This window comes from Urocampus carinirostris, chromosome 7 (genome assembly GCF_059441175.1).
Source record: "Urocampus carinirostris isolate Australia breed hairy pipefish chromosome 7, RoL_Ucar_1.0, whole genome shotgun sequence".
In the NCBI taxonomy this organism is placed as follows: Eukaryota; Metazoa; Chordata; class Actinopteri; order Syngnathiformes; family Syngnathidae; genus Urocampus; species Urocampus carinirostris.
This window is the reverse complement of record NC_142355.1, coordinates 28,310,679-28,531,737: the sequence shown is the minus strand read 5'-3', so window position 1 is coordinate 28,531,737 and position 221,059 is coordinate 28,310,679. Positions and strand designations below refer to the sequence as shown.

Below are 221,059 nucleotides of genomic sequence, written 5' to 3'. Positions count from 1 at the left end.
CAATTGGAAGTTTTAAATCATTTATAAATTTCATTTTTCATCTCTCCTCTTTTGCATCCACCCACTAACTTCACTGCACCAGCTCGAGTCACATCACACCAAATTTATTTTTTCTCTTCTATGTTTACATATTTTGTAATGTATGTATTAGCTATTCATTGTACGATGTGAATGTGAAGAAAAACAGGCCAACTCATAATTGAGTGGTGCAGTGTCTGAGAACAGATGACGAAGATGCTGCATCTGAGTCAGATTGTTTTTCCAGGTAATGTTAGACACGGAAACCAATACTATCTGTTTCATGTAGTCAAGGGAGCCCTGAACCACGATTTATCAGATATGGGTCCCGAGACTAGTATAGATGCTAAACAGAGAAGCAAAAAAATAATAACCATGGAACTAAAGCTGGCAATTATCAAGACATCTGGAATAAGGCATGCAATCTATAATTTTATGCAATCAATTACGCATAGAGTGCTTACTGAATACTATTTTATTTATTTATCAGGGGAACCGGGGATTCGGAGCTTTTTACCATAGGCTTTGAAAATCCGCTTATTTCATTTTGTAGACACAGAGGGCTGAGACAAAGGCAATTTCAATTGTCTGTTTTTGTTGCAGAAGTGAGAATAAATCTGACTTTGACTGACTTTCTTCTTCGCCAAACGGTTCATTTTGGCCCTGAATTCTCAGTGCACACTTGATTTTAGGGACTTGGCCCCAAGTAAACCTCAAGCTGCCTAGTTCAGCCGCTGAAGTACGCACGGCCGGTGTACTGCTTCGTGTTTAGATCGGCGACAAATTAAAGTGTCTGGTTTATTTCGGGCTCGGTTATCAAATCAGGTTCGAACGGGTTCGGGTTTATATACCCGCGACTCGGGTCGGGTCGGGCTGAACTTTTTAGGGCCGATCTTACCTCTAATCCTTTGGAATCTACAGTACTTTCTAATGAACGTCCGGAGTACCTGAAGATGGCGCCGGCGAGGGATCTCATTAAGGGCCAAACGGGGACAAGGTCTGCCGGGAATTCCGCAGGGCCACATTTTTGTGGCCTTGTTATCTTTCTTGAAAGGCTGCGAAAGACACAATTACTCGCAGTAATTGGACGGCGCGCTCAAGGACGGCCCCTTTTATCACACGCGACCTCTTTATTGCGAGATGTATGGCAGCATGCTTAGCTTATGAGTAATACCTCCGAATACAATTCAGCGTCTTGAAAAAAATCTAATTTACTACGTTTTGCTCGTCTCAACATTTTTAGTGTTTCTTCCTTATAACTCCTTCCCCACCATCCAGAAATCCCAATGCTCTTATAATTAGGGTTCGTACACCCTTTCCCAGGCAAAACACTTTTTAAGGATTATTCAATTTCTCCGGTACCACTGAAAAAAGACATCTGGTGTAAATCATGCGTTTTGAATGTCCACAAATGTATTTGTGTTTTTTCTTGCGCGCATTTATCAAGACAAATTATTTTTAGATCTCTTTGTCAAGGTTGCCACGGTGCCCAATTGGCCCCCACTGTGTGGCGCCAGCTTCTGTCATGGTTGCCATGGCGCCCGATTGGCCCTGCCCGTGGGCGTCAGCTAAAGCTCGTTGACGGATTGGCTCCCTGTCGGTATTTAAACGCTATCCTGTTGGTCGCCTTTTTTCGGTCCGTCTGCGAATCTCCGTTTTTACACAGCAAGCCCTTTTTTTGCCTGTCCTGTGTTTTTGCTCCTGTTTTTCTCCCGCTACGATCTGTATGATTTCGACTTTTTCCGTTTCCGACACCGCCATCGCTTGCCACGGAGGTCCCACTTCAGCGGCCGAGCAACCTACTCCCTGTCACCAACGATCCCCGGATCGAGTGTGCGCGCCTTTCGCTTTCCCCAATAAAACTGTGAGTAACGTTACGCGAGTGGGTCCTGTTTCCTGTTCTGGTCCTGACACTCGTATTTGTGAATTTAAAGAATACGTATGTAAATATTTTTGAGGTAAATCTCTTCCAGTATAGGTGTTTGGTAAGATGACAGTAATATGTAGCATATGTAGACTACATGCCACGGCGCAAACAAGAGCACCCACACCAGGGCCCCTTTATTCACAGGAAGTGACTAGACTCTCCAGCTGTGTAAAGCTGTGTATTTGAGTATTAATTTGGAATCTAAAGATGAACTAGGTGTCTAAGTATGTTGTCATGATTTGTACCAGAGTTTTGTTTTGTTGAGTGTCTGCATTAATTTTGCCTACTACTCAACCAGTCGATTGATTTTGAAAAGCGGCTACAGGCACTTCAGCTGGTCACAGGACCTGCACCAATGACTGGTGACATCATCAGCATTTAGAAGCCCAGGTGGAACGCCTGCTCGCTCTTTTTCTTCGTGCCTGCCACCAGGACAGCGACCCACAGGGGGAGAGGGGTAGGAGGCCTGGCCTTTGTCCCTTGAACAATGGGGACAAAGAGGGTTGAAGCCCCTCGGTGAGGAAGCCTGGCGCACGCCAACCATTAGGCCTGGATGGTCCGTGTTTCCTTCCCTCCCGCCCCATTGACTGAAAGCTTAAAATCCTGTTTTTTTCCAGAGACGTATTTCGCTAACTAAATCAGGTTGGGTAACGTGAGCACCATCTCCCGGTCGACTCGGTAACCACCACATTAGATTCTAAACCAAATAACTATAATTTAAAGAAATTCTCCCTACATTTGCAGTTGCAGGAAGTTCTTCCCATTACAATTAACCACTGGGAAATACTGCCCTAATTGATGCTTCATAACGATATTTTTTTTCACAAAACTAATGCGAGCTGCCGTTAGTCTCGAGGGAAAAAGAAATGAAACGACAAAGCATCGCCACCAAAAATGAATGTCCGGGTCATTTCTAAGCAGGCTTGTTGTGAAACATGGCAACAATTTCGAGCAATTCACCCAAAGACTTTCCAATCCTTGAAAACACAACATAAAAATTCAAGTATTTTCAAGGATTTCAAGCACGCGTAAAAACCCTATACAAAAATCCAGGTCCCAAAACACTTACACATTTTCAACCTGGATTATAATGGGTGAATGCCTAACCACTGATTTAGGTGATGAAATGAGGTGGACATGAGATAAGAGGACACATGAAATATACTAGTAATTAAAACTAAGCACAGCAGTTTAAATTTAGGTTGGGAGCAGCCATTTTGGAGTAAATTTTGGTTAAACAGACAGTGTGATTTATTTCAACAATAGATATCGTTGTGTTGTGTAGGGCAACTGAAAACGAGTGCTTAAAAGCACAATAAAGAATCCAAGCTACGGAAACTCAAGTTGAATGAAAATTTGACCTTTTTGATGTTTTTGGGTACCCGTAGCAGCGAGGCTCAGGTTATGTAAAATAAATGATGATTTATTGACATACAATTTTCTTAGAAATAATGAATGTTGCTATTATAAGTCATCTACTTTTATTCATTATTTAAATCGTTATTGTTTTTTGGAATGAATGAAGTTTTTATATCACTGGGAGTCACTAAATGATAATGTTCCTTTAAAAAAGGGACCTAGAAATTTAAAGACCTAAAACAGATTTTCTGTTTGTAAATGATTCAAATTGAATCTTTTCTTCCGGCGCCGTCACGAATGGCAGCCACTCCAGCAGCTCCCGTGTTATTTTCGATTGTTCTCAGCTCCCTTCGGGGATGAACAAAGTATCTATCTATCTATCTATCTATCTATCTATCTAATGACAAAAATATCTAAATATTCCACAATATGTTTTACAGCTATCATTTATTTGTTAACCGAGGCTGCACGATAATGGAATTAAATTCTAACAATCAGCTTTTGTTTTATTTGAATTTCAAGCATCCATGGTTTTTATCTTTATATATTTTTTGCTCATTTTATCACCCATAGTGACTCGGTCAACTGTACTCTCGTGGTTTAGGTCCTACCTGTCAATCAGGATGCAATGTGTTAACTATGGCAATCTGACCTCTAAACAATCTAATGTCCCCTGTGGTGTTCCTCAAGGCTCTGTACTTGGCCCCCTTCTTTTCAGTATTTATATGATCCCGCTTGGTGACATTAACCGCAAGTATAATATTAGTTTCCATTGCTATGCAGATGACACTCAACTGTATGTGCCACTGGAAAAAACTGGACATTTAAGTTGTAGAAATCTGGAGGCTTGCTTTACTAAGATTCAAAGATGGATGTCAAATAATTTTTAACGCCTTAACCCAGAAAAAACTGAAATGTTGATTATTGGTCCAGCTCACTGTCGTCAGTTGTTTTCAGACACTACCCTGAACCTAGACAAATGTAATATCACCCATAGTGACTCGGCCCAAAATCTAGGTGTTATATTTGATCCTACTCTGTCGTTTCAGTTACACGTGAAAAATATTACTAGAATAGCTTTCTACCACCTCCGTAATATTGCGAAGATTCGTTCGATGCTGTCCCAATCAGATGCAGAGATTTTAATTCATGCGTTTATTACTTCTCGGCTTGATTACTGTAATGTATTGCTTTCTGGTCTCCCGATGTCTAGCATTAAAAGTTTGCAGCTGGTTCAGAATGCGGCAGCTAGACTTTTGACTAAGACCAAAAAGTTTGAGCATATTACTCCTGTATTGGCCAACTTGCACTGGCTCCCAGTCCACTTAAGATGTGACTTTAAGGTTCTCTTATTAACATATAAATGTTTGCATGGGCTTGCATCCTCTTATCTCTCTGATTTGATTTCCCCCTATGTTCCTGCACGGAGTCTGCGCTCGGAAAATGCCGGTCTACTTGTGACTCCGAGAGCCAAGAAGTCTGCTGGAGGAGAGCGTTCTCCATCCGGGCCCCGGTGTTATGGAACACCCTGCCTCTGGAGATAAGATCTGCAACCTCAAGTTTTTAAATCGAGGCTTAAGACACAAGCTTATTCCAAAGCATATGATTGATGCCCACCTCATATTCTGTTTTGTCCTGTCTTTTTCCGACGCCTGCCTGGCTGATACGAAGGAGAAGGATGATTTGGGATGGGTCAGCGGACCAGCGTCTGACCTGTAACATGTCAACCCCTGCATTTACCAGCTGGCAGAGACGGGAGGCAGCGTCGTGGCCGTCATAGACTTTCTGGACTAGTTTGCAGGCTGGGGGCGTCGTTGAAGTCATGCACTTTCCGGACATTTTCAACATCTTACCTAATGTTTACTATTATGTGTACAGTAATGCTAATTGTAATTCACCCTGGTCAATCCTGGAAGGGGGATTACCACATATGAGGTCCTTTCTCAAAGTTTCTCTTTTCTCCTCACACTGAGGTTTTTGAGTTGTTCCTTGCCCGCATGCTTGTTTGAGATCAGGTAATTGTGCAATTTTGTAATTGTAATCCTGTGCAGTCCTTTGAGACATTTTTGTGATTAAGGGCTATATAAATAAATTTGACTTGACTTTTTGACTTGACTTGATAATGTATGTTATTTTCCGACATTTTGAACTTGTTTTAACCGCAAAAAAAGTTAAGTGAAACTTGAACGAAGCAACAACACAAATGTAAAACAATAAAAAAAAACATATATAATATTTTGGTTAATTTAACATATTTTAAGTATTAATCAAATCAAAATCATTCATTCTAATTTATATTGCATATTTTATATTATTCCTAAATGTAATGAAGTAATGAGGTACCAGTTATCTAAATTTAGCTCAAATTCTTGAGCTAAATCTAAGGGGACAGTATGTAAAATTTAGCCCAACCTAGTGGTAAGAAAACATAAGAAGATAAAAACACATTAATTATCATATAAAGGCTCTATTTAAAATAATGTTCATAAGTCAAGAAATGTGATTTTATTTTACATGACAAACGCCTCACCTAAAGGGAGCTGAATTTGTCCAACATCTTGCTGCTACGGGTAGCCCGGACAAACAAAAACCTTGCGAAAGGCTTGGCAAAAAACAAACCAAAAGAGAAATCGTACGATTTGGCCAATTTGAGTTGCCGAAGTTTGTATACTTCCTTGTGCTTTGTACAACACGTTTTTGGTTGCAATACACAATGCGGCGACATCGAGTGCTCAAATAAAACACATTATCCCTTTAAAATAAAAAAGGAACAAATACAATTGGCAAAGCAATCTGGCAGTTGAATACGACCACAGCTTACGAACAGCATTATTTCAAACATTTGCAGTGACGATGTATACCGCTCATGATAGCTTGCGTCGAGTGCGTTTCAGAAGTCAAACAAAGCACTTCACCGATTCGTACCAGGAACTGATTGAAGGCTGGAACCCCAGCAGCACAATTCAAGGCGAGGATCCTAAAACCGCGCTACGATCGCCACGTGCTTCACGCTACATCACGCTGACAAACACGAGAACCAGAGAGGTGATGACTTGCAGGTATAAAAAAACAGCTGAAATCAATCAATATGTACAAAAACGCTTACGTCGGAGTGGAAATATGTACATTTTTCATAGAAATCGTTTTCTAGGATGTCTTAAGAGTCCTCGCACCATCCTCATTGACTAGGCGGAGGCGTCGTCCATAAACTTATACTTCGGATTATGATCCATTCCTTCTGACTGGCTGTGACGACAATTCGCACGCACTCCACATCAAAACCGATCTTATGGTCCACGTCCCTGACTTCGATGTTGCCGTTTTTAAACTCTCCCAAGGTGATGTAAGAGGAACACTGCTTTCCCTTCTTAGTGCCCACCAGTTTCTCGCCGACTTCCAGAGCCCCACGCTGGAGGATGTCGTTACGCCGGTCGTCGGACCCGGTGGAGATCCTGATCTTGTTGATCTTAGCCGACTTGTTGAAGACCACCACGAAGAAGTCCCCGGTGGACGGCGGCTTGCCCCAGAAGTACTCGTCAACGGCGCTGTAAGCCTTGACAGCGTCGTAACTCTCGAAGACGTCAATGTTGGTGTAGATGCGCGCCGGCGGGTTGTCGGGAATGTCCACAGCGTCCTCTTCGAAGTCGTCGTCTTTGAGTTTGTTCTCAGCGCCCTTGTATGAGGAGTAGTAGCCCATGTGCTGGAAAAGCGAAGGCTTGAAGCGGATAGGGTCCTTCTGTGCCAGGAGGCCACGAAAGTGGATGAGCAACCAATCGCACGGCATCTCCTGGTAGAACATGAGCAGGAAACGCGCCAGGCGTGGCAAATCCCTTGCGTGGTAAAGCTTCCCGATGTAGCCAAGCTTTGAGAACTCCAGCGTAACCCAGTAAGAACCGTCCCGGGAGGCCACCACCTTCTTCAAGGCTGTCAGGAAGTTACGAGAGCAGCGCACATCGTCCTCCAACATGACGTAGAAGTCGGAGAGGTTGGCGCAGAAGTTGAGCAGGAAAGCATAGTCCACGTTCTGCTTGGAACGAAAGCGTACCCGGTCCTCAGGGTCGTTGTAGTTGCGCTTCAGGCCGTCCAGAGACGGATAGTACTCTTCGGGGGCTTGGATCACCAGCAGGCGGCCGGCGATGATGTGATGTGAAAACTTGCGGCCGATTTCCCGTAATAGATTTTCGCACCACAGCGAGTCAAAGTCGGCAAGGTGGACCACCACCGTGATCTCCTTCAGCTCTTCGTAACTGGATTGGTCGAAGATGGACTTGATGGTCTCCAGGAGGTAGTTCCCCCGCTTCCTCTTCACTGACGACAGCCCAATGGTCAGGTACTCTGAGGGGACAGATGGAGCTTGGTGTGAATATATGAACATTCGGATAAATTTCGTGCTACATGGTGTTGGGGCAGACAGTATTATCTAACCCAGGGGTCAGAAACATTTGACCAAATCTATTAAATAATAGTAAAGAGTCTGTGTATGGTATATACACACATACCACTTACAATTTGTCTCCCGCCCTCAGTCACTTTAGACTGTTGAGCCTCATTTTGACTATCGTTTGTGTACTAAATAACGGTTTCAAAACAAGGTGCAAGCAAAGGAATTTTGTAAAAATGGCACAAAATACTGCAAACTATAAGGATATCATAGTTACCTTTGGCGAAGACTGCACTGAGCGAGAAAGAGAGAAGGGCTGAACGCATAGATCGCTTGCCCAATAAAATTGCTGCCATTTTTATTTACTGACGGTTTAATCAGGAATCTCAACAGAGAACATTCTGCCAAAATGGTTTATGATGGTGTGACACCCTGACTATAAACTGGTGTTGAGAATATTTACTTAACCGGGGAACTTGACAATGTTGCTTCAGCTCCACATGTACCTAAATCTGGATAACTTTACTCGACTTTGTAATGCCAAAGATAAATGTGCATGAGTAAAATTCTTTCTCCGAGCCATATGTACTCATAAAAGGAACCGTATATGGCTGGCAAATCATGTATATCTCGACCCCTGATCTAATCATGCAGTGCAGTAAGGGGAGGCAGGCGAGGCACAGTCTCACCTGTCATCATAGGAATTACAAATTAATTACATAGTTATATTTATTCAATGTTATAGTCCTTTCCCATTTAACTTCACAATTCTTGGATTTTTTTCTGCAAAAATTGCTGAATTTTCACGTTTCAACATTGTGCTTTTCTCACCCTGCCCAGCACCTCTTTGACCTGTTGCCTTCTTGTAGGCGCTACAGATCCTAAAGACAGACAGGCTCAGCTACAGTTTCTACCCCGAGGCCATCACCAACCTAAATAAGGGTGCAAAAAATACATATATCGCAAGTTGTATTGACGCTTGGAGCTAAATTATTTTTGCAATACGTTTCATTGTAATATAGTAATGATGCAACGTTTTTCATTGTACTGTCATTACAACACTACCTTGTGAATATCTATCCATCCAGCCTAATTATCTTGACGTTCTTTTATCTTTTTTAAAACTGTACTTGCCCTGGAGTGGCATGTCTAATCTCATAGCATACAATTTTCACTTTGTTGTTATCAATGACAATAAACACAATTCAATTCGTTTTATTCTTTAAGTACTATGAGCGAGCAACACGGATGAGTCACTCGACTCAGTATCGCCCCCAGAAAGGAGGATAGAAGAACTGCGTGCCCCATTTCATTGGCGCACTCTCTCGGGGAAAATCAACAGTGGGAGTAGTGTTAACAAGCTAGCAGCAATTTAAGTGATGCCATCTGGAAATTTGTGTCACATTGCTTGGCCTTTATCCCAAAAAATGGAGAATTCATCTTAAAGCAAAAGATTTACAAACTGCATTGTACAGTAGGTTCGATTATTTGGAGGTCTGACTGGGCTTTACCAGATATCAACCTCATGGTGGATCACTGGATCGAACACTTGGCACATAGCAAGTTAATTCATCAGAATGGCCAGTTTAAGGAAAGACATCTAAAAATACTAAGGACATACTCTTGCGGTTAAGCGGTGTTCCGGCCAAGTAGCGGTAGGTGACGTTGATGGATCCAGAGAAGTTTCTCAGGTCCCGAAAAGTGTGCACGTAGCGCTCCGTACTCGAGGGATGGGCCGACGTCTCCCTGAGCTGCCGCTTATCTTCTTCCTGGAAGACCATGCGGCGCATTCGATGCTATCAATCACGGCCATGAAAACGCGTATGTACACGCATTTGGGAATTGCTCACCAAAACGTATCCGTCTTCGATGTAAAGGTTGAGGAAGAGGAGGAACGTTATGAGGAACCCGAGGAAGGGGATGGCCGAACGTTTCCTCAAACACCGCATCTTGTCCAGGGATTTCCACAACAGCCTCATGGTCAGCTTACCTGTTGAACACACATAGGAACAAACATTAGGAAATTAGACACCCGGGGATGTTTTTCGGCCCCTCTTTACAGCATTTTCCCCTACTTTACGGCACATTGTTTGCCGTGTAGAGTAGTAGCTGCATGAACACGATGGACAGAACTTCAAGTTGCACACTGGTCGGCCCAAAAGCCTCTCAGGGGATCCTTTTGGTTTTTCCAATCCTCCCAACCCATACACACACATTCCCAATCAATTACACACACCTTCCAATTTTTCAGTTTAACTTTGGAATAGAAACATGCTAAATTTCACATTGAAGTGTCTTGTTTTTTTTTACCTTAATTTCAATAAACTCAGACTAGCGTGTAGTATAAATCAATATGTGCGTTCTTGACCGAATTACTACTATTGTTACGATTCATTATTCTTTTCATTGCATTATTATGATAACTTAGGCAAGTTTTTCTCAGCACTATGTTGTTCTATTATATTTTTAGCCTATTCATCCTGGTAGAACTTCAGTCTCTTTTCTCTTCAAAGTCTATGTTTTACCCTGGAGTGCCATGTCTAATCTCGCTGCATACCATGTGTCACAACGTTGATATCAATGACAATAACGACAGTTCTAATTGTAATTATTAATTCCATTGTCGAATCATCGAACCAGGAATTAACATATAAAAGTGGCGGGCTTCAGAATAATGAGATATTATAGTTAAATGTCTTATCGTCTGTCACTCAAAGAAAACCAAAGACAAACCGACTTCTTGTGGACGTCTGAGGTAACTTCATTTAGCCCCATCAGATATCCTCATACTGTTTTGTGAAACTGGATAAATTTGCTACACACGTGTCCAAAAACGTCTACATTTTAAACTTTACAACATCTGTGGTTCTATTTGCAAAATGCCTCTCTGCCATAGGACAATGTCGTATAAAAGGCTGGTTTGCTATCGGTTTTAGTCATACCCTCAATAAAATGGCGAAACAACCTCCCACACTTCCTTCCTTACCATTCTTTACAGAATGTGAGTGCTTGTGAGTCAGTGATACAATTGTCCTCCATAAGACAAGGCCATACAAACTAATGAGGGCTGCCATTAATCAAATCGGAAAACGAAACGATATAGCAAAGCAAAGCTACCAGAGAGCAGTGCTGGCGTCATTTTTAAGCAGACACAGAAACCATGTCACGCATTTACAAGCACTTCACCCAAACTGTAAGCACTTTTATATCTTCAAAAACACAACATTAAAATTCAAGCATTTTCAATGATTTCGAGCACCTGTAGAAATCATGTTTTTTGCAAACTTGTTTTTTGAAATGTTTTTATCTGCGGTTTTGAAACATGTTTTAGTTATATAATATAATATACAGTAGTACCTCTACATACGAATTAAATGTATTTATTTATTTATTAAAATGGGATGATTTAGTAAAAATTTTCACTTCACAACTGCTATCTAAGGTCAACAAAAACATAGAGCCAGAAAACATCCAAATATTATTCATTCGGAAAGAGGGAAATTATAACTTAAGGGGCTGTGGTAAATTCAAAGTCCCAGAAGTGAGACCAGAAAAAGTATGTGTGTGTCTGTGTGTGGAGTCAAACTTTGGAACAATTTCCAAGACAAGATCAAACAATGTCCAACTATTCACGTGTTCAAATTTCAATACTAAAAAACATTACTGGCAGAATACAGAGATGAAGAAAATGGGGTATGAGTGATACTAGAGATTGGAAATACTGCGTTTAGAACTATAGTTAACCTTGTTGTTATTGTTACCATTGTTGTATCATAACTGTCATTATTGCTATTTTTGTTATTATCATTGGTGTCGCAATAATATTTAGTGACTAGTAGCATTACAACGGTAATAGATTAGTGTATAAAATATGTGACTATTGCTATTATTGTAATTCTTGATATCTGACCTATGTAATGGGTGTATCCTTGAGATTGTGTTGTGTTTAGACACAAAAGAAGAGCTATCAATAGAATGTAATTAATAGGGAAGATGAAAGGGTAGGGATAATAAGCGTCTGCTTCTGACTACCCCTATTTGAACATGTTATGATAACATTATTTTGTTGTTGAGTCATCGTTTTTGTCCTGTTTTTATTTTAATGTTCAAAATAAAGTTTTCATTCATTTATTCGTTCAATTTGTTCTGGGAGTAGCTTCATAACCTTAAAACTTTATAAGTACCATCACATTTTATATGTAAATGCACTAATCTTTTCCAAGGCCAGAAAAAGTACAGAATGAAAAGTACAACATTACTTATTCTGGTTGAGATTGATCTGCTCCAGAAAAACGTGTTTTTGTTTTAATCCAAGCCTCCGCTCCCGCCCCTCTGTAAACCAGTTTGAAGGGGTTTTTACTCTCAGAGATTTTTAGACACGTGTTTACTCACTTATTTTTAATTCTTGTAAATTGATCGGAGTAAAAAAAAACGCAAACACCCTGTTTTTATTTTGCTCTGGCTCCGTATGTGTCATTTCTTGCCTTTGATTAGACAGTTGCCACACATGGATGCCTGTGAGACCAGAGGTAATCCATTGTGGGAAGTTGCTGCCACCTTGTGGGTGTTTGGGAGAACTACTTTTATATCATTTCATTGAATTTAAGGGTTTTATCAAAAACCAGTTTTCTCTTCTTCCAGGAACTGTTTCAATATCCCTCGTTGTCAAGCAGTTACGATAATTCAAATAGCACCTGTCCAACGGGGGCAACAGTGCCCCCATGGTAATTAAACGGTTAATATTGATCCCAGAGGTCTACTGCAACTTTATTATTAGTGGTCAGGTTTCAATGAGAGGCATTTCCAATTTTCCATTAGTTACTATTGAACAGCCACCATAAAGATCCCAATTATAACTCCCCTTCGGTGCTAATCAGCAGGCACGTCCTTGGTTTAAGTCAAGACGATGAGGGAAACACCGCAAGACAAGAGAGGGGCTCATGCGGATCACGCGCTTTACATGGGTAACGGCTGTGACCTGTCTGAGATGATGTTCAGGTGTTACCATAGAGACCGCCTCCCCTGATTGACAAGATTGCTCGTCCCTCATATATTTCTAGAATGAGTAGCAATAAATTTCCAGGATGCATTAGTGTGTGTTTGTTTGTGAGTGTGTTTATTTTTCATGGTGGCCTGGCAGCCTGTCAAATAGACTAAAGTGTCTTTTAATGGTTGCACGCCACTGGCACACTGGCTGAGATGTCAGCGTCGCCATTTTTCTCAGGACGCCGCACACTTCCAACAGTTAAGTGTGCGTTGCGTGTGCACATGTGTGTGTTTGTGTAACCTTGTGTCAAGTGGAGCACAAAAGCCACAAAGATCGCTCTCCGTGGCTCATTCACTGCCTTTCGCACTCGTTGCTCTGTAGCCTCTCTCACTCGGCCTTTTTTCGCGAGTATATATATATAGTAATTTGCCATAATTTTATGTGGTTAACGATGGAAATTTCTTAGTATTTGATAGCATTATATCATTTTTTTCACAGTTTTGTGCACTTGTTTAGGGTGGTGATGGCCCAGGTGAATAAACTGTCCTTCTTTAAGGGACCCGTGTAGTCTGCCAGATAGTCAAAAAGTGGTGGCCAGTGTGAGACGAGTCATGAATAATGTTAAGGCTTTTTCTCTCTTCGTCCCTGCTCTCAGCAAAAGTCGACAGGGGAAAATGGACCGCGGCCACAATCGTGCATTTCATTTTAGGTGGGTCAGAATTGCACACCTCCGGACAAAAGGGCCATCTGCCTGTACCCATTAGTAGCAATATGGGATTGGGGATAATGGACTGCGGCCGCTTAGTGCAGTTCATTTAAGGCAGAAAGCCAGTAACAGCAAAATAAGAGCAGCAAGGTCCAAGAAAAGTGCACTCTGTTGGTCCCTGATCACAACAAAACATCATAATAGATTGTGTCTGCACGAGTGCAATTCAGTTGCAAATGAGTAATGCCAAAAAAGAGACGCCAGGCTTGACAAAAGTGCACGCTGCCAGTTCTTTTTCACAGCAATATCCAATCGGAATAATGGATTGTGGCTGCCTGAGTGCAGTTCATCTTAGGTGGAAATGAATAACGCCACAAAAAACAGCTGCCGCACCCGACAAAAGTGCATGTTGCTGGTTTATGCTTGCAGCAATATGCGATCGGGGATAATACTGTAGATTGCGACTGCACAAGTGCAGTACGTTTTAAGCCAAAATGTGTCATGCAAAAAAAGAGACGACAGGCTCGATAAAAGTGCGAACTGCCTTTGTCACAGCAATATGCAATCGGAATAATGGATTGTAGCTGCGTCAGTGCAGCTCATTTTAGGCAGTAATGAGTAATGCCAAAAGAAGAGCCGCTAACCCTGACAAAAATGCTCTTACCTGGTCCCTACTCACCACATTATACGATCGGGGGTAATGGATTGTAGCCGTAAAAGTGCAGTTTACTTTTTGGTGGACTAAACGACAAAAAATACCTGCCAGGCCTAACAAAAATGTGCTATTCTAGATAATAATAATAATAGTTATAATAGTACACTCTACTTTAAAGCGCCTTTCAGGACACTCAAGGTCGCTGTACATATAGTAACTAACAACAAGAATAAAACAAGTAAGTAACGGCAAATAAACACATAATAGAGTTAAACGCGGGGCAGTATGTGAGACAGATAATCATCAAAAGGCAAGTCTGACGAGGTGGGTTTACAGTCCAGGTTGATCACAGAATATTTTTTAACCTGGGGCCGTAAAGTACGGAGCGTGGGATTACCATATCTCCAAAAGTCATTTTTGGGAAAAAAAAGTGATCTTTGATTCTGCTGAGTTTTTGGAATAAGTGCTTTTCACATGATAATACTAGACAGTCAAGTCAAGTCCGGTTTATTTGTGAGGCCCTTAATCACAAGAAGTCTAAAATGGGCTGCACAGACCACAGATGATTGCAAACTACAGACTTTTATCACACCATCCCCTGATCTAAAACTTTCATGAGGGCAAGGAAATACTCAAAAACCTAAACCTTGAGAAGGGACCAAACATGAGGTTATTCCCTTTTCAGGATGACCAGGCTGCTATGGATATTGCAATAACAAATAATACACAGATACTGTCAACATGAATTATAGGTCATTCATAAGCTAGAGCATGTTAGTGTGTTTTAAGCCTAGATTCAAACAGTTCCATTAAGGTTACAGCTCAAATTTCAGGGTGCAGAGAATTCTACAACACGGGGGCCCAAATGGAGAATGCTCTCCAACCTGCGGTTCTCTTCTTGGCTCTTGGGTGCAGGACAAGTCAAGCCCTGTTTATTTGTGACACCCTTAATCACAAGGAGTCTCAAATGGCTGCACAGACCACAGATTATACCAAACAATAGACTATTATTACACCATCCCCTGATCTAAAACCTACATGAGGGCAAGGGAATACTCAAAACCTCAACATAAGGGAAAATAAAGAAATCTGAGAATGGACCGCACATGAGGTCATCAACATTCAACATATGGCATTCATAGGCTATGGAATAGAAGTGTGTTTTAAACCTAGATCGAATCTCAGAGGGCAGAGCAATCCACAGCACCGGGGCCTGAAACACTCTCGACCCTGCGGTTAGAAATATGTATCATGAAATGCTTACTCGGAAGGCAGAAGACACTTGTATGTAAATAAAACATATTCATGTACATAATGTTTACTTATTCTTAATTAAAAAACAAACAACAAAAACAAAACCCGAAGGTTTGCTAGTGTATAACCACGAACCAATCCCCACGACTGCATTTTTTGATAGAATAAAATGGTATCAAGCCATCCCTTGTGCTTTCTTGCATCACTAGAGCTTCAATTTGTATTCGAGAGCAAGAATTCAGTCGATTTTGAACGGGTACTTGTTCAACTGTCTGCCTGATATGACCTCAAGCTTGTTCAGCGTTTGAAAGCTGTATAACAGCATCGGTGCATTTTGTCAGTTTTTGAGCAACCCCTTGCCGTTCAATGGCAAAGGCCTTGTCACCAGACTTGTTTTCTACTTTCTATTACCTCACTATAACAAATAGATGCTATCCTCGCAAGCTTGCCTCGGGATGCGCTGCCAATAATACCGAACGAGAGTCCCACGTGCACACGCGGACACACAAAGAGAAGGAAAAGGTGATCCGTGATGAAGGCGAAGGACACTCGCAGCCCGCAGCTCGTCAACAAAACAACAACATAATGGCGTCTCTGTCATCGGCTGCTTTCTGGCACTTTAATGAGTTAGCGCGAGTGCAACTGCAAAGCTCAGTTTTGAGCACGTTTGATGTGTTCAGGGACGCTCTGGGAACACGTTGTTGACACAGTTTTAGAACTGGAAAAATAAGCCACGGACGTTCGGAAAACGGTTGGGCAGACGATAGCAATTCGTCTTCAGACACTTGATTCCTTGGATTGTTATTAAGTTATCTTTTGCATAGGTCAGTAATGGCCCGTGATCAATTTTTTTGCTGGCACGCGGCCTCTCTCAGAAAATAATATGTGGCCCGCCATTCGGGTTGACCACAGTGTAAAATAAATTTGTACAAAAAAAAAAAATGAACCACCTTTTCATCAGATGAAGGCAGTAGGAGGTAGCCCTTTGGCCACCTTGCCCTTGGCTTTCTGTGAGAATTTTAGCCCACCCCGTTTCTGACATGGCGACTTTAAATTAAAAAATGAAAGTTGATTGTGAGGTCCCTGTTCCTCGGACAAACCAAAATCAGAGTGTTATCACACCGAAATCCGAAAATACCTGCGTTTGCTTAAATTGTCAATGGACTGTGACTGTTTTTGAAGACTATAACATCAAGAGGCGCTTCCAGACGAAACATGAGACTACAAAAAACGAACTGTGAACGAGCGCTGTGAAAAGGTGAAACGACTGGAAACTGTCTTAACGGCAGCGCTTTTTTCCCCGAGACCCTGCGGGTCCAATGAAAATGCTACAAAGGCGAGCTAGGAGGTTGCGATACTGATCGCCAAAATACCGCAAACCTTCCACAGAGGGTGAGATTATTAAAGACTGTTCAACGAATGCCAGGTTGAATGCCTTGCTCATTTTCAGCTTACCAGATCTGGACACCCATGGCTTGGGTAGTTTGTGACTGGTTTGTTGCACACGCTAGAAATTGATATTTTTATTTCAAACCAAATGCCTCAATTTTCATCTAAAAAAATAATTAAACATTTTTTAAACAAATACACTCATTAAAGAAATAAAATATATCATTTAATTAAAAAAAACAAAATATGTCTTTTAAATAAACACATTGAAATGTCTTTTTAAACGTGTTATCAGTAATATATTATACTGGCTGATTTCATCTCTGGCTTCTATCGTTGTTGGAGTTCCCGTGGTTGTGCGTGCAAGTACGTGAAATTCTTAGATCTGCTGAAATGAACTCTTCCTTTTTCGTCTTTATTGGTGTTTGGATTGGCATTTGAACTGTATTTGAAACAGTCCTTTTCTTACTTTCACCATTTTTATCATAGAATAAAAAAAAACCGCCCACACGGTTAAAATCACTCTCCTTCCCGCCTCCTTTCCTCAGCATAATGTGCACCGTGGTTGGAACCCCGCGGGGTAAAAGATGACAGCAGATAGGTGCGGCAGGAAAAAATATATGTATAAAGGCTGAAAGGCTGGTTGAAATCAGTCATTGCGTACTCAATAGAGAAAATATTTAATTTCGAACTTTTTAAGGACGCCTCAAACTTTTCTGCACTATGTTGTCTATGTTTGCACCAATGCATATGCTGACTATTTTTTGCACTATGATGACTTTGCACCAAATGCAATATTGCACAACCCTTACGATACCAACGGTATCACGACAACACTGTATGTAACATCCCACATGCCGACATTTCTTGTGTAAATACCATGTAAATTATAACTATAGCCTTATCCCCCTTGTTTTATAACCTTATATTCTCTGTTCCTTTATCTTCTTGTCTCATACCTCACTGTGAATGTGTAAAACTGGAGTGTCATGCCCAATTTCGTTGTCACAATATGTTAACCCATTTTGTAACAATGACAATAAAGGTATATTCTATTCTATTCTATCTATTCTAAACTAAGGATCTCACCTCTAAAAATATGAATAAATCAATAAATATTCCAACAAATACATTAAAAAATAAACAATAAATTAATTAATTAAAAAACAAAATACAATATAAAAATAAACATATATTTAAAACAAATTAATACATTCCACAAGTAAACTAATTTAAATATAAATTAATAAATGTAATTAAAATAATTAAAAGAAGAGAAAAGAACAAAATTTATTCTTAAAAATAAATACACTTTGAAAAAGATACCTTTAAAAGTAAATGGATGAATAACACATTTAAATAATTACATTTAAAAAATAAAATATTGGGAAAAGATAAATCAATAAAAAAATACATTAATAAACAAAGGGCAGCACGGCGCGGTGGTTAGCGCGTGTGTGACACAGTTCTGAGGTCGTGAGATCAAACCTCTTGTGTGGAGTTTGCATGTTCTCCCCGTGCTTACGTGGGTTTCCTCCGGGCACTCCGGATTCCTCCCACATTCCAAAAACATGCATGTCAGGTTAATTGGCTTGTCCAAATTGTCCCTAAGTGTGAATGATCGAGCGAATTGTCTGTCCCTGTGTGCCCTACGATTGGCTGGCAACCAGTTCAGTTCAAGAAAGCTGGGATGGGCTCCAGCACCCCCACGACCCTACTGATAAGCGGTGCGAATAATGGATGGATGGATGGAATACATCAAAAACAAAATCCAATTTAAAGTAAATAATTTTCAAAAACAAGTGAATTGTACGAATTGAAATAAACATGTTCAAAAAATTAAAAGAATAATGATGAATAAATATACTCATCATGGAAAAGGTATCATTCGAAAGGGGGAGGGTTGACTACCATATTGTCAATCATTTTACGAATTTGTTTATTTTCAAACGGAAATAAAGTGGCAAAACGAACAGATTACGAGAGCTGACGTCCAATGAAGCACACATGCTTTTATGTGAATTTCTATTAATCTGTCGGCATTGTCGTGCGTTCTGGAGTAAACATTTTACACGGTTAGATTCTATGAATTGTCATTGATGTAACAAAGCCATTTTCACGGACATTCAAAGAAGTTGAAGACGGCCATGCGACGTAATAGTTACCTTGGCTTTATAATTCCCAGGTTTCTTGTTTTAGACTAATCATGATGTTTTAAAATGGGTATCATATGCTGAATCCCAAGAGTTTAAGCTCTCCAAGGATATGTAGCATGGTGGCATACTAAGGTGTTATAATTAAAACTCTTTATGTGAATGTCCTTCTTTGTAAATAGCTCATGATTTGTTGTGGGCGCATGTGGCTTATAGTCAGGTGCGGCTTATGTATGCACAAAATGGTTTTTCCTTTTAAAAATCTATAACCAGACGCGCCTCATAGTCCGAATATTACGGTAAATACACGCGTACAACCTTGAAAGTCAAACCCAAAACCACTTCTTCCGAGTGACAAATTTTCCTGCGGGAACACTTTGAACTGGCGCTACCCGACAGTCACTTTGCGAAATTCAAAAAGTCTGACTGACACTTTTTGCCGATTACATCATGTTTACGCTCGGATCGGGCCAATTTTGACAAGCTTTTGTCGAAAACGGGCCGGGCAGCGTTCGATGAGGACGGGCGGGAGCGAGGACGGCAATCCTCCCGCATTTCATCTTATCACGTTTCCATTATTTCCCCCGAGGCCTCCTGCACCTCACAGATACGCGCTTCCGGCGCCAATAATCAATTAAGCGGGCAGATTTGCCGGGCTTCAGCAGTCGCTTTGTGTCAAAGCGTCGGCTTTCCATGGATTTTTCCTCCTTGATGAGAGACGCCGACACTTTTTATTGATAAGAGGAATGCGGCGCTAGCAGGGGAGGAATAATCAGCTCCTTTTCATTACGGAACGGCTGTTTGGTTAATCATTGAAATTGGTCAAAGGGAAGAGCTTCTTACAGGCCGACGCACAAAAGAATGAAGTCCGTGCACACTTGGGGAACATCAAGTGACGCTAATTAGCAGCCAGTGTACGCCTAATCAAATCAGGGACTGATAGAATTCACCGCTAGGTGTAGTACTCTATCTTTTAGTAAGGTCTAGTTTGGGACAATTAACAATGGTGTAGGTATTGTTGCAGCATAATGGCCCTGTGCTGGGCATTCTACTTGGGCGAGGTTGTTGGGGCCTTTGTTTGTTGAAAAAGCGCCACAGAGCCACAAGGAAGTGCCAATGAGCCGCATGGCCACATGCAGCTCCAGAGTTTCTTGTACAAAAAAGCAGATGCTGATTGATTTTATTTGGTGTTTATTGGGGATGCCTTGACACGAAACGCCTAGCTGGGTCTGATATAATTCATTGTTCGGTGTAACAGATATTTTAAGTACTGTTGCAGCTCTGGGCTAGTTTTGTCCATATTTTGTCTCTAACCCTGGCTAGATCAGCCAGTTTGGTCAACTCTAATGGGCCTGGGTCTTTTCTTGTCCCTAACTGCCTCAATTATTGTTCTATGTCGGGTTTGTATGGGCTCAATAATGTTGTGGTTCAAGTTTGCATAGTATTGCAGTCTTTTCTAGTACCAGTCTGGGCATATTTAGGGTCAAATATTAGTCTAGTCTGTGTCTAATATGAATAAATGCTAGATGTATATCCAGTCTCGCCAACTCTGATTGGCCTAGGGCTTCTTTAGTCTCTAAAAACCTCATCTACTGTTCAAATTGGGTCTTTTATGTTTTTTTTATGTTCATGTCCCAGTCTATTCTGGTTCAAATGGTCATAGTGTTGTTGTAGTCAAGATCAGTTCCAATCTAGGTATATTAAGGGGCAAGTATTGGTTTAGTATAAGTCTGGTCGTATTTAAGTATTGGTCTACTTTTGATGAAGTGTAAATTGCCAGTCCAAGTCAAGTCCCCTGGGTTTCACATTTACCAACTAACACATCGAAACCCAGTTTGATAGACCCTCTAATATTATAAAACCAAATTGAAAAAAAAAACAAGAATTACTATGATAACTAAAAGAACAGCAAATTTTCACTGGCAATTTCTTTTATGAGGGAAACTCTAAACAAAAATAATGTTAAAAAAGATTTCTTGATTGAATTCATACAGACTACCTAATTTAACAATTGGTACAAATCCAACCCGGGAGTCTTTAGCAAACAAGCAACATCCCATGCCATGTGCGAGAGAGCGTATTTGAGGATCTGAACAGATGTACGACCCGCACCGAATCCCTCTAGGGCCCCCACCCCGTCTCACATCCCCTGCCCGCCTTTGCTTTCCTGTCACGGCTGTCAAAAGTATGAGGAAGCAGAGCCTTAACTGTAGGAAGTGGAGCTTGTCCCCGAGGACGCTACCGAGGAAGCCACCAGCCGAATCCTTTCAAGCCTTTGGGGAATGAAACAAGTTAAGTCCACTGGACCAGGAACTAGTTTGCCAACTTGAACTTGTAAAAATCCAGTTTTTTATTTTGAAGTGGTAAATTATTAACTGGATGTTACTCACCCTAGCTTGGAAAAATTGGGGAATCCATGCTTATTTAGCCAGTATAAACTAATCAACCCCACTTAACCAAGAAGTAGCTTGCGCCTATAATCGATTGAGGATGGTTCCTGGTCAGCTTTTACCCGGTACTGGATCAGCTCTAATTTAGGATTAGTCATGTCCATGTGGGACTGGTTCTGTATTGCCATATTGACCGTTCATTGGTGATTCTGGCTTGACAAAGATCTTGTCTGGTCTTGTCTAGGCCTAGTCTGGTTGAAGGAGTCCAGCCGGCGGGATATGGGATGGGCCTAACATTGGACAGAGCTGGGCCAACACCGAAGCAGATTCTAGCACAGGATTTTCCCAGGGCTAGTCTTAGTTTAGGCTTGGCAAGAATCAGTCTTGTTCTTGTCTAGGTCTTGTCTTGTTGTAGAAGTCCACCTATACTGATCCATTATGCACTTAACATTGGACAAAGCTAGGCATACACGAAATACAGAAATACAGTCCAGGACTTCATTGGTTGGTATCGCCACATCGACCTACCAAGCGTGTTTCAGACTTGATAATGATCAGTCTTGGACTTGTCTTCTAGTCTAAGTCCAACTGTCCTGATATAGGCTGGATCAAACATTGAACAGGGCTAGGCCAATACAAAAAGCAGATTGTAGTTCAGGGTTTTCCCAGGTCCAGCGTTGGTTTCGCCATGTCAACCTGTCAGTAGTAGTTCAGGCTTGACGAGGATCAGTCTACTGTAGATCTTGCTTGATTCTAGTCTGGTTGCAGAAGTCTACCTATACCTATATAGGATAGACAGGGCTAGGCCAACTTAAAATAAAACAGATCCTAGAACAGTATTTTTCAGGTCCAGTCATAGCTCAGACTTGACAAGGATCGACTTATAATTGGACAGATCTAGGCATACACTATTTGCAGTTTATAGTCCAGGACTCCTATGCTTGGCCAGTCAGTAGTAGTTTAGGGTTCACATGAATCATTCTTGCTCTTTTCTAGGTCTAGTCTGGTTGTTCAATTCCACCTGTCCTGATATAAGACCGACCTACCATTGGATAGAGCTTGGCCTACAATTAAAAGTGGTCGGCGGCGCCCTCTGTTGGCTGCGGCTGCATCGGCTCGCTACAACGGGTCAGGTGCAATCGACATTTCGTTCTGTGTACATTGTTACACAGAATGACAATACAAGGAAATTATTATTATTATTATTATTATTAAAGCAGTTACATCATAGAGAGTACTCTGCTGGAACCAACTGGGTCTAGAGTTCATCAAACTTAAGTAGGAGAAAAACAACAAATATCCAGAATAACCATAATCAAACATCCCCCTTGCTTTCCTCAAGCAATAAAAGCTCATGTAAAACTGCATTACCGCTCAGACTGTGGTCAGAGGGGTGTGGCCTGACAAAAAGCTCTATTAGAATCTGCTCTGTTGCCCTCAAAAAGGACAGAATGAGACAATGCATTAAAAGTCCACAAGGGATCTTTGAATCAGTCTCTTGAGGGGAAAAACCCCGCAAAGCACTTAAAAGCACTTAGAGAGGCAAGGTCATGTCCTGGTCAAATGGAGGGAAAAAAAAGTCTGGAGGCGGCGGACAACATGACAAAGCTTTATCTCCTGCCTCCACGCACAGGGAGCGATGGCGGCCGGCTGGCTTTTCACCAGGAAATGAAAGCTGAAAGGCGCATTGACACCCCTGGGGGAGGGGACGCCATGATGTTCCTCTGGGCGATGATAGCCATAGAGTCGGAAATTGGAACGACATGAGAACGTGCCACGCACTTGTCTGTCCTAGCTCTTTCGCTAAGAAACGGTAAGGGAACAATTAAAAGAGTAGAAAATGCATTACCTGTGCCAAGTACTCTTGCTTTTTGTTTGACTTCCAACCCCGGACCCCTTAACTGATACCCCTGCTTGGTACAGTAGACCCCTGGGAGGACCCTTTGTGGTGTGGATTAAGATAATTTATTTGCCCCTATTTACTGCAATGTCCCCTCTATACAAAATAAACACTAACTTATTTCACATGCCCCAAAACTTAGGAAAAGTTCCGTCTGCAAGTGGTTATATGCTATTGGCCGAACTACAATCCACATTGCATTTTCTCATTAAGTTCAGCATCTCAAGTGTTTTGTAAAGACTTAGCAAGTCAGCGATACAATATTGTATTTTTTTGTACTCGCTAGGGGATGCAAAGCTTGCAGTGATGCTAAAGGCAGAGCAGGAGCATAACCATGGAAACAAAGCTCGCGATTATCAAGAAATACGAAGACCCTATACTCGCTAAGTCGGACTCATTTTCACCGAGGGCCACGTTAACATGATAGCTTTGCTTGAAGGGCCAGATGGAACAATGAAATAAATGTGATGGTATATAAAATAAATGTCACTACTGTTTATGTAAAATAACTCATTAAACCTATTACATTTGCTATATATAATCTGTATAAAACGATTATAAACTATATTAGAATGATAAAATCATGGATATTTTTGGATAGTTTTGAGGGCATGACAATATGCTCAAGTGGAAGTTTTAAAATCACCTTTTGCATCCACCTGCTACTCCACTTGACCAGCTCAAATCATGCCAAAGGTGAATACAATATAATTTTTCCTCATCTCATCCCATCTTATCAGCTGTACCGCTTATCCTTATTAGGGTCGCGGGGGGGCTGGAGCCCATCCCAGCCATCTCCGGGCCTTTGCATGTATAATTATTTATAATGTTATTTAATCAAACGCCTGTATATTCAACTAAGTAATACTTACTACATGCTATATTGTTATTTTAACGTTTTCATCAGTGGTTTTGGAGGTTCCAGGCTAAATACCACATGTTTCCATACCCTGCTGTGCAGCAGATTAATTTTGCTATTCCCACCTTGGAATACTCCAGTTGTTCTCAAATAGTTAGCGAAGGGCCCCCCGGGGGTGTGCGAGGCTTTGTAGAGAGGGGTATGGGTGCGTTTGATTCGGGGGAATTTTCTTTTAAACTTTCCCAGAATAAAGTGCATTTGGACCTCCACTACACTATGACGCAGTGGAATTCTCATTGACAGAGTGTTTTGTTTACATTTAGCCTTCACCCAGTGCATTAAGCATACAGTATTAGCATTGAGTACATAGTGTAGACAAGACATGAAAACAATATTGAACACGGATGTCGAGACAGAAGAGGAGAGACGGGTGAAGAGACAAACAAAAGTCTCCCCCCGAAAGCTAAGATAAAGAAGTTTGTTGAAACGTATGAAGCACTTCACTGCAACCACGGAGGGAAACAAACAAAGGCCAGTGTGCTTCCTATAACGAAAATATTGGCAGCACACAGCACAAAGCCAAATACATTTTTTCAGCAAAAATGTGACGAATGGCATTGGTTCGGCATGGATGTATGTAACATGTTACCACTAATAATAAAAAGATTGTTGTTTATATTCTATGTGATCACTTAAAAACAAAAAAATCATGTTGGAGGGGGCGTGAGAGGTTGTCTTCTTCCGAGGGGTGCGTGACATAAAATAATTGACAAGCTCTGGATTCATGTTATATCCTACAGTCTACTGCATAACATGGTTAACATACTCATAAAATCCATTAAACACATCAACCCCTTTTAAACCAGTTTCGTTTAGTAACCCTTTAAACCACTACATCAAGAACCATGCCGGCTTTGAACCCAAAACCCTGACGCTAGGGGAACCAAGATGACATGTACGCTACCTTCACAATGAAGAAGAAAATGAAGAAGACGAGTGATACATTCCCAAGCAGTCTTTTCCCGGACATCGCCAAAGGGTCGGCACAATATCCCGTACATCCTCGCATGAATCTTTGATGAAGCGCATCGGACGGCCACTGGCAACAACACTCATTCGACATCCGAAGGGTCTGGTAGGGCGGAACTCCGAGCATTCTATCAAACCAACTCCAACCTTTACTCCCCCCTTTGGGAATCCAACAAACAGGTTGTTATTGGATTTAGATGACCGTAGCTAAAAGTCGAAAGCTAATTTATCTATTTACAGTAGACCCCCCCAGGATACGTCAATAATCCTTTCTGAGCTGGGGATCGCAGAGTAAAATGGTTTTATAGCGGGGGATAGAAACCTATGCTACATAATTCCGAACACCAGGTATCGCAGATAGAAATATTACAATGACAACATAGTACAGGCGCTCCCCTACGTACGACCATTCGACTTACAAGAAACGGTAGATACAAACATTTTTTTCGGGACGTCGAAAAATATCCGGACGTTGCTGTGAATTAAATTTTGTATTGTGTGCACCTTTTTCAGAGAACAGGACAGGACTGTAGTGCTTCTTTCCGCCGCTACCGGCGTGTGGCGCTGAGAGAGGTCACCCAGAATCCACCCCTTCATTGCTCATGAAGTTAAAGTATTAAGTTTTACACTGGACAAAAAGTCATTTTTTATGCATCATAATAGAAATGCTTCATGAATTCAGCAGAAGAGTTCTATGGAACTACAGACGCTGCCCTATTCACGAACGAGATAGGTTCCGTTGTTCTTAAATTGCTTCAGTGCAATATTTTGTATGTTTAAGGCTTGTATGAGTAACCTGTATTGTTTTGTACTAAAAAATAAACATTTCAGAAATCAATATGCCCTATAAAGATAAATAAAGTGAAGTTTAACTTACTTTTGGAAGATAAGCTTCAAGATTTAGGTGACTATCTCCTCTGTGTTAGAAAGTGGCAGAAAAGAAGCGTTCCGACTATTTTCTCAACCGCATCAAGCTTTCTTATTCCACTTTCATTTCAAAAGAAACGGCTCGCCTCTTCTTCACACTTTACACCAACCATATTGAATGGATGCACAAGATATTAGACAGTAAAAATGTCAAAGCTCTTAGCACGCTGGAAATACAGTATAGAATTACCTCTCACACGGAGAAGCACTACAGTAATGTCCTGTACTCCGAAAAAGGTGCACACAATGCAAAATCTAACTTACAGCAATGTCTGGATATTTTTCGACATCCTGAAAAAATATTCGTATCTACCGTTTTTCGTAAGTCGAATGGTCGTAAGTAGGGGAGCTTATGTACGAAAAAAATGTTGTATTTGAATGGTCGCCTGCCAAAGTCTTTACGAAGCTCCACAATGCTGCGTGCGTCAAAGTACATTTACAAAACTCCCTAATTAAAGCTTTTAAAGCCTTTAAAAATGGAGCCGCAACTCGTTTGGGTTTATTGGAAAATGAATCGTCGCAATGATTGACAATGGTTATGGCTTTTGGAATTGGATTTCACACAACATTGTGGAGTGACCACATGTCAGAGTTTAGAATAGTCCCATTTTATGTGTTGTTAATCATCGTAAGAAGTATTGAGAGAAGGGTTCTATTGCGTTTATGTGAAAAACACCATCTTCACAGTTCTTAAGTCATTTTTACTCTATTCAAACAAACTTCTTGGTTGCAGCAGGTCGTATCCTGCAAGGCTTGTTATTATCACCTTGTGTTTAGAGGCCCGGCACAAATTTATAGGAGTCTCCTTGCGGACAGCGACACCATCGCACTTTAATTAACAGGAGGTTGTTAATGCTCGCTGACATTCACACTTACAACCCCTGCGCTAAGAACAACACCCTGCCAGACGGGCCTTTTCTCAGAGTTGCCACGCATAAATTCAAAAATAACTTTTTCAACACCCAATGCCAGTAACCAGAGAGGTGGGAAAAACAACTGAAGACAAAGTTAGATGTTGTGTTTCATCCATAGGAGGAGTTCATTCCTCATCTACGAGCGAAGACTGGCTAACTCAACATGTAGTGGTATCTATATGGTTAGAACCACTTGTGGGCATTGTCCTGCCCTCGGAAGATTTCCTTGCTTTAATCACCCTTTTATTCATAATAATCGTCCCGATCGTCGATTGGTTACAGCCAAGGAACTTAGCGAGGATAATGATGCATATGCTTTCTTCCTATTTCTTGATAATCACAAGCTTCCTTTCTATCATGTTATTGCTTCTACCTATAGGAACACTGCAACCCTTGGAAAACATAGCCAATAGTTAGAGAAGAAAATCTACAGTATTTTATCAGCGACTCAATAAGTCAACAAAGCATACATGATCTGAACTGAAAATAGAGAAAGGCATTGTGAGACGTAGTCCAGCCAATAGGATATCATTATTTTCATGATTTTATGACGCAAACCACGAGCAGAGTAGCATTTTGTATGACGTCGACCAATAGCAAACAGGCATCTTACAGACACAACTTATCACATGCACAAAAATCGTAAAGTTTGATATTATTGAGGTTTTGAGTGTCACCCTTAAGGGATCTTATATAATTGTCCGACATCTTGCTTCTATGGGTACCCAAAAACCTTGAAAAGGCTGGGCAAAAAAGTGAAGTAAAAGGCTGCGCTTTATCACTTTGAATTGCTGTAGTTTGTATTTTTGCTACTTAGCCCATGTGTCTCCCAAAACAGTGCACAACACCATAGGGGGGCACGTTTGACCCAAGAAGGAACTGTTGTCAACTGTGCACAGAAAGAAACTTCATTGGTATGGTCCCTTCCCAAGATCATCAGGACTGGCCAAGATAATTCTCCAGGGCACAGTCCAAGGGGGCAAGAGGACAGGAAGACCCAAAAAGAACTGGGCCGACAACATTAAGGTATGGACTGGTGCCAATTTTGCCATGACCCAAACCCAGGCCAGGGACCGTCAACAGTGGAGAAAACTGTCCAGAGTTGTGTCCTCATTGGTGCTCCGACAACTCATTCGGTTAAGGGATCTGTGAACCGTGAAGCTACATTACTGTATTTACTTTATGGTGCACATTAATTTACTCAAACCGAGTTAAGATCATAGAGCTTTTAGGCAATTACCCACAAAAGCTTTTCATTTCTAAAGTGGGTTTTTATTAAGTTAAGTATAGAACAGACCATGCTATTTGGAGTAATGTATGTAGGAATTTAGCTAAATCGACCTGCAGTTCGACTCTGCGATTGAATTCTTCTTTACTGAAATTAGTACCTTCACAAACCACATGTGCAAAGAATTGCAAAATAATGACCTGTGCTAACAGAGCTAAGCGAGGAAGATCAGAAGAGTTATTGGCTACTCAGGAGAGACTTTCTGCAGCCTCTGAGAAATAAATTAGACTAAAGGGCAGGCTTGAAGAAAGTATGGAAATACTAAATGTCCTTTCAACAATTTAATACCCAATAGATGCTCGCTAAAGGCTAACGCCATACATTGCGGTGACAAACGCTGGTTTATCATCAACCACGTTTTGGGCTTTAAATGCCACGCTTGAACAGGGAAGGTGTCTGGATGAGCTTTTTGTGAGCAAAGGATTTTGATTTGCCAACTTGAACTTGTCATTTTCTGTTTTATGAGTTCTTACTAATTTTGGTTAAAATTAGCTTCTCGTTCACACAATCTTCGTTAGCTAATTGCTAGATCCAACGATGAAGTTCTCTGAGCTAGAATTGGGAAGGGTTTTGTGACCAAAAGACTTTGATTTAAATTCTGTTTCCATTTTTATAAATTCTTGCAAGTTTTAGTTAAGCCCTTAGCGTTTCTGTAAAATTAGGCCTTGAATCCCAATCCAAGACGCACCCAGAGTAAATTGAATGCTGTTCTTGAACCTTTTGGAGATTATGGACGGTTTTGGACTCTTTTGAAAGGTAGGACTCTTTTAAGTTAAGTATAGAACAGACCATGCTATTTGGAGTAATGTATGTAGGAATTTAGCTTCTGTAAAGAAAATTCAAACATTTGCAACTCTTTCACAATGTCTAAAAATTGGCCAAAGTAAAATACACGAATGCAAAGTTTTAATGGCTGTGAACTGATCGTCTCCAGATGGCCATTTTTGGACACAAAATGCGCGTTATATGCGAATAAATATGGTGAACATTTTTTAGAACTAAAAAAAAAAGATGAATTTTGTAGCTTTCCAAATGAAGTCCAGGCATGTTTTTTTCCATGTCAGTCATCCGTACACAACCCGAGCCCAAAGTGCGGCCGAGGCGCTGCTGAGCGTCCATGCCGAAACTGAAGCTAGGTGAGAAAATGTTCCAGGAGATTCCGTGTGAAAGGACGCCGGATGTCATCAGCGCGTTCTGCCGGAACATTCCGCTCGGAAAGTCACGCAGGCGGCAAGCGAGCCTCTTACAGCTTCTGCGGCGTAGATCCGCTTCGTCTTTTTTTGGCAAGGGGACGCCGAGGAAAGCGGCTTAGCGTCTTGACTCCCTGCGCGATGCTACAATGATGGCCCCGTGCCCGACAATGAGTCACCGCGCGGAAAATTGGCGGAACAGAGGCCGTCATTAGCCGGCAAATCCCGTCGGATCTCGGGGAACGTCAACAATGGAGGACCGTGTCGGGACATCGGTTGAAGGATGCGCCTGTCACGTCCCGTCTGTGACTCTTAAGTCACTTGCTGTCGTTTTGTCGAGCGCTGGTGTAACGTACAGTACCTAGCGAAAGTATTGCCCCTTCCCCCACCCCAAGAACTTTGTGTCATATCGTCACATTTCAGGCTTCAAACGATCTATCTATCTACCTTGGTCATATCCCTTGAGAGGGGTGACCGACAGCAAGACAAACACATACAATAACAAAGAAAAAAAAAGGAAAAAAAAAAGACAGCAAGACAAACTTCAAACTAGAAAATTGAAAATATTTTCTTAGACCCAACAACATGTGAGACAAAATGATTATAAAAATACTCTATCTGGGGATTATGAAAGTTAATGATCTGATTTAAACTGGTAATATAGACAGTTGCCAACGACCAACATGAAATAATGATGCCGCAAAGTTTTCTATTGAAAGATTTTATCATTTTACAAACATGTCGTGCTATGCTAATTGTTTTTTAATAATCCAAAGCTGTATTGCAAATAGGTAGAATGGTCCTATTTTAAAGTTGTTTTTGATCGCTAGAGAGACATGAACCGAAAAGGAGTGGGGGCCTGAGCCGAGCAAAAAATCCCTGCTCCTGGGAACCCAGATGGTGAGGTGTTTCCACCCAGACAGTGACATACGCAAGAAAGGGCGTCATATGAGAATGCGAGAGAAGAGAACCAATAAGCATGTTAAGAAACAGATTGCAGATGTCATGTAACCAATAAAAAGGGAGTGGGTAGTGTTTTTGCTGTCTTGATTTGAATCTTCTATAGATATCTCTTCGGGGCGCCTCGGGAAAAAGTGTCTCTCCCTGATGGCCACATGGAAGCACAGATTGTATTGAGAAGGACTCGAGCCCCTGATACGGTATTAGTTTTTTGCTGTTAGGAATAAAATCTCGGGTTATTCGGCTGATTGGTTCCTGATCTTCTCTTTTACAGAACAAGTATGCATATTTATTAGGAGAGGCGAAGCTAAGGTGAATATCGGTTAGAATAGTAAATTTATGTACAAATTATCAGTTTCAGTATCGTGATAAAGACCTTCAACCTAACACTATTGATATACAAGCTTAAATGTGTAAAAAAAACATGAAGTTGCTTTTTCCCCGGCATCGAACCCCGACGAGCCGTTGTTAATTTTAGTTTCCGCCCACCGACGCGTGGCGTGCTGCGATCGGAGCGTGTAACAAAGCGTGATCCTGTCCGACATACCTGCTTATTAAAACCTGCCTCATTAGAAGCACTGAGCATCTCTTTTGCATTCATTGTGTTCTTCCCCACCTCCTAAAGCCGCCCTTTGTCTTTATTACCGTTCCTATTTGCAATCGGTTGAACACAAAAAAATAAAAAACGGGCGCCATGAATATTCATCTTACAGTGCGCCCGGAAATGCTCACGGAAATGAGCCAAAGGTGGAGGAGTCGCGTCGCCGTCGCTGATGAATACTAAACAAAGGCTAGCTCGTTTGCCCTAAACAACACACTGCGTTGTTATTAAACGATGACGTTCCATTCGTGTTTACGCAATCATTCATTTCTTCTTCATGAACTTAATAAAGGTGTATTAACTCCGCAGGTAATGTTTTCTGACCTGAATGCAGCGCATCAGTCGCAGTAGATTAAACTCTTTTTTGGGGAAAAACAGGAAATCTACTTCTTCCGAGGGAAGAGTACGAAAAAAAAACATCAGGCGGCACAGCGGCTCTAAATGCAAAAATGCACCTCTAAAGGAACAAGATGAAAGACACTCACGATGCGAAATAAAGTCTTCATGATAAAATGGATTATTCTATAAAGCCGACAGAAATTGCAGTCAAACAAGGTATAATCCGAACAAACACAACTAATTACAAACTCCACATTACATCTCCGGACGTAAAATGTGTAGAAATACACAAATCAAGTTTTTTTTCATTCATAAAAGGACAGTTTTTACGGCAATACCAGTGTCTGAAACTCATGACAAAAAGTTACCTGACAACAGGGCAGGTCACTCTGAAAACCCATCGTTGCAAAGCATTAGGGATTGATAATCAAAATATATAACAGAACAACACTTTAAAACTAAGTTTATTATAAATCTACTTATAACATTCATTGCATGTATATGACATCGCCGTTTTCCATCTGCCATCAGTATGTGCTTGTATTGACTCCTCTTCATTCATGCAATGTTTGCGTTGCATCGTCTACTACAAGCCATGTGAACTCCCCTTTCCATGATGCTTTTAATGTACGTTTACGTTTTGTAGCGTCATACATTTTGTTAGCTTCTTTTGAACATTTCTTCTGGGGTTGAGGTTTAAGCTTGATTCCTAACCACTATTTTTCCTGTGTTCTCTGTGCGTCTACTTTGGAAAATGATATGCAAATGAACAACGCTCGGGAAAGTCCGGAAGCACAGCAAGCAAGTTATTTGATGCAGGCTTCTAATTGGCTGCAGAGTATGCAAATTGCCAAACGAACCGAATTTCCGCAATTTCCGATCCGAACGAAGATTTCGAAACGTTTGATTTGAAGATAAAAAAAAAAAAAAAAAACTTTCTTTTTTTTCTTGAACAGTTGTCAGCCACCTGGGCAGAGATGTTTTGTAAGTTGTACGCCCTATGTAAAATATGCTCGCCCCGGGCGCCCGGGCAGACGTTATTTCAAACACTGGTTTAAGGCGGATTTCTATTTATCTGTCGGCATTAATTATGTTTTGGAGTAAATATTTGACACAGTTGGATGAGTTTTAGATATAACGAAGCCATTTTCGCGGACATTCAAATACTTTAAATAGAGGACGTAATGGTGAGTTACGCCGGCTTTATAGTTTTTGAGTCTCTTGTTTCAGACACACCGTGATGTTTCTCTGACGAGTATACAGATACTACTCTACTTACGACCATTCAAGTCACGTGAAATGGTAGATACGATCATTTTTTTCGGGATGTCGAAAAATATCCGGACATTACTGTAAGTTAGATTTTGTTCTGTGTGAACCTTTTTCCGGGTACAGGACAGAACTGGAGTTCTTCTTTTTGCTGTCATCGGCGTGGGAGCTCACCCAAAGAAGAAAATCTGCTTCCTCTTCCTAGTTTGTGTGTAAACATTTATACTGTATCTCCAATGCGCTAAGAACTTAGACATTTGTATTGTTTAATATCTCATGCATTTATTCAATATGGTTGGTGCAAAGTTTGAAGGAGAGGCGAGTCGTTTCTTTTGAAATGAAAGTGGAATAAGAAAGATTGACGAAAATAAGAAAATGGTTGGAACGCTTTTTTTCGGCCACTTTTTACCACGGAGAAGGACCTCTTGAAGGGCATCTTCCAAAAGTAAGTTGAACTCAACTTTATTTATCTTGATAGTGTCATGATTTACCCATTGCCCTCACCTGTGCCCGCTCGTTGGGCTCCAGCTGCTGCTCGTTTCCTGATTGGTTCCGCTCCTATTTAAACTCAGTACTCTCTTTCACTCTTGGTCAGTCTGTCAGTGAACCTCCGCACATGCATGGCAGGCAGGTGTCTTTTTGACACTGGCTCCCATCTGTCCCATCCTATCCTGTATCCTACTCGTCTGCCGATGGCTTCCCGATCGTTTCCAGCTACCTGACTTAATTCCTTCCTCCGACCACGCTCCGATCTCCCGTTCTGGCTACTTGACTTGATTTCTTCCTCAGAACACGCTTCGATCTCCCGTCCCGGCTACCCGACTTGTTTCTATCCACTGACTACGCTCCAATCTCCCGTTCCGGCTGCTCTACTCCTGTCCGCCCTCTGACCACGCTCTGATCTCGTGGACTTCCTGCTTCTCCTGCCCAGCGAGCACTGGCTCGCTGGCATTTGTTTTCCCACGTCTGTCTTCTACGCTTTCTAGAAAAACCTCTGTGTTAAACGTTACGTGTTTGGGTCTACTGTCTGTTCTGGTTCCAACATATAGTGCATACTATTTTATGAAATGTTTATTTTTTAGTACAAAACAATATACGTTACTTATACAAGCCTTAAACATACTTATATAAACCTTAAACATACAAAATATAGCACTGAAGCAATTTACAAACAAATTCAACTTCCAAACGATCATCCGTAAGTAGAGCAGCGTCTGTATTTTAAAATCATATCGTGAATCCCAAGAGTTTTCCGCAGATATGTGGCATGACGTATTTCAGTGACCGGTGACATTGAACAAACATGTATTTGTTTATGATAAGTCCAGAGGAGCGTTAAAGGGTTAAACGTCACATTTCCACATTTTAATGTGAAAAAAACTCGATGACCCGGGGGTCTATCGCACTTTTAACGCTCAGTCTGAATAAAAGTGGCATTAGCATCCTCTACTCAGAGGTGTCAAACTCATTTCACATAGCGGGCCACATATGGTTTTGGTAGATGTCAAGTGGGCCAAACAATTAAAATCTATATTTAATCCCTGCCTAAACTTCACAAACTAAGGAGTGTTGTTAAATGTGTAAAGAATAAATTATTCACATCTCCTGTATATGTGTAAACTTCATACTGCATACAATATACTCAAGATGTATGGAGTTGCATTAACAGTAGAATTCTACCATGCTTTTATGTAGTGAGGCTGCTGACTAACATTAAATTGCCCATTTTTTAAATCACCACAGTAAGGATTCGTATTCACAGAGCTGTATTCTTCATTCTAAGGCAGCGTTTAAAGGCGTTAGTCTAGTCTGAAGTTGGTTTGTTCCTGATATTTAGCATTTTTTACGCCTGTACAAATGCATGAATGCCAGGTGTACTTTTGAATGTCATGTGAATAAAGTATCTATCTATCTATGTATCTATCTATCTATCTATCCATCCATCCATCCATCCGTTAATTTGGGGCACCCTGGTAGTAGATACGGATGAAATTTGTCCAGACCAACGGAGGCAAATTTACCATTCAAATCTGCATCACACTGCATTGATTGAAACGACACCACTCTGCTCCCTAGCGGACAATCCGTAAATTAAATCTTTGGGGCGGCAGTAGCTCAGGAGGTAGAGCGCTCATCTTGGGATCAAGAGATCGCAGTTAGACTCCCGTGTTACATGTCGAAGTGTCCTTGGGTAAGACACTGAACCCCTAATGCCCCCAATAAGCAGGTTTGCGCCTTACATGGCTGCACGGCCGCTATTGGTGAATGTGAAGCACATTGTAAAGCCCTTTAGGAAGTCTTCATTGACTTGAAAAGCGCAATATAAATGCAGATCACTTATTAAAAGTATGAATTCCATGTCGTTTGTGCATTTTTTCCACTTTTAAATTATCCTGCGGGCCGTACAGTTGACACCCCTGCCCTACTAAAACAAAACGATGAATCGTTCGCTCACAAAAACCTGGGCTCATCCCATCAACAGGAATATTCAGCGACGGAGTAGCTAGACCCAGGTAAAGACATTTTTAGATACCCATCAGCGGTAGATGAAGACAGATAGAATTTTGAAAAGGGGGAAAAAAAAACGAAATAAAGAACGAAAGGTAGCGTTCGTCTATCTTGTAAGGATCCAGTAAAAGCCGTTGTGCATTATTAATGGCGGCTGAGTGGAGGAGAGGTGCACGCTTTTCAAATCCTCAGGCAATCACAATGGACAGCACAGCAAAAACACACTTAACAACACACCAGAGTACGCACAATCAACAAAACAGCCGGGGACTCACAGGAGTTCTTTGCCTGTACCATATTTTGCTTGCGTATTGTTTCAAATTTAGAGTGAGAAAGGAGGAATGTTGTGCTCATTCCCTAGCTTTGAAAAACGACATGCTGTACATCAGTATTTTTGTCCATCAATCCATTCATCCATTTTTCGGGGAAATTACGTCTCGTAATCACACAAAAGTATCAACTTGCCATGAATATTTTGGGGCCAGAAAAGAACAGAAAGACAGACAGACGGACGGACAGACCGACGTACCGACCGACAGACAGATATAGCTAGAAGTACGGTGGTTAGCACATTCGCCTAATATGCAAAAGGTCTCTGGTTCGAGACCAGGCGAAAGCATGTTGCCCTGGAGAGAGATGAGCGCCACCAGGCTGTACTTGCCCAAGACATACCAAAGGAAATGGTGCCCTACGACCCGTGTGGTTAAGGGATCACCAATGTCAAAAAGGCGGCCCGCGGGCCATGTTTTAATCTCTCTCTTTTTCTCTTTCTCTCTCTCTCTTTCTTTATTTTCTCTGTTTTACCTTTCTCTCTTTCATTTTCTGTCTTTTTCTCCCTTTTTCAACAGCTCCCTTTCTTTCCCTTTTTCTATTTCTCACTCCCTTTCTTTTTGATTCTCACTCATTTTTTCTCTCCCTTTCTATCTGTCTTTATCTCTTCTCTCATTTTTCTTTCTCTCTTTCTCTCGTTATTTCTTTTTTGTTTTTCCTGTCCTTGCCTCTCTCCCTTACTTTTATTTATTTTATTTTCTCCCCTTCTCTGTCTCTTTCCCATTCTTTCTTTCCCTCATTCTTTCCCTCTCTCTGACTCTCTCTTACTCTTATTTATCTATTTTTGCTCCTTTTCTGTCTCTTACCTATTCTATTTCTTTCTTTCTCTCATTCATCTTCTCTCTCTTTCTGCCTCTCGCTCTCTCTTACTCTGTCCTCGTTGTTCTCTCTCTTTTTCTCCCCCTATCTTTCTTTTTCTCTTTCTCTTAAACATACTAGCCCGGCCCCTGTGAGATTTTTTTTCTTGCATGTGGCCCCCACCTCAAATGAGTTTCACAGCCCTGCCATAGATGGATGGATGTGCGGACATACAAACAAAATGACAGAAGAAGGGAGGATAGAGAGAGCTATAGATTAGATAGAGATAGAACAATAGATGGGTAGTTAGATCAATGCATAGATCGATGAAGAAATAAATAATTTAAAAAGCAGTTTTTTTAAACTGAAAAATGACCATACCTATCCTTATTTTACGACACTAAAATAATTAAATGTTATACTACCTCCGGGATTAGCTCAGGAGGTAGAGCGCTCGTCTTGGGATTAAGAGGTCGCAGGTTAGATTCCCGGCTCCTCTATATGACGAAGTGTCCTTGGACAAGACACTGAATCCCTAATGCCCCCAATAAGTAGGTTGGCGCTATTGGTGTGTGTGTGTGTGAGTGTGTGAATGAGTAAGTGTGAAACACACTGTAAAGCGCTTTGGGAAGTCTTCGTTGACTTGAAAAGCTCTATATGAACGCAGACCATTTCCATTCTTTAGCTCTAGTCCTGTAAACGATTTATCCGGACTACACCCAAAATCCGACTTCTTATCCCAGATGGGCTATTGCCTGCATGTAAACGTAACCAGTGATATTAAACACGTGTTTTGATGGAAAAACCTGGGAAGGCACAGATTAACCATGTGAGGAAAATTTAAGTTTGAGATAAAAGCAGCGCACTGTGATGTAAAACACAAATTTTCTTTCCAACATTGTATGATGGTTCAAACCTTCGCAAAATATCCGTCTTCTGACCATACATCTCAAGAGACAATAGTTAGCTTCTCGCGCTAGTATGCGCTTGTCATGTTCTATCTGTGGAGTTCCGGCAGGCTTTTTAATGCCACTTTTTGAGTCAGGGCGGTTGACATTTACAGACATTCAACAACGTGGCCTCGGGGGTAACGTTGCAAACGAAAAGGTCTCACGTCGGACTCCCGCTAGCAAGCTGGGAAAACTAATTTGTACGATGTTTGTGGTGCAGTTTGGTGGCACAAAGAAGAGAGTCGTTCTTAAAGGTGAACGCAGGAAAAAGGTCGCACGGTACAAAATAGTCGTCGTGTTTTGTCAGCCGCCTGCTGTTGCTTGAATGCAATCAGGCTGCCCGGCACCCCCTACTGTCGCCTTGTTTTTATTCTGAGTTATGTAGACTAGTCTATTCTGAATAAAACAGGTTTGAAGCTATAGAGCAGTGGTTCTCGACTGGTCTCACTTAAGGACCCAAATGATTGTGCGGTTTGAAGTAGAGATAGTAGAATATATTCACTTTTTATCAAAAACAAAATAACCAGCTCGGTGGCCTTGGGGTAGGGAAGTTGCTGGTTCGAGACTTAACATACCTAAAACTTACACCATTGGGACCCAATGCCTCCCTGCTTGGCGTTGAGCGAGGGGGCTGGGAATCCCCTCTTATCTATCAATCTCCCAGAATGAGTAAATAATGTGTGTGTTCTAGACTCTAGCCACCTCCCACTAAGGGGTATGTAGAGAGATAGATAGAGAATAACCGAAAGGACCAAAAATACCGAACATACTCGCATATAAGCCAAGACCATTACTTGTGTAGATAGTAAAGATTAATATACATATATGCTAAAAAACTAGAAACATCACATATATTAATTATTCGCTCCACCACTAGCCCTAACCTTATTTTGGAACCCTAAAATTGCTTGGGTCGGCATTAGCTCAGGAAGTGGAGCGCTTGTCTTGGGATCTAGAGGTCGCAAGTTAGATTCCCGGCTCCTCCGTGTTATATGTCGAAGTGTCCTTGGGTAAGACACTATGCCTAACTCTAGCTGTAACCCTAGCCTCAACCACATTTCATAGCCCTAAATTCAGTTTAACACTCTAATAAGGAGCCTAAACCTGAGTTTCGGGCCCTAATCCTAGCCCTAACCTTATTTCGGAACCCTCATATTGGTTTAAAACATTAACTTGCAAGACCTCCCTCCTAACCCTAGCCCTACACCTAACTTTAGTTGGAACCTAGCCCTGACCCTGTTTTAAACCGTAACCCTAGCTCTAAACCTGTTTGGGAACCCTATTTTCAGTTTAAACCCTAATATGGGGCTCAAACCATAGTTCCTAACCCTACGCCTACACCTAATTTTAGCTGTAACACTAGCCCCAACCCTATTTCATAGCCTTAAGTTCAATTTAACACTCTAATAAGGAGTCTAAACCAGCCTGGGGGTGGTAGAAAGATCTAGGGGGTCGGCAGTCCAAAGTCGAAGTTTGAACGTAATGCGGTTGTGAAACCGCAGAGCCCTGTGTTTTTTTCAAGGTTTTGTAGTGAGTGATGGAGTTTTGGCTAACCACAATTGTTAATGTTCGAAATCTAAAAGCGCCAAACAATCAGAGGCAAGTTTTTATAATAGCACAAGCCAATAAACGCGATTCAAAGTTTGCAAGCACTACACTATGCCACACCCGCCATGTGAGCTCGTTGAGTGTCATGGCGTAAACATAGTCCCAAAGTCAACAACGGAGAAGGAAACAAAGCTTGCACCGAAGAAGGGCAGTACATCACTTGTTTGGACCTATTTTGGTTTTGACAAACACTGGGTAGCCAAGGGGGCGCCAGCCTGCAAAAGTTTGGAAACCATTGGTCTAAACCTTAGTTTCGAGCCCTACCCCCACTCTTTTTTGGAAGCAAACAATATGTTAAAACTCCTTGTTTGAAGCTCAAACCCGAGCTCCTAGTCCGATACCTAACTTAAGAAACTTGGCAACAATTTCAAGCATTTAAGGACTTTTGAAACCTTGTAAACACCAATAAAATTCAAGCATTTTCAAGTATTTAAAACACCCGTGCCAACCCTGAATAAAAGTACTTTCCTAAGATCGATGTGGACGTCCCCATATATTGCCGTCCAAATTGAAAGTCAAGTATCCAGACACGAGAAAGAAAAAAAAAGAGAATCGACGTCAGTCAAACTTTTAATCGAAAAAAGCATCTCGGGGAACTTGAAGCGTTTGAACCTCCCGGGAATCCTCGAGTCTACGGCATTGTCTCCGGCGTTGTCGCGGATGAGACATCGAGCTCAGAGGCCGAGCCGCGTCCTGACGGATCAACGGGATTTCATGTCTGGCCGGCGGAAGATTGTCACCTCCGATTTCTCCGGGGAATTACCGGCGAGACAAGACACAGAACATCCCACTAAGCCCAGAACTGACTTCTCCGACGTGGAGGGAAAAAAACCCAAAAACGGACGGGCTTGAAATGTCACGATCTCGATGTGAAAGTCTGAGAAAGGACCGGAGGATGCAGTGTCAATCACGCCGATTCTGATGCAATATGGTGTGAATCGTCGCAATTACGATAATTCACGATAATTATGACGCACATACAAATACGATTTATCTTTGTTGCAGAGATTATGCGTTAAAGTATATGATTAAAGTCAGACGACCATAAAAAGTTCACCTCGATTATAATAAATTCCCTACAATGTAAATCTAGTTGACACTAATCATCTATAATCTATCTCTATGACTGACTCAAATTAGGAACGTGTCATTTAGTTATGAGCTAATTGAGATCAATTACTAGCCAGTTACAGTCAATTACGAGGCATATGATTCAACTAAGCTGCAATATAGTTTCTTTTAAAAAAACATGGTACTTCAAAATGTAATACAAACTAATTTCTTTATTTATGATACATACATTTAATATAAAGGCATTTTTAATATTTAATACAGTGTATTTTGTTGATTAAGCTGTCAATCAAATAAGATTGAAAAAAACTATTTATTATTATTGCTATTGAAATAACCATTATTTTAACATGATTACAATGAACAGGAAAAATACATATAATTCCTGTATGCGACTCGTTTATTTCGTAACTCATAGGAAAATTAGCAAAAATGATTGTTCCAAATGAATCCAAACAAGTGACTAAATCCAAAAAGCTTGTTTATTCAAACATGAAGTTTACATCGAATTGAAAAAAAATACCTGTAGATTTGTTTTGCTCACTAAAAAAGTAAATATTATGACATGAATACATTTAATAATCTATCATGGTGTGAAGACGAGAACGGAGACAGGACCCACTTGTGTTTCTCATAAGTTTTATTGGAAGAAAGAGAAAGGGTTGCGCCCACCATCCGGTGCTCGCTGAACGCGGGAAGCAGTTCGCTCTGAATGAGGAAGTGGATCTTCCGTGGCGAGCGATGGCGGTGTCGGGAACGGAAAAACGGGTCAGTAGCGGGTACAGGAGAGCAAAAACTTGGTCGGGGTCAGAAGCGAGTCGTAGCCAGGGAAAAAGAGTATACGTGGTCGGGGACAAAAAAAAGGAGACAGACAGGAACAGGGGCAAAAAAACGATGGGAGCCAGGGTCGAAAAAAGGCTTGTCTAGTGTTAACCGAGGTTCGCAGACGGACTGATAAAAGGGGACGGATAGGAGTGGGTTTAGATAGGGAGGGAGAGCCAATCAGAGTCCGAGGCAGTGGGCGCCAAAGGAGCCGGCACAGGTGATGCATATCGGAAATCATGACACTTGGGGTATATTAATGTGTAAATATTCGCAAATATAGCTGAGAATTTGTGAATCAGTCAATCAAAATAATCAATTCATTATAATTGTATCATGTATCAGCTGCTGTTTGATGAATTACTTTTTGCACCTATGATTCCAATTGCATTGTGTATTAGTTTGACTGAATCAGAATCATAACTAGGATTTATTTCATATTTTAATATAAATGGCGTTGTAATTCAATTCAATCTCACAACATAGCGTGTTATTCTTCTATATCAAGAGCGTGTGTGTCAGTTAATTCACAGTAGAGGTAAGATCTTGGGCCCAAATTTCGGCCTTGAAACGTCCATCATTAAGCCGGGCGGTTTGACTTCTCCCTCGCCGTTTTTTTTTTTTTAATTTCTTCCCTTTGTACTTTTACTCAATTATTTTGATGAAAAAAATGCTTACCCAACTATCAGTTTAATTAAGAATCAGTAAATCCAAAGAAATTTTCCTCCTCAGTGTTGGGGTAAAGGACGGTCAGCTTCCTCCTTTCACCTCCCTTACGTCAAACGTCATTTCTGCTTCTTGCCAATAGCTTACAAGCTTAACAAACTTTCTTTCTGCTTTTCGGCCAAGTCTTTCACTATTTGCAGTTTGTAATCTGCAGAATTAGATTTTCTTTTTGGTGCCATTTTGTTAAATTTACTTTGGTTCGCTGCACGTCACCGAGATGTGCGCTTCGGTGCCAAACCGTTCACTTAGGACCTGCACTCACAGTACACATTTGATTTGCTCAGTTCGGTGCTGAAGTACGAACGGCTGAAGTAAAGCTTCGTGTTTACTTTGGCGGCAAAGCTTCAGGTTTATTTCGGGCTCCTTTATCAGTTCAAGTCAATCCATTGAGTTTGGGTGGGTTCGGGTTAATGTACCCGCGACTCCGGTAGGGCTGAAGTTTTTAGCCCAATCTTACCTCTAACAACAGTATTTTTGACACACTTCCGAAATACATTAAACCTATAAGATACGGCGAGGCCCACGTTTTCACTTAACAGTGTGGAATAAGATGTTTTTCGATCCCTTTTTAAGGCATTTTCCCCAATTCATGACATCAACAACAAATTATTTCCCATGCCCCAAAACCTAAAAAGATTTAAACATTGCAGCGTTCATGCATATGTCTTTAAGATGCCTGTTTGCTATTGGTTGATGTCATGGAATCATAAAAATGCTGATATGCTATTGGTTGAATTATCTCCCATAATGCCTTCCTGTTCAGGTCAGAATCTCATGTGCTTCTTAAAGACTTTGCGAGCTAGTAATACAATACTGTATATTTTGTACTGTATTAGGTGCAGGTCCCAGAGCTTATAAAGATGTTTAAGTAAGAAGCAAAAACATGATAACAACAGAAACAGAGCTCGCAACTGTCAAAAACTATGATTAAGCCACAACAATCGCTACCCTCAATGCGTGGTCGTAATAGTTTGACAATTGGGACTATTCCTAAAAATAGGAATGCTATTAATGCATCCTTTGAGGTCATGACAATTCTCGCATGTGGAAGTTTTAAAATCAGTTTTGAGAATAATGCGTTCCACCTGCTACTCCACTTGACCAGCCACGTCAATAAAAATTACATGTATATTGATTCATTATGTCATTTAATCTTTTACATGTATATTACACAGACTGTAACTATTAGTGATGTTTTTTACCTGAAAAAAACCCAAGCTTTTAAGGCATTACCGTATTTATGCAATGATTGAGAAGTGGAACATTTACTGACCACAATTGCAAAACATTGGAGGCAATAAAATTAAACCAAGGTCATGGCAGAGAGAATGCCAAATTCTAACCACTAAACCACCAATGATAAAGATGACAAATGAATTATATTTGATCGCAGTATCACACGATTTTCATTTCCGGTACCGGAGACGAATGACTCTTAGGTGTATCTGATAATGTATCGGAATTTTAGGTAGATAAAATGAATAAATTGTAAATTTTATGTTGGTATTGTTTTCATAGTTGACATTTTTTTTTTTTTAGGTTTTTTTAGGTTTGTAGCTAGGGTACTGGGGGATCAATGTTATAGGACAATCCTACCTTGTCGGGGTGGAGTGTATTAATATTCACGTTTCCAGCTTGAAAGACGCGAGGTTGATCCCACTGAAAATGGACACGGACGTCGGTGTCATTGCGACCGAGGAGGACAGATTCCATCCAAAAGTGTGAGAGAGCGCCGAGAGCGTGGACGAGATGGTGTGAGGTCTGGCCGGACAGATGGCGAACGCTAATGAGAGTGTGTCGGCGAGGCGGGAGGATTGGGGATGCTGCTGCTTACTACTGTTACATCCAAAGAATCTTGTCAAGTACAGAAACAAAAAGTACAATAAACTGCATTTGTTTACCTATTCCATGGTCAAATTCAAGCACTTTTAAGGCCAAATTTCCATTTTTTCCAGTACAATTAAAATAATAAATCCGGCGCTAATCAAAAGAATGGGAGCCTAAACCTTACAGGAGTTTCAAACCCTAACTCTAGCCCCAACTTTATTTCAGAACCCTAAAATAGGTTTAAAACCCAACTTGCAGCCCACCTGTAGCGCCTAAACTTAGCCCTAACCTTGTTTTAAACGGTAAACCAAGCTCTAAAACTATTTTGGAGCCGTACCTTCTCGTTAGAACCCTAAGATGGAGCTCAAACCATAGCTTCTAACCCTACTCCTTACCCAAGCCCTAACCCTGTTTTAAAACCTAACCCTATCTCTAAACCTAATTTGGAATCCTCCATTCAATTTAGAACCCCTATTTTATTTAACTTTTGGTGTGATTTCACTTGGGCTGGTCGAGTGGAGTAGCAGGTGGATGCAGAACAGGGGAGGATTACAAATGAAACGGATTGTCATGCCCCTTGGAACAGGGTTCTCCAAAGTGATGCCCATGTGCAACAGAGTGACCCTTAAGGAGAAATGAGGTGCCCCTTAACCTGTTCCGAAAATATCTCACCTGGGTCCTTGATTTTTTTCGAGTAAAACCCCTAATAACATAGTTGATGGTAGTTGGATCCCTTTACCACCAGGGTCGTAGGGGCACCATTTCCTGTGTCCTGTCTTGGGGAAGTACGGCCTGGTGGCGCCCATCCTTCTCCAAGCCAACATGCATATCAAACTGGTAGCCCGTTGCGCTAATCAGTACCAAAAAGTAGTTCTCGGCTTGCAGATGTTGCAGATCCCTGCCTTAGAGGATTTAACCAGTTTAACTGCCTCCTTTTTTTTTACACAATAAACTTCAATCTGTTGCGGCCATGCAATTCAGCATGGGGTAGCGATGCGCGTACCATTTTTTGTAATACTTCAAAATCGCAATGTCCAATTCCATGGTTATCATCTTTTTGATTCTCTTTAGCATCACTGCAAGCCTTGGGACCTATAGCAGAGAAATACAGTACGAAAATACGGAATTGCATTGCCAGCTGGTAAATAATTAAGGAAGCACAAGTGAATTTGAACTGAATGAGGTAGGTGGGAGGTACTTCAGCCTATAGAATACTGTTATTTCCATGATGTCACGGTGCAAACAAATAACAGACTACCATCTTATGTGATGCCGAACAATAGCAGACAAGCATTTTAGAGACGTACAAGGCACGTATCTCGTACAGTCACACACACGAACAACTCAAAGTTGGAATTGTCTAAAATTTTAAGTGAAAAAATTTGCCGTCGATGTCGTAAAGTGGGGGGAAAATGCTGTAATGAGGGCCAGAAAATATCGTAAATGGAAAACATAGTAGGACGGATATCCCGGGGGTCCTTTCCATGACCGTGATCGGTTTAACCGTGCATTTATACGGCTCTACAAAACCCGAATATAAGAAAACACTCCGATCTTAAATGTAATATTGTCCGCCTGTAAACCTAGTCACCGTCTCCGAGTGAAATCATTGACACAAAACTTAAACTGGGCATCCGCGTGAAAGGCAAAAGCTAATCCAGGCGGCGCATTCAACCACTCGGGGAGGCCATTAAATCGGCAATCAATTAACAGATTCTTAACAAGCGATTTCAGGCCAAAAAGTCACCGATTAGACAAGGTGATAACGGCATCTCTGGCTGAAAGCTAGAGAAAACGCCTCCTCCATCTGCTCCGGCAGAAAGATTTTGGCATTCTGGTGCTCCTTGACCTTGTCATCATTAGTTGCTTGACACTAATGCATAATTAATGAGAAACAAATGAGAATATGCTAATGCGGCGGGTGGAAGTAGAGACCTTGACGGCCCGGGTTCATACGGCAGGGACTTGCAGGGACGGACGGGGCCACGGCACTTCACGGCCCTGTCACATTCGAATATTGAGAAAAGAGCCTTTGGAGGCAAACCCTTCTTCTAAATCAATACGAGTTTTACTCGGGCATCAACGAGGGCATTTTTTTTTACGGCACATCCATCTATGCTTGAAAAAAACACCAGAATCAATATAATTCTTGCTCAAGCGTCATGACAACAACATTTGTTTGCGCATTTAGCGCATGTTGGAGAACATTTACGATCAATATGATAGTCATTGAGTTGTATTTTGTTGCTCTTCTTTCCACAAATCTAAGAGAAATAACTGTGATTTCGTTCGCTGTGATCTGTGTTCTGAATTTGACCTACAGCTGTAACTCTACGTACGAAATGAATTGGTTCTTGGAGTAGCTTTGTCACTTGAAACATTCGTAAGTAGTACCTTTTGACTAAGACAAGAAAGTTTGACCATATCACTCCTAGCTTGCACTGGTCCCAGTCCGCTTAAGATGTGTCTTTAAGGCCCAATCCCATTCCTCTCACTTGGCCCTCCGAACCCTCCAGTGAGGTCCCTCCATAGGGAAGTCCCCTCAGTGAGTGGAGTGCAAAGTGAAGATTGTCCCCTAAGAAATTGGACGGGACTTGCAAGGCTGAACCGTGATTTTCTGCAGTTATCCTACTCTACGGTTTGGAGTGTGAAGATTTTTTTTTTTTTTGCGGCTCCCTCGGTAGATTCGTGCACTTCGTAAAGTAGCGATTTTGCAATGTTCAGGTTTTAACGCGAAAATGCGATCTTCTATTGCATTTATGTCTAACCAAGATATCTCAATATATTTCGTTGCAAATACATGCGTAGTTGTGGAAAACTACTTACATTTGTGCGGTTCCTTTCCAGCCATGTTTGTTGATATTGAGAATTCGCAAAGCCTTCTGGGTAGTCACTTCGCTCCAAGTGAGGTACCGACCTCCCTCGATCTGAAGTGGTTATGTCATGGGTTGAGGGCACTTCTCCCTCGGTCTTGAGTATTGGGACACATCCCATTTTCACATGAACGCGCAAAACCGAGTGACTAGGGCAAATAGCGAGTGAACGTGAGAAGAATGGGACGCAGCTTAAGGTTCTCTTACCAACATACAAATGTTTGCATAGACTCGCTTTTTTATCTCTCCCATTTGATTTTCCCGTATGTCGCTGTACGGATCATCCGCTCGGAAAAAGCCCTTCTACTTGTGACTCCAAGAGCCAAGAAGAAATCTGCAAGCTCAGGAGCGTACTTCATCCGGGCCTCGCTGCTGTGGAATGCTCTGCTTCCAAAGATAAGATCTACAACCTCAGTGGAAGCTTTTAAATCTAGACTTAAGATCCACGTCTATTCATTGGCTTAGTACTGATGCCCACCTCATACTTTTTTTCACCCTGTCCTTTCCCGACTGCCTGGTTGGTGGTGATACGAGGGTGAAGGACAATTCAGCGGACCAGCTTCTGGGCCTGAAGCATGTCAACATCTGCATCGACCTGCTGGCAGTCTGCGTTGTTGCAGTCATGGCTTTTATGGACCAATTTCTACATATTACATTTTTTAAATTGATATTCACTCTGTTTGTGTACTGTTACCCAATGCTAAATCTGTTGTACCCTGGTCTTCTCTAAAGGGGTATTACCACTTGTGAAGCCTCTTCCCAAGGTTTCTTATTTTCCTCACGGTTTTTGAGTTATTCCTTGCCCGCTTGTTGGTTTAAGATCAGGGGATGGTGTAGGTGTAACTTGTGCAGTCCTTTAAGACATTTTGTGATTAAGGGCTATATAAATAAATGTGACTTGACAGGAGTCGTTCTGGATAATTTTCAAAACCCTCAACATTGGTTTCACCAATTGGTTCAGAATGAGACAGACATATGAAAAAGTGTCAAAATCGTACGCCCCTAAATTGAACTGGAAGTCATCCAATGTACATCGAAGCATCCTTTTCCTGTCGTACTTTGAAAAATCCCCGTAAGATAACTCATCCAAATAAGCCCCAACGGAAACAGGCATCCAAGACAGCCAAACCGTAGAGCTATTTTCCATTTTCCATCTAATTTAGGCGGATTACAGTGTCAAAATGTGATGATGATTGATTCTCCAATCTTGCCAGCCCAAAAATTTGAAATCTTTGTAGGAATTGATGCTCGTTCTCGCCCCTTTCCGACGTTTCTGCCGACAGCTGACAGGCGGCGATGAGATTTTTTAGTCATTAACGTCGCGCGCTGGCAGGAAATGAGCGTCGGTGTGTCAATATCCCGCTGAGACAGCGACTCGGCGGCGCGCTTCTCTATTGATCCTTCGCTATTATCATTATGGATCCCGAGGCGCATCAAAACGGCCAGTGTGTCTTTATGTCAACGCTCAAAGTTAAGAAGGGGAGGTAAAGGACAAAGACCGCAGTGGGGATACGTGTGCGGAGTGAGATCAGCGCTATCTCAGGTGCACCAGATTCATGTTCCAAGCACATTTTTCGTAACAGTGCTTCTTAGAAATGTGCTTTCCACATTTTTAAGCAGGGGTGTCCAACTCATTTCTACCCAGGGCCATATTAGCGTAAAAGCTGTCCCCAAAGGACCTGATGCAACTTATATCATCCATTATCTGCCCCGCTTATCCTCAGTAGGGTCGCGGGGGTGCTGGAGCCCATACCAGCTATCTTCAGGCAGTGGTCAGGGGACACCCTGAACCGGTTGCCAGCCAGTCTCAGGGCACACAGAGACATACAACATACTCGATCATTCACTCCTAGAGACAATTTTCTTGTTTTTGAAAGTGAGAAGAAACCAGAATGCCCGGAAGAAACCCACACAAGCATGGGGAGAACATGCAAACTCCACACGAGACAGCTGGTAGCTGAATTTGAACCCATGACCTAGGAACTGTGCCGCAACCACTCAGCTGCCGTGCCGCCCTATGTAACTAAATGTAATTGAATGGATGTAAAAACACATGTAACTACTGTTCAAAGTATAATAACTTACTTAACACAGTTATTTGCTTTAAAAAAACACCCTGCACCAGGCGTGTCCAAAGTCTGGCCCAGGGGACAGTTACAGCCAGTGATCACATAATGTTGGCCGCACTATAGAATTAAAAAAAACAAAAAAAAAACAAAAAAACATCATTTTACCAGAGGATGGCAGTAACCCTATGGCTACCTTTCTCTTAGCTTTCAAGTGAGAATTTTATCCCACCACATTACCGACATGGCAACTGAAAATAAAAAAGGAAAGTTGACTATGAGGACCGCCGCTTCCAGGACAAGTGGAAATTAGCTTGGTTTTTTTACAGAAATCCGGAACAACTGCGTCTGCCTAAGTTGCCAAGACACTGTGGCTTTTCAAAGTATTAAATAAGGAAAGGCACTGCCAGACGAAACATGCTGACTACAAAAAGCTAACTGGAAAATAACGCTGAGAGAAGATGATGCTGTTTTTACGGCACGGCAGCACTTTTTCGCGAGACCCAGCCAGTCAATTGAAAATGCTGCAAAGGCGAGCTACGAGGTCACCAAACACTGCAACCCTAACAGAGGGTGGATTTAAATTAAAGACTGTTCAATGAATGCCAGACTGAATAGTTGGCCTTCACACATTTTCAGCTTACTAAATCTGGCCCGCTTCCTGAAAAGTTTGGACACCCCTCACCTACAAATATATACTAGTACTAACTAGATGTATCAAAAAAGCAAAATCTTGGATAGTTATTTATTTTTCAATTGCACTTATTGGAATTGTCTTGGTTCCTACAGATTAAGGAAAGTTAAATTCAAGACTTACTAAGACTTTTTAAATTTTAAATTTAAGACCAAGGTTACAGAAAAACCCACAAACCAAACAAAGCAAAAAATACAAACATTACTTGCACACAATACACAGTCCTACGTACACAGTACCTGACAAAGCTTTTCCCCATGGCGAAAAACGTTCGTTGGACAGACAATTTTCATTCAAATTACATTTTCCCATGGTCCAAAGTAACATTTTTGTCCGAAGTTACTTCATGTATTGTGGGTAAAATCTAAGACGTGCGTCCGGTCTGAAAGACCCGAGTGAAACTACATCACCGTTTTGATAGTTCCGTTATTGTGATCACGCGATGTTGCCACCAAAGTAAATTGGTGAATTATTAAAAAAGACAATTATTAAATATTACTAAGTCTTTTTAGTTCCAACAAGTATAAATCTTAAAAATGTGTTCACATTTTTAAGACTTTAAAAGTTGTATTTAAGTCATTTTAATGCCAATCAAGGCCTTATTTTTTGAGTAATGAATTAAATGCCTTTTAAGACTTTTCAAGGAATCAAAAGAACCCTGATCATTATTTTAACACAGCCCTGAAATTATGCTGGCCGTCACTTGGAGTAGTCCATGGGCATTGTGGGAAATGAAGTTTTTGGTTAGAGCACCAGACTTGTTTATATTCAGATGCATTTTAAGCTCTCGTGGGCCACATAAAATGACATGGGGGGCCACATTTGACCCTCGGGCAATTGGTTTGATACATCACTCAATCCATAGGCTTGTGGTCTGGAAAATATTATGAAAAATATTATGTTATCTAAATATTCAATTGATCAGTTGAATATTTTCTCAAAATAGATAAGAATTTTGGCATAAATGTGTATGAAGATTTTTCACTGTAAAAGCATATTTCTTAAAAGAAACCAAATACATACCTGACAACTTTTTGCTAAGATACTTACATTTGATCTTATTTTGAAATGCTCTTTAACATGTTTGCAATTTTTTTGCAATCTAATGCTGTCATTTCCATTTTTTCAGACATTGGTGTTTTCTCTTGATGTGTTCAAGAGTCCCACATCATGTCTCTGAGTCTTTGGAAGATTTGTGTAATAGTTGACCACTAGATGTCGCTGTATTGTTTGGCATAACCAAAAATGAGTGCCACAAAGCTCAAGGAAAGATAAAAATTACTCAAAGTGATCAAACCGCACCAATAATTCTCATACGTTTGCCACTATTCACAAGGTTTATCTGTTTTTTTTTGGGGTTAACCATAGCAGCAAGATGGCAGACAATAAGCTCAGCGTCATGGCATGTAAAATAAATAACAATTTGTTATTTGTTAAATTCATTTTGAAAAGTGCATATTTAAATGATAGTTCATTTATTTTTACTTATTATTAAAATCAACATTGTTTTTGTTTTTACTGCTCTGGAGAACTAAATAACACACACTGTACCTTTAAAGTGGATAATCCAGTACTTTCTATATTGGTATATAACCCACACTTGGAATAAATCTTTAACCGTTTTCTTCACCATTCTTGATCAAAATGCTTTTATTTCTTGTCCTTTACCGCAGCCTCTTGTTGTCAAATTCTTAAAGGTTTTTCTCTTTTATCCGTAAAATTCATGGTCTCTGAGGGCTACTTGGTAATGATTAGCACGAAGGACTACCAATTTTCTGGCTATTTCTGAGATAACAACATATCATGTTTTTACCATGGTATGATTATTTTATTATGTTTTTACCTGGTAGTGATGACTAAAATTAGGGTTAACATCTGCCTCGAATAAAGTCATTTTTTTATATAAATTACAGGATAATTTTTAAAACAATTCCAGAAGAAATGAACTTGCATTTAAAGACACTGATCATGAAATGCTAGTTAGAAATCACATTTTCTAGAAAATTGCAATGACATAACACAGGTGAGCTATTTTCAGAACCTTACCGTTGGCATTGAATGTGTTAACCATTTGTTAACAGCTGAGTTAAAGCAGTTGTACATCTGAACCAACTCGCCACAAGTATCACCAACTCAAGTAGGAGCTATGAATGATAAAAAAATATGCTTGCCTCAATTATCACACTGCTCTGGAATAAAGAAAATAGAAATACAACAATTATATATACTGCACAATACCGTGGTAGCTCTTCTTACAAATGTCTGTACATACAAAAGTTTAAGGTTCAAAATACCTGAACGGGAAAATATTGCCTCTAGTTACTAAGGCAGCATACAAACGTGAAATTACAGTACAGCGCCTCTCCCAAAGATCTACCTGGTAATTTGGTGCATATGCGTGAACCTCGGCATACTTTTCGAGTCCTTTTCCCGCTCTGAAAACATTCTACTGTATGGTACCGCTATGAAAAGCTATCATTCACATGAATGAATCCCATGAAAGACATGCAGAAAAGTGGACAAGGAGAAGAGAAGAGGAAGATAGCAAGAGATAATAGATAGGTATAAAAACACACACCGCTATGAAGGAGGAATTCAGACACGACAAGGAGGATGCAGGCATCATTCTGTCAGTCCAAATAAAAAACATTTAGGTAAAATTCCTTTATGTTTCAGATTTGTGAAAATAAATCAACCAGAAAAAGTGTTGAGAGGTCAGGCTTTTGTTCATTATGATGACATCTGCTTGGCACATTACCAATTGTTTGTCAAGAGCCGGCAAACATAGACGTCATTGGATCAGTTTTTCAGAGAAACGTCAGGCAAAAAACATTGCTAAGGACCAGTAAACAAAGAGGTCAGTTAAAAAAAACATGAATATGTTTATTATTTCATTTATACTTTGTTTATTTTGTATTATGTGCCTCGCGCTTTACGTTTATTTCTCAGTAATCCAATTTTAACATGTGTTTGTTTCATGTTCTGATGCTCTTTTATGATTTAATAAAAAGATAACTTTTGCGGGGCTTGGAAAGGATTAGCGTATTTACATTCGAAAGGCGACTCTACTTACAAATGTTTCAGGTTACTCCCATAGCAAATTGCATTTTTAAGTAGGGCTACCACTGTCTAGAAGCCAGAAACCACACTGCTCTTTCACATCTTTACTGCCCTCTAGCAGCGGGAAGGAGTTTTTAATTTTTTTGTATATAAAAAAAAAAATCATAACTTTTGATAGGAATGAGCTAGAGACTTGCTTTTTTTTTAGATCTTCAGAAATGTACAGAGGTTTGGATTAAACCATCTAAATCAACAGGTCAGAACAAGCCAGCGGGCTTTATGTTTGACTTGCCTGGTTTACACTTCTGGTCGAGGAGCTTCGAATTTTTTCCCACCTATTTGTTTTCCAAATGAGCCCAACGTGCACACAATTCAACAATGGAATAGCGACCCAGTCCAACTTTTGTCCTCAATTGGCAAAAAAATTAAAAGGAAAAATCTGCAATCTCCGAGTGCCCCTAGCTAACCCCACAGGGGTGAAAGGTTTCATGATTCGAGATTGTGAATCTAGTACATAGAGAAGATACACAAAAACCTATTTCATATGATTGCCAGCACAATAGGATTTTGATTTTGAATGCTTTTCAAACAGAGATGGACGAAGCTCGCTGTTAATGAACGGCGCTGATTTTCTGCTGAGGTACTCGTTGCCATGGAAACCTCAGGAGCACAAATGTACCCTGGATATATTTCGACTCAATCTTATCAATAGTGCCATAGTTAGTCACTGCAATTACATGCAAAATGGAGTCGGGCGATGATTGAAAGGCGCCGGCTCGTTTGCAATTGGCAGGCCTGAAAGTAACGGAACACATCTAACAGTGTAACGTAATTAGCATTAAAAAATGTAACTGTATTTTGTTACAGTTACAGAAAAGAAGACCTAATTAAATTACAGGTACATATAGTTAAAATCAGGCTGACTTTTTTATTTAAAACGACATTTACGTATACATAAGGCGCCAAAAGACAAATTGTTTCAATCACGGACACAAGAGACAGAGATTAGGTGCGCACGTCGTACTCATGTCTTTATCTGTTGGGAAAATGTTCCAGACGGCCAACTTATTCACTACTAAATGTTTGTTTTGTATTTGTCCAACAATGTAGCACTCATGTTGTTAAATTGGTGCGAGCCTGCAGTTTTGTGAGGACAGTACAGTTGCGGACTGGTGATGCGTTCAGGGACATTTAGTAAATATGATTGTCTTCTTTTGTATTTTGCAGTTGATTGGTGTTCAAAATCATGATACGATGACTGTTTTGTTCGATTGTGAGAATGTTTTACTAAACCTGGTAAATGCGATTATTGTCAAGACGTTTGGCATCCCCACTTCATTCAGGTAAACCTGGAACTTCATATACCTTTTAAGCACTTTCAAAGCCAATTTTCCATTTTTTCCAGATCCATGAAATCAAATCTGTTGAGTAAAATTGACAGTAATATGTAGCTTATATTTTCAGTTGCAGGAAATTTTTCCTATTACAATTGAACACCGGGAAATATTATGTTTTTTTACATGGCCCTTAATGAAAATTCCTAATTCAAACATCATCCTTCCACTAATATTTCATGGAGTTCTGTTTAGGTGTAGCATCTAGCAAACGTCTCAGTGAATTCCATTTCATGACTGGAAAGCGCTCCCATTCTGAAGAGTTGGATCTCTTTTGTGCGCAATTTGCAGCATGCTGTGCGTGGATTTGTTCCATGTTTGAACCATGGTGTCATAATTACTGATGTGAATCAGATGTGCCCGCTCTTTTACCGCCAACTGCCTCGGACTCTGATTGGCTCCCTGTCCCTATTTAAACCCACTCCTTTCTGTCACCTGTTGTCAGTCCTTCCGGGAACCTCAGTTAACACTAGCCAAGCATTTTTCGACCCTGACTCCCGCCTGTTTTTGCTCACGTCTGTTCCCCAGCTTCGACCAGTTTTTGATCCTGATCACGTCTAATCTCCTGTCCTGGCTTACGACTCGCTTACGACCCCGACCACGTCTTTTGCTCTCTGACGGCTACTGACCCGTTTTTCCGTTCCGGACACCGCCATCGCTTGCCACGGAAGATCCACTTCCGGGTTCAGAGCAACCTGCTTCCCGCGCCTAGCGAACTCCGGATCGTGGGCGCAGCCATTGCTCTTTCCTTTAATAAAACTTGTGAGAAACGTTACGCAAGTGGGTCCTGTCTCCATTCTGGTCCTGACACATGGTTTGTATGTATTTTTCTTTTAAGAACCATCCTTCATTGAAACAGCAACCTCCCGCTATGTTGGTGTGATTACCTGTTCTCATATAGCTGTCAGGGGTTATGGCGCTTCACATGACAACGCCATACAAAGCACTGCAATCTTGTTGTGTTGGTGTCATTTTTAAGACTTCTTCATTTTTTAAATTTTATTTCTCTTCATTTAATGCATGGTCTGTCAAGTCACACTACCAAGCAACATGGAAAGAATTTCGAGCATGTTTGAGAACTTTCCACAAAATTCAAGCATTTTCTTGACCTTGAAAACACAAGATTAAAATTCAAGCATTTTCTCAGATTTCAAGCACCTGTACAAACTCTGGACACCAGACATCCCTGAGTTTGTTGGACATTTAGAAAGTGAACACTATGTTCAAGACATCGGTTCTTAATATGTTCTTAATGTGAACTAAAACAGAGCATATCTTGTCTGCCAGTATAAGAAAACATTTTATTTTTGCTTAACGAACTATACAATGTGGTTAAAATTTGAGTACCTAACTAGCCTTGGTTTCATTTTTTCTTTTTCAAGGTTTCCTTGTTCATTTATCTCAGATGTGTCCAAACACTTCAGAAAGCGGGCCAGATTTGGTGAGCTGAAAATGCGTGAGTGCCGACGATTTAGCCTGCCATTCTTTAAAGTTTCTTTAATAAATTCCCCTTCCGTTAAAGGTTTTCAGTTCTTGGCGATCATAGATCACATTTGTAGCATTTTCATTAGACTTGCAGGGTCTTGTAAAAAAAGGGCTGTGCCATTAAAACAACTTCCAGTTTCTTCACCTTTTCACAGTGTTTGTTTCCTGTTAGTTTTTTGTAGTTGGAATGTTTCATCTGGCAGTGCCTTTTCATATTACATTCTTTAAAAAAACAAAGTTTCTTGGCTAATTAGGCAGAACCAATTGTTCTGGATTTCGATAAAAAATACGACAATTTACACTTGTCCTGGAAGTCATCTTTCCTTTTTTTATTTACAGTGGCTGTTGGAAATAGGTTGGGCTAAAATTCTCACAGAAAGCCAAAGGCAAGGTGGACAAAGAGCTACTGCCATCAACTGGTGAAATGGCGATTTATTTATTTTTGTGTACAAATTTATTCTATACGGTGGTCAACATATCTGGCGGGCCACATATTATTACTTTGAAAATGTTTTCATGGACTTTAGCTAACCCCCGAGCTAGACTTTGGAAATGCCTGATTTATCTAAAAGAAGATAGATAATACTGTAGATATTTAATTCACAGTATATATATATATATATATATATATATATATATATATATATATATATATATATATATATATATATCACCCGCGACCCTACTGAGGATAAGCGGTGCAGCTGATGAGATGATATATAGATTTGTATTTGTCCTATGTTACAATAATTGGCATTGGAGTAATCCAAAAGTAATCAAAAGTATTTGAGTTATATTACTCCAATATCATGATATTCAGAATAAGTTACTGATCACATTTTTCACAGGTAACTAATAACTCTATAGGATTACAATTTTTAAGTAACCCTTCTAACCCTGGCATATCTTGCTGAACATGCAAGGAATCCGGCCGGGTGCATTTACCAGCGGTGGCCTATTACCTTTCACGGGACGGAGAGAATAGATTTAATTTCAGAATAGTCAAGTCAAGTCAAGTCATTTTTATTTGTATAGCCCTAAATCACGAAGAGTCTCAAAGGGCTTCACAGATTATTACACTATATTACACAGACTATTTTTCAGCCGACAAGAAGAGTAGGTCATTCATATGCAATGGAGTAGAAGTGAGTTTTAAGTTTAGATTTAAACATTTCCACTGAGGTTGCAGATCGGATCTCAGGGGGAAGAGCATTCCACAGCACCGGTGCCCGGATGGAGAACGCTCTCGAACCAGCAGAACACAATGCGTCAGTCCAGTCTTCAGAGATGAGCCGGACCTCCACATTCCCCAAAAATTTAGATACGAAGTCATTTCAGTAATTCTTGCGCGAGTGGAAAAAGTTGTACGCATCTAGACTTTTATAAGCTTATGGATCAGCGCCGGTGTATTGGGTTATTTCATTTACAATATAGTGGTACAGACGACGGTGACTCAAGTCAGGCAGACTGGAGGATTTGGTTAAATTTGGTTAGATGTGTGAATATGTCAGGAGGAAGACTGTATAGGTCGGTAGTTAGCATTGCTAATGCTATCCTCAGCTTCTGTAAAATAATAATAATAATAATAATAATAATTTCCTTGTATTGTCATTCTGTGTAACAATGTACACAGAACGAAATGTCGATTGCACCTGACCCGTTGTAGCGAGCCGATGCAGCCGCAGCCAACAGAGGGCGCCGCCGACCACTTTTTAAGTCTTAGGAATGACTCGGCCGGGGCGCGAACCACCGACCTCCCAGTCTCAAAGCGGGCGCCTTACCATCTAGGCTACTGAGCTGGTAATGAGCTTTGCGACAAAGTGAGCCACCTTATCTGACAGCTGCACAATATTGGTTTGACTAGTTATGGCCAACAGTGTTAATAATAGTAATAATAATAATAATAATTTCCTTTGTATAGTCATTCTTTGTAACAATGTACACAGAACGAAATGTCGATTACACCTGACCCGTTGTAGCGAGCCGATGCAGCCGCAGCCAACAGAGGGCGCCGCCATTACCAATGTTATAAGTCTTAGGTATGGTACAGCTGATTTTGTGGTTGGCCACTGTTTACCGGCCGTGTCCGCTATTCACTATGGGTTACTACTACGTCATGGTGTCGTCATGTGTTAAGGCCACCTGTGTGCAAAAGGGCAATAGTCTGGAAAATACGATACTTAAAGCTTGGATGAAGGACCTACCAGTACGCAGATAAGTATGCATGGGGGGAAAAAAAGAAATGAAAAAAAGAAAAGAAGGAAAAAAGGACAACAGAGGAAATAAAAAGAAATAAGTGAGGAAAAAAGTAAAATAAAAAAAAATAAAAGATAAAAAAAAGACAAATAAGAATACACAAAAATGGAGAGAGGGATTAAGGAAAAAGAAAAAGAATAATTCAATAATGAAGAATAAAAACAAAACAAGAAAAGGGAAACAAAGACCAAAACGCTAAAAGAACTGGAAAAGGTGAAAAAAAGAGAAGGAAAGACTGGGAAAACAAAAGCAAGGAAGAGTAAAAAAGCAAATAGAAATATGTAAAAAGAGAAGAAAAAGAAATGATGATAGATGAAAAGTAGACAATGATTAAAAAGGTAAAACTGTCTGCCCTCCAGCCTACCAGATAAAAGTCGCCTGTCAAGGCGTTGGATGGATATTACTAAGTGTTGTGATTACATTAGTCATGCAACCACCTTTTAACGCTGTCCGTCATCATTTCCCCTATTTTTGCCCTTTAATGTCAAAGCGACACATAATCCAGAAGCAGTGGGATGATATCCTAAGGGCAAGGATAGTTGCATTGCATTTAGGAGTGCAACAACCAATCGATTACAGAAAATTCTGGACGACAAGCCCCTTCTTTTTTTGCTAGATTTTAAACACTGCGTCTTAAACTACAGTGTGGTTTATTCTTTTATTTTTATGGCGGGAAAAACATTTAATTCAGCAACAATAGACCAATAAAATGAATGAAAAGTCCAATGTAATTGTATTATTGCCGTATTTTCTGGACTACAAGGTGTACCCAAAAACAACAAATTGGCCAGCAATTTGAAAGTGCGCCCGATAACCTGGTGCGCCTCTTATACTGTAAAATATGGTGGATAAAATTGGTATTTATCAGTATTCATTTGTGTGCAATACTACACAAGGCAGCATGGCGGCGCAGTGGTTAGCGCTTGTGCGGCACAGTTCATGTCATGGGAACCTGTCGTGGGTTCAAATCCAGCTCCAGACTTCCTGTGCGGAGTTTGTATGTTCTCCCCGTGCTTGCGTGGGTTTCCTCCGGGCACTCCGGTTTCCTCCCACATTCCAAAAACATGCATTTCAGGTGAATTGGCCGGTCCAAATTGTCCCTAGGTGTGACTGAGCAAGTGAGTTGTCTGTCCCTGTGTGCCCTGCGATTGGCCGGCAACCAGTTCAGGGTGTCCCCTGCCCACTGCCCGGAGATTGCTGGGATGGGCTCCAGCCCCCCCGCGACCCTAATGAGGATAAGCGGTACGGCTGATGAGATGAGATGAGATGAGACTACACAAGGTTTTACGGTATACAACCACATCAGTGCAAAGATTAATCAGATACACCAAAGAGTTTCTTTTGTTGTGCTTATTTGTATCTTTCTGATTTTTCCATTCTGTGACATTTGTTTGTGGCACCTTGAGTGAATATAGCGCAATAATGATATTTTCATATTCATGGTAAGATTTTAGCGCTCTCACCCACAGGACCCGGGTTCGATTCCCATTGCATTTGCGGCTTTCACAACTATTTAAGTGTATAGGTTATACAAAAATAAACACGTCGCTCTTATTGTAGTTTTAATCCCAATGCTCCTTGAAGCCCAGTACACCTTGTATATTAAAAAAAAAACATGTCAAAAAGCTATTTTTGGAGGGGTGCGCAATGTAGTGTGGAAATGACAGTAATCATAACTTCCCTGGGGCACATTTTGGAGCAAAGAAATGTTGAGTATCAAACATGTTTGATAAGATCATTCTAAATTCCTCAACTCTTTGGGGGACAGAGGCAAACAATGAGGTGCCCTTTACTACAACGCATGCGCTCTAAATACAAAACACATAATGACGTCCGAACACATTTATGACGCCCTTCTAGAGCAGAAATAAGTGGATGTTTTTGAAAAATGTTTTTCGTAACACAGGTCTTAAAAAATGTGACATCCTTTGAGAAGTCAATATCACAGAAAGTACGTAAGGCAAATACAATACAATTAATAAGTATTGATGTTAAAGGTCATAAGAGTTGATCTTCCAAATCTGAATGAGAAATCCAAAAGCATCTGGAATTTTTAAACAATTTCACATATGTTCTGAGACACGGCATATGTCAGGTTCCTGCCAAAAATGCTGAAGCTTATTTTGGGTAACAGACTCCCAGTCTCCAGCAGATTACTTTTTTTTTTTTTTTTAGATAAAAATTATCTGCTTGTAAGTTAGTACAGTGAGATACAAGTATTCTATATAACAATTAATAAATAATAATCAAAGGTTATAACATTTTCTGAAACACGCCATACATAACGGGAGCTAAACAGAGCGTTTGACGGTACTCAATTCAATATTGACTCCGTACTTTGAACTTTTTCCCCCACAAATCAAGTCCTCAGTTTACACCTATGAATTGAACAGAATTTGAAGTTATCAATAAAAAAGTTATTCTGTTCTCTTTCTTTAATATCAGAGTCATTGTAAGGTCACTGAAGTTTCCTTTAATCCTTGAGGAACGCTGACAAGCAAATGCAATTTGATATGTCGCTGCGGAAACCACCAACGACAACAGGACAAAACCATGTGTTGCAATCTGGCACTATTTTTCATAGTATTGTGACCCTGGCGCTGTTGTCTTGAAAGATAGGGCTACACTTTTACACGACGCAGCCCTCATTTAGGTTTTTTACGTCATGGAAATAAATTTGCCCGTTTTCAAAATTTACAAAATTGAGTTTCCTTTTGAAATTTGAGCATGTGGATTTTAATCACGTGCACTCAGTAGTCCAGAATTTATGATACTCGTCAACAAAACCGGTTAATGAAAATGACTTTTGCGTTAGGCATGTTCCAATAAGAAAATGTGCCCTGTCTGCAGAACGATGTAATCAGAAGATAAAACTTAACACAATTTAAAGAAGGACGGACATGAAAATGATAGGTGTCTTTTTAAAATGTCCCGTCCTTGATATATAAGAATGTATTTAATTAATAGCGTCTTACATTACTACATCTCTTTGGAACAAAGTCATCTGGCATCATTTCAGCCCAGCTAAGCTCATAAGGCGCTAAGACGGCAGCAGAGGTTTCCCAACTTTTTATAGGGCAGAAGACATCCATTACGGCGGCCCTAAGGGGCTCCTCTAGGACCGAACGTTTGTCCTGGTGTAGCCACTAAATAATTATTGGTTTAGCAAAAGGTTAATTGGCGGACAGAAAGCATGCTATTGTGATTTAATTGCGCTGTTAAACGTCTGGGTTGTGAAGTAGGCGTCGGTAATTTCCTCATTTGCTACGGCGTAAATGAAAATGAAAAACGCTTCGGGTTCCCGGACGGGCGCTTAAAGTTAGCAAAGCGTTGGAAACACTCGCCGATGATAACGTCTCAGCGGATTTTGGGTCGATCCTTTATCGTAAGGAGGACCCAACATGCCGTTTTCGTTTGAAGACATCAATTTAAGAGATGACAATTATCCCCTCTTAGAATTCTTTTGAAAATCCAGCCCGTGAAGTCATTTTTATAAAGATGAAAATTGTCTATCATTATTAGGCCCAAAAGTTATTTTGCTTAAAAGATACCATTTTGGGTTTACTGTGACACTTGGAATACTTCACAACAGGAGATTGTACTTTAGAATGGAACTGTAGTGCCACCGATATGACCCCGAGATAAACAACCAAGGAAGGACCATGATAACAGGCGACGTGCAATTGATTCCCTTACGTGGATGGTGAAAACTGCAAAAGTACATTACGATAAATTGAGACCATGTGCCAATAAGGTTACAAAAATTAAGTGCATACATTTTTAGATCCATCTGAAATACTACAAGATATAGTTGTTTGAACATCATATAAACACTTGTATCAGAAATTTACGACATTGTCTTTTTAATCCTTCAACATGGATGGAGATGGATTGGAAATGCAACTGTCCTGTCAGCCATTGTTTGAGACTACCATTGTTAACCTTATCAAAGAACCAGACGTGACGCGTAAAACCCAGAAGTGTCAGGACCCGAAAGGACACAGAATCCACTTGCGTTGCGTTTCTCACAAGTTTTAGTTTTAAGAAAGAAAAAGATTGCGCCCACGATCCAGTGATTGCTGGACGTGGGAAGCAGGTCGCTCTGAACGCGGAAGTGAATGAACGGAAAAACGGGTCAGTAGCCAGGACAGGAGAGCAAAAACGTGGGCGGGGTCGGAAGCGAGTCGTAAGCCAGGAAAGGAGAGTAGACGTGGTCGGGGACAAAAAGAGGTTGAAAGCCGGGACGGAAGAGTATACGTGGTCAGGATCAAAAATGGGTCGAAGCTGTGGGACAGACGGGAGCAAAAAACAGGTGGGACTCAGGGTCGAAAAAGGCTTGCCTAGTGTTAACTGAAGTTTTCAGACGGACTGACAAAAAGGGACAGATAGAAGTGGGTTTAAATAGGGACAGGGAGCCAATCAGAGTTTGACGCATTTGGCGCCAAAAGAGCGGGCACAGGTAATTCACATCGGTAATCATGACAAGAAGTAGTATTATTACGCTATATTCTTCAACTTAAAGCTCAAATAAACACGGAAATTTTTTTGTAGAACACTTTTTAATAAGCTTACATCTGTATTACATTTTAAACACAGTTACTTATTTATTAAGGAAAAACAGTTGCCATAAGGGCAGGGGTGTCAAACTCAAACCACACTTCTGGTTGCGGGCCGAACGGGATAAATATCTATTGAATACGCTAGAACTTGACGTTTTTTTTTTGTACATAAACATTAATTCAAAACAGACAGGAATATTATTCCAGAACAAACAAACTTAAATACCAAATAACTTAACTTACTTTGTTCTCCGTAAAAATATATCCTGTCAAACCTTTACAAATTCAAAATATGAAAACACGAAAAATAAATACATATCATCAGAGTGGGGTAGGGTTACTTTGACTTAATTACTTTCAATTACTTTTGGATTGCTCCAATACCAAATATGCTAATAAAAGACAAAAGAAACTAAATATGAATAAAATGACTAAATTTTGTGCAGGCTTGGGGAGTAACGGAACACATGGAATGGCAAAAATGATGTTAGCAAGCTGTTTGGATTTATTTTCATTTGGTATCTGTCGCATTTTATGTTAGTTTTGCCGGAGATCAAAGAGATCAAAGCCAGGAGAGAAAGCTTACCACGTGTTGTGAGTCATAATTTTATTCATATTTAGTTTCTTTTGTCTTTTATTAGCATATTTGGTATTGGAGTAATCCAAAAGTAATTGAAAGTAATCAAGTTAAAGTAACCCTACCCAACCCTGCATATAATAAATAACAATAACATATAATAATAAATAACTTCATTAACTTTGTTCTCCATAAAAAATATATCCTATGAAAGGCTCAATTTTCAGCATCAATTTTTATTTCAGCCATTTTGGTAGTTTAGCATCCCCGTTATCCACGCCACCGTTTAGATTTCCCTTGCAGCGTGATAAATTGATGCATCTCCACTTCCTGACACTTAAAATGTACTTTTAATAGCCGACCTGTTCTTTGTCAATAGATTTGTTCGTTAGTAGTTTTAACAGTGGCTGCGATCATCGGGCTCAAGCTATGCGATTGATGCGGGAACGTTCTCCTGACGTGTTGCGGCGGCAGCTGAAGCGCTGCATTATGGGATTTGTAGTTTGAAAGTTATAAGCGCTTTGTATAGCTGGGTCATTATAGTTGATGTATGTAAAATTACAGTATTTCGCCGGCCGGATATAATTGTACATATGGCCCGCGAGCCGTGAGTTTGACTCCTATGCCACAAGGCATACACTTTAGAAAAGTGGCTACGGAAGGAAACAGTGGGGAAAAAAGTAAAAAATTCCTGACTCTCGGGACTTGATGATCATTATAAGCAGAGTTCGGCTGTGGAAAGTAAGTGGTCCTTCAGTGCTTCACAAAATGGTGTGTTGTGAGGGTCAAACAGAGTTCCCGAATGTTTGATCTTACATTATACAGTCCAGCGTTTTCCGAATTGCTCAGTCCACAATTAGTAGATTTGGGAGTCCACAATTGAAAGGATTTGGGAGAACAGTCAATAAACATGCCCGATTAAAGTCGCCGTCGACGATAAAGCTCCGTTGGGGTAGTGCAAGCTGATGTTTAGCAGCGGGCAGGAGATATAGCGCTATGCTAACGTTAGCATCTAGTGAAACTGTTAGCGGTGGAAAGTATACAGCATTTAAACGAATAGAGTAATTTTACACCATTAAAGATCGTTATATAACACACAAATAAATAAAATCCACCTCTTTCGTTTATTTTTTTAATGATTAGTCCATTATGAATAGGCAGATTCATTTTTTGTAGCCCAAAAAGTTACTTGAGTTCAACAAAACTATTTTGGGTTTACTGTGCCAAGAGGGATACTTTAAAAAGAAAAATCCAGCTCATTAAGTCAGTTTCATTAAAATGAAATTTGTGTATCATGACAACGCCTACAAAGTCTATGAGATATTTTGCTTGAAAGAAACCATTATAAGTTTAATTTGCCACTTGCTATGCTTAAACTGAATCCAGCCCATAACGTTTACTTTCTGCGATGAAATTTGAATTTTCATATTATCATTATGGGACTAACAAAAAGATCTTAAACCTGACATAAATATAAGGTGTACAGTATTCTTTTAAAAAAAATCAACATTATTGCCTTTAATTTTTATTAAAAACAAGACTTAGAATTATTTTCATTGTAAATCATTATTATTATTATTGATTATTTAAAAGAATATACTGTACAGATGCTGCCCTACTTATGAATGATCGTTTGTAAGTTAAATTTGTTCCTAAGTTGCTTCAGTGCTATATTTTCTATGTTTAAGGTTTATGTAAGTATGTTTAAGGCTTGCTCCCTCATATCTTTCAGATTTAATTTCCCCTTATTTTCCGGTCTGGAGCCGTCGCTATGAAAATGCTGGTCTACTAGTGATCCCAAGAGCCAAGAAGAGATCCGCAGGTTCGAGAGCGTTCTCCATTTGGGCTCCGGTGCTGTGGAATGCTCTGCCCTCTGAGATTTGATCTGCAACCTTAGTTGAACTGTTGAAATCTAGGTTTAAAACACACTTATATTCCATAGCATATGAATGCCATATGTTGAATGTTGACGATGTCTGTGTATTGTTACATTCATTGCAGCCTGGTCATGCTGGAAGGGGGATGACCTCAAGCGCCGTCTCTTCTCAAGGTTTCTTTATTTTCCTCATGTTGAGGTTTTTGAGTTTTTCCTTGCTCTCATGTAGGTTTTAGATCAGGGGATGGTGTCATAATAGTCTGTGGTTTGCAATAGTCTGTACAACCCTTTGAGACTCATTGTGATTAAGGGCTATACAAATAAACATGACTTGACATGGATAATTATTCTGTGGATCTTTGCATTTTCTGTAATGTGAATGAAGTAATGGATGCTCCAAATCAAGTTTCATTGCTCAATGACAATAAATATTCTGAATCAAAAGTTTACTGCCGAAAGGTTTACAAAAGATAAGCCCGACAAGCATATTTTCCTCATTTTCCGATGATAATCGAAACCAAATTTCATATAAATTGTTTCTAATCCCATGATCTACATCCATGTTGGATGGGTATGTGTATGTTTATATTGCTTTTTTTTTGTTAAACTTTCCAGAATACATTACGTTGATCAATGTTCACAAATTGTCATGTTCTGTAGTTTTTGTACTTTCATGTTTTGTTTTTGTCTCTGTGGAATTATGCTCTTCGATGTCTGAAAGCAGATGGTTTGCCTTTAAAAAAAAGTTTGGTAACACATAAAAAAAAATAGGAAAGTTTAAGGATGTATAATTACAATATGTAAATAAGCATTTCTGTTTTTGACATATGTTGAGAGAAAAGTACGGATATTTGGTAGCTAGACTCAGGAAGTGCTGTTAATTTAGCTGGCACATGGCAGGAAAAACATATCTGGCCTGACAAGTAATGTTAAGTTACCTGTTTACCCAAAAGACAGTCTTTAAAAATACAAGTTTTCCCCGTAATTTCTTTTAACATGACTTGAAATGTTCAAAACACTCTCACATACGGGTACAAGTTTGGTGTGAGATCTGCTTGTCTAAGCCCCTATAACCATGATTTTGACAACTCCTTACTTACTCTTGCCCTAAGTGGTAACTATATCAGGGACATGAAAAAAAACGACACCTTACACCTTTCACTTTCTTTCAGGGTCCGTACACATTTTTCCGTGGCCAAATTCAAACACTTCTCCAGGACCATTAAAAGCAGAAACGCAATGTGAATCAATCCATTACCCTGCTATTTGACGTTAATGAGTACTGCCTGTAGGAAAAAGAACCAGAAATTTTGATAAATCCTAAACCAAATATTAAACCAGCAGCTAGCATTTCACTGAATTGGGCATACATAAATAAAAGTGACTTTTTGTGCCCTATTCCATTAGTATTTGCAGACATCTCATCTGGTCTATGTTGCATCCATTTTTTAATTTATTTATTTTTTCCTGACAGCACTCGATGCAGCGAACTGTAGCGATAGTAAAGTCAATCATTCGAAAGTTTATCTTATGTGTGAAGACGTGCCGACGTAATTTTTATGCAGACTTCTTTTATTATTTTTCCTCATTAACTGTGTGATCTATCGAGTCAGACTGCCGAGAAACATGGCAACAATTTCAGGCATTTACAAGCACTTCTCCTAAAATTCAAGCACATTTTAAAGCTTGAAAATAGACATTTCAAGCACCTGTATGAACCCAGGTACCTGGCCCTGTGGCCCATGGTTGTCTGTTAGACCCATCCAGTATGTTCGACTGTCTACATACAGTATGGCTATGTGCGTGGCATCACACTAAAACTACCTATTGTCAAGTCAAGTAATGGATATTTGTATAGACCTTAATCACAAGAAGTCTCGAAGAGTTGTACGGACAACACACACATATCAACATGGAATATAGGTATAACAGAATGTCCGGTTAACAGCTTTCCGAGGTCAACAGCATTTAAAAGCTATAGAATATACTGTAAGTCTGTTTTAAGCCTAGATCTAAACACTTCCACTGAAATTGCAGATCGAATCTCAAAGGGCAAAGCATTCCACAGCACTGGGGCCCGAATGGAGAACGGTCTCGAACGTGCAGATTTCTTCTTGGCTCTTGGGATAACCAGTAGACCAGCATTTTTCAAGAAAAGGCTATGAGTAGGTACATAGGGGGAATTTCAAACCAACAAAACCTTAAAATCACATCTTAAACTGACATGAATCCAGTACAGGTCAGCCAACATCAGAGTAATGTGATCAAACTTTCTTGTCTTAGTTAAAACGCCTCCTTGCAGCATTTTGTACCAGCTGCAGGCTCTTGATGATAGACTTCGGAAGACCGGAGAGTAGTACATTATGGTTGAGACAGGAATTATAGGCACGAATCCCCCTAAAATATATCCATCATGGCACAAGATAACCTTTCCAAAACCAGGCAGTCATTTTCAAGGCGATTAACACCCCGAAACAACTCAAAAATTGGGTTATGAATACTTATCACAGGCACATCTACCAAGTTACACACTCCCCCCAGAAAAAAACGTTAAAAATCTGGTCACCATAGCAATAAAAAAACAGGCACTCTCCACACGATCAAAGCTCCATCGGCAATAAACGAGTGATCGGATATCATCTTGACCTTGGAGGCGTGGCAGAAGGTGTCCGTAAACAAGAGCGTAATTGCCTGGCGCTTGATGGACGGAGCTGCCAGCTGGATGTTTGATAAACCGTAATGAGACGTCCCTGCATTCATTTCACGCAGGTTCCCTCGGAAATGAGCCGATAGCGGCGACGCTAATAATTTATCCCGCTTCCATTAGGCCGCGCTTCTGACAAGACGCTCCTTGGAACGCTTCCTAGTCAGTCTGTTTCTCACCTAGTTATCTTTTGCGACTCAATATTGAGACTTTTATCCCTGCTGCTGAGAACTAATAAGGGGATCACAGCAAGACGTAGTAAATTACGATGACTCGGAACGGTAAATCTTTATTTGTAAGTGGCTGCTTACGGAGATCTTTGTGTGTGTTTTTTTATCTCTCGATTAAATGTAGTTACAGTATTTTCTTTCGTTTGATGCTTAAAACCATAAAATGAGTAATGAGGCTTTTGAGTCGATTCCAAAACAAACTTGTGTTTTACAGCAGGGGTCGGGAACCTTTTTGTGTAAAGCAAAAACAATTCTATCCTCAGTAGGGTCGCGGGGGTGCTGGAGCCCATCCCAGCAATCAGTAGGCAGGGGACACTAAGGGGCAATTTGGACCGGCCAATTAACCTGACATGCATGTTTTTGGAATGTGGGAGTAATACCAGACTGCCCGGAGGAAACCCACGCAAGCGCAGGTAGAACGTGCAAACTCCACACAGGAAGGCTGGTAGCTGGATTTCATCCCATGACCTCAGTACTGTGCCGCGGAAGTGCTAACCACTCAGCCACCCAGATAGATAAGATAGATAGAGTCATACTTACAGAGAAAGAGAGAGAGAGAGTGAGTGAGTGAGTGAGTGAGTGAGTGAGTGAGTGAGAGAGACAGAGAGAGAGAGAGAGAGAGACAGATACAGAGAGACAGAGAAAGAGAGACAGAGACATAGGGAGAGAGAGAGAGGGAGAGTGAGAGAGAGAGACAGAGAAAGAGAGAGAGAGGGAGAGAAAGAGAGAGAGAGACGCCCTTTATTTCATGACAAAATTCAACAAAACAGTCAAACCCGCTCCAAACAAAAGCGAATTCTTTAGCCCATTTTGTTTCACTGTGTGACGTTTGATGATTTGATAAATTATATGAAATGATAGAAATGCCGGAGCTTGTGTTAAGAGTGTTGAAGCTCATTTTGACTGCAATTTTTGTCCTAAGTAATGGTTTAAAAAACAAGGTGCAAGCAGAGTTATTGCGTAAAAATGTCACAAAATACTGTAAACGAGGATACCTTCAGAGCACATGGCGCTGGGCAAAAGACAAAGAGTTCGCGCGTCATGTCATGTTTATAGCTCTGCCAACTCCTTCAGCTCACCCAATCAAATTGCTCTAGGGGTTTTGCTAGAGCTTCTGGTTAAAACGCTTGTTTGGGTTAAAGTTGGTGTCCCCACAATGAATATAGATTGTTTAATGAGCTTCCATATAAAAGGATTATTTAGCAATTTACAGCAACAACAAGGTTGTTTGGTGTGACACCTTAAGTGTAAACAGTAGTTAAAATTGTGTATCAATAGTGCCTGTGTGAAAATTAACTCCGCATGGTGTGCTAAATCAAATAATATTATTAAATTAATATCATATTAAATGATGACACAAGTTTTGTTTTATCTATCACAACCCAAAAGAGCCATAGGTTCCCGACCCCTGTTTAACAGTTTCAATCTTCCCCAAAGCCATCACCAACCTAAACAAGTGTGCAAATTAGTAAAATATATATATTGTGGCTTATTTTGCGATTTTTTGTTGCTGCTAGATATTATTGCACTACTTGTCCTTGCATAATAAATATTTGATACATAATCCTTGCACTAAGGCAAATTTCATAGTGACCTGTTTAGGTGTATAGTCGCCGTAGCATGCACCCGTCCCAAGAAGAAATGCAATGGCAAAACGAAGCCACTAGAGAGGAATATCAGCGTCATTTTTAAGTGGACTTGTTGAGAAAAATAGTCATAATTTAGGGTAATTACAAGCACTTCCCCCAAAATTCAACATTATAATTCAAGCCTTTCCAAAGATTTCAAGGCCCCTATTCATCTTAATTTTCTCTTTAAAGTCTTTATTACATGTTTGCCCTGGCGTGCCGTGTCTAATCTCGTTGCGTACAATATTTCACCACTTTGTTATCAATAACAATCAAGACATCCATCCAGTATCTGCACCACTTATCCTCAGTAGGGTCGCGGGGGTGCTGGAGCCCATCTCAGCTATCTTCTGGCAGTGGGCAGGGGACACCCTGAACCGGTTGCCAGCCAGTCGCAGGGCAAACAGGGACGGACAATTTGCTCGCTCATTCACACCTAGAGACAATATGGACCGGCCAATTAACCTGACATGCATGTTTTTGGAATGTGGGAGGAAACCGGAGTGCCCGGAGTAAACCCACGCAAGCACAGGGAGAACATGCAAACTCCACACAGGATGTTCGATCTCATGACCTCAGAACTGTGCCGCACACGCGCTAACCACTGCGCCGCCGTGCTGCCCACAATCAAGACAATTTTTAGTCATAATAAAAAACACAGGACATGGGAAATAATATGAATTGCATCAAAACTATCAGCCAATAGTAATGTTTGTCTTTCTCACTATATTCATAGTTTATCTGAGCAAAAATGAAGCTCATTAACATTAGTGTGTCAGGATGTGGCCCACCATTTCCCCCCTGGAGTGTGCCAGCATAGGGGGAGTGGCTGTAGGGCGCCCACCTGCGTCTCATCAGTCCCCACACATGTAACTCGTGATTCTAGTTCTTTATATAGATTGGATCCAACAGCAGGGGTTGTTGAGGCCTTGTCCTTCTCTTTGCCATTGTAATGTTTCTTGTTTGGGCACTTTGTTACTTGTTTTGAGACCACTTGTTTGTTTTGTTTTAATACCTTCTACCCATGTTTTGTTTTTGTTTTTCACCAAACATCATTCATTTTCAAGCATTGTTTAAGTTTAGACTAAGTCAATTTAAACTAAAATGTACCAGCGAAAGTATTGGCCCCGCACGAACTTTTTGTCATATTGCCTTATGAAGGCTTTAAACTTAAAGCTAAAAAACTGAAAATATTTTCTAAGAATCCAAAAAAATGTGAGACACAATCGTGAAGTAGAACCCAATGATTTGAACATTTTATATCATATTTATAAAGAAAAAAACTGAAAAGTGTTGCAAACATGGTCTCTCAGCTCAGCCACCTAACACCAGAAGTTCCTTGATCACTTCGGAATGATCCAATGTGAACCTAAATGACTATCTATGTCGAACAGAGTGCAGAGTCCGAAATGAAATTGTGGAAAATTTCAAGGCAGGAACGGAATACGAGAGGTTCTCTCAACATTGAGGCATCTCTCGGGGACTGTGGGAGCAATAATATGAAAATGGAGAGCGTATCAAACCACTGAAAACCTACCAAGACCTGGCCGTCCTTCTAAACTTTCTCTAAACAAGAAGAAAACTAATCAGAGAGGCAACCAAGATAGATTTGATCTTTTTGGATGATTGACCTGCAGGTAATCACAGCTGAGGTTGGACAATATGTGCATGAGACAACTATTAGTTTTACTCTGCATAAATGTGTCCTTCAAGGAAGTGAGGCAAGAAGAAATACATTTGCAAGACACTGTAGTTATCCAACAGCACATTTGTTACTTTAGTTATGTAAAATGTAATTGTAATTTTCTCAATTTTTCAGGTAAAACTGATCCAAAAGACCAATACTTTAGCAACAGCAAGTTTCCCATCACTATGGTTACCAGTGTGCTATCCACAGTGGGAATCAACTTCAGATCCTGCCGGGCCCGCTGCCGGCTGCCTTCAGATTTTAGCTTTCATCCGAGAAGCTTCTTAACCCAGCGGGCGAGTCGCAGAGGTGCTCCCCCTGTTGTCTTTCTACAAAAATTATTCAGATTCTTGTTATTCATGACGTTTGTTGCTGTACTGTGACAGTTAAATCCGATTTCTGAGAGAATTTTTTTCTCACAATGGATGGGAAAGGGGCGATTGGATACAGGTGAACTGAGATAGGTATTGTATTTTGTATTTTAAGAGAATGGGCTGGCTTACTTTTGGAACACAGGTTGTCTGTTGTTGACAAAATAAAATACCACATTATAAACTGTACTACTATAAGGCGCACCTAAAAACCCTCAACTTGACCAAACATTTGAAAGTGTACATTTTAACCCAGTACGCCTTATACCATGCTGTTCAAAATAATAGCAGTGCAAGTGACTAACCAGAATATCCCAGTACCTTAGTATATTTTTTATTGTTACATGCCAAACTGTATGGCTGTTCAGCTTAAATGATCTCTGATGTCTTAAATGGGTAGAAAAAAACAGAGACAAGTGGAATGTCAGGAACCAGAACCGCGTGACCCAAACGCATGACGTTCTCACACAAGCCTTTAATTTTACAGGAAATGGGGAGTCATGCGCAATAGGTCTGGTGTGGAAAGACAAGCAGCCACAGCGCGATAAGATCGATTCCAATTGCCAGAGTTGATATCGGACAGATGGGGTTGATACCGGACAGGACGGGACAGACAGGATAGATAATAAAACAGGAAATAAAAAAAATAAACAGGACAAACTAGACGGGAACAAAAACTGGAGAGAATAATAAACAGGACAAAAATAAACAGGAACGAAACTGGAAACCGATATTAAACAGGACAAAATAAACGGTAACAATACCAGACAGGAAGTACCAACAGGAAAACAGGACCGAGTCAGCACCCGCGTCTTGCGGGGCAGAGTTTCGTTGACGGACTGACAAAGGAAAAATGAGAGCACTGAGCTTAAAAAGACGGAAAGCCAATCTGTCAATGAGCCGCAGCTGTAATTCCTGTACGTTCTGTGACGTTTAGAAGATGTGTTCGGCGTGAAAGAGATTTATTTTCAAGAATCCAACGCAAAGTCCCTCTGTTAAGCAGAAGAGGTTACAATTCGCCAAAGAACACACCAACTAGCCTAAAGAAAAAGGAGGAACATTTTGTGGACTGATGAGAGTAAAATTGTCCTTTGTGGGTCCACAGACTGTGAGTGAGACGGCCCCAAACTCAGAAATCAAACCTCAGTACACATTGAAGACAGTGAATGTAAAACCTGAGATATTATGGTAGGTCACACTGCACCACTGTTATTTTGAACAGCATTGTACAGCCCGCAAAATATGGATATGATTGAAAAGGCATACAGTAATTATAGGTATGCACTATCATATATTTCACAGAAAAATTGTTTTTGATCATTTATTGTGCATGGATTGATCAAATCGATAAACATCGCTGATGTCATGATTACTGATGCAGGGCACCTGAGTCTGCTCCGTTGGCGCCAACAGCCGCGGACGCTGTTTGGCTCCTCTTTTTTAAACCCCCGCTTTCCTGACAACACTCGTCGGATCGTTTGTGAACCTACGCTACACGCTAGGCAAACTTTTGTGACTCCTGACTCTATCCTGCCCTGTTCTCCGTCTGATTCCCGTTGCCGACCTCTTTTCTGGACCCTTTTATGTTTTTGCTCCTCCGCCCCTGCCATCGACCTGTTTTTTCTCGCTGTCAACGACTACCTTCGTAAGACACAGAAGTGCCACTTCTGCGTTCCAGCTATCTGTTACCCGTGACCGACGATCATGGGATCGTGGATGCAAGTCCTTTTCCCCTTCCAAATAAAACTGAGTAAAACGAAAGCAATTGGGTCCCGTCTCCGTTCCTGGTCCGTGACAGCTGACCTAAATTGCTAAACATCGTATGCAGCGGGAATCGAACCTAAGTAGTGGCGGTGAGAGGACTGTCACTTTACTTCAAGACAACAAATGCTATAGATGACATATATGGTCTTAGACCTTATCTCATTTTCACAGTATTTTTATGGTGCCAGAAACAATGATTTGCATAGTGCATTCTAATAGGTTCAATAGTCTCTTACTTCCAACGGTGCTCACATGAAATGCCATATAGGCTACAATAGATACTCTATGAGTGGAAGATTGGGTATACATTCATTTGTTAAGTCCACCTTAGCTTTGTCTAGGTAGGTGAGAAATGGCTCCCAGATTGTCTGAAATTTCCTGGTTAAGCCAGTCCTCAGTAATCTCAGTCTTTCCATCTGAATGCCTGAAGAGCATGTCAGCCACCCATCTCTGAAATGAAAGGGAAATGGGTGACTTCCACTCTGCCAGGTTCAATCTCTTGGCAACAGTCATTCTCAGCATCAGTGAGTGCTGTGTACCAACAGGAAGCCCTTCTGTTGACTGTGAACAGCCGAAAACGCTCCTGGTTGTAGAGGTTTGTCATTGACTGGTATGCCGAGGCCTAATATTTTGGAACAGACCCCAGTGGGAGAGTGGCAGGACCAAAAAGCATGGGATAACGTACTTTCAGAAACTGAGAGGTTATTGACGCACAGGGGAAGAAATGGAGAGACTGCTCAACCTACCAAAATGCACCATGCATATCAGTGTTCTGACACCATAAACATAGTGGTAATGGGATAAGTTTCAATACCATTTTGAATGTCAACCATACCACTAGTGGTCCAGTGGGAAGGTGTCGGCACTATTACTCCCACTACTCGGGTTTGATTCCTATCGCATACAATGTTACGCGATTTTCATCAACGGCATTGCATTATGTGTACAAGTACACATGGAAGTTCATACCAAAGTCTCAATTACATGCATATTGTGATCCTGTCACGGTTGCCCATAGTGACCAATTGGCCCCGCCTGTGTGGCGCCAGCTGCGGCTCGTTGACAGATTGGCTTCCCTTCTTTTCAAGCTCAGTGCTCTCACTCACCATTTGTCAGACCGTCAACAGACCTCTGCCCCGCAAGATAGTCCTGTTTTCCTGTTGGTATTTCCTGTCCGGTATTGTTCCCGTCTATTTTGCCCTGTTTAATATTGTTCACCAGTTTCTTTCCCGACTTTATTTTGTTGTTTTGTTTGATATCGATATTCAGTCTCTGGTAGCATTCCCGTCTAGTTTGTCCTGTTTAATTTCGATCTCCCGTGGCTGGTATCGTTTACGTCTATCTCGTCCTGCTTGTTATCCAGTCCCCAGTGCCTGATATCTATCCTGTCTGTCCCGTCCTGTCCAGTATCAACCCCATCTGTCCGATATCTGCTCGTCCAATTGGTATCGATCTCGTCGGCCTCAAGCCTGGCTTCCTGTCATTCCACGCCAGCTGCTGCCTTATGTCTTCTGCCCAACGATCACCGAATCACTGGCGTTTGGGTTAACGTGCATGACTGCCCCATTTCCCGTAAAATAAAGCTTGTCACGCAGCTGGGTTCTCCTCCTGTTCCGGTTCTTGACAGATACGGATGAGCAATATTTGAAATTGATCCTGTCCAAGTAAAAAACAATTAGCATAGATTGATACCGATCCGAAAGTTTTAGCTTGGAAATGTCACGTTCATCTTGTGTTTGTTTATCAAACAGCAGAAAGACTTTTGGGACTAAAATGTTATAATTTTAGCAGTATAAAAGATGAATATAAATAATATTCCCATCCGAACAGTTTGAAAAACAAAAGTCGAGAGAATCAAACCAAAAAAGCAGCGTTGCAACGAAAATACAAATGTAACCATGTCAATGTGACAACTATACTACTTTCCCGTGCAAAATTCTAACACTGTAAAAATTATTTTGTAAAAAAATAGTATTAAAAATAAGACACTTCTATTAAACACCTGATTCAGAACGGAAGTAAAGAGATTAAAACAAAAACAAAAAACAGTAATTTAACTGAAATACAAATACTGTCTAAGCATGTCTGCAGAATTATCTTCAATTGCACAACATTTATAAAAATAAAGTAAGTGTAAACACAATCGGATCGATTTTACTGCCCCTAACATTGTTATAGACAGGGTTGGTACTCCTTTTTCTTGGAAAATCTAGTGTGAATCATGCATTTTGCAGAGCCACAGATATATCTGTGACTCATAGATGCTATTTTTAATCTTATGCACTTGTCAAGACGTGTGATTTTTAGATCTTTAGTAAATTGTGACTATATTTATTTTTGAAACCCATTTCTACCCATATAGGTTGCATCAAGGACAATCCATAGAATCCAACCGGATAATGCAGACAGATAAATAGAAATCCGCAATAAAAGCCTGTCTGCTTCATTGGACGTTGCTTTCTGCAATCCGCTTGTTTCGCAACTTTACACTTTAAACTTGCGTCCTCGACACGGATATTCCACCTGTCTCACTCTTACTGCTCGGGCAGCCATTAGAAAAAATGCATAAAATGGCTGCATCGCTGTATAGGTCGCAAGGTTCATCGCTTGGGAAAAAAGTTTCGGCTTATAGTACAAATTTTACGGTACTGGCTCTTTACCGATAATACCGATATATGTGGCGATCTGCCTACCCTTAAATTATGGTCCGCTGTGCCTTATTTAAAAAAAAAAAAACAACAGAAGATTATTATGTGGAGGTGAGCATTATAATCCACTGCACTATTTAGTGTGGAGAATACGGTATATACATTATTGCATTATTATGTGGTATGTGCATTATTAATAGCCAAATGTTTCCTTTTATTTTATTTTCAGGAAAGCGAAACATAATAAGAGTGGGCTGCTTTGAGCCTGCTCAATTGATTTTTTTGGGAGGGAAATACAGATTTCCTGGAAGTTCAAATCCCAGAATGGCTAGTGGTACAATAACAAAACCCACTATTTCCCTGAATATGGGTTTAGGAGGTTGACGGCTGACAGCGGGCCGCCTTTAGCGCAAATGCTAATGTCGTTACGTGCATCTCGGCGTGTGATCACAGCTTGTTGCGCTGGGGGTGTCGGCGCGGATGAAAGAGGTTTGTCGCCTGGCTCCCGACAACGGGCTCGAGGTTGTGAGCCCGGATCAAAGGCGAGATAATCGACTGCGACATTCTGCGCGAGTACCGGGACCCCCCTCTGGCATGGTGAATTTCCACTAAATGCAAACTCCCGCTTTTTGCCACAGGGTTTGAGTAGGGGGTGTCGAGCGATCTAAATACGGCTTCCAGCTACTTGACCTCCCGGTGAGTTGCGGGCGGCTCGGCATCGCTTCTTGACTACTTTAGCTGTTAATTGAGTTTGCGGACAACACGAATAGGAAACAGAAAGAGTGAGGCTATCGAGTGAGTGGCGAACGCAAGTACTGTGGTAGCTCTACTTATGAATTGAAATCGCCCGGGGAAAGCTTTGTAACATGAAACATGTGTAAGTAGAAACGCCTTTTGAATGTAAATGCGCTAATCCGTTCTGAACCCCGCAAAATACGATATATATATTTTCTAAATAAATCTTAAAAGACCATTAAAACATGAAACAAATACATATTAAAATAAAACGGGCAACACATAATGTAAAAAAAAAACTAATAAAAGAAATAATTAAATATTCATTCAACCTTTAACTGGACTTCTTGTTTACTGGTCCTCATCATTTTTTTTTTTTGCCTGGTGTTTTTTTGAGAAACTCATCCAATGTCGTCTGCTTTTGCCGGATTTTGACAATCCGTTGCAAATGCACAAGGCACACGTCATCATAATGAGCAGTAGCTCGACCTGTCAACACTTTTTCCCTTATAAATTATTTTCGCAAATTTTGAGACTTCATGGAATTTTGCCAGAAGGTCTTTGATTTGGGCTGATGGAAGAATGGCTGCATCCTCCTCTATGTCGTCACTGAACTCCTCCTGCACAGCAGTGTGTGTCTTCTCTATCTCTTGCTTTGTTTTGATGGCCAGAAAAAGTCTCTTCTGCTTCTTTTCTACTTATCCACTTTTCTGCATGTCTTTTGTGGGGTTAATTTTGAATTATAGCTTTTCGTCGCTGTGCCATATGATAGACAAAGCGGGAAGGGGACATGAAGAGCATGTCGGGATTCAGGGATTGCTGGAAGTGCCAGGGTGAGAAGTAACAACTGAAAGTCACTAGGGAAGGTTACATGCAGGCAAAAATCTGAATATGTAAAAGCATGAAAATGTACACAATAGTCCAATCATGATCTTAATCTGAGAGCAAGTATTCCGATTGTAATGGTTAGGTTAGTCCTTTCATTTTGCAATTACTTGTGCATGTATGCAAATTTGAGTCATCCGGGATATTTCTATGCCCCAAAACTATGGTACTTGTAATACAGAGACATATTATAGACACAAACTCCAGTTTACTTACCTAAAAACAATTCATGTGTATTGGTTGTTTTGTGCCCTGTGCAGCAAAAATGCCAAAGGTGTGACCATGTATATAGAGTCTAATCGTTGTATCCGTCTATATACACTGTAAGTCTATGCTTTTAACTAGCCAAAAACAAGCACAATTTGCAAACAGATAGAACACGGCAATAAAACTTCCTTTTGGAAAGCAGAAGAAAAATACAAGGTACATGAATGAATCCTTAATCTAATGTCAAAAGTTAAATGGGGGAGTAACTTCTACTTGTGTGACATATTCATTTGTCATTAAGGGACAAATGGCAAATTAATAAAACCAGTCAGGTAAAAAACAAGAGTCGGAAGCGAAACATGGCAGCGACATGGAAGCTGACAAAACTAGACTTTATATGACAATGAACTGACAGGAACTGAAAGAAAACCAGGAACTAAATACACATTGACGAACTAGATAAACTAGAGATACCTGGACAATTCCACACAAGGTTAAGGAGAACTAGAATGAAACACAGGTGGACAAGATACAACTATACAAGACAGACACAAGCACAAAACACCATTAAATCCCAAAAGCCAAAACCACACAGAGACATGTGCCCGTTACGGGGCAACCATAATAAGACAACCATGTAGTTCAAAAAGTACGATATAGGAAAATCTGCCAAGATTTTGAAATATGCTTTTTTTTGCTGAAAATGGTGAGAGACCCAACACAAAACTAAATCAACAGTTTTTCCCAATTTATTTGCACCGGGCCTCTGGTTTCTTGACAACTTGTAAACATTACTAAATCATTTTAGTTCAAACAAATATAATCTTAATAATTAATAATAAAGCCAATTAAGGCTTTATTTTTAGAATAATGAATTCAATGCCTTTTAAGACTTTTCAAGGATCTGCTTTCTCACGTCATTTCCAGTTCCTCCAGTTTCACAAAAACAGAGACACAGACAACAGCTGACTGGACAGTTGCATGTACAATCCGTCTTTATTCATGGTGAAAGATTACAAAGCTATGCCGTATAGTGTTTGTATGAGATAAGCTATAAACAACTATTTTGTAATAGTTCAGATACATTTAATGTTAATGTACTTGATTAATTTCATAATGGCCCAAGGTCTCAACGCATTGTTTACTTTTGCGTTTTTTACCACCCAGTGAAGGAATTAAACCTTGAATTACATGCCTCCTATGGTCATAGTCCTTTGTTGGTTTTGCTTAGTGTCATATCGATGACACAACAAACATTTTGGGAAAAACTGAGAAATATATCACGGATATACAGTTATGCCTAAAGTTGATCAGCCACCCGCGAAAGAGTTAATATGCGAATGTCCTCCGGTTGAGCTGCCTGTTTACACGTATTCCATTAGGCCCGGCGAAGCTCAGCATCTTAACTTCGCCTCGGAGCTCTCCTCGCATTGAATCTGCAATGGATCGCCTGTCTGTGAGAGTAATGAGAATCCGCTTCTGCCACGGAGATTTCCTCAAAGACAGGCGGATTAGGGATTCACAGAAGCTTGTGCCACATCGCAACCTCAGCCTACCACCCTTCACTTCTCCACCAATCAATTCTAAATCTGCCTTCTGCGTCGATATCCCGCACACGACTCCCCCTCCTTCGTCTTCCTTGTTTCCCACCAACCGTTTTAAACTCTCGGATTGGCTGATCTTATGCTCTTGCTCTGATCCGCGACGAAGCGACCCAAGTGGCGGCTTGATTGCTCCCCGAGTAAGGATTGGTATAGATCTCGGCTACTTACAATGTTTTCTCAGGAGAACCAGTAAAACAGTTGTTTGCAGAAAACTTAAGTACCGACAAATTATTGTGAAGTGTTCCCTTACCACATTGCGGTTCAATTTCAGCGTCCTCGGTGCATCAACTATTTTAGTTAGTTCTGTTTGATTTTTGGCATTATTATATGATTGTTATTACACTCCAACCAATCGGAGAACAACCTTCTGTTTCCAGGGCGCTGATAGGAGCAATCCGAATGAATTGTTTGAATTCAAGAGACAAACGAAACCCCCTTATACATGCATTTTGCAAGCAAACCGAGATGGGCAAGTACGACCGACATCATTCTGCAATAGACTCACACTACATATGGATGGATACAGCTGTTGCATCCACCATATATGGACTGTGGGGCAGAAAAGAAAACAGAAATGAAAAAATGTGAATGTCATGTAAAAAAATCAACCAATAGACATGAGGCTTTTTCAGCGAGTGAGCTGAAATTTGCATTTATAATTTGTCCCACAGTGCTCAGCAGCATCACAATATCAGTGACGAGGGGAAACTGTAAACTGAAACCGTAATTCCTACAATTCAACTCATGTTTATTTGTATAGTCTTTAGTCTCAATAGGGCTGTACAGACTATCATTACTGTCACGAACCAGGACAGGAAACAGGAATAGAGAGCCCAAACGCGTAACATACTCACAGTTTATTAGGGAGAGGAGGAATGCGCGCACACTCGATCCGGGGATCGATGGTCGCAGAAGTGGATTGAAATCCGAAAAAAAGAGTTGTCAAAATCAAACAGATCAGGCCAAAAATAAAACAGGATCAAACACAGGCAAATTCAGAGAACTAGGCATTTCACACCGAGTTTAACAGGAGTCTTGTAGACGTTCTGACAACTAACGGCTCAAAGGACCGCGTTTAAGTACTCCCAGTGAGCAATCTGTCAACGTGTTTCAGCCGGTGTCCATGGGCGGGGCCAATTGGGCGCAGTGGCAACCATGACAGAACCTGGCGCCACACGGCTGGGACCAATTGGGCGCCATGGCAACCGTGACAATTACACCATCCCTTGATCTAAAACCTACATGAGGACAAGGAAAACCTCAAAAACCTCAACATGAGGAAAATGAAGAAACCTTGAGAAGGCGCTGCACATTAAGTAATCCCTGGTGCTGTGCATCAATAGCTGGTTCTAATTTGGAACTCCATTTCGGTTCCACTATCGTTTCGGGCCGGGCTGCGGTGCTTACATAGCAAACGAACGTACCCCTATGCGGGGTTAGGTGACGTCGTTCCACGTGCTATTTGTTGTCTCTGCTTGACCAATCATATCGGTTGCAGAGATGTCGCCGGCTCGCAGTAAACAGTCCAAAGTGTGGCTGTATTTTTCTCCAAAAAACGAAAGACAGGTTCTAGATGATGGTGCATATCAGTGCCAAGTAAATAGATCGCTTGTGCTACGCTATTACACTTCAGTATATATGTGTATGTATGCATATATTGTATACTTTGCTCTTCAGTTATTGCTTATTCACTTATTTTCATGTGTTATGCATTGTCATTGACTAAACAGAGAAAGATGTTTTTCTTTTGGACCCTCTCCACCCGCTAAACCTGCTAAGGCCCCATATGTGGATCTTTGGCGATCCCTAAAGGCTCCCTGGCACTTTATCAAAAATGATAGATTTCTATAGGTGAGAAGCGGAAAGTAAATGCAGTTCTTCACATTGGTCACATGAAGTGGATCGTGTCCTTAATTCATAAACTTGTTTATAGAACGGTATTTTCTTTAAATCATAATTTGACAGGGCATAAGGTATTTGTTAAAAAATGTCTGGTAAAATACTTGTATTTGTTAAACACATACTTGAGCCTGTAAATTGAGCTTTTTTTCTCAAGTGATAAATGAAAAAATAAAGGGTGTTCTTCCCCCCATTAACTAAAAGAACATACTGTATATGGTTCCAACTTTAAAATTCACTTGTTATGGAACAGAATGACGGCAAAAATCGAGGGTGAGGGGATACTGTATTGCAATAAGATGGCCCCCGGTTTCCCTTCTTTTTGTGAAGCGCCACAAAAGCACTGGAACAGTTAACGTGAGCGACTGGCTGGCGGCCAGATGGTTTGAAGTTCCCGGATTAAGCACTTTGTACTGTAAGTGCCCAAATAAAGATAAAGACTCACTTGCCATCTGTGTGTTCAACAATTGGGAGAGTGCAAAAGAGAAATACAGAAATGTCCTTGACTTTGTTTTCAAGCAATATTCTGGTTAAGGTCAGAATTCAAGTTTCAATTGGATGTGCATGAACATCACTGTTTTTTTCCATCTTCGCAACATTGCTAAAATTTGCCCGATACTGTCTCAGTCGGATGCGGACATTATAATTCATGCGTTTTTTTAACCCCCGTCTCGATTACTGTAATGCACTACTCTCCGGTCTCCCAAAGTCCAAAATCAAGAGCCTTCAGCTGGTACAAAATGCTGCAGCGAGCCTTGTAACTAAGACAAGAAATTTTGATCACATTACCCTGATTTGAGCTAACCTGCATTGACTCCCTGTTAGCTTAAGGTGTGATTTTAAGGTTCTGTTGGTAGTATACAAAATCATGCATGGACTTGATCCCTCATATCTTTCAGATTTAATTTCGCTCTATGTTCTGGTCGGGAGCCTTCGTTCTGAAAATGCTGGTGGACCAATGATCACAAGAGCCAAGACGGGAGCCGAAAGTTCGAGAGCATTCTCCATTCGGGCCCCGTTGCTGTGGAATGCTATTCCCCTGAGATTCAATCTGCAACCTCAGTGGAACTGTTTAAATCTAGGCTTAAAACACACTTCTATTCTACAGCATATGAATAACCTAAATTTTATGTTGACAATATCTGTTTATCGATTATTATTGCAACATCCATTGCAGCCTGGTCATCCTGGAAGGGGGATTACCTCATGTGCGGTCCCTTCTCAAGGTTTCTTCATTTTCCTCATGTTAAGGTTTTTGATGTTTTTCCTTGCCCTCATGTAGGTTTTAGATCATTGGATGTTGTAATAATAGTCAGTGGTATGCAATAATATGTGGTCTGTGCAGCCCATTGAGACGCTTAGTGATTAGGGGCTATACAAATAAACATGACTTGACTTGTTTGGAGTGACACACGGACAATGTCCATTATCAATTTCCGCAACTTATATTTCTTATGTTACTCATCGGATTTAATAAAGTAACGTAGCAGTGATTTACACGACATACATATGGATAGAAGAATCTGTTAAACTGCTACAGGAAAACCATCATGTTCAAGTGATGCTTGTTCGTGTCCTGACTACAAAGACCAAGATTCCTTGCGGGTTAAAAGTTCACAACATAGCACATTAAGTAGGTGCGTAAGGCCTCACAATGCAAACATGCAAACTTATTTATAGACTTTAAAAAATAGTATCTCAACAGTCTTGAAAAAAACGAAATAAAAGCATATTCATGTTTTACACGGTTTACCACAGCTCACAAAACCAAAATTCAGGTTTTACATATTCAATGCAAACCAATTACAACTTAGTTATTTATTTTTGATTGAGAGAAGCAACAACGTCCGTAAACACAGGTACATTTTGTATCTTTGTGTGACATTTATTTCTGATGGTTTCAAGACAGTCCAGAACTTTTATTCATTAGTTGTAGGAAAACCTAATTTGGTACTTACATATTAACATTGTTGATCAACTGGTAATTCACTCTTTCCTTTCATCTTTGTTTCACTCAAGGCTAACACATCAACCTTCCTTTTAGTCATCATCCTTCCAATCTCCTGTTTCTTCGACTCAATCGCTTTACTTCCACATCCTCTCACATTTATTGACCCTATAACTAGGGTTTGCATGGCCTTTCAGTCTCCCGCCCCCCATTCTTTGCCTTGCTGTCTCTTAGGGAGTAGAGTTACAGAGGAGAGCAGAAATATTGTTGGTGATAGGAATGAGTGGAGAAGTGTTGTAAAAGGACAGTGGGATGTTTGGACGCGTTCTAAGGGATGGGCAGGGCACCCGTATGATGCGGCAGGGGTAAACCTGTGAATGCTGTCGGGCACTGCAGTTGAACAAAAGAGTGTGTGGTGTCACCCTGACCCGAGTGACACGGCTGCTTTCTTGTGTCCCGTTTCATCAGAGGGACGAAAGCATGACGAACTTAGGAGCCGAGATGTCTAACTTGTTTGCGTGTTTGGGCATTTGGGTTGGCCATGGTCCAAAAATGTTTGTGTGCAATTTTTTTGCTATTTATTTTCCCTTTTTTATTTTCTTTGTTATTGTATGTGTTTGTCTTGCTGTCGGTCACCCCTCTTGAAGGATATGACCAAGGTAGATGTCTAGATGTCTAGATAGATGTCTAGATAGATGTCTAGATAGATGTCTAGATAGATGTCTAGATAGATGTCTAGATAGATGTCTAGATAGATAGATAGATAGATAGATGTCTAGATGTCTAGATGTCTAGATAGATAGATAGATAGATAGATAGATAGATAGATAGATAGATAGATAGATAGATAGATAGATAGATAGATAGATAGATAGATAGATAGATAGATAGATAGATAGATAGATAGATAAGTAACCCGCATGCTGAAAAAGTGCAAGAACCCCTGCCGTAAGTACAATTTCCTGTTTAAACCTGTTTTCGTGCATAATAGTAGACACCTGGCGGCACGTGACCCGCACGGCCGGCGCAAAGAGAAGCGGCGGTGATTAGCGGCTTTGTGCAAAAATCCACCACGCGGAGCATCTGATCGGAAGCGGCTCTGAGGTGATCCGAGAACGTTCGGCATGTAATTACGAACCCGTGCCAGGCAATTTTCTACTTGGCGAATCTGAATCTGCAGCGGGTAAAAGAAACAAAAGCGTCGGAGGACAATTGGGTAATGACGGTGTGGCGTGTTGTCGCTCCATGCGTGTCCTGTAATGCGCCTTAATGCGCGATTTTACCCCTCAAAACATGTTGCTAATGCATTTTGAGCAAATGCACTGACTTTGGGGAAAAGATGGAAAACTGGCCCGTTGGATGATGATGATGGTGATGATGACTGCGTTTATGCTATTTTGGAATCGCAAGCATCGATGGGGCAATTTATACAACGCATTTTTTTCAACACACAATATGCTTTTCCGAGCTTGAGCTGTCAGAGCTCAGAAATGATCTTCCTCTCCATTTAGGAAACTCTAATAGTTGGATATCAAACTTATGCAAGGATATTTTTCAGCATGGCTTGTAACTTTGAGCAGTGAACTATGACAAAAAAGTTGGTTAGTTGGTTGGTTGGAGCCCTTAACCATTGATGTTGTAGGGGCACCATTTCTTGTGGTGTGTCTTTGGCAGGTACAGCCTGGTGGCACACATCCCTCTCCAGGCCAACATAATTTTTCACCTGGTCTCAAACCGGGGACCTTTCGCGCATCAAGCAAATGTGCTAATCACTGCACTTCGGAAATCCCAGGCAAACAATGAGCAACAGCAAAAAATCTCTTTTTTTATCATCCGTATTGTTAGCATCCATCCATCCATTATCTGCACCGCTTATCCTCAGTAGGGTCACGGGGGTGCTGGAGCCCATCCCAGCTATCTTCGGGCAGTGGGCAGGGGACACCCTGATCTGGTTTCCAGCCAGTCGCAGGGCAAACAGAGACAGACAACCATTCACATGCTCATTCACACCTAGGGACAATTTGGACCGGCCAATTAACCTGACACGCATGTTTTTGGAACGTGGGAGGAAACCAGAGTGCCCAGAGGAAACCCAAGCAAGCACGGGGAGACCATGCAAACTCTACACGGGAGGTTCGATCTCTTGAACTCAGAATTGTGCCGCACACTCGCTAACCACTGCGAAATCTTTAAACAGCAAAATAATAATAATAATAATAATAATTTCCTTGTATTGTCATTCTGTGTAACAATGTATACAGAACGAAATGTCGATTGCACCTGACCCGTTGTAGCGAGCCGATGCAGCCGCAGCCAACAGAGGGCGCCGCCGACCACTTTTTAAGTCTTAGGAATGACTCGGCCGGGGCGCGAACCCGAACCTCCCAGTCTCAAAGCGGGCGCCTTACCATCTAGGCTACTGAGCTGAAATGCGTATTGGTCAAATATAATGGGTCAATTATAAAAAGTAAGAGCAATATGTATATCCATGAGATTTTGTTATATGAAACACAAGAGGAGAAGATGATTTGTAAAATGTATTTGATAGGGAAGATAAAGCGGCAGGGAAAATAAGCATCTGCTTCTCACTACCCCTTTTCGAACATGTTATGTAACATTATTTTGTTGTTGGCTTATTGTTTTTGTCCTGTTTTTATTCTAATGTTCGAAATAAAGTTTTTATTCATTCAATGGTAATAATTTGATTCTTCTTCATTTGAAATGAAATGAAATGATCTGCATTTTTATAGCGCTTTTCAAATCAATGACTTCCCAAAGCGCTTTACATTGTGCTTCACATTTCCCAATAGCGGCTGTGATCTGTGCAGCCATGTAAGGTACTAACCTGCTTATTGGGGGTATTGGGGGTTCAGTGTCTTACCCAAGGACACTTCGGCATGTAACACGGAGAAGCCGGGATTCGAACTGGGATCCCTTAATCCTAAAACGATCGCTCTACCTCCTGAACTACTGCCGCCCCATTTCCAGCAAAGGACTACAGTATGTCTCAAAGGTGAATACACCCCTCACATTTCTGCAGAGATTTCATCATTATGTTTAATTAAACAATACTTAAGAAACATCACTTAATCACAATGAAAAGTCGTCCATGTAAAGCTTAAATATCAGTGTTAATGTATAAAAAAAAACTCCAAATATCGCCATTAGTAGCTAAACCCCTGGTAACAATAGTGAGTACACCCTAAACTAAATGTTCCTGAAATTCAATATTTTGTGTGGCCACCATAATTTTGCAAAACCGCCTTAATCCTCCTGGCCATGGATTTCACCACAGCCTCACAAATTGCCACTGGAATGCTCTTCCATTTCTCCATGACAACATGACTGAGCTGGGGGATATTCAAGATATTGTGCTGCTCCACATTCCCCTTGAGGATGCCCCAAAGATGTTCTATTGGATTTATACCAGGTGCATTGCTTGGCCCCTTTACCCTTAGCCCTTTTAGAAAGCCTTGGTTATCTTAGAGGTGTATTTGGGGTCATTGTCAGGCTAGCACATTGCCCTGTGACCCAGTTTCTGGAGGGAGGGGATCTTTCTCTGCTTCAGTTTTTCACAGTACAAACTTGAGTTTGTGTTTCCCTTAGTGAAATGCAACTAACCCATTCCAGTTGCAGTCATGCAGCCCCAAACCATAACAATCCCAACACAATGCTTGACTTTAGGCAGAACACAAACATGTTTGTACTCCTCAACTAGTTGTTGCCACACATGCCTTACACCATCTGAGCCAAATGAATTAATTACATCTTTCCGGTAGCATGGCCTTGTTGTTGTTTACCTACTTCTTTTCATTATCTGCAGAAATGCGAGGGGTGCCCTCACTTTTGTGACGTACTGCATATGTATAATTCAAATGTATGTTAATATTTCAAATTTTTCCGATTCCTCTATTGGACTTGAGGGAAGTTCTTGAGCCTGACCCAGTGTGAAGGGTCAAAATGTAAATTATTGCATTTGGCTTGAGCTTTTGTTTTGCAGATTATTTTTCTTGAATAATTATTCAAAGTATATTACGTAGCGGGCCCCTGAATGAAGGATAAGCTCTTACTGGTGGTTTTGTCTTTTATTCTGATTTACAATAACTGCCGTGTTGTGTTTGTAAGGTTTATTATCAGGGAGAATTGCATTCATTAATGTATTCCATGTATATACGGGATGATTTGTTTATTTTTGATAATTAACTCCATGCAAATGTAGTCACTGTTGACAAAAGGGGAATTCTCCCATAATTTATTTCAAAGCATATGTTAACAGAGTATCAATGCATTTTATGACAAATACTTTAATCTGTGTGGATTGTCCATCTAAAGTTTAAAATTAAGCTCGTGGCAACCCATTTTGTCCTGGCATTGCAGAATTGCAACACACATGGGCGCCATCAGACCTCAATGGAATGCGGCAGTTCCTCAAAGCTTCACGCTCGACCCTCTTGCAATCCCCCCCTTCCTCTCAAGCGTCACGCAAGCTTGCACTCGGAGTCCAGCTCGCTTTGATGTCACCTGTGTCACTTGAGCAATTTTTCCTGCCTTGGAAAATCAGTTATCTCCTTTTTGTTACAATGACACGGTCATCCATTCACACATATATGTTTCTGTATGCAAATAAGACATTCCCTATTTCTATATGCAAGCCCTGTCATGTGACCTCGTTCACAAGGAAATGGGTCAGCGGTTTGATGTATTTGTACTTATTGCTATACTCATACATACAGCAGCATATCATCACCGAATGATGACAAGTATCCATGTCCAATTATCCATCGTTCCCACGGGAAGTAAGGGATCAAAGCCGCTCAAGGGTAAAACTAACTATGAATAATAAAGCAGCAGGAATGGTGGCGCTGTTCTGGGTAGCAAGGGATGTGGAAAAGAAATGTAAACATTTTTGACGTAAAAAAAAACAATGTTCTCTAGTCTATCATTGCTTTAGTGAATATTTCAAAATGAAAATATTTTGAGTGAAAACTATTTACACTTAACCCCTTAAAGTTCCTGGAAAATTCGGCTAAAGTCCCAATCCAAGACGTACCCAAAGAAAACAGAATGCTGTTCTTGAACCGTTTGAAGACTGTGGACAGTTTTGGTCTCTCTTGAAAGGTAACCCAAACTCATCTCATTAGCTACACCGCTTATCCTCAGTAGGGTCGCGGGGGTGCTGGAGCCCATCCCAGCAATCATCGGCAATGGGCAGGGGACACCCTGAACTGGTTGCCAGCCAGTCACAGGGCACACAGGGACAGACAATTCACTCGCTCATTCACACCTAGGGACAATTTGGACTGGCCAATTGACCTGAAATGCATGTTTTTTGGAATGTGGGAGGAAACCGGAGTGCCCGGAGGAAACCCACGCAAGCACGGGGAGAACATACAAACTCCGCACAGGAAGTCTGGAGCTGGATTTGAACCCACGCAGGAGGTTCCCAAGACATGAACTGTGCCGCACATGCGCTAACCACTGTGCCGCCGTGCTGCCCGTAACCCAAACTGATATAATCAATTTATGAGCTACTAGATATCAAAGGTTTTCTATTCTCGGCTGGATGTTTCGCAATCACATGCCTACAAAGAGAGTAGCATGGGAATCTTAGCTGAAAAACAGCTGGGACAATAGTATGAAGCATTACCTGGTCCTGGGTCAAATTTGATCTAATCTAAAAAAAACAGACATTATATTTTACATATTTTCTAGTCTGTCAAAGCGTTCCCAAAAGCAGCCATATGGAGACAACCAGTTTACAGCTCTAAAACCTTAGCAACCTTGTTTTTTATTTTGGCCAAATTTTAGACATCGTGAAAGAGTTCTAAACGTTTGACTTCTCTTTCCAGAAGTCGATTGTGCACACTTGCGCGTGATAACTTCGGGCAAAAAAATGGATCCCAGGTGGCATTTACGCATGTTTATTTTCGGCTCTGATTTGAATATGTGCCATATTGTTCCTATGTTATTATTATGTTAGCACCAGGTTCCATTAAGTTCATTCAACAATGCATTCATTTTCCTAAGGGCAGTGAGTCATCTAAATGATATAGAACAATTTTTTAAAAAATAATTTTGGAAGAATCGATCATATAGCTAAAGACACCGGTCATGTGATTGATTTCTCATGCGTGAAGAAATCAAATTTCCTAAAAAAACAAAAAAAAAACACACAGCTCCATAAACTGTGAGCAATTTTCACAACTAATCAGCGAGCTACTCAGGTGTTCTTGGGAATGTCCCATGATAGTGACCCCCCCAAGATTCAAGCATGGGGCAGCGACCCCTTCGAGATAACTTTCCAGTGCCGGCTAGCGGAGGTTACGGTTACAGATCGAAGCGAAGCTCACAAAGTGTGGTTGTATTAAAGCTTACTAAAGGGCGCCGGGATTCTTAATGTCATCGTGTGTTTCCTGAGCACCGATTCCGCTGCTTGTGGAGATGTACAGTGCTAACCTTTACAGATTACACTGGCATTAAACGCTGCATATGGCAAGTAGGAGGCGGGGGAGACGGGGCGGATTTTCTGAGGAGCGAGAACGTCCTCTCTTCACCTCTATCAGTACAAGTAATTACAACACCTCAGAAGGGACCCTCGTACCTGCCGGCAGAGGGGGCGCGCAGATACACGCCTCCTTCCCGTCCTCCCAGCGAGGAGACAATTATCTTTTCACGTTCGGGAGGAATAGCTGAGGGACCTCCTGTCCTCCATTTACAGTGTTCTTTGTGGAGACCCCACTCGGGGCCGAAGAGACGGCAGCATCATTAATGTAGTCAAACCTGGTCGCGAGCGAATGTGGAAACTGAATCTCGGGAAAAAAAAAGGAGGTAAAGCTTTATAGTAAGCCCTCAGCCCATCAGACCCAGAGCTATGGCCGACAACGACTCCTTTTTAGGATGACCATGTTTGATCATTCTACTGGTTTTGGATGACCGACTGATAAATGGTAAACGGTAATTGGTCAGCATTTATATCGCGCTTTTTAAGTCACTGAAGACCTCCCAAAGGACCTAACGATGTGCTTACCCATTCACACACACACTCACACACTGATAACCATGCAAGGCGCCTACCTGCCTATCAAGGTTCAGTGTGGCGCCAAAGGACTCTTAGACATTTAACTCAGAGGAGCCAGGAATCGAACCTGGAACTTCTCAGTCCCAAGCCAAGCACTCTACCACCTGAGCATCTGCCGTCTCGCAGTGTCGACCACAGCTTTGCATAATTGCATGCCAGATCATGACAAATTTGTGATTTGAAGGTAAGGCAATATAAAGGTAGCTCTCCAGGTATCATTTTTATTAAGTCAGTGTTTCTCAACTGGTGGATAGGGACCCAAAAGTGGGTCACAGGCCTTTCCCTTCCCAAAAAAAATGCCAAGACGACGGAAAAAGAGAGGGTGAATCACACAGTAGATGGTGATAATGCCCTGGTTAATCTCTTCATCCTGTTCAGTAAATCGGCGCCATCCCAATTGTGTTTGAAAGGGACTACATCTCATTTTATTGTGATTTTTTGATTTCCTTTATCTGAGAATAGTAATGGGTCTTAAGAAGGTAAGTGATAAGGGGAAGGAAATATGGAAAAACAGTGACAACAACGATCAACGAAGGGAATTATTGTGAAATATGAGAATATTGTACGAGTGTCTCCCAATAAAACACTGCTTGAAGGCGCAGTCAATGGTTTCAAAATGTAATTTTTTTGGAGCATTTTTTTACCGGAATACTGATATTTATTATTTACACAATTGGATGTTTATTGTTGCTTAAATACGCGATTTTTAAGAATATTTTGTGTACACATTTCTTTTAGTATGTGGTCTTCTTAAAGAGCTTCTAGTGAGTTGCTTATAAGCGTTGGAGGCTTATCTGCGAGTATATAGGGTATTTGGATTTCGCTGGTCATTTTGTTTTAAATATATATATATATATATATATATATATATATATATATATATATACATATATATATATATATATATATATATATAAAGGTGAATATATTCTACTTTATCTGCTTAAAGTGCAAAAATTTTACATTCGTTTAATTTGGGAAGTTGAATTTTTTTTTATTGAACCTTGGGTCACAGCGTGTCATTAGGGTGGAATGGTGGGTCCTCAAGTCACACCAGTTCAAACTATTGAGCCAAGAAGTCTGCAGGCTTGAGAGCGTTCTCCATCCGGGCCCCGGTGTTATGGAATGCCCTGCCTCCGGAGATAAGATCTGCAACCTCAATGGAAGTTTTTAAATCGAGGCTTAAGACACACTTCTCTTCCAAAGCTTATGATTGATGCCCACCTCATATTCTGTATTGTGCTGTCTTTTTCCGACTGCCTGCCTGGTGGTGATACGAAGGAGAAGGACGATTTGAGATGAGTCAGCGGACCAGCGTCTGACCTGACGCATGTCAACCCCTGCATTTACCAGCTGGCAGAGATGGGAAGCTGCGTCGTGACCGTCATAGACTTTCTCAAGACTAGTTTACAGGTTGGGGGCGTCGTTGCTGTCATGCACTTTCCGGACATTTTCAATATCTTACCTAGTGTTTACTATTCTGTGTACAGTATTGCTAATTGTGATTCACCCTGGTCAATCCTGGAAGGGGGATTACCACATGTGAGGTATTTTCTTTTTTCTTCACGCTGAGGTTTTTGAGTTGTTCCTTGCCCGCATGATGGTTTAAGATCAGGTAATTGTGCAATTGTGTAATTGTAATCCTGTGCAGTCCTTTGAGACATTTTTGTGATTGAGGGCTATATAAATAAATGTGACTTGACTTGATGGATTTAAGTCCCAGTGTCTATAATATAGTGACCCCTAGTTATGTAGAGAAACTTCATTTAAATCAGTAGTGTCAAACTAATTTTCACCTAGGGCCACATCAGCGTAATGGTTTTCCTCATCGGGCTTGATGTAAATGTAACTAAATGATGCTGGCATGTTAAATAAATGTAACTTCCACTTCATGTAAAGTAACTATGAATTGATTAATTTTTCAAGCAACAAATTTTACAGTTACATCCAAAAAATGTAAACGTACAACATGTTAAAAATAAATACATCTACATACGAGCTACTCAAGGTATAAGAAATTCCAGATACGAGCAAAATATATGCCTGATAAATGAGAGAAAATCCAAGTTATGCGAATTTCCAGACATGATTACTAGAGACGGGCTTCAGAATCATTTTATTATCATCTCCATTTTATGACTGGATTTTTATGTTGAGATACGATTTGAAAGTGTTTAAATGATCAGGAAGATGTGTTTTAAAGCTCCTGTATTTAGAGATCACCTGGATGCTTTTGGGATAGCAGGAACAAATGAATTTGTTTTAAATCATTTCGTATTAGGAAAATTCGCTCGCAACAATTATAAATATGAGCACGATCTGGGAACACATGTAGTGATATAAAAAAATAACAAAATGTTTTTGGACATTTTTAGGATTATTTATTTCTCAATCGTAATCATTGTCATCGATATGGATATACTGGCATCTAGTAGCTTTGAGCCGTCATTTTGCGGGGAGCGTAGTTGACAGACATCGTGGGAAATGTGGTTTGGGGTCAAAACACTCTTTTGACCTGTCAATTTTTAGAGGCTTAGATATTTTAAGCTCTTGGGGGCCACATAAAATAATGTGGCTGGCCACACTTGGCCAGCCACATTATGGGTTGCACACAGGTATTTTTATATTGATTGAAAAAAAACATCTCATAATTGTGACACCTAGGTTTAGAAATATCTAAATTATATTACACAACTTGAGCCACCCCTTAGAAAACGTATTTGACCACCATCTTATTATTACAGAAGCCTCAATGACCATTATACAAAGATATCTATTTCCGGTAGTGCGTTTAGAACTTAATGGCCACTTATATTCCACAGTTGAACCCGGTTTGTGATAATACGGACTCCTGTGCTACCAGCATCTTCCACTGTTTCTATCTCGAGCCACTAATGCTAGCCATAAATCACATAAATCACTCACTAATTGTTCGCCACTTATTGGTCCTTCAGTGATATTCTCCCTCTGTCCACCCAAGCGAATGTCACAAATTCCATCCCAAAGCTTGAAAAATTGCAAAATTGAAAAATAGCTTCTCCCGCTAGCCGTAAAAGTTACACCAGCTCTGAGCAGCTCTTGCTATTTGCTGTTTCTCGCGGAGATTACGTCCAGTCCTCACTGGCTAAAATTCATTCTTGTTATACCAAATTAGTCTTCTGAATTCCGCCAAGTGGTACCCTTCTGGTTTCCATCGTGTGTCTTCTTCGAAGGCACACACTTCAGCTCCCTTCTAAGCTACAGTGACCTCTGGTGGAGACTCATTACACACTTCAAATTGCTCATTTGTTGAGTAACTAATTAGGTATCTCACTTCTACAAATACTACAGTAAACGTTGAGAGGTATACAAAAGACAGGGTACGGTGTTTCCATTATCTGTTGACTTTTGTCTTTCAGAGATTAGTTATGTGTTGACTGGATTCTTTTGTTTTCATACAGTGGATGAAAAGCAGATCAAATATGTATGGTAATCAGTCGCATGCACGGACAAACACACAAAGGATACGACGAGGACGAGCTCACGGGCGAATGCCTTCAATTTCCACATTGTTCCGATTCACATCAGGTGGTGTGCTCAAGATAAAAGGGACGTAGAGGGCATCCTACAACAAAAAAAGAAACACACACACAAACAAACCTTGTGTTTGCTTACTTACCTGTCCAGATAACAAGGTTTGCTGGCATGGGTCTGCATCAGTGTCCCTGTTTTCAGTGCAGCAAGTGAGGCAACTTAAAGTTGAAGCAATGAACCATCCCTGGTGTGCAATAAATGAGTGAACACTGCGGTGCACCAAACAAAAGAATCCTGGTGTTCGCCATGATAACTTTTTTGTTGGGCTTGCAGGTGATTGGAAAATGTGAAATTCAAACGCTGATTCAAACACACACACACACACAAAACAATGAAATCAAGGCCCAATAGCTCTTTATGGGGGGCCAGTATGAATGTTACAGATGCCTGATGCTAATGATCCCTATTGCAAGCATCAATGGAGCCCACTGATGTCACAATTTGTGCTTTGGAACTGTCATGTTCTCTGTTTTGGTGACTATTCTATTATGTTCTATTTCCGTGTGTTTAGTGTCCCAACATATTGTAGGTTGTCTTTCTTTCATATTTTTGTTCCGCTGGATGTAATATCAGCCATAATGACTCAGTCAAAGATTAGGCGTCACATTTGACCCTAATCCGTCCTTCTAAGCACACATTAAGAATATTACTAGAACAGCTTTTTTCCATCTTCGCAACATTGCTAAAATTCGCCCTTTGCTGTCTCAGTCGGATGCGAAGATTATAATTCATGCACTTGTTACCTCCCGTCTCGATTACTGTAATTACTGTACACTACTCTCCGGTCTTCCGAAGTCCAAAATCAAGAGCCTTAAGCTGGTACAAAATGCTGCAGCGAGAATTTTATCTAAGACAAGAAAGTTTGATCACATTACCCCGATTTTAGCTAACCTGCATTGGCTCTCTGTTAGCTTAAGATGTGATTTTAAGGTTCTGTTGGTAGTATACAAAATCGTGCATGGACTTGCTCCTTCATATCTTTTAGGTTTAATTTCCCCCTATGTTCCGGTCCGGTGCCTTCGCTCTGAAAATGCTGGTCTCCTATTGATCCCAAGAGCCAAGAAGAGATCCACAGGTTCGAGAGCGTTCTCCATCCGGGCCCCGGTGCTGGGGAATCCCCTACCCCTGAGATTCGATCTGCAACCTCAGTGGAACTGTTTAAATCTAGGCCCTTCTCAAGGTTTCTTCATTTCTGTACAGCCCTTTGAGACGCCTTGTGATTAAGGGCTTAAAACCTGTCTTAAACTTGGCTGGTTTCAGAACATTATCCACTAGTGACTATGTTTCCTCTTCTCTCGTGCTTTTGTGTTCAGTTAGAACTTGTTTCTTATGTTTTCCTCTGTGTGTTTGTCCAGGTTGAGGGATGGAAGTTTTTCCTTAACAGATTATCCTGGCAATGTGAAGAACAGAACAAGGCCCTGTGTGGACAATATTGCTGACAATCACTTTATTGGTAGAAGGCGGGTTATGTTCATTTAGATCGAGTTAGTTTCAATATTATGTTACAGGGCTGCATGGACAAACGTGGGTTGGAGTAGCTTTGATTTATAGCGTTCCAGTAATTCTAGTTTTTCTGTTTCTGTACACTATACGACACGAATTCCTATGACGTGAATAAAAATATACTTTATGTCTACTTCTATGAGATCAGTTTGTTCGGTCACGCCCGACCCTGAGAGCTAATAAGGATATCATTGGAAACAGGCGTGTGGAAACATGAAGCCATATTTGATAGGTTCCTTCGTGTATCAGGTTGTTACTTTCCTCGAGCACATCTGATGCAAATGGTCAGGATGGTTTTCTGATTTCTGCAAGGCTGATAATTGAAAACAAATGGGTTGAAGGAGAGAAAAAAAAAAAAAAACACACATGATAGAGACCTTGAGACAAGGAGTTGGTTTGAATGCGGTTTGTGAAATCTGAACATTTCTGAGATTTGTGAATAGATGAGCAAGTTGCAGGAATTGGCTACGGCTCTATGAAAGAAAAATGAGAGGTTTGAGTCAGGGTCTGGCTTTCTGCAGAAGGATGACAGTCGAGGGAAAACGGAATCTTGTCAAAAACAACATGAACTGTTCATTTTCGGAAACAAGACACGATGATTGAACAAACGCGGAGACTTTTGTGAAGAGACTCTAAGCAGACACAACAGTAAATTGTATCGTTTCACTGTTGACAGCGAGAGTTTGATACATTTGCTGATATGAGGGATTAAGACGGCTTGTCAGCTAGGCTTTTAGATGGTCATGTATGTATAATATTCAGACTCACATTTTTTCTGGAAATAAGGTGGCCATTTTCAGGGTCGAAAAACAGATATTAAATATTGGTGCATTTGAATGACAACGTAGCATGGCATACGCTTATCCTGCCAAGTACAAGGGGACATGTGTACGACGCCGCGCTATAGTTGAAAGTCACGAACATGTCCAACCAGAAGATAAATTAAAAAAAAAATGATTTTATATATATATATATATATATATATATATATATATATATATATATATATATGTTCAGGTGAATTGGCCGGTCCAAATTGTCCCTAGGTGTGAATGAGCGAATGAGTTGTCTGTCCCTGTGTGCCCTGCGATTGGCTGGCAACCAGTTCAGGGTGTCCCCTGTCCACTGCCCGGAGATGGCTGGGATGGGCTCCAGTCTCCCCCGCGACCCTAATGAGGATAAGCGGTACGGCTGATGAGATGAGATGAGATATATATATATATATATATATATATATATATACACACACACAATAGAGCCAGGTTGCCTGCCCCATTCTTCACAAATTGAAACACAATAAGACGACTAATCGCAAAAAAAAACCCTTGTTGTAAAGTATGAAGGATTTTTAATCAGAATATATAACAGAACAACACTTTAAAATTAAGTTTATTATAAATCGACTTATAACAATTATTGCATGTATATGACATAACTGTTTTCCATCTGCCATCAGTATGTACCTGTATTTACTCAACTTCATTCCTGCAATGTTTGCGTTGCGTCATCTGCTACAAGCCACATGAACTCCACTTTCCACGATGCTTTTGGTGTATGTTTACGTTTTGTAGCGTCATCAATTTTGTTAGCTTCGTTTGAATCTTTCTTCTGGTGCTGAGGTTTTGGCTTGATTCCTGGTAAGGATATGTCAGAGTGTGCAGTTTCTTCATGCGTGAGAAGATAAGCAGGACATTGTGGTTCAGCATTCAAGCATATTTCTTCCTCAACAGCGAGCAAACAAGAACACGGCTCCATTCAAAACAACATGGCAATTAACAATTAACAAAACCAAAAATGGTGCGAGCGTAATGACGTCACACAATAGAAAACGTCTTACCAAATTGTCACGAGTAAGAGCGCTATTAAATTTACAAATCTTAACAATTCCTAACCACTTATCAATTTTTCTTGTGTTCTCTGTGCGTCTACTTTGGAAAATGATATGCAAATGGACGACCTTATAAAGCTCGGGAAAGTCCGAAAGTTATTCGAAGCCGGCTTCTGATTGGCAAATTGCAAATTGCCAAACGAACCGAAAGTCCGAAATTTCCAAACAAACCGTAATTCCGAAATTTCCAAAACAAAGAAAGATTTCGAAATCGGAGTAAATTGTATTATTAGTTTAAAAAAAACATATTTTTCTTTCCTTGGAAAAGTTGTCGGCCACCCGGGCAGAGACGTTTTGTAAGTTGTACGACGGACGTAAAAGATGCACGCCCCGGGTGTCCGGGCAGACGTTATTTCAGACACTGCTTAAGGTGTTTTCACTTTATGATGCGGAATAAAAACACGTTCTTTTTTGACATCAACAGCAAATTATTTTCCGTGCCCAAAACTTGACAAAATACAAACTTTGTGGTTCATAACTTAAAGGTTTAGCTGACACTCAACATCAGGAGAGAAGAAATCGATGGATTTTGAGCTTGCAAGGAGAACAGAAGGACACCTGAGGCCCTTCCCTCAACCCTTTAAATTTAATAAATCATCTAGGTTAAATAGCAGGGAAATCAAAGGGCAGCAACATGATTGGCAGATAAGGACAATGTTTTAAACAGTCCCTGATAGTCAAAGCAATGAACAACGGTGCGCAATAATAGCCAAAATAACAAACTGCCCTTTGCTCCTTTGCTGGTGTCCAATGCTAAAAACAGAAGCCTTTTAGCAATGTTTGAGCAAAACTAAAAAAAGCTATTGCCTTGTCTGTTTTTTAACTAAGATGCCCATGCTACACTCATCTGCAGCCATTTGATTGCAAAAAAAAAAAAACAAGCGATAATAAAAACCATTTCTGTGTGCAGTGATTATCTTAATTTGGGACCAAAACCATCCATAATCTCTAAACGGTCCAAGGACCACATTCAATTTACTCTGGGTACATCTTGGATTGGGATTTGAGGCAAGTTTTACGGGAATGTCGAGGCTTTAAAGAAAAAGAACTAGACTCAATTAGCACCCTGTTTGCGCTGCAGCCCGGGCCCCAACGAGCGCTATCGGGTGCGAGGATGCGTGGCTAACAGCTGCTGATGAACGAGGAATGGCGTGCGTTGACGGCCTTGTAAAAACAAGACCAGCTGCTCATCCCGGGAGGAGCCACGCTCGCTTATTAGCAAGAGGAAAGCGTTGGCTAGCTGACAAGAGCCTAGGTGGCGTTTGTGTTTGTTTGTCGTCTTAGCGCCACTACACGGGGGCGGCGTTTCCAGAGAGTCGCAAATTGGCAAGCTCCGCGAGGTTCTTTTCTTTGCCGGGTTTAGGAGATAAGGTCAGGGCCCCCGTCTTACAGCTGGAGAAAACGTTATTATGCTGCTCCTTTGGAGCTAGATCACTGTTTTTACTCACAACAGGGGAGGAAGTATGATGTAGGGCGGGCAAACTTATCTTCACAACGGATACAAATGTTTTTGTTTCCCGATTATAGCGGACAGATGGGCCGCATCTTTTGAAAAATAAAGAAAATTATGTTTTTTTTAAGGATATACCTCTGATCACAGCAATGGTTGGCAGTGTTCGTACACCTTTTTCACGGCCAAAAGTTAAGCACCAGGATTCCTGCAGCTTTAGGCAGGTTAAATGCAACACTTTTTAAAGACTTTTTCATGGCTTTCAAAATCCATCCATTATCTGCACTGCATATCCTCAGTAGGGTCGCGGGGGTGCTGGAGCCCATCCCAACCGTCTTCGGGCAGTGGGCAGGGGACACCCTGATCTGGTTGCCAGCCAGTCGCGGGGCACAAAGAGACAGAAAACCATTCACACGCTCATTCACACCTAGGGACAATTTGGACCGGCCATTTAACCTGACATGCATGTTTGAGAATGTGGGAGGAAACTGGGGTGCCCAGAGTAACCCAAGCAAGCATGAGGAGAACATGCAAACTCCGCACAGGAAGGCTCGTAGCTGGATTTAAAATAGAACAAAATAAGACAAATGTTTATTGTACACAATATATCGTTCCTCATACACATTACCTGGCACGTACCGTGAATTTTTAGACATCGCAAAAAACGTTCGTTGAACAGACTCTCATTAAATTTACACTTTCCCATGTTCCAAAGCAAACATCTCTGACCGAGGTTGCAATGTGTTTTGGTGAATTTATAAATGTAAATGTAAATGCATTTATATAGCCCTTTTAAGTCAATGAAGACCTCCCAAAGCCCTTCACAATGTGCTTCACACTTGCCCATTCACACACACACTAACACACCAATAGGGAGTCAGCCATGCAAGGCGCCTACCTGCTCAATGGGGGCATTAGGGATTCAGTGTCTTGCCCAAGGACACATTGACATATGACACAGAGGACAACCTGCGGCCTCTTGAACCCAAGATGGGTACCCCCTGAGCTATTGCCGCCCCATGTTTGGCGTTATGTTTATGGAATTTTTGCGTGGTCTATAGAGCCAAACCGCCAAGAAACATGGCAATGGCAACATTTTCAGACATTTTCAAGCACTTAACCCAAAATTCAAAAAAGACAATTGTTACTTTTGACTAATTTTTTTTTGGTTTCAACAAATGTAGATCTTATTAGAGTGTTCACATTTTTAAGACTTTTGGAAATTGGATTTAAGACATTTTATTGCCAATTAAGGCTTTATTTTTAGAATAATGAATTTGATGCTGGTCCATGATTAAAATCCTCCCTGTGAGGAGTTTGCACGTTTTCCCTGAGCAGGTTTTCTCCGGGCACTCTGGTTTCCTCCCGTATTGCAAAAACATGCCTGTCAGGTTAATTGGCTGGTATAAATGTGAATAATCGTGTGAAAGGTTGTCTGTCTCTGAGCGGCCTGCGACAGGCTGGCAACCAGTTCATGGTGTCCCCTGCCCACTGCCTGAATGATTATATTTCCCCCCTTTTTGCCTATTCATCCTGACAGCCAGATATTTTTTTGGTTTTAAACTCCGTTTATTACATGTTTTACCAGGGAGTGCCATGTCTAATCTCGTTGCATATGATGTTTCACATCGTTGATATAAATGACAATAAAAACAATCCTTATTCTAATGGGTGGATGTATGTAATCAACCTTAATTATCAAAGGCATCTAACAAATACTAGAATAAAATGTATGGGTCATTATTTTCTCATTTGAATTGGACATTTCACATACCACCAGAGATATCCATAGGCCCATTTGAGAAACATTGCACGAGAGTATTCACAGATTCCAGGAAAAGGCCATCAGGTCTTGTATTTGTAATGAAAATGGTTTGCATGATGTACTTGATTGGGGAGCACTTTATGGTTGAACATGGAATAACGACTGAGAAGCAGGTTCAGGGACAAAGGACCAAATTAAAAATGACTGAGGCCAAAACTACCAGGAGCTGACGAACGACACAAAGCCACCTAAAACAGATCAAACACTAAAACCAAAACCACCTTCAATGTAACAAAGACCAAAACCACCTTCAATGGCCCATAGACATATGTAGAGTGAATAAGCCCAGCACAAAAATGACTTCTACCTTCTTTGTTTCGGGTGGCTCGCTTTGGAATGGATGGAACAACGGCGTCCCCTCTTGGACAGTTCCCGGTCGTACTAATTCACCATGTACCATAATGAGATCTGCTAACTTTAAGTTTTGAATGTAATTTAAACATCCAAAGCATACATCCAAAAATGTATCAATAAGATGATGTTCTCACCGTATGTAATTATGTCGATTGGAGGACATTCTCCAGTACAGAACATTACGCACATTTTTCACTTTTTGGCCTTCTAACAAGTTTAGCAATTTCAAACACTGTCACCCGATACTACAAGTATCAGATATCTAAGACCACGCCCGTAGAGGCATGATCTGGTCTAGTGCCACTAGTCCACATAAAAAGAATTGACTGAGCGATAGCCTCTCTCTTTTTCTCCTCCCAGACTGACTCATTGCACGTGAGGGACCGCACTGTGGCCGTGGGTTTAGCATGTGGGCCATACGTTGCGACCATCCGGAGCAGGAGACGAAGTCTCTCCGCAACAACAAGTAGGAGGACGGGTTTAGATTTAACACCACGTTTGCTGGTTCTTTGGAATAAGCGTTTTTTTCTGTACAAGGGAATCTCCCCAAATTGACTAGCATTACAGCGGAAACTTTCTTTTTGGCTTCGAAACTTTCAGCTGTCGAAAACTCCCATAATATCCAACGCCCCCCCCCCTCTTTATTTTTCTATCATTGATTCTCTGTGTTGATAAATTGTGTGTCCTATTTTAAACAGCCTGGTTCTTTGATTCCATTTTCTTGGGATTAGTAATTCATATCAGAACTCAAAGAACTCAAAGTAATACAGTTTTTTCTTTTTATTAGTGCAGAAAATTCTGGCATCCTTCAGAGAAAAAAAGACTTATGGTGGAGCACAAGCAACACCTAGAGCCAAATTCGTTTACTGATTGCAGTCCATAATAGTTCGATTCAATCCAAACAGTTTTCTAAATTAAATCTAGAAGAATCCCTTCACAAAACAAAAAAATAGGAAAACACCAGAAATGGAACAGCATGAAACATAAAAGTGAGCCACATGCTCCTTCGCCTGGACTGAAAAGCATTTTCGTGTCCCTCCAGTCCAGATGCTCATCTGAAAAGCATCTCCAGCGGAATGTGTTTGAGTGAATCTTTAATCAGCTTCAGTCTTTCAAGTCCCCTGTCATCACCAAATGTCAAGGGTCTGCTTGACTGGAGTATGCCACTCCACTGGGGGCTTGACAGCCATTTACAAGATGAAAAGGATTTGTTTCTTGCAATTACTAAGCACGCTTTCAAAAGTACAATAACATTAGTGCAGTGTCTGATGTGTACAACAAGGAATCATATTAGAGCTCAGGTTCACACGCCAAGGTTACAGGCCTTACACTCGGGCTACAGCATACAATTGTTTCAATATTCAATTCGTCTGTGCATGGACTATTTTAATTGCACAATTCCGCTCCACTTACAACTTAGGCAGGTCATCAACACTACCCTTGTAAAATTTTATTTTTTATTTTTCTTTTTTCTTTCTTTCTTAACTTTTTCAACTATGTCCATCCCGGAGTGCTAAGTCGTATCTCAATGTTCACAGCGGTGTTATCAATGACTATAAAGACAGTTCTTATTTTATATAATAAAAATATTTTGGCCCTATCTTTGGTAATTTGGAAAAACAACTACCAACCCAAATAGTATACAGTGAACCCTCATTTATTAAAACCCATATTGGTGAAATCCATGAAGGAGAATCCTTTATTTAGTTTTATAAAGATTATACAATTAAATGTAAATAGTGTAATGCGGCCGCACAAGTGCTGTTCATTCTAGACGGAAAGAACAGAAAATAGGGCCATCCTGCATGACACTAATTTGTTCTCTTGTCACCTGCTCTCAGTTCATGCAGGTTATTTTACGCGGGCCACAATGGCACGCTACAGGAGAAAAAAATGCTTTTTGCCTTTCCCCGCTTGCAGAAATATGAGATAAGGATAATGGATCACATCAAAAAGATGGGCGTGACGTAAAATTTCTCTCTCGGCTCCCGCTCCCAGCAATGGCCGATTAGGGACAATGGATCATGGCCAAAACATTACAGTTCATTTTAGGCACGCCAATATGGTACGTTTCAGTGGAAAAATATACTTTCTGCCTTTTCCACTTGCAGAAATATGAGATAAGGATAATGGATCAAAGTCCCACATTAAAAATACAGCCGCCAAGCATGACAAAAAAATTTATCTTTTGGCTCCCGCTTCGAGCAATGGCCAATGGATCATGGCCAAAACCTGTGTCTGAAACTCATGACACACACCAGCAGCCATAAAGTTGCCATAAAGTTGCCTGCCCCATTTTTTACAACTTGAAACACAATAAGACGCTAATCGCAAAAAAACTCATTGTTACAAAGTATTAAGGACTGATAATCACAATATATAACAGAACAACACTTTAGATGTAAGTTTATTATAAATCTACTTATAACATTCATTGCATGTATATGACATCGCTGTTTTCCATCTGCCATCAGTATGTACTTGTATTAACTCATCTTTATTCATGCAATGTTTGCGTTGCGTCATCTGCTACAAGCCACATGAACTCCTCTTTCCACAATGTTTTTAATGTACGTTTACGTTTTGTAGTGTCATACATTTTGTTAGCTTCTTTTGAATCTTTCTTCTGGGGCTGAGGTTTTGGCTCGATTCCTAACCACTTATCCAGTTTTCTTGTGTTCTCTGTGGGTCTACTTTAGAAAATGATATGCAAATGCACGACCTTATAACGCTAACACTAAGTTATTCGATGCAGGCTTCTGATAGGCTGCCGAGTATGCAAATTGCCAAACCAACCGAAATGTCCAAGCCGAACGATTTTGAAATCGGAATAAAGCAAACGTTTGATTTGAAAAAAATAAAAGAATAAAAAATAAAAATGAAAGTTTAGTTTTTTTTCTTTCTTGAAAATGTTGTCGGCCACACGAGCAGAAACGCTGTGTAAGTTGTACGCCCGACGTAAAAGATGCTCGCCTTGGGTGTCCGGGCAGACACTTCCAAAACATTACAATTCATTTTAGGCAGGCCAGTACGGCACTCTTGAGTGGAAAAAAATGCTATCTTCCGGTTGACGCTCGCAGCAATACGCGATCAGGGATGATGGATCGGGCCGCACCAGTGCAGTTTACTTTTCGGAGGACAGTATGGCAACAAACAAACAAATTGCCAGGCCTGACAAAAATGTGCCATACCGTCCTTGCTGGCAGCACTGTGGTATTGGAGATAATGAATCGTGGAGTCATTTGCAACCCATGATGCACTATGGGCATAAAGTAGCAATGGATTAAAGTATATATTAAAGTATACATTAAAGTATATATATATATATATATATATATATATATATATATATATATATATATATATATATACACATATACAGGGAGTGCAGAATTATTAGGCAAGTTGTATTTTTGAGGATTAATTTTATTATTGAACAACAACCATGTTCTTAATGAACCCAAAAGTCTCATTAATATCAAAGCTGAATATTTTGGAAGTTGGAGTGGGGCTTTTTTAGTTTTAGCTATTTTAGGAGGATATCTGTGTGTGCAGGTGACTATTACTGTGCATAATTATTAGGCAACTTAACAAAAAACAAATGTATACCCATTTCAATTATTTATTTTCATCAGGGAAACCAATATAACAGCTCAACATTCACAAATATACATTTGTGACATTCAAAAACAAAACAAAAACAAATCAGTGACCAATATAGCCACCTTTCTTTGCAAGGACACTCAAAAGCCTGCCATCCATGGATTCTGTCAGTGCTTTGATCTGTTCACGATCAACATTGCGTGCAGCAGCGACCACAGCCTCCCAGACACTGTTCAGAGAGGTGTACTGTTTTCTCTCCTTGTAAATCTCACATTTGATGAGGGACCACAGGTTCTCTATGGGGTTCAGATCAGGTGAACAAGGAGGCCATGTCATTAGTTTTTCTTCTTTTAGACCCTTTCTTGCCAGCCACGCTGTGGAGTACTTGGATGCGTGTGATGGAGCGTTGTCCTGCATGAAAATCATGTTTTTCTTGAAGGATGCGGACTTCTTCCTGTACCACTGCTTGAAGAAGGTGTCTTCCAGAAACTGGCAGTAGGACTGGGAGTTGAGCTTGAGTCCATCCTCAACCCGAAAAGGCCCCACAAGCTCATCTTTGATGATACCAGCCCATACCAGTACCCCACCTCCACCTTGCTGGCGTCTGAGGCGGACTGGAGCTCTCTGCCCTTTACCGATCCAGCCACGGGCCCATCCATCTGGCCCATCAAGACTCACTCTCATTTCATCAGTCCATAAAACCTTAGAAAAATCCGTCTTGAGATTTTTCTTGGCCCAGTTTTGACGTTTCAGCTTGTGTGTCTTGTTCAGTGGTGGTCGTTTTTCAGCCTTTCTTACCTTGGCCATGTCTCTGAGTATTGCACACCTTGTGCTTTTGGGCACTCCAGTGATGTTGCTCTGAAATATGGCAAAACTGGTGGCAAGTGGCATCTTGGCAGCTGTACGCTTGACTTTTCTCAGTTCACGGGCAGTTATTTTGCGCCTTGGTTTTTCTACACGCTTCTTGCGACCCTGTTGACTATTTTGAATGTAACGCTTGATTGTTCGATGATCACGCTTCAGAAGCTTGGCAATTTTAAGAGTGCTGCATCCCTCTGCAAGATATCTCACTATTTTTGACTTTTCAGAGCCTGTCAAGTCCCTCTTCTGACCCATTTTGCCAAAGGAAAGGAAGTTGCCTAATAATTATGCACACCTGATATAGGGTGTTGATGTCATTAGACCACACCCCTTCTCATTACAGAGATGCACATCACCTGATATGCTTAATTGGTAGTAGGCTTTCGAGCCTATACAGCTTGGAGTAAGACAACATGCATAAAGAGGATGATGTGGTCAAAATACTCATTTGCCTAATAATTCTGCACTCCCTGTATATATATATATATATATATATATATATATATATATATATATATATATATATATATATATATACATATATATATATATATATACACATATATATATATATATATATAGATATAGATATATATACAAATGGCCACCCTCCAAAATGGATTAAAGACGAGCTGATTATGACTTAGCTTAGCCCTTAAAGTGCTGGCATGAAGAAATAGCTTGGTGCCAGGACTATAATTTAGCGGACCGCACATTAACGCAAACAAACCACGAAACATCAATTCAGCGACCCCCTGAGGGTCTTTGCAGCACACCAAAACAGTTTTGCCTCTGTTCCCTTTACACAAACGTGTGGATTATTTGCGTCCAATAAAGACACACACACACACACACACACACACACACACATACACATTTATAGACGGGCAGTCCGAAAAGTAATAACGCCAGTAAAGTGCAAGTGTTGCTGGTCAATATTTCCTCTGGCAGATAAAGCCTGTGGGCTGCAGCCAGCCAGCTAGCCAGCCAACACAAACACTTTTTTTACTATTTCAATCCGTCACGCTGTGAATTTAATCACTTGGGGGAAAAGTACGAATGTTCATCTTTATCAGATATTCATTTTTTGGGGTGTCATCAGGTTGACATCATCAACAAAAACTTGACTTAAGAGTGAAACTCCTACCGTTAGTCTCCGGCGTGTTTCTGGGATGTCAGGTAGACTCGAACCAGGAAGATGTCAGCCGCTCCTGAGAATCAGAGAAATTCTGATACAACACGTGCTAGAGAATTTCAACAGACAATATCTTAGACATAGAAAGACATACTACGTATCCGCTGGTTAAAGCGGAGAAAAGACTGACAACCGAGCTCAATATGATGGTGTCTTTTAGGATGTTGCATATCGCTTGTATGCTAGCTTCAAAAGCCTAAATGTGGAAGAAAAGGAGCAGCTCTGACATTATATTATTTAAAACAGAGGTTGAGAACATATATACATATATATATCATACAGTGAGCAGCAAGGCAGCGCAGTGGTTAGCGCATGTGCGGCACAGGTCTGAGGTCATGAGATCGAACCTTCCTGTGTGGAGTTTGCATGGGTTTCCTCCGGGCACTCAGGTTTCCTCCCGGTGCTCGCTGGACACGGAAATAAGCCACTCACGGGATCGGAACGTGTTCCAAATACGAGAGTGGATCTTCCGGAGCGGGAGATCGCGGTGTCGAAGATGAAAAAAAACAGGTCGATAGACGGGACCGGAGAGCAAAACGTGGTCGGGGTCAAAAAAACAGGTCGTAGCCGGAGACAAACGGGAAAATCAGGAATGGATGGGTGGAAAACGGGTGCAAAAAGTGGGACAGACGGGAGTCAGAGTCAAAGTGCTGGCCTTGTAGAAACAGAGGTTCGCTGACGGACTGACAACAGGCGAGTGAAAGGACTAATCTTAAGTAGGGCGGGGAATCAATCAGGGAGCCCGCAGCGGCTGGCGCCAAACGAGCAGGCACAGGTGATACTAATCAGTCATCATGACAAAGAGTAGTCAAACATTTACAACTCTTTCAAAATGTCTAGAAAATATGCCAAAGTAAAATACAAATTTGTAAAGCTTTTAGGTAGTAAAGTGGTTGTCTTCAAATTACCACTTTTGAAAACGCCTAAACCTACCATTACAAAAATGTGTAAAAGACAATGTTTAGTTTGTCAGACTGTGATCAAATTTGACAAGGAACCAGATAAGGCTACAAGCTATTGTCTCACCTGTTCACCAGCCAAGATGACTATGTGACACTCATGAGTCAAGAGTCAGTGTGTTCCAACTCAGATTACTCAATGTCAGTAGCAATTGCAGTGATTATTCAGTCTTACCTTTCAAAAGAGACCAAAAGCGTCCAGATTGGTGGATTTTTTTCTTTATTTTGAGTGTTTTCAATAGTATAAACTTACCACTAATAATATGAGTTTTGTTATTTTAATGCAAGCTGGCTAGAGCTACAGCTAACTACATTTGTGAATTAGTAAAGTAGCTCACTGTATAAACTGATTGCTAATGCTGGATATAGTTTGTCCTTTTAATTCAAGCCTGTTAGGGCTATTGCTATCAATGTATGTAAATTATGCTTAGGTTATTAGTAGCTAACTGGATAAAGTTATTGCTAACCGTTGATAGAAAAAAATAGAAGTGTACTGTAGCTATGCTAACAATGATAGTGTTTATGTAAATAATGAAGGAGTTGGCTAAATGGCAACTTTTAGGTGATATTAAATGGATGTAGAGCAGATATCATCAGCACACAATGGGCAAATTCACTTTTCATATATTTGAACTGCTCTTGAGCTGAACGCATCATCACCAGAACACAAAGGTCGCGCTTTCCCCAGCCGTTATTAGCATGGGGAGGCGGTGGATAAGAGCACACAGCGCCGGATAATAGGCTACCCTTTCCCGTGGCGCCATCACGGCCACACACACACACACACACACACACACACACACACACACACACACACACACACACACACACACACACACACGCACACACACACACGGGCGCGCCTTCCATTACTATAACACATGGAGTTGTAATAATCCAGGAGAGGATTCCAGCCGTGACGGCCGCTGTGCGATGGGAGGTCAGCGACGTCAAGGATGTTTGCTAGCGCGCGGCTAATTGCCAGAAATCAGGATGAAGCGGCAACGGGTGGCACTCTTCTCGGAATGAAATGCAAGTATGGCAAGCTTGGAGAAATATCTTGTTGGAGTTTCAGTGTTGCTATTGCAGGCAACACCCCAGATTTGCTATAAAAAGTTTAAAAGGTTTCTCCTACCTGAAGTGAATCGTCAATTCGGAACCGTAACCCGAGTGATACACGGAAGAAAGAAATGGTGATTTTTGCCTTAATATCTCAGGGTGTTAGAAGAAACCCGAGTTAGGTGGGCCAGACTTTTACATACATGTACAGTGGTGCTATTGTTTGCCTCTGAACTCAAGAAGCTCAACCCGCTACCAAAATTTGCATTTTCTTTTAACTAAATTTGAGCATTCGAACAGCCCACGTCAAGGCAAGAGATCGCAAAGCCGACTATTCAGAACTGTGTTCATGTTCAGCATCAAACACGACTGGACCTACGACCAGCAATCTGTCTAAGATCTATCAATTAAAAATAAAAAAAGAGATATAGGTGACCATGGGAATAGTGCTTGGGTTTCTGCTCTCACTAGTCAGTACTGCTACCCTAAGTCTGTGATTTCGTAAAAGTCGTCAAAAAGTCCAAAGTCGTGATAGGAAAGAGTGTTTGTATTAAGGTATCGTTATTATTTATGAAACTTGTAGTGTCTGAAACTTGTGACAAAAAGTTACCGGACACCAGAGCAGACAACTCTGAAAAGTTGCCTGCCAAGGCATAAAGTCGCCTGTCCCATTTTTCACAACTTGAAGCACAATAAAACAAATAATCGCAAAAAAAAAACATTGATGCAAAGTATTAAGGATTGAAATCAGAGTATATAACAGAAAACATTTTAAAATTAGGTTTATTATATATTTACGTATAAAATTCATTGCATGCATATGACGTCGCTGTTTTCGATGTGTCGTCTGCTACAAGCCACGTGAACTCCTCTTTCCATGATGCTTTTAATGTACGTTTACGTTTTGTAGCGTCATACATTTTGTTAGCTTCTTTTGAATATTTCTTCAAGGGCTGAGGTTCTGGCTTGATTCCTAACCACGTCTCCATTTTTCTTGTGTTCTCGTGCGTCTACTTTGGAAAATGATAACGCTCGGGAAAGTCCAGAAGCACAAAGTTATTCAACGCGGGCTTGTGATCGGCTGCCGAGTATGCAAATTGCTAAACGAACCGAAATTCCAAAATTTCCAAACCGAACGAAGATTTCGAATTCGGAATAAAGCAAATGTTTGATTTGAAATAATAATAATAATAATAATAAAGAAATACCATTTGTTTATTTTTTTTCTTGAAAATATTATCGGCCATACGGGCAGAGACGTTTTGTAAGTTGTACGCCTGACGTAAAATATACACACCCCGGGCGTCCGGGCAGACATTATTTTAAACACTGCAGTATTATCTAAATCTACATGTTTAATCCTAAATTACAGGTTATAATCAAGTCAAATCATGTTTTCTTATTTGTATAGCCCTTGATCACAAAGAGTCTCAAAGGGCTGCACAGACCAAAGATTATTGGAAACTACAGACTATTATGACACCATCCCCTGATCTAAAACCTACATGAGGGCAAGGGAAAAATCAAAAACCTCAACATTAGGAAAATGAAGAAACCGCACATGAGGTAATCCCTCTTCTAAGATGACCACAGAAATTGTCAACATTTATTATAGGTCATTTTTAAGCTGTAAAATACAAGTAAGTGTGTTTTAAACCCAGATTTAAACATTTCCACTGAGGTTGTAGATCGAATTTTAGGAGGCAGAGCATTCCATAGCACCGGGGCCTGAATAGAGAACGCTCTCGAACCTGCGGATCTCTTCTTGGCTTTTGAGATTACCTGGACTTTTCATATGGGACTGAGCGGATTAATAAGTGTACCATTGTTTCTTATGGAAAAAATAATTTCAGACCTTCACCAAAACAGACGTCGACCACCAACCTGGAACGAATTAAGTTCGATAGCTGACACTCCAAAGTAAAATACATCATACTTATTATTTTGTTGCTCAATATAATCTGAATGATTTTTCTGATATAGAGCAGTTTTGAGTATATATATTGTCATGAAACATCCAGAGAAAAATGTATTTTAGATGGATTTAAGGAATTAGAGCACTGGGTTAAGATACTGTTAGTTACAAAAATGCAGACCAGGATTACCGTCTATGTATATTGACCGAGAAATTACCCTCAAGGGGTTTATACCAAGAATCCACGATAACTAACTCTCGGGCCGGAAGTTATCCAACCGATAACGGTCCGATATGATGCCTTAGCCGCCACGCTATAATATTTGATCAGCCAAGAGTCCTTCTTAGAAAGATTATAAGCATTGACGTTGCTCTCCATAATATACTTTGATATCTGTAAAGGTAGTAGCCCAACTTGGTCGCGTCTGTACATCTCCATAATGTGCGCGAGATTAAGATTGACAGCTGCCCAGCTCAGTGCGCAAATGACTGTAACACAAATGTTACTATAAACCACACTTCTACTCTATAGCAAATGAATAACCTATATTTTATGTTGATAATATGTGTATTATTTGCCCTCATGTAGGTTTTAGATGAGGGGATGGTGTCATAATAGTCTGTAGTTTGCAATAGTCTTTGAACTGTGCAGCCCTTTGAGACTCTTTGTGATTAAGGGCTATACAAATAATCAAGACTTGACTTGACTATTCCGTACTAGAAAAATGTGGGTTATCGGTATCAGTCTCCAGTAGCAGGTAACGGGTGAAAAAAAAAACTTTACTCGTACACCTAAAGAGAGGAACAGGAATACTGAACACCCGCACCCCATTTTAATGTAGAAGGCCACCTCGGATTCTAATAGATATCCCTTTAGGGAGTAGATTTGACCTTCAGGTATGGTAAAGGATGATTACTATCTTTGGAGCAGGAGATGAAGTATGTGCGACAAAGATGTTCCCATTGTCGGTGGTATCCGGTATGGACCTAAAGCGTTTCTCATTATTGCCTTCATTAGCAGAGACTTCAATACAGCAGTGGATCTAATGTGTGCGCCCAAATTATTATCTAATGGACAATTATGCAGCGTTTTGCCTTAGTCTTACACTAACCCAAGTGCACTTTCATAATTCTGGAGTCTTGTGCATGCGATTTGGACCTGAACTTGATTTTGGCGATTTAAGTCAAGGGTAACTAACCCTTAAGAAGCCGTGAGCTACCGTTTTGTTAGTGATTAGCGTGAGGGACTACCTTGCAGTTCTAGAATAACATCTTATCACGTTATTAGTATGTATTTATTATGCTATTATCATGTGCCCGTAGGCACCACATTGATACCCACTGGTTTAGGTAATGGGCAGGTGTTTTCATCGAATTGGTGATTTATAGTCGCTAGTCCAGAGTAGTAACATGATTAAATTATAGTTGTGATCCCTGGGGTAATTGGCAAATGAACAATTCTGAATGCAGTGTGCCATAGCTTACTCTTAGGTTAGGGTCCGCAATCTTGTCTCTGCATCGCACACAAAAAAGGATGATGAGTGGCCGCAGTTTGATGATTATCCATGAAGGAGTCGCGCATCATCGAGCAAGCAATTACACACTAAATTAATTTGAAAAAATTGTGAAAAATGGCAGTGCTCAACCTGGTAGATTGGAACTAAGGTGCGTTTTTAGTGCCATATTTTCCATATAATGTCCACCGGTTTCAGGTGAGAGAGAAAGGAAAAGGCAGGAAAGGAAATGAGGTCGGTTTGACGATGTCTCTCCAGGGCTTTTTGCCAACTCTGAAGACAAAGGGCCCAAGGGAAGCATGCTGGCCACATTTATGCCCAGGGTGGCGAGCATGTGAGCCACTTGCAAGGTTCTTCAGCTTGTAGTTACAGTATATTTTCATAGAAGTACCTATTAATACAGGTTTTTGCGGTTCATGGGGAACAGAAACACCCGCAAAAAGTGAAAATCTGTGCAGCCCACAAGGGTTAAACTTAGTTACTTACTTTGGTAAGATACAGGGTCTGTAGTTAGCCTAGCAATAGCATTAGCCAAGACCAGAAAAAAACTCTAGCCTTAACTCCGACGCTGCTCCAATTGCTTCTGGAACCTAATCTATGGAGCAACCGCTGGTGATCACCATTTTGTTGCGCTCTTCTGATTTTCCTCAGAGTCAGATTTATTAGTGAATTAATTTTCAATTCAACGAGCCGCCAAAAGCTATCTGGCCCAACACTTTGATTGGGAGGCAGCATCTCTGTTTGATGGAACAGCCTATCACAGTCGGGCACAGTCACACCCACCAGAGAGCCCTACCTACCTAATCTGCCCCAGCTCTCTGCAGAACACAATCCACGATACCTTGATATCAATGACAATAAAGACAAAATCAATTTAATTCAAAATCCGAGTTAACCAGGGCGAAGTACCAAGCTGTCACTGTATTTGCTTGCTTTTGATAAGATCCCATTATTCATTCACATCACTCATCTAGAGCCAACATCAATCCATCCGTTCATACATCTTTCATGCATCCATCACAAATTCATCCATCCATCCATCCATCCATTCACCCATATAATAATCTATATTTTCATCATTATCTAAATTTCTCATGCATACAACAAATCCACACGCACTGTTCATGAAATGACTCATCCTTTTTTTGTACACATCACTGGTTCCACTGTTTGTTCATCGACCACTCCTCATCATCCAAATATCTATCCTCTCATCAAACAATCCATACTGTCCTTCCAAATGATTGTCCTTTATCTTCAGCAATTACCTTTCCCTCATCTTCTAGTTTAATTACACCGAACAGGATTTAAAGGTCATCTGCATAATCTCTTTACACACCCGTACAACAGTCATCCATTCATCCAAATCTCGCTTCCCATCTCGCTATACCTTGAAACAAATCCCAGTAGTTTTCCTCAGGCCTGCGCACACGTGCGTTTCTGCGAGTTCCGAGTACGAATCCCGGTGCAATATTCACGCTGGACTTTTGACAGGCCGGCTGTCACAACTCCTCCCGACACGCTCTCCCGGTCACGTTTACATTTCCTCTCCCATTCTTCCTCGCAGGCTTCTGTCTGCGTAGGATTTAATCTCCCGAATAAAAAAAAAAAGACTCACGTTTGTTTATTTTTTTCTGCCTGCTTTTAAGTCGTCATTAAAGGTTTGCTGTAAGTCCTTCGGCTTGCGTTTTCCCTAGGTGCTGCTTGGTGCACCTGTGTGAAATTGATTTAATTTATGCCAGGATAGTGGAAGGAAAAGAATAGAGGTGTCTCGTGAATTCCCTCTGGACATCTATTGTGTAAAAGTAGTCAGGATAACTGTTTAAAACTATTTGAGAGAAATGCAGAAAAGTGATAAGGCATTTGCACTATATTAATGTTTAGGTAATTGGATATTATGGGTTAGTATAAGTCGCTTGGTCAAAGATTAAACTGTAGGTTCATTTACATGCAGGCAATAATCAGATTGGAAACAGAATATTAAATGTTATCTAAATGCTGTGACTTGTTCTCAAAAACTGCTCTGAACATTGACAAATGTCATATCACCCAGAGTGACTCAGTCAAAAATGTAGGTGTCATATTTGACCCAGATCAGTCCCTTCAAACACACTTTAAGAATATTACTGGAACAGCTTTCTTCCATCTTTGCAACATTGCTAAAATTCGCCCTATGCTGTCTCAGTCAGATGCGGAGATTAGAATTCACGCGTTTGTTACCTGCCGTCTCGATTACTGTAATGCACTCCTCTCCGGGTCTCCCAAAGTCCAAAATCAGGAGCTGGTACAAAATGCAGAAAGCTTGATCACATTACCCCGATTCAAGTTAACCTGATTTGGCTCCCTGTTAGCTTAAGATGTGATTTTAAGGTTCTCCTGGTATTATACAAAATCATGCATGGACTTGCTCCCTCATATCTTTCAGATATAATTTCCCACTACGTTCCGGTCCGGAGCCTTCGCTCTGAAAATGCTGGTCTACTGGTGATCCTAAGAGGCAAGAAGAGATCCGCAGGTTCGAGAGCGTTCTCCATTCGGGCCGTGGAACGCTCCTTCCCCTAAGATTCGATCTGCAGCCTCAGTGGAAATGTTTATATCTAAACTTAAAACACACTTCTATTATATAGCATATGAAAAACCTATGTTTTCTGTTGACAATATCTGTGCATTAATTGCCCTCATGTAGGTTTGAGATCAGGTGTCATAATAGTCTGTGGTTTGCAATAATCTGTGGTCTGTGCAGCCCGTTGAGACTCTTTGTGATTAAGGGCTATACAAATAAACATGACAATATTGCAAGTATTCTGCCTGTAAAACCAAGTTGACATGTCCCAAAAAACAAATGAGGTATTAGTCCGACTGAGTATTTGCAATGGTTGACATATTGTAACCGAGGCTTTCTGGCCTTGCAGTCCAATAATACAATAACCAATTCATGGAATTATGAAAGGACAAATTAGTGTTGCTGAAAACTCAGCATAATGTAATTTGATTTAAGTTATGTTTGATTTGGTTTCCACGTGCAGTGCCTGTCTGGATCTGGCGCACCATTGTCCTCCAGAGGGCACCAGCAGGCAGACAGACTGGCATACACACCAGTTCATCATTACCCGCAACTGATTGGAATTAATAATCCTGTATCTGAGGACTGTGACGACAGCAGAGGCTGCTGAGTCTTTCACTCTGAGTTTGTTTTTTGTTTCGGTTTGGGGCATCGTCAGGTTTGTGTTTGTTGGACATTTTGTTATTTGTTTAAGTCAAGTCAGGTTTATTTGTATAGCCCTTAATCACAAGGAGTCTCAATGAGCTGCAAACCAATCGTACATCCGTAAAGACGTTCCAGCAGCAACTTCTGAAAGTAGATCGGTTCCCCTCTTGCCTGTCTCCTTCAGTTTTCAATTGAACAACACACTTTTACAGTTCCAAACTGTGTACAATTATTTTCACAAGTCTGAAATAAAACATTTGAATGAAAATACATGTATTTTTAAACAACTCACATACATTGTAGACATTTATCCACAGCAGTTCGAAATTTGAGCTCAACTTGCAGTTAATTTCGCGATCGCTAGAGGGCACCCTCTAGAGATTGTTTGTTACTTTATTCCTGTTCTGGGGATTAAATGTTATTCTTTTTGGAGCACACCTCCCTCGAAAAATGTTGCTTACATTGGTAAGCATTGCTCACAGACTTTTGCTTGGATCAATGGAAAACAAGAAGGAACATTGAGGATAAGTTTATAATGCTGGTTGAATGACGGAAATATGAGTACTGTATCAATAAATGACCCTATATTCACCAAATAGTATCTTTCTGGACTTCACATGCTGCCATTTAAATCAGACCTAAATACGTTGTCATTATCAATCGGGCAGCTGTCATAGCAGAGAAAACAAAACCTCGACAGCAAAGAAAAGAGCAGTGAGATAAACTAAAGGAAGCATGAAGGAATAGAAAATGTTTCCTCGCATTTTTTTCTGCGTGGGAACCAACGTCTACAATGAGGCGCTGCAGTCATGAGTAAATCCTCGGCCGTCAACGGCGGAAAATCTTTCATGGTGACAGGAGGCTTGTTTAAGTCCGCCCGAGCGTTTGCCGGTGGAAGGCGCCATTGATCATCTGGCTGAGGTGTGATTAGCCTCAGCGCAAAGAGCACAAAGGCAAGCAGCCCGGCCGAAAGGAACCAAGACTAGGAGAAGGCAAATCAAGCTTTCGTTATGCTTTTTTCTTGAGAGTGATTGACAAGTTCGTTATTGACGGCGGACATTGGTGCTACGTTGTCAAGCGAACTAATCCAGCAACATTAACTAGCTACCAAGTGGAGCCGATGTTATGCCGAGAAATGCATCCCTGTCGAGCTACTATCACCACTTTTACCTTGTTTTATCTCACTTTTATATCACTTTTCGGGAATGTAATGGCGAACATATAACAAAAAACACTTCGTCTTGCATTTGTTGGGAATGTAATAAAACTTAAACCATTCCTTCTTTGTGTTTGTTGTGAATGTAATCGAACGGTAATGCACACCGTATATAAATCACTTTTGAGCAGGTAACATGTTTATTTTGCCTTTTTCTACTCAAATCGCTCGTATTGAAACTGTTATACACTCTACCATAGATCTTATTGAAATGAAATGAAATTATCTGCATTTATATAGCGCTTTTCAAGTCAAGACTTCCCAAAGCGCTTTACAGCGTGCTTCACATTTCCCAACAGCGGCCGTGCAGCCATGTAAGGCGCTAACCTGCTTATTGGGGGTATTAGGGGTTCAGTGTCTTACCCAAGGACACTTCGACATGTAACCCGAGGAGCTGGGATTCGAACTGCGATCTCTTGATCCCAAGACGAGTGCTCTACCTCCTGAGCCACTGCCGCCACTTATTTCAGCATAATAAGCTTTATGGTAGAGCATAACAGTTCTCAAAAGTGATTTATATACGGCGTGCATTACCGTTCGTTTACATTCACAATAAATACAAAGACTGAATAGTTTAAGTTGTATTACATTCCCAACAAATGCAAGACGAAGTGGTTTTGGTTATATGTTCGCCATCACATTCCCATAAAGTTATATAAAAGTGAGATAAACGAGGTAAAAGTTGTGATAGTAGCGAGGGGATGCAAATCTCGGCAGGGATGCATTTCTCGGCATAACACCGGCCCAAGGCATAAGTGAACAAAGCGGCTGATTAGAGCCCCACGACCACTGGGAGGCTCCAAAGAGCGGTTAACTTTTTTGGAGCCAACTTTGTCCCCATAGACATACTTCAAAAGCACTACAAAACTAAATATCAAATAGAGAGCTTAAAAACAGGGACCTCTTATATGATTGTGCTTTCATTCGGAAAATAAAAAATTGTATAGAAATACAACAAAAATACTACGGTTAAAAAAAACTACAGAAATATTACACCACAATTACTGCAAAAATACAACTACAGTGATATTACAAAAATACTGAAGAAATATGACAAACACAATACTGAGTGAATACTTCAAAAATTATGAAAACATTACTAAATACTTCTTTGGAAATACATCAAAAATACTTCTAAAGAAATACTTCAGAAATACCAATTTATAATGCTATAATACACTACAAGTAAGCAATGTTTTGGGTGCTCTGAGAAGAGTGATGAACAACAAGAGTATGAGTATGAATGTTAAGAGGGGACTGTATGAGAGTGTGATTGTGCCGACTGTGTTGTATGGTGCAGAGACTTGGAGCCTAAATGCAGATTTAAGAAGGAAGTTGAATGTTTTTGAGATGAAGTGTTTGAGGACTATGTTAGTAGTGACAAGATTGGATAGACTGAGAAATGAAATTGTGAGAGACAGAACTGGAGTACTCCTCCTTGATCTGCTACCTTATCGTGGTGGAGGAGTTTGTGTGTCCCAATGATCCTAGGAGCTATGTTGTCGGGGGCTTTAAGCCCCTGGTAGGGTCACCCATGGCAAACAGGTCCTAGGTGAGTGGCCAGACAAAACGCAGATCAGAAGACCCCTAATGATGAGACAAAACTTTGGTCCTCGATTTCCCTCGCCCGGACGCGGGTTACCGGGGCCCCCTTCTGGAGCCAGGCCTGGAGGTGGGGTCCGCTGGCGAGCGCCTGGTGGCCGGACCCTTACCCACGGGGGCCGGCCGGGCACAGCCCGAAGGGACGACGTGGGACCCTCTTCCCATGGGCTCACCACCTGTAGGAGGGGCCAAAGGGGTCGGGTGCGTAGAGAGCTGGGTAGCAGCCATGGGAGGGGTCCTTGGCGCGACGATCCCCGGCTACAGAAACTGGCTTTTGGGACATGGAACGTTACCTCTCTGGCAGGGAAGGAGCCTGAGTTGGTGCGTGAGGTTGAGAAATTCCGACTAGATATAGTCGGACTCACCTCTACGCACGGCTTGGGCTCTGGTACCAGTCCTCTCGAGAGGGGTTGGACTCTCTTCCACTCTGGAGTTGCCCGTGGTGAGAGGCGTAGAGCCGGTGTGGGCATATTAATTGCTCCACGGCTCGGCGCCTGTACGTTGGGGTTCACCCCGGTAGACGAGAGGGTAGCCTCCCTCCGCCTTCGGGTGGGGAGGGACGGGTCCTGACTGTTGTTTGTGCTTATGCACCAAATAGCAGTTCGGAGTACCCACCCTTCTTGGGGTCCTTAGAGGGTGTGCTTGAGAGCGCGCCCCCTGGGGACTCCCTCGTACTGCTGGGAGACTTCAACGCTCACGTGGGCAATGACAGTGAGACCTGGAGGGGCGTGATTGGGAAGAACGGCCCCCCTGACCTGAACCCGAGTGTTGTTTCGTTATTGGACTTCGGTGCTCGTCATGGTCTGTCCATAATGAACACGATGTTCAGACATAAGGGTGTCCATATGTGCACTTGGCACCAGGACACCCTAGGCCGTAGTTCGATGATCGACTTTGTCATCGTTTCGTCGGACCTGCGGCCGCATGTTCTGGACACTCGGGTGAAGAGAGGGGCGGAGCTGTCAACTGATCACCACCTGGTGGTGAGTTGGCTTCGATGGTGGGGGAAGATGCCGGCCCGACCCGGCAGACCTAAGCGTGTTGTGAGGGTCTGTTGGGAACGGCTGGCAGAATCTCCTGTCAGAAGAAGTTTCAATTCGCACCTCCGGCAGAACTTCGCCCATGTCCCGAGGGAGGCGGGGGACATTGAGTCCGAGTGGACCATGTTCCGCGCCTCCATTGTCGAGGCGGCTGATCGGAGCTGTGCGCGTAAGGTAGTCGGTGCCTGCCGCGGCGGCAACCCTCAGACCCGTTGGTGGTCACCGGCGGTGAGGGATGCCGTCAAGCTGAAGAAGGAGTCTTATCGGGCCTTCCTGGCCTGTGGGACTCTGGAAGCAGCTGGCAGGTATCGGCTGGCCAAGCGGAATGCGGCTTTGGCGGTTGCCGAGGCAAAAACTCGGGCATGGGAGGAGTTTGGCGAGGCCATGGAAGCCGACTTCCGAACGGCTTCGAGGAAATTCTGGTCCACCATCCGACGTCTTAGGGGGGGAAGCGGTGTGCCATCGACACTGTGTATAGTGCCGATGGGGCGCTGCTGACCTCGACCCGGGACGCTGTGAATCGGTGGGCGGAGTACTTCGAAGACCTCCTCAATCCCACCGGCACGTCTTCCTCTGGGGAAGCAGAGCCTGAGGACTCTGGGTTGGGCTCTCGTATCACTGGGGTTGAAGTCACCGAGGTTGTCAAAAAACTCCTCGGTGGCAGGGCCCCGGGGGTCGATGAGATCCGCCCGGACTTCATTAAGGCTCTGGATGTTGTGGGCGTGTCATGGTTGACGCGCCTCTGCAACATCGCGTGGACATCGGGGACAGTGCCTCTGGACTGGCAGACTGGGGTGGTGGTTCCCGTCTTTAAGAAGGGAGACCGGAGAGTGTGTTCCAACTACAGGGGAATCACACTTCTCAGCCTCCCTGGTAAGGTCTATTCAGGGGTACTGGAGAGGAGGGTCCGCCAGGAAGTCGAATCTCGGATTCAGGAGGAACAGTGTGGTTTTCGTCCTGGCCGTGGAACACTGGACCAGCTCTATACACTCTTCAGGGTGCATGGGAGTTTGCCTGTCCGGTCTACATGTGTTTTGTGGACTTGGAGAAGGCATTCGACCGTGTTCCTCGGGAGGCCCTGTGGGGGGTGCCTCGGGAGTATGGGGTACCGCACAGTCTTATCCGGGCTGTGCGGTCCCTGTATGCCCGGTGCCAGAGTCTGGTCCGCATTGCCGGCAGTAAGTCGGATTCGTTCCCGGTGAGGGTTGGGCTCCGCCAGGGCTGCCCTTTGTCACCGATTCTGTTCATAACTTTTATGGACAGAATTTCTAGGCGCAGCCTTGGCGGGGATGGAGTCCGGTTTGGGGGCCTCGGCATTGCGTCACTTCTTTTTGCAGATGACGTGGTGCTGTTGGCTTCCTCAGGCCGTGATCTTCAGCTCTCGCTGGAGCGATTCGCAGCCGAGTGTGAAGCGGCCGGGATGGGGATCAGCACCTCCAAGTCCGAGGCCATGGTTCTCAGTCGGAAAAGGGTGGTATGCTCCCTCCGGGTCGGGGAGGAGGTCTTGCCCCAAGTGGAGGAGTTCAAGTATCTTGGGGTCTTGTTCACGAGTGAGGGTAGGATGGAACGGGAGATCGACAGACGGGTCGGTGCAGCGTCTGCCGTCATTCGGACCCTGTACCGGTCTGTCGTGGTGAAGAGGGAGCTGAGCCGAAAGGCAAAGCTCTCGATCTACCGGTCGATCTACGTTCCTACCCTCACCTATGGTCATGAACTTTGGGTCATGACCGAAAGAACTCGATCCCGGATACAAGTGGCCGAAATGAGTTTCCTCCGCAGGGTGGCTGGGTTCTCCCTTAGAGATAAGGTGAGAAGCTCAGTCATCCGGGAGGGACTCGGTGTAGAGCCACTGCTCCTCCGCATTGAGAGGAGCCAGTTGAGGTGGCTCGGGCATCTAATAAGGATGCCTCCTGGACGCCTCCCTCGGGAGGTGTTCCGGGCATGTCCCACCGGCAGGAGGCCCCGGGGGCGGCCCAGGACACGTTGGAGAGACTATGTCTTTCGGCTGGCTTGGGAACGCCTCGGGGTCCCGTCGGATGAGCTGGAGGAGGTGGCTGGGGATAGGGACGTCTGGGCTTCCCTTTTAACGCTGCTGCCCCCGCGACCCGACCTCGGATAAGCGGAAGACAATGGATGGATGGATAGATGGAGAACTGGAGTAGTCGTGGAACTGAGCAAGCGTGCTGATAAGGGAGTACTCGGTTGGTTTAGACACATGGAGAGGATGGATGAGGAGCGAATGTTGAAGAGGATCTACAGAGCAGAAGGCCACGATTGACGTGGATGGATGGTGTTATGAGTGCACTGCAGGAAAGAGGTCTAAATATAATGGAAGCTAGAGCTCTTGTTGGTGATAGAAAGGAGTGGAGAGGTGTTGTGAAAGGATAGTGGGACGCGTTCTCAAGGATGGACTGAGCACCCGTATGATGCGGCAGGGGTAAACCAGTGAAAGCTGTCGGCCCCTGCTGTTGAACAAAAGAGTGTGTTATGTCACCCTGACCCGAGCGACATGGCCGCTTTCTGGTGTCCCATTTCATCTGGAGGGACGAAAGCATGACCAACTTGGGTACCGAGGTGCCTAACTTGTTTGGGTGTTTGGGCAATTGGGTTGGCCATGGTCCAAAAATGTTTGTGTGTTTTTTTTGCTATTTATTTCCCTTTTATTTTCTTTGTTATTGTATGTGTGTGTCTTGCTGTCGGTCATCCCTCTTGAGGGATATGACCAAGGTAGATAGATAATACACTACCAGAAAAAATATTACTGCAGATATACGACTACAGAAGTATTACAACATAAATACTGCAAACATACAACTTGAGCGATACTATAAAAATTCTACAATGGAAATACGACAAAAATACTAAAAAATAAAACTACAGTAATACTTAATTAAAAATACTACTGATGTGCATCAAAAATTCTACCATAGAAATACGACAAAAATATAACAGAAGTGGTCCAAAAAATACGAAAAAATAAGAGTACAGTATTTCTACAAAAAAAAACACCAAAATCATTAACGTACTGTAATACGACAAAAAAACTACAGATATAAAACCAAAAACTACAATCGTAATACAATAAAAATACTATGGAAATACTAAGAATTTACTGCTATGGAAAAACTACCAAGAAAACTACTGGAAAAACACGACAAAAAAAATCTACAGTAATACTACCAGAAAACTACTTAACCTCCGCAAAACTCCGACTACAAAAATACTAAAAAAACAAAAACTTTTGGAAAAGTACAACTACTGTAGCGCTTGAAAACTAAATATCAAATCAATTGCTAATAACAGGGACCTTACATATTTTTTTGCTCTAATTGTGATCGTTTCAAAACTAAATCGATGAGACTAATCTAGTTCAAAAGAACTATACCATGTAAATGTCTCCATGTATATTAATTCACAATTTTAAAGGTTGAATCTTTTTCCAAGATCATCAGCCCATTGGCCCAAACTTTTGGACCCAATGCGGCCCGACTCCATATCTTTGCCCATTCCCGGATTAGAACATGGAATGAGTTATAGTAGGTATGCAAATTATCAAGTAATAAGGGGCCCCAAATCTAATTTTGCTTAGGGCCCCATTAAGGCTCGGGCTGGCCCAGCTACCAGGCCACAGTTTTGACAAATACAGTAAAGTAGACCCTTGGGATACTCCATTAGTGATAATAAGCTAATGCATTCCAAACCCTGAGTAAACCTGACAAAATCCTTAGAATAATGTAGTGAGTACTATGATGAATATTTGATTGTAGTATATAAATAAATATACATGTAAAGGAAATATGAAATTGTATTTACATTTCGTGCGACTAGCTGGTTAAGTAGTGTAACAGGTGGATGCACAGGGGGAGAAGATGTTGTATTCAAATTTAAACTGATATTTAAAATTCCACTTGCAAAGTTTGTGTAGAGTGGTGCCCACGAACATAACATCCCATTCACAGGTAGTGACTAGACTCTCCAGCTGTAAATTATGATTTAAAACCCAAACGTGTTTAGATGTAAAGGATTTCAGAAAGCATTCAATGTTTTATTTGTATTCATTTAAAAAATATTTGTATTTCCCCCCCTCCAAAGATGAAAGGTGAGGTGCCTCGCTCCAGAGCTCCCGTGACATTTTAGGCCTATTTTGTCAAAACGCATACAGGAACTTCCTGACGTTTGAACCGGGGGCGGAAGGCGGTGAATTCTGGGCCAGCTCTTCAGCCTGGGAGCTCCACTAGGATAAAGAGCTCTGACCTAATTAGCTGACTTTGTTAAGTAAAAGTGCACAGAGAGCAACCCCCCCCCTCCCTTGTGTTTAGTTCTACGACGTGATTACAGCTTTAATGAGCTGCCGGGAGACCGATCGCATCCTTACAGTGTGAGCACTAAAGCAGCTGTTCTGGATGTGTTTTTTTTTAAACCAAGAACAACAAAAATACAAGTGATATGTTTATTTATTTTGTTTTTAATATTGGTCACGTGGGGATTTCATTGGATGCTTGCTCTTTATTTTGACTATTACTCATCACAGTCGTACGTTGTTTTGACTCATATGCTGTTTACATCATTGTCACTTTCGGATAATCACGTTGCTGATCTTTAATACAGACACCCACAACAGTATCTCAGACCTGCCTGGCGTGTTCCTCGTTCTTCATGATGCGCTCTGCGCTTTAAACAGACCTCTGAGACTATCGCAGTGCAGGTGCATTTATACAGAGACTTGATTACACACAGGTGGGCTCCATTTATCGTCAGTAGTCATTTAGATCAACATTGAATCATTCAGAGATCCTCACTGAATTTCTGGACAGAGATTGCTGCACTGTAAGTAAAGGGGCTGAATCATTTTGCACCCATGTTTTTTTTTTTTTTTTTTTTTTTAAATGTTTAAAATATCCAATAAAGCGTGTTTAACTTCATGATCGTGTCCCACTTATTGTTGATGCTTCACAAGAAATTAGTTTTATATCTTGATGTTTGAAGTCTGAAATGTGGCAAAAGGTCACAAAGTTCAAAGGGGCAAATAGTTTCGCAAGCCATTGTCGAGGTCTCTATGACATCCTTTGAACAACTTCAGGAAAAATATGGACCATGGACTCACCGATTCAGGTAATTTCAAATTAGAAACTCTGTGAGGGAGCAACTGATTGGATATGAAAATGCATGGATTGGCTGTGGGGGGTGGGGAGGGTGCTTTGCGGTTCATGTTCGAATTTTTGTTTTCTGTTTGTTTTCTTTCTCCCGTCCGGTATACTAACCTGTTATATCATAAGTTGTTTATAACTTGTTTTATAAAACCAATCAAATATCTGAAACGATTTCCACGTTCTTAAGTAAGGGTGGGCGCATCGAACCAAATATTGATATTATCTATAATAATTTCATTCAAGGGCCACTTCTCTATGTAGTGCAATCCTCTCTCTCTTACTAAGCGCCCTCGGCCGATCACTAAGTTAAAGCATGAGTGTTTGACGGACAGGCACCATTTTCGCAACTCTCCCTGCTGCTGCATCCTGCCTGCTAGGTAGAAAAAGAGGGCAGAATCCATGCAAGCATGCGTACCACAAGCTAAAAAAGACAGGGACAAATAGGAAACGCAGCGCGGTGTGTCCTTTTTTCCAACTACAGAAAAAGACAATGCCAGGTGTAATTTGAGTGGTAAATTGGTCTGCTACTGTGGCTACACCACAAATAGACATAAACACATGGAAAAAGCTCACCCTGCAGAGAGCAACGAGCAGCAACCGATAATGTATAGAATGTTACTTTTCTTTAAAAAAAACTTGCAGATCCGTTGTCGCTAACGCAATAGAGCCAATGATTAAAATTTACACTATTTTGCATTACTGACGTTACTTTCAAAATAATATGGAATGGAAATTATTCTATTTTTCTACTTGACATTGTTATACAATATTTATATTTTTGTTACATTGACACTTTGTTTGTTTGACTCTCTCGGCTTCAGTTTGGAACAGTTGTCATTAAAATAGTTCTATTTATTTTAGTATACAGACGCTCTCCAATTTATGAACATTTGACTTACAAAAAAACGGTAGATAGTTTTTTTTTCGTGATGTCAGAAAATATCCGGACATTGCTGTAAGTTAGGTTTTGGATCGTGTGCACCTTTTTCCGAGTAGAGGACAGTACTGTAGTGCTTCTTTCGCCGCTACCGGCGTGTGGCGGCATTGTGAGAGGTCACCCAGCATCCTTCCTCTTCATAGTTTGTGTGTAAACATCTCCCCCTCACCTGCTTGAAATCCCACCGATGATTTGTATGGGTAATGGATTGCTCCTCGTTCATGAAAATATACTCAGAAATACTTACAGTCTCTTTGGAGAGCGACAACTGTCAGCAGCCGTTTATTGTAAACACACCGAACTCTCTCCAAACCTAAACTCTCGCACCAACTCTCGCGACAATCGTCTCCCTACTGACAGTGTAAAGAAGAGGCGAGCTGTTTCTTTTGAAATGAAAGGGGAATAAGAAAGCTTGATGCGGTTGAGAAAATGGTCAGAACGTTTTTTTTTCTTCCGCTTTTTACCAGGAGGAGGACATCTTGAAGCGCATCACTTTTTATAACTTTATCTTCTCTTTTATAACCTTATCTTCTCTGTTCCTTTATCTTCTTGGCTTTTTACCTCACTTTGAATGTGTGAAACTTGAGTGTCATGCCCAATTTCTTTGTCACTATATGTTAACCCATCTTGTAACAATGACAATAAAGGTATATTCTATTCTATTCTATTCAAAAGTAAGTTAAACCTCACTTTATTTTTCTTTATAAAATATATCATTTTATAAACTGATTATATTTTAGTACAAAACAATACAGAATACAATGCAAGCCTTAAGCATACTTATACAAATGTTAAACATACAAAATATAGCAATGAAGCAACTTACGAACAAATTGTTTGTATGTAGGGTAGCGTCTGTACTTGTAAAGTTTGCAGTATAGTAATTTAATACAAAATTAAACAAAAAAATAGTTGTCCTGTGTTTCTCGTAATTATAACTTAACTCAATGGGGTAGACTGGTAGAGTTATATTATCTATTGATAGTGACATTTCCAAGCAAAAACTGTTGGAATCGATCAATACTACCATGCATACTTGGATTGGATCGATACCAAAATTAACAGTATCGCCCGCCCCTACCTTTTAGGGCAGATTTGCTTTTGTGACCTAGGAGATTTCATACAAAATAAAGGGCTCAGGGAAGGGCTTTTATAACAGATTTCGAATTTGGCTTTTTGAGAGTTTATTTTACCATCCTCTCTTGTTCTCCTTGCAAGTTTAAGATTTATTAATGTCTTACCACCTTTTACTGGGTGTCTACTAAACTATAAACTATCATATTGTCTTAGATATACTATATAATGTCTATATGTGGGCAGCACAACGGCGCAGTGGTTAGCGCGTGTGCGGCACAGTTCTAAGGTCTTGGGAACCTCCTGCGTGGGTTCAAATCCAGCTCCAGACTTCCTGTGCGGAGGTTGTATGTTCTCCCCGTGCTTGCATGGCTTTCCTCCGGGCACTCAGGTTTCCTCCCACATTCCCAAAAAAACATGCATTTCAGGTGAATTGGCCGGTCCAAATTGTCCCCAGGTGTGAATGAGCGAGTGAGTTGTCTGTCCCTGTGTGCCCTGTGATTGGCTGCCAACCAGTTCAGGGTGTCCCCTGCCCACTGCCCGATGATTGCTGGGATGGGCTCCAGCACCCCCGTGACCCTACTGAGGATAAGCGGTGCAGCTAATGAGATGAGATGTCTACATATATAATTTGTTTCTGTTGGTTTTGGTTTGACTCAATTTGGCGTTTTCTGTCCACTTGTTCTTGTCAGTCTGGTCCCTTGTGTCTTCCGAATAGATTCCTCTGTCTTCTTTTTGTTTTCTCATGTATTTGTTTGTGGTTCCTTTCTTGTTATCTGTTTGTTAGTTTGTATTTGTTAATGTTTTACTATTTCAGAAAAGTGTTTTACTCGTCCTATATTTGACTCTTTAAATAGTGTGTTTTGGACTTCTGTGGATTCCGGATTTGTTACTTGAATTGGACTTTTTGTCTTTTTTGTTTTTGTAAAAAAAAGTCTTTATATCCCATTGCCGACCACGTCCTCAACTATATGAGATGCAAACTGAAATGTCAGAATATTGTAGTATTTTTTAAATGTTTTTATCGTGTGTACTGGTGGTTCAGACACACTAGCTTTTATATCCCCAACTATACGTCAATTTCACGATACAATGCCCACCTCAGAATGGATGAATGACACATCCCGGGGTTCTAATGTAATGAAAACTTGTTTCTAAAGAAAATTTGTTTCTATTTTTACTCTTAAGACAAGTTCATTTATTTATCTTATTATTCTTTTTCTTGGAGTGAACGGCCGCCGCACCCACAAGAGCTAATGTCGAGCTCCAGAGGCTCTGATTTTCCGCTCTGAGAACTTTATTAACGTAATGCCCGGGAAACATAATGGGATTATTTTTCAAAGGCTTGCAGTGTTGTCACTGCAAGAATTAAAAAGGAGGGGGAAAAATGACATTGAAATGGCATGTCTTTTTGTAAGATTTGCGTGAATATCGATCACTTTGCAAGCTATGTTGGCGGATTCGTTGAAATCGGCAAGTTGCAGTACACTGTAAGCAGTGCTGAAAAAGAAATTACGAATCTGTTGAATAAGAGGGAAACAGGAGACTTATACAAGTCACAGGAGATCGCCTCCATGTTACATTGATTTGGCAATATGAACAATCTCACAAAATTCACCCAAAGAATTTATAAGTCTATGACTCAGCCAAGGTTTTGAACCTGTGACTTCCCAGCTTCGCGGCGAGCAGTCTGGTAAGCAGTGTTAAAAATAACGCCGTTATATTTTCAGTAACGGGGTAATCTAACTAATCACCTTTTCCGCCGTTACAACGTCATTATCGTCGGTATCGACGGTTAAAAAGTGGTTCGATACTTTGAATAAAGCGGTTTTCCACTCTCTTCCTGGTTTGTCAGGTGATGTCTTGTAGGATCATGTCATCATTTAATAGTGATTACGAATATAGTATTTACTAAGTCACAGAAAGAAAAGGCGAATGACGGCTGGTGTGGCAACCGACTCATGTCATTTGCGCACAAAACGGCTCTGTTAGCAGTCTCTTAGAAGTGGGAGCCGGCTACCCACCAGTAAAGAGGGGGTTCCCTTCAGGACGCTATTTTCTATTGTGCCTTTTTTCAGGGATTCTGTGCTATTGACTTTGAATTTGTTGGAAGGGGGATGACCTCATGTGCGGTCCCTTCTCAAAGTTTCTTCATTTTCCTTATGTTGAGGTTTTTGAGTTTTTCCTTTCTCTCTTGAAGGTTTTAGATCAGGGGACGGTGTAATAATAGTCTGTAGTTTGCAATAATCTGTGGTCTGTGCAGCCCTTTGAGACTCCTTGTTATTAAGGGTGTCATAAATAAACATGACATGACTATTGTATATTATTGTTTTCTTCATTTATTTTCCAAAGATTTTAATTTATGTTTTCTAAGTTTTTCAGTCATAACAATCAAGTGATAATTTTGCTTTATTTCCCCGCCTACCGAGTCATTCAGAATTATATATAATAAATGGTAATATATGGATTAAACAACAAAAACAACTTGTAAAGACATTTTGGAGCCAAAAGAGCCCTGCTCTTTTGAGGGAGCCAAGCCAAAAAAACCTGGTTCTCTAAATAGAGTCAGAATTCCCATCTCTACAACGGAACATTAGAGTTAGAATTGCTTTATCAAACTCACTTTATATTGTTTACGGCTGATTGCTATTTTATTATATTGTTTACTGTTTTTTTAGTTACACTTCAAGTCTAGGATAAATAAGTTGCTGGTGAGGTACAATCGATATTACAAGGTTCTACAACACAACTACTCGTCTGTTCCTCCGTATTCAACTTTTTGAATACTGCTCAGAAGATTTAAAATTCTTTGACATACAACAAATTTTTAAGGTAACAGAAATACAGATGTTGCCCTACTTACGAACAAGATGGGTTCCAGATGGTCGTTCGTAAGTTGAATTTTTTCGTAACTTGCTTCAGTCCTAAATTTGGAATGGAATGTATGTTTAAGGCTTGTACAAGTAACCTGTATTCATTTCAACTCATCTCATTAGCTGCACCTCAGTAGGGTCGCGGGGGTGCTGGAGCCCATCCCAGCAATCATCGGGCAGTGGGCACGGGACACCCTGAACTGGTTGCCAGACAACTCGCTCGCTCATTCACACCTAGGGACAATTTGGACCGGCCAATCCACCCGAAATGCATGTCTTTGGAATGTGGGAGGAAACCGGAGTGCCCGAGGAAACCCACTCAAGCACGGGGAGAACATACAAACTCCGCACAGTAAGTCCGGTAGCTGGATTTGAACCCACACAGGAGGTTCCCAAGACCTTAGAACTGTGCCGCACACGCGCTAACCACTGCGCCGCCGTGCTGCCCAAGTAACCTGTATTGTTTTTTACTAAAATATAAAAAATAATAAAATAATATGCCCTCTAAAGATAAATAAAGTTCAGTTTAACTTACTTTTGGAAGATGAGCTTCAAGAGTTAGGTGACTTCTTTTCTTCGGGGTGGATGCTGGGTGACCTCTCACAGCGCCACACGGCCGAATGAACCACGACAGTAATGTCCTCTACTCGGAAAAAAGGTGCACCACAATACTAAATCTAACTAACAGCAATGTCCGGATATTTTTCGACATCCCGAAAAAAATGTTCTTATCTACCGATTTTCATAAGTCTGTGGTTACTTTTTCTGGTAACTAATTACTTTTACTTTAGAGTAACTCAGCGACTAACACAGTTGCTCTTTGGAAGAAGTAGTAGGTAATTATAAAGTATTTTTTTAAAGTAACGGGCCCAACGCTGCAGGTGAGCTGATTTACCTCCGTCGCTTTACATCACAGATAGGACGCACCGCACAATTTGAAGAAAATTTGAGACTTTCATGTGCGCTTTATGATCACGAAAACATGGTATCACAAAATGTTCTGCAGGCCTATAGAAATGAATACAAATGGCAAAAAATAACTGCCGCAGGCTCTACCAATTTGAGGAAAAACGTCTGGCATTGAATGAGTCAATTCAAATAAAATTCCTCCGCAGGATTTTTACAGCTTAAAGAAATTCAAGACTTTTTTAAAGCCTTTTGAAGTCCGCCAAAAACAAAATAGAATTGAAACAAACAAAACACCAATATTTCTTGCAGACAATACATCATGCCTCATAAACATTACTGTACTTTCCTATGGTCTAAAGTAAATGTCTCTGTCAGAATTTGCTGTGTATTGTGGGTAGACCTAAGGCATGTGTCCGACTGAAACCACACCACCGTTTTGATAGTTCCATTATCGTGGTCAGGCGATGTTTCAACAAAAGTAATTCTGTAAATTATTGATAAATGTATCTTCATATTTTTAGTTCAAACAAATATAAAGCTTATTCATGTGTTCACATTTTTAAGACTTTCAAAAATTGGATTTAGGACATTTTAATGCCAATTAGGGCCTTATTTTTAGAACAATGAATTCAATACCTTGTAAGACTTTTCAAGGATCTGCGGGAACCCTGCTCCCAATGACGACGATTTATCGCAACATTATTTCCCTGTATAAACAAACGCAGTGTCCATGTCATACCTTGAGTTTTGCCCCTCACGATTACATTTACCTGATTAGAAATGAATGTAACCAACCTCCCTGAGCAAGCTGTTGATAAGGCAATAAACGGCCAAAACACTACACTTACTTACTTCCTCTGCAGGGCCATCACAGAGCTCACACATCAAAGTGGCAGAGGGTCCTTACGGCCTAAAGGGGAAGAAACAAAAAGAGCATTAAATGTCTTATCCACACGTATATACACACACAGACACACAGGCGCAGTAAACATTAAGCTGAAGTTGTGCGAAAGAAAGATGGAGGCACACGAGAGAGAGCAAGCGACATTGATTTTCCCTCTTGTGAAGTGCCGCTTCATCATTTCTCCAGACACAATCTATCGATCGTCCGCCTTTAGTTTGTTGTTAATTTCGGGGGGCTCCAAAAGCCGGCGTCCGCGTTGACACCTGAACGGCGCCCGTAATGAAAGGAGGTGACGTCGCTCTTATATTACCTCTGTGCTTTTACTATGGTACTGTTACTGTAATGCAGCACTTTTCAATTAGTTTCTGTCATGCCCGCCCTAGGAAGAAGAAAACCTCCGCGCACCACCCCAGCGCTATATCAGCGATGTCAGGCTTCATTGTCTTAGATCTCGGGAGACAACGTCTCTTTGTCTGTCTCCTCATCAATGTTAACTTTTAAATGGCAGACTCTCAAATGGCAAGAGCCAGTCCCAGCCAAGGTTTTTGCCATTTCGACTCATTTTTGAAAGCCAACAAAAATGTTTAGTTAAGAAGGTATAGAGACATAGGAGATCAAAAGAGAGCTTCAAACCGTATCTTTCCATAGGAAAAAAGTATGTTTCTACCTTCTATCATTGTTTAGTAAACAGTTGAAAATACTCATTCCCAAAAAATATTCCGAAAAAAATATCTTTTTGTAAAAGTCTGCATTTCAAGCAGAACATTTGCATTTTTTTGCATTTGTTATACCTTCATTATCTAAACAATGCTTTCAATAAACACAACTCATGTTTATTTGTTTAGCCATTAATCACAAGAAATTTCAAAGAGCTGCACAGACCACAGATTGCAAACTACAGACTATTATGACACGAGCCCCTGATCTAAAACCTACACGAAAGCAAGGGAAACTCGAAAACATCGGCATGAGGAAAATGAAGAAACCTTGAGGAAGGACCGCCCATGGTTAATCCCCCCTTCCAGGATGGCCAGGCTGCAATGGATGTTGCAATAACAAATAAAACACGGACAACATCAAAACGAAATACACCGTAGGTCATTCATCAGCTATAGAATCGAAGTGTGTTTTAAGCTTGTTGGTTTAAGATCAGGTAATTCTGTAATTGTAATCCTGTGCAGTCCTTTGAGACATTTTTGTGATTAAGGGTTATATAAGTAAATTTGACTTGACCTGAGGTACCGGGGGTTGGGCACGCATTACCTACACATTACCAAAAGTTTCTATAGCCTGCTATTTTAATTTCACTTTGCAATTCTCACCTCGGAAATGTCATATCCCGAGGATGTACCGTATGATTTTGCATCATATTTGTGTTGATGAATTGACTCAGTAGCTCAGGTGGTAGAGCGATCGTCTGGGGATCAAGAGATCGCAGGTTCGATTCCCGGCTCCTCCGTGTTATATGTCGAAGTGTCCTTGGGCAAGACACTGAATCCCTAACGCCCCCAATAAGCAGGTTGGCGCCTTGCATGGCTGCACGGCCGCTATTGGTGTGTGAGTGTGTGTGAATGGGTAAGTGTGAAGCACATTGTAAAGCGCTTTGGGAAGTCTTCATTGACTTGAAAAGTGCTATATAAATGCAGATCATTTCATTTCATAGGTAAGCGGTTTTAAACTCAATTTACTTAGGGGCCGCTGAAGATAGGGTCAGGCAATGTCAGGCCAAACTGGGTTTCCTTAAGACAAGCTGAGATAATAAACATTTTACTATTCTTAAATACATTTATATATATTAGATATTGTGCACAAAATAAACAAAAACTCAATCAGTAATTGAGGAATCCATAATTTGTGCTTTACATTTCCATTAAACCTTTTTATTCAGGCCTAGGGCCTCAAACCATTATCCTTGCAGCCCATGGGCTACAAGTTTGAGACCCCTTGAATAGGTGTAACCTGTGGCTAACACAAACACACACAAACACACACACACACACACAGGCACACACAGGCACGCAAGGTACTAAAAAAAGCTTGATTTGGTGCAAGCCCTCTAGCCCTCAGACAAAAGCACCAGCAATAATGCATTTTGTGCACCTCCACACAAAAGAAAGCCAGAGTGCAAGTACCACAAACTAAAAAAGTCCCCTAAAAATCAATAGGTTATCTCCTCGGTCTCTACCACATTTATATGTTTTAAGAGCTGCAGTTCGTGCACCATCTCTACTCTGCATGATGCATAACGTTGCTGACATGTGAGAAAATCTCAGAAAAACATAGTATTTAAATTGTCCCTTAATGGTTTATCAACTATATTTAAAACGGTGTCTCTCAACCGGTCTGACATCAGGACCCACCATTTCACCCTTATGACAAGCTGCAAAACAAATCAAAAGAAAATGTCTACTTCTCCAACGTATCCAACGAAAGGATTGTGCAATTTAAAGAAGAGATAGTGGAACATATTCACCATTTAAAAAAACCAAAATGACTAGAAAAACTAAATCAATTTCAAGTACCGTCTATACTTAAATCATTTGCTCTACTGTCCAGCAGCACTTCATTTGCAGACACTCAAACATCATTTTTTAATTTCACGAACGTATCCTTCTTTGACTCGATTATTGGTGTCACTGTCTTCCAATTTTTCTTCCTCTTTAACGCCAACTTTTTTGGGAACCATTATTATTTGCAGAAAAATGAAAAAGAACCAACAAAAGCGGGGTAAAATGAGATGTGGTCCCTCTTAAACGCGTTGATTGGATTGGGAAAAAAACAGGGTAGGCAGCTCTGTGCACCCAAAAAGTGACACTAATGCTTGATTCGGTACACCTAATCTCACCCCAAAAACCAAAGTTGGTGCAAGTAATGACTGATGGATGATTACAAGCATTTCTTTTTTCAAATCCTTGCCAACTCAGTGCACCCTGTTTCTTAGCCATACAAAAACAAAAAATAAGCTTGATTTGGTCCACCTAGTCTCATCCTGAAACAATTCTTGGTGCACATACTGACTGATGGGTGATTATACGCTTTTTTTTAAAAAAGGGTCTGCGTTTGCAGCTTGGTGCACCCCCTTTCTATTTTGTACAAAAAGTCAAATCAAGTCATGTTTATTTGTGACGCCCTAAATCACAAAGAGTCTCAAAGGGTGGAACAGACCGCAGATTATTGCAAACTACAGACTATTAGTACACCATCCCCTGTTCTCAAATCTATATGAGGGCAAGGGAAAACTCAAAAACCTCAGTATGAAAAAAATGAAGAAACCTTGAGTAGGGACTGCAAACGAGGTAATCCCCTTCCAGGATGACCAGGCTGCAATGGATGGATACACAGACATCGTCAAGATGAAACATCGGTCATTCATATGCTATGGAATATACTGAAAGTGTGTTTTAAGCCTAGATTTAAAAAGTTCCACTGAGGTTGCAGACCAAATCTCAGGGGGCAGATCATTCCACAGTATTGTGGCCCGAATGGAGAACGCTCACAAACCTGGTGATCTCTTCTTGGCTCTTGGGATCACCAGTAGAACAGCATTTTCAAAGTGAAGGCTTCGAACCAGAACATAGAGGGAAAGTATCATAAAAACCTCTATTAGGTCCACCCAATGTCACCCCAAAAAAAAGAAATGGCGCACATTTAAAAAAAAAAAAAATCCTGGGTTGGCAGCTAGGCGCACCCCTTCTCCACCCCATACAATAAAACTGGTGGGTTTTTTTGTGTCTACGGACAACAGCACTCATTTATCATCCATTATTCACCAGCAACACAAAGAGACGAGCACGTGCACGCAGAGATCAAAAGGTGTATTTTCCCCCCTCAAGATGCAAGATTTGTCACATTCGCATCGCACCGGGAACGCAATTTCAATGTTCTGGCGACAATATCTCCAAAATAAACAAAGGCTCCCGGCGCCGCTTATTTTCTGCGGTTTTATTTGAAAGAGCGTCGTGTGGGCGTGCAACAGCCTGACTGGGTGTAAAATAGAGATCGAGTGGATGGGCGGCGGCGCGTGGTGAGGAAAGGGTTGGGGGGGGGTTTGTGCCGGTGATCCTTTGTGAAGCGCTCAGTGCCATTTAATGGCCTGTAAAAGGCCCCTTTGCAGCAGAAAGAACAGGCAATTAGCATAGTGAGTGGATTACAAGATTGCTCTGACTCCGGGATTAATGTGTGCACTTCATCCTCTCTTTGCTTTTACTATTTATTGCGCTACAGGAACTCATTTCTCACTCCCTGGGGTTTCTTTTTTGTTCCCTATCCCGCTGGTATCTTTGTCCCCTCCCGAAAAGTAAGTCTTTACTGCCTTGATGTGAGCCAAACAAGTGAGCCTGAACTGACAGATTGTGAGTGGCAAAAAAAGTAAACATTGGTCAGCTCCAAAAAAACAAAAAGTCGAATTTACTTGAAACTAGGAACTTAGGTGTGTAACAAGTGAACTTTGGTGCAAGTGTGAGCATTTAATGAGGTAAGATTGAATCATAGAACACAGCAGACAAGTCATGTCATGGGGGAAACAAAATCCAAGAACTATATATAAATATTGGTGGATGCATGGTGCAGGTGTAGCCATCCGGGTACAAGAGATTAATAGCCATACATTTTAATTTGGGTCAAAAGCAGAGTAATTATTTAATTGATTCGAACCAACTTTCTGGTATCCTATGCCCCACAAAGACCAACTAACGAACAAATGTTAAAAGAAAACAAGAATCATTGGGTATAATTTTTTGTTTGTAAAATTCTAAAAAAAAAAACATGCTTTGGATTAAAAGCACAGTTCTGAGGTCATGAGATTGAACCTTCCTGTGTGGAGTTTGCATGTTCTCCCTGTGCTCCAAGGGTTTCCTCCAGGCTCTCCGGTTACTTCCCACATTCCAAAAACATGTGTTTCAAGTTAATTGGCCAGTCCAAATTGTCCCTGGGTGTTTTTTGCATTTCTTGGAACGGATTAGCAAATTTACATTTAAAAGGCGCCTCTACTTACACATTTTTCAGGTTACAAATCTACTCCAGGAACGAATTCAATTTGTAAACAGAGGTACGACTGTACAGTGCAAAATACTTTGAGAAATGTTTTTAAAAGTAATTTAAAACAGGGGTATTTTTTTTTGTTCTGGGCTTTTCTCATGGTAAACTTGATGCGACCCAACATGACTCAGACCCAAGCTCCGGCAGCTCCCAAGAAAATAGGGTTTGAGATCCCTTTCTTAAAGGATCAAAGCTGCACGTCTTTTCCTGGCATTAGAATAAGAATTAGAATTGTCTTGATAACAACGTAAGGAATATCGTTTGCAACAAGATTAGACGTGATATTCCAAGTTATACAAAAAATAATAACTTTAAAGGGAAAAATGGACAAAAATACAGTAGTAGCTCTACTTACGAATTGAATTTGTTCTGGAAGTAAATTTGTAACCTGAAACATTTGTAAGTGGAGACGCCTTTTGAATGTAAATGTGCCCAACCGTTCCAGGCCCCGCAAAAAGTATAGATTTTGTATTTATTAATTTATAAAAGAGCATCACAACATAAAACAAATACAAGTTAAAATTAGATTACCATACAATTAACAAAAAACAAAATATATGTATCGTAAAAAAACAAAGAATAAAGGAAATAAAAAAGATTAACTGGCCTCAATTTTAACTGGACTCATTGTTTACTGGTCCTTAGTGTTTTTTGCCTGGCGTTCACTGAAAACCTGATCCAATGACGTCTGCTTTTGTCGGATTTTGACAGTCCGTCATAAATGTGTGAGACAGACACCGTCATAATGAGGAATAGCCTGAGTAGTAAATTCTTTTGCTGGGTGAATTTTTTCCACATTTTTTCCACCATGACTCAAAGGATTTTTGCCCATTTTTTTAATTTGGCCTGATGGAATGATGGCTACTCTTTGTCATCTCTGAACAGTGTGTATTTTCATAACTTCCGATTATCTTTTGCTTTGTTTTGATGGCCAGAAAAAGTCTCTTCCTCTTCTTTTCTCCTTGGTCACTTTTCTGCATCTCTTTCTTGGGTCCATTGTGAATGATAGCGCTTCTAAGTGGTATAGTACAGTAGACTGTTTACAGAGAGGGAAGGGAACAGGTAGAGCATGCCGGGATTGACGCTATGCACAGAGTTGCGAGGTAGAACTCTGGCAGCGGCGAATGGCAGCGCCTATTGAACTGTATTTTTGAAATGCCTTTGTAATTAAATGCAATATTTTCCTGTGGAGGTACTTTGTAACCTAAAACTTTTGTATGGACAGACATTTGTAAGTCGGTACCACTGTATTTACGAATTAGAGCTTGGAGACTGGTCTAAATTATAAAGACTGGTTAGTCTCTGTTCAAACGTTAAATATATGCCGAGTAAAGATTAGCCAGCAAGTTTGCCTGCACGGTGTATCCACACCATCATTCCTGCTCAGCTGCACGATATCATCTTTAATCCGCAGCCCGCCTGCCTGTCCGTCCGTCCGCCTGCCACCTCCCTCAAGATTCTTCTCAACCGCAAGCCTCCGGCGGCCACAACTCATCACGCTGAGCCAAGAGTCTCCCAAACAAAACAAATACGTATGAATAAGAATGAATCCCGAGGACGATTAAAGACCAAAGAGCCTGATTTGGTACACCCACACGTATGATAGCGAGGAAATGTACAAGAATTCAAATAAAATCAAAGGGGGAAGATTAAACTGGTGCATTGAAGTCGTTCTGCAAAGAAATTTGACGTTAAAGATTTCTATTCTATTATATAAACAGCTTTTGACATACTTGGGCTTCACAAATCACTATTTAAATCAATGGAAGTTCCATCAATCAGCGCCATTTTACCCAAAAATGAAATCATCAGTTTCCAAACAATGTATCAATCCCCAATGTTCTAAAAAGTTAGAAGCTTCCAATCTTGATTTTGTTATTTTCTGATCCTGAGTTCTTTAGTATTTTTCTTTCGTGTATGTCATCATACTCAGTCTTGTTTCTTGTAAAAAAAATGGGTCCTAAACAAATAATTGTTGTTTGTAAAAAGTTGTGCACTCCCTGTCCTAAAAATATAAACTTGATATCTAAAACTGCTCTCAGTCCCTAAAATTATAAGAGGAGTAATATTAAAAACCTGAGTTAGCGTACCGCAGCTCAGGAGGTAAAGCGCTCGTCTTGGGAGCAATAGCTTGCAGGTGCGATTCCTGACTCCTCCGCGTTATATGTCGAAGTGTCCTTGGGCAAGACACTGAATCCCTAATGCCCCCAATAAGCAGGTAGTTGCCTTGAGTGGCTGACGTTGTCAGAGTGTGTGAATAGGTAAGTGTAAAGCACATTGTAAAGTGCTTTGGGAGTTATTCAGTGACTTGAAAAGTGCTATATAAATGCAGACCATCTACATTTACATTTAACTACAAAAATCAAACAGTGGAGTTGGCGCACCTTCTGGTTAAAAGTCAAAATTAGGAAAGAAGACCTACATGGATGCTGAACTTCCAAGGAAACCAAAAAGGACCCAAATCTCGGATAAAAAATGTCCCACCCGTTCTGAGAGGTCCCCTCCTTTATTTTTATCCAATCTTGCTTTTGTAGCATTTCCATAGTAGTATTTTTGTTTTATTTATGTAGTATTTTCGTATCATTACTCAATTTTTTTTTTTTTTTTTGTAGTGTTTCCGTTTTAGTATTTTTGTGGTAGTATTTTTGTATAATTGTATTACTTTATTAGTAGTACGTTGTGTCATGTTGACATTTATGTTCATGACATTTTGTGGCTGTAACCCGGTTGCACGATGCACATGTTGTGTTGTTATTGTCTCAGTTTTATATATCTCATCTCTCATCTCATTAGATGCACCGCTTATCCTCAGTAGGGTCACGGGGGTGCTGGAGCCCATCCCAGCAATCATCGGGCAGTGGGCAGGGGGCAGTTTTTTATATATGTATAGTTAATAAATGTCAGCTTCTGGACTGACTGACGTGCACTGTTTAAACATCATTCACGGTTCTTTGGCCCCGAAGTGTATGACTTAACTTGTTTGCTTGATATAGAATTGCAATTAACAATGATATTGAATCGCAAAACTTGAATTATCGCAATTATGAATGTCGTGATATACATTGAATCCGCAAGTTGGTATCGTGATACAAACAATTGTGACCCAAGCATATCGTCCCACCCATAATAAACAACTGAAATAACAAAATAGGTGGAGTTGGAATGAATTGACACATTACTTATACAATCCTTAAATATACATTCCATACAAAATATAGCACTGAAGAAACTTACGAAGAAATTCAACTTACAAACGATCGTGAGTAGGGCAGTGTCTGTACATCAAAACAAATTGTGACCAAAGATTATCGTCACACCCATAATAAACAGCTATAAGAACAAAATAGGTGGGGGTGGAATGAATGGACGCCTCTATCTTCAAATAGTATTTGTCGTAGGGGAAACCTGATTGTGCACCTCCTCAGTCCTGAAAAAATTGAACTTGATAGTCAAGGGCCTGTCAATATTTAACTAGTAAAATTAAAAACCTGTGTCAGAGCAACACACATAACAAAATAAATGAGGTTGGCCCACCCTGTTTCCCACACACAATCAATCGAATCCAAAGTACACTTGCTATTAACTGTACAGTATGTAGAAGCACGTCCATACAGTAAGCCCGGATCATGTTTCACCAGATTGCTGACAACAACAAATTGCACCTCCAGCAATTTCAAATGCTGACATGGTTCATTTTTGTTGTCGTTTTTTTCTTACCGCATCGGTCAGGTGCGTCAGCACGTGGCGCAGCTTTGGCCCCGAAGAAAACTGCACGACTGGAGGCAAAGCAAATCCATGACAGAACGGTAGCTTCGGTTTATGAGCGCTAATGTGCCATCTGCCTCCCGGGGTCACTTCTTCAATAAAGACGGAGTACGTGAACAACAAAGTGGACCATCTGACTAATTGGAAATATTATAACAACAGGAGCACCTTTGTCTGTTTATTGGCTTGCTAATGAATGTTAGGACTGTTTTTATATGCTAACCCAGGGGTCGGGAACCAAAGGCTCACGAGCCATATATGACTCTTTTCATGAGTAAATCTAGCTCGGAGATAAAATAGAACTCGTGCAGTTGTTTACGGTATTGATACATGCAAAGCCGATTTCAGAACGTGCATAGGCAGGACATCGCTGAGTATACAATGGGTTCGGAACAGTATATACAGACATAGTTCTAGCTACAGTTTGCAGTCAAGGTGTCACACCAACTGACACCGTTTAGGCTGTACATTGCTAAAGCATCCATTATTTTGAAGCTTATTAACTAATGTGTGTTAACTTTTGAAACACTTTCTGGTGAAAACCGACAGAACAAACTGTGAACACCCCAAGACGCCAGCAATGCACCTAAAACAGTAGGAATGGGCGAGCTATACACATATCACAGGCATTCTTTCTCCTCGATAAGCGCCATGTGCACCTAAGGTAAATACAGTAATATCTTCTTTTGCAATATTTTGTGACATTTTTATTAAATAACTTTGCTCGCACCTTGTTTTGTAACCATTATTTAGGAAAAAATTAACCTCTCCTGTTAGGTAATTGCGGGAGGACAAATTTGGTATATTTATATTGATATGGGACTCATGTTTTGGCATTATTATTTCATAGATTTTATCAAATCGGAGCTCGACCAAAAATTTAGAGAAAATCTTGCTTCGCTGTTCGGTCAAAAATTCGGAGTTCGAACGCCGGTAATGCCTGAGTGCGTACGCTAGAGTGCGATGCTGAGCGGCGTATGGGTGTAGATCGCCCCCACCCCTCGTAGCCAACTGTTATGACGTGCGCACTTGCCTCTTTTTGCTTTCGCTTTTAATATCGGTGAACGGAGTGTTTTAGCCCCTAACTATGCCTCCGGAGAAGGTCGGTGCGAGCAGGACAGGTAAAAAAAGAAAAGTTGTTGGTACAACTATTGCCTTTAGGAAAGACGTAATAGTTAAATATGAAAGAGGTGTGCCAGTTTCCGATCTTGCTAGGGAATACAGCATGGCTTCTGGTGACCACCACAAAGGTAAGAAATCTTATTCATAATTATTTTTTTTATCCTTTTTTTTAATTTTTACAGTTCATGTTAGCGTGATCTTTCGTGGGTTAGCTTCATGTTTACGTTAAACATTCATGGTAAACATTGAGGGTGTTGGAACGGATTAAAACGCTTTACATTCTTTTAATGGGAAAAATGATTTCGGTGATTGAACAAATCGGTGTTCGAACAGGGTTCTGGAACGGATTATGGTCAAGAACAGAGGTTCCACTGTATATATTTTTGTCTTTACGGCTTTTTGGGCCAGTAAGGTTCCAAACCCCAGTGCTAACCTATCGATTTTTTTTTCTCAAAGCCCTCCTCCAGTACCAGAAGTTTCAAAATATCAAAATGAGTGTTTAGTAACACCTCAAAGTGTGACATACTTTTTACACTGAACATTATTGATAAGCTAGTATAGATAGCGTGTTGGAGGCTCCAAGTCAGTGTAAAAAGCGACACTGTATTTTTTTATTTTCCTCTTTTTTTACATCTATTGAAGCAACTCTTATTTATAAACTTACCAAAAAGAAAAAATGTATTTTAGTATAATTCACGTATGAGTAAAATTGAAAGAAATCTACATACTGTATACAAAATATACATATTTTTTAAACTCAATTATAGTAACGTGAACAATATATTCAAAAAGGACAGAAATGTACGGATACATATTTTTTTATAAATAAAATCTTCAGGTTGTTTTACAGAATTTATTTCACTAAATGAGAAAAACTGTTTAAAGTAAGCATATTTAATTGCGAGAGGTTAATGACCCATGGATCACTTAACCGCATGGGTTGTCGGGGCACCAATGAGGACACAACTCTGGACACTTTGCTAATTGTGAGGATTATGTTTCTTTTGTACTCTTAGAATAGCAGAGATTCCTTGAAGCCCTGCCAACTGGGAGAGGGAGAGAAAGCGAGAGAACAAATTGAATCTCAGTACCTATGTTTAATGAGTTTTTTGGGAGGTGAGGCACACATTGACCAAAGCCATGCAAAAAAAAGCCGAGCAAGGACACAGAGGAGAGTGAGAGAGTGAGAGAGTGAGAGAAAGCAAGTAAGAAAGAGAGAGAGTGAGAGCAGAAGATAAAGAGAGAGAGAGAAAACAAAGGCTCTAGCGTGACGACATGATTACAAAGAAGCAGGACATAAACTCTTAGCTAGACGCAGGCTCTGGGGGATGCTATGAGGACAAGGAGCGGGACATGAACTCTTAGCTAGATGCAGAAGGAATGCAGAGCAGGTGTCCGGGCACAGGGCAGTATAAAAGAGGCTATGGTAGGAATTGGCTTCGAGATCTCAAGTCAAAGGGTGCTGGCCTATCACCGTGTATCTTGGCTGCCCCCGTCTTACTCTGCCCCACTACCCCCCTCTTACGCTGTCGAGCAGGCAAGCAGACACAGCGTGATTTTGCGGTGTGGGAGGCATTTGTGTTTTTGATTTGGGTTTTTTTCTCTTTTTTTCTAAATTGAATCTTGGCTGCCCAAACGTTCCCGTTTGGTCCAGGAAGCCTCAGGTGTTTTTTCATTTAACCCAATCTTTTTTGTTTTTCAATAAATAATTTCATTTCCCTCGAATGAGTTAACCAGCGATAACTGAAGAGCGAAGTAGCAAGGTGTCTCCCAAAAAACTCCGTACTCTGTATAGTGATTGTGCAAAGAACTTATCCCAGGTTAAGACCGCCCCCGCGGAGTCCCATCGGTGACCCTGCCAAGTGAGGTCCAATAGAAGGCAATTTACTGCTTGGCTGCTCTGGCAACTAAATACACCGCATGGACAAAAGCCTCCTTTTAATCAATCAATTCATCAATGGAGAGTTGGAGCGCAGCCGAAGTTGTGCCCGAGTGTTAATTCTTCATCTTAACAAGACGCTTTTAGAAACAGCCTTTCGCTCAGGAGCTAGGCTGCCAAGTGTGCCCCTCCCTCCTACTTACATTCCTCTTTGGTACTTACATGGATCTAAAATTATTCATTTATTAAAGCACATATCCCACTCCATAAAGAAGTCTTTATTTTTGATAGAGACAGCCATGTGGATACATAAAGTTCATTCTGAAACACAAACGCTGAAAACCCCTCAACTCGTTTTTACCATATTTCCCAGACTGCAAGGCGTACCTAAAAACCTCAAATTGTTCAGATATTTGAACATGCGTCTTATACTCAGACACGATTGGAAATTCATTACCATATTTGTCCAGTTATTGATCAGTCGATACATTTTATTGCTGACTACAATTGCATATCAATGGTGGCAAAGGGGGTCCACCGATCAATTCGCAAGTGAGTGAACCGCTCCTTTATCCCTATAAAAGGCCAGGTGGGAACGCCTTTCATAAAGATTCAAACCAGGGGTGTCAAACTCATTTTAGTTGGGGGGCATATGCTGGAAAAAAATCTCACAGGGGCCAGACTGGTATATTAAAGAGAAAGAGAGATGGAGAAAACCCAAGACAAAAAGGGGGAAAGATAAGTAAGCTAAGAAAAAGAAGGAGGGATAAAAAGGAGAGAGAACAAGGGAGACAGAGTAAGAGAGAGAGAGAAGGGAAGAAAGCGGGGAAAAGGCAGAAAGGCAGAGAAATGGAGAGAGCATGATAGTAAGGGAGAAAAAAGAGAGAGGAATAGAAAGAAAAAGAGAAGAGAGAAAGAAAGAAGGTAGAAAAATAAAGTGAGAAAGAGAGAGAGAGAGAAAAAGAACGAAAGAAGAGAAAGCAAGAGACATACGGAAAGAAAAATTGAGTTGAGTGTGACAAATCATGAAAAAAAAGAAAAAAAAAGAAACAAAACAAGAAAAAAGAGGGGGAAAAGAGGAAAAAGCAAGGTAAAAATAAGTAAAAATCTGGGAAAAAAAGAGAAAAGAAAGTAAGATTAAAAAAAAAGAAAAATTAGAGAACAAAAGCAAACAGGCAAGAAAAAAAAAGAAAAAAGCTAGAAAAAAAAACAAAAGAAGAAGAAAAAATAAAGTATAAAGGGTCATCTTTGAGATTTAATTTCCCCCTATGTTCCAGTCCGGAGCCTTCGCTCTGAAAACACTGGTCTACTAGTGATCCCAAGAGCCAAGAAGTGTTCCGCTGGTTCGAGAGCATTTTCCATTCGGGCCCTGGTGCTGTGGAATGCGCTTCCCCCTGAGATTCGATCTGCAACCTCAGTGGAAATGATTAAATCTAACCTTAAAAGACACTTCTATTCTATAGCATATGAATAACCCAAATTTTTTGTTGAATATATCTGTGGATTATTTGTTATTGCAACATCCGTTGCAGCCTGGGTATCCTGGAAGGGGGATTACCTCATTTGCGGTCCCTTCTCAAGGTTTCTACATTCAGTTTTTGAGTTTTTCCTCGCCCTCATGTAGCTTTCAGATCAGGGGATAGTGTAATAATAGTTTGTTATAATCTGTGGTTTCTGCGGCCCTTTGAGACTCTTTGCGATTCAGGACGTCACAAATAACTATAACTTGACTTGACATGCCTGGTAAAAACCAAAGAACAAAAAAAAAAGTAAGAAGGCACTTTTTGGGGGGTCTCTTTGATCGCTATGGCGTTACATCCAAATAACATACAAATATATCAAGTCAATCTTTGTGCCAACTTTGTACTTGCACTAAAGGAAGTCAGATTAAATACAGTTTTGTATGGTGCAACCAACTAAATCAGTCCACTTTTTTTAAACTTTACTTTTTTTCCCTTACGTTTTATTGGTCGACTGAGCCTAGTATTAACCCAGTATTAACAGAGAAATCATTTTCAAAATGCAAAATGAAATTGCTAGCCTTTTGCACAACTTCCACAAAAACTTTTTAAAAAATGCCTGCCTCGGATACTAACTTGCTCGAAACCCTAACTTGAAATGTTGCTTCCGAACAAAACGGAGGGCAACTCAATTTTAGGAAAGAAAGTTAGTTCGCTTCCCCGAATCGGCCTGGCGCGTTGGAGCAGTGTGTGAAACCAGCTTAGCATTCTATTACACGCTGGCCCAGGCCAGGACAAGAACTCGCTCTTGTTCCCATCAGCCCACAGGTAGACTTCGGGGACCGACCGAGACGCAGCCGGCTGAACCGTGAAAAAGCACCGCCCAGCAGGAAGCAACTTTCGTTTACTGGCAAGCTTTTATTTTGAAACTACTCGGGCGTGAGCATCACTTAGGAGGAGCGCCCCCGAAGGGATATAGCAGCTGGATAAGAGGAGAATACAATGGTAAGTCTACTGACAAATGTCTCTACATACGAAAGTTTCAGGGTACATTATCCTAAACAGAAAAATATTGCTCCTAGTCACAAAAGCGAAAATCAAAAATAGGGTGCAGTACGCACGAGCATTCCGGTGCATTTTCATGAATCCCGGCATGCTCTTCGAGTCCCCATCCCGCTCTGTAAGCAGTCTACTGTATGGTACCAATACAAACGCTATCATTCACAATGGAGAAAAGAAGAGGAAGATAATTTTTTTAGCCATTGAAACAAAGCAAGAGATAATAGAAAGGTATGAAAAGGGAAAACGTTTGAGTGATCTCACGAAAGGATAACGTATCTACAATCGCCACAATAATTAAACAAAGGCAGACATATTTGGATCAGTTTTTCAAGAAACGTGAGGCAATTATTTCTTAATGTGTCCTTTATTTTTTCTTCTTTTACATTATATGCCTTGTGTTTTATGTTTTTTTTGTGTAGTAATTTTTAAAGTTTATTTACTTTTTACAATCTTTTGTACATTTGTTCTTTTTGGTATTGTTCAAGTTTTTTTTCAGTTTTTCATTATTTTGGATGCAAAAAATATTCCATTTTTAATCGACGTATTTATTTCGTTTTATTTAAAATCATTATCCTGCAATAATTTTTGAAAAACTTCTTTTTTTCGACAATATCAAAATATATGTAAATGTAAATTTCATATTATGTTTTAATATTTTACTTGTACCATGTATTTTTCATGATTTTCTATTCGATTTGTACTCATATTTTACATTATCTATATTGTACATACGACTTGTTTTTGTGTTTAAAACCAATATATCTTAAATGTTTTTTTTTTTGTGTATTTTAAACAAGTTTTATTGTATTGTATTTTTGAAATTTGAGTTAATTGAATCAAATAATTGTATTAATTATTTTTATCCGTCATGATTTTATATTGTTTATTCTTTTTTATGAATTTATTGTTAATACAGTGCGCCTTATATACACATCAATAGAGTAACAACAGGTCGTCTAGGTATTCCCCCGTAGGCGAAGTAGTCCGCGGTTCATGCCTGGAAATATACATGTATACCCCGGCGTTCCATTGTGTCCTAACCAATGTGTCAATCATCATTTGAATCGGTTACTATTAGCTAAAGTTATTTGGAGGTGAAGGAGGCTCGTGTTGGCTAAAGCGGGGATAAAAAAAAAAAAACCTTCTGCAATTGGCCGAAAAAGATGTGAATCACAAGTTAGGTTGGTCCACGACTAAGAGAAAATAAATTTACTAGTCTGTCTATTTGTAAACAGGAATTATGGGGCTAAATAGAAAGCTAGCAACAAGCAACCTCCATCGATGCAGAGATGCTTTTGGGCGGATTTTTTTTTTCATATTTATCGGCATTATCGCGTGTTTTGGAAATATTTTCCATGGTTGGATTCACTACACTCACAGATGTAAGGGGACCATGGTTGTGTATTATAATCGAATGTGATGGCTGCAAGACGACGTCCTTGGTGCTTTATATTTTCAGGTACAGTGGAACCTCGGTTTTCGAACGCCTCTCAGTTTGGACAAATCGGTGTTCGACCAAAAATTTCGAGAAATTCTTGCTTCGCTGTTCGGTCAAAAAATCGGAGTTCGAACGCCGGTATGCTAGGGTGCGATGCTGAGCGGCGTACAGGTGTTTTAGCCCTTAATTATGCCTCCGAAGAAGGTCGGTGCAAGCCGGACAGGTGAAAAAAAAACAAGTCGTTTGTCCAACTATTGCCTTTAAGAGAGACATAATAGCTAAATATGAAAGGTGTACGAATTTCCGATCTTGCTAGTGAATACAGCATGGCTAAATCTACTTTCAGTACGATAGTAAAGAATAAGGAGGCTGTGAAATGGAGTGGTGCGGCTAAGGAAGTTAGCGCTATAAGCAAGCAACTGCCGCAAGTTTTGGAAGAGGTTGAAAAACTTTTGAGGATTTTTCTCTCCCCACCGTCCACCACAAAGGTAAGAAATCCTATTCATAATCCTTTTTTTATTTTTACACGTTCATGTTAGCGTAATCTTTCGTACGGAAGATTACGCTAACGCGAACGTACAATTAGCCTGGGTTAGCTTCATGTTTACGTTCGTGGTAAACATTTAGGGTGTTGGAACTGATTAAAACGATTTTACATTACTTTTAATGGGAAAAATGATTTTCGGTGATCGACCAAATCAGTTTTCGAAACAGGGTTCTGGAATGGATTATGGTCGAGAACCGAGGTTCCACTGTATCTTGTTTCAGACTCGTCGTGATGTTTCTGTGATGAGTATATTTTCAAATTGTCAGCACATCTTGACAGCCCGCCGGCCTGCCTTTAAGGGGTGAATAAGGTTTGACTGACTTATCTGTTTTGTTGACATTCCTACTGTAGCGCCTTATAAATGCCTCCGAAGAAGATTATCTGGCTTCATAGGAAAAAAAGTAAGATGCTGTCCCAATCAGATGCAGAGGTTTTAATTCATGCGTTTATTACTTCTCGGCTTGATTACTGTAATGTATTGCTTTCTGGTCTCCCGATGTCTAGTATTAAAAGTTTGCAGCTGGTTCAGAATGCGGCAGCTAGACTTTTGACTAAGACCAAAAAGTTTGAGCATATTACTCCTGTATTGGCCAACTTGCACTGGCTCCCAGTCCACTTAAGATGTGACTTTAAGGTTCTCTTATTAACATATAAGTGTTTGCATGGGCTTGCACCCTCTTATCTCTCCGATTTGATTTCCCCCTATGTTCCTGCATGGAGTCTGCGCTCGGAAAATGCCGGTCTACTTGTGACTCCGAGAGACAAGAATTCTGCAGGCTCGAGAGCGGTCTCCATCCGGGCCCCGGTGTTATGGAACGCCCTGCCTCTGGAGATAAGATCTGCAACCTCAACGGAAGTTTTTAAATCAAGGCTTAAGACACACTTCTATTCCAAAGCGTATGATTGATGCCCACCTCATGCCCACCTCATTCTGTTTTGTCCTGTCTTTTTCCGACGCCTGCCTGGCTGATACGAAGGAGAAGGATGATTTGGGATGGGTCAGCGGACCAGCGTCTGACCTGCAGCATGTCAACCCCTGCATTTACCAGCTGGCAGAGACGGGAGGCAGCGTCGTGGCCGTCATAGACTTTCTGGACTGGTTTGCAGGCTGGGGGCGTCGATGATGTCTTGCACTTTCCGGACATTTTCAACATCTTACCTAATGTTTACTATTATGTGTACAGTAATGCTAATTGTAATTCACCCTGGTCAATCCTGGAAGGGGGATTACCACATGTGAGGTCCTTTCTCAAGGTTTCTCATTTCTCATCACACTGAGGTTTTTGAGTTGTTCCTTGCCCGCATGCTAGTTAAGATCACATAATTGTGTAATTTTGTAATTGTAATCCTGTGGAGTCCTTTGAGACATTTTTGTGATTAAGGGTGTCATAAATAAATGTGACTTGACTTGAATATATGACAAAAGACTATATTCTGCGGGTGTGCAGAAAATACAGTAATTGCAGTTGCTTGTAAGATTTGTAATTTCTTAAAACTCCATTTTGATTTTTTTTAATAAATACATTGCATTGTTTTTGTAATATGGCACGTGCGCGTGCATGACTGCATGGGTTTGTGTGTTTGTGTTTTATGGCATCCATTTCAAGATTTCAGCATTGGAGAGCCAGGAGCCCAGTGCAGTAATAATAAAAACCAGGATACCCACCATGGATCATTGTGACTGTGACACTTCGCAACCGGCAGGCTCAGGCTCTTTTTTTTTTTTTTTCAAAACAATTGAAGCCGGTGAGACAAGCCCACGCGATAATTGACGGTGTTCACAACAGGGGGCGACGAAAAGCTTCCTTTTGGTCGATAATGTTTGTTTTTTTTGGCTCCTCTGGGTTCCCGTCAGACCCGTCTCCGGTGATTGAAGGCGGCGCTGTTATTTTGAGCGCTCCCCGCCCTCACTAACTGGTTTTGTTGTGTGTGCGAGCGTCCCGTCGGCCTAATTGTGCGCCGGATATTTACGGGTTGCCGTCACCGCTGACGGGTGATGAAGCCGGCGCCGTAACTGAAATTTACGGCCAACCGCAGAGAGACGGGGCGATATACAGCCGGGGAATAAGGGAGATTGCCCTGTTATTAAAAGAAATGTCGGCAGACAATCGATTTTCAGGGGTCGGAGAGAGGGGTCACAGTGGTTGGTTGACAGGCGTCTGCTACATGCAACAGATAGGTGGATCGCTGTGTCAAATTTGAGTTCCGTGGGCCAGATTTGGGCCACCGCATAAATTAAAGGGAGCCTGCTAAAGCGAATCATACCTGAGACTAAACTACAATAAAATGGCACAAAATTGTCGTTATTGTCATAGATTAAATAAAGGTTTCGGAGACTGTTTCTTTTCCACGGTCATCACCACCCTAAACAAGCGCTCAAGACTGTGGAAAATATATATGTTGCCTGTTGTTTTAAAAAAATTTATTTTTGCGAAATCCAGAATGTAAACTGTCGGACATATTGGATGGATCCACGGGAGGTGGTTTGATGTTGTCAAGGGGCCACACCAGTGGTTCTCAACTTGGATTTGATTGAACCCTATTGGTTTGGTGAGTCAGTAGTAGGGATTCAAGACTAGGGCTGCAACAATGAATCGATAAATTCGATTAAAATCCATTTTTAAATATGTTTGCAACAAGTTACCTCGTCAATTGGTTGTGTCGCACGATTTATGAGTCACTATGCACGTTAAATCAATGAAGATAAGTGCTTTGCACTCTCTTGTGAAGTTAAAGGCTGTAGTACCACATTAGTCCGGCAGAGGGCGCGTTGAGACCGTGTTTATACAAGTATCTTCCTTTTTTAAATCTTTTTTATTGAACATTCCCTCATTACAAACAAAATTGTCGCAAAACATTCAAACCCTACAGAGTTAAAAATCTTTAAGAGAAAGTGCTGCAAAAATAGCGCAGTGGTTAGCGCATGTGCGGCACAGTTCATGTCTTGCGAACCTCCTGCGTGGGTTCAAATCCAGCTCCAGACTTCCTGTGCGGAGGTTGTATGTTCTCCCCGTGCTTGCATGGGTTTCCTCCGGGCACTCAGGTTTCCTCCCACATTCCCAAAAAAACATGCATTTCAGGTGAATTGGCCGGTCCAAATTGTCCCCAGGTGTGAATGAGCGAGTGAGTTGTCTGTCCCAGTGTGCCCTGCGATTGGCTGGCAATCAGTTCAGGGTGTCCCCTGCCCACTGCCCGATGATTGCTGGGATGTGCTCCAGCACCCCCGCGACCCTACTGAGGATAAGCGGTGTAGCTAATGAGATGTGATGAGACATAAAGTAAAATCAAAATAATAATGATGACATGTTTAACCGGTAGCAAACATTTCCCATCTTATAAACTGTGTAAGATCAAAGATGTGTCTGAAATTGGTGACATTTATGTACCCATGCTTTACAATACCTCATTGTTGGCCAGGAGTGTGTGCAGATAAGAGATATTGAAAAGTATGTTAAACCAGAGGTTTGAAACAAAAGTACCGTAAAAATCTGACAATAAGCCGTGACTTTTTTCCCAAGCTTTAACCATGCGGCTTATGCAACGATGCAGCAAATTTATAAAAAATTTCTAACGGCCACCAGAGGCACCAGAGCAGTGAAGGTAAGAGTAAGACAGGCGGAATGTTTTTGTCGAAGAAGAGCAAACCTTAATGTAACTTTGCGCTTTGTGCATGAATAAAACCAGCAGGAACAGGCCCTCATCACAGAAAAGGTCAATCGAAAGGGGAGGGCTAACTACCATATTGGAAATCATTTTACGAGTCTGTTTAGTTGTAAACGGAAAAACTGTGGCGAAGCGATCGGATTACAGGAAGCAACATCCAATGAAGCAGACACGCTTTCTATGCGGATTTCTATTTATCTGCCGGTATTACCGTGTGTTTTGGAAAAAATATTTTACACGGTTGGATTCTATGGATTTTCCTTGATTTATCAAAGATATTTTCGCGGACATTCAAAAAAGTTGAGGGCAGCCAGGCAGGGACGCAATAATGAGTTACCTTGGCTTTAAATTTTCGGGTATCTTGTTACAGACTAATCATGATGTTTCTCCGATGAGTTTATTTTGAAATGGCTTTCCAATGATATGTGGCATGGTGTATTTTAGCGACTGGTGACATCATACAGACACGTATTTGTTTATCAAAAGTAAGGAACTGTACATTATTAAAACTTTTTCTGTGTACCGTCTTTCTTTGAAAATACCTCATGTTTCAATGTGGGCACATGCGGCTTATAGTCAGGTGTGGCTTATAGACCAAATTTTATGATAAGCATGTTTAATGGACTTCATTTAGGCATGTCTGATTGAGTGCCTCATCATTGACTTTGAGTTCAAACAGCATAAAAAGAAAACAATTCAGAATGTTTTTTGGGGAAACTGCTGCTTTAAAATGACGTGTTATATAGGCTACGGCTGTGTGCACTTTGCAAGAAACTATTTTCAAAATTCTCATCCGTGCGATGAGTCAAATTTACACGAGGTTTATTTTCCTGCGCAGGTTTTTAAACTTCTTTTTACACTTGCCTGAGCGATATGGAGTTGGAGCGCAAACATGTCAATCAGCGGCAGAAAAGTAATAGACATCAATTTGTTTTGTTTTTTTCACATAATGTGTTTTTTTTCCCGTGTTCATGTTGTGGCTGCGGTTCATCAAGGAGACAAGCTGTTAAATATTCATGAGGCGTGTTGTGTTTCTTAAAATAAGGCTCATTAGCGCTCCCGGCCTCTTTTCAAGTTTCCGCCTTCCTGGTGTCATTCTCAAAAGAGCAAGACTACAGCTTGTTATGCGTCTTGGCACCCAAAGTAGGCTAAAATTTCTCATGGACACCAAGTAAGAAACGCCGCTTTGATATGGACGGAGGGAAATGAAAGCGTTGGGATTCTGACATTGCTGTCTGATTACCCGAGTTGGCACTCGTAAATGCCAGCAGAAAAAATGGACTGACTGAAAAAATTAAGAATAACGAGAGGGTCATTGTGATTGACGGAATTAGGCTAAGGAAGCAAGCAATTAAATTCTCAGGGAGCTTTATTGTCCATTGTTTCGTACAGTTTTTTCATGGCCAAATTCAAGCACTTTTTAAAGACTTTCAAAGCCAATTTTACAACGTCTCTATAACCATTAAAAGCTCGACGGCCTTGAGGGTAGGGAGCCTGCCCCAAGACTGGGAGGTTGCTGGATGGAGCCTTACAACATTTGTACCCATTGCCTCCCTGTTTGCTCCTCTGCATTAGGGGTTGGAATTTGGGGGGTTTGTTTACCTAATGACCCAATGAGATGTTATAACACATCCTCTGTATCAATCTCCCAGGAAGGGTCAAAAATGTGGATATGTTCTTGACTCTAGCCAGTATATCATTATCAATATTAAAGGAAAATCCAGTGTGAATCATTTATTTTGCAGAGCCACACGTAAAGCTGAGATTTACATAGTGAGATTGTTAATCCTTTTTTTGCATTTGTCAATACATAAAATTTTTAGATCTTGAGTAAGTCACAAATGTATTTGTTTTGGAGATAAATCTCTCCCCGTATACGGAGCATGCCCCCTCCCTGATTTCTGTGTTTCTTGCATATTAATCACGTGCAAAAAATACCCAAATGCAGACGCTCCCCTATTTCCGACCATTTGACATACGTACAATGGTAGATACGAACATTTTTTTCGGGGTGTCGAAAAATATACGGACATTGCTGCAAGTTAGATTTTGTATTGTGCACCTTTTTCCGAGTACAGGACATTACCGTAGTGCCTGTTTCCGGCGTGTGGTGGCGCTGTGAGAAGTCACCCAGCATACACCGCGAAGAACAAATCCGCTTCCTCTTCCTAGTTTGTGTGTAAACATTCTATACAGTATCTCCAGCGCGCTAATAACTTTGACATTTTTCAGGTTTAATATCTCATGCATCCATTCAATATGGTTGGTGTAAAGTGTAAAGAAGAGGCGAGCCTTTTCTCTTGAAACGAAAGTGGAATAAGAAAGCTTGATGCGGTTGAGAAAATGGTCGGAACGCTTTTTTTCGCCCGCTTTTTTACCACGGAGGAGGACCTCTTGAAGCGCCCAAAAGTAAGTCAAACTCAACTTTATTTGTCTTTATAGAGCATATGATTTACAAGCCTTAAACATACTTATATAAACCTTAAACATACAAAATATAGCACTGAAGCAACCTACGAAAAAATTCAACTTACGAACATTCGTCTGTAAGTAGGGCAGCGGTTGTATGTTTTTTTTTTACGAAACTACGAATAACTTTTAATAAAATTGCTGCCACATAATTTAAAAATACGATTGAGAGTTTCCCTGTTCGAGTGAAACCATCCAACTTAAAGGGAAAACTTGAAACGATGACATAACTGAACGAGGTGTTCACCGACAGTGTCCATCAACACGGGGCCCAAGTACTCCAGCTTCAGCAGCGACCCTGATAAAGCCACAAAAGGCTTTTGTGAACAGCCTATAATTGATTTTGCAGTGAGATGCGCTCTTTGAGGAGAGAACAGATGAGTCAATTACACTCGGTCACCTCCTCGCACCTCTCACCGCACTCAACAGAAGGCTCGCCGTCGACGTTAAGGGAAAAAGAAACACTTTTCGCTCCAAAAATTGACACTTAACACGTTTCGCTCGAGTCGGGGAGAGCTTCCAGGGACAGGCTTTGTTGCTGGGCAACGGCCTGAGAACTCTTTAGTGGCCTATAGAAAGAAATATACGAGACAATTTATATGCTAACTCTAGTTGAGTATCCTACCAATACTATTTATCGAGGAGAGAGTGAAGTGTTTGGTGTAATATTATAACAATTTGATGGTATTTTACTATTTGTCTTGGGATACTGTGGTGTTTAAAAGTGAGAAATGGGCATTAGTGGGGTCAAATGATATTACTACCGATACCAGTAGGATTTTTGACGATGTGAGGATAAGTTTATTCTGCAAAGTAGATTACATAGGGTGCCAGTTTGTCATTGTGTCTATTATGCACTGTTTAGATGGGAGATTTCAAACTCATTTTACTATTTGTCTTGGGTTACTGTGGTGTTTAAAAGTAAAAAAGGGCCATTAGTGGGGTCAAATGATACCACTACCGATACCACTAGGATTTTTGACGATGTAATCATAGGTTGAGAACGTTGTATTTTTTCTTTTACATATTGAAATCCATACCTAAGGTTGCCGCCATGTTTGTCTGATAACTATCTGCTACGCTGTGCTCTGTGGCACTGGTTTTCGTTTGCATTAGCAGTGTCTGAAACTCATGACAAAAAGTTAGCGAACACCCAGGCAGAAAACTCTGAAAAGTTGCCTGTCCAGCCATAAAGTTACCTGACCCATTTTTCACAACTTGAAACACAATAAGACGACTAATTGCAAAAAAAACTATTGTTGCAAAGTATTAAGGATTGATAATCAAAATATATAACAGAACAACACTTTAAAAGGAAGTTTATAATAAATCTACTTATAACATTCATTGCATGTATATGACATCGCTGCTTTCCCTCTGCCATCAGTATGTACCTCTACTAACTCATCTTCATTCATGCAATGTCTGCGTTGCGTTATCTACTACAAGGCACGTGAACTCTTTTCACAATGCTTTTAATGTACGATTACGTTTTGTAGCGTCATACATTTTGTTAGCTTCTTTTGAATATTTCTTCTGGGGCTGAGGTTCTCGCTTGATTCCTAACCACTTCTCCATTTTTCTTGTGTTCTCTGTGTGTCTACTTTAGAAAATGATATGCAAATGCAGGACCCTATAACGCTCGGGGAAGTCCGGAAGTACGAAGTTATTCGATGCAGTCTTCTGATTGGCTGCAGAGTATGCAAATTGCCAAATGAATCGATATTCTGAAATTTCCAAACCGAACGAAGATTTTGAAATCGGAATAAAGCAAACATTTGATTTGAAAAAAATTATTTGTTTTTTTTTTTGTTTGTTTTTTTGACAAAGTTGTCGGCCACTCGGGCAGACCGTGGTGAAAGGTTGTACGCCCGACGTAAAAGATGCAGACGTTTTTTTAGACACTGGCATCAGATAATCCAGTGCCACAAGCCATACAGTGGTCAAATATGACCCTCGGACTTTAAGACAAACCACAATTTACAGTGCGAAAAATATGATAGTTGATCTTTGAAAGAAGAAAAAAAGAAGTATCAATAATACCAAATGTAAATGTTTGATAACAGAATTTGTGTGTAAAAACCTTTCGGCCTGGAGAGGGATGGGCGCCACCAGGCTGTACTTGCTCATGACACACCACAGAAAATGCTGCCCCTACTGCCATTGGGGTTAAGGGATCCGACAACAACAACCAACAACGATACGTTTGTTCTGCTTTCGATATTGAACATAAGGTTGCACGTTTGATCGAAATCGAATCAATGTTGCAACATGACGTAGTGCAATCGTGAGCCCTGTATGAGCAAACATAAACCCGGACAAAGCATCCCCAGAACAAAGAAGCTGTTCTTTAAAAAAAGTATGTCAGTATGATTAACCCTCGTGTTGTCTTCATTTTAAGGACCATTTTTTTGCTTTTTTTATACAGCTTACAAGTAGATGCGAATAAAAACAAAATGTATTCATCTCATTCAAAGATTTTTCTGGGTTTAATCAACACGGTGGCATGTCATGACAACAGGAGGGTTAAGTACTCACAAAAGCAACCAAATATACTTTTCTTTTCAAATGGAAATTCCCATCAAAATAGTAATACTGGTCGGAAAAATTGCAATTAGTTTTTTTTTTTTTCAGAAATCGTGCAGCTTTATTTAACACCTGCAAAGTAGATTACATAGGACGCCAGTTTGTCATTTTGACTATTATGCACTGTTTAGATGAGGGTTCTCAAATTCATTTGACTATTTGTCTTGGGTTAGTGTGGTGTAACCCGAGGCTCTGAGCCCGAATCTAGACTTTCTGTTCTCAGGAAAGTAAAAGAATGTCAACTCCAAATATTTGTCTTTCGCTATTATGCTTCATCATTCAGCCTAAATTAGTAACCTTCCCTTCATATCATAATCACGGATGACATGAATGCAGTTCTACACATGAACCAACTCATCATGCTATGCAAACGGAACATTGTCCTCTCGTGGCCGGAGAGAGCATTTGGTTTGCATTTATTAGAAGAAAAAAAATGACAGAAATTACTGTGAGACTCTACTTTTGTTTACATGCTTTGAATTTTATGGCGGGAGATTTAATAAAAAGTCTCAAAGGAGGGCTTTTAGAAACAATTTAGAACACGAAATTGTGACAGCCCAATCCTGTCTTCCTTGCAAGTTCAAAATCCATTGATGTCTTCTCTCCTTGTTTTAAGCGTATTCTAAACTATAGACCAGGGGGTCTATAGCCAATGTGGTGCCAATGGATAGCAGGGTGCCCCCTAAGGACAGCTGGTGTGCCCGCAGACCTTCTGTAAACAGATCAACAATACTGGGTCATTGTGATTTCCTAGAAAAAAAAATATTTGGTTGTTGAGTTCATTTGTATCTGTCTAAAATGATTCCTAGTATCCCAATCCCTAACAATTATTACATGATGAAACAAAATATGATTTAATTTACTTTAGTTACCGTGCGACGTAAGCTAACCGAACACATTTTGGGTGACACTATATTTCACACTGGTATCAGTATAATTACTAAACTCAGTAACAATACTCAGTAATTCTAAAAAAACAAATAGGATATACCTTTGTTTTTATACACGTTCAGTAGATAAGGGGTCCCCGCCTTTACAGTGTGGAATAATTTTATTTTGGAAAATCTTTATTCATATTATTTGACATGAGTAACAAATTATTTTGCATGCCCAAAAACTGCAATATTTTTCATATATCAAGTCTGTCTCTAAGATCCCTGTCTGCTATTGGTGGACATCATATATAATGCTGGTATTCTAGTAGTTTGTGTCACGGCATCATGAAATACGATACGCTTTACGCTAAACTCCCTTCCCACAATGGAATATTGTGTGCTCGGTAAATAAGTTTTACGCCGGCGATACAATACTGTATTTATTGTACTGAATTTGTTTGCTGTGGATTCCAGGACTTGCAGTAATGCAAATGGGAGAAGCAAAAACATGATGATCATGTAAATGAAACGTGTGATTATCAAGAAGTGTAAAAAAGAGACACGAACCAGTCCACGATTAAGAATATTATTAAAAATGAGAGTCGATTAAAAAAAGGAATTCTGAGGGCCCGACAATCCTCGCAAGCGGAAGTTTTAAAATCAGTTTTAATTTTAATCCACCGTTGCTGTCCCCTTCCGCCACTGAATCCACGAGCTAACTCCACTGTTCTAGCACAAAAGGTATATCCAATTTCTCGTTTCCTTTACATGTACGTTTATTCATAATGCTATTTAATCATATGCACGTTTAATCCATAGTAGAATATATAATTTTGTTATTTCAATGTTATTGTAAGGACTATTGGCGTCACGGTTGCCATGACGCCCAATTGGCCCCGCCCGTATGGCGCCAGCTGCGGCTCTTTGACATATTGGCTTTCCGTCTATTTAAGCTCAGTGCTCTCACTCTTCCTTTGTCAGTCTGTCAATGAACCTCTCCCCCGTAAGACGTGGGTTTTGACTCTGTCCTGTTTGCTGTTGGTAATTCCTGTCCGGTATTGTTCCCGTTTATTTTGTTCTGTTTAATATTGGTTTCCAGTTTCGTTCCTGTCTAGTTTGTCCTGTTTAATCTCGATATCCTGTTTTGATATCAATCCAGTCTATCCCGTCCTGTCCGGTATCGACCCCATCTGTCTGATATCTTCTCGGGCAATTGGTATCGATCTCGTCGGCCTCTGGCTTCCTATCATTCCACGCCAGACTGCTGCCTAACGTGCATGACTCCCCATTTCCTGTAAAATAAAAGGCTTGTGTAAGAGAAAGATCATGCATTTGGGTCCTGATCCTGTTCTGGTTCATGATACTTGGGGTTTCAGAGCTAATTAACATAGGTTTCTAACTGTCTATCCCTTGCTTAAGGTATTTTCAATTTGCGATCCCCAACTCAGCCCGGATTAATGTCGTATCCTGGGGGTTTATGTACAACTCCTCTACTCGTCAATACAAAGCAATTCCAAAACCGAAGATGGATACCGTTAATTTTTATACATAAAGTACCTGCGAAAAATGTCTCATTTCTCATCGATATCAGTCTGAGTATCCACCTGATACATGCACTTGTACTCGCCTATCATTGACAATTAGTCTACATGATAGGTTCCAATTATGATGTGCTGATGCTAAATAATGTGATGCCATATGATGCAACGAAAAGCCAACGCTGCAATACGATGAATGCGCTGCCATATTTTTTTTAAAACGCTACCAGGGGACACAAGAGAAAATCCCAGGAAAAAACCCAAAGCTGAGAAACGGATGTAATTGCTCGGTTGCGCATTTCGTCCTCCGTTTTTCCACCAAGGCGGATCAAAAACAACCAAGTAGGACTTCTTATCAAAGCAGGCTGGTTTTATCTCATTAGCACAGATGCAATAGGAAAGCTAGTAGGGGGTGGGCTCGTAACGGGGAGGTGTTGCTTCCAGTACCAAAGGGAAATAAAACAGTTTTGCCCATATTTGCTTTGTTATTTAGCTGGAAGAGCTCAAATTAATGACTCGCACTCTATTCATTACCGTCGCCGTAAACAACATTAGTCCGATGAATCGTCTCCTAGCACACCTGGTCTTATCTCCGTCGGGAAAGGATGCAAGAAGGTGGGCGGGTGGGCGTATAGGCGGGCGGTCGGGCCGGCTCTCATCCTGCCACGGGCGTATTAAAGAAAAAGCGGCGTGGCGTTGATGGGAAGCGCTACCTGCCGCCTAGTCGCTTCCTGCGGCGGCCTCCCAGGAAGCCTTAATGCACGAGATCTGTCAGTGTCAATTTCCCGCCTAATCTCGCCGCCGCCGAGCCCGCCTCGGCTCTCCGGCACACGACGCGAAGCGGCGGGAATTTCACCCGCGATAAGACGATCGGCATTCCGGACACGTTTGATGGTGACGTCTGGGTGGAACGAAAATGCCGCGTGGGGAAGGTCGAGGCGCGCGACGTGGGTGCCTCTCGATGATTCCTGGATACCGCTTGTGCAGAAACCATATGAAGCTTTTCCAGTGTGAAATGAAAGGATTATTACTATAATCCAATTATCCATCAATCTTTAACCAATCCAGTAGCCATGTACAATGCTGAACTATGATTCATTGCACTTTAATTTTGATAGGACACAGAACATGTAATTCAATTTCGGTATAAAGAGAAACAGTATGATGCCAATAATAATGTTAAAATTACAGTATTTTTTCAATTTTTGTGCTTGATTCATTCTATAAGAATGGAATAGAATAAAATAGTCTTCATTGTCATTGATATAAACCTAATAATGAATTGTATGCAACCTGATAAGACATGGCACTCCAGGGTAAAACTTAATAAAGACAAAAAGATTTTTAACAGCTAGGCTAACAACTTTTAAGCCACCACTGCTAAACGTGTCTTGTCACCAAAGCCAGATCCAATACGCACGAAACGGACAACCTGGAGCTACGACTTGTGGAATACCTCTACATTTGTAACTCTTGCATTTAAATCATCACAAAGACAATGCAGAAGTTGCGGTTACGCGACGCTAGCGTGTAGCTAGCCAGGCTCTCTCTAAATTGTTTTCTTACACTAAAAGGAGGAGCCCTCCAATTCCGTTGTACTATTTATTCAACTTATATTATTTGTAGATCTATCGTTGTTATTTTGTTACAGTCGTAAACTCTCAGTCTCTAAAGAAATCCTCTTGAGGTGTATTTGCATGTCACTGTGTCTAAGTTCTCCCCTCACAAAAACACAGAAATGCACTTTTTTTTGTAAAATCAAAAATCGCATCAAAATTGCAATACAGATCTGAAAGGGTTTTTTCTAAAATTGTGCTGTCCCCAGTCACTAGTCATCTAAAAGATTCATATCCATGAAACAGAAGGTCGAGTCAAGCCAAGTCATCTTTATTTGTGACACCCTTAATCATAAAGAGTGTCAAAGGGCTGCACAGACCACAGACTATTGCAAACCACAGACTATGACACCATCCCCTATTCTAAAATCTACAGGAGGGCAAGGATAAACTCAAAAACCCCAACATTCGGGAAAATTAAGAAACCTTAAGAAGGGACCGCACATGAGGTGATCCCCCTTCCAGGTTGATCAGCCTGAGATGAAGTGACTGCCAAATTTTGCGATGTATGCAAAAGTCTGCAGAACTAATTGATAGAAAAAAATATGCGATGCACCAAAAACACAAAAATTGAATTGTGATATGTACTATGTCCTCCAATCATTATATGTCCCATACACATTCCTGTAGCTTACTACCACTAGAACTTTTGGTACAACAATCTACACCTACCCACCCTAAAAATTATAGCAGGAACTAAAAATCCCTAATGCGGAGCATAAACCTCAAATTCCTATTCTTTTTATTTCTACTTCCTTGTTACAAAAGAGCCACCAGAGGGCACTGTCACAAGTACCAGTACCTTTAAACACAGACGTAAATCGGGCACATAAAATTGTATAAAGAGAGATCATGGAACAGTTCTTTATAATGCATGTGCCGACCATGCGAGACGACAAAACCCCGCATTTGCTTAAGTCCGCTTTTATGACCGACGTTATCCTTAACGGACCCATTCCGGACTGAGGCAGAATGCCTGACAGTGCACATATTACGCCTTGTCCTGGAATTATGGCACGCAGAAGTACACCAAGGCGTTGTTAGATGAAAATATCTCTCCCACAGCTTCTCACGTCCAAGCCAACTAGCATTATTAACTACAATACAGCGTAACGTAATGTTATACGATAGCGTTGAAGATGAGATATGTTTCCATCCAATCACAGTGAGAATTGATGCAAAATACTATAATATATATTCCACTTCAAATAAAACAAATTAGGTCACTATATTATTCTATGATGGAATGCAATATGGCTCCATCCAATTATGATACCATATAATGATGTGAATGAATGAATGAAAACTTTATTTCGAAAATTATAAAATAAAAACAGGACAAAAAAAATGACTCGACAATAAAAATAATGTTGTCATAACATGTTCGAAAAGGGGTAGTAAGAAGCAGACACTTATTTTCCCTACCCCTTCATCTTCCCTATTAATTACATTTTACAGATAGCTCCTCTTTTGTGTGTGAATATAACAAGATCTCACACATATACATATTACATAGGTCAGATATCAATAATTATAATAATAAAAATAGTGACATATTTTATACACTAATCATCGTAGTACCCATCTTTTAACGTTATAATGCTACTAGTCACTAAATATTATTGCGACACCAATGATAATAACAACAATAGCAATAATAACAGTTATGATATAACAATAGTAACAATAACAACAAGGTTAACTATAGTTCTAAACGCAGTATTTCCAATCTCTGGTATCACTCATACCCCATTTTCTTCATCTCTGTATTCTGCCAGTCATGTTTTTTGTATTGAAATTTGAACATTGGACATTGTTTGATCTCGTCTCGTAGGTTTTTCCAAAGTTTGACTCCACACACAGACACACACATACTTTTCCTGGTGGTTCTCACCTTTGGGATTTTGAATTTACAATAGCCCCTTAAGTTATAACTTCCCTCTTTCCGAGGGAACAATTTTTGGATGTTTTCTGGCACTATGTTTTTGTTGACCTTAAATAGCGGTTTTGAAGTGAGAAATTTTACTAAATCATCCAATTTTTAAAATTTGGACTGCAGGAATAAAATATTAGTATGATTCTGATTTCTTACCCAGTGTATGGTTCCAATTGGACGTTTTGGGAGGATAAAATGGGGCTGTAGTGAACTTTTGTAATTATTGCCCCAGACATCTGCACAATATGTTAAGTATGGCAGAACTAGAGAACAATATAATAAATACAATTCATTATAGTTTGAAAGGAATTGTGCTCTATGAATTATTGAAATGCTTTAGATACCTTAGTTTGTATGTGTCTGATGTGTGTTTTCCAGCTTAATTTATTGTCTATTATGACCCCTAAAAACCTAATTTCTGGTACAGTGTCTATTGCAGCACCATCCATTTTTACTTCTGAATCTTGATTTGCCTTGCGATTACCAAGGAATATTAGTTTGGTTTTATTTAGTTATTTGGTTAAAAATATCGTTAATATAAAACTTAAATAACTTTGGACCCAGGATAGAACCCTGTGGTACTCCACAACAGATGTCCAAGTATTCAGATGACAACTCTCCCATTTTCACCGATTGCTTCCTCCCTGTCAAATAACTTTGACTCCATTGCAAAGCCATGCCCCTGATGCCATATCTTTCCAGTTTTAAATCATTTTTTTCCGCAATGTGGTAGAATATGATACAAAGATCCAATCTAATTACAATATATGAGACATAGTGAGAAAAGTTAAAATCCAATCCCATTATGAAGACACAAAATATCACAATATCACAAGCATACTTGAGTGATATTAGTTTATGAACAATGTTCCCAGTTATTTTCCACGGGTCTGAGCGTTCACACAAAGTCGGTGAGCAACGCTTGAAACAACAGTGAGCAATCATAATCCCAAGTGTGGCAACTAAATCATGATCAAACATGTCCAAAATTTGACATCAAGTTACATTTTGCTTCGGCAATGCAAAAAAAGTGTTTCACTTTTGAATGAATTGACTAATGAATTATTGCAAAGGTTTTACGGCCTACAAACGTAATTTGTTTTTACAACAATTCTTTCACAAGATTTTCATTTTTTTTTCTCCTGATATCTTTTGACGCATAATACTAACATTTTTAGTAGTAACATTTAGTCGGTTGCACGATTATTAGAATGCAACACAAACTTTTTCTTCTTTTTCCCTTTTTTTTCTAATTTTTTAAATCCCTTTTAAAAAAATCTAATTGTGTTTATTTTCTCCTAGCTGTTACTTTTTTCTTTTTGTTCTCTATTTACTTTTTTTCCTTTGTTTCTTTCTTTTCTTTTTTCTGTCTTTTTTCAGAATTTTTCCTTCTTTTTCACTTCCTTTTGTTTCTTTTTTTCTCAGCTTTTCACTACTTTCTCATTTTGGTATTTTTTCCTTTTTTGTTCTATTCCCCTTCCTTTAAGTCATTTTGTGCATAACTTTACATAACATTTGGTCATATAGGGATGATAGAAGCAAAAACAACCTAAACTTTAAAAACTCACACACGTAGTTTAGAGGGAACATTGCGCTGGCTAGATTTTTCTTAGAATGTGCAGGCAGTGAGTGATTGCGCATGCGCGCAGTTTAGAGGGAACACTGGTTATAAAACGATGCAAATGACTCCAGTGCAAAATGTATATACTCCAAACAAATAAAAACAACTCCATTTAAGTGAATATGTGATGCAAGTGGAACTAAATATGATCCAATATTTACTCCACTTGAGATTAGATTTAATAATTATTTTTATAACCATACTAATGACCCTACAATTCAATTTACAATATCGTACAATGTGACATCTTCACATTATGACATCATGAAACAGCAAAAACAACAGAATTTACTGATGTTAATATTGTAAGTTTATCTACTTCACTCATATTGGGTTTTCACTTAAGCACTAGAGTCCTTAGGGGCACCATTTCCCTGGGTGTGTCCCCGGGAAGTGCAGCCTGGTGCCCATCCTCTCCAGGCCAACAAATAGACCGGTACCATTTACTACAGATACCACCTACAACATAATACCGTACTGCATCAGTAGTTGTTATATCATGCAATTTTAAAGACAAACATAGTGAACATAGTTTAAAATTAATAAAGATTTATTGATTCAATAAAAATATTTTAATAATTATTATTTGGAAATTACAAATACATATAGACCCCCGGGGTACATTTATACGTTCTGAGGTGGGAATTGCAAAGTGAAATTGCCGTATAGACCCTACTGTGGATAATCAATGCAGATGATGGATAGATGGATACAAAGCTTCATCTTCAAGAACAATATAAAAGCCACACGTGAAACAATGAGTATCGTACAATGCGGACAAAACAATCATAGTTCAAATTTCAGAACAAAAGAGTTTTTCCCCAGTGGTTCAAGATGGAGTATTGTCGCAAACACAACGCTGCCAGTCAGTGGCAAGATCCGGCTCATCTCTGGAGAGCCGATGACGCTTTACATGGAAAAACAACAGCAGCCAGATGCTGAAGGTGCTGTATTTCAGATCAGGAGGTTTCTCCTGCTTCTGGTAACCATGGAAACCAGTACATCTGTTTCCTCTGGGAGAGCAAACCCCTACATAAAAAAAAAAACAGGCCTGGAGAGGGATGGGCGTTGCCGGGCTGTACTTGCCCAGAACACACCGTAGGAATTAGTGACCTTTAACCCAAGTGGTTAAGGCATCCGTGAACTGTGATTAAACCATAATTGAGTAGTTCTAATTATATCAGTCCAACAGATAATTGTTTCATAACCACTTAACTAATATGCAATGTGTTTAGATGTGATTACAATTCATAAGGAACCCATTCAATCATTCCAATCACGGTATAATACAACGTAACATACGACACCGCGATCTATAAAACCAGAGTATGATTTGCTCCAATTACGATACGATACAATGGGACGATACGTCATTCTGACAGCCTGCTGATGCCCGCCGTCATCATCCTTTATGGCCCCATTCCAAAGCCGAGGGGGGGAATAAATAACAGATTTCTATCGCGTCTCGGAACGAAGAAACTCCACCAAGTCGTAAAAAAAACCCGGCCATCTCCCGCCGTTGTCTTTAAGTGGCAGGCTAACGAGAATAGCGCACGGCGGAAGACGCCGCGCCTCAGTCAAGGTTGTCAGGGGAGGAATTATCATATTGCATCGCAGCTATGACTCCGAGCCAGTGAACAGATGTTGAATTCAAAGCGTTGGGGGCGGAGAAAAAGCGCAAAAAAAGAAAAAGAGAAAACGGAAAGAGAAACAGCCTTTCACTGGCAATCTCAGCGGGCTCCTTGGAGACGAACCACTAAAAAGGTAAAGAGGAGCACTCGGTACATTTCAGGAAATCTTTTATGACACGCTGAGGGGAAAGAAATAATGAAATAATATATAAAACAACGTGTGAAATCTTTCCCCCCTCCTTTTTCAAAGTATTTAGCATTTGTTTCAGAAAGCTTATCTTTTTACGCCTTCTCTAAATAATAAATGGATAAATACTTTTCTGACACAGTGACTATTTTCTACTCCATTACAGTGTAGAGTATCAGTGTTCATTTTACCTCTGAAAAGTGATGGTTCCCGGGGACTCGCATTCTCAAAAATCTATGGGTCCCAACAAAGATCTATGGGTCCCCAAAATTCAGTGTTATCGAGGTTGAAATTGTAAATCGGCAACAAATATATAATATAAATCTATATATTCATTCAATTTTAATCATCAGAGTTTATTTGTAGTAAAAATCAGTTATCACTTCAAGATTTTTCAGTTCACAACAATATTGTACATTATATAAAATAACATCGCTGAAATAATTATATTAATCTTTATTTTCATTCAGTTTTAATCATCACAGTTAATTGGTAATACAAATCAGTTATCACTTCGGATTTTTCAGTTCACAATATTGTACATTATACAAAATACTGAAAATATTGCCACCCACTTAACTATTTTTAGCAATGAAAGCATGGCCAAGTCTTCTTTTTGATGTCGTATCCGTTCATACTGCCTCTCTCTTCCTGCAGCAACAGAATTTCCATAGATAATTTGTGGTTTTCATTGTCGTTGTGCCGATCCAATGTGCTTTTCTGAAAGTTCGTATTGCGAAATAATTAATGCTTTCCAGTTTTTTTTTGTCACACTGGGTACACGCATCACAGAACATGTAGCCTCCATTATCATCCTCCTCATAGCGTAACCAGGAATATAATTTAGTCCATTTTGGCAGAAAGGTCCTTTTCTTGCTAGGAGTATTCTTTTGTTTATTTTCTTTAGTCGAATCGTTCGCTTCAACACACGTGTTTTCCTTGCCTCCGCGACCTCCTGAAGAATTTCTCCGCCGTTTTTTCGTGCCGGAATTATTGCCGTTGTTATCTCTTTCTGTATCATGTTTCGACATATTACTGACACTTAAAAATTACCAATTTTGTGTTGATTTTCACCTAATACTGTTTTTTCGTAGGCATACTCCTCTTTCACTCAACGACAACCACCTTAACAATGACGTAATCTCGAAGGAACAAGATCTCGTTTGCCGAGATCGGTGTGCAGACGAAAACTCGAACCGCGAGACCAAAACAACAATGGTGGATCTGCCTGACGAAAGGTTTGGAGTGCGGTAAATATTTGTTAAGAAAATGTAATCGGGTAACAATGACATTTTTGTGTCAAAAAAGTTGCGTCCCGGGGGCCCACTTTTATTTGACACCATGCGTCCCCGGCAAAAATCTAGGAGTCTAGGATGCAGGGACGCGGGAAAAAGAGAACACTGGAGTATTCAACGTTAGGTCAGAATCCCTTGCTGCAATGCCAGAAAATTATCAAACAATGTCAAAACATGTGAAGTGAATATTGTGTTTTAATCACATACAGTGGCTTGCGAAACAATTTGACCCCATTGAACTTTGTGGTCTTTTGCCACATTTCAGACTTTAAACATTAAGATATAAAACTGTAATTTCTTGTGAAGCATCAACAAAAAGTGTGACACAATCATCCCAAGGAGTATCAGACCACTGCAAATCTACCAAGATCGGGCCGTCCCCCTAAACTTTCAGCTCATACAAAGAGAAAACTGATTAGAGATGCAGCCAAGAGGCCCATGATCACTCTGATTGAAGTGCAGAGGTCTACAGCTGAGGTGGGAGAATCTGTCCAGAGGACAACAATCAGACGTATACTGCACAAATCTGGCCTTTATTGAAGAGTGGCAAGAAGGAAGCCATTTCTTAAAGATATCCATAAAAAGTGTTGTTTAAAGTTTGCCACAAGCCAACTGGGAGAAACACCAAATTTCTGGAAAAAGGTGCTCTGGTCAGATGAGACCAAAATGGAACTTTTTGGCAACAATGGAAGACGTTATGTTTGGCGTAAAAGCAGCACAGCTCATCACCCTCAACAGACCATCCCCACAGTCAAACATGGTGGTGGCAACATCATGGTTTGGGCCTGCTTGTCTTCAGCTGGGACAGGGAAGATGGTTCAAATGGATGGGAAGATGGATAGAGCCAAATACAGGACTATTCTGGAAGAAAACCTGATGGAGTTTGCAAAAGACCTGAGACTAGGACGAAGATTTGTCTTCAATGATCCAAAACCTAAAGCAAAAGCTACAATGGAATGGTTCACCCAAAAAACATATCAAGGTGCAAGAATGGCCAAGTCAAAGTCCAGACCTCAATCCAATTGAGAATCTGTGGAAAGAACATAAAGCTATTAAGTACCGTACAAAATATAGACGATCGTATTGTGCTGATTAACAAAGTCTCTATGAAGCACACAACTTTCTAAAGTGAACAAAGAGAAAAGGCATATTGGGAGGGAATTTGGCAAATAGCATTATGGTATCTAAAGGATGCCGTGACGCAAACCAATAACAGACAAGCATCTTAAATGACGTCAAGCATTAACAGACAGGCATATACGAAACGTAACTCGCACAGTCAAACGCATGAACGTCGCGATGTTTGAATTTTGTAAGTTATTTGCCTTACAAAAGAATTTGTTGTTGATGTCATATGATGGGGAAAATGCAGAAAGACGGGCCCCAAAAATATATGTTTTTGCACAATGCTGCATGAAAATATTGTAGTGTAAGGACAGCACAACAGGGGGTTCAACTATGTTAACACACAAGTTAAACACAGTTTCAAAGTCACAATCCTGTGTATCTGTGAGTTCCCTGTATCCAATCATCCTCTCTCTCTTTCTACTCTTCTACCTTATTTTGTCACTTACTTCAGAGTTCAATTTTCCATCCCACAGCTGTGGTCACTCCTAATTTCCGTCCTATGACGACTCTCCAATTGAAACACTGCCCCCTTGGCACTGTGCTAGTCTGAGCCTTTTTGTTATTCCAGTATACCGAACCTATGTCACCGCTTTAAGATCACAAGTACCACCTGACAAACTTTTTAACTGTCGCCTTTGCTGATAGAGTTTACTACAACACTGACCTCTCGCATGCATCTTGGACCATGATTGTCACTTTGCTACCTGATTTCTTGTGTACTAAAGCCTGTATGAATAAGGACCGTTACTACACTAATCTGAGTTTCTGCACTGTACTTCCGCACCACACTGAGTGGGTCCATGACAGAGTCCGTCAATGTTGTCATGAAGTAAAAAAGAAAAAATGTTCATTTTTAGTTTTCTATGTGGCTACACAATCCTCTTGTAAATGATAAATTTGGATTAAGTGGCTGGAAACCTGTTCCCTCCTCGGCGTGCATAGCCAGGAAATTAGCATCCCAAAGAGTGAATATTAGTAGTGTACGCCTCCCGCTAGCGTTTACTTGCTGTAGGTCCTCGACCGAAGGCAATGCGACGCAACATCCAAAATCTGCGGGAATTTTTTTTTAAATTGGACGGCAGACACTTTTGCTAAGCCAGAGAAAAGTGAACTAGCAGTTAGCATACTTACCTCACAGTTCAGAGTTGGGTTTGAATCTCAACTTTCTTTGCGTGACATTTCAATTCCAAAATCATGTTAACTTTTTTTTGTTTTGTTCTTTAATCTCTGCAGTCGAGCTGTCGCGACTTGAGCGAACCCGTTCAAAGTTGCTCGATACCATCGTTTAATCTTTTTGTGAACGTGAGTGTGTGTGTGTGCGCCAGTGAGTCCATGCCGGATTAATCATCGTAATGTAACGTGCGCTTATAGCGAGCAACGCTAATCCTCACGTTTTAAATCAATTTTCCACGTGGGCTCAGGCAGCCTGCAGAAAGACGAGTCACCGAAGTGGACGGGAATCAAACCGTGCCAACCAGAATGGCAAACAAAAGAGTGACGGATTATTTCATGTATTTGATTGGTCCAAAAAAAGTCATGTAAACTTCAGTGAGATCAACTAAAAGAAAATGTTTTTAATTAGCCCCCAAAATGGACATAGTGTTAGGTAAATTAAATAGGGTCTTGGAATATATCCATGTGAGTGTGAATTTAGCCAACGGTGGCTATCCGTCAGCCAACGTTTGTGTGTTTTGCGAGAGTTGATCTCTTTATTTTAAATAAGGGATACCCTTCAACAGGAAAATACACTGGGTATGTTTCAATGGACGAAACTAAATACTGCCAGTATTCAGAATATTTAAAAGCTATAAAAAACATACCAGAAATCCGATTAAGGTCTTCGTCCTTAGACTACGACTTTTCCGATTGCAATGGTTGGGTCTTGCATGTACGGAGACTACTCGCTACTTCAAACTTGGGTTATTGCTGGTTCACTCCTTTGCGGATTTTTAAACACATCTATTTTGTCTTCCATCCATCCATCGATTTTATTTCGCTTATTCAGGGTTGGGTCCCAGACCACCCTATCCCCAGGCACTTTGTCCAGCTCATCCGACGGGATCCAGAGGCGTTCCTAGGCCAGCCTAGAGACATAGGCCCAATCCCATTCCTCTCACTTGGCCCTAAGAACCCTCCAGTGAGGTGCCTCCATAGGGAAGTCCCCTCAGTGAGAGGAGTGCAAGTGAACATTGTCGCCTAAGAAATTGGGCGGCACTTGCAAGGTTCCACCCCAGTCCAGTAGATGGCCGTATTACGAATTGGCTGTAGACCTCAGTGACGTATTGGCCTACGTCACATGTAAACAACTCAAGTCTCAACCTGTAGTTTGGAAGTTGGAGAGTCGGTGCAAAGTTGAAAATGCCCGCTACAGCTGTGTTATTACCGATCGCCTGACAGCTAATCACCTTTTCTGTTTGGCAGTATCGTAGCCTATGAGGTTACAATTGATTTTTGCATTTCGGAGATGGAATACGAGCTTGCTCTGTCCACTCCACGCATCGGCCCGGTATTGCAGTACCTCCGGGAACGGTGCATTCGCAATGATCGCAGCAAGGCTTTAGGGCTAGGACCTTAGCTTGGCCTTTTGGCTGAGAGTAAGTGTCCCGGCTCCTAGGCTTTGTAGCGTATTATGAACTGACCGATAACGGATAATGGATAATGAATAACGAAGATAGATCAATAACCCTTAAAAACCCCTTCTCCAATTAAAGGACGAGAAATGCGCTAAACTGAAGACGGCTTCGACGCTATGTAGCGATGATTCATCTTTAGAAGGTACGGCCACTCATTAAAAAAATGACGCAGTTGGTCAAATACAGTAAGGGTTCACGTTCACATAATACCCTATGTTTGTGTAGTCAAGTCAAGTCAAATTTATTTATATAGCCCTTAATCACAAACATGTCTCAAAGGACTGCACAGGATTACAATGACACGATTACCTGATCTTAAACCAACATGTGTAGACATAAATGACAACCAACTTTTTGTATCTTTATGCCATTTTATGACATACAGGTATAGTATGGGTCTTTAATGTGTGACACGATGAAAAATAAACAAACACAAGAACAGTCCACCTGACCCTTAAGCTGACATGTCGTCACCAAACCTTCCCTGTAGGACCCAAACACCTTTGTTCATAAGGAATTTAATTCAAAAGAGTTGACATTGGATATAAAAAAAAGATAATTTCTATATTTTTTCATTACAGTAAAAGCTGTCTTATCTATTGTGTTCCAGAGTGGCCGTCCCATAAGCGTAGACAGGTTGGACAGGAATGTTCCCATCCTGTGCTTATGGTTCGATGTGGAGTCGGAACTCATCCAGGACTTCCGGTTGAGCAAGAAAGCCATGTGGGCCCGGCAGGAGCTGCTGAAGAGGGACCACGACCATGGCTGGAGGTCCTGATACGTGTACTGGCTGGCCCACGGTCTGTCCTACCGTGTGGTGTCACGGGTCTTCAGTGTTCCCAGGTCCACCGTACACAGAATTGTCCACAGTTAATATGGAATAAATTGCCCAAAAGCCATGTTTCAGGCTCTGGAAGTCAGACCCACATTTGCATCCTGTGATTTTTTGCATTGTTTGAACTATTAGTTATTACTACAGCAGTCACTTTTTGTCCTTAGTTCTACACAAGTTAATATTCATACTAGACCTGTGCGTCATGTGTATTTGGTATATTGTTTGTCTAAGTACAACTACTAATCATTAAACGTCTTTATTTTGAGTAACACCTTGGTGGTTTATTTTATAATGATGTACATATTGTGTGTGAACTGTGCGATTGTTGGACATAAAACAACTAAAAATAGCTCTGGGTTAAATGATAATTTACTTTCAGAAAAACAAACTCACATTGGGCCGAAATACATAAGAGTAAATAAATAATCAAAATGTAACAAAAATATACAAATACTTCAATAAAACTGGAAAACACAAACTGGAACTTCATGGACTTCTTCATAAAATAAAATATTTTCCTTTTATAAAACAAAGGGAAACATTGCAGAGATGTCACTGTTCTGGCAATTTGTCCACGAGCGTCCCAAAAAGGATCAGGAACCGTACCCAAAAACTCAAATGCATTGCGACAAAAATTTTTAAGAAAATAACGTGTTTCGGTCAGTTCGAGTCTCAGTAATTTGTCATCTTCCATGTGCTTTGTAGCACTCCTTTTTGGTTGCACTAAACCAGGATATACTCAAATTCCATGTAAACGATTCAGTTGGATTGCTTCAAAAAGGTAAATTCTGATACCAGTTGGACTATTGCCGGCATGTAAACAAACATCCATCCATTATCTGCACCGCTTATACTCAGTAGGGTCGCTGGGTTGCTGGAGCCAATCCCAGCTATCTTCAGGCAGTGGGCAGGGGACACCCTGAATTGAATTCTTCTCTCAATATCGGCATTCACTTACCTGGCAAAAATCACAAACGTTTGTCTCGAATTTAGGTGTTTAGACCATACCAAGTCACTCACCATTTGCTCTCCGTGAATTGGCAGTCATGTATATTTCCTTCTCCCTGCGAAAAATAACGAGTAGTAATTGCTCTATTCAATCCATCATTTCTATTTAATTAATTAACAGGTCTTCAGAAGAATTTCTACGAGTAGCGTCAGGCATCAAGAGCACAAAAAACTCCCAAGTATTAAGTTTAGAGCAGATCTGCCGCCAGCCGCTGACCCAACGTGACCCACTTCTGGCTGATTTATGTGTCGAGGGCCCCCAGCAGACACAGCTTTGTTCGGCCGGGGTCATAAATCTCGAACTCCTCAGTGCTCATCAGCTGACCAGACAGATCCCCACTTTTCCCCCTCCGCATATCACATCCACTTCTTCTCAGGAATCACCTGAGCCACATCACGGGCACTTCATCAGACAACGGCGGTGAGTGTAGCCAAGTAGGCGGGCATTTAGGAGTTACCCTTCTGTAAACACTCCCTGGGGGAGGTTTCACAATCACTTTTCTCATAAAGCAAACTGAGAAGATGATAATAAAAACACGGCTAATTGTATTAAATGGCAGAAACAATTTGTGCCTCCTTTTTTATTTAAATGAAAGGGTCGTAAATTAAATTTAAATACAATATCGCATTGCATTTGGTTTGGCTTCAGAGTTAATTTCTAGTTGAGTCAAGTCACAATTATTTGCATTGCTCTAAATCACAGCAAGCCCACTGATCATAAACCTTTTTTTTTTTCAATTAATTTTTCCGATGTTTGTGTAAACGTTTACACAAAGGTTCATTCAAGGTTCTTACAGTAATTGTGTTTTGTTTGTAAAGCCGGTGCATTATTCGTCACTTTTCTGGTTTAAAATAATTGTATATGGTGTGTAGGAGGAGGATAATGTCGTAAACAGGAGTCACCAATGTGGTGCCCTTGGGCACCCCCTAAAAGCACACAAGTAGCCTGTGGACTTGACTGAAAATAGTTTCCAGTGATTGGTCAGTATGATTTTCTAGAAAATTTGATTTCTAACTTGCGTGCTGTTTTAGTGGTTGACTGATGCTTTTTTTAACTACTTCCATTATTAACACTCTCTAACAACACTATGTAATAACATAGTAACACTACAGTAATTACATGTTTTTTTACGGGGGGAATGCATATCAGACAGGTATCCCTAGGAACGTAGGAAAAAGTGTGAAAAATGTTATTAACCCCTGATCTAGAACGTAAAGAACAGGGATTCTTAAGACTAGGGTTCTTCAAATAATTCACATTTGTATTTAACAAAGACAGTTATTCTTTACAATCATTGTGAACTCATGTTTTTAATGTGATATGAAACAAAAGATAGGCTTCATGAATTGATCAGCAATGTATCAAGAATATCCATCCATCCATCCATCCATTATCTGCACCGCTTATCCTCATTAGGGTCGCGGGGGTGCTGGCGCCCATCCCAGCCATCTTCGGGCAGTGGGCAGGGGACACCCTGAACTGGTTGCCAGCCAGTCACAGGGCAGTATCAAGAATATAATATCACAATTATCCATCCATCCATTATCTGCACCGCTTATCCTCAGTAGGGTCGCGGAGGTGCTGGAGCCTATCCCAGCTATCTTCGGGCGGAGGGCAGGGACACCCTCAACTGTTGCCAGCCAATCGTAGAGCATACAGAGACAGACATTTTGCTCGCTCATTCACACCTAGGGACAGTTTGGACCATCAGATTAACCTAACGTGCATGTTATTGGAATGAGGGAGGAAACCGGAGTGCCCGGGGGAAACCCCCACAGGCACGAGGAGAACATGCAAACTCAACACAGGAAGGTTTGATCCCATGACCTCAAACTGTGCTGCACACGCTTTAACCACTGTTCTGCCTGCCGCGCTGCCCATATCATAATTATCCAAAAACTAAATCTAGATCTTCATTTTATACCAATTTGCCCTGAAAAAAACAAAAAAATCAGTGACTAATTAGCACGTTTCTGACAAGTATTCTTTAATCATTTATCAAATTATTAGATCTGACCTGAGGTCCGGCTCATCTTTTAAGAGTGGGATGATTCGTTATACCGAAAAACAACGGCGACCAAATGATGAAAAGGCTATATCTGAGTCAGAGCAGGAGGCTTCTGGTAACCAGTACCATCTGTTTCATGTAGGGGAGCAAACCCTTGGCCAAAAAACGGCCTGGATTGGGAGGACTTTTCTACTGAATCGTTTCAGTTAAAAAATATTACAATATATAAATCTTCTCAATGTATTCTCATTTTAAGATGTTTCAATGCCAATCAAGGCTTTATTTTCAAAATAATAAATACAAAGCCCTTTAAGACTTTTCTAAGATCAGCCGAAACTCTGATAGTAGCGGCTAAAGCAAAGCTAACCACCGAAACAATGCTATTTACTAATTGAGCTAGCTGTTGCCTTAGCAAAAATATGTAATGAATATGGCAAAACAATGTACATTTTTGGAGATCACAATCGTGTTTAAAGGGACAGTGTGTCGCTTTATTATCTCATACACTCAAAGAGAGTGCTAGAAAAGCACAATGAAGAATACAAGCTACAGAAAATCAAAATGACCAAACTGCACCATTTTTATTCTCATTTTTTGCCCAGCCTTCCAACGATTTTTAGATGTTTTATGTTTTTAATATTGGACATCTGCAAAAGTGATTTCATAGGATGCTGGTTCCTTATTTTTACTATCATTGCACACTGTTGTTAATTGGTTTGACTATTACATTATTGTCGCCATCGGCCAATAATGTTGCTGTTCTTTGATTTTTCACGAGGGGTTCATCTATTAGCTTAAGATGTGATTTTAAGGTTCTGTTGGTATCATACCAAATCATGCATGGACTTGCTCCGTCATATCTTTCAGATTTATTTTCCCCCTATGTTCCGGTCCGTAGCCTTTGCTCTGAAAATGCTGGTCTACTCGTGATCCCAAGAGCCAAGAAGAGATCCACAGGTTAAAGAGCGTTCCATTCGGGCCCTGGTGCTGTGGAATACTCTTCCCCCTGAGATTCGACACACTTCTATTCTATAGCATATGAATAACCTATGTTTTACGTTGACAATATCTGTTATTTTTTATTGCAACATCCATTGCAGCCTGGTCATCCTGGAAGGGGATGACCTCATGCGGTCCCTTCTCAAGGTTTCTTCATTTTCCTCATGTTGAGGTTTTTGAGTTTTTCCTTGCCCTCATGTAGGTTTTAGATCAGGGGATGGTGTAAAAATAGTCTGTACTTTGCAATAGTCTGTGCAGCCCTTTGGGACTCTTTGTGATTAAGGGGCAATACAAATAAACATGACTTGTCTAGACTTGACTTCATCTGCTTTTTGTAACCTTGAAGATTCAAAAAGAAAAGACTTACAGGAGGGCCTTTGAAAGTGTTTGAAATCCATCTCCCTTGATAACTTCTCTCCTTTTTTTGAGTGTCTGCTTGGTCGGTCGGTTCCCTTAACCACTATGTTCGTGGGGGCAGCAGTTCCTGTGATGTGACTTGGTAAGGTACACTATGGGCCCGGTCACACAGCCGTTTGCGTCTATATCGAGGCTGAATCACGGCCAGAAATTTCTGCCTGTGAAGCAGACGCTGTTGGACGCTTTGAGATCGCCATATAGACGAGATACAGCCGTGCTTTACACGCGGTCGGAAATTCACACGCGGTTGGCCGCGCGAAAAAGTTTTGCGCTGCTCAAAACTTTAGACCACGTGTTAACCGCGGGCGGCACACGTAGTACACACGAGGTAATGACGCGGTACAGACACGGAACGACGTGCTATGGCCGCGGCCAGGGCGTGGTTACACGCGGGTAGGACGCGAAATTTTAGCGGGTAATCGTGGGTGGAGCACGGTCATAGCACGATTGTTCTGCGCCTGTATCGCGGTTTTATCGCGTGAATTAGCGTGTGTAACGCGTGGGACGGTCAAACGCCTTTCTCCGCGTATATACAGCGCGATTTGCCGAGCAGTTGTGTTCGAGACGTCAAGGGGTGAAGATGGATCCCCGTCACCGTAGTGACCTCGTCTTAATCCATTTTTATTTCTTGACATTTATTTTCAATTCATAACAAGATAATAAAATAAAAATGAAAAACTATTACAATAATAACATATTGGCTTCTTCGGTGCCATAGCTTGAAATCTTGATCTTCACGGGACTGTGTCCTGAGCGGTTATGATTTCTACAGCCCGGCTCGGCAGCTTTTATACCCGTGGTCCACACGCGGAAATGACGCGGAAATGACACGATAAGGAAGCGGAACAGTCGCCGGCGTCTGTTTTGCGGGCATACCACCGAAGAACAGCGGGTTGGCCAATTTTGCGCATTTTCCATCGCGGGCAACCACGGGCAAAAAAAAAAAAAAGCGCAAAATTTTACCCGCGATACAGACACAAACGGTTGTGTGACCGGGCCCTAAGGTGGCAGACACCCCTTTTCAGGCCATCTATTTAAATTTAAACTTAACAGGTACCCAAAGCAGCAAGATGACAGACAATAGTTTCAGCCCCCTCGAGGTGAGGCTCATGTCGTGGGGGTCCTGGAGCCCATCCCAGCTATCTTCTGGCAGTAGGCAGGGGGACACCCTGAACTAGTTGCCAGCCAGTCACAGGGCACATTTATTTTGCTTACTATTTAAATCAATATTGTTTTTTAAATGAATTAAGTTTTTTCTAAAATGGACACTTCAAATCAGTCACAATTTTATATTGTCAGATCGCCTAGCTTTATAAAACACTAAAACGTGATTAATGTTTTCTGAAAGATTAGCTGGAGTTTCCTAAATTGTCTTTGATGTTTACAAAAATACGTGAAAACCTCCAGAGAGAAAAAAATATTCCTTGCATTTTAAATAGCTTACTTTAGCTTAATTGAAGAGGCAACGCAAAAACAAATGCCTTTGATGTCGAAATAAACAGGACCGCCAGCTTGATTGAAATCATGTGTTACAATGCTATTTACACATAGCACATGGCATAAGCAGTACAATAAGAACAGGACGCCCCTCCCCCCTCCACCCTGCTAAGAGTGGGCGGATCCATCCAAATATCTATATTATCGATACTGAGCAAGATTTGGATCGGATTGATACTATTGACTTGGGATATATACTGTCTTCCAATTTTAACTAACATAATGCTGTCGGGCAGCACGATCGTGCAGTGGTTAGCGCGTGTGCGGCACAGTTCTGAGGTCATGAGATCGAACCTTCCTGTGTGGAGTTTGCATGTTCTCCTCGTGCTTGCGTGGGCTTCCTCCGGTTTCCTCCCACGTTCCAAAAACATGCATGGCAGGTTGATTGGCCCTAGGTGTGAATGAGCAAGTGCGTTGTCTGTCCCTGTGTGCCCTGCGACTGCACAATCCTTTTACTGGATACTGAATTTTGTTCTTGATTTGGGTCACAGGTTGTCTGTCATTAGGGTGGAATGGTGGGTCCTGAAGTCAGACTAGTTTAGAACCACTGGTTTACACTGTCTTTACTTTCTGACTTTCTTTTCAAAATAATGGGCAAGGTATTATAGTTGTCATGTTGACATGGTTATAATTGCATTTTTGTTTTTTTTATTGACAGTTTTTCTGAAGCCATAGCAATAAAAGTATTTCTCTTTTTTTATGCTGCTGACGTTTTCATTGTAATTAATTTATAAAAGCCAAACCATCTTAGTGCCTTAACTCTTTGAGCTGTGTTTATTACAATTATAAACTGACAAAAAGGGGATCAATTCTTCAATGATAATTTTCCAAGCAAAAAGTAACAGTATCGGATGGACATCGATTGATACTACCCTATATTTCAAAAAGGGGTAAATTCTTCAATGATAATTTCCAAGCAAAAAGTAACGGTATCGGAGGGATATCGATTAATACCACCCTAGATTTCCCTGGATCGGATTGATAGTTCAAAGTATCGCCCACCCCAACCCCCAAGCACCATGACGAGAGACGTGTCAAGCTAATTGGACTCCCGAGTGACAGACGGAAGCGGGACGCGCCTCCATAATTCATGAGCGCCATTGATGTTGCAACGACGCACAGATGCCCACCTGAGGAAAGCAAAGGAGTTTGTGACGCGGAGAGATGAGACACAGGACGTTATCTCATCATCTTTGCCATTTATTGATCGAGGAGATGTGGCGACGGCTTCAAACGAGCACTAGGTAGAAAGCGGGCTTGCGAGGAAAGCTTCTTGAACGGAAGCGACAGGCCGTCCAAAGTGTTTGTTCATCAGTGAGCGAGGTAGAAAAACTCTTGTTTCATTGCTAAGAAATTTGTCTTGGAGGCTCTTGTGAACAATGTTATTGCGGTAGGGAGCATCAATGACCCTGATGGTTTAAAAAATAGATTAGGCCATTCGAATCAAGCACAGATAAAGAGGAAACATAAAATTATGGTTCCGATTTGAAAACAAATACTGTTCAGTGTTTCCTATAAATTTAGTGAGACCGCGGTGGGTGGCGAGTCCAGGCCAGGGGTCGGGAACCTATGGCTTGCAAGCAAGATAATGTTTACACGAGTACATCTGGCTTGGGCATCTGGCTGAGATAAAAGACCTTCCCTATTTTCTTGAATTGTTCCACGAGTAAACTGAGCAACGAGGACCATAAACCATGCAAAATAATATAATATAATAATATATATATTATACAGTATTAGGGCAGAGTCTCAACCAATGATTACAATCACTGTGTCAAACCATTAAACCCCGTTTTGGCCAAGAAATAATGTATATGGAAGCTCATTAAACATTATATGTTCACTGTTGAGAAAACCCACACAACAAACAGTAAACACCCATACCCATAAACACCAGCAAAGCACCCAGAGCAATTTGATTGGGTGAGAGGTACAGATGGGCGGAGCTATGAACACATTGCGCTTCTCTCTAAGTACGTCAGTGTCCTTCCTTTTTGTATTTTCTGACATTTTTAGAAAAGGACTTTCCTCGCTACCATTATTTATGACATAAATGACCGTAAACATGAGCCTCAACACTATTAAAATTTGTCTCCCTACCGCAATAACTTAAGTGGAATATTTCGATAGATATAGATACTTTATTCATCCCCGTATGGAAATTCTCACTTCCAGCAGTATCCTTGTGTTTAAACATAAAATAATAAAATAAAGATATAGAATACAAAAATACCCAATATAATGTTTTGCTATAGAGTATTTAAATAGTGCTATGGAAAATACACACTGTAATAAAAATAGAGTAATATGCAAATGTGGGGGTAGGGTTTAATGTGGGATTTTACTCCCCCGGCTGGAGTTGAAGAGCCTCAAGGCATGAGGAAGAAATGATCTTCTCAGTCTGTCCGTGGAAGACTTTGACAGTAGTCTGTCTTTTATCTTTATTTTTATATATATATTTATATTTACATTGCTATATGCTCTGGCATTACTATCCTTTCATATATTTTATCATATCATCAAATGTCACACTGTGAAATAAAATGTGCCAAAGAATTAACTTTTTTCTGGGGACTGGTTTTGGCGGTTTTGTTGAATTTGGTCTTAAATTATATGGTGGGGCTCTCTTCAAAATCATATCTATATATTTATATATCTATATTTGGCTGATATGGCTCTTCGTGTCAAAAAGGTTTTCCGTGCCCTAGTCCAGGAGGATCCGGGGGAATGCCAGAAAGAAATGTTATACATTTTGAATTCAAATGCATCAAAAATCAAGAAGCTAGTTTCATGAATGTGTGTCCCTCTAAACTATAGAGTCATAAATGCACTGGTTATGAAAAGCAATGACACAGCAAACAAGCCCTAACCACAAAACATGGTGAACGAGACAGGAGTTTAATGCTAAAAAATCTGCTCTAATTACACTAAAAATGGCCTGTGTTGTTCCCATGCCAATACCGTACGTTATTACTAAGTTATCGCATCGGTGAGTAAACAGACCAAATCACCCATATGAGTTTTAAATATAATTTAATGTAATACTCATATGGGTAATTTGGTAAATTACGGCATTAAATTTCAATACTGTTGCTTTTGTGATTGTTGGTATGACAGGATGCCGGTTCTTCTTTGATGGTTTACCTGAGGTTATTGCATACCTGTCAACCTCAGCCAAAAGCTCACCTTATTAATGATTACAAATCAGTTGTTGAAGGTGGTGTGCGGACCTACAAAATATTGTACTGGCTGACGCCATTTTCTGGGTGAAATCATCCTTGCAGCTCTTTTTGTTGCGTGTGCAAATATGTGAAATTCTTAGACCCGCTCAAATAAAATCATCCTTTTTCACCTTATTTGGGGTTTGGTTTGGCATTTATTGCTGTGTTTAAAAAAAGTCATTTTCTTGCTTTTACCACTGTCCTAAAGGACTCAAACCTGGGGAAAGTGGCTAGAAAGCATCGAGCTTTGCCTAATCAGTGTCCACACTCCCCCCCCTGCACCTCTTTAGTCCAGCTGCCTATATTGACTGGCACAGACAGAAAACCTTGGTGATGGCTAATTTCTTGGTCACATCAGGTTTGTTTTTGTAAGACATTTTGTTGGTTGCTTCAAGACCAATTCTTTATTAATGTTACTCTGTTGCTGGCTTTTGTTATTAAAAACACATCCTTCTCTAAGCATGCCTTCCTTGGTTCCTTTTCTTCGGCATATGGGTCCACCCTCCATTTATTGCATGTTTTTTAAAGGTTTTTTTTTTTTGTAAACTTGGTAAGAATAAACACATCATTGCTTTTCTGTAAAGTATTATATATGAATACAGAATTCTTTTTATGTGCTTCCAAAAAATTAGAGATAAGTGCTTTTCATACAACAGTAAATAATTTGTTGTTTTCAAAAACAAATTCTCAAGTCTCCTTATGTTCTTTTAAGAGTGCACAGTAGGTTGAAGGAATATATGTAAGGGGCATCGGCAGCTTTAAATGAGTCGTTTGGGGTGGAATGACTCATAGATACCCTTCTGACCTCCACCGGTGCAGACAACCGACAAAGAGGAAGTGGCAAAGGGGTGGCAAAAGCAACGTAGCCATTATTGCTAACATTTGTCTAACCTTTCACTTACACTTCTTGAATAAGGGCAACAATTGAGAGAATATACTTCAAAGTAGTAGACATAGAAAGAGGCATGAAAATGGGTCAATGGTTAAAAAGGTGAGCACGGTGTGGAGGAGATATGTTCCGATACATTGAAGAACCCAACAAAATATTGCTATGTTTATTATCTTAGCTAAATCTAGCTTCAAGTCAAAAGCAGGTTACATTTAGCTTGGCCAAATTATTATTTTATTAAATGTATGATTTTTAAAACAGAAACCTTTGCAATCTGAAAACTTGCAGTGTGTGCTTGTATGTACCTTGCCAAAAGCAAAGACTTACACTATAAATGGAAGGCTACAACTCTGGCAACTACTATAGGACGATGCAACTGGTATTTTCGCCGTACCATGCATTTGTTATTATTTTATGAATTTTTTCTTTTTTGGTACAAAACAATACATGTTACTTATACAAGCCTTAAACATACAGTGGAACCTCGGTTTTCGAACGCCTCTCAGTTCGAACAAATCGGAGTTCGACCAAAAATTTAAAGAAATTCTTGCTTCGCTGTTCGGTCAAAAAATCGGAGTTCGAACGCCGGTAATGCGTGAGTGCGTACGCTATAGAGTGCGATGCTGAGCGGCGTACGAGTGTAGATCGTGTAGACCGCCCCCACACCTCGTGACCAACTGTTATCACGTGCGCACTTGCTTCTTTTTGCTTTCGCTTTTAATATCTGTGAACGGAGTGTTTTAGCCCCTGATTATGCCTCCGAGGAAGGTCGGTGCAAGCAGGACTGGTCAAAAAAGAAAAGTTGTTCGTAGAACTATTGCCTTTAAGAAAGACATAATAGCTAAATATGAAAGAGGTGTGCGAGTTTCCGATCTTGCTAGGGAAAACAGCATGGCTTCTGCTGACCACCACAAAGGTAAGAAATCCCATTCATATTTCTTTTCTTTATCTTTTATTTTTTATTTTTACACGTTCGTGTTAGCGTAATTTTTCATACGGAAGATTACGATAACGCGAACGTACGATTAGCCTGGGTTAGCTTTATGATTACGTTGAACATTCAGGTAAACATACAGGGTGTTGGAATGGATTAAAACGATTATTAAAACATTATTTTTAATGGGAAAAATGATTTCGGTGATTGAACAAATCGGTGTTCGAAAAGGGTTCTGGAACGGATTATGGTCGAGAACCGAGGTTCCACTGTACTTATATAAACCTTTAACATACAAAATATAGCACTGAAGCAACTTACAAACAAATTCAAATCTTGTTCGTAAGTAAGGCAGCTTTAGAGTATCTGGCACTTCGACTGCCTCCAGTGTGAAAAATTATAGGGTTTTATAAAATTTCCACAGACTTTCTTGATATTTTGCATTCCATTAAGTAGCCTGAATTAAAATTGTACATGTGGTTTATACTGTATTTTCATTTCATTAAACTCTGTTGACTGTAGAATTGCAACAGTCATTCTATAGCAATGTTGTTATTATGCCAATGAATGCTTGTCAAATGGCCACCAGAGCTTCAGCCGTTTTTTAGATTGTAAAGTGATGCAAAAACTTTCAAAAATGATAAATAAATGCTTTTGACAAGGGTAATACAGCAAATATAAGTCCAAATCCCATTTATTTGTTCCCTTGTCAAAGAGAGAGAAGTTTCTTTTTTATGAAGGAAAAATGAAACGAAATCAAAAGAAGAAAAAGTAAAACTAAAATTGGAATTGCCAAAAGTGCACCTGATTCAGCCAAAATGTTCCAGTCTTACTAGGTCAATATGGGTAACTTCGCGTCAACTCACTACAACATACTTTGGTTGCTATTGAAACGTCATCACGTAGATCTGCGTGCGAAGAATGTAAAAGTTGAACTGAAACTGAAAGTTAATCAAGTGTGTTGGTGTTGTAGTTCTCGATGTAAGGATTTTCCATGAACTGCATTGATTGATCTTAGCAACTAGAGTCCTTCTAGGTTTTCATGACGTATGGGCTGCAGTTGACCATTCCCCACCCTGATTAGCTAAATTTAGTTCAAATTCATCTGGTTCATTATCCTCCACGGATGGTAATCCTCGCTTTTAACATGACAAGTGCACGGACAAAACAGGCAACTACATACCTGCGTGCACAAACTCTCAGTTCATTATTTGTGAAATCTCCCAAATCCCCCTCCTCCCTTTCAAACATTTTCTCATTGGAGCTACACAATTCACATAGGTAACATTGTTCACCCCAGATTTCTTTTACTAAAACAGAGATTTTCATGCCTGTGGAAAGTATGTTACAGTGGTGAAATATCCCCCCCAAAATGTGGACAGAATTCATTTCAATGATAATAATTGAACAGCATGTTAGATAAGATCACTGAGTACATTTCGTATTTCTGAAATAGGTAGGAAAAACATAGGGTAAAGATACACGGAATAAAATAAATCAATTTAAGGAAAACTACAAACTAAATGAGAAACCTGTAGCTAATTAAGATAACTGATATGTCTAGTTTCCCCACACTCGAGAGGGTAGCAAATGCAGTTAATTATAGAGAGTGGGGAGTGTAATACTGTAAGGTAAAAAAAAAAACGCTCCCGAAACGAATCGACTTTTACGACCATTTGAGGCAGTGAAAAATCTTAGTGTTAATCCAAGTGTCGTGGCATTTACTCCATATTTATGTTCATAACTTTTGGTACTGCACGGTGCATTTTAATTAAACCCTGGACTCACATTAAGGTGTTAAAGTGTTTTATCGTATTTTACAACCAATCTTGATGCAAAACAGGGACTAAAGGATCATTGGGTACGTTTAAATGCAGGTAAATCTAAATAGTAAACGGACTATTGCCTGTATAAAGAATATGTGAAACCACGTAAACACGCACAGAACTCTAATATAGGTCTTAGGCCGACTGCAAGTATTTCGATTGCGGGTGTTGAGTTAGTCATTTCTTTCTCTGATTACTTGTGCATGTATACAGATTCATGAATTGGGGAATTTTGATCCCGCAAAGCACTGTGGGACTGGTATTACAGAGACCAATAATACACACAAACTGCAGTTTATTCACTTAAAAAAGCCTCGTGTGTATTCGTTGACTTCTATGGGACATTTCCATTTCATTTTCTACCCCCAAGGCAAAGTATGCTTGAGTCCCTATATAGTGGATGCAACATTTGAATCCATCGATTTGTACTGTAAGTGTATGTTTCTGGAAAGCCTGTACCGCACACCTTGTAAACAATGGAGTACACTTTTGGAGTGAGAACAGAAAAGTATGGTACCGCGAAAATACCAGTTGCATTGTCCTATAGTGGTTGCCAGAGTTGTAGCCATCCAAATATAGTGTAAGTCTATGCTTTTGGCAATGTACATATAAGAACACACTGCAAGTATTCCGATTGCAAAGGTTTCTGTTTTAATTTCCTTCCCCCCTACTGCAAAAATGCCACAAGTGTATCCAGCGATATACAGGTATGATAATTGGTTAGGGCTTGAAAACAAGAAAAGGGTGAAGAGGAAATACTGTATTTATTTGTATATAACGCCTACCCCTAATTCTTCATTATTAATCAGGATAAAACTTGGTTTCACTTTTTCCTAGCTCTAATTATGTCATGAACCAGAACAGGATCAGGACCCAAATGCGTGACTTTACTTGCCACAAGCCTTTTATTTTACAGGAAATGGGGAGTCATGCATGTCAGGCAGCAGTCTGGCATGAAATGATAGGAAGCTAGAGGCCAACGAGATCGATACCAATTAAGTTGATATCGGACAGCTGGGGTCGAGAATAGATAAACAGGACAAACTAGACGGGAATGAAAACTGGAGAGAATAATAAGCAGGACAAAAATCGACGGGAACGAAACTTAAAACCGATATCAAACAGGACAAAAATAAGCGGGAACAATACCGGACAGGGAATACCAACGCGAAACAGGACCGAGTCAAAACCCACGTCTTGCGGGGCAGAGGTTCGTTGACGGACTGACAAAGGTTGAGGGAGAGCACTGAGCTTAAATAGAGGGGAAGCCAATCTGTCGACGAGCCGCATGGCAACCGTGACAAATTAAGCAGTGAAAGTGGAAAACGCTGCTAAGTAAAAGCTGCCATTATTCAAATAATTTATTGACAACTATAAACACAATACCAACGTAAAATTAATAACGTATTTATTTCGTGTCCTTCAAATTCCGATGCATCATCAGATACACCAGAGTTATTCCCCGTCTTATGCTTTTTTGCATTTACTTCTATCAGGACGACCTTCTGTTCTCACCATTCTTTCACATCCGTCTCTGGCACCATGAATAATGATTCTGTGATAAGGAGATACAATCTAATGCACATTGCACACGAATAAATACAGTACTCCTGCCCGCGCGAACTACACTGATTTGAATTCAAAGCCACCACCTCAAATGCCCATTCACTCTGGGAAATCACACAATACCCCCAACACCTCAAAACATTTACTCGGATCTATACAATTCACATAGATCACCCTTTTTTGCTTCAAAGCGGTAAATTTCTCCTAAAGTCGTATCCATCCATATGCAATGTAAGTCAAAGCTACTGGAAAGACACGTACAGTACACCTTGCAAACGGATGAAACGCAGGAATGGAGCTTAATTTTGGAGCATGATACTTCTTTGAAATGGGTGGGTGACACAAATCAAATCATTTTTTCTCTAATATAGAAAGTTAAATGCAAAAATGGCGTTCTTTAAGTAGTGACATTGATTGTGTTAAGTCCTTTTAACACCGTGTATGTGGGGGGTAGTTTGTCTGTAAGCTATTCATTCAAATGGCTCCATTGCTGTTAATAAAAAATAATCTTACATCACTTGCATTTTCTCATTACAATGCTTTTTTTCCAGGAATTTGTGTTTTATTATGAACGAGGCTTGACACAGATGTGTTCGGATGTGAGATTTTTAGATTGGGGGGATGACTAAGATATCAAACGTTTTTTCTCTTAAGAACAATAAAAACAAGGAAAGAAAAACATTTGAGTGCTTTTGAGTAACAAGCTTGGGGCTCTTAGAAGCTCTGCCCACTTCTGGTGACCCCTAGTGGGCCGGCAGGGGTAAGTAATGAGCCACAGTTTGTTGGGAAGAGATGAGTGTTTTTGAGGGGTAGGAGCTAGCCGACAGCAGAAAACCATAACGTGATGCAATTCCTCCGTGAAGGAGAGCGAGCCTGACCTTGTCAATGTGTGACTCTTAGTTTTTATGTTTCGTGTGATTAGAAAAACAGAGAAAGTACAGCCAAACGAAAAGAGTTTGGATTGACAGGGCACTGTTTGTAGTGTTTTGTCTCATCCTTGTGGCGCAATTGTTGCCAGAGAAGGAGAAGGACATAGACATGGAGTGTGGCACTATGTAATAATAGATTCACACAGACAAAACATACTAAACCCCTAAAAAAATTCATATTTTGCTGGCAATCGCCGTTTATCCAGGTAGCGGGCCAAAAATCTATTTTGTCATAGTCAAGTAATCAACAGAAAATTAAGTAATCTCATGATGCGCATAATAAGTGCAAGGATCACCAGAGTACATTGGTCACCAGGTAGTCCTCTAAGAGAACCTCGGTAGCTCATTGTACTATAACTGGAAATTTGTTTTTTTAACTGGCATGGTGTATTAATGGGTGACTTCGCCTATTTTAACGCTTAATTAGAATAATTACAACTTGGTAATAAAATAAAAATGAAAAAAAAATTCATATCAAACTGATTCCCCTTCCCAATGATCAGTAGCATCGATCCAATGTGAGCATCTCGTTGCTGGTATCATAAATCTATCTCCATTTTTTGTCATTTTGTATATATATTTTTTGCATGATTGGAATGTTACCAATGAAAAGACTGGAAAAATAGCCAAAAATTGGAGATATGTCTGTTTGAAATAGCAGCAAAGATATACATAAGTTGATCTTCAGATATCATCGTTTATGATTATTTCACATTCATATTTAACGAGGAACTGGCCTGACATCCATGTTAACCAGTTAAGCCATTAATAGTAAATAGTCAACTGTAAATAATTGAATCCATTTGGATGCATAGGAGTGTGTGCATGTATCAATACCAGGTATCAGTATCGGGTGGTATCGGACACTCATCAAAGCTACCGATATTGAATGATAAAAGTATTTCCTCTTCAGGAGGAACTGTTACCAAAGAATTTAGACATATCAGCCTTGCATTATTCATGTCAAATATAATGTGTTTGAATTAATATATAAAAAATATATAGAAAGTAGGGCTGCGAGTGAATATCATTTTAATAATTATAAATAAATAATCATTTAAATCCATGTATCTTACAACAGAAAATAAAGTCCGAAAAAGACAGAAATGTGTGATAGTTGTGTGATATTATTTATCATTATTATAGTTGATTATTATTTCCCCCCCAAAAAAGCGAAATAATTGGAGACAGTACAAAACCATAAATCTCCAAAACAATGTGTGACTCCACAAATATGGCAAATAATTTGTGAAAGTAACACTCACACATGATAAACCTTGAGGCATGTGACAAAATTAAAAAATATGCAAATATGTTATGTTTAGAGGCTATAATTTTGAGGATTACATAATTCATACACAGAAAAGTGAATTAATAACCATTAAAATTGTTGTCTGTTAATGTTGATAATCAATTCGTTGCTGAATTTATCGCACTGAAAAGGTGAATATGTGATACCGAAACTAGTGCTAGAAAATATACCTTGAAATAAGTTACAATAAAGCATCCAAAACTAGAGGAGAGCCAGTAAATAAAGTCATAAAGCAATTCATAAAACCCTTCCAAAGTTATGAATAAAACATTGCTTCGTTTCAAAGCTACTCAAATCAATAACTAAAGCCTTCAATATTAATGGGAAAACCAATACTCAGCCGTAGCATTGAGTAAATAAGTTAGTAGTTATGTTGTAGTTTATCGTTAATATCTGTAAAGCTGTGAAAGGTAAATGTAGTAATGATTAGATCAATACGTAAATAACTCAAGTAATCCAAAAGATTAAGTTATGAGGAACAATCAAATGGAGCAATAGTGAAAGAGTGCTTCCAAGTCCTCCAATCATAACAAAGTCATACCGATCACCATGCATTTTAATGTGCTTGAGGGTTACTCACCTCAACATCAACATGTGCCGTTATCCGCCACCAGAACGCCGGAGCTCCAGTAGGACGGCACCGGGTGTCGGCTGCGTGCAGCAGTGGGTAGGCGGCGGTGCAGGGAGACGGGCTCCAACCCCGGAAGCTTCAACGTCTCCTCTCTGATGTCTACCTCGCTTCACTTTTCTTCTATCTGATCCACTTTTCTCTCTCTCTTTATTTCGCTTTTATAGCCGTCCGGACTGCCGGGATACCCCAGAGGTGGCATCAGTTTGGATGGTAAGCGCCGTCTGCCGCTGCTCTTTCGGAGCGGATGCTCTCGGCAGCGCCGAGCTGAGAGCTCGGGAGGGGCGGTGCGAAAGGAGAAGCAGATTGGAGGGGAAAGTGGGGAGCTGACTCCAGCTGTGTGCATGCTTCAGGATGGCCCGGTGTTGACACACCTGTCAAATACACACACGTTCATTTATTTGACATAAAACAATTAAAAAAGGGCTTATATCCAATACTAAGGGAGGTTTCAGTGTCTGAGGTTAAAAAAAAAAACATTCAGTTAATTCCTACCAACTGCAGCCAGGAGAGGCTTAATGGGAAGAGGTCAGAAACAAAGAACTGACATCTGTTTTTTAAACACTTATAATTTACACAATAAGAATTGTCATGTGTGTAGCAATATTTCTGATGGTTTGAATGTACAGACTGAGAGCTTATTTTTGAGTTTTAAGAGATCTATTGAGAAAAAAGAGAAGGGATTTCACTAAGTAGCCAGTTCAGTTTCACCTCTTTGATACAGAAAGTCTCTCTTTATCTATTGTATCCACGTGCATTAGTTTGGAATTGATTCTTTGAAGGATAATGGGTGACTGTGCACGTGTTTATGGTTAGCTTGTTTGGATATTTGACTTTTTTTCCCCCATTTTTCTCATGCTGAGGTTTTGAGCATTTCCTTGCCATCATGTCGGTTTAAGGGGAAGTTATATGTTATAGTAAATAGTCTGTCTTCTGTAATTCTGTAATAGTCCGTGCAGCCCTTTGAGACTTATATGATTAAGGGCTATACAAATAAACATGACTTGACTTGAAAATTGTCTTTATTGTCATTGATATCAATGTTTCGAAGTATTCCATGGAACAAAATTGGACATGGTGCTCTAAGGCAGGGGTCGGGAACCTATGGCTCGCGAGCCATATATGGCTCTTTCTATGAATATCTGTGGCTCAGAGACCAATTTGATTGCATGCAAAATTTCTCCATCTTGTTCAAAACCGGACTTGTCTATCCTATTCAGGTACACGTAAAGCCAAACCAAAGCTAAATTCGAAGGCAACACTTCGCAGTATAGATAGGGCACGTTTTTCACTACAATTTACAGTCAAGGTGTCACACAAAAAAAGGGGGGAAAAAAAACTCGTTTTGGCTGTACAACGCTAAAGAATCCTTTATTTAAAAGTTCACTATATAATCTGTGTTCAGTGTTCGGATACTTTATGATGAATCCACAGAACTGTAAATACGCCAAAACACCGGAAGAGAACTTAGTTATTTGATTGGGTGAGTGAAAGGGATGGGTGGAGCTACGCAAAAAGTACAAGCATTCCCTCCCATCTCTCGCCAAAGGTAAGCACATAAGGCTCCCTATTCTCAGAATGTTGTGACGTTTTTACAAAATAAATGCTTGCATCTGGTTTTGAAACCAATATGTATGAAAAAAAGGGTCAAAAGGAGTTTAACCGATCTTGAGTAATTGCAAGAAAGAGACAAGTTTAAAGTGGTATGTTTGTTGAATTTGGGACAGGGGCTCTGGCATTATTCTCGTTTCATAATTTTGATCAAATCATCAAAAATAAATGTGCTGAAGACTAAGCTTTTGTCTGGGGCGCCGGTTTAGCAATTTAGTAAATTTGTCTCATAATATAGGGTGTGGCTCTTTCCCCAAATAAAATTAATATTTTTTGCTTTTTTGGCTCTTTGAGTCAAAAAGGTTCCCGACCCCTGCTCTAAGGTAAGCATGTAATAAAGACTTTAAAGAGAAAAAAAGAGAAAAGACTATCAGGATAAAAGACACCAAAAATATTTACAACGCAGTACTTAGACTTGGCACATTCTGCTCATGACTTAATGGTCTTCTTTACTAAGAAGATTCAATGCATACAGGAAGAATTTGCTAAAGAAATTATTAATACCACACATACTAAAGGGCTGAAATCTACAGATGCACGACAGGGTGGCTGTCCTGGGAAATTGTCCGGTTTTAGTGAACTGTCACTTGATGATCTCAAACAGGTGGTGAATTGTCTGATCTCGTCTCGTTGTAAACAATGCTGTTGAATTGAATTGTCTTTATTGTCAGATTGATCTATGTTGTAAAACATTGTTGGCTCATAGCATACTAGAAGAGGACGACGAGGTGAGCGGAGAAGATGAGGTAAAATTTTGGACTATTTGATAAAGTTTCAGGAGCGAGCAGACAGAGTGGGAAAGGTGAGATGGCACAACATTCATTTGGACAGGTAACTTAAAATTAGTTTTACCTGGTTATATCAGTATCAGAAATTATTTTCCCCCCATTTTATTAACACTCCACTTATTGAAACATAAATATTTTGTTTGTTTGTTGTACATGATTCAATTGTTTGTTTGTTTGTACATGATTCAGATTGAATCGTTTCTTGTACATGATTCAATTGTTTGTTTGTTTGTACATGATTCAAATTGAATCGTTTCTCCGGCGCCGTCACGAATGGCAGCCACTCCAGCAGCTCCCGTGTTATTTTCGATTGTTCTCAGTTATTTTCGATTGTTCTCAGCTTAGGGATGCTGCTGGAAAAGTGAATTTCCCTTCGGGGATGAATAAAGTATCTATCTATCTATCTATCTATCTAATGCGGCCAAACCGACAACTTGCCAGTTCGACCCGCTCCCAGGTTCACTTATTAAAAGTCTTTTTGGCGTCCTTGGACCTTCAGTTCTAAATATTATAAACATATCACTGATCTCCAGACAGAAAATAATTCTTCACTGTATATCTTATATTTGATTTTATAAAATATATGAAAAAATAATGTCAGAGCCTGTGTTTCATATCAACAAATAGCCCACTTAAATTGTGTCTGCCTCTGCAGTTACTTTTGATTATTGTTCATTTTGTCAGTCATTTTTGTCATTATTAATAGTTTAAAAATATGGTGCAAGCAGAGTACACTTGTAAAAATGTTAGATAAAACTGCAAACGACAATAATACGGATGTACTTACTTTCAGCTATGTCACATGGTCACATTTCTAAATTTGGGAATAGAGTAGTCTTTGTTCATTCTTCATGCAAATATTACACATCTTTGAAATCTACAAACTTTGATCTAAAAAGTCCACAAGTGCGTCATTTTTTTATAAGTTGCGCAAAAAAAAACCTTCAGAAATATGCAGGAAATTGTAAAAGGGGCCTGTCACACAGGAACATGGTTTTCGCACTCCCATCTCAAGGTATTAAAATAGTGGTTTTTAGCTCTTAACCAGATGCACTCAAAAAAGGGCCAAACCTGGCTCTTAAACCGCAAGTTCCCGACCCCTGTTATAGAGGATTAACCTGACAGCCCTTAAAATCATCTACTGCCCTATTCATTTGGAGGACATTACCAGCTTGCAATCACAGTAAAGACGAATCTTATTCTAATTGTTCTAAAAGGTGCTTTTAACTTTTGTCCAGACTGGAAAGGTAATATTAAGGGGTTCAATAATCGATCAAATCAACAACAAAGCCGTTATCAATTCCATCATTTATTTTTTAAAAATATTATTTAAATACTTCCTGAAATAGAAAGTCTCCAAGTGCTCAGAATTGAAGCTTCCTAACAACAAATATTTGTCAATTATTCATCCTTCTCCCTTTGCGCATCATGCTGCTGTTTTTTTGTGCTGTGCCTGAAAAAAGGAACATACAAACAAAAACAAAATATATGTCTAATTATCTTTGTGTTAATGAGATTCAAACTGAAAACCAATACCAATCAGAAATTCTAAATATAACTTTGCACAAATCTAGTGGAAGCTTGAGCTCTTGTTGGTGATAGGAATAAGTGTAGAGGTGTTGTAAAAAGATAGTAGGATGTTTGGACGCGTTCTAAGGGATGGGCAGGGCACCTGTATGATGCCACAGGGGTAAACCAGTGAAAGCTGTCGGGCCCTGCTGTTGAACAGAAGAGTGTGTTGTGTCACCCAGACCCGAGTGACATGGCCGATTTTTTTGTGTCCCGTTTCATCTGGAGGGACGAAAGCATTACCAACTTAGCTGCCGAGGTGCCTAACTTGTTTGGGCATTTGGGTTGGCCATGGTCCAAAATGTTTGTGTGTGTTTTTTTTTGCTATTTTTTCCCCTTTTTATTTTCATTGTTATTGTATGTGTTTGTCTTGCTGTAGGCCACCCCTCTTGAGAGATATGACCAAGGTCGGCAGGCAGGCAGGCAGGCGGGCGGGCACAGACAGACAGACAGACTTTGCACAAACCAATGCTGGAGTGACAAATTGGGAAGAACGGGAGATTTCCAGAAGGGCCAGCTCATGTCAAGGTGGGGTTTGGCCTGGCTGGATGAGAAAAATCATTTGAACATGTATCTGTCACTCGCACAATCTAACCTTACTCGAGCATTTATTCTCTAGTCGAGTCAGCTATATGGACACATTCAGCGCAAGCCCAACATCGTAGCAATTGGAATGACTTTTACCATCTGGGGGAATTCTCCCTTCCCAAATTTTAATTTGGTTTGGCCTACCACCCTTCCTTTTTTCTGTAGCAGTAAAATTAACACAGAACAGCTCAGATGATAGGAGTTAGGTACGATGGAGGGCAGAAAGGTGCAAGTTAGAGCCAAAAAAGCAAGGAAAGGAAAAAAAGGACCGGTATCATTCATTTTACTAATACTGCACTTATTGCCTGTGATCTGTGTCCCGCCAGTTGTGAGTTGTGGTACGTGTTTAGCAGAATTTAGCAATTAACTGCCTTTACCAGGTAGCTCCTCTCACTCACATAAGCTTATAGTCATGGGAATTCCGTCTCAAAAAGCCCCTTTGGATTGTTTTTGTAGCTTTTATCCATTCATTAAAAAATATGATTCAACATTAAGCACAAAATTACTTTTTGGGGACGAACAAAAATGAAAAGAAAAAGAAAAGAAACAATGGGAGAAAAAAAATGCAAAAAAAAAAAAGAAAAAAATTAATATACAATACAGACACTCCCCAACTTAACCATTCCACTTACAAAAACGGGACATACGAACTTTTTTTTCGGGATGTCGAATAATATCCGGACATTGCTGTTAGTTAGATTTTGCATTGAGTACAGCTTTTTCTCAGTACAGGACATCATTGTAGTGCTTCTTTCTGCTGCTACTGGCATGTGGTGGCGCCGTGAGAGGTCACCCAGCTATCATGCTATACTGTATCTCCAGCGTGCTAAAAACTTTGACATTTTCATTGTTTAATACCTTGTGCATTCATTCAATATGGTTGGTGTAAAGTGTAAAGAAGATGCAAGCTGTTTCTATTGAAATTAAAGTGGAATAAGAAAGATTGATGCGGTTGAGAAAATGGTTGGATCGCTTTTTTCGGCCACTTTCTACTACGGAAGAGGAAGTCGCCTAACTCTTGAAGCTCATCTTCCAAAAGTAAGTTAAACTCAACTTTATAGAGCATATTACTTTATAAAATGTTTATTTTTTAGTATAAAACAACACAGGTTACTTATACAAGCCCTAACCATATTTATATAAGCCTTAATCATACAAAATAAAGCACTGAAGCAACTTACGAACAAATTCAACTTGTGAACGATCGCTTGGATCTCGTTTGTAAGTAGGGCGGTGTAAGTGTAAAGCCTAACAATCTGTTGGGAAGGTAAATGCAGTTTTGATTTATTTTCGATACAGTACATAAGTAAATATGTTTTTATCTATATGAGATTCTTAATATACTTTTCTTTTGAATTAAAATTGTTAAATGTTTTCTGTTAACTTGTCAACATATACCTGAATTTCTTCCCAATAAAAATGCATCATAAGAGGTCACTGCTGTTCCATTCATTCAATTTTTCCTCCGCTATAGTTAAGTGGGCCGGCTTTGGGTTGAAAACCCCCGGGCTGAAAAAGGGGCCCACTCTGGCCCTGGTATAAACTACTGTGGTAGTGTGAGTCGGCACGGTAATATGGACTGGGCTGAACAGCTGATGACTTTCTGGGCTGTGTTGTTGACTCTCTAAGATTCTCCTGTCTGCTACTCTGTAGTAATTATAGAAGGTTTTAGGAGTCTCCTTTAAAGAGATTCTACCAGCCTGTCTCCAATCATTTGATTTTACTTAGGTAAGTAACATTTCTTTATATTTTCTGACACCGTTTGGACAAAACAGCTACTGGATTATGAATAATTTCGCTACAATGCCAATTGTAAACAATGCCATACAAAAATAAGGAATTCAAGGATTTGAAATAAAAACATTTTTAGTTTATCTGATTAAAATAACAGTTTTGTTGCAGCTCTAGTCTTATAATCATCTTATATACCATATTTGCTTTCTAGGGCGGCATTCGGTTCGATTCCAGGTTCCTCCATGTCATATGTCGAATCGTCCTTGGGCAAGACACTGAATCCCTTATGCCCCCGATAGCAGGTAGTTTCCTTGCATGGCTGAGGCTGCTATCGGTTAGTTGGTGTGTAAAAGGGAAAAGTGTGAAGCACATTGTAAAGCGCTTTGGGAGGTCTTCATTGACTTGAAAAGCGTTATATAAATGCAGACCATTTACAATTCGAAAGGAGGTAATCGTAAGCCATTTAAACCTATGAATATTTAGTTGGTATACACAATAAATTAAGTTCATAATAGGCGCTATGACTTCTAAAGTGAAGTCAACTAACAATAGCTAATTAAATATTAAATTGACTAAACAAATTGTTTTGGTTCATTTTAAATTGATAAATAAAATTCTGCCGTAAATAAATGACATTTTGTGTAAAATAAAACAAAACCAATTGCTAATTTAAAGACACTGATAATGAATGATAAAATGTGTCACGTACCCAATTTGTAATTACAGTGCACCTTGAATGTGTGATTGGCAATATTAGTATTTTTAAGGTATCGGTACTCACAATGTTCGCCAATCCCAGACTGGGCTGCCTTATAATAGCTGTTGAACTATCAGGGACCTAAAATTAAAGGAATAGATGCCATCAAATAAACAAAATAATAAGAATTGGGCGGGAGGTGTTAAAAGTTTCTCTTTAAAAATATCTGTTTTTTTTTTTTTAAATGGAATTTTAATGTGCTGATGGTATAGGTATGTTGTTTAGGTATGAATGACTCGCCAATAGTTTAGTATTTGTATTAGTCAGGAAATATGTGGTATTAAACATCCCCTACATATACAGTGGCTTGCGAAATTATTTGGCCCCCTTGAACTTTGTGACCTTTTGCCGCATTTCAGACTTCAAACATCAAGATACAAAACTGTAATTTATTGTGAAGCAGTAACAATAAGTGGGAGACAATCATGAAGTGGAACACACTTTATTGGATATTTTAAGCGTTTTTAACAAATAAGAAACGAAAAGTAGGTGTGCAAAATTATTCGGCCCCTTTACTTTCAGTGCAGAAAACTCTGACCAGAAGTTCAGTAAGGATTTTGAATGATTCAACGTTGATGTAAATGACTAACGATGATAAATGGAATCCACCTGTGTGTAATGAAGTCTCTGTATAAATGCACCTGCACTGTGATAGTCTCAGAGGTCTGTTAAAAGCGCAGAGAGCGTCATGAAGAACGAGGAACACGCCAGGCAGGTCCGAGATACTGTTGTGGAGAAGGTTAAAGCTTGATTTGGATACAAAAATATTTCCCAAGCTTTAAAACTCCCAAGAAGCACTGTGCAAGCAATAATATTGAAATGGAAGGAGTATCAGACCGCTGCAAATCTACCAAGATCAGGCAGTTCCCATAAACTCGCAGCTCATACAAGGAGAAGGTGCTCTGGTCAGATGAGACCACAATCGAACTTTTGGCAACAATGCTAGACGTTATGTTTGGCGCAAAAGCAGCACAGCTCATCACCCTCAACACACCATCCCCACAGTCAAACATGTTTGTGGCAGCATCATGGTTTGGGCCTGCTTTTCTTCAGCAGGGACAGGGAAGATGCTTGATATTGATGGGAAGATGGATGGAGCCAAATACAGGACCATTCTGAAAGAAAACCTGATGGAGTTCACAAAAGACCTGAGACTGGGACGGAGATTTGTCTTCAAACAAGACAATGATCCAAAACATAAAGCAAAAGCTACAATAGAACGGTTCACCAAAAAAACATATCAAGGTGTTAGAATGGCCAAATCAAAGTCCAGACCTCAATCCAATTGAGAATCTGTGGAAAGAACTGAAAACTGCTGTTCACAAATGCTTTCCATCCAACCTCACTGAGCTCAAGCTGTTTTGCAAGGAGGAATGGGCAAAAATATCAGTTTCTCGATGTGCAAAACTGATAGACATACCCCAAGCGACTTGCAGCAGTAATCGCAGCAAAAGATGGAAAAGTATGAACTCAATGGGGCTGAATAATTTTGGACCCCCTCTTTTTCGTTTATTTGTTAAAAAAGTTGAAAATTTCCAATAAAGTGTGTTCCACTTCATGATCGTGTCCCACTTATTCTAGATTCTTCAGAAGAAATTACAGTTTTATATCTTGATGTTTGAAGTCTGAAATATGGCAAAAGGTCACAGAGTTCAAGGGAGCGAAATAGTTTCGCAAGCCACTGTATATGAGCAGATATAACGAGTTGCAAACCACAGTAAAAATAATTATATGTTCAAAGTTCTAACAGCAGTGACAGCAAATTCCATCTAATAAAATTAAAGGAATTCAATTAATTCCTCATCACCCAGCAAAGCCCGACAAAATGTGAGAAACTGCAAGTGGCTCCTTTTATTTCCTTTTATTTGTCTGCTCACGGCCACAACACATGATAGCCCTCATCTACATAACAATTAGCGAGCGGCTATTAATGCGGCGCACCTTCTTTTCTTTTTTAAACCCGCATTATTCTCCATAACATTTGCATAGAGAAATACTGATTAACAGCGGCACGATGCGTTTCGGCGGCAGCGTGCGGAAATTATCTCGCCTGTCTTGCGCATTAAAATGCTGATTGCATTTTTTAAAAAGCCACACGGTAATTATTCCCATTCTGTGTTTTACTTCCGAATAATTTCACGCGGACTTGACAAGCGGTGACGGACGCTAATGGAAAGTTGTTCTGTTTATGCGTGTAGGACAACTGCTTATTTTAATAATTCGCTTTTTTTTTAAGTTAGATGATAAAAAGAAATGTTTGTTCGGTCATGAGGAACCAAATCCAGGGTTTCTATGTCATGAACCAGAACAGGATCAGGGCCCAAACGCGTGACATTACTCACACAAGCCTTTTATTTTACGGGAAATGGGGAGTCATGCACGTTAGGCAGCAGTCTGGCGTGAAATGATAGGAAGCCAGAGGACGACGAGATCGATACCAATTGCCCGAGTTGGTATCGGACGGATGGGGTCGATACCGGACAGGACAGACAGGATAGATAATGAAACAGGATATCGAAAATAAACAGGACTAACTAGACGGGAACGAAAATTGGGGAAAATAATGAACAGGACAAAAATAGACGGAAACAAAACTGGACACCGAAATTAAACAGGAAAAAATAAACGGGAACAATACTGGACAGGAAATACCAACAGGAACAGGACCGAGTCGAAACCTACGTTTTATGGGGCAGAAGTTTGTTGAGCCGCAGCTGGTGCCGCACAGGCGGGCCAATCGGGCGCCATGGCAATCGTGAAATTCTACAGCTGAAAGCAAGTTAAATTCAGGGCTTTTTAAGACTTCTTTAATGCCATTTGAAATCATATTTAAGGCTAAGTCGACAAATAAACACACCATTAAACCAAAATTACTGCATGACTTAGAGGCAATTTTAAACAAATGTTTATTTTAATTAGTTTGTGAAATCACATTATGGTTCAGTTAAAATCTTTCCCTCTAAAAACATAGCGCCCTCCAAAGTTTTAGACATTTGAGACAATAAATATAAAAAGCTTCAAGAATATCCAGGAAATTGTAAATGGCGCTCTGATGCATCTCATTAGATAAAAAACAAGAAAAAAAAATCCCATTTTTACTTACGAGCCTTAAAAGGTAAAAAATTAAGCACTACAGTGCTCTCGCCCCTAGTGGTAGAAACTTGGTTTTGCATTCCCATCTCAAGGTATTAAGATGGTGAATTTTATCTCTTAGCCGGATGCACTCATAAAAAAAGCCACACTTGGCTCTCAAGCTGCAAGTTCCCGACCCCTGGAATACAGGGTCACCACGACAGCCCTGAAATTCATCTACTGCTCTCTTCCCAATCTGGTGGACATTACCAGCTTGCAATGACAATAAAGACAAATCTAATTCTAATTGTTCTCACAGATGGTTTTAACTTTTGTCCAGACCGGAAAAATAATATCAAGGGGTTCGATAATCGATTAAATTAACAACAAATCCATTATCAAATCCATCGTTTATGTTTATGAAGGATTATTTAAATACATCCAGAAATAGAAATTCTCCAAATTGAAGCTTCTTTACAATAAATAGTCATCATGCTGGTTGTTTTTTTGTGCTGTGCCTAAAAAAATGCACATACAAAAACAAAAACAAAAGATATGTCCAATTTCCTTAGTGTTAAATGGGAATCAAACGGAGACCGGTCCCAATCAGAAAATCTAAAAATTAAATCAAGTCAAGTCATGTTTATTTGTGACACCCTTAATCACAAAGAGTCTCAAAGGGCTGTGTTTTAAGCCTAGATTCAAACAGTTCCACTGAAGTTGCAGATCGAATCTCAGGGGGAAGAGCATTCCACAGCACCGGGACCCGAATGGAGAACGCTCTCGAACCTGCGGATGTCTTTTTGGCTCTTGGGATCACTAGTAGACCAGCATTTTCAGAGCGAAGGCTCCAAACTGGAACATAGGGGGAAATTACATCTGAAAGGAAGCAAGTCCATGCATGATTTTGTATAATACCAACAGAACCTTAAAATCACATCTTTAGCTAACAGGGAGCTAATGCAGGTTAGCTAAAATCAGGGTCATGTGATCAAACTTTTTGGTCTGAGTTAAAAGCCTCACTGCAGCATAGTATCAGCTGTCTTGATTTTAGACTTCGGGAGGCTGGAGAGTAGTGCATTACAGTAATCGAGACGGGAGGTAACAAACGCATGAATTATAATCTCCGCATCCGACTGAGACAGCATAGGGCAAATTCTAGCAATGTTACAGAGATGGAAAAAAGCTGTTCTCGTAATATTCTTAATGTGACACCTACATTTTTGGACGAGTCACTCCGGGTGATATTCCATTCGCAAGAAGTTTTTATCTCAGTGAGGCAGGACTCCAAATTTCCAGTTTATCGAAAGACGAATGGTCGTAAGTAGGGGAGCGTCGGAACTAACATAATCCTAAATGTATTCCAAAAATTTGCCTGAAACCCTGACCCCACATCAGAATCCTAACCTAATTTCAAATGTACATTTATTTCAAAGCATTTGCACTACTATTTGTACCAGCCATTTAGCTAGCTTAGCGCAATTTATGTCATTTGCTTGCGATTTTGTTTTTCTACTCCCTTAGCTGATTTTTTTAATAAAAAGGGTTAACTAGATTATTTTTAAGGTTGCAAACTTAAAGGAAGACTTCATAAGTTTGAAAAGATATATTTCCCCAAGGGCAACAGACGGCGATGCAGACTGCTCTTAACTTTCCAGCCTTGTTGCTTTTTTTTATATTTGAAGATTTCTACACCATTTTTATGACTTTAATAAGGCTTCTCTTTTGCTTTCAATTTTTTTTGTTTCCTTCTCACGTTCCACACAGGCCATAACATTTTACTGCTTTCTTCTTTTTTTAGTGCTACTGGGACGGAGTCAACACGTAGCATCTTGAAATATTTCACTGTGTGTACGTACGAGCTTTTCATTGTCACTGGCAGCGTTTGCCATACCAGATGTTGCCAGGCCATGTTGACAAGCACAAGAGAAGCCATCGGTATAATAAAAAAGGGATTTTGTCATAGTTGTCATAGTCTTTCTGCATACTTCTGAAAACATTTTCTTTTCAATTGCGCTCATCAGACACAGTAACAAACTGTGAAATAAATTAGTTTCCTATTGAAATCCTTTATTCTGAAAGTATTTACAAATATTTTTTAGCATCTGCATTCATTTAGGAACACATGTTTGTGTTTTTTTCTCATAGATAAAATCTTTCTTGAAGAGACCAAGAACCGATTTGTTCTATATTATCTGCATGCTATATTTAGAGAAGTTAGACACAAAAACAATGCAATTATTTTAATGTGTGTCCATATTTTTGTTTTCAATCACAATGACATGATAAAATGACTCGAAAAAGCGGTATTGAGGAGACTAAAGCTTGACTTCATCAATCAATTGATCATTACTAACTTTGTAGTAACTACAATGACTACAAGCATCATAATACTAACCTAAGCTTTGCAGAAAGTGCATATAACTATGATAAGGGGGGTGTTCATCATGTGAAAATGCGTCACTCCTAAACATTATAAAAGTAAGAGACACTGCCCTACTTAGGAACGAGATCGGTTCCGGACGATCATTCCTAAGTTTAATTTGTTTCTAAGTTGATTCAGTGCTATATTTTGTTTAATAAATATTTGTATAAGTATGTTAAAGGCATGTATACGTAACCTGTATTGTTTTGTACTACAAAATAAACATTTCATCAAATAATATGCTCTATAAAGATAAATAAAGTTAAGTTTAACTTACTTTTAGAAAATGAGCTTCAAGACTCCCTCCCCTGTGGTAGAAAATGGCCGAAAAAAAGCGTTCCAGCTATTTTCTCAACCGCATCAAGCTTTGTTATTCCACTTTCATTTCAAAAGAAACGGCTTGCCTCGTCTTGACACTTTACACCTACCATATTGAATGGATGCGCGAGATGTCAAACAATCAAAATGTCAAAGTTCTGGAGATACAGTATAGAATGTTTACACACGAACTAGGAAGTAGAAGCCGGATTTCTTTTCCAAGGTGGATGCTGGGTGACCTCTCACAGCGCCACCACACGCCGGAAAGAGGCACTACACTTATTTCCTGTACTCGGAAAAAGGTGCACACAATACAAAATCTAACTTACAGCAAATTCCAGACTTTAGCATGCAGTGCAACACTTATATTAATGGAATAAATCTCTTCTAGTAGGCATTACAAGTCAAGTCAAATGCTTCACCTATGTGTTTTTGTCTTGTTCAGATTTGAGGGATTTGCGAGAAAATGACATTTAAAATGGTTATTTTCGGTGATAGTCATTTAAAAGTAATGTGCTTTGTATTTTGTTAAAATACACTTAACAAAATATGTTCACTACACTTTGTGGTTATCTAGTAGAGAAAGTAACACATTTTGTCGCAATTAAGACTCATTTGCGAGCCCCCAACTTAACCAATCGGATCAAATTCTTCTATCTGGCCATATTTGGCCGTTATCCCAAACATAATAACAAAAGGTTGTTTCAGTATTTCACTGTCACGACAGCCCGTAGAATGCTATGCATCCAAAATAAACTGGAATGGGTTTTTTTTCCATTTGGGTAGTTCAATTTCGGAAAAATGATAACCAAGAACAGCTATTACCACTGCTCATATTGCAATGGTCAGGAAATTGCATGGCATGCTGCTCTGCATCCCCAAAATCACATGGCATTTTTCTAATTTCTTTTCACTTGGAACACCATACTGTATATATATTCATATATATATCACAGAGAAGAAAATTACAACGGGTTGTGGCTATTATACCAGAGCAGTTCTCATCCCAATATGTATAAGCTGTGCTTCCGAAACAAAACAGTACATTAAGACCCACTTTTCTTTCTTGTGGCAAATCTATAAAATAAAAGATCCAGACATAGTCAGCATATCCATGCAGAAAGATTTGAACAGCAACGTTGACATTTTACTAATTGCAGCCTTCACCCGGTACTGGATGGATTACACTCATTCATTAGAAACAAATGTACACTGACGGACGAGCTAACAGCCATGCTTCTAATGGCGGAGGCTAATTAGCATAACAAGGGTTGTCCTAATGAAGCAAATAACGTTTATTGTCTGCTTCCAAACGCTCAACCGTCAATTATGTTGGGATTAGTTTTGCTGTTCTGGACAAAAAAAAAATGTGTAGTAGCACGTAGTGTTGAAGTTTATGCGAACTGAAAGAAAGTGGAATTCTTTGTTGGTTGTAACTTGGAGAAGACAAACACGTTATATTAGTTGCGTGACATCAATTTGGTTCAAGACCAAACTCCAGGAAGAATCTGTGTTTGTTTTGTGTTTAATTACAATGCAGATGACATAATGGTTGAAACCGTAGCTAACTTGGGAACTGGACCCTAGCTTGGTTGGCATAGCATTAGCATTTTTATATTAATGTCGGAACGTTGGGAAAAAAAGTTGTGTCTTCTCTGAAATTCCACATATTATTGGAAAGCTTAAACGATTGGGATTTTAATATATGATGACCATTTGAAGATATACTCGTCTCAAAAACATCCAAATCAGTCTGAAGCAAGATACCTAGAAACTACTAATCCGGCATAGTTCACCTATAATATCTCCTGGGAGTCAGCTCATGATACATTTACCCTTAAGTATGATGTGGTTCAATTTACGAAAGTCCAGTGAATCCAACAGTGTAATATATTTACTCCCAAACACACAAAAATGCCAACAGATGGAAAAAAAATCCGCCTAAAAACATTCCCGCATTGTTCAACGAGCTTTGTTGTATCCATCTGTTACTCCCCTTTAAAAATAAAAAGACTCGTCAGATTATTTTCAATACTTCTGTTAGCCACTGACCTTTAGATTGACACCACTCATGTCCGATTGTAAGATTTTTTTACCTATGAGGGCCTGTATTGATATACATGTCATGACCAATTCGGCTTTAAAAATCTTTGGCCAATAGTGACCAATTCAAATGAAGACTGACACATTTGTTAGCCAATGAATTGCCAATGTAAATAAATACACATTTACGGTGTGCATTCGGAACAGATAAGGTAAAGGTAAATGTGCGTAAAGCCAATCGTAATATATTTTGATGCACCATAATTAGGTGCACTATCCCGGATTAACTTCTAGAAAGATAAGTCAAACATTCACAACTACTCACAATGTCTAAAAATGGGCCAAAGAAAAATGCACGGAAATTTTAGAGGTGTGAACTGATCGTCTCGGAATGAGCACTTTTGAAAAAACGGAGACATATTATTGGAAAAATGTGTCAAATACAACGTTAAGGTTTTTAAATTGTGATCAAATTTGAAAAGAAACTACGTAAGGCCTATAGCTAATGTCTTACCTGTGCGCCAGCTAAGATGCCCATGCTATACTCTTTTGTAGGCATTTGACAGCAAAAATAATTCAGGTGAGATTAAAATCCTTCTATTTCAGTGTGTTCCAACTGAAATTACTCAATGTTGGTAGCACTTGCAGTAATTATTTCAGTTTGGGACAAAACTTCAGCCTTCTTTTCAAAAGAGGCCAAAACCGTATAGATTTTTGAACCGGTTCAAGGAACAGCATTCACTTGGGGTATGTCTTAAATTGGGATTTTAGGCGAATTTTACAGGAACGGTAAAGGGTTCAAATAACACAGCCTAAAATTTTGCTTTAAAATACCATGAACAGCTACTGAACTTAAATACAAATTAACTCTTCATGTGCCAACACTGTTAATAAGATTAGCATAGTTAGCTTCGCAGCAGTGACCATGCCTCAAATTTGTAGCATATTTTGCTTTTGTGGGGAAAAAAAACATCCCCAAAATTATTTTTTGTTCGTTAATGATCTAAATCGTCCCTCAAAGTTTTATTCAAGAGTTAAGTTGAGACTACTTCTTTTGTAAAACTGTCCAAATCAAATGTACTTTCATGAAAAAAATAACCTCCCCTTAGTACGCATGACATATTTTTATATCGAAAGTAAATCAGCCTAATATTTTTCTGTAAATACAGTGTGTGGTTTGAAAATTCTTAAAAAGGACAAGGAAGAATACAAACCACGAAGACTCAAAAGTGACCAAACCACACAATTTTTCTTCTCAATTTTTTGCCAAGTCTTTCACATTTTTGTTATTAAAGTGAGGCTCATTTTTTGTTTCTCGACTATTTAAAAAAAAAATGCATGTTCATCCCTTGGCACCACTAATTGTTTTTAGCGGGTCAATTTTGAGAGTGGCTGAATACAATATCACATGCTCACATTATATGCATACATTCCGATTGTAACTTCCTTTTATGGCACCTGAGACAAATCAGACATTAAATTTTATAACCTTGAAACACGTCACTGATAAGCATGTAGTTTTGCGTATTATCCTAAAATCAACATATATTTTTATTTATTTCATGATTTATGTACCACTACGATATGCTAAATAATACACACTGTGCATCTAAAAGACAGCTAACAATGTTGAAACGCAGCTAACGATGCTTATGCTAACATTTTGAGATTAGCAAACCGTATTTTCGGGCAGCACGGCGGCGCAGTGGTTAGCACGTGTGCGGCACAGTTCTGAGGTCATGAGAACGAACCTCCTGTGAGGAGTTTGCATTTTCTCCCCGTGCTTGCGTGGGTTTCCTCCGGGCACTCGGGTTTCCTCCCACATTCCAACATTCCAATAACATGCATGTTGGGTTAGCTGGCCGGTCCAATTGTCCCTAGGTGTGAATGAATTTTCTGTCCCTGTGTGCCCTACGATTGGCTGGCAACCAGTTCAGGTTGTCCCTACCCACTGCCCGAAGATAGCTGGGATGGGCTCCTGCACCCCCGCGACCCTACTGAGGATAAGCCGTGCAGATGATGGATGGATACCGTATTTTCACACCCATTAGGCGCATTGTTTTAAAGGGTGTACTGGCCTATTAGACGGGAGTATCACGTGACCGCTTTTAAAACCACAGGTGAGAAAAAAAAAGCAACAGGAACAAAACTGAGTTTGATTGCGGTTTTTAAGTATTTATCACAGAGAAAAACACCAGAATACAAAAAAATTGTAAAAAAAAAAAAAAAAAAACAGACCAAACATTTTGGTACTCACATTTTTACACAAAGCCCTTGAACTCTTCATCCTCCGTCTCGGACATGAAAAGCTGCGCCAAAGTTTTATTTCCCGACTCAGTTTCCGTGCCGTGTAGCCCTTCGGGAATTGTGGCAGCTTTGGAAAACGATGGAACGACAGTCCAAATGGAAAAGCGGAAACGTTTCATAAAGCGAAAACACCAGCTTTTGTAACTTAACGTTTGGTGGACAGTGATAGATTCATTGGAATTATTTTTTAATTTTGTTAGTTTGTTTGCTTAGGATACATAGCAATTACTTTTTCCTACAAAGGTAACACAGACTAACGCTTTGCTTTAAAAGACTATGAACAGCTCCCAAGCTATGCTTATGCTAACATTGTCCACATGAGTAGCACAATTAGCATGTCAGCTTCTGGAAGTAACTTATAGCTAGCCTCATTAGCTGATAGTTAGCGGTAACCATGCCTCAAATTTGTAGCATATCGTGTTTTAGTGGTAAATTAGTTTTTGTCTTAATAATTGAAGGAGCTTTACGGAACTCTGAACTTTTCTAATTGCTGCCGCCATCTGACAGTATTTTTGTATTTATTTTTTGCCTAAGATACAGTGAATTGGCATTCTTATAAAAAATGTAAAACAGCCAAACATTTTGCTTTGAAATACTATGAACAGCTAACAAACTGTATTCATGCCAAAACAGTGGTACCTCTACTTATGAATTTAATTAGTTCTGGGAATAGCTTTGTAACCTGAAAACATTTGTAAGTAGAGACGCCTTTTAAAAGTAAACGTGCTAATCTGTTCCAAGCCATGCAAAAGTATGATATATTATTTTAGTAAATCATGAAAGATATGAGAACATGAAACAAATACATGTTAAAATTTGATTTCCGTACAAAAAAAGGGAATTATAAAATTACCTTTTAACTTTAACTGGGGACAAGAAGAGCATGCCAGAATACAAGCATACGCACCGCTGTACCAGGTAGAACTCAGAGAGCAGCGAATGGCAGCACATACCGAACTGTATTTTTGACTTTGTATCCTGAAACGCCTTTGTGACAAGAGGTAATATTTATTTTCCCTTTCAGAGACTATCTAACCTAAAATTTTTGTATGTAGAGACATTTGTGAGTCGATGTATCACTGTATTGGCGGCATTAGCTCAGGAGGTGGAACGCTTGTCTTGGGATCAAGAGATCGCAGGTTTGAATCCCGGCTCCTCCGTGTTACATGTCGAAGTGTCCTTGGGTAAGACACTGAACCCCTAATGCCCCCAATAAGCAGGTTGGCGCCTTGCATGGCTGCACGGCCGCTATTGCTGTGTGAGTGTGTGTGAATGGGTAAATGTGAAGCACATTGTAAAGCGCTTTGGGAAGTCTTCATTGACTTGAAAAGCGCTTTATAAATGCAGATAATTTCATTTCATTTATTCCTTACATGACTAGCATAATTAGCATAGTGGGGAAAAGGTAGTAACTTACTTGAGCTGCTTTGCTGTAACCAGGCCACAAACTTGTGCCATCTTTTTAAAAACTGTAAGTGTTGTGGTCTGTTTGGTTCATATTGATAGATTTATCAAATGTATTTTTGTTTGTTTATTTGTTGGCTTAGATAAATGTTATTGTTACTTTAGCGAATTGAGGTAAAGCAACAGCAAAACGACACTCATCAAAATGGCTTCCACCCTCTCCAAGCAATGATAAATGTTTATGGCACTACATTAAGAGCAAATTACCTCTCCTGCTCGAGGCCGTGTCATTGTTCATCCGTGGGGGACGCTGTCGTAAATTTGTTTTGCGGGGCTCGGGCGGGAGGAATTAGGGGACATCTATCTCGTGGACAGCCGCTTGCGATGACGATTCGGCCTCCCGCAGGACGCCGCTCGCTCTTGTGGAGTGACGGATTGCTGCGTCTTGTTGTTGTGATTTTTGTTGTCTTGGTGACGAAGGCAAGTGGGCCACCCTTAAAGTCCGATCGAGTCGTTTCTTCCCCGCGTGTAGAAGCACACATGACGGGATCGTGAAGGGAGGATTCCTCGGTGCGTTCTCAAAGTAAAGATTTACGGTGGACTTCTGTCAAAATGCACAACAGTCCCCGCTTAGTGTAATAATAGGGTTCGTTTTGTTTTGTTTTAGTTTCTGACGTTTGCAGATGGCTTGATTTCTCACACAAGCTCTAAAAAAGAAAATGAAAACAACTTAAATTTCCCAACTGACTTTGTTAAAGGGACAGTGTTTTATCATGCGCCTTGTAGTGGTGGGAAAAGAAAAACCTATGTTAGAAAAACAATATTTAACTAATGAGAAAAAATAAATGACCAAAAACAACAACGACAAAAATCGACACAATACGACAATAAAGCAACAACAAAATAAACACAAAACAACATAAAGGCAAAAAAAAAAAAACATAAAATGTCAGGAAACACAACAACAAAAATGACCAAAACAACAACAAAAACTAGTCTAGTCAAGTATTGTTTATTTGTACAGCCCATAATCACAGAGAGTCTTAAAGGGCTGCACAGACACCACAGATTATTGCAAACCACAGACTATTATGACACCATCCCCTGATCTGAAACCTTCATCCACCTGCTACTCTAATTGACCAGTTAAAGTCATGTCACAAAAAAGGTAAATACAATGTACTTTTTCCCTTCACATGTGTATTTAATTATAATGTTATTTCATCATATTACATATAAGTTGTACTTCAGAACATCTACCCGTGACAACAAAGTTTATATTTATTTCTCATTTAGTAGTACAAACTATTTTTCAATTTTTTAATAAGAACCTAGAGATCATGCTCAGTGAGCTCTCTAGCCCGATTGGCTGGATTAAAAACAGGGATTTCGGTCATTCCAAGGGCAGTTCGGTTAAAAAAGCTATTTCTTTGTATAAAAATAAGTTATTGTTCCTCGCAAAATATTTTTCTCATTTTCACCATTACTTTACGACTACCAAAAACTACAGAAAATAAACAAAGACCACCATAAAAAGCAAAACAACGCAAAACCACTCAAAAACAATCACAAAACAACCGCATACGCCCAAAAAAATGCTCTAAAACAACAAAAGTGCAACCGCAAGTTGACACAAAAATTAACCCACAAGAAAAAATGACCTAAAAAAGACGAAAAATAAACAACAAAAAAATAAAAAAAACACCAAAAATGATCAATAACGACATCTGAAAATGAAACAAAATACACCCATAAAGGACGAAAAAGAACAAAAAAATGCACACAACAATATGAAAAAGGACCAAAAAGGATCTATTGCGACAAAAAATAAAAATTGAACAAAAACAACAGAAAAAACTAACAGCAATATCATTTAAAATATTAGTAGGTCAAGAAAATTGCATATATCTTACATACCATGAATCTTATCAGGGCGGCACAGCGAATGAGTTCTGAGGTCATGGGATCAAATCCAGCTACCAGTCTTCCGGTGCAGAGTTTGCATGTTTTCCCTGTGCCTGCGTGGGTTTCCTCCAGTTTCCACTCCGGTTTCCTCCCACATGCATGTCAGGTTAATTGGTGGGTCTGAATTGTCCCTAGGTGTGAATGAGGGTGTGAGTGGTCTGTCTCTTCCCACTGCCCGAAAATAGCTGGGAAGGGCTGCAGCACCCCCGCGACCCTACTGAGGAAAAGCGGTGCAGATAATGGATGGATGGATGACCCTCACCTTGATAGATCTGTCAAAATGTTCCGCCATCTTGCTGTTCTGTGTACCTAAAAAAATCCAAAAACCTTACAACAACAAAAAATGGTACTGTTTGGTCACTATGAGTCACGGTAGTTTGTATCCTTCCTTGTGCTTTTTAGCACCTGATTTTTAGCACTTGTTTGGAGCTTAGCGTCTGACCAAGTCGCTTCGTCCCCTAGTGTATGAGCACAAATGACAGGAGGAAGGACTCAAAGCGAGTCCTCCGTGCATTCCCTAAGCAAAGATTTACAGAGGGCTTCTGACAAAATGCACACTAGTCCCAGCTGAGTCTCGCATTAGAGTCTTTCATTTGGGTTTTCCTTTTGGATTCACAGTACTATGGTCAAATGCAAAGCAGGTGTCTTTTTTTCCGCACACAAAATGGAAATTGAAAGCAACACAAATTTTCCCACTGACTACGATATAGGTAAAAGTGTGTATTATTTAGAGCGTCCGAGTAGTAAAAAACTTTAATAAATGAGCAAAAAACAACACCAAGAATCGACCTATCCACGCGCTTGCTCAGTTCCACTACTACTCCAGTTCTTTCTCACACAATTTTGTATCTCAATCTATCCAATCTTGTCACTCCGAACATACTCCTCTAACAAATCATCTCAAAAACATGTAATTTCATTGTCAAATCTGCGTTCAGGCTCTAAGTCTCTGCACCATTCAACACACTAGGTTGGTTTGGACACACGGAGAGGATGTATGAGGAGCAAATGTTGAAGAGGATCTACAGAGCAGAAGTCAATGGAAGGAGACCAAGAGGAAGGCCGCGGTTGACGTGGATGGATGGTGTTATGAGTGCACTACAGGAAAGAGGTCTAAATTTAGTGGAAGCTAGAGCTCTTGTTGGTGATAGGAAGGATTGGAGAGGTGTTGTGGGATGTTTGGACGTGGGCACCTGTATGATACGACAGGGGTAAACCTGTGAAAGCTGTCGGGCCCTGCTGTTGAACAGAAGAGAATGTTGTGTCACCCTGACCCGGGTGACACAGCCGTTTTCTTGTGTCCCGTTTCACCTGGAGGGACAAAAGCTTGACCAACTTGTGTGCCGAGGTGCTTAACTTGTTTGGGTCTTTGCGTTGGCCATTGGCCATTGTTTTTTGTTTTTGTGTATGTGTTTGTCTTGCTGTTGGTCACCCCTCTTGAGGGATATGACAAGAGAAGGTAAATAGATAGATAGATAGATAGATAGATAGATAGATAGATAGATAGATAGATAGATAGATAGATAGATAGATAGATAGATAGATAGATAGATAGATAGATAGATAGATAGATAGATAGATAGATAGATAGATAGATAGATAGATAGATAGATAGATAGATGGATGGATGGATGGATGGATGGATGGATGGATGGATGGATGGATGGATGGATGGATGGATGGATGGATGGATGGATGGATGGATGGATGGATGGATGGATGGATGGATGGATAGATAGATAGATAGATAGATAGATAGATAGATAGATAGATAGATAGATAGATAGATAGATAGATAGATAGATAGATAGATAGATAGATAGATAGATAGATAGATAGATAGATAGATAGATAGATAGATAGATAGATAGATAGATAGATAGATAACTAATGAGATAGAGTCGACCTAAAAACGTCCAAAAATGACACAAAATACAACTCAAAAACCTCACAAAAAAACACCAAAATTGTAAAAAAAAAGCGACCTAAAATGACCATAAAACAACCACAAAGTGAACAAGAAAACAAAACAAGGCCAAATAAACTGAATGGAAAAAAACAATTTAAAAAAGAAGAAAACAACCAAAATAATAACAAAAGACGGAAAAACAACCAAAAGATACGACCCAAAAAACAAACAAATTGACCCCGAAACTGCAAAACACCCAAAAACAAAAGTAAAAATCAAAGGCAAATAAAGAAGCTACTTTACTTTTACATCTAGACAACAACCAAAATCTGACGAGGAAAATATGTCCATGTTTTTAATTTCTCATTTTTTTTCTTTGCAATCCGGAAAACAAATAAAAGGAATTCTTCAAATTTTGTGCAAATTATTGTGGCAAAGAAAAACAAGTAAAGGTGAGTCACAACCTAATTCGAAGCCCATCAAGTCGTAAATACAGCCATCTAGTCTTGATATTGTCGGAAATGAGGTGCGGTCGGACGGCGTAAGCAGGATGCGATGGGTATCGCCAGAGTGTGCACGCGAGAATTGGAGTCGTTTGGTGTTGTCAAATTATTTTCCTATTGTGTTGCTCTCCAAACAAGTTATATGTATATGTTCTGTGTGTATTTTTCTTGAAATAGGAGTGATCCAAACCTCCCCAAAACAACGTGCTACACTAATTATAACCTATATTCGCCATTTAGTATTCACTAACTGTACGTTAACTAGCGTAGTCGTTGTCAGATTATAAAAAAACGTGTCACTGAGTATGTTGTCAGTATTGCATAAGTTCTCTGGCAATATTAGTTTTGTTATTTAATCACAACATATTTACTTTAATGATGATAATAATAATGATAATAATAATAATGTAAAGGACCTAATTTGGAATTAAGCACAATTGCTATTGTTATTTGGGGGTAGCACGGCGGTTGAGTGGTTAGCGTGTCCGCAGCACAGATCTGAGGTCAAGGGCTCATATCCAGCTACCAGCCTTGCTTTGCAGAATATGCATGTACTTTCAGTGCTTGCGTGGATTTCCTTCGGGCACTCCGGCCTAATGGTCCAAATTGTCCCTAGGTGTGAAAGATCAAGTGAATTGCATGTCTCTGTGTGCCCTGCGACTGGCTGGCAGTTCAGGGTGTCCCTGCCCACTGCCCGACGACAGCTGGGGTGGGCTCCAGCACCCCTGCGACCCTACTGAGGATAAGCGGTGCAGCTAATGAGATGAGATGAGACAAATAATATAACTCCTGAAGTTGCTATAAATGCACTTATGTTCACCCATATATTTATGCGTTTGCTGTATTCATATGATGTTTGAATGTATCCTTTTATATCATTACTTCCGCAGCAATGGTCTTTCAATAAGTCAGCTTTTATCATACAACCTGCATTAAGTTTTAACAAAGGTCTCTTGTGAAGATGTGAGTTCCTTTCTTTTGCTTCTTTAAGTTTAAGTTTCCATTTTGCCAATCCCCACCCCTTTCCTTTCAAAATTGTTGTAGGCCATTTTTCGATGCCTTTTGTTGGAGAATAGTCTCTGGATCCACCACCCCAAACTCGGTTTTATTTTAGTTTGTAAGTTTGTAATAAAAGTCCTCATCTAAACTGCTCTCTACTGGTCTATTTTTTGCTTTGTCCAAATACTTGGTCTGGTCCTGGGAGTTTAACACCTGGTGAGACATGGAATGTCTACGCCAAAGCCGCGCTTTCAATTGAGTCAAGTCGTGGAACTTGAACGCATCCACCGCGTCGAGTAATTAGCATTTTGCAAACACGCCTCGTGGAGAACGATAATGTTCAACGGGAAAGATTAGAATCTTCATCAACATTTGGCTAAAGATCACTCGCTGCTTGACAGCGCGTCCTCTGCTGCTAATCCGGCTAAACCTCCCCACTGGAGGTTTTTTTTTTTTCTTCAAGTGTCTATTTTGAATCAACATTTGCTATTAGCGTACCAGAATATATAAAAAATGAACAAGGTTGCGAACGTCTCAACGGACCGTCCTTGGCTGCTAATCCCACTAAACCTCCCCCGGTGGCTAGCCAGAGTAGGACGACGGCTTCAGAAGAAGAAGGATGAGGCAGGGAGGAATTAACAAAGGCTTAACCTTTTCACGCAGCAGACCGCTCCACCGGGAGGGAGGGAGCTAGCGACACGCCAATTAGCCGCTATCGTTCGGCGCAGAAATGATGAACCCCGCGCGACTCCCCTCCCATTGTTGAGGCTTCATTTCAGCCGTGTTGTCAACTACCTGGCCGTCCTTTCAAAAGATAGCGCTGAGGTTTTAATGAGCGGGTACAAAATGACCCCGCCACCCCCCCAAAAATCACTTTTTAATTACCGCTCGAGCCCATTTCCTCTTGTGTAGTCCAATAATGAGGCCGTCCAGGAAATCAATTGAGTGCCCTGCGTAACAAGAGGGAGTAGCCACTTTATTCCCCGCCGCTGAAAAATGATTTCAGATCTCAAACGTTAGCATATTTTTCCTTCAAAAGGTTTAATGGACTGAGCGTAAATCTTTGGCAAAGAGGTCGTTCCCGTCTGTTCGTTATTCGACGTTTGCATAGCCGATAAATGAGCACATGGACTCTTTATTTCTTTTTTAATACGGTGAACATAGCGTACAGGTCGAAAAATTTGCGTTGTTTTATTCTATGCCCAAAATATGTGTCGTGTTCTTCTAGGACCATTACTAACAACGTGTTCTTCTATACCACAAATTAGCATCGTCTTCTTTTACACAGACAATTAGCATTATTTTCTTCCATGTCAAAAAAGTGCATTGCGTTTTTCCCATGCCTGAAATATGTGTCATGTTCTTCAGCGCCCATAATTAGCATTGACTTCTTCTAGGCCAAAATTAACAATGTCTTTCCTATGCCAAAGATTTGTGTCATGTGCATAATTATTATGGTCTTCTTTCAGGCATAAAATTACCATTGTTTTCTTTCACACCAGAAATAAGAACCATCCTCCATGTCAAAAATTTGCGTTGTCTTTTTCCATCCCCAAAATTTGTGTCGTGTACCCTTACGACCATAATTACCGACACCTTCTTCAATGGCAAAAATTAGCGTTTCCTTCCATTACTCCGTAATTGTTGTGCGGTGTCTTTTTTATGCCCAAAATTTGTGCTGTGTTATTTCACGACTATAATTAGTAACATCATCTTCATGGCAAAACTAAGCTTGTCTTCCATCCATTATCTGCACCGCTTATCCTCAGCAGGGTCACGAGGGGGCTGGAGCCCATCACCAGCTATGTTCGGGGAGTGGGCAGGGGGACACCCTTAACTGGTTGTCAGCCAATCGCAGAGCACCCAGGGACAGACAACTCACTCCCTCATTCACACCTAGAGACAATTTTTACCCGTCAATTAACCTGACATGCATGTTTTTGGAACGTAGGAGTGCCTGGAGAAAACCCACGCAGGCACGGGGAGAACATGCAAACCCCGCACAGTAAGGCTGGTATCTGGATTTGATCCCAACTGTCTAGCCTTGTGTTCTTCGATGTCAAAATTTTGCTTTGTATTTTTGTATGCCAATATTTTGTGTTCATCTATGACCATAATTAGCATCATCTTCTTCATTGCCCAAAATTAGCATTGTCTTTTTGAACACTTAAGATGAGCAAAATCTTGCTTTGCGTTTTTCACTTGTCCAAAAATTGTGTCGTGTACCCTTACAACCATAATTGACGACATCTTCTCCTATAGCAAAAATTTGTGTCATCTTCCATTACTCCGAAATTTTTGTCATCTTTTGTGTTATAAATGTGTGTTGTCTTTTTCCATGCCCTAATTTTGCTTTGTATTCTTCCACAACCATAAATAATAAGGTGTTCTTATATGGCAAAAATCAGTGTTGTCTTCCAATGTGTCAAAAAATAACCCCGTGTTCTTCAGTGTCAGAAATTTGCATTGCATTTTTGTATGCCAATAATTTGTGTCGTGTTCTTCTATGACCATAACGAGCATCGTCTTCTTCTATGACAAAAAATAGTGTTGTCTTCTTTTACGCCAAAAAATTAACATTATGTTCTTTTGGGTTGAAATTCTGAGTAGTCTTTTTGGTTGCACAAAATGTTCTTCTACAAACATATGGCATCGTCCTCTTCTATGGGAAAAATTTGTGTTGTCTACTTTCACACCTAAAGCTAGCGTCATCTCTTATGTTGCAAATTTGTCTTTTTTAATGCATAGCATAGTTTTATTCTATGCCAAAAAAATGTAGCTTTTTACGCCAAAAATTTCTTTTTTAATGTCGAAAATGTATGTTGTCTCTTTGTATGCCAAAAATTTGTGTCGAGGTCCTGTACGGCCATAATTAGCATCGTCTTCTTCTATGTGGAAAATTAGCATTGTCTTCTTTTACACTTAATATTACTGTAATTTTCCATGTCAAAATTTACAGTCTTTTTCTATGCTGAAACCTAATGTCATGAGCTTCTAGTAACATCTAGCAACGTCTTCTATGACAAAAATGTGCCCATGTCTTTTTCTAGGCCCATTATGTGTCATGTTCTTCTACGACAATAATTAGCATCATCGCTATACCAAAAACTAGTGTTTTCTTTTACGCCGTTAGCATATTTTTTTTTGTCTATGACAAAGATTTGCCTCAAATTTTTTTATGCCAAAAATGGTTGTCGTGTTATCTACGACCATTGTTTGCATAGTCTTCTTCGATCCATAAATGAGTGTTGTCTTTTTTGATGGCAAATATTTGTGTAATCTTCTTCAATGTCGAAAGATTTATATATTTAGCATTATCTCCGACAGCAAAAACGACCACGACTTCTTTTATAATACAGTATTCTTTTTCTATGTCGAAAATTTGCGTTGTCTCATTCTTCTTAAACCATCATTAGCATAATTTTCTTCTATCCCAAAACTTAGTGTTGTCTTGTAGCGTCATCTCCTTCTATGTTAAAAAAATTCTTTTGTCCTTCTCTATGCCCCAAATTTGTATCTAGTTCTTCTATAATCATGATTAGCATCACAGAAAATGTGCTTTTTTTTCCCTAAGGCAAAAAAATGGTGTCATATTTAGTGACGACCATAATTAGCGTCATCTTTTCCATGCCTCAAAATTAGCATTGTCTTTTTTTACACTGAAAATTAGCGTCATCATAATTCCATGTTGAAAATTTGCATTGTTTACCATTTGTGTCGAGTTCTTCTTCAACAGAAATTAGCAACCTCGTCTTCTACGACAAAAAATAGCGTTGCTATCCATTATGTTAAAAATTAGCATAATCTATTCTATGTTGAAAATGTGCGTTTTCTTTTTGTATGCCAAAAATTTGTGCTGTGTTTTATAGCCAGCATTGTCTTTGTATATGCCAAAATTTAGCGTTATCTTCTTTTTTCTCCGAAAATTCTTCTTATTCTGCGTTGAAAAACTGTGTTGCCTGTTTATAGATGCTCCCCTACTTACAAACATTCGATTTACGAACAACGGTACATATGAACATTTCTTTCGGGATGTGGAAAAAAAGCTAAATCTAGCTTCAAGTCAAGAGCAGGTTACATTTTGCTTGGCCAAGTTACTGTGGTGATTTAGAGTCTGAAGCTAGCCTGCTCATAACCAGGCAAACAATTAGGCTCAGATCATCCCCAGAAATATACAGACGCTCCCCTACTCACGACCATTCGACTTACGAAAAATGGTTGACGCGAACATTTTTTTCGGGATGTCGAAAATATCCGGACATTGCTGTAAGTTAGATTTTGTATTGTACACCTTTTTCCGAGTAGAGGACAGTACTGTCGTGCTTCTTTCTGTCACGTGGCGCTCTGAGAGGTCACCCAGCATCCACCCCAAAGAAAAATCTGCTTCCTAGTTCATGTGTAAAAATTCTATACTATTCTATATCTCCAGCACTATAAGAACTTTGACATTTTTATTGTTTATTATCTCGTGCATCCATTCAATATGGTTGGTGTAAAGTATAAAGAAGAGGGGAGGCGTTTCATTTGAAATGAAAGTGGAGTAAGAAAGCTTGATGCGGTTGAGAAAATGGTTGGATCACATTTTTTTGGCCACTTTCTAACACGGAGAAGAAGGTAGCCTAACTCTTGAAGCTCATCCTCCAAAAGTAAGTTAAACTTAACTGTATTCATCTTTATAGAGCATATTACTTTATTAAATGTGTATGTTTTAGTACAAAACAATACAGGTTACTTATACAATCCTTAAACATACATTCCATACAAAATATAGCACTGAAGCCACTTACGAACAAATTCAACTTACGAACAATCTCGTTCATAAGTAGGGGAGCGTCTGCCAACATCTTTGGCCATCTTGTTCTATGTTGAAAGTGTCTTTTGTCCTTTGTATTTAAGCTGCTTCGTTACGTAAACCCTTTACTTCTAGTTGATTTTGCGTCATTTCTTATATTTATTCCCTGATTTTCAAGTCATTTTTTTTCTTTTTGTAAATATAACCTTCTGGTCAGATGAAAGTTGACTTAAAAGCACATAAAGGCGTCCCAATCCATTATTAAAGCAACCTTTTTGTGTATGTAATTTATCCCTTTTTCAACCCCAAATGTTCTTAGCCTTTGGATATACACTTGCCTTCATTTTTTATTGAAATAAATATAAAAAGGGTTCTTGTGATCCCAAAATAATCCCCCCGCAAGTATCTTTGTTTGCCCCATGTCGTAAACAAAGCAGCCCAGGGGATGCGTCTCGTATTTTATGCATTGGCACGCCGACTATGAAGACAATTCTGCCTTTGCTGCTGCTGTTGTTCATGCGGTTCTTTTGCGCCGAGCCTTACACGAAGCGACCCGGGAATGATGGCAATAAGCCTGACAATATCGCCCGCAGCAGAAAATCCAGATCTGCGATAATAAGGTGGCATAGGACGTACGCAATATGCTCTAAAAGGCAGGATAAACATGGTGAGGTACTCATCAGTTCCATTTTTATGTATGAATTTATAGTGATAGCTCATGTTTTGTGATGCTAATGCATTTGGCCTGGATGCATTTTTCATTTAAACTTGTGGTTGTTGAAAATTGCATTCACATTCAGGCTCAGGTTGGACCAAATACGGAACATTTGTCAAAGTCAAGGGCCAGGGACCGGTAGTGGCCTGCGAGAAGGTTTTCTAAGGCCCCTGAGATGATCTTAGTATAGGCTGGCGTATTTAGTCATTAACAGAGACAGCTTGTTTCTTGGCACTTTGGTTATCGCTGGTTCACTGCTTCACAGATTTTCATCGTGTCATGATTACTGATGTGACTCAGCTGTGTCTGCTCATTTGGCGCCACCCTCCGCGGGTTCTGATTGGCTCCCTGTCACTATTTGAACCCAGTCCTGTCAATCCCCGGTTGTCAGTCCGTCAGCGAACCTCGGTGTATACTAGGCAAGCCTTTTTTGACCCTGACTCCCTTTCTGTCCTGTTTTACTCCCGTCTGTCTCCGGCTACGACCCATTTTTGATCCCGACCACGTCTACTCTCCCGTCCCGGCTTACAACCAGTTTCTGACCCCGACCACATTTTCGCTCTCCTATTGACTTGTTTTTCCGTCCTTGACACCGCCATCGGTCGCTACGGAAGATCCACTTCCGTGTTCGGATCACAATCCAAGTACGAGAGCGACTTGCTTCCCTCGCCTAGAGAACACTGGATCGTGGGCGCAGCCCTTCCTCTTTCCCTTAATAAAACCTGTGAGAAACGTAACGCAATTGGGTCCTGTTTCCGTTCTGGTCCTGACAATCGTGCATTGTGTTCTGCATTTTGCTTGACTGAAGAAAGGAAGATGCATTCTTTTGCCACAAAACTTGGAACACTCCACCTGCTTAACAGTTCTTTGGCGCTCCCCTGTGGTAACCTGGCGCTTTTTCAAAATGTTTTATAATGAAACAATATATAGTTTTTGTAGGATAGAAACTGAAAGGTAAATGCAGTTCTCCATAATGTCCACATGATGCTGTACAACGGAAAAAATTAAAATGATAATTTGACAATTTCAGAAGGAAAGAAAAAAAAAAAAAATTACAAGATTTTTATTTTTCAAAAACAGGGATCTCCAACGTGATGCCCACGGTGACCAAGGTGCCATCAAAGGCGCTTTGAAGTTAACTGTATTATTATTCATATTATTACTATTATTATTATTATTATTATTATTATTATTATTGTTATTATTATTATTATTATTATTATCATATTGTCATTAAGACAAATAAGGTGCCCATGGACCTGTTCTGAAAATAACTCAGCAGTGCTGTCATTTTGATTTTCTTGTAAAATGATTTGTTTATTGGTGTATTTAACGCTCCTCTAAATAATTAACCTGGTAGTAACATAGTAACAACATAGTAATATCATGATAAGTTGTTTTATTGGAAATGCATACTAAACTGAGTTTGCGCTCATTGGTAACAAAAAGTAGCTCTCAGTTTGAAAATGGTTGAAGACCCCTGTGTTAAACAAATACTTTATCCTGTAAACCTGGTTTGTTCTTGAGTAATAAATAAATAAATACATAAATAAAGGTTTCTACTACCCAGATTTTCACGTTTTGCAGGGGTTACTTAGCCCATGTGACAAACGAAACGGTGGACCCTATGAAGAACTCTGGTCATCTGTGCATAGACAGAAACTTCAGTGGTACAGTCACGTCACAAGATCATCAGAACAGATAATTCTCCAGTTTTACTGTGAGAGTCCATGTATCGCAGGGTTAGAGGAAGACGACAGTAACCAGCGCTTGCATGAGTCTGATCTTTGATTTCGCTGCTTTCTTCTTTTTCCTACAGATGTATTAAAATCTGGCAAAAAGTGTCGCTGTGCTGAGCTACTTTGGGCATGATTTTTGGTTGAACCCCATTTTTGATTTGACAGCTTCAAGTTTTTGGTGGTTGATGGTGATGTTTGTGGTGATGCCTTGGGGATTGTTGGTCACCAGTTTTTCTGTTCTGATTTCCATCCCATACTGGGTTGATGCTATATGCAGGTGATCAACCAGAAGTTCCTGTTCGTCTCCTCCCAATCTAGCAATATTATCAGCAAAATGTAAGTTAGCCATGTTGTGTCCCCAATGCTGACTGTACCTTCATGTTGGTCCAGAGCTTCGGTCATGATACTCTCCAGGAAGACATTGAATAAAGCTGGAGAGAGAATGCAGCCTTGTCTCACACCGACTATGGTTTTAAACCACACTCCATTAATACCAATCATCACTACCACAATGTTGGCATTAGCATACAGCAGTTCAATGGTCTGAATGCGTTTCTGGCCCATGTTGTTCTTCCCCGTGGTGACTCCTAGAGCGGCTTGCCATACAAACGCCTTCTTGAAAGGGCGTAGAGAAGAAAAGCAATTGAAGAGCGCTGTCAAATAAAACTTCTCGCATAGGATGCCCAGATTAGGATGTTTTCAGCCTGTGGTTTCAGTCTGTTCAGTAGAACCTTTAGCATAGCTTTACTAGCATAGCTCAGGGGTAGCTAACCCGGTCCTGGAGAGCCGCATGTCCTGCATGTTTTGCAGGCTTCTCTGCTCCAATACAGGTGATTCCAATCACCTGGATCATTCTCAAGCTCTCACAAAGCCTGCTAAGGCCGTTTGCGTCTGTATCGAGGCTCATTCACGGCCAGAAATTTCTGCCTGTGAAGCGGACGCTGTTGGACGCTTTGAAATCGCCATACAGACGAGATACAGCAGTGCTTTACACGCGGTCGGAAATTCACACGCGATTGGCAGCGTGAAAAAGTTTTGCGCTGCTCAAAACTTTAGGGCCCGGTCACCCAGCCTTTCACAGGCGTATCGAGGCTGAATCACGGCCAGAAATTTCTGCCCGTGAAGCAGACGCTGTTGGACGCTTTGAGATCGCCATATAGACGGGATACAGCAGTGCTTTACACGCGGTCGGAAATTCACACGCGGTTGGCCGCGCGAAAAGGTTTTGCGCTGCTCAAAACTTTAGACCACGTGTTAACCGCGAGCGGCACATGTGGTACATACGAGGTAATGACGCGGAAATGACGCGGAACGACGTGCTATGGCCGCGGCCAGGGCGTGGTTACACATGGGTAGGACGCGAAATTTCAGCGGGTAATCGTGGGTGGAGCACGGTCATAGCATGTTCTGCGCCTGTATCGCGGTGTTATTACGTGAAATTAGCGTGTTACGCGTGTGACGGTCAAACGCCTTTCTCCGCGTATATACAGCGCGATTTGCCGAGCACACGTCAGTTGCGCTCGAGACGTCAAGGGGTGAACATGGATCCCCGTCATCGTAGTGACCTCGTCTTAATCCATTTTTATTTCTTGACATTTCTTTTCATTTCATAACAATATAATAATAATCAAAATGAAAAACTATTACAATAATAACATATTGGCTTCTTCGGTGCCATAGCTTGAAATCTTGATCTTCACGGGACTGTGTCTTGAGCGGTTATGATTTCTACAGCCCGTTCGCCATTAAATTCCCTAAAAGTGATATAAAAGTTAGATAAAACGAGGTAAAAGTGGTTGTAGTAGCGAGGGGATGCAAATCTCGGCAAGGATGCATTTCTCGGCATAACGCCGGCTCGGCAGCTTTTATACCCGTGGTCCACACGAGAAAATGACGCGGAAATGTCGCAATGAGGAAGCGGAACAGTCGCCGACGTCTGTTTTGCGGGCATACCACCGATGAACAGCGGGTTGGCCAATTTTGCGCATTTTCCATCGCGGGCAACCACGGGCAAAAAAAACCCGCAACATTTTACCCCCGATACAGACGCAAACGGCTGTGTGACCGGGCCCTAACAAGCTGACAATTGGCCTCACCCGTGTTGGAGCAGAGTAACCTCCAAAACATGCAGGACGTGCGGCTCTCAAGGACCAGGTTACCCACCCCTGGCACAGCTGATCGTTATATATTTGGAGCATAGTTTGAGCAGTACTTATATTTTCTAAAATAATTATCATTTGATAATTACACGTTACCCAACCATGGAACTAGCTGGTCTCAAGGCTTAC

At 40.4% G+C, this 221,059-nt stretch overlaps 1 protein-coding gene and 1 pseudogene across 2 annotated transcripts; one reads left to right on the top strand and one right to left on the bottom strand.

Moving 5' to 3' along the window:
- Positions 1–5,794: 5,794 nt before the first annotated feature.
- Positions 5,795–206,672, bottom strand: mgat4c (mgat4 family member C). 2 transcript variants are annotated; one of them, XM_088339338.1, is made up of 9 exons: positions 206,417–206,672; positions 204,696–204,812; positions 187,486–187,907; positions 129,924–129,981; positions 105,710–105,811; positions 105,568–105,631; positions 9,536–9,675; positions 9,307–9,454; positions 5,795–7,639 (listed from the first exon to the last, which is right to left on the bottom strand). In XM_088339338.1, the coding sequence occupies exons 7-9, from the start codon at positions 9,662–9,664 to the stop codon at positions 6,483–6,485; spliced, it is 1,434 nt and encodes a 477-aa protein (XP_088195464.1). In that variant the 5' UTR covers positions 9,665–9,675; positions 105,568–105,631; positions 105,710–105,811; positions 129,924–129,981; positions 187,486–187,907; positions 204,696–204,812; positions 206,417–206,672; the 3' UTR covers positions 5,795–6,482. The 2 variants fall into 2 exon arrangements, with proteins under 2 accessions (XP_088195464.1, XP_088195465.1); XM_088339339.1 differs by lacking the exons at positions 105,568–105,631; positions 105,710–105,811; positions 129,924–129,981; ... (1 more) ...; positions 204,696–204,812; positions 206,417–206,672 and adding an exon at positions 42,905–42,974.
- On the top strand, positions 169,216–169,370 carry LOC148362872 (U2 spliceosomal RNA; annotated as a pseudogene).
- Positions 206,673–221,059: the final 14,387 nt, after the last annotated feature.

Coding starts and splice junctions, on each gene's coding strand:
- mgat4c (XM_088339338.1), bottom strand. CDS start 9,664: ATGAGGCTGTTGTGGAAATCCCTGGACAAGATGCGGTGTTTGAGGAAA. Junction 9,455..9,535: donor TCGAAGACGGATACGTTTTG/GTGAGCAATTCC, acceptor ATGGTCTTCCAG/GAAGAAGATAAGCGGCAGCT. Junction 7,640..9,306: donor AACACCGCTTAACCGCAAGA/GTATGTCCTTAG, acceptor CTGTCCCCTCAG/AGTACCTGACCATTGGGCTG.